Source organism: Cottoperca gobio, chromosome 14 (genome assembly GCF_900634415.1).
Source record: "Cottoperca gobio chromosome 14, fCotGob3.1, whole genome shotgun sequence".
Lineage (NCBI taxonomy): Eukaryota > Metazoa > Chordata > Actinopteri > Perciformes > Bovichtidae > Cottoperca > Cottoperca gobio.
The window spans coordinates 11,435,775-11,689,857 of NC_041368.1; the positions used below are offsets into that span (position 1 = coordinate 11,435,775).

The 254,083-nt window shown below is 39.3% G+C and overlaps 3 protein-coding genes across 3 annotated transcripts; all 3 read left to right on the forward strand.

The window, feature by feature from the left end:
* The first annotated feature begins 513 nt into the window (after nucleotides 1-513).
* On the forward strand, nucleotides 514-1,623 carry LOC115019156 (gap junction delta-2 protein-like). Its single transcript, XM_029448550.1, has one exon. The coding sequence runs from the start codon at nucleotides 514-516 to the stop codon at nucleotides 1,621-1,623; it is 1,110 nt and encodes a 369-aa protein (XP_029304410.1).
* Nucleotides 1,624-3,318: 1,695 nt separating this feature from the next.
* LOC115018633 (unconventional myosin-XVIIIa-like) lies at nucleotides 3,319-77,338 on the forward strand. Its single transcript, XM_029447737.1, is given in 45 exon segments — nucleotides 3,319-3,364; nucleotides 4,418-5,478; nucleotides 21,677-21,764; nucleotides 22,140-22,246; nucleotides 22,333-22,509; nucleotides 22,650-22,860; nucleotides 23,274-23,416; nucleotides 25,836-25,936; nucleotides 26,070-26,133; nucleotides 27,045-27,189; nucleotides 29,586-29,756; nucleotides 30,593-30,683; nucleotides 31,075-31,267; nucleotides 34,871-34,957; nucleotides 36,896-37,034; nucleotides 38,156-38,315; nucleotides 38,414-38,600; nucleotides 41,345-41,570; nucleotides 42,976-43,085; nucleotides 44,211-44,276; nucleotides 46,108-46,236; nucleotides 52,808-52,951; nucleotides 53,135-53,224; nucleotides 53,427-53,492; nucleotides 53,494-53,547; nucleotides 54,068-54,182; nucleotides 56,638-56,765; nucleotides 56,982-57,136; nucleotides 58,373-58,496; nucleotides 58,620-58,820; nucleotides 59,313-59,423; nucleotides 60,007-60,111; nucleotides 60,293-60,439; nucleotides 60,606-60,719; nucleotides 61,569-61,685; nucleotides 62,178-62,261; nucleotides 64,727-64,864; nucleotides 65,630-65,815; nucleotides 65,901-66,040; nucleotides 66,705-66,749; nucleotides 72,106-72,228; nucleotides 73,580-73,751; nucleotides 73,753-73,854; nucleotides 73,856-74,998; nucleotides 77,203-77,338. Coding segments are annotated over 43 exon segments (7,347 nt in total). The 5' UTR covers nucleotides 3,319-3,364; nucleotides 4,418-4,515; the 3' UTR covers nucleotides 74,984-74,998; nucleotides 77,203-77,338.
* A 31,130-nt stretch (nucleotides 77,339-108,468) lies between these two features.
* On the forward strand, nucleotides 108,469-211,097 carry LOC115019241 (seizure protein 6-like). The gene is given in 19 exon segments (XM_029448702.1): nucleotides 108,469-108,807; nucleotides 159,989-160,443; nucleotides 160,445-160,727; nucleotides 161,840-161,910; nucleotides 161,912-161,962; nucleotides 179,257-179,449; nucleotides 190,332-190,517; nucleotides 191,941-192,109; nucleotides 192,636-192,802; nucleotides 192,887-193,081; nucleotides 194,695-194,833; nucleotides 206,483-206,679; nucleotides 207,442-207,636; nucleotides 208,505-208,696; nucleotides 209,590-209,720; nucleotides 209,722-209,785; nucleotides 210,271-210,309; nucleotides 210,411-210,519; nucleotides 210,609-211,097. Coding segments are annotated over 19 exon segments (3,084 nt in total). The 5' UTR covers nucleotides 108,469-108,719; the 3' UTR covers nucleotides 210,769-211,097.
* The last annotated feature ends 42,986 nt before the right edge of the window (nucleotides 211,098-254,083 follow it).

Sequence of the window (254,083 nt, forward strand, 5' to 3'; positions counted from 1 at the left end):
GAATATCATTTGAAGAATGCGGTTTTGTTTTTACATCACATTAGTACTCATTTCAATGCCATTAACAAACTGGACTTCAGTTAAATTCAAATATTGTCTTAATCTGATTACTCTGTATTTGTGTGCATGCATGTTAACATAGTCATTGTATAGCTGGAAATATTTGTTATTATTTCTCTATGATTTTACTTGAACTGTTCATTTTGCACTAAAGTTCTTAATTAAATGAGAAAATACTCAGTATCTTTTATTTGTCAAGAATTTATTTCATACACGAATATAATAAAAAATAGGCTTTACCATGTGGTTGTATCATATTGACTATTTAGTTACTGAATTATCAGAAAACATGCTATATACACTATATTGTTATCGAAATATGAATTGACCTATGTTGTGATAGAAGATTTTGGCCATATCGCCCAGCCCTAGATTCAGTTAACAATCAAAATATTCCTCCTGACTACTGTTATTAGTAGTAATAATGTTTCAAATATTGTGTTTTCCACAGAAATGGGAGACTGGTCCATTCTTGGCCGCTTCCTAACGGAGGTTCAAAACCATTCCACAGTCATTGGCAAGATATGGTTGACGATGCTGCTCATCTTCCGCATCTTGCTTGTTGCGCTGGTGGGGGATGCTGTCTACAGTGATGAGCAGTCCAAGTTTACCTGCAACACCCTGCAGCCTGGATGCAACAACGTCTGCTATGACACTTTTGCTCCTGTCTCACACTTGCGCTTCTGGGTCTTTCAGATTGTTCTCGTCTCCACACCTTCTATCTTCTATATTGTCTATGTCTTGCAAAAACTCACCAAGAATGAAAAGCCAGAGGATAAGAAGGTCGAAGTGGTACCCAGGTCATCGCCTTTACTCGAAAGGGACAAACACACAGGAGGAGATAAAGAGACGACACTGGAAGCCGGCAGTCCTTATAACACAACATATAACAATGAGGACTGGGGCTCAAGGGAAGGTGAGTGTGAGAAGAAGAGCCACTTGGAGGAAGGTATAAAAGAGGTAGAAAAGGACCCAACACAGCTCTCCAGCCAAGTGTTACTTATCTACATCATACATGTTTTGCTGCGCTCCATCATGGAGATTATCTTCCTCATTGGACAGTATTACCTATTTGGATTTGAAGTTCCACAACTTTTCCGTTGTGAGACCTACCCCTGTCCAAACAGGACTGACTGCTTTGTGTCTCGAGCGACAGAGAAGACCATCTTTCTCAACTTCATGTTCAGCGTCAGTCTAGGTTGCTTCATCTTGAACATTGTGGAGCTGCATTACCTAGGCTGGATTTATATTTTCAGAGTATTGTTCTCTGCATGCTGCACATGCTGTGATACAGATAGGCAGCAGGTGGATTTATACTCCGACAACAACCCACTGTTGCTTGAGCTCAAACACTCTCTGCGTGGCAGGGTCGTCCTGCAGACCACTTCTTCCGTGTCCCGGGACAAGAGCAGCGGTGTCCCAAACCAAGGCCCGGCCATCTCCTTTGAGACAGACTCTACACTGGAGTGCACTTCCAAGAGAAATCCAGATGAGAAGGAACGCAGCAAGACTAGACTGCACAATATGGCCAAAATAGGAAGAGGGAAGAAGTCATGGCTGTAAATGATTTTAATAAGAAGAAGTCTGAGGAAGAGCCTGGTGCTCGAAACGTTACACAGCATTATATTTCTTCCAACGGGAGCTACTTGCTGTGCGGATCTATTTGTTTTAACTCTGTAAATTATTTAGAAGCATATTTTTATTTTGTGTTATATACAGTGGTGGACAGTAACATTTAGTTAATACTGTACTTAATACTTAATACTATACTTAAGTGCAATTTTAATTTACTTACTTTACTTTACTTATTTGGGTATAATATATCTATTTCCTGCTACTTTATATGCTACTTCTACTCCAATAAGTAAATACTTCAGGTAAATACTGCACTTTTTACTCCACTACAATTATTTGATATCTTTTAAGATTCCGATTCTGATTAATAATACAAAATAGAATCAACAAGTCCTTTATTTTGTTTTATTATAAGTTAAGATTGATTTTATTTATCCCTTGAAATTAACAAACTGCCCAGCAGTTTATATAGTCAAAAGTAAGCTCCTCTATTACCAACATTAAAGCGATGAACACATTAAAGTATCAATAATTATAATACAATACAATAATATAATATACATTATTCTGGAATTGGCCGTAATGAGTACTTTGCTTTGGCACTTTAATTATATTTTATTTCCCATATTTTTGTACTTTTACTTGAGTAACATTTTGAATTCAGGGTTTTTACTTGTAAAACAGTATTTTTACTCGGTGGTATTACTATTTTACAAACGATATGAGCCCTTTGTCCACCTCTGGTTACATATATATTTTTTCCATTTATGACTGCACTTGTATATCTCTAAATGGATTGAAATTGAAATATTTTCAGGATGGATCAGTTTAAGTTATGAAGTTAGTGATTATTAAAGTGTTTCAGGGAATTTTAAGGAGAAACTGTGACAAATTCAGTGTATTTATTTATAGCCAAAGAAAAATCTTCTTGCTGTCTTCAATGACAAATATATCCCATAATATATAAGTCTTCAAAAGCTTGGGCTGAAATGTAATCATATATGCAAAAGTCTGAAATGCATAAACGTGGGAGGCACAAACTAGCATTACACAAACACAAATATTTAAAACTACATTTTATTCAGGTTCAAATTTAAAGTCAACATCCCTCACTAAATTAAGTGTATGTGCATTGAGTGCAAAAGTGAGTCCTGACAAGCAAAATTGGGTAGTTACCTCTTTATATATCCATAGTTCTGTACCTGCACATTTAGTGTTTCAGTAAATAAAAAGACCAGGAGGGGTCACTGCTGTCCGGTTAACACTGGTGCTGCCTTCAAATACTATTGGAATTACTAGAGTTTTCATAATGACGACCCACATACGATTATAGAAGGCTAAATTTGGCACAATTTGTCCATATGTAGGCTAACATTATAAAGATGGATTGTATGAAAGCAGTATAAGTTAAAGGTGATGAAAATATTTATGTTTGTTGTGTTCTTCTATTCAAACAATTTAATGTCCGTTTAAAAATAATTATGTTTCGTTTTTAAATATATGACTATTCTATACATGATTACTAACTGCCCGTTTAAAAAAATAAAACAAAACATAATCATGAGATTGTATGCCCCCAGGTCGCTTTTTAACTGACCATAGAGCCCATTGTGATAAAACAGAGTTTACGGAAAGCATTTGAAGGCATCACAAGTACCTACATTTCTCGCACCTACTGTCAATTCCAAGGAGAAAAATGCTGAAAACTTCAAGTAAGACCACAACACAGGTAAGTCAGTGTCATTTCTGCTAATAGACTTTACTCTGTGTTATTTTATATTACTGACATTGTTTCACTGCTGAAAGTGTTCCCTAAGGCCACCGGTGCTAGAGAATGAGGGCAAAGCAGCTTAAAGGGAGAACATTAAGCTCTGGACTACATGCAGCGACAACCTAGCTTTAGCATGTGTAACGTTAGCCTAGTAAATTCAGTAAAGCTAAAAAATAAGGTTTTTTCTTATTTAATGTAAAACGTCATCATGATAATATTCACATAATTATAAAGTGCTGTAAAGTGACTGTATTGCTATTTCATAGCCTGTTTGACCCCAGGAAATTTAATTAAGTGTGGATTAAGTGCGAATTTACTGTTTATGGGTTCACACAGGCTACTGCAAGGCATTCAGCTTCGATGTAGAGTCTCGTGCACAAATGTTCAGATGAACAGCATCACTTTAGTGGTGATGCTGAACAATTGACAGCAAGACATATGAGGCCAAAGATCTTCGAAACTGTGTCTGTATGTAGGGCAACGTCAAGTGTACAGTGGCATAGACATGTGTCAGAGTATAGGACTGAGAGAATACATCCCAAATCTAGAGTATAATCATGTTTGCAGGTCATTTCCTTTGTTGAGACTTGTAATGCATCAATAAGTGCTGCCAGTTCCCTTTCACCCAGCTCACATAGTATACATTTCTTCGGATTTGAGTTATATGAGTTGATACTGTGGATGGAAAACCCATGTCTGATTAAAATGATACAAAAACTTCAAAAATAAGATGTAGGAAGAATGTTAAAATGGTGGACTGTGAACTCTGGCAACTGATGTGCCTTCTTTATCTTGTGTGGATAGTTACATTGTTGTCTCAAGAACACAAATAATAATGGATGTTTTAGGACTGATATCATATTTCATAAATAACATGAATATAACAAACACAGCGGTGGACGAAGTATTCAGATCATGTAATACCTCAGCTAATAATTGGCATGCCAGTACCTTAGTCAGGCTAAACTAAATATCCTCTTCATGTTCTCCTCTTTTTCCTCTTACTTACAGATGACATTATAGATGCTCTATCTCTCATCGTATATAAAACTGTCCTTTTGTCGCTGTAAACAATTCAAACTGGTACAAGACTACAGAAAAGTTTGAGCATGTTTCACCTAATTAAGAAAGACAAAGAGAAGGAGAAGGACTTGATCAAGAAGGAGAAGAAAGAGAAGAAAGAGCGTATGTCCCAGGCAGAGTTAAAGAGCCTGGAAGAGATGAGCATACGGAGAGGCTTCTTCCACCTCAATCGAGGGAGCTCTAAGAGGGACTCCAGGGGCAAATTGGAGATCTCTAGTCCTATCCCAATTAAGGTGGCTACCAACATGGAGCTCAGCCTGACAGACCTGGAGGCTGAGCGCCTTCACAACACCCTGGGGACAGATATGGGGCAAATGAGTGCAAGTACCTCTGCTGAGGACGTGAAGGGAAATGAACTCGATCATCATCGCAGCTCCGTAAAGGAGAGAGCAGCAAAGTTTGGGGAATTGACCAGGTTGAATTCTGTGTTAGGCCAGAGGCACGTTTCTTTTTCCCAGAGGAGCAAAGAGGACGATGCTGTGGAGGCTTTTAATCTCTATGGACAGAACTGGACTTCATTTTCTTTCAAGTCCCACTCCAACCCAAACATCCATGTGGTTCACATTCCTGAGATGGTGGAGAAAACCTTCCCAGGAGCAGACCTACAGCTGCCTATGCTTGTTGCTCCACCAATACCAGATCCAAGAGAGCTGGAGATACAGCGGCGCAACACTGGGGATTTCGGCTTCTCTTTGCGAAGGACCACCATGCTAGATAGGCAGCCTGACGGAGGAGCGTGTCGGCGCGTGGTTCACTTTGCTGAACCGGGTGCTGGGACCAATGACCGGGCTCTGGGCCTGGTGCCAGGAGACAGGCTGGTGGAAATCAATGGGATCAATGTGGAGAACAAGAGCAGGGATGAGATCGTGGAGATGATCCGTCAGTCTGGAGAGTCGGTCCGGCTCAAGGTGCAGCCGATTTTGGAGCTGAGTGAGTTGAACCGCAGCTGGCTGAGGACCACTGAAGGCCTGCACAGAGACGTTTCCGATGTAAGTAATACTAATGACGAATCATTTTCAGTGCACTGAGTGAATAGAGTCTAACTTGCAAACACAAATTCTACATTTACTGATTTCTGTTTCTTCATCGCATCATTTCATACCTATACCTAAGTGCTAACTTGGGGTGTCGTGATATACCGGTATTGACGATAACTGTGATATTAAAAAAATAAAATATTGATATAATGTTTACAATACACATATGATAATACCGTATAATTAATTCAGCGCCTTATTTATTGATTTATTTTTTGAAATTTCTATGGATAATAATAATAATAATACATTTTAGTTCTATAGCGCTTTTCTATACACTCAAAGACGCTTATATAGATATATAGATATTGTAATAATATTGTGAATTCTTTTGGCCAAGATAATCGTGTAGTGAATATCTGATAATGTGACAGCCCTAGTGCTTACATTACAAAATGCTGCTTTTTTGTCTCGCGACAATTTCAGACTTTAGGAAATTATTTTTGAGAGTTTGTGTTCTGGTGCTGTGTTATTTGTGTTTTTAAAAATATACCTGTGGAAAAATATACAAAAAATATCTAAAACAATTTCTTAATTAAGTTTTTCTTTCTTCTAAGTATGTGGTATTGTACCTTGCGCCCACATGTAGTGGATTAAAGATGTCTAGATCACGGGTGGAACTGTAATGACACTGGTAATGTGCTTTTGTGCTTGTATGTATGGGGGAGTGTGTGTTTTGAAAGAGAGAATGTGTTCTGTGTATATATAATCCCCCCTACCTCCCCCCACTCCTTTGACACCAAACAATAGGACGCTGAAAGAAAACAACGGCCCAAGCGCCACCACAGACCATGGCCATATGGTCTTGTAAGACTTGGCTGGCAGCCCATTCAGTACTTTTCGCTTGGATAATCATGTGCAACAAGTAGAGGAGCATCACGTTAAACTCTTTATTAGCTGGAACAACAGACACATGCATTTGATCATTCTTAAGTATGTTAAGACAGTGGGTACGATAAGCTTTGGTCTGAGCAGTGTACTGTTATTTAAGGTATATCATTAATGTTTTCACAGAGCTTTTGAATTTTTATGAAAAATGCCTGTGACGTGTAGATGTAGATTTTATTCTGTAATCATAACATTTGAGCAAAATACAATAAACAGGCTTGATTAAAATCCCAGCGTATTAATTACACTATAGGAATATAAACATTTCTGTTTGAAATGGTAAAAGCATAATACTGTTTGATATCATGGAACTTTGGAAATGACCTTTCTTAGGTACATTATTGTATGTATATTAATTCTACAATACAATAATACGTAGATTATTGAGACCAAGGGTCGTAAGTGAAGCAAATGCCTTAAACCTGCATTCTTTCTAACAGCCAGCAGGGGGCGACTGCACTGGTTGCAAAAAGAAGTTTGTGTAGAAAATGACCCTACTTCTCACTAGATTTATGAGTTTATGAGTTATCTCAATCGCTAGTTTCTAGTCTTCCTAAATATAGCATGATGTTCATTTTGTAAATAATAGTCTCTATAAAGCAGGGTCGCTGCCACGGCGCTGTCCGGTCTGTGTGTCCGTGTTTTTCTCTTAGAACTTTAACCCTTTCCCAGACAAAATGGGAAATCAAGGCTTCAAAATCGTAATCTACAAACCAATGGGTGATATTACATCTACTTCTTATAGGACTAGAGTCTATAAGGATGGTGAAGTCAAAATGCACTAACAAACTTACTAATATACTGTATAAAGATTTTGTGTAATGAATGAGATTGTCTCCATTCTTTCAGAGCACGTCAGGGTTGAAGCCTGGGTCAGATTAGCGCAGTGTGGACTCATACTTATACTATATACTTACTTAACAAGATGTAAAAGGTGCACTGTACAAGGCTGGTGTGTAGAAATCTAAGACCTTTAGAGCAGTGACAACAGAGACCGGCCCGCCATTAGTGATCAAATATTAAGTGTGTATCTCCATTGGTGTGCTCTTTAAAACAGCAGGTGAGAACTTGATACGTGCTGCTTATCTATTTGTGTGTATCACATTGTCTCTCCTATCCAATGCTTTTACCCATATTACCATCATTTTGAATTACATGGGACTGTACTTATGTGGGAATTAATGTTAACACAACCAGAGACACAATTCCTTTACTTCGCTTTGTCCTACATTCAATTGATCTTGATGATCATCATTTTAAAAAGCAGAAAATGTGCATGTGAACGTGACCTAGAAGCAACAGCGCTATTTATAGGTGGTTATAATAAGACCTAGATTCTGGATCTAGAGCTCGGCAACACAGTTAGAACCATGATGCATGAGCACATTTTGCGGCTGAATTTTTTAAATGTTAGTAAAATAGTCTGACATTTTGGTTAATATGCTTATTTCTTGCCAAGTGTATGGCGAGAAGCTTCAAACCATGCTCATATATGTATGCTAATAAATAAGCTACAACCAGGAGGCTGTTAGCTTAGCTTAGCATAAACACTGGAAGCAGGAGGAAACAGCTAACCTTGCTCTAACCTAAAACTCAATAATTATATCACTATCTGTGTTATGGGATGTACATCTAGTTGGGGTTTCACAGGGGTCATCGGTGTAACTGTTTATTGAACGAAACTAAGTGTTCAGGTTTGGTACCTCCCGCTCTCGCATTGTCCACTTCCTCTTTCTGTTTTACCATTATATGGGCTCTGATTGAAGTAACTTCAGATGGTTTGCATTGTATAATACACCCCTCACCTTTACACACAAACAAAGGAATCTCCTCACCAATATAATTGTGTCTGGCTCTGATATCAAACATTTCCTTATTTGCTATTCAAAAGGTCAGTAGTAGATCACTTCTCAAGAGGTAGAAACTTTAAATGTGCCCGGCTGTATTCTGTGCTTAAATTAAATCATTTCATGGCGAGCACAAGTACGCACAGCTGAGCACATGAACCTTTTGTCCATTGGGTGGCAGCCATTGTCCACACTACACAAGGCCAACAACTCCTCTTCTGTTTTGTCCCTTCTGATTTGTTTCCAAAGCTCCTGATTCACTGTAAGCGCTTCATGAGAGACACAGTTTCAGACCTCTCAGGCCAGTGGACATCTCATCACTGAGACTCAAAACACTGTTGTGTGAAGTCACATTCACAGTTGATGAAAACTGGGGAAATTAAAGAGGATCGACTAATCTTGTGTTTCGAAACAAGGTGGATAATGAATCCTCACACTAGGGCTGTCCTCGTCTAACTAATCCTTTAGTTCATTTAACTGATTAACTGAGTTTCCCCGCACAGATTTATCCAAAAGCACCACTTTGAATCTGGTGTTTACCAGAGATGTGCTCAAAAGTTTCTTAGAAATAAGTTATTTAGCATGAAATAAGCATTAATAACTAATCATATAAATAAATCTTTGTCGACTAACTGACTAAGTTCAGTTTGTATGAGGGAATCCCGCTGCACTGCAAAGGAGAAGGTGTACAGTTTGTAAGTGGGGCTGTGATATCCTGTTTCTTCTATTTGTTGTCTCACAGACATTCTGAAGGGAGGGGCACTGTGAGACAATTCTCCAGCTGGTCGAGGAAAATCAATTGGTCAGAGGCATTATGACAGTTAGTGTCTTCATGGACACCACATGCCGCTTTGTTGTACACCTGAGTCTATTGCAGAGCTGACTTGACATTTATTTGATACCTTTTACTTCCATATTTAATAATTATTTCTACGGTGACTTTGTATCTTGATCTCCAGCTTTCGAAGCTCGCAGTATCACCTTTTAATTTCAGAAACACAGTTTAACTCGCATGGCACTCGGAGAGCACAGACCTCCGCCAAGGCTAATGTTGCATTCACTTGCTCCTTGGATGGACCCATTTCCAGAGTTGAGAAGACGTTCTTCTGACTTTGGTGTATTCATGTGCTTTAAGTCGTAATGTGGAAACAACATGGATGCAACATGTTTCTTCATTGGACAAGATGAAAAAACCGAGACTAAAACATAACCTACATACATATGGTTGAATAACAACATACGGGAAAAAGCAGATACATGTAATATTTAACATGCCATATCACACCTTTCAGGAGCTAATGTTACCTGTTTACATTTAATGCTGCTAATAGCCTGAATGTCAGGGTGACCCATGGCTGACCTGATGTTCCCATGTTGTCATCTAATATCCCTGCATCACTTATCTGTCATCCCATACATTTTCTGTCTTTCAGTCCAGACACAGTTTCTTCATCAGGAAATCAGCAAATCTCCTCCCCAAACAACCCATCTGAATCACACCACCCCCCCCCCCCCTTTAGAAGTGGGTAGATGCTACAGCAGCAGATTATCAACACAGGCGTGGATTAGAAACAGGCAGGGCTTCCAAGAATAAAGCTGTTTGGTACATGATAGAGGCTATTACTTAAGATGCCATTTTCCTTCCCGCTATTCTTTAAATGTAATTCATATTTCGTAATTTAATCCTTTTTTGCCCTGGTTTCAGACCTTGAGCTCTCATGGACTTCTACAAACTGAAATGAGTCACTGCGACATGTTGAGGTAGACATACTTGACATTCTTGGGTGGGTGACTGAAACCATTCAATGGACACTTGTCAGACACACTCTCATCTGTCAGACATTTGGGCTACACATAATGATTATTCTTTTGATTAGTCGATTAATATAACAATACATTTAAGACAGACGGGAACCATAGGTGATCACAGAGTAATCACACCTGAGTTTTAATTTGCTGCTCCCTTAATCAAGCCCACGCAGCCTACTTTCATAAAGAAGTTCTGATTTGGAGGCCTATTTACTATTATTGAGTAAAATATGGGTCACTTCCTGGAATTTTCAGAGGACTGCAGATGGATGTCCCATGGTTCATTTGTATGCCAAAGCATGAACACTGGTCAAATGCTTCAGCCATTTCAGCCTGCTTTTTTTTGGATTACACTGTATGGAGATTTTAATCTGAAATGTTCAGTTTCCATTAATAAATGTAATACTTTTATTTCAGGGACATCCTGTCTATATCCTGTTCTATATTTTTTGTCTGTCTGGTATACTCTGGCTTTTATAACTGGGACTACAACTCAAATTAATACGGGTTTGGAAAATAAGGAAATTGCAGATATTTTTGTCGACAAACCGATAATCTATGTTGAATTTACAGATTTCATATTATTGATTTGGTTTAAGTGGGTCAGAATCAGCAGTGGTTATGGTGTATAGAATCCTTAATCTGAGCTCTGCACTAGCCATGTGTAGACAAACAGCCGACATGATGCTGCGTCCCAGTAACTGACTCTGGGGATTAGCAAACTGCTAGATAGATCAGCGAGGCTGTGTGTTTGGCTGGGTGCAAGCATTTGAGCTTCTGATTCTACCATGAGGAAGAAACACTTTATAGCAGATTAGGCTTTACTTTTGCACTTTACAATTATAAGAAAAAACATTCTTCTCATGATTTTAAGTGAATTACTTCAAACACCCAATAGCTAATTTGTACTTTCACTAGTTATTTGATAAATTAAAGTCTTAATGAGTTTATGAAAAGGAAAACAGTATGCCAAGATTGGATTAGCTCGTCCCTGCCCAGCAAAGCCTGTTGCTACATTTCTGTTTCGACATTCTCACCAAGGAGAGGAATGCCTAACCCCCCAGACAACTCATCGTTGCACCGCTTTTTAACCAACTGGTTTTACAGCAACAAAGTATTGACAAAGTTTTCACTTTAAGTCATGGCTTTATGTCAAAGATTTTGTTTTGAATGGGAGAGTAGTGTAGTTATAAAATATTATATATGACTGTCTCATTATAACATGTTTAAATCTTGATTTAGTACAGGAGTGTTATTTGTTATAGTGTTAATCTTAGATTGGGTCCTGCAACGACTGCTTTGTGCGTCATTGTTTTTCACCCAACAATACCACCTCTCGAATTTAGGTCAGTAGTGTGTTTAAGCAGAACCCTTTGTGAAATAGAGAAAATAATACATTAGTTTGTAGCGCCCTCTTGTGGTACAGCATGGTGAGGAACATGCCTTACACAAATATTAAACCTACGCCGTGGCCTTAGATGATCGGTTCTTTGTATGTGTTTGCATGATTGTCTGTCTTTATGTGTGCATTACTTTAGCGAGAGACAGGTTTCTCACATTAGAGTGAATAAAGAGGATTCTTGTTTGATGTGCAGATAATAGTGTGTATGCTTCACACTGTGACAAACATCTTACTCAACGTGTTATTGTGGAGAGGAATAGCATATTAAATAAGCTTTTATTCAATTTGGAGTTTGGAGAAGGACATTGTTGCACTTAATAGTGAGGCATAGATCTTTATATCATCTCTTTTATTGTAGCTCTCGTGTCAAATGGAAAGGGCAAATAAAAGTTTGTATATCACCTATAACTGATGAGGGAGACCACCTCACCAATTCCCTGTCACCAGGAGAAGAGTGTGGCAGTGTAAAGTGGCAGTGTTAATTGATGTGCTTCTGCAAATTCTATTAATAGCCCACTCTGTATTTCAGCAGCTGTCCCTCTTCTAACTCCCTGCCCAGCTCCTCTCACATTACCCCCCCCCCACTCCCGACCACGGCTTTATTACTGTGCTGTGCTGACTATGACCCCGCCCTCCACGTTGCACTCCTACTCACTCAGGACTAGCAAATTTGAGCTCTTTGCAGACCCAGGTCTTACCCTGCCTTGGCCCTGACTGCACTGCTCCAGTGACGAGCGAAGATTGGAAGGTTAACCAGGCTTTAAGAGAAGGTAATGGGCGCCAGCCTCTGGTGGACTGTGTGTGTGGTGAGCGGTGTGATCTGCTCAGGGTGTACATGCTCTGCTTAACAGTTCCATTTGAGCTCTGATGGTGTCTGAGAATGGCCTCCTTTTGCTGCTGAAACTATTTATAGGTGTGGACTCTGATGAAAGCAGGGCCAGAGACGGTGAAACATGTTGTTGCCCAACTCATTTTAGTTGTCTCCTCAATGAGTAAAAGGCCAATTTTGAGTCTAATCTGTTAATGAAAGGTTGTGATAGGTATACAATAACGTCTGTAGCAAGTGGCATGTTTGCCTGATTATTAAGTAAAGATTTAAGTGTGAGAATTGCAAGTATGTTTGTTTGATTCCTTTGTTAATCGGCCATTAATATTGCTGGTTTTAATGTGTTTTGCTATCTTCAACACTTAGTTCTGTTGTGTGTAATAGCCAAATGTTTTCTGATTTATTTTGAGACATCCATTTCGAATGTTATCAGAATAAAATGGCCGTTAGATGGGCCAAACTGCACCTACTATGTTGTTAAAGTGAGAGGGAAACTTAAAAACAACACGTAACAAGTTCAATGTTTTGAACACAAACAAAACAACTTCATTAGGTTTAGGCAATAAAACTACTAGGTTTAGGTTAAAATGTAAAATAACAAATAATTATAAAATAACTATATTTGAAAGTAAAAGTGAAACATCACGTTGCGAACACAGTGACAACAACACTTTGTTAGTTTCAGACGGGACGCAAACACCGGTCTACTGGGTGAAAGTCTTGTGTTTTGGAGTTTCTCGCTCTTAATACTACGTCACCTGACTTCTGCCTTTGCTTCTGTCATGATTTCTACAGTTGTTAGAAGTGTCGTCTTCTTGTATTCCTTCTTTCGGTGATCAACCGTGTGAATAGATGATCAAATCTACTGGCTGGTGTAGCAAACCCCTTCTGACACACACATTCCCATTTAATCGTCTGATAGCATTCGAAACCGGGATGACAAATGACCAACATATGTAATCATTTTAGTGTGCTGACGTGAACGGCACTTATTCATACATAGTTACAGTAATTGATTACGAGCGAGGCCCGCATATATTAAATACCACTACTGCAGAGTACATACTTGTAGTCCTGTTTGCAGTGTGTGGATCTTGTTAGATGTCTCCACTTGTTTTTTGCAGTGTGAAGAAAGCAAACTATCCATTTCATTATGTTGTTCATGTGTTCTGTCCTCAGGGCTGCATGGTCCCACTGTCCTATTGTGTGCCGAAAACAAGTTCACAGTATCCGACCGTTCACCCCTAAATTCCCACCCTTCATCGCTACTCGCAGTACATCCTGCTCTCCTCGGCTGTCTCTTTTTTTCTCATCGTTCCATACATTACATCCCAGCTTTGCTCCATGACTTCTGGCCTGTCTCCATGGCGTACAAATCACGCTTTTCATTCTGGGAGCGAAAGGGAAGTCTCGCTTGTCTGTTTTTTTGTCGCCTTTGAGATCATATATGCATGCTGTTGCTAGTTGATATTGTGAAATGTTCCTTCATGTTGATGGAGCAAAGCTTTGGTCTGAATGTGAGGTTTGATCTTTTTCATATTGCTTCCTCTTTTGTAGGTTGAGAACAAGCCAGATGTAAGTGATTTTTCAACTGCATGCTTCTGAGCACTAATCCACATGATGAAAACAGTTTGAAGAATTTGCTAACTTATCACGATCACAACCTTCTGCTAGCTCAAGTCAGTTCTTAATCAATAACTAACTGTATGCTGATAGGGCTTAAAGTGATGTCCATTTCTCTCAGGGCAACTTCTGTTTCGAGAACATTACTAAAGCTGTCTGAAACACAGGGTCTGCAGTGTCCACATACAAAGGTTATGTTTACATTCAGTGTTTGTCATCTAAATGCATGGTGTGCATTCTTGAAGTCAGACAAATGTTTTGAGCAGTTTTCCAACAGTTTGACAATAATTTCCAAAGAAAATGATGAATCAAATGGCCTGATTTGCCAACACTATGTTGAGTGAGAGTTTGGAAATAAACTAGCAGATATAAATCCATTTCTGAATAGGTAGTTTTTGAGCTCAGAACCTGCTGTATTTTTATGTCATGCACACAAAGAGCCCAACCCTCATGGGTTTACATTGCATTACAAAATTACAGGTTATTTTACAGGTTATATTCTCTCAAAAGCTTGGCAAATTAATGTGCTACAAAAAAATGTCCCTTCCTGAAGCACAACTCAAGCTTTTCATATTAATTGAGCCAAAATCAATCAATACATTGAGGTAGTTTTACTACAAAGTATGTCCTTGTAGATAAGACAGTAAAGCAAGAAGTAAACCTCATTCTGAATTTAACCAAGCTCACACAACAAACAAAGTCTGTCCTCCTCTGGAGTGGCATTACACCTTCGCTCTCTAGGGCTAATGCGAATGTTCCTGTACGTAACTGTGCACATAGGATAGCACATCTTTGTCTTTTGTTTAAATTATACTTCTCATAAAGTTCTACACTGTACTTATTGTTTATTTCCAACATATATCAACCGACCATTGTTCTGGAAATGAATGACAAATAGTTCAAATAAAATATATCTCTCAACTCCTTAGCCCAGAGATCCAATTAAATATCTTTAAGTGAGTCTTTGATCTTCACAAGTCTATTCCAAAGCCGAAGCATTTGACATTTATGTCTAATGCTTCGAGGTTCCTATCCCATATCTCCACTAATGGCCAAACCTGAAGTCAATTTAAGGACTCCCAATAGCTCTGTGATGCACAGTGTAACAACTTGTATGTTTATGGACACCCTAAACACCAGAAGCATAGTCAGACTCGGAACACACACATGAATTTACAATAACACTGTGGAAATCTTTGACCGTTCATCTGCACCAGCCATGGGAATAATCTGCAGTGTTGTCTGCCTTGCTCTGTTTGTATCCAGTCTGATGTAGATAGTAGTCAGCCTGAGGCAGTCACTAAACCCGTGCTAGACACAGGAAGTGGTTCACAGTCAACGGCACCATCAGCTGAAGAGTCAAATACTAACGCTGTCATGGTTGGCTCTGACACTCCGGGGGAGGAGCAGGGCGGTAAAAAAGTGCTGAGGGTTGTGAGAAGAATAGTTAGACGTGTGGTTCCTGCTGGGACGACAGAGCAGACCCAGCCCGCTGTTTCGGAATCTGCAAGGGCTTCCTCTGCGGCAGACTCGGTGCTCAAAACCACCAAAGCTGCAAGGCAGGATGATATTTCAATGGGCCTGACCAGCCTAATGGGCAGAGGCAGAACCAAGGAACACCGGCCTCGCACCCGCACCCAAGACCGCAAAGAGGACATGAAAGAAGAGGCGAAGCAGGAGGACGAGGAGAAAGAAGAGGTGGAGGAAGAGGAGGAAAAACGTACTGTGGAAAAAACAGAGGAGGCCACACCTCTGCCCACCCCTACATCACCACACCCCGCACCTCCAAAGTTTAACCCCCTAATCCCTCCAGCTGGATTCATCCCCGCTCCCAAACCCAATCCGTTTGCCCCGCCTGCTGGTTTCATCCCGCTCCCCAAACAGAATCTGTTGACTCCTCCGCCTGGTTTCATCCCTGCCAGAAAATCCAGTCCAGTGCCCCCAAAACAGAACCCCCTGGAAAGACCTCCAGGATTCGTCCCTGTCATAAAGACAGACCCTCTGGCTCCTCCTGCAGGGTTCATCCCAAAGCCTCGCCTACTTGCTGTAAAGAAACCGGAGGTACTGAGTGAAAAAAGTGCATGTTTGCTACTTAACCTCAGGGTGGAGCATGCTGTTTGATAACAACACCGACATTACTGTTCATATTCGTGCAACCTCCTCTTAATGTTTACCCTGAAAAATATCTTCAATTTAAGCAGATTTGGTTATGGATTATCATTTCTTACAACGAGCATTATAAGGCTCCGATCAGCGTGTTTTGCAGTTTGCTGCGTAAAAAAATTAATATATATTGACAACAACCAATTGAGTGCTAATTTTAGCTTAACACAAACCATGAACTGTATGCTACTAGTAAATACTAGTTAATTGTACAGTTTAAATAAAATAAATCAATTTACCTGAGATCTCAAATCCCCACTAATTAACCTCCAGTTCAGTGTTTCTGTTCATCATGGTAACTGCTGTCGGTAAAGTCCATATAGTTCGGGTTTCCAACAACAGTCACCACACAAGGCCCGCCACTCAAGTCATCCGATTTGACGTTGGAAAAAACGACAATGACGTTGGTCGTTTTTCTCGAAATTGAAGTTGTTTCAACTTGAGGCATTCAGTGTGCTCCTGCAAAAATGCAAGGCGCATAGAGCTTAAAAATGCAAGGCGCTCAGCAACGCAAAAGCAAAACGCTTCACTCTCATTGAAAACGATTACATTAAAGACGCCAGATGTCAGATCGGGGCCCTAATACATCATGTCATCTTCATGATTAACAAAATTGCTCTTCCTAATTTCTTTCAAAAGTCAAAGCTGCTCTTGATTTCTGACAAATACAAGCCTTGATATAATGGAGCCACCCTGAATAAGCGAAGGGAAGCAGGGTGCATGTACCAGCTCATGATCAGACTTCATCAGTGAGCTTAAGTGGTGTACTCATGGCCTGCACTGGTCTGGTCAGTTGGAGTCTTCTGTGAGCACTGAGCCAGGACTCATTACTGTCACTGTCTGCAGGCAGAGCATGGACGTTGTGCCGACCTCTGAGGCAGGGGCTTTAAGGATCTTTTGGGATACTTTTTACCGAAAGAGGAATCACAATAAGAATTCAAATTAAATCCTTATCGAGTAATCTAATCCGTAGTTCTTGCCAATTAAACACCCCAAAACTGTTGACCAGAAAACCAAGATCCCAGTTGGTCATGCATCACCATGTGCAGCTTGGACTGGTACTTGGATCAGTCAATCCAGCTTCAGCTAAACTTTTAATATGTCTGGCTCTGTCATTTATTTTGTAGCTGTCCTTTATATCATTTTAAAGTGGGTTTTGTCCTATTATTTAGTGTCTTTGGCATTTTGTTTGCCAGCAGGCCGCCTGTAAATTTGATCAACAGATGTCCACGAATTCTGGCGATCACTTGGGTATTTGGCCGTGAAGCGAGGGATTACATTTTTGAGAGATGCACCTGGTGTTTTTGTTGAGGGATATTAGGTTTTTGACTGCTCTAGGGAGAAATGTAGGTTTCCAATATGAAGGGAAGAAAGATGTGAACTTATAAATGTACATTTGTTTGTAAATAAGCATTATTGGAGGTTTGTGCTGTCAAATGATTTTACTTTTCTGCATTCACTGGAGCCACATATCAACTTGTTGTTGTTATAAGCCATAACCATTAGAGACAATTAAGCTATGCCTGTAAAACAATCAGTATGTGCTTCCACCTTTAAGGCTTTGTATGGAAGTTGGTTGAATTCTATCTTCAAGCAGAGAAAAAAGTTGAAAACTAGCATTGTAATCGCCCTACTTAGTCTTATTGTCACCCAAAGATAGAAATGAATCAGAAGTAGTGATTTTATCATGATTCAAAAAGTTTTTAATCAGCACAACCTCAATTTGATATATAATTTAAATGCAAACTGCAGCAGATATGGGGAAAAACAACTAGACTGGAAATATTGATCCACAGCTGCATACAATTACATAAAGGCATAAAAGTTGATGATTTAATTTCAGGTGCTGTTTGCAGATTCCTTAAACGTTGGTACAGTTGTATGATAATTCAGCTGAGACAATGCTAAATTATGTAATTACTTAAAAGAAATTTGCAACAGCTTGTTGCTTAAGTAACCATTGACAAACAAAAGCCATGAACCATTATTCTTTTGCTGCAGCGCTTAATGATCCCATTTTCTTTAATAGTCATTTCCCCTTACTCATTTCCTGATTGAATTAACTGGAAAATTAAATTAGCAGGAACAAACATCCCTTGAAGTTCATTGTCGTTCTGGATGTGTTGAATTGAATACAAAGTTAAAAGGACAAATACAGCGAGCTAAAATGTCATCCTCATCCTCATCTTCCCATGTTGTTTCCATCTGCGTGTGTGCGTGTGTGTGCACGTTTGTCCGTCAAACTGTGTGTTTGTGGATATTTGCATATATTGTGTAAAGGTAAAGGAGACATCTTGTCCCCCCGTGGCCCCCGATGGTAAGCCGTCCCCTGTTGCACTGCCCCAGCCTCAGTCTGCACCAAAAGAACAGGTGTGTGCTCGTCTCTCACATTCAAAAGCACAAGATTTATTTTATTTGTTATTTTTACATGCAATGCCCCTCTGTACCCACTCAGTTTTCACTCTAACATGGAACAATCGTAGCAATTTCCTCTACATCATGGATTGTACTTTATGGCTACCCAATTGCAATTGCTGGTCCTGCTATCCAACTGTAGGTCTCACAGCTGATTCCTTCTGAGGAGGATTACAAGCGCGTGAGGAGGATCTTCTCCGCCGATGGCAGTGATGTAACTTCTCTCTTTGTAACTTTGTTTGCTTTGCACCTGCCATGCTTTACCAAGGCTTACCCTGTTACCAGCCTGACTCAACTGCTTGCTTCCCCAGATAGAGGGAAATGTGTCCAAAAATGACCCAGATCCACAGCTGTCCCAAGCTGTCTGCCAATAGGGTTCTTATTACAGGAGCCCCCCTGCAGTGTTGACCCCTTTGTGTGACATCTGAAACTTTGAGACCAAAGGGACATTTTCTCTCTCTCGCAAACTATAGAGGTTACTTCAGCGTTGGGTCAGGAGAAATCAAAGGCTTTCTTGGCAATATGAGCTAAACTTGTGTTCCCTGAATGTTTACATTATATTGAAGAAAACATATTCTGATGGTACTTTAATGATTATAATCTATAATCTCCTTCCAATTTTGGATTCATAAATGCTATTTTAAATGGTATGCCGTGTGATATGTTACAGTTTTAGCTGTGTTTCTCTTGCTCAATGCCTTACTCTCTTTCCTTCTGTAGTACTACCTGCTTTGTTATCAGGGCCAGAGGAGCACTTTATGACTCCGTACATTGCCCATTGTGATTGTTTTGCCAGTACTTGTTTATACGGCAGTGTCTGGTTATTTCTTCTCTCAAAGTCTAGAGCACTTAAAGACACTTCTTGTTATTCCTTCTCATGTTGTCTCATGTTGTTTCTCTCTGTTTTTGCCTCTCTGTGGGTCATCGGATCCTGACTTGCTGCTGTACTCTTTGCTATATTTGCATGACTAGCGTGCCAGAAGCCACAAATCCTCTCAGGTACGGCCTGCTCGAGGGTGGGCTCGCCCGTGAAGTGTTGGGAGTCTGAGCTTGTTATCCTTTACTGACCCCTCTCTGCCGTGCTTTGTCTGTGCCCGCCTGCACGACTTTGTCCCCACGCTTCTCTCTTCGGTTCATTCAGGGTTCATGTGAGGGTCAGGAATGTAGTGATGTGACACAAACCAGTGGTTACCAAAGTTGGGTCCGGGATTCTTGAATGAACACAACGTGCACATCTGTTTATCAGCCTTGCTGCTTTTGCTCTTAACACCCACATATAGATACCAAGGTTATACTGTGTACTGTGTACAGTGTAGGAAATTAAAGGAATATTTTTGGGGGAGTAAGAACAGAATTATAATAATGAAGTCAGTCAGTCGTTAACCTGATAAAAAGATTGCCTGTAACTTTAACATGTTATATAACTAAAGCATGTTAGTTAACATGTTAGCAGCACTATAGTCTGTTAAATTAACTACTAAATGAAAAATAACTTAGCTTTTAAAATAATATCCTAATATAATAACAATTAACATATACTGTAGGTGCTCCTGTACCTTTAACTTACACACACACACTCACTTATGTAGCATAGATAAGCAAATATACACAGCATGATCACCGTTAACTCTAATACCTTGGTATTCCGCAATATTGGTTCACGTTACAACCCTAGTTGCTTGAAAAATATGTTCAATCACATTTATTTACGGGCATTAGTTAGTTTCTGACTGTAGTTGCAGTTTCTCAAATACCTTCCACTAAAAAAGTTCTTATCAAATTTGTGTCTGTATTTATATATTACATTAGATCATATTGTTTATGCATTACCATACTATGTCTGCACTAAGTTCATTAGCATAGACTATATAATATTTTTACAACTGGCTAGATGATGCCCCTGCATTTATACCTTTGTGCACAAGTCCCCACAGGCCCACACACTGTACTTCAATGCACCTTGTAATCCCTCCTCATTAATGCATTAATATTGCGAATTGTAATGGTGAATGAATTAACTGACTCACTCACTTATTGTGCTAACGTTGCTGACTTAGTATTGCGCTGTTGAACTGCTGCGGGTCTTGCTGCAGTGTTTTGTATTATGTTTTTTACTCATAACTTGTGACCTACTTTACATTTGTGTTCAATTTTTGCATTGTTTTGATCGTGCACTAGGAAAATGCGATTGAATGTTTAGCTGTTAAATTCAATCTTCTTCTTCCCCTCTCCAGTCCAATCTTGTTGTGGACCCTGTGGCCATCCTTCAGGCAGCACACTCAGCTGCAGCTCAGGTCTGACCATGGCTACAACTGATTGTAGTTCTGGTTGCATCCCCCCGTTTTTCAGAGTGATGTGTGTTTTGTTGTTTTCCTTGCGTGATGAACTAGTAAAGGGGTGTGGGAGAATGGCTCAGTAGTTAGAGAGGCAATCCCAGCTTTCATCTTCCCTCGCTGTTGAAGTATCACTGAGCACTCTGCAGTTCCCCACCTGATGTCCCTACATCGTAACGAGAGGGAGAAAATACAAACGATAATATTGGTGCAGCTACCCAATGTTTATTATTCGAGCTTGATTGCATGTCTGAGTCTTTTTCCATGCATGACTCATTCCAAACACTTGAGTTGAATTGGTTTTGTTATTTAGATGTTTTTTCTCTGTGTAATCCCCCTTAACCTCATGTATTGTTGTCTATGTGATGTAATTGGTTGTGATAAAACACCCCGTCCTCACCCTCTGTCTGTGATGTCTTTTCAGTGAACACAAAAAATGCACTCTCAATGGGTTCAATGTGCCCTATGTGTGCTCTGAAGGCTGCTGTAAAGAGATAATACGTAACATTTCAGCATTAAAATGCCTAAAAACGACTTTATACGTTATACATTTCTGTTGAGTTGTGTACTTACACCGTCCCAAATGTTTCCAACTATTTTTAAACCTAGATAACTTTTCACACAGAAAGAAGCTGTCTTGTGTAAATGTGAACATGTTAGCATGTTAGAGCATGTTAGTCTGTGCTTGTGGAAGTCTTGTAGGATCAGTGTGCAGGTCCATTATGCAGTTATCTGATTTAATTACTTATCAACTGTTATTTTTAATTTACTCCTTCATTTTGTAATGTTCAACCACTGATTATACAAGTTTTCTCATACCGATTTTTTTACCTGTTTCTAACAGGGAAAGACAGAGGAGCAGATAACGGCTGAGAAAGCCTGGTACAACACAGACAAAGTATGGCTTGTCCACAAGGATGGATTTTCCATTGGTAAGTAAAAACTTCAGCATTGATGTTTTAATGTTAAAACAGGGTACCACATTAATAGGTATGCATATCTATATGGTTATTATTTTAGTATTATACTGGATATCTGTACGTATACATACACAATGTTTCTTTTTTTTACTATAAAATATTGAAAACTCAATAAAAATATTGATGGAAAAAAAGAGGGCATCAGACTACACTAGACCTCAGGCTGTATGTAATTAGACTAAGCATGTTGCGTGTTCAATTTTAATGAAGCTTATACATTATTAAAAGAAACACAACAGCCACACATTATCAGACATGTAAGATAAGGCGAAGCTTTTGCAGGTTGAGATCATATGTCATGATGAATTAACTCCACACTCGATGCAGCAACTCTCCTGAAGACGAAGGCAGGCAGTCTGCCAGAGGGGAAGGTGAAAATCCGCCTGGATAGTGATGGATCCTTATTGGATGTGGATGAAGACGTTGTAGAGAAGGTATTTAATCATCAAATCAACTCTGAACCACATCAATTACTAATGGCACCAGGTGGGTACGTGACCGCTTTGACTTTGAACTCCAGGCAAACCCTCCGATGTTTGACCGAGTGGAGGACCTGGCCTCTCTGCAGTATTTGAATGAGTCGAGCGTGATGCACTCGTTGAGGCAGCGGTACGGCGGTAACCTGGTGCACACCCACGCTGGTCCCAACATGGTGGTCGTTAACCCCATTAGTGCCCCCTCGATGTACTCTGAGAAGGTAGGCTGCAGCCTGTGCATATAATGACGCATCGCTTATAGAGTAGCATATTATAAGAGTGTAATCGGGATGAATTTCTGATTTATAATCTCTGTGAATTTGTCCTCCTCTCTTTCACTGTCTCTTTATTTGCTGTCCAGGTGATGCAAATGTTCAAGGGCTGCAGAAGGGAGGACACTGCTCCTCACATTTACAGCATGGCCCAGGCTGCATATAGGAACCTCCTGACCACTCGCCAGGATCAGTCCATTGTCCTGTTGGGCAAGAGTGGCAGTGGCAAGACCACCAACTCTCAACACATCATCCAATACCTGGTCACCATTGCTGGCAGCACCAACAAAACCTTCTCCAGTATGTTGGAAAGGAACTTAGTGCAATGTTGTTATGCTCGTCACGATAAATACTTTTGTTGGATAATATATTGTCCCAGAAATAATTGCGATAAACGATGTTATTGTCATTTAAAGACAATTTTATGCCACTGATATAATGATAATATAATAGCATCAAAATGCAAGTACACCCTTTCAAAGAGCAATGAAAAAAAATAAAATACCATAAATAAATAAAACATAAACAAAATGAAACAAGAAATTAAAAGGATTATTATTAACTAAAATGTGCAATGTCTGCATAATGCCCAAATCTTATAATGGTAGGGATAACCCTGCTGTTTATTCTGGCATCATGTCGGCTAAAAAAACAGACCTACATGTTGTTGCTGATGTATTAAATGACTGTATTTCTTTCTTTGTTGTCTGTAGCAGAGAAATGGCAGGCGGTCTACACAGTTTTGGAGGCATTTGGGAATGCCTCTACCTGTATGAATGGGAACGCTAGTCGCTTCTCCCATATTGTTTCCATGGACTTTGACCAGGCAGGCCTGGTGACATCTGCCTCTATCCAGGTACAAATAAGCACATTCATATATGTATTTAAGTCACTGGTGCTCAACCTCTGAATTTCCTACTCATGCATATCTGCTATGATCTCAGCAGAAGTGGAAGAAGTATTCAGATCCTTTACTGAAGTAAAAATATTAATACCACATTGTGTAAATACTTCACCATGGATAAAAGTCTTACAAATATGTAAGTAATGTCAGCTAAATGTACTTGAAGTACTTAAAGGTTCAATGTGTAAGATATTCAAACATTAAAACAATGAACTAACATTATCAACAGAGTGTGACGAGGTAACAGTGTTGACGTTATGTCAAAGACGTCTCTGTGTTGTGTTGCAGAGATACTGTATCTACTGAAATCAGCATCTAACTGACAGTTCCGGCCCGTCCAGTCTAGGGGGCGATAGTGAGTCACTGTAGCTCCAGTCTGCCCTCAGTACAGAGGGAGAAGAAGCACAGCTGCCTGACTCGGGCAGATTTAATAAAACATCCATGATCCCTGCACGCTTCGATAGTTTGAAAATTCAATTTGTTTTGATTAAATCCAAAGTGGCAGAAATGAGAAAAAGACTCACACCCTCGCCTCTTCCTCACTGACGTAGGCTGCTCTGCCGGAAGTACGACAGCTGAGAGACGGACAGATCTTCCATTAGCAGTGAGCAGATAGCACTGATTTAGCAGCTTCCATGCCAGATCGTTAAACTTTCTGTTGCTGCTGTTACACAGGTTAGACCCAGCGCTCCATCCGACTACCGGTGGTAGGATTTTCTACGCCCGTATTCGGAGAGGTAGTCCTTTGTACGCACGGAACATGAAACAAAAACACAAGTCGTTCACTTTTCTCTGCCGTCCGGACCCGAGCCAACTTACAAACTATCAAAACGTAACGTTACACGGACCCTACAGCCCCCAGCGCCACAGTACACACCGATAACTGAGCCCCACGTAAAGATTATGACATAGTAGTGTTCTTTAGACCGGCTGTCAGAGTTTCAGCAGTCTGGTCTATCTGATGGACGGACTGACTGATGGACTGATGGACTGACTGACTGATGGACTGATGGACTGACTGACTGATGGACTGATGGACTGACTGACTGATAGACGGACTGACTGATGGGCTGACTGACTGATGGACGGACTGACTGACTGACTGACTGACTGACTGACTGATGGACGGACTGACTGACTGACTGACTGACTGACTGACGGACGGACGGACGGACGGACGGACTGACGGACGGACGGACTGACTGATGGACTGACTGACTGACTGATGGACTGACTGATGGGCTGACTGACTGATGGACGGACGGACTGACTGACTAATGGACTGACTGATGGACTGATGGACTGACTGACTGATGGACTGACTGACTGATGGACTGACTGACTGATGGACTGACTGACTGATGGACTGACTGATGGACTGACTGACTGATGGACTGACTGACGACTGACTGACTGATGGACGGACTGACTGATGGACTGACTGACTGATGGACTGACTGACTGATGGACTGACTGACGACTGACTGACTGATGGACGGACTGACTGATGGACTGACTGATGGGCTGACTGACTGATGGACGGACTGACGGACTGACTGACTGACGGACTGACTGACTGACTGACTGACTGACGGACGGACGGACTGACATACTGACTGACTGACTGACGGACGGACGGACTGACGGACTGACTGACTGATGGACTGACTGACTGATGGACGGACTGACGGACTGACTGACTGATGGACTGACTGACTGATGGACGGACTGACGGACTGACGGACTGACTGACTGACGGACTGACTGACTGATGGACTGACTGACTGATGGACGGACTGACGGACTGACTGACACAGGAGTGAAGAAATACACAGTAAATATGTCAACACTAGAAGAGATGTAAAGCCGTAGAATACAATACACAATATAAAGAATACATTAGAATATTAAAACTTAGAATACAATAAATATGACAAACTACTACAACTAAAATATAAACAGGTTAACATACTTTGTTAACTTGTTGTCTTTTTTATTAACTGATGATTTTTATGCTTTACTGCCCCCTATTTATTTGGAGCAGGTGGCTCGAAATGACACATTGAACCTTTAAGTATTCATTGTGCAGTAATATCTTCCCTGTGTAATACTATAACTATTACTATTATACATGATGTTTTTGCATTATTATTACTGCTGCATTAATGTGTATGTTGCATTTTACTGCTGTAGATGTTTAAGGTTGTGCTAATTTGAACTACTTTGTATACCGTTGGGTAGTTTAATGTACAGCGATGCATCATATTCTTTAAGAAACTCCAGCAAGCTTTGTCATTATGTTAACTTGCACTGCATATACTAAATGTTATTTTCTATCATGCTTATGTCCTGTTCTGTGGTGGCCTTGCAGACCATGCTTCTGGAGAAGATGAGGGTGACAAGAAGACCAGAAGGAGAGTCCAGTTTTAACGTCTTTTACTACCTGATGGCTGGAGTAGACAGCTCTCTTAGGTCAGGTTTAATACTATTATGTCAATTCAATGCACAGTGCAATGATATATTACTGCTTCCTTTACTCTTAATATGTAGGAATTAGTGGACATGAGAGATGTTGATGTCTTCTGTGTTCTCATTTCTTCATCAGAACTGAATTGCACCTTAACCACTTTGCTGAAAACAATGCGTTCGGAATCATGCCTCTGTCTAAGGTAAACACTACTTGTTACTGGGATGTTTTGAAAACCACAAATGGAAAAAGTATTACTTGTAGCAGCTGATTGTTTAAGTACTTGTATATGAATGCATCTATATCTGGCTGTGCCACCAATTTATAACTAAGTGGTCGATCCTTTTACTGTGCATAATGCTACTCACCTGTTATCATGACGGATTACAGTAATGAACCAAATACCAAGATGTGCTGATTACTTTAGAGTCTATGTTGTCATCACTTAAAGGAGCATTATGTAACCTTTTGGCATTGTATCTACATCTGTCAGTGGCCATGAGACTAAAGCAACATCAACAGTCCTTTGCACAGTCTGTGGTGCATATAAAATACACATAATACTAAAACTAGGATGGCACTCGGAGAGTGCACCCCTCCGGTGTGTACACGAGCTTTAAGTCTCAACGTGAAATAACATGGACGCTACAGAGAATATGCGTTGTATTTTATTGCCCAGTGCGTTTAGACAACACGTTAATATCTGTTTTTTACTTGTTCCGACTTGAGGGTCCGTTCACGTGAAGTCTGGGACTAATTTTTCAGATTATTCCGACACCACATGAATGCAGCATTATAATCTGTGTATCTGCACCGTGATTCAGCTCGGTTCTTTCTTTGGCCCCTGTTTCACCCTTACACCTGCTGTCAGTAAACATTACCTCCTTGCCAGAAGTAATTCTATTTTCTAAATTGAAAATAGAATATGTCTGAAAGTGTGTTTTGAACTCAACAGCTGGAAGACTAATCCCTGATATCTATCAACAACTATACTGAACCTTTGCAGTTATACCTGATCTTATTATTTCTTTAAGACATGTTGTAGAGGACTTTTTTCTATTGCTTATAGTACTAAAAGGGATTTTATTTGAATATGTTTTTGGTTTTTTTCAGACTGAAGATAAGCAGAAGGCCTCCCAACAGTTCTCCAAGCTGCAAGCAGCCATGAAGGTTCTGGGGATCGGTGGTGAAGAGCAGAGGGCCTTCTGGCTCGTCCTCGGAGCCATCTACCACCTTGGGTCAGCAGGAGCTACTAAGGGTAAGATTGCTCACCAAATGGTTTTCCATTTTATAGCTGCGTCACTTATTTGTATGGATAATGTTGATCAGGATCATCCTTGTATTTGTACACACTACAGTACATGATGAAAAAGCAAAAAATGGCCCAAAATGACCCTTGTTAGCCAACATTTTTTAATAACACTTTATGTCAAGCCTGTATTATCCCGCTCCACTTTAGGAAACACCTTTCGATGTGATGCAAGACAGCTGTAATCCACATGACTGAATTATGCACTTCAAAAGAAGTTGTACAGTGAACAGGTGTTACACTCTACAGCACTGATCCACGGCTCTAAAAGTTTTTATATTTTCCTGGTTATTACAGAAGAGTTTCTAGAAGCACTTCGATATGAAAAAGTGACTCAAAATCATCTGAAACCACAGATTGTGGTGTGGGCTGCTGTTAATGCTCACACACAGGAGATTAAGCGATGCATTGTAGTTTTTCCTTCTCAACCCGTCAGGTTGACCTCATTAATCATTACTGAATGATCATATTAAATCATCAAAGCTTTGTTTGTGCTCCAGCAGCTGAGACCACTAATTGTCAGGAAACACTGAAACACTCAAGGACAAAAAAACACCAATCTGATTTGTGATCTGATTTAAGTCTTGACGATCATTTTATCTTGTCATAAGAACACACCCGAGGACTAATGGGAACAGCAGTCCTCTTAAACATGAGGATTTGCTCCTGTCTGAAGCCTTTTTGAATGATGAAACTTAATGTAAGAAAGTCTTTTTTTTGCTCTAAAGTAATAGATCTGCCTCCCACAGCATTCAACTTTTATTTTAAAATGAAGTAGCTGCCATTTGAAAATGCTGTGATGATGCTGTCAAAAAGATTTGTATTACTCGTGAGCTTAGCTTTTTTTCCCTCAAGTATAAAAGGCCCTTGCTTAAGAACAGCAGGCAAGGATGGAATTACACTGTACTAAGCAATGCAAATGTGTTTGCAATGCTACTTGACTTGATGACTTTCTGTGTTAGCAGGTCACAAACACAATATATTAGGATATTATACATATCATAGGGAATTTATGGAGGCAGTAACTCTTTGTATTTTGTGCTTTTGACATGTTTAATCGCTCTTCACTCTCTGCCAGTCAGTTATACAGCTTGCCAAATTATTGTCAGTTCCCGGCTGCCAATCTTTTTGATGGAAGTCTTACGCCATCCAGGAACATTCAGCAATTATTATCGTCCCATGGTACAGACACTAAACAACTACGCTCTGTCCTGCAAATTACTGGGGGATTTAGGAACTTAGAAACTGCTGTTTCCCCGTTAAACACACGGTCGGTTCTCATGAAGAAGCAATGCATGATGGGATAAAAGTTATGCCAAAGAGTTGACACATTGATGGCAATTAGATTTTGTCTTTCTGAAGAAGTATTGAATGTGTTAATTAAATACATACTCTAATCATATTCTGGACCATTAAAAAAGGAATTAGTTTGTGCTGGACTATGACACACAATCCAAAATGTGCATTGGCAGTGCAGCTTCATGGCGTAACACAAGAGGGCAGCACTGGTCTCTAATCCACCAAAACTAATTACAGGGACCACCTGAAATGAACCGGCTTTGTCCTGTATACCGTACTGTCAACGCTTCACAAGTGTAGATAGAAAAAAAGGCTTATCACACTGTGAGTCTGGATTATTTTAAGGGCAAATATTATACATATGTATTTAAAAAATAAACTCATTTTTTAAGTTTGATTCAGTAATATTCAGATATATTGGCAAACCCAATTTCCTCTTTTTGATGTTTTACTACTGGAATTTAAATAATTGTACTGGCTATCAAAGCAAATATTTAAACGTCTGTACTTGTCTTTACAACCATCCTGCTTATCATGGAGAAAAGTATGCAGGGCTTCTGCAGCGCTGATGACAAAGATAGAGCCCACTGCTCTTTGTGTCAAATCGCCCAGTTCCTCTCAAGTCTTAGAAGATACTTCCAACACTTAATGCTTAATCGGCATGTTTCCATCACTCAGCCACTAGATTAAATAGAAACTTGTGCTTCCCAACAGAGGTCTTTATGTAAATAGATTAATTGTGGCCTCTAATAATACTTTTTGCTTTTATTCTCAACACAATAAAAGGTGGGATTTTAACTCTTTTGAACATGAAAGAGTAGTTATTGAAGCTAGTGAATATGTCTTTTTTAAATTGTAGCTACATATATTCAAGCCACTCACATTTTGAGCATGCTTTTAATGCATGTTCTCACCAGCTGTGTCAGTGTCAGCTTGACCAGAGACATAATCCTACCCTGTCAGAGAAAGACTTGTCACAAAGCTAGCCATGTGCCTCGGGTGGTTGGCAGAATGGCTAATGGAGGTTTTTTATGCACGTGTCTCAGCTGGCAGGAAACAATTTGCACGTCATGAGTGGGCCCAGAAGGCAGCCTACCTGCTGGGCTGCACCCTGGAGGAGCTCTCCTCCTCCATCTTCAAGCACCAGGCCAAGGGCACCCTGCCCAGAGCCAGCTCCATCCGCCAGGCTTGTGACGAAAATGGCACCGCAGATTCAGGTACTCCATAGACATTTTACCAACAGACACTTTCCTCTTCATTCCTCACAGCCGCCCCCGTTCTCTCTTTGTCACTCTCGCTCTGTACACACACACACACACACACACACACGCCTCTGCTCATCACTGCAGGGAAATTGCATGCTCTGGAGAAAGTAAAGCTTATCTTAGTAATGAATACCGCAGCTTTACAATGGCTATTGACAGATAAGTACACACACTGTGTCGGGACAAGCAATTTTGGATCTGCTCTTCATTCGTTGTCCTTGAAATCATAATTGCCTCACATTGATTTTTCACATGTGCAGGTCCTCTGTCTGCCATCAAGACTGCAACACACTTTGAAGGGCATGGGGTTGCAGTTAAAAATCACAGAAGGAATAGGCAGAATTGACCTCTGTTTCACTTCTCCTGTGTTTCCCTCCCTTACACATGAACATACAGTCGTTGATGTGTGTATGCGCACATGGAAATATCCCTCAGGCACCATAAACTCACTATTTTGTGTGATAGTGGTATGAATTATTATAGTTTAACAGGTGGCCATTGCCGCTAGGCACAGACATGAGACACGGTTTGATCTGACCAATTCAGAAACACCTGAGTCCCAAATGACACTGCTTTGCAGAGACTATTTCAGACGCAATTTGAAATAGCCTGCTTTTGGGCATCATATGCACAAATATGCAGCTTGTAAAAATCCTTTTAGAAACACACGTTGTGACCGTAGTTTAAGGCAAGCTTTTAATTCAACTGGCTCGCATGTTACTTGTTGATGGAGATTTGTGAACCGGCTATTTCTGATCTGCTTTGTGTCTGGCTGCCTCTCATTGCAGGATCCAAGGCTACGGCCATGGACTGTTTAGAGGCCATGGCAGCTGGGCTTTACTCGGAGCTCTTCACCATCCTCATTTCTTTAATTAACCGGTTAGTATTTTTGATCCAGCACTTTTCTGAAGCTTTGTCAAATTGCAGATGGCATGTTTCTGGCATGGAAACGTGCGGATGCCTTGTGTACAGTTTAAAGGGGAAATATTATGATTTTGTTTCAATGCTTGTGCATATACATTTGGGTATCTTGAGAGCCTACCAACCCACATTGAAAACTATGATAAGACAACCCGGTCAGTCACTTTAGGGCTTGGGTTTAGGCTTTAGAATAGGACACGGATTATGTTTAGTGAGGGTCAAAATTAGGGATGTGGTGGAGAGAGCTAAGGTTAAAGCTAGGGGTTATATGCAGTGAGTGCAATCAATAACATGTGGTATCAAATATCTCAGTGTGTATGTGCGTGTGTGTTTGCCCTGTGTGCTTCAGGGCCTTGAAATCCAGCCAGCACTCCTTGTGCTCTCTGCTCATTGTGGACACACCAGGCTTTCAAAACCCCAGACTGGCTAAGCGTGAATGCGGTGCGACCTTTGAGGACCTATGCCACAACTACACTCAAGAACGCCTGCATTCCCTCTTCTATCAGCGCACCTTCGTTCAGGAGTTGGAGAGATACAAAGAAGTAAGGACACGTGAAGTGCTATGCACCGCACATAAACACACACTCATTCTCATTCTCACTGTCTCTCTTTTGTACTCCTACCTCTTTCTCTCTCTCTCCCTTTGTCTGCTGCTTTCTCCCAGATATATCAACTCCAATAGCGCATGTGCTCACACATCAGATACACTATCCCTCCCACCTGTCACAAGCCGTGACAAGGCAAAGTAGCTCATGTGTTAGACCTTCTCATTAGCGATGCCAGTCTTCACCTCTTCTGCAGAGATCAAAGTGAAGTCACTCACGACTGCCTTCGGGAGACACGCCCAGCTGCACAGCAGTGGTGCTGCTCCCTGATGAAGGAACTATTCTTTTTCTGTCCTCCTTTGAGTTTTGCTAGCAGTGCCGGGACACTACAACTGGGCGACTGTGCCTAAGAAATTAAGATATACGATAATAGAAATTAGAGATTTATTTCATCACTAACATAAATATATCCATCCATTACTGCTGTCCCAACTTTAATATATAACAAATATCCTCCTTATTCAAAACTCGGCTAATAGTAGTCTAAAGTTATGCAGACATCCTAATTAATACTGAGAACAAGGATCCTGGAATTTCCCACCCACATTTACACCCACATCCTCTGCCTGGGAGAAAGGGAATTGGAGCGAAATTAAGCATAAATGCATAAATCTGAGGAGTGTAATTCTCTCTTGTCAGTGCATCTTAAAAATAAAAGAAGCTGTGAAACTATCATTGGAAACTGGGTCACCCTCATTTAACACAGCACACAGTATTAACAATGGCAGGTTAAACAGTGATACACACAACAGGCACATGCTTTATATTTCCAAATGAAATGCTGTTGAGTGCTGCAACTGTGTGGATAGTTTTTGTATATACTCTGCTCATTGACTCTCCACAGCAGAGAACAAAACTCATTTGGGCTACTTCACACACACACTGTCAACTGGAACACTGGCATCTGTCACAGCCACACTATTAGCACCGCCAACATTTTCCCACATTCCCAGTGCAGCTTGCACTTTGTCACTGTGAGCTGCTTTATGCCTGTTCTGCTCGTGTGAAGGTCATTTACTGTATTTATTTCCACTTATCTCAGAAAAGTTATTATCTGCAACAGACATTTTCCATTTAACTATAGGAAAAACAGTCTCAAACGTTTTTGTTATTATTATAGATTTGTTGTGGCTTTCAGTTTTCTTACATTAAATATGCCATTGTTTTTTTTTTTTCATTTCAATATCTAAAAGATACTTGGGAATTATGGCTGCCTGCACTTTACTTGGATCACTGGCACCTGTGTGCATAGTTGTGGGATCAGCGCTGATCTCTATTGTCTCATCTGGAGAAGGCCCAGCACTTGGGGCGAGGCTTCAACGAACGATTCTTTTTTTATTATGAATTAATCAGAGTTTTTATTTTATTTTTTAATTGTATATATTGTATATAATTAGATATTAGGTTAGATGTTATAATATCCTACTGTCCCAGGTGAAGCGTTCAAATGTCTTTTGTGAGACCAGTGTTTCAAAACCCAAAGATGTTCAGTTTACTACTATTATACTAACATTAACCGTTTAAATAATTACTGACCCCAATCTTCCCTTCTCCGGGCCACATCCTCCAGCTCCGATTGGGGGATCCTGAGGCGTTCCCAGGCCAGTGAGGAGATATAATCTCTCCACCGAGTCCTGGGTCTTCCCCGGGGTCTCCTCCCAGCTGGACGTGCCTGGAACACCTCCCTAGGGAGGCGCCCAGGTGGCATCCTTACTAGATGCCCGAACCACCTCAACTGGCTCCTTTCAACGTAAAGGAGCAGCGGCTCTACTCCGAGTCTCTCACGGATGGCTGAGCTTCTCACCCTATCTCTTAGGGAGACGCCAGCCACCCGTCTGAGAAAACCCATTTCGGCCGCTTGTACCCGTGATCTCGTTCTTTCAGTCATGACCCAGCCTTCATGACCATAGGTGAGGGTAGGAACGAAGATCGACCGGTATATTGAGAGCTTTGCCTTCTGGCTCAGCTCTCTTTTCGTCACAACGGTGTGGTAAAGTGACTGTAATACCGCCCCCGCTGCTCCGATTCTCCGGCCAATCTCTCGCTCCATTGTCCCCTCACTCGCGAACAAGACCCCGAGGTACTTGAACTCCTTCACTTGGGGTAATGGCTCATTCCCTACCCGGAGTAGGCAATCCACCGGTTTCCTGCTGAGAGCCATGGCCTCAGATTTGGAGGTGCTGATCCTCATCCCAACCGCTGCACACTCGGCTGCGAACCGATCCAGTGACTGTTGAAGGTCACAGACCGATGATGCCATAAGGACCACATCATCTGCAAAGAGCAGCGATGAGATCCTCAGGTCGCCGAACTGCAACCCCTCTCCTCCACGACTACGCCTCGATATCCTATCCATGAAAATCACGAACAGGATTGGTGATAAAGCGCAGCCCTGGCGGAGGCCAACATTCACGGGAAACGAGTCCGACTTACTGCCGAGTATCCGGACACAACTCTCGCTTTGGGCGTACAGGGATTGGATGGCCCTCAAAAGTGACCCCCTCACCCCATACTCCCGCAGCACCTCCCACAGTATCACCCGGGGGACCCGGTCATACGCCTTCTCCAGATCCACAAAACACATGTAGACCGGATGGGCGTACTCCCAGGCCCCCTCCAGGATCCTTGCAAGAGTAAAGAGTTGGTCTGTTGTTCCACGACCAGGACGGAATCCGCATTGTTCCTCTTCAATCAGAGGTTCGACTACCGGCCGAACCCTCCTTTCCAGTACCTTGGAGTAGACTTTACCAGGGAGACTGAGAAGTGTGATACCCCTGTAGTTGGCACACACTCTCTGGTCCCCCTTTTTAAATAGGGGAACCACCACCCCGGTCTGCCACCCCCTAGGCACTGTCCCAAACTTCCACGCAATTGCAAAAAATATTTATTCTGTTTAAAGACTGTATGTGTGCACAGTTGCAGATAAAGATTAGGTTACACTAGTATTATTAGTGTTGGCTGCGTAGGATTCTTTGGGACTCGCGGGATCCAAACATTTCCAATAATTCAAGAAAGTCCAAAAGTTAACATTTATTTGAAAAAGATAGATATAATCATTTCCCAAACTCACTACATGTTTTTATCTAACAAAATATTCTGCTTAAATCCATATTTGTTGGCGTTTAGCCTTTCAAAAATAACATTTTTACAGAGGTCAAAAAACCTTTTTCTCTCTGAAGCTCTCCCCCAATGCGTGCACTATTGAGTTGTATTCATAAAGAATGTTGATTTAGTAAAAAAAAAAGACTGACTAATTTAATCAGATGAATAACATTATTCAAATTGAGGATTTAGTTTGAGGATTTTATTTCTTTATTTTTTTGACATCTTAAATTTAATGGGACCCTCGATACAGCCCTAATTCCTGGGTAATCTGAAACTACTACCTCAACAGGGACAGGAAATACGACCAAAACAGGAAATTGTTCATTTTATATACATGCTCCAAAAAAGAAAGAAAAAAAGTAAATCTCCAGTTTCTTTTATTTAGCATCATCATAAGCCATTAAATAGTCTATCAATCTGCCTGTCTTCCTCCAGGAGAACATCGAGCTTGCTCTAGATGACACAGAGCCCAGCACCTCCCTGTCTGTAGCAGTGGTAGACCAGGCCTCAAGTCAAGCACTGGTAAGTTCAATGTTTTCATGTGTCTGTTGTCTTCATAGAGACTTGCAACTCTTTCATGATATATTTTCAGCCCTACAAATATCATCATTTAGCTTAAGAAGTTTTCTTTGTGTGAGTTTTTAAATATTGAAAGGTGTTTGGCAGAAGCTCAAAAGAGAGGGCAGGAGCAGGAAAATAAAGGTTATAGAATTGACTTCAAGGAAGAAAATCGATGTTTGGCCTCTGCAGCCCGTGATCTGCACCATGGAAACAGAAATGGCAGAGTTTGGAGAGTCATAGATCACTTTGTTATAATTCCAATGTGTTTGGTTTGAGTGCTTTACTTTTTAAGGTATCCACAAAAGCATTGAACTGTAGTACATCACACTAAAAACCAAAGGGGGGAAAAAAAACACTAATCCTTCAAAGTCATTTCTAAAGTCAACTCAAAAGATCTGCTGCTTAGAATGAAAAGACAGTTTTCTTCTTTTCCCTCACAGAATTCTTTATTCTCCCGTTGTAGCTCAGATGTCCATTATCCCAAACAGCTTTAATGCTCAATTCATTGCAAGCCTCATAGTTGTCATATGTCTCTTCCAAACTGATTCTCTATGTTGTATTTGAAGTCAGCATAGTGTGCACTGCTGATAAAGATGTCTCCAGTCTAACTTCCTGACAGCTGCTGAAAACTGTTTTTGGTTTTGTGAGTCTGATACCAAAGTTCCCAGGCTGGATTCAGGCATCAGCCAATGTCGACGGAGCTGGCTACTTCAGCGTGGAGATCGTTCTCCCTGGAGCTCATCGTCACCCACAAAACAAGAGCGGCTTAATCTATGTCTTTGAACAAATACACTAACCAAAAATATAAACGCAACACTTTTGTTTTTGCTCCCATTTTTCACGAGCTGATATCCAATATTCTTACAATACTTTTTTCTATGTACACAAAAGGCCTATTTCTCTCAAATATTGTTCACAAATGTGTTTAAATCTGTGTTAGTGAGCACGTCTGCTTTGCCGAGATAATCCATCCACCTCACAGGTGTGGCATATCAAGATGCTGATTAGACAGCATGATTATTGCACAGGTGTGCTTTAGGACTGCTCTCAATAAAAGGTCTCTCTAACATGTGCTACGTTTATATTTTTGGTCAGTGTAGTTTATCATTTAAACATAGTACTCTGGAGAAAGTTAAAGAGCAAAAAAAGACATACATAAAGTTACATTTACTTGTTTGTGTAAAACATGGACACAACAAAAACCTTCCCAGGCACTTATTCCATGATCATTAATGCTGGAGTGGGTTTTATTTTCTTCTCTGTGTTCACACTAATTGTAAACTAATTGTATTACTTTTTAATCCCTTTCTCCCCCCCCCCCGCCACTCTCGTATTCATGAGCTCTTTTTTGTTTCCATTTCAATTATAAGGAAAAGCTAAGTTGATGATGCCATTATCACAGCGATTGCTGGAGGGTGTGGAGACCACAAATGCTTTTGAAACTTTAATTTCTGATGCTATAATTACTATCAGGCCTGTCAGCTCATACTGGGTATAAACATACAGAGCAGCGCTCTTCTTCACTGGCAGTTAGTAGAACAGAATATTTAAGCAAACACTGACTTAAAACATACTTTTATCGGAGAGCCTTTCCTTAATCTACTTCAGTTTTAATTACATTGAACTGTCTTTTATTTCTTATAAATGGTTTTCTTTCCATATTCTTAGATTTATTTCTACACCAAATACTTGTATCTGTTTTCTTTTAGGTAAAATGGAAAGTTAGTTAAAGGTACAGTGATCGCCGCAGTCTACAGCAAATGTTTTATAGCTAGTCTTTTATTCTCATGTACTGTCATTCACAAATGATTCAAGGTAAAACAGATAATTTTGTGTCTACAGTATAGTACTAAGGACCTATGCGTGTGTGCGTCTGAGTGCAACGTGTTTATTTGACAGGTACGGACAGTGCGAACAGATGAAGCACGGGGTCTGCTGTGGCTGATGGAGGAGGAGGCGCTGCAGCCCGGGGGGTCAGAGGAAACCCTGTTGGGACGTCTCTTTAGCTACTATGGACCTGCTGAGGGCGAGAGTAAAGGCAAGGAGAGGACACACACACACACACACACACACACACACACACACACACACACACACACACACACACACACACACACACACACGTGTGCATAAACTAAAACTTGAAGCTAAAACAAAGCATGGCAAGCGTTCCAGGTTACTGTCTTTAGAGAAATGGACGGAACATTTAAGATCCAGTCTATCTTTTAAAGGTATAATACATACGATACACTTTTTAGATCTTAGGTCGTTTTTAAATACATATTTTAACCGCATGAAGGATTTTAGTCATTGGACATCCGGATCTTCAGTTATCAGAAAAACAAGCTGAGCAATAATTAGTGGAAGCTTCAGAGAAACACTGATTTTTAACGTAAAACTACTTTATTCAGTGTTTTTACTGGTTTTAATCACCCGGTCCGTTTGTTTTGGAGAGGAGAGAACTCTACGGATAATTTGGATCCTGGTAAAAACCTCCTGAACGTCTGGATCTTACTTGATCTTACTTTAGTCCCTCCGGGACGTCTGTTTTCCGCCGAGCTGCATCAAAGAAACACTGAAGAATCATTATTTCCTCTCTCTTTCACACTATTTGCCAACTCTTGCTACAAGTTTAATTTTAGATAGAGACATTTCGTAATATCTTTTTATAAATGTTTTGAGTCTAAGGTCTATGACGACTTCCCTTTTGTAAACTGTATTGTATCGTGGAGGGTTGGCTCTTGATGTCGATATAATAAACTTTACTAAAAACCTTGACAACTGTTACTTGTCAAGGTGACAGCTTATGGAAACAAAACTAATAGAACTCTGTAGAATTCTGGAAAAGCAGCTGAAAGCTTCTCATCTACTCTCTATATAGGCCAGATCTGAGCCTTTCTCTCTAGTTTATCACCCATATGTCTTTGATGTGCACCACATGAACAACTAGGTTGGACAGATTGTCTTTAATTATCCCTGTATCAGTAAAGTTTGTCGGTTCGTGACAGCCTGTGCATACCACAGTAATCACGACAAGATGAATCTTTGAAAAACCCTTCACACTTTCCTAAAGTCCTGAAGTCCTGCTTGTTTATGTCATCTCGCTGCATATTTACAATGAGCCGGGGAATCTCACACTACATCCTACATTTGCATCAGGTCACACTTTCCTCTTGAAGAGTGAAAAGGATCATCATTTCCTGCTGGGCCACAGTCACGGGACTGACTGGGTGGAGTACGACACCTGCGGGTGGCTGAACTACGCCAAGCAGAATCCTGCATCTACCAATGCTGCAAGCCTCCTTCAGGACTCCCAGAAGTAAGCTAACACATGCAGGAGGAGGGGGGTATCACAAGAGGTATGTCTTTAGTTGATTGTTTACAAAACTTAAGGCTGAAGTAGAGTATATCTTGCAGGAAGATCATCAGCTCGTTGTTCATGAGCCGAGTGGCTGGAGCCACTGTTCTGTCCGGTTCCGTCGCGGGCCTTGAAGGTGTTTCCCAGCTGTCCTTGAGACGGGCTACCAGCATGAGGAAGAGTTTCACCACAGGGGTGGCTGCTATCAAGAAGAAGTCCCTGTGTATCCAGATAAAGCTTCAAGTGGTGAGAGGAGAGGAGGGAGCTAATCAGTCAGACTTTGTTTTTATGTGTTTGTCCAAAACATCATGTGCCCGTATTGCCAAGGACACAGAGGGGCGAATTGACAAAGAATGGATTGTGGCAGCTGATAGCACCATGAATTAAGCATTACTTGCACCCGCTTTCCGCCCTGTCCAATTCAAGGTCTGATTCAATAAAGATATTGCACTAATGATATTACAGCGCAAACACCCCCATAAAGTTTTGCAGATGAGTGCCATTTGCCCTTTTTTTCATCTGATTGTGGTTATCCATGTGGCAAAGTTGAAATATGCTTGAGGCTAATACGTTGGATGTGAGAGATGAGACTCAGCCTGAGCCAGAGGTCTTGTCAGGAGAGGCTTCTCAGAGTACCAATTCCATCCAAATATCCCGAAGGCAACTAAGAGAGGAAAGGGGAAATGTAATCCCAGGATTTGGGAAATGAGGGAAAGAGACGACATTGTTTGTTTATATAATAACCCAGCAGCAACCGCCGGTGCTGAACCCAACAGTGCCAAAAACTGCAAGTCCTCATTTGGCCACTTGAGGCTGGCTCCAAAAGTGAGGCAATACTCATACCCCCCCATGTTAATATGGCCAACTTTACAGCAGAAATAAACATGTTTACAGCCTGGAACAAAAAAACTATTTTGGTCTTTATAGCTTATTTCTCCGTCCATGATAACTGTACCGGGGGCCTCACCTCCACCGATGATCCACCTCTTTGCCCATTTTTGGATTAGCCCGGAGTTAGACGTTGTTGCCACCCACATTAAGTTTAACATTGACTTTTGAGAAACCCATGGGTGACGTCACAGGAGACTACGTCCATGTTTTATACAGTTTACTGTAATAACTTTATCATAATAGACTTTTTCTCATATTTTTGGGGAACTTTATTCATTTTTTTTTCATGACTCAACTGTCACTGCATCCCATAATAAATGAGTTTGAACGAACACCCCTTATAAATGCATTTTAGTTACCGCCAACTCTCTGATGACTAATTAGAATAATTTCTCTTTAACTGCATTAGCACTGATTCTTTTTTGCAATGAGGCTCATTTGCATAGAAAGGGGCCAATTTTCCACCAAATGTATGCATATTATTCCATTTAAATAAGTGCAAATAGCGCAAGGAGGGCCGAGACTCTATTTGCTTGGCAGCGCAGTTAGGGTTACATTTCATCCCTTGCGGCTACTTTGAGAATTACAGGGTTTCTTTTGTTCTTATTTGCACAAGGTATAGCGGCCGCAAAAGCAGCATAATTCTTTCGTTGAGTCGCCGCTTAGAATCAACATCCCAGTCTGCACTTTGTTTCATGAGTCGGCTCCTGTTTGGTAACAGGAGGGGACTTGACAGGGTGATGTGATGTCAAGGCTCATAGTTGTGAATTTGTATTGTAGTGTACTTTGGACCCTATAGCAGTCCCAAATTGCTCAACATAGCTTTAAAGAAAATGGATGGGATGAAGGCCTGTATTTGGGCTGCAGCCAGAGATAGATTTGAAAATGATATTAGGTCTGGTGTTAGAGTGCTATAAGAGCAGTTCTGCAGCTATTTTGCTTCCAACCTTACTGCCTGACAAGAATGATTCAGCAAAACCCTGGATCATTTTCTAAACCTCGTTTTTTTTCCTGCAATATCTGCACATGGCATTGTTATGGCATATAAGTGATGCTTAAGATATGTTTAAGGATGTTAACTGTGATGTATGGACTCATACAATATAATAATTCCCACAAATACTGGTCTGTTTGCTGCTAAAACCTGGTATTTAGGATTAAAGTAGGAACAATCAGATGAGATTGTTTTTTTTATTAAACATTACCAAAATAACCCATTGTATATTATTCATAGGGGCATTATAAAGATGTACATGTACATATGGATCATTACTTTTAGATTATATTTCAGAAAAAACAGATGCGTAAGGACATAAATCAACATGAAAATGTTTCTCAACACAAATGTGTAAAAACGTAACGATAAAGTAACACACACATACACTTGAAGTTCCCAGACCTTTTCTGCAGGACACCCCTTTTTGTAGATGCAAATATTTTCAAGCCCCCCCACCTTCATGCACCCACATAAACACACATGCAAACACTTCCTTTGCTTGTATTCCTATATCATTTATTTATAACTGTAATATGTAATTAAAACATAACTGCAGTTTTAGTGTGTGACATCTTACTGAAATAATTAAATAAGGAACTAGTCACTTTTAGAGTGGAAGCATTAAAAGTGACACTGAAAGTGACATTTTCTAAAGTGTTGCTGTGTCACAGTATTCATTGCTTTCAACACATCTCCTTAGAAGCCTCACTGCTCAAAAATGGCAAGTTTACCACCTCCCTGGGAATAAACAAAACCTGAACATTTTCTCTGCTGGAATTACACTTCTAGCCCCGCCCCAGTTTGGGCCCCACTGCTTCACAAATTAAAATGATAAAATTAAATGTTTTATTATCTGTCTTCGGGCACTGTCATAGAGTTACTGAGTTCAAAAGTACTTGACAACAGCATCGTGCAGAATTAGGAGGCTAGATATAACCTGCATGTGGGTATTAAAACAAACTTACTGAATGTAATATTGTAACGTGTGCATGTCAGAACCAGTATGCATAACAATTGGTTGCTTTAAGTAAAGTGTTGACACGTCTTAGGAAGATATTTCATCAGCCTACCAGAGTCCCTAACCCTGCTCTGTATTTTCCAGGATGCTCTCCTTGACATGGTACGCAGGTCCAGGATTCACTTTGTTCACTGCATATTGCCCAAGGCAGATAGCCTCAAGGCTCTGAGTGGATCCCTGTTCAAAGCAGGGGAATGTGAGGCTCAAGGGGAGACTGGAGATCCCGGCTTAATGCAGCTAGATGTAGCCCTCCTCCGTGCTCAGCTTCGTGGCTCCAAGCTGCTGGATGCTCTCCGGATCTACAGGCAAGGTAAGACAGCGGCCTAACTCACATACTAAGCATAGAAATACAGACATAACAAACATTTCCAGAGTCTAACGTATTTTATCTGACCTTCAATCTGGTTTCACGAAAAAACACAGCACTACAACGGCCGCCTTAAAAGTAGTAAATGATTTATACATTTCTTAGACAATAGAGAACATTGTGCAGCACTTTTTATTGACTTATCCAAGGCTTTTGATACAGTAGATCATGCCTTATTGTCACAAAGACTCACAGTGTGTGCGGGCAGAAGGTATAACTTCTAGTTCTCTTAATGTATCCAAGGGTGTGCCACAGGGATCGGTTGTAGGACCATTGTTATTTATCATTTATATAAATAATCTTAATCACAATGTTTTAAATGCAAATTTCCATTTTTATGCTGATGACACAGTAATTTACTGCTCTGCATCCTCCCCAAATCAGGCTCTTTGTCAGCTCCACACTGCTTTTAACATTGTACAATGTAATTTGTGTGATTGTTTTAAATGCTGGAAAGACGAAGCTCATGATGATCTCGAAAGCAAAAACCAAACACTTGAACCTTCCTGCTATCGCCACTTCAGAGGATTCTGAGATTGAATCTGTGTCTCAGTTCAAGTATCTTGTTATTATCATTGACGATTCTCTTTCTTTTAAACCTCACATTTTAGAACTTTTGAAAAAATTAAGAATAAAATTAGGTTTTTACTTTAGAAACAAGTCCTGTTTTTCTTTCGAGGCCAGAAAGAGATTAGTTTCTGCAACGTTTCTGTCTGTGCTGGACTATGGAGATGTTGTTTATATGAATGCATCGTCTCAGTGCCTCAGCTCTCTGGATACCGTCTACCACGGGGCACTGAGATTCATAACAAACCTCAAAACCCTGATGCACCACTGCACCTTATATGCTCGTGTTGGATGGTCTTCCCTGACCACCCGTAGACTGAAACACTGGCACATCTTTATTTATAAAGCTATTCTTGGTGCTCTTCCACAATACCTAAGGATCTACATTAGTAGGAAATGTAGAGGACCATGTCGGCTTTGCTCCGAGGACTTGTTTCTTCTAACTGTCCCAAAAGTCCGTACAGAACTTGGGAAAAGGGCTTTTAGTTACGCTGCTCCGGCTGCCTGGAACCAGCTGCAGAATGAGCTGAAACTCAGAGAGCTGGTCTCTCTGAACAGACGTAAAGCAACTCTTAAAGACATTGAAGCAGACCGCTGTGTCTGTAAATGTTTTAATTAATGTTGTGATTGTGTTGTGATTGTTTTGTCTGTAACTGTGCTGCTGCCTATCTTGGCCAGGACGCTCTTGAAAAAGAGATTTTTAATCTCAATGAGACCTATCCTGGTAAAATAAAGGTTATAAATAAAATAAAATAACGTTATTCTATGCCGACCTTCACAGGTTACCCCGATCACATGGTGTTCTCTGAGTTCCGCCGCCGCTTCGATGTGCTGGCACCGCACCTCACCAAGAAGCACGGGAGGAATTACATCGTTAAGGACGAGAAGAGAGTGAGTCAATCAACGGGAAAGGAAAGTGTACAGCTCCGCCAGTGGCCAAGAGCAGTGAAGATTAATGTTGTGAAGAGGCAGCTTCATTACATCTTCCCCTGATTTGTCAGCAGCCAACTGACAGAGAAATAAAACCTCATTCATCAGAGCCATTGTAGTGATCTAATCAACTTAACCTTATCGGTATCATGCCTGTTAAAGAGGCAGATCGGTAGTGCGGCTTAGAATGTGCTTACTGCGTTCAAAGCAACAAAATCAAGTAGATGTACTTATCCTTTTTTATAATCCGGGCACTGGAACCCAGCTGCCATGGGTTTCCCCTGTTGTTTCAACAGTACTGGTGCTTTACCTCTCTAGTCTTTCTGAATAATGATTGTGAAAAAAAAACCTTAAGAAGAAGCTTAGTGTGAGTTTTTATTCGTAGAAGTTAACTACCAATGAGGGCGTGCTGTGCATTGGTGCATTGGTCCTCTGCAAGACAAGCAGTGCTGTAGAGAGAAAAGAAAAATACAAAAGTTTGTTTCCTGAGAGAAATGAGAGAGAGAGTGAAAGAATGGGGTTAAGGGAGTGAAAAGCTCTTTTTCCCCCTGTGCCCGTGTTTTGTGGCTGAGTTTCTGTGGAAACGCTGGCAAACAAAAGCCCCTCAGTGCTAGTGGCAAACCTCTCCTGGTGTAATCTAGATCGGCTGGAGGCTCAAGTAGAGAGAGGAGGCTGAGACAACAATACACCTACAGTATACAGGCCAGTAGATGGACAGGGAGAGGCTGCAGGCAGGCTGATGGTGTACTTCTGCATCGGCTATATGCGTTCAAAGTTCCATGAACACCAGAGGGGTCATGAGGAATATGCCAGGAGCAGGTGGATTATGGGGGGAGATGTTGTAATTGGTTTGTGGTTGGGTGGTTTTGGGGAGCCAAACTTTTCCCATGCTTACTAACTTACTTTCAAAACAAAATCCAGCCGGGAATGGATGTGAAACTGCACTGTACCATTAGTTCAGCATGGCAACTTAGGGGAACTGTGGACTACTGAAGTGTTGCGGCGTCAGTAGAAGTTCCCACTGGATGCAGCAGTTGAAAGACTCAGTGTGTGTGTATGTTTGTGTACATGTGTGCCTTTACCCAGGCTGTGGAGGAGCTACTGGAGTCCTTGGATTTGGAGAAGAGCAGCTACCACATGGGTCTCAGTAGGGTAAGTAATGCCGCCACGTCTCGAACAAATAAGCAGCTTTAAAATGATTGAGTAAACCTTTTGCTGTGAATCACTGCCAGTTTCACTCCTCTTAAAGCTCTGAGCACAGAGCTGAAGTACAAGGCTCTTTTTATCCTTGTATTTGATTTTTTTAAACTTAAAAATACACTTGCTGTCTGGGGGGAGTGTGTCTTGCATTACCCCTGTCCCTCTTTGAGGTTATTTGTCATCCTTTTTTGGAGAGTTGCCAAGCCTTGCCCCTTCTTCCCGTCTTCCGAAAGGCATTACTCTACCCTGACCGACTACTGTGATTCTTTTTCTTCTCAGATCATTAGAGCAAATTCTCACAACTGATGGCCCTCTTTGTTTTTCCCCATGCTCGTCGCAAAGTAATCACAGTTAACACTGCCTGACACACTGAGATATAATCCTATCAGCCGAAAAGTGGCCATCAGCCCAGGAAGGAAATCAAAGGAAACAATAATGTGGAAAAGAGTGGAACTTGTGCCCCCAGATATGTGCAGCTGTACAGGCACCTTTAAAAAAAAAAAACCCACACACATGCCACAATAATGATTTGGAGCCAGCGTCACATGGTGCCACACTTTGGAGTGTGAAATGGGCTCAGAAGTAGACAAGCACAGTTGGCCATTTATAAAGCATTCCAGTGGCACCCTAGCAACCTGTCTCACTTGCATGCCAATTATACCAGCTCTTTATAACCTGACAGCAGTGGAATCACGGCTTTTGTCAGGATCTGCCATTAGAGATAGCCACGTGTCCTAAAAACAGCATATACAATCTTAGAAAGTACTACACGTGTCTGATAATGACCAATAGCTTCAGCTCAAACCCCACTAAGCAGTTTAAAAAGTCATATTCACTGATGTCATTGAATGCATCGCTCCTCCCTGCTGGTTTGGAGATACCACTACTAAAGCTGCTCAATTGTTGCAACACATTGCACTAATACTTTCTATAATGCATTACAAACATACTTATAATGCTTTAGAATCTGCTTATAGCTATGTATAATCAAAGTTAGAAGTACTCATACATATCCATAATGCTTTAGAGCTACAATCATAACGCATTATAAAGCCCAGTATCATAATACTTTATAATTGCTGGTCACTCACTGACATTTGTTTTGCAAGTATCATAGTGTATTATAGTTTCCATAGTTATATTCTTTTTATAACGCCTTATGGGTGTCATGGAAGGTGCTACGAGAAGGATTGACTGATGTCATTGAATGCATCACTCCTCCCTGCTGGTTTGCAGATTCCCCTACTAAAGCTGCTCAATCATTTCCAGCTTCTGCTTTGTTAACAACTCACACATGGTAATTTATAAAGCATTGGGACTTGTGTATCGAGACCTTGGATGGAGCCAGTCCTCCATCCATCCATTTTAATAGCTTGCTGCCATCATGTCTGGAATGCAGTCACAGTGCCTAATCCCTCTGCGGTACAGACAGGCCGTGACGTGATATGCTTTATATCGGCTGTTTACCTGTGTTTTACCTTTGGCCTAGATTAGAAACAGACAAGGCCGATTGTCCCAGATAATAACTTAATCACAGCTCTCTCACTTAGATAACACTCACTTGTCCATGGATTACGCTGCGTATTATTGATTTACTGCTTCAGTGCACTTATTTACTTTTTTTTTTTTTACTCTGTTCTGTTTATATTTTGCTCTTGTGCTTCACACTAAAGCAGGGTCTCTAAATCCAATTTCCCCATGGCTAAAATAAGCATTACATGATCTCTCAATAATTGTATACTTTGCTAATGAGTGGACTTGATTGTATTGTTTTTTGTTCTAGTTGTTCTTCAGAGCCGGCACCTTGGCTAAACTGGAGGAACAGAGGGACGAGCAGACCAAGCGTAATTTCACACTGTTCCAAGCTGCCTGTAGGGGCTACCTGGCACGACAAGCCTTCAAGAAGAGGAAGGTAGGCAAGATGTCACGATGATAAGAACCACTTAGTCTTGAATTAAAGCGAGTGTAAACCGACACCAAGATTATATTATAATTGGAGTCTGCAATTCCGTCGGTGCTCATTCATAACGTTAGCAGGTGCTGGATTTAACTTACTGTCCCTCTTGCTCCCACTGCCTTTCTCTTTATACGTCAATGGCCTTTCCCCTGCTCGAATAGTGTTGTGTGGCTCGTAGGGCGTCACCGAATAGTTTGAAGCTTCAAAGATTCAATCAAGACATTGACATTCAAATTATTATAAATGAACTTGTAAAAACTTTGCCAGCATTTGTCCACCTTCCACCTTCCCCTCTCAACAACACACACACACACAGCGAGCATCGCGGCGGTCCTCTACTCTGTACCGGTAATTGTTTCAGTCCTCAGTCCAAAAGTCAACATCCATTGAAAAAAAAAAATTATTTTTTCAACTAAATATTCTGCTTTGTTGGCCTTTAGCCTTTCAAAAACAACATTTTCACTGTGGTTAAAAAACTCTTTGCCCTGCTTGCCGCACACAAAGGGAGGTACGCACCTGTGTTAACAGACATTCGAAGCTTCATTCCAAAACCTCAATAGAAGCTTCGAATGTAAAAAAGAAATAAACAGCCACTTTGTTAGTTTCCCATTTACAGAGCCAGGGCTGTCTATAAACACCAGATTTGTTTTCAGCGCACACCAGCTAGTATACTGCGAGGAAATGTTTGCTGAATTTGATAAAACGTGTATTTAATTAGAATCACTGCCTCAAACTTAAACATTTTATGAAATAAGGATACAATTATTTATTTATCCCAAATTCTATTCAAATCACCATCTGAATAAATTAAAGAAAAATCTAATTAATTCACTTAAATATGTGGCAAGACTCAAGTTACCAATGCTAAAATAAATGTGATTCTTGCCAAAGTGAGTAAGTATCAAGGTCCATTTTGCTGCTTAGCTCATTTCCCCCCTTCTTTTTGAATAAAGTAGATGAGGAATGTGAGCCCCAGAGACCTTGTTGCCTAAGAGTCCGCAGGAGTTTAGAGTTTCTTGTCCAGAGCTAATTTCAGTGCCTGTTTGCTCTGCTCTCTGGGTAGATCTAACCAGCTCTGCTGTAAATCTTCAACTAATTATGAATGTGTTCTCTAAATCTATTGCCCTTACCCCTTCGTCCTGTTCTGTAATCCATCCAATCAGCTCTCCCAGGGGGATATTTGATAGTGACACGTCCATTTCTGTTACATTTTATCAAACTGCTCCCTTTAAATGCAGCCTTATAAAACATACTGCTGACTCATACAGCCATCTGCTCCACCCATCTTCCATTTTTCTCCCAGCGTGTGATGGGTCCATCTCTCTGGACCTCATACATGTCCTCTTGTGATGTATGGAGCCCTGCAGTCCTTCTCCTTTTCTGTGATTACTATTTAAGTGAATGTGCCGCTTCAGCTGGCTAGTGATGAACCAGCACAAGCAGAATCAACATTGCTGCTCTCCATCCAGTATGACACGCTGTTAGTGAGGAGATATCGTGTGTATGATGCCAGTAAAACTATTAAATTGTCATCTTTGCGATGACGTAAATCAATATGACCTTTTATATTACTTGACTTCCAGCTCTCTTCTGTTATTACTGTTTTTACCATAAGATTGAAAATTGGGAACCAAGTGAGGCCAATGTATTTTCTTGATTAACTTCATAAGTCATCGTTCACACAGTGGAGCGGGCTAAGAGCCTGGTGCTTCATAATCTGCCAGAACTTGAAGTAAATCAACAGCGAGGAACGTTCAGAATTGCTAGGCAACTGTGGAATTACAAAAGTCATTAGCAAAGAGGCAATGTTTTCCCTCTGCCCCCATCTAACCCCTATCTCCCGCAAATGCATCTATAATAGAAAGATGAGACTTCATTTTCATTTTATTTCTCTCGACCTCAACGTAGAGCGAGGTAAGACGTAACATACAATTGTGAATGTGATTGGATGTGACCGCATATTCTATCACGTCATGGCGATAGGATGATCCAGTGGAAAGTCTTATTTAAACTGCGAGCATCATTATGCTTATTACTTTTATTGTCATTCCCAGTTTTAATAAAAAAACTACACTAAATTCAATTCAATTCAATCAAAAAACCTTTACTTGACCACAACAGGGCACTCACACACAAACAACATTTCAAAATTTATGGAAATATACATAATATTTTGCCCAGAGTCAGACGAAGATTGATGCCACTGTAATGTCTTTATGGTAAATATGAAGCTACTGCCAGCAGTTATCTCAAGTTAGTACAAAATATATGTCATATGTCCATTTTACACTTTACACACTGTGCTTGTATGGCTTATGCTGTGTTCACCCCAAACGCAAAGTGAATATTTGCCTTGCGTTACTCACTTGAGCATCATTTGTGCGTATTTGTGTTACAGTCCTTTGCGTGGCTTTCTGGTTTACTACGTGTCGTATGCTTCTAAACATACAGTGCACGGCCCATTCTGATTCAGTGTCGGCATACAGTAGCCAGGTACAGGTATGCACTGCACTTAAATGCAGTCATGCATTATAAAACTCAAGTCTTTCCAATATTTGGAATGATTTGACATATCATATATAGTTGCTTTTAACATTAGTAGGTCTGCAGTTAAGTGTCAGATTGAGATGGGAAATGTGCGCTGTCGAGGAATCCGAAGTGAGGAGCAGTGCCAAATCTAATTTGCTTTCACTTGCTTTCCCCTTTTTTTCTCCAACTGCTGCTCAAGCCACCACAGTATGCTAGATGTATTACTATTCAACTATTACCTGTGTGGTGTAAAGTATCTTCTTGCAATGATTACCTGAAAGGCTATTTTTTCTGTCTGAATTTCATTATCTTTTTATTATTCCTGATTCAATTAGTCGACACCAGAGTAATGGAACAGAAGCAGGGCTGTGGAGTGATTTTCATCAGCCCTTCTCTCCTTGATTTACAGTGTGTTGCTATTTAATCGTAGACTAATCATCGTATAATAATATCCACTTGCGCTTTTGCTGTTGCCCTGTTACCCCTTTGTGAATATTGTTAGGGCTGCGTTCCATCTTGCTCTGTTGAAAGTATCCAGTCATAGCCGGTACAGCAGATGATACTTTGCCTCTGTAACAGTGATGAGTTCTGGTGAAGTCTCTCAGACACTTGCTGGTTGATGTATATGGATGTGTCAGAAAAGTTCCCTCGATTGATATTGCCTGGCATGTTAACCTTGTGAAACTGTGCCTAGCTCATGTGACATTAAAGGACAAAACCATATAATTCTTTTCTCCTTTATTCAACTGTCTCCTCAAAGGGACAACCTGACATTTGAAAAGTCAGTTTTCTTTTGCCCCAGCAGGCATCCACTGCGTTAAGAGTTTTGTCCTTCGGGTACCCTAGAAATGTCTCTTCTTTAGTTATTGTGTAAAGCAGCAAGTATAAGCTAGCTTTAGCCTCGTAATACTACGCCTATTCATCTTTCCTTCATTGCAACACAGCTCACGGAATTATAAGATATAACTTTTTCATATCTTGGGATTCTACAGGATTTCTCATTCATTTGAAAAATGCAAACCCACATCGAAGAAACATAAATATCTCCCTATTGTAAAGGCGTGGATGGGCTCTGCATTGGTATGAGGAACATAATATATGTAAAGTGTCTATCCTTTACATATTTTAGTAAGTAACAGTTAGGAAGACTATTTAAACAGAGATAAAAGCTCAATAATTTAGGCAACAAATGTATCATTTACATTTTAAATAGAAGAAAAATGAAATTACTTCCTGTTAGTTATACTGTTGGATTTTGAATTTGTTTTCCAGTCCAGAAAATTGTCAATATTTATTTATATCATTGCAATTTGCAATACAAAAACTAAACAGTTTGTTATGGGTACGTCCAGAGGAGACCCAGGCGCAGAACACTAGACTCTGGAAACGGAGTAAATTTAAATAGTTTATTTATTCAATACTCTCCAGTAGGCAGATGGTGAGAGAAAAATGGTAAAGCAGGCAGGCAGACGGGCAGGCAGGAGTTGAGCGACAAGTTATGCAGTGATCCTGGAAAGAGCAAGACAACAGGTTATACATAAAATGCAAAGTAAACTCAGATAGCGTATATACTGAGCGGCCGAGATCTAAGCTACCGGGGTAGCAATCTGACGATGAGTGGCTGGAAGACCAAGGTAGATAAACTGTGCTGGGATGAGTTGATTGTAGACAGGTGAGCAGATTGGAGTTGATGGGTTGAATGAGATCAGCGGCTGAAGTCTTTGGCCTCGCCCATGCCACATACACACACACACACATACACACACACAAAGAGACAGAAAACACTAGGGATACAGATGGGACCATGACACAGTTATAAACTCCAGGCTATGAACTTCTTTTTAAAATGTGAAATTATGAGAAGCAGACAATTGTTGGTTATCGGTATCGACTGAAAACAGTTAATATCCTGCATCCCTACAGTTTTTCTTTGGGCCCTCTGCAGTCTACCCAGTGGTTAGATTGAGGTTTTAACTGTGATTAGTCCGTCCATAGTAGGTTCAGCTGAGATTCCCTGATCCAATTCCAATAGTGGTAACCCGAGACTAACTTCCTTTTGTTTGTGAAGTTTAAAGAATAGCTTTGCTAAAGCTATTTGTGATGCTGAGCTTCAGATTTATTTTACCACTGACGTCTTCTATGTGTTTTTGAGCTGTTGCTCAGAGGAAAGATACTATTTCTGCCCTTTCAATGTCAGTCTGGTTGAACCATTATACAGCGTTATGTACAAAACAAACCCTTCATATAGAATAACTATAGCTACCTATTTCTAAAGAGGACCTTTTACAACCTAAAAGCATGAACGTCCTCTTAGCCATCTGACTGTAATGAATCAAACTTTTGTTGCAGGAGATTCCAAACTTTTCAAAGGCAACACTTTGAAATGCACGTAACATATAATCAGAGCCGCTGTCCTTAAGCAAGGCATTATATCACGTTGAACAAATCCCCAGAAACTGAGCATATAAGCGTTCGCTTCAGAAGTGGGATCAAAGTGACATCAGGCGGTGCTCCATCTTATATCACAGGACTCAGATGTCCTACATACATACAGACATGCCTGCAGACACACACACACACACACACACGCACACACACACACACACACACACACACACACACACGCATTATTTTTTAAATGTAGGATGAGAATGAAAACATGCTTTTGGCTTAATCTTGGCTCACAAACCTAATTTACATCACACTGTCTTACAGCTGTCACTGCCTCTTAATGTGATATGAATACCAACATGTTTATCCATGGTGTTCATGTGGTAAAATCTTTTGTTTGTTTTCTATTCATTTTAGACTAAATATGACAAGTGAGACTGTTTAAATCTTCTGTCTGCATTTTTGCTCCACGTTTAGGCTTTCACTGTGTGACAAATTCTAATTGGTCATAGAAAGTACCTTCAGGGCAAAATGTACCTGATGCTGAGAATTGCGTTGCTCTAATTGGGTTTTCCTGTAATCTGCTGCTGCTGGAGAGCCTCGTGCATAAGCAGCATGGAAATCGTGTAATACTTGGAATTAGCTGCCAACATGTTTGATTTAATTAATCAAAAATGAGCTTCCAGCCTCGGAATGCATTCTGCAGAAACTCTCCAGAGGAGGCTGGCAAGTCCTTGGTTAGCTGCGAGAGCCCATACACAGGCAATATAACATGAGAATTAAAAGAGCAAACATTGTTTATCGGTGGTGCTGGTGTTATGGCAACGGTAGATGAGTTCTGAAAAGCATTTATTCCAGTCAGTAGGGGAGACCAGGGTCAACGTCTTTACATTTTCCTTCGTAACTCACAGACTAATTGAAATACACTTCACATCATCTTTTGATATAAGACACTTGTTACATTGTATTAAACAATCAAATCACTTTATATCTACTATACAGATAAACTGACAATGACATATATAATATTCACTGCAGTAAAGCTATTGTTATTATTATCTCGGTTGTCTTTATTATGAAGCACTGATTTGTGTTGGAAGATCAATTAACAGTTACAAGTTATTACATGACAATCCCCTCAACCTCCTCTGTGTGTGTCATGGTTCCCATGGTTCCTTGAAATCCTTGAAAGTTTACGAATTTGAGGGGGGGAAAATCAAGGCATTGAAAGTTTTTGAATAGGCATGGAAAGTGCTTGAATTTCTATATTTTATGCAAGAATAGAAATTGATATTTTCTTAGAGAAGAGAAGGCAAGAGAGCGCATAGTCTGGCGTTACTGTAACACAGCATCACATTCAAACCTCTCCTTGTAATTGTTGTCTGTGAGCTTCAGTAAAGCCTGCTAGTTCTCATTATAAAAATTCCCAGTGTAATTATCCTTGATCCGAGTCTCAAACTGAGCCGTGTTGGCTCCTTGCATTTGAGGGAATTGGCCCTGGAAAATCCTTGAAGAGTCCTTGAATTTGATGTTTAAGAAGGCGTGGGAACCCTGGAAAAAAAACTCATATTCCTGTATGTGTTCCTGTCTTCTCCGTATGTTTTAGATTCAGGATCTAGCCATCCGCTGCGTCCAGAAAAACATCATGAAGAACCGTGGCGTGAAGGACTGGCCATGGTGGAAGCTCTTCACCACGGTGCAGCCCCTCATTAAAGTCCAGCTCTCTGAGGAGCAGATGCGTGGCAAAGACGTGAGGAGGCCTTTCTCTGTGATACACCCCAGCTCGTAGATTCCTCTCATTTCAACTTAAAAGATGCACCATCTGCCACTGCAGCATGGAACCTTCTGTTATTAATGTTCCTGGTAATGCTTAATATTTCATAGTTTTACCTGTAACATTACACGTAACATAACAAACATTCTGTCCTCGCAGGAGGAGATACAGCAGCAGAAATCGAAGCTGGAGAGGGTGGAGAAGGAACGGAATGAGCTGAGACTGAACACGGATCGATTGGAGAGCAGGGTGGGTCCCTTCGCCTGTGGCAATGCATGATGGGAGGATGTTGTTTAAGATTAGTGGTGGAGTTAAACTCTTTGCTTTCAGTTAAAGATCTGACCACTTACTTATACAAGAACGGTGGCGAGAAGTTTATAGTTTTTTATTATACTGTGTGTGTGTGTGTGTGTGTGTGTGTGTGTGTGTGTGTGTGTGCGTGTGTGTCCAGATCTCAGACTTGTTGGCAGAACTGGCTGATGAGAGAAGCACTAGTGAGTCAGCATCCCAGCTGCTAGGAGACTGAGACTTCAGAGAGGCTTCGCCTGGAGAAGGATATGAAGGATATACAGGCACGTAAACACATACTGTAGCATCATAATATTAAAGAAATTCCAATGTCAATGTGACTGACGAGCTCCATGGCATCCACTGTAGTGAACAGTTATCTGGAGGTTGTAGTACCATGTCCCAAACATCAGGTGGCAAATCCCAAAAGCAGTAATAATGAATTCCATTTCATTATTATCTTCGTGTCTCTGTGCTTTAAAAAATATTGCATCGTAAATTCCTAATGGCTGAGGGAAGAGGAGAGGCACCAAGTATATACAAATAAGATGTTAAAATACTTTTATCCTAATTTTCTTAATACTTTTCTTGTCCATTTTTACTGTGACTAATAATACATCTGTCCACTGCATTGGATGCTATGCACCAAGAGGTATACTGTAGGTGTGCATCAACGGCATAAAGGGAGATTCAGTTGCACTCAGAATATAGAATTTTTTACTTACTAGTCATTTTCATATCACTTTGCGATTCAATAATTCCTGCATCAAAGAGTTAATTGGTGTGTAAATCTGTGCATTCCAGGCAAAGTTTGACGGGATGAAGAAACAATTAGAATCTCAGGAGATGGAGGTGATGGAAGCTCGGCTCATGAAAACATCAGAGTTCAACGGGGAGATGGACGATGACGATGATGCTGGTTAGTTGAGCTATAAACTGCTAGCTGTCGTTTGCAGGGGACACCATATACGCAAGAGACTGTCATCCATCCATTTGTTTCATAATGTGCCCAAAATTTGAGGAAAAAAAACGTTGGTAACACTAATATAGTTATTATTATAGTTATAAGCACACATACATATCTTAATGCTTTACAACAATCAAAACACATAATGAAGCATTTTATAATGACTTAGGTCAAAATAATAATAATTGCTGGTCACTTTCTTTGCAAGAATCATATTGTATTATAATTCCCCTTGGTTGTATACATTTTGATCTTTTTATAATGCATTATAATCACTTTTATAATGCATTAGAATAAGTTATTTTAAAAGGTCATTATTTGCTTGTAGTGAAGTAATAAAATGCATAGGTACTATGTAGGAACATATAATACATTACAAGCTGGTTATAAGTCACTACATGTGAGCATTGTTGGCTTTAAAATCATTACGTCTATAAAAGCAAACACAAAACAAAAATAATTTATTTGTTTAACGGGTTATAGCAGAAATTGAAGCTGAATGATGGACATTTACTGTCACGGTGGGGAAAAGGTGAGGACCCAAATGCAAGACGGCAGACGAGGAGATTATCAAAATAAGTAAAAAAGTACAAAATAAGGCAAAAAGTAAAACTTTAAACACAAACCAGGACGACACCGGAAGCACGAGGCGCACAAGGTAACATCTACTACCAGGGTGACACTTAGATGACGAACTCACAAAGAACACTGGGACAGACAGGGATATATACACACAGACACTAGACGAGAGGAACGAGACACAGCTGGGGGGAGAAGCTAAAACAGAAGGGCAAGGTGAACAGACACAGGAGGAACAAATCAACAATCACAGGGGTAAAACACACAGACAGGAAGTACAACTAGACATGCCACAAGGGGGAGTGAACACGATCATGACATTTACAATAAACTCATGTAACGTTTCCCAACAAAAACTCACTCTAAAGACTCAATTGACTATAACTAATACCTGAAATAATTATATTTTAGCTGTTTAATTTCCAGTGCTATAAGCAAATAATAACATGTTGCGTTATCATGTTTAAAATGCATTATAGACACGGGCTGGCACAACAAATCTCAGTTAGTAGCCAGCAATTATGAAGTATTATGATACTGGACCTTATAAGTCATTATACATTTTTTTATTATGTGTTATTATTGTTATAAAGCATTATGGATATTTACGAGTGTTAACTATAATTATGCAATGATATAGGCAGGTTATAATGCTTGGCAAGTATGTGTATAATGAATTATAGACATAGAAAGTGTTACCAAACTTTTTCTCTCTCTTAGGAATCACAATCTTGGTCATCAGTGTTTTTAAACATTTGTATTCAATTCCTTAATTAATTGGCCCTTGTGACATTCACAGCAGCTTGCCAAGACCTGCCTAATGGGCATGTCAGCTCAGGTCAGAAGCATAATTTACTGAACCGCTCACACCAGCATTATGTGCACAGTTTGAAAAATCTCCCTGATACTAATTTAGGCTGCGGGAATTAGCGGCTTTATTTGACTGTTTCAGCAGGAGACATGGCAGTGAGACTTGGTCACATCTCGCATAATGCTATTAAGTATATTTTCCAAGTTTGGGATTTACCGCTTGGGGATTAAAATGTTCGCTCCCAGGCATACAACTAATGCCTTTTACCGTTTGGTCTCCATATGCCGAGAATGAGAACTCCCATTGAGAGCATATTGTCCATGAGACCATTTTTATTTCGCTCTGTGTTCCCACCCCCCCTTCAACCCACCTCAGCAGACAAGCCATTACAGAGCATATCAGAATTCTTAGATGAATAGGAAAATAATCGTTGGGATCAGAGCCGGTGGCCCTGCACGTTGTCATTATGCTATATATATGCTAATGAGCAGCACTGATGGAGGAGCCGGTGTTGGTACGTGAAGGAGAAATGGTCAGCCTCTAAAATTATAAGGCTTGGAAATGAACCTGAACCTGAATATCTGCCTGGCCGCTGTTATAGTTCTGATAGCCTCTGACAGCTGCAGAATTAGGGTCGGCTAAGAACTGTGGAAAGTGCCACTTAGACATGTCCTTCTCTAACTACTATTGTGCTGTGCTCTGAATTCCTTCCTCAGGTTTATCCTAAGATTAGAGTTGAAACGGAAAGGCTGCTTTGTAGTTTCCTGTCGAACGTTTTTGACCTTATAAGGTCGGGATTTCACGAAAGACATTTTATTTCTTGAAAGATTATATTATTTCGCTCCTCGAATGTGATAACCGTCACAGCCAGTACAGTACAGTGCACTCCATAATCCACAGCATACATAATTTCTGATCTTTTGAGCCTTTTTTCGCCCGTATACTCGGCTCGCATTAAAGGCAGGAGACACCCAAATGTCACACAGACATTTTCTCAATTATATATCTGTCCTCCAGGAGGTGAGTGGCGGATAAAATACAACCGAGCCATTCGTGAAATGGACTTCACCAAAAAGAAACTCCAGCAGGAGTTTGATGAGAAACTGGAGACAGAGCAGCAGAGCAAAAGGCATCTTGAAAGAAGGGCAAGAAACTTTTTTTATAATCATAAATTCTTAAACAAATTTAATTTTTATCTTTGCTTAAAGCACACTTGTGGCCAGTTAGTTATATAACTGCAATTATAATGATATGCATTGAACTGTCTAGAGAATAATACAAATGTTGTGTGTGTGTGTGTGTGTGTGTGTGTGTGTGTGTGTGTGTGTGTGTGTGTGTGTGCGCGTGCGCGTGTGCTGCAGCTGGCTGATTTGCAGACAGATAATGAGGATGTGCAGCGCTCTGTGCAGCAGCTGAAGAAGAAGTGCCAGAAACTGACGGCAGAGCTGCAGGACACCAAGCTTCACCTAGAGGGCCTGCACAGTCGCAACCATGATTTGGAGAAGAAACAGAGGAAGTCAGTTTCTTTGTCTGACTATCTATCTGTCTGTCTTCCTTTCATATACACAAATAACAGAGAACATATTGCTCTCTTCTCTTTGAAAAGGCCAGGCGTAGGCACTCTGACCCGCCCGGCAGAAGAACACTAACATTTTCTTTAATTTGACTGAGATGTTCTGTAATCTGTGGAATTGCATTAGCTGAGAAAATGAGTCAGGCTTTAAGCACTTGAGAAGCTATCGCTGTGGCAGAATGTGATCTCTCCCCTGTGGCTAATTGAAGATGCTCTGTGGGTGAAATTGTTTTCAACTGCGCTTCAGAGAGAAAAACAGGGAATTACAACGAGCTGACAGCATGAAACACTTAGCTGTTAAGTTCACTAACCATAAGTGTTTCTGCCCCAGACAATTGAAGAAAACATTTTACACGTTATTAGAACCCAATTGTAAATTTATGTCTACTGGAAGAGGAGGATAAAATAGAGGTAGTGCTGAAATGATGTTGAGTTCTTTGTCCAGAATAGCCTCTAAGGCTCCAAATATGCTAACAGACGCTGAATTTAGACATTTCGTAAGCAGGCTGAATATTTTAAAATAACTGCTTCTATGACTTCATAAAACTATGAGAATTTATCTGGACAAATGACTTGATGTATCAGTTTCATCGAGTGGTGGAAGAAGTACTCAGATATTTCACTTAAGTAAAAGTAGTAACACCCCGTGAAGAAATACCGAATTCCTGAATTGTAAGAATTTAAGTATTGAATTATAACTAGTGATGCATTAATATGTTCATCATTTTAATGTTGCAGCTGCTTTCTTTGCTATATTTACTGCCGGTTAGCTTGTGAATTTCACCAGAGGACCAATTAAGGTTTATCTGAAGCTATAACAATATATGATACATTATGTGTCGATTATACTTTCTAATATCAATCTGAATTGGAAGTAACTAAAGCTGTCAGATAAATGTGGTGGAGAAAAAGTACAATATTCCCCTCCGAGATGTAGTGGAGTAGAAGTATAGTAGCAGGAAATGGAAATACTAAAGTAAAGTACACTTGAGTACTTACAGTAGTTACTGTCCACCACTTTTATCTAATACATCTCCTGTAGCTTTCAGCCTTCTGCAAATTGGCACACTTTGTGTAATTACAGATACACGGTTTACTGTGATGCTTGGCTGTTCAGCCCTTTAGAACTCTAGTCAACAGTTGTGCTCAGCTGTGTGTTTTTGTATGCGTGTGTTTAAGATTTGACCTGGAGCAGAACCAGGCTCAGGCTGAGGTACAAAGAGAAAGGAGCCAGAGGGAGAAGCTGGCTCGAGAGAAAGACTTAATGACTGGTGAGATGTTTAACCTCCGCCAGCAGCTGCAGGTAAGCCACTTCACACTTCAAATGTGCTCTGATGTCCTCTCTCAGGGACTACATGTCTGCTCTCTATTTGACATAACTGGGCTGGTCCAGATGTGCGATTTACCATATCTCTTCCGTCTGCAGGACAAGGACGTTGAATTGTGTGCCGCGAATATGAAGGTGCAGCAGCTGGAGGCAGAGCTACAGGATCTTTCCTCCCAGGAGTCGAAGGACGAAGCCTCCCTGTCCAAGGTCAAGAAGCAGCTCCGCGACCTTGAGGCCAAAGTGAAAGATCAGGAAGAGGAGCTGGACGAACAGGCTGGAACCATCCAGATGCTGGAGCAGGTACAGGGCGCTACAGATGTGGTATTTTCATATCAGTGTGGTGAAATATTTACCACTAAAAGCTGCTTATATCAAGTTATTGTGTTTCAAACTCTAAATTGTTATTCTCTAAGTCCTATCACTTAAACAAAAAACTGCCTTCTATTGTAATATTCTTCAAAAGTGCCATCATGCTATAGACATTTTGTCTGTCTCTCATTTTGGAAGAAAACCAAAGATTTTTTTTCTTTTTGGGGACAACCTTGAGGGAATTTCTTGAAATCTGGCAAAAACATCTATTTGGAATATTTGGTGGTCAAAGGTCAAGCTCACTGTGACCTCACTAAACATATCTTTGGCCATAAGGCAAGATTTCATATGCTAATCATGACAACTGCACACAAACGTCTAACAGCATAACATTTTGACATTTTAAAGGGACATAGATGCAAACTGCAACTTGACATTTATTTTACGTGCCGTTATATGTGCGTGTCCTCGTCCTGCACTCAGGCCAAGCTGCGGCTTGAGATGGAGATGGAGAGGCAGCGGCAGACGCACTCCAAAGATATTGAGAGCAAGGAAGAAGAGGTAGACGAGATCAGGCATTCCTGCAGTAAGAAGGTAGGTGATGTTCATTCTCACTCTTGTACATGTGCACATCTTTCCTATACATAGCCTCTCTATCTAGAACTAACAATAGATCAGGCCTGGACAAGCCAGCACTGATAAACACACGCTTGTGTTTACTAAGGTGTGTTGAAGGTCCTTGTTCTTAAAGATCCATGCAACTTATATAAATCAATTATTTTAAGTTTGTTATCAGAATGTGCCCCACGGGGTATACAAATATGCTGTATTCATATTATCATGTATTAGCAACAAGAAGCTCAACATTAGCTTAACATGGTACATCCACCCAACACAGTACATGCATATTAATAACAAAATAAATACAATTTAGAATAAACAAATAAGGGTATCGTATTTGTATCTATATTAAAAATGAAAAATACAATATTTTACTTCCAAAGCTATGTTGATGGATCTACACAGGCTAACAGATCTGCTCAGGGGGCATCCATTTGTCTTTGACGTGCAAGAGCAGCCATGTCTAACAGGACGGTCGATGGTGTGTTATGTCTGACTTTGTTTATCACTGATCATCTGTTCGTGCCTGCTGACACTCTGTTCATGTGTCCTGCAGCTGAAACAGATGGAGGTGCAGCTGGAGGAAGAGTATGAAGACAAGCAGAAAGTGTTGCGTGACAGGAGAGAGCTGGAGTCCAAACTGCTGAACGCCCAGGACCAGGTACTTACGTCCACTCTGCCTCTGGTCTCTGTCAATGCTCTTAAGTGTGTGCGATTTGGTGCGTGCCACTTCTTTTAGATTAAAAAGAAGCTGCTTATGAGGTGGTTTGGATTTTTAAAGGATGGGAAATAAGAGTGTGTGTAACTACAGACATGATAGAACATTGTGTTTTGTGGTTCAGGTGAGCCAGAGGGATGTGGAGACAGAGAAGAGGCTGAAGAAGGACCTGAAGAGAACCAAAGTCCTTCTGGCTGATGCACAGATTATGCTGGACCACCTGAAGAGTAACGCCCCGAGCAAGAGGGAGATCGCCCAGCTCAAAAATCAAGTATGCCACCCTATCACACTTTTTGAACTTGGTCTGGTCTCAGAGTGTAACTATGCACAGGTTGATAAATCTTCTGCATACCCAGGATAGATCCTTGATCTTGGCCTACTAATGTTTGCCCCTCACCTCCTCCTGGTACCTTTTTACTTCCTCCTGCTTCTCACAGCTGGAGGAGTCAGAGTTTACTTCCGCAGCAGCAGTGAAGGCTCGAAAGAGCATGGAGATTGAAATAGAGGACTTGCACATCCAAATGGAGGACGTCGTCAAAACGAAGATGTCGGTGAGTTTTGACGAAATATGTTTGTTAACAAACTTTTTTTCATGACTAAGATGAGACGATGACAAAACAGTTATTTTATACCCTTTCTTTCATCTCACAATGCAGACACATATTTCTTTGATAACATTTTTTATTGTTTGTGTAAATGTTTCTATACATTTATTTTGATGAGCAAATGAAACGGCAAAACATATTTTATAATTAATGCTGCACTTTGCCCATCAAACCTTCACTCTTAGAAATGCAGCGGGGCTCTGACATTGATATGTGTGCATCGTAAAGCCATGGTGGGATATTAAAATAATAAATACCCTTTGGTACATATCTGATTTCAACATTTTGCTCAAATGGATAAATAAGCTTTGTCGAATGTTTTTTTCCGCCCTCCATCTGCTCATTAATGGCTGTCTCCTGAGAGAGAACTGCCTGCATGTCAGACTCGTAGACTGAGGGTGTTTGTGTCTCTGGGGATGAAACACAGAGTGCTGTGTGCCTGTGCTCTGCTTGTTAATTACTGCATATATGGCAAAGGAAGGTCTTGTACATTTCTCAGATTAGAGAATGCATATGAACACAGAGGATGAACTCTAAATAGGACATCACCAGTATGCTGCACTGGCTGCACTTTTCTCTGCCCAAATGAGCCAATTGATTATCTCCAATGGGTCTCATTCCTCCAGCCAGAACCCCCAGTCCAGATTGTGTTTCATTGCCATCAGATGAGATTCCAGAGCTGCCACAGCGTTGCCAGCTAATGACCATTTATCATATTCAACAGCTCATGAATAAATCCTGTCATTCTACAGTATACTAAAAATGTGTGTGTTTCCTCTTCGTTTTGTCCTTCAGTTGGAGGAGCAGGTCAGCCGTCTGCAGAGAGAGAAGAATGACCTGCAGTCTCGTAATGAGGAGGATCAGGAAGACATGAATGAGTTGATGAAGAAACACAAAGCTGCAGTTTCCCAGGTAACCCAACACCTCGGTGAGCAGTTCGAAAGCCTTTATAAAAAGTCATAATAAATGAATAAACACAGTTGTATTAGTCCTGCGTTATCAATGCTCAGACCAAGATCAGACTCAGACAGAAATAGTTAAATTCCTTTGATTATTTCTATTTTTAATTGTTTTTAGTTTGAGAAGTTGTGAGATACCGTCTTTAACGTGAACATTCTGTTTGCTGCATGTTAAGTAGAGTGGCTTTGAGATTTGGAGGACATATTCCCCTCTAAACACAGTGTGTGCTCTGCAATCAGGGAGATGCAATCTGTTCTGCAGCAGATCACATGACAAATGATTTGGCACAGAAATATTATGTTCAGTAACCATTTATGTCAAAATAGTTTTTTTTTTTAGTTTTTTCTTTACAGACAATTGAAGCATACATTGGCATGCACTTCCTCTCTCACACACATGTTCACACACCTCTGACTGTTGACTTTGTGTGTGTGTGTGCTCTAGTCTGCCAGGGACTTGAGCCAGATCAGTGACCTGCAGGCCCAGCTGGAAGAAGCCACAAAGGAGAAGCAGGAGATCCAAGACAAGGTACAAAGAAGTATTCAAAAGCACTGCAGCTGCCTGCCAGGAACCCGCCTGCTGCCTCAACACTTCTCTCTGATTAGACCTCGGCTTTTCTCTGGGTTTCTCTGATTATTGTGACCGAAAAATGCTCTGTTTCTGTGGCGGCTTTCTTCTCAAAATTGCAATGCAATTTGCATTTAAATGGCAGGATTCAGCAAAGATTCTGAGTCAAGGAGAGGAATTGTTCCTTTCCCTCTAAGTATTCTTATTTAAAGGAAGGGTCATGTATATAAACTCAGAAGTTTATTGTTGCCATGGTTTAACCAATTAGATAAACTGAAAGCGCTCATTCAGGTCCTTTCAAAGAATTATCTCTCAACTCGGTACAGCAGCTTGTCTCAGGGATTTCTCTCATTCCTGGTCTTGTTTGTCATTCATAGGCCTTTGCATCATATTATATTGAAATATTAGAAAATTCTCAGGGAAATGAAAAGGTGGAAATTGGAAACATCATAAGATGACTTAACTATTGATATGAGTGATAAAAGTTATTTTGTTATAAAATAGAATTGAAAAACCCATGTATGTATGTTCATCTGTGTGCAGTTTGTGCTTTATTCCAAGTAGAATGACCGACCTGCATGAACATGACTGTAGCTGTGGGTTTAAAACATGTATATTAACAGTCACTAACAAAGGGAGGACTGATTGCTGAGTGTTTCTGCACACAAAGAACTGACGTAAGCATGTGGGAGTAGGCATAGGACCATATGAACATTTCCTGTCACGATTATCCTGGCCAAAATAATTGTGAATCACCATATTATCTCAATAATCATAAATGTCATAAAAATCACAAACATAAATGGCACTAAAACATACTGGAATCACTTTACCACAATCTGATATTTAGTGAAACATCTTTAGTGAAAACAAATGATCAAACATTTTAAATAAGGTGATCATAAATCATAAGGTTCCCCTGCATAAAAAATGGATAAATACATTAAATAAATAGCAACATTGCGTGAGGATGTTCTTTCTTACATGATCATTTTTAATCAGGTTCTATGTTGTACTTCTCTACCATGATAGTGAGCCAGACAGCTTTTTCAAGTTACTCATCTGATAATATTCACAATTATCCTGATAATTATCCAAAGATTCATCACGATCAACTTATTGTAAGTCTTCTTTATCGCGATCGACAATAAAATCCGATATCATTTAATCTTAAACAATGTTTGGATTACCATGACATGCACATCATGTTCCCCTCATGATGAACTGTAACAAGAGATTCCTTAACTTTTCATTTTGCACCATCAGAAGGTCAAAATTCTAAATAGGTTTTTCCAGATTTCTTTTAGATTTATGTCCAAATAGTACATTTGTTCATTGTGAGAATGTCAGAATGTTTTACAGCGCTAACAGCTTTGTATTTGAGCTACAGCATCCTTATTATCATATTGTTGTGCTGATTAGTTTAGCTGCTGTATACTGTGTTCGAGTCGTCAATTAAATGATTGAGGCTCTGCGTAAATGTGGATTCATGTGGTATAAAGGTTAATGCACCTGATTCATGTTGATAGTAGTGCTTTTATAATTATAGAGCTTTATTTTTCCGATGGAACACTATTTTGTTAGAGGATAACCTCTAGCATGTCACTGTGTGTCATGTATTAATGCATGCCCATTTTCTATGTTGATGCATTTGTTTGCTAAATGAAATGCCACTCGGCAAATCTAGTGCTTCGTTTGCATGTAAATTACACGCGCTGAGGCTCAGAGTGACTGGACTTTCCTTTAACAGAATGTGTTAAAATATAATTTCTCTAAAGGACAGAATTGAGCTCTTGCCACCCCCTAGCAGCAGACCCTGTTTCTATTAGATTAAGCTATAAGCGTGCCAAAGCTTTGGTTCACTCTAACCCATCAGAATATGTTTGGCTACACTAGAGACACGCAGCAGGCTATAAGACATTGTTAAAAACCATCTATAGCCATCTAAAGCATCTGACCTTGAAGTGGTTATCTTCCTATCCCCAGTAGGATGAAAATCTAGCTTCTTTACTAATATCAAAGGAGAGCTCCAAATCCTCCATGTCTCAGATCCAAAGTCCCCCATTAGGTGCCACGTTGCCTTTTGGGCTGCTTTTGTTGTGATGTATCTTCCTTCCTTTTATCAGTCTTGAGAAAACGATTCAGATGGAACAAACGTGCTTTGCATGAAGCTGTCCTCTTTTCCCAAAGCCTGTGAAATGACTGTGACTCGGTGCTACTCAGCCTGAACCACAAGCTCTTCTTTGACCATACGTGGTAGATTGGGGCTTATCTAGAGCTCATTATTCAGGCTGGATGCACAATATTTACTTGTAGCAAGATGGAATAAAAGGTCGAGAAGGAAGTTTGCAGTCAGCGCTGATCTTCAGGGAGTGATTGTGTGTGTTTACTGTATGTATGTATGTATGTGTTTGTCCATCTTCCAGCTTCATTCGCTGCAGAGCCAGCTAGCGTTCCAAGAACAGTCCATGGTGGAAAAGTCTCTCGTGTGCCGCCAGGAGGCCAAGATCCGTGAGCTGGAGACCAAGCTGGAGTACGAGAGGACACAGGTCAAACGCTTGGAGGTGAGATAATCCTCTGTATCTCGCACATGTAAAAGACATGCTCTATGAACGCAAATGTATTATTTTGTTATCTATTTATCAAGAGGTAGAGATAATATTAACCCAGGTATGGTGACCCTTAGGGTGCTGGCTAAGAAAAGCAAAGGCCAGGGGCAAACATTTAAAAGTATAAGTAACATTTACACTTTAAAATGGTCTAAAAACGACTATGTTGTTGAGTTGTGTGCTTATATTATCCCAAATATTTCCAACAATTTTGAAACCTAGAAAAATCCATAATTAGGTAATAGTCCCCGTCACTGTAATGGCGATGTATCCTCTTTGAGCACGTTTCAGTGTTCTGGTTGTCATAAATGTACTTTTTATCCAGTTCTAAAACACATTTTTAAGAGACACTTTTTAGATCTTGGTCCCTTTTAACTCTATATTTTAGACTAGATGAAAGATTTTAGTCGTCAAAGTCTCAATCTTAAGTGAGTGTTCAGAGAAACAAGCTGAGCTAATGTTAGCGGAGCAGCCCCTCCATCCTTCGGCCGCAGAACCGCGTTGGAGAAACACTGATTTTTATTTAGTGTTTTTACTGGTTTTACTCTCCTGAAAGAAGGAATCCTAACTGGAAAAAAAGCTGCCATGATGGCAAAGGACACCGCAAAAACTCTGTCTCTTGTTTGTTTTGCTCGAGAGATCTCCAGTTCGGTAAATACAGAACAAAGAAGATCATTGTATCTAAAGAGTTGTCCACTGTTCACCTCCATTCCTCCCCAGATCCTGGTGGGTCGTCTGAAGGAGAACTTGGAAAAGTTGACAGAGGAGAAAAACCAACACAATGCAGCAGAAAACAGGGAGAAGGACCAGAATAAGCGAATGCAGAGGCAGATAAGGGACATGAAAGAAGAAATGGGAGAGCTGTCCAAGAAGGAGTCCGAGGCGAGCCGGAAAAAGCACGAACTGGTAAGTCTTCGGGTGCTGGGAGACTTGATATGATTCACCGGAGTTCAAACTACAGGAGGTAACCGGTCTGTGATCCATTCACCAGGAAATGGACATCGAGAGCTTAGAGGCGGCAAATCAGAGCTTACAAGTGGACCTCAAGCTGGCCTTCAAGAGGATAGGTGACCTGCAGGCTGCCATAGAGGACGAGATGGAGAGTGATGACAATGATGACATAATCAACAGGTACTGCGCAGCTTTTACCTTCTGTAAAGGAAGATAGTATTGCATTTGCTACTGTAGATCTATAATGTGTGCTTGGTACATCAGGGGATACTGTCAAGGCTGAGTACCAGCGCAAGTTATCTTGCTGCAAGAAACATATAAAATGAGAACTGGTAGTTTTTTTAGTATCCTGTCAATCACAACTTGTATCTTTTTACTCTCATGCTCCCACATCTTCCTATATCAGTTAATGTCTTGCCTCTTTAGTACTCTCTGAGTCATACTACACTTTGTCTGTCCTCCAAATACTTCTCACACGGTTTACACTCAGCTCCGTGCTTCTGAGCTTTTGTCTCGGCGCCGGTTTTCCCTGTTTGGTTACTGCTGCCCTCCTTGCAGAGGGGTTGAGCGGTATACTAGCTCTGAGCCCTCTAAGGTAAACACTGGCTGCAGTAATACAGACCTCTAAAAAGAGGAAGACATTACACACACACTCTGTTTGAGTAGGAGGCCCCGGCAGCAGCACAAGTTGCTTTACAATGGAGTTATTTTATGTGCACATGGAAGTGTAAAAATTATGTATTTGCTGTTATCTCACTGCGTCCTCTTTTTGCAGTGTTCTTTGTGTGTCTCACCTTCTCTTTTTTCCTTCTTCCCCCTTTGGTGTTTTCCACACTTCTGGCAGTTTGCAAGACATGGTGACAAAATATCAGAAAAGAAAGAACAAAACGTGAGAATGGAAAATGCATCCTTTGTTTGTTTGCACGTTTTTCTTCTTCTTCTCACCCGTGTCAACCATAAGAGAGAATAATGCAGTATTCCTTATCCTCTCAGTTTGTGTTGTTCACAATAACACGGCGAGGAGAAGTCATTTGAAATAGAATGTAAAGCTGCGTCTGTGGTATATATCTCTGATAAAAGCTACAGTAAAGGATGGCCCCTGGTGTTTCATTTAGTTTCATTTCATGTTGCGCCAATTGTCCAGAGGTGTCTGTACAGTTGACCTCGTTGGAGAATTCAGGCCTTGTTTTTCTACCTTCAGAGCAACCACAAGTTATTTGAAAAATGATGGCACACAGAATGTTAGAAGAAATGTGAACTACAATGGTGAAATAGACTTAATGACACCAGCATTCCCCTGGAAGCCAGTCTCCCTGCTGTAGAAAATAGGACCCAAATGAAAAACTGCAAAGTGTTACAGACTTGTGGTAATACTGCATCATTGTCTCAATGAATAATTTAGTATCAGACATTTGCTCTCATCATACAGCTTCAGCATGCATTTGTTTAGATGTTGGGTTAAAGCTGTTTTGCACAGATATTTACACGTCTTCTGTTCCTCTGTGGGTTTTCTTCAGCACATGCAACAAGTCCACATCTCACTAAGTTTGTACATAGAGTTGTTCCGAAACCGACACCAGTATCAATAATGCGCCCGATACAGCCTAAAATGCTGGATCGGCGAGTATGCGAGTCTATGCACCTATCCGATATTACGCTATCATATAATTTATCAGCTCATTTACACACGACACAGGAACAACAACAACACGTGTCACTTAAAACCTGATCGGGCAGGACGTACTGATCGGGTATGTGCAACTGCGCATGTTCAACGCTCAACAAAGATGAAAAAGAAGCGAGATGGCTCACTCATGAACTACTTTCGTCATCTGCTCATCAAAATACGATCGGATCTGTACTCGGTATCGGCCGATACGCACGTTCGGATATAGGAATCGTGTCTGAAAGGAAAGAATGGTATCGGAACATCTCTATTTGTACGGGGAAAACAATGAAGATTATTTCAATTTTATGATGCAATCAATGTGATATCAAAATATCACATTTCAGCAAATTTACAACACAGGATTCTGTATGTTACCTCCATATTGTAGTCGTTTCTTCAACAATTATTTTCTTATGTTCTTTGTTTTGGTTTACAAATAATAAGAAATTATAACAAATATGGACGGAGGTTTTTTTTTCAGCCTGAAAACAAACAATTATGCATTTGGACACATTTGCACATACTGTACTGATTCTATACATTTTCAAAGTATGGCATGAATAAAAAGATTATCTGCATTGTGCCCTTTACTAAAACTTAGCATGGTGGAAGTAACTCACATGTGCTCTGGAAGACCTTAAGCGTACGTATGTGATGCTTGTGACTGTGAAAAGATTGCAGCACACTGTCTCTCCGTGGCTGCACAGTCAGCAAGAGGTACAAGACAAGTGCGCTACTGAAATGTTTTCACCCAAAAGCTCAGCAGTTGATTCGTGCATGCAAATACTCCACTTATTCAATCATTTAACTTTATACTACAAATGTTCACCTTGTCTTGCCTGTAAAATGTAGGGTCATTGATTGTGAATGTTAATTATGTTCCTTTGACTGACTGAATTCCATTTCTTTCAGTTTTGCATTCAATGAAAGGAATCTGTGTGGCATGTTAAATCATTTAAACCTTCATCAGAGCGCAGTAAAGAAATGTTCAGTTTGTAGCGGATATACCCATCCATAATTTCCCTCTTTAACCTGTGATTGCTTCTTCAGAGAGAAATGGCATCGTGCTATTTATATGCTTTTTTTTTTTTTTTTGTTCATTCGACATCTCGTGTGAATCAGCGCTCGGGCTTTTCTTTTTGTGCAACTCGAGGAAAAGAGCATTTTTTTCCCCGTGTTTACTTAATTGCATTTTTCTCTCCTTCGACATCATTGCATTAGCAGCATGGGTGAACAATAATGGATAAGGTGATTTTTTATTAATTATGAAGTGGATTTTCCAGATGATTTACATTACTATACACTATTTATTGTACTCAAGAAGCTTCAAGAACAGAGGCTACAATAGCTGGATTATTATTATTATTATTATTATTATTATTATTATTATTATTGTAGGGGGAGATAATATAAGTTGAATTAGTGTTTCAGGCTGGGCTTCCCAGTAGCAGACTTTACAGGCTATAATGAAGTACAGGGGTCACATATAATCTAGGATTGTGCAGTGCAAACTATGTAAATGCTTTCATCAGTGTGGACTGGAACGGTTGCATTTTCTTTGTACCTTTCTCGCTGAGTGTACACTCTTTTATTAACATAAATTGATGCCCTATGCTATTTTTTCTTTGCAATGATGTAATTAGCCCATGTTGAACAAATACCTTCAAAATACTTGATGGTGTTTGTACCACAAGTGCTAAACTGATAGAACCAAGCCATACGAGATTTGATGCTGAGTCTGAGTATTTGTGACAAAGATTTACAACCAGTGCAGGCCAATTGTCAGAAGCTATTAATGTTCACTTCTAAATTCTCGAGGCTTGTTTGTATCTATGAGCCTCAGGACTGGTTAGCTAGTAGTGTGGGGCCAAGGACAAATCGTTTGTGACACCATTTGCACAGCACTCAATTGCAAGCCACCTTTTATTGTGTGTGGGTGTGTGGGTGTGTGGGTGCGTGCGTGCGTGCGTCAGAGAGAGTCGGAAAGAGGGAGATTTTGCTGTGGGCTGGTTTCAGTTTGTTGTGTGATATATCATATTAAAAAGTCACAGTATCACAAAGATGACAAATGGGCAGCATGTGTAATCAATTTTCTGGTATTAATGAACCTGTGATCTTGTTGTTTTGGTGGGCGCTTATCACTGTTTGGATGGCAGTAGAGAGGAGAGGCAGGGGAAAATAAAGGGAAGATATAATAACTGAACTTGAACTCACAATTTGAGCTTGCTGCCTCTTAAAGCAGAATTAACAGGTTTTCCTGTAGAAAATAATATAGTCAGGCCATTTAGTCTCCCTGTGATCATCATTACCTTCTCCCAAAGAGAGCCTGCCCCGTAAGGTCAATGATGAGAAAGTTAAATGTGTTAATGCACTTAGAAATCTTGAAAGCCTGAACACCATTCAGTCCAAGAATCTGAAGCTTCTTTCTGTCTGTGCTCACTCCCTCGCAATGGTCACACACCACCGCTACCACCAAAAAAAAAGAGAAAAGAAACCACTAGAAAAAAAAGAGAAAAGAGCAGAGAGGACACTTTGTTCTCTGAGGAAACACGACTGCATGTGTGACACAAAGCTTGGTGACGAAATGAAATGGTGCGATGTTCACTAGGAGGCATACATAGATGGATATGTGGACAAATGATAGAGCTCAGCAGTCTGCCTGTCATCTCACACCTCTTTGAATATTGTGTTTGCTCCTCCTAATAAGCATGTTTTAAACACCAAGGTTCAGATAGATCACCTTGTTTGGGAATGAAGATCTGGAATTTAAAATTGCAGCTCCTCAACAACAACCCTGTCACCACTGTTCACCCTGCTATAGTGTATTTTATATACTTTACACTACAGGACATTACTAAAGAGTGTATAACTGAAAATGTCATTTTGGTAACCCTTTCTATGGCGCCCCTGTCTATAATGCATTATAGACATACTTATAAGGCGTTGTATGATTTTAGATCTCAGCTTTGTTGAATACTTGAGTCTGATTGGTCTGTTTCAACAGTCTACGGCCTGTTATTTCTTAATAGCACACTGCTGCTATGACTAACAGACCATTGCTATGGACACAGTTCGATCTCCGAACACAGCGAGCTGACGATTTGTTAAGCAATGAAATCATTTCAAATGTATATTTTGTGTCACACTATTGATTTCCTCAGTAAGTTGCCGTGTAATAAGCAGGGTAATGTACAGCGAGCCGGTGATTACTGTGAAATGAACCCCCGACAGGGTGAGCAGGAAATAGAAACCCCAATTGGAAATCGAAAAGAAAATGTCAACAGACTTTGCAGCACTGATTGAGGTTTTTTGTCCTGTAACTGTAACTAAAGTTCTGACGATTAAAAACGATTGCAAGTTACATACATAGCAATTAAGGCTGGGATATGAATTGCTAATCTTAAGAAGGCTACGTTGCTACAGATTTTGGTATTTTTGCGGAATCAATAAAACCTTTTAAAATCAATATAAAATAATTTCAAAACAATATTTTGTGTCAAATTTTCGATTGCCGTAGTAAGTAGCCGTGTAATATGGGGGACAATGTAAAAACAAGCGGCTCGTTATTGCAAAATGCTTTGCGAGGGATCACCTGCATCACCCTGCCGGGGTGCCTTTCGACTTATCAGTGTGTTTATAATGTATTATAGACATGTGTGTAATAAAAATATGCTACCATATTTTTCTCTGACAGAGCTTACAATAGCAACTCAGGTCAAACGTACTGTGAAATTTTAAGTCTGTCTCTATGAATGTGAAAATAAATGTTCACACATCATGAAGCCAAGGAAGACAGTGTATCTAGCACTGAAGTTGGAAGCAGTCTGTCTTCAAACAAATGGAGATTGTTTTTATGTAATTAATGCAGTAACCTTCTAGGACAATGAGATGCATGATTCAGAAAATTTGACGTGGATTTGCAATGACTGAGGATTGACCTTATCCAGGTGGGATCTACCTAGTTTTTCATCGGGATCCACGGGTCTCTGTATATTGATTGTTATGTCAAGCGTAGGGCCGCAGTGCTGTCTCACGGCTCCACTCCAATAACAATCACCAGGAGCAGGTGACATGCCACACAGATGCTAGCAGCCCAGAACCAGCCAAACAAGTAAATTATGACTCCCAACAGCTTCATCTACAGTCTGCCTAGATCAATCATCTACGCCTACTGAACATCTTGTCGAAAAAGCATGTTGATTATGTTATTATTGTATCACACAATCATGCTTAACCAAATCATGCTACCTGTCTGGATTGTCTTGCATCTCACTGACCTTTAAATATTATAAGAGGAGTAATACAACTGTAACATTACTAACAAAAAGCTTGTGATGTGTGAAAACTAACCATTATTTTGCCTGTGTCATTCCTGTGATGGTACGCTGCATAGAATATTCACATAACAAGTAATTTTATTAGTCTAATTTATTGTCTATAAGTCTGCCTAAATTGATCCCTTAACTGTTGCACAAGGCAGTGGGGAATGGTATCAGTAGTGAGGATTTAGGAAAATAACTAAAAGAAGTTGACTTGTATTAAAAATTGGCATTGAAAATGGAAAATGTCTTTGCAGTGGGGATGAGACAGAAACAGATTCCGAGGTGGAGGACCGTGTGGACGGAGTTAAGTCTTGGCTGTCGAAGAACAAAGGCTCCACCAAGACCCTGTCAGAGGAGGGAAGTCTAAAGAGCACCAGGTTAGTGGCCTCATGACAGATAACTACGTATATCAGACTGATAAAAGCACCCACATTCCCAGCCTTAAAAGGCCCAGGATTACCAGGGGCAGTTTGCAACAGAAGGATGGGTATTTCATGTGATTAGGTGTCATCTCTCTCTTACAGTAATCTGTCTAATGACAGGTGGCGGAACGGGGAAGCGGCTGCTGTCAAATTTATTGGATTGGCCTGTGGCCAGTTGGCACGCCTGCTTAATGACGCCTCTGCCACTGTTAGATAGATCTCCTTACTAGTTGATAGCCTTCTTTCTACAGTGTATGCTGTACATAACAGCAATAGACTTGATTGGTCTCAAGGACACAATGAAAATGACAAATGTAATATTCTGTCAAGGTACCAAAAGTCTCTGTTATGTTACCACATAAAGCATGTTGCATATTGAAGATGGCAACACTTTAGAATATCTTCTTTAAGTATTTGGAGAGGGGCCAGTTGCACAAAACATCTTAAGTTTTCTCCTTAAGTATGACACTTGAAGCTTTCTTTCTCCTGAGCTGAGGGACTTACTTAAGTATCCCTTAAAAGGTTTCCTTAGTTAAGGAAAAATGTTACGGCATTAACTGCTTTGAAAGAGTTGCAGTGATACAATTCTTCAGTTTCCATGGAGAACTTATTTTTTACTTGCGCTTGTAATAACTATTATGGTCTAACACAATTGATAACAAAAGAAGACAAGCAAATATCATACTTCTGTAGATATGCATTTAATGAAGGCAGATAAGCCCTACTAAAAATGTAATTTGACACAAAAATAACAGAAACAACACAAATAATGTGTTAATTCAAAAGTCCCAAACAAATACGACAACGTGTCTGTTCTGGCCAGAAAAGACTATTTATAGGAAGGAATGCAGCCAAACTAGTGACTGCTAGCTAAAAACGGTTATATGGCTGACAGTGAAATAAATCTCTGTATAGATGTATACTTAAGTGTAAAATCAGTTGCTCATCGTTAAGTGCATCATTGGGTTCTTCTTTTCTCTCGATGGATTCATTTTCTCCATTTCTTGCCACAAACTCGGCTAATTTGGGTTTAAGACAGAGTCGGAGCTACCTTAAGTTGTTTAGCTTACATTGGTTACTAATGTTATGCAATGGTTTTACTACAGTTATTGTACAATATTCCTTAAGTATAACACAAAAGGTAACTTTAGAGTAAATACTTAAGTGAACATTTTAAGGAAACCATAACTCGGACTTTGAGGAAATTCTTATATCAAGATGTTCTGTGCAACCGACCCCTGATTTCCTCTTCATTTCCTCTTCTCTTGGTTGTCTCTGGTATCACTTGTATCACATAACCCTTTAGATATGCCGCAAATGCTGATACCAATGAGGTTAAAGAAGGTAAGGAGAAGATAAACGACGGAAGTAAAGACGGGAAAGAAGTCGAGCCTAACAGATCAGTGTCTGTCATGAGTTCCTTAAGCTACAGGAAGCGTTCCAACCTGAAAGACTCCATAGGGGGGACAGGCGATGAGAAGCTCCTTGTTTAGCACTCTCAAAGAACAGAATGACACACCAGACCAGGCCTCCATTCGCAAAGCCAAGTCGAAGTCTGGAGTGCTCCAGGAGGATTGGAAGAAGAAGCCAGGCACAGGAAGACTTAGACGACAAAGGCTCCGTTATCTCCATGGCCTATTCTGAAGCCACTAGCAGAGCCAGGAAGGGCCTGGATTCCCGCTGGACCTCCCGCAGCAGCCCAGAATTTGATAAGGAATCCATGGTGTCCTCTGTGGCTCCTAGCAGGATGTCCACCAGGAGAAGTGTGGTGGACAAGGATGATGACAACAAGTCGACTGTCAGCAGTGTGAGCCGCTCCAGCCCCCGGTCGCTGCAGCGCAGCAGTTCTTGGAAAGACGACAGGCGCAGTAGCTCACGCCTGTCCGTTGCCCGCAGCTGTGGCCTCAGTGAATTTGGCGTGCATGATGATGATGATGATGATGATGGCCATAGTGTGGCTTTTACTGATGGAGGACCTTCATCTTTCAGTCCCCGTTCCCTCACTCGCAGCTTTTCTACTCCAGCCCAACCACGTTTGTCAGACGGCAATCTGCCAGATTCATCTGACATTAAGTCAGTCGCCCACCGCAACTACTTGGACCCCGACTTGGAGGCTGCCATCAATGAGGTGCTAAGCTTCAAACCCATTAAATTCAAGCGCAGCAAACTTGACGAGTCGAGCGGCGAGGAAGAGGATGAGAAGAAGGGGCCAGGAAGCGAGGACGGCAGGAAGAGGGTAGACGTGGAGGGGCTAGGCAGCAGCACATCCAGCCTGCTTCGCTCTGCATCGGGCTCCACTCTGGACTACAGCAATCGGCCATCCAGCACCATGAGCAGCAGCAGCTCCCGCAGTCGGAAAGATAAAAAAAGCAAAGTCTCTCTGTCCGACGACTCCTCCTCAGACGATCGTCACAGCAGAAAGAGCTCGAGGGGGAAGAAGGGCAAGAAGTCCAAGAAGAGATCTAAGAAGAAGCAAAGCGAGTCTGAGGATTCCTCTTCCTCCTCAAAGTCGTCTGATTCCTCTTCCTCCGACTCGACCATATCCTACCGCAGCTCCAGCAGTGTTAAAAGGACCCCGAAACAACTATCTGACGATGAGGAGCAGGAGCCCGCAGGTCGTGGGACATCTAGCAAGAAGGAATCCAAGAAGAAGCAGAAGAAGTTGGATGGCTTGATGATGAAGTACCGCTACAAGCCTGGCAGTGACTGATCCCGACAGTGGAAGGTGATGCTCGGTGTGATAATAACCCAGGAGCATGGCATAACTGAAACTGATTTGATCTTTCTCAGATTGTACCAATTTCATTTGCTGTGTGTGAATGTTTTGTCTTTATTCTGACTCTGATACACTAATGCTGACTTGTATTGTACTAAATGAGCCTTTGCTACGTTTTTCAAAAGTCACATTGGCCAATTAGTGCATGCCACTGATTTTGTTTTTCCTTTGCTCCTGCCAACATTTGTCCACAGCTAAACAAATTGCCAATTAACTGCAGTATACTGTAGTTATCCCTCTAGTTTGCACCACTGACACACTCCAGTCACTTCAGTTTTATTATCTCCGCCAAGGAGGTTATGTTTTCAGCACCGTTTGTGTGTCGGCAGCAATGCTGAAAAACTACTGGCTGGATTTCTATGAAACTTGCCAAGAAAGTACAAGGCCAAGAAAAAACACATTACATTTTTGGGCAGATCTGAATCATAGGGCAGATACACAAATAATTTTTAACTTTTGTTAACATTGCGAGATAGGGCACATTTGTGCTGCATTCATGTGGCGTCATAATAACGGGTTCCTGGAAACTCTCGTGAATGTCCCCTTCAAACATTCCAGAAACAGCTATCAACGTGTTGTTTAAATGCTCCAAGCAATAAAATACAACACATCTTCTTTGTAGCGTCCATGTTCTTTCCACATTACAAGTTAAAGCTCATGAAATTCACCGTGGTCGGAAGAACGATTTCCTAACTCGAGAAATAGGACAATCTGAAGAGCATGTGAATGCACCGCTGCGGCTATGTTTTATCAAGAGGTACAGTATATTGTAATCCGTCATTGAAGATTACCTCTATCTTTGTTGCTTTAACGTTTATTTGTGCATCAGAAGCAGTGCACTGAAAGTCATCAGACATACGAATGCTGTAAATCGTTAATTTGCTGTTTCCATTTTGCAAAGATGGAGTGCCGTGTTTCTCCTGACGTTGTTTGATGCTGTTATAATTTAACTGTCAGGATATATAACAGTTATAAGCACATGTTGAGAGAGGGTAGTCTCACTGTGTCTTCAAGTACAGACAGATGTTTGCAATTAAGCAAAAACTAAATGACACCAACTTTTGCTTTAACATTGTTAACTGAGAGGAGTTACTTGATGTGAATACTTTGCATCATAATTAAGATGCTATGTTTAGCTCTAAGCTTCAAAAGCCTCATTTTACTGTCACTTTGAGCATCTATGCCTCCTCTGTGGCTTAAAAGCAAGACACTAAAACACAGTTTCAAAGCAAATCAGCTAAACCCAAGAAAATGATTAAAAAGATCTCCTTTAGTGTCACTTTAGATAAACACGGCTGTAAGTAATTTCATAGCACTCGTTCTAATGTTTCAATATGGGATACGTCATGCTTGTCTTGACTAATGTACACATCTTGCAACCACTTAAGCCTTTTTCAAATATCCAATACTTCAATATACATGGGTTTTTGTAAGTGAGTGGCTATGTGGGTGTTTTTGTGCTGAAATGCATGTTGTTTTTCTGCTTATTGTCCTCTGGGTGTATTAAATGGCAGGGTTCATGGCATTGTGGATGTATGAAATCTCTACATTTCCCTACATATAATACATTGAGGGCTTGTCATCTGTGTGTTGTCATGGCAACATAATCTAAGGACGTAAAGCCCCGGTTTTAGATGACCTTTAATGAGTGTGGTGGGAAGAAGCAACGTGAACACAGGATCTTTATATAGCGGAGTTTTGAATTATTAAGCTCATCAATGCTGATTCCTGACATTTACTGTTTTAACTGCACATACTCTTTACTAACATGTCAACATTGTGCCGTAATGATCATGCATGGCATTGCCTGTAGGTTGTTAAAATAAATGTCTTGTTATGATCTCTGTGTGTTAATCCCTGTCACACTGTTTCATTTAGGGCCGTGGACCAAGAGTAATTGTGATGCATTTTTCCTATATGTTAATAACAAACTACCATCATAACACTGTGCACATATGCTATGAACACCTCAGGGGATGTGTTGTTTACAGCCCGGGGAAGAGTGCAATCCTGCAGCCTAAAGTGCTTGTGGTTTCTGATGCCATAGTTTTCTAAAAATCTTATTTGACCTTCTCTACTTTCTGTTTTGTTTCTGCTATAAGTAGCCAAGTAATGCTATAATGCTGTGTCTGTGTGTTTGTTGACCCCTATAGCCCTTCTGTGTGCCGCAGACACCTGAGTCTTGGCAGATCTGATGAAGAGGATGAGATGGACAGAAACTCCAGCAGGCAGTCGCTGAGGCAGAGCGATGGCGTAGTCACATTGGCAGAGAGCGTATCGTAACCTGGACTCGGGTCACCTCGTGCTTTCAGTGACATCAGACATACAGGAGGGACACGATTCTTTCCCCCACAACTTAACCACCACTTCTCAGCCAGTAAGAGAGAGGCCAGACGCTTCCAGAGGCATGGACAGAAAAGAGGCTGATGTTTGCTGGTGATGTTGCTTCTGTGTTTAATATATGCTTTTTCTGTTTTATTTGAACACAACATATTGAATAAGTTAGTTATTACAGAACAGGGAAGTTGAGCGGTATCAGATCCTGCCGCTGCTTGATTTACAAGAGCTGCTTTTCAGGCACATTTGAGCTCTCCTCTGACTCTTCACATAGCTCTGCCAAGAGGATTTAGATAAGCCCGCTCCAGCTGCACTTCTCCAAGAAGCTCTGACCAGCCATTAAGACGAACTTCTTATCTCTTCCCCATTAAAGTGGACTAGCGCGCTGGGAGGAATTAACCCATTTTCATTTAATTATCTTGCTGTAAGTTAACATGTGGCTCTTGTACCAAGTTGAGATATGCATCATTTGAACAAAGTGATGCTCGGTCATGATTGCTGACATCAAAGTGGAATCATTCTGTAAAATAAATGAGTATTTGAACTAAGCTGTTAGATGTAACACAAATGTTTGAAATGCTGAGCTGAGGTATGGATTTAAAGCAACGTCTGATCTAAAAACAAATATGTATATTGTATACATAGATATATAATAGTATATGTGGAATCAAAGCCTTTATGTGAACGTTATGTTCAAATTAATTAAGTAAGTATTTTAATAAGATACGGTTTATAAGATAAGATAAGGCCGTAATGCTTTAGTCATGCTTTTGTCCACTTGTGTCATATTTCTTAAGATTTAAAGGGAATGTGTTTGTTTGCTATTATAAAGTAGCTTTCTGTAGGGCATTCAATACCTATTTTTTAAGATGCACAAACACTGGATTTCTACAATACATCATAAATTAAATTAAATTAAAGCTCCTTGAATCCTGGTTGAATCCTCCAGAATAATATTATAATGCAGTCTATATCCATGTTTCAATTGAATATGTATGCAGTGCAGACTGTCTTGAACTGAGAGGAATGTTTGGCCATATTGGTTTATTAAGCAGTAATATAATGACATTCTTTTCAGCACAACATAGTCCTCCCATTTTAAGGTGCCAAAGACTATGTTCATTAAACTGAGGATATTTTGCATGTGAGAAAATGTAGGATTGATCCATGACCACTAATCAGCAGCACACATGATGATATTGAATTATTCCCAGGCTGTGTTTGTGGAAGGTTCTTCCATGTCAGACTCTTGTTTATTTGTAGTCGTCCATTAGCCGCCTGTCGACTCTATTATTACCGTAGAATTCTGCCAAAAAAACCTTAAATTAAAGCCAGTCTGCTCTTATATTTCAATATCTTTATTTGATTTTTTTTCGCTGTGTGGACACTCATGAAGCTCGCTGGTTATTTCTATATTTGGCCTTACAGAATTGTAATGATATCCTTAGATGATTGTGATCTTGTGAATTTTAAACTATTTAAATTACGTTTAGATTTGAATAAAGAAGCATATACAGTATATGTGCATGTGAACGGTCTGCTCGTGTGCAAAGAAAAGCTTCAAGTGTCTGGCTTGCTATTTGCATATCTTCTCAGAAGAGGCTAATCTGCATTTCATGTCTTATTTTCTCCATTTCCTTTCTCTTTTCTTCACACTGAATGAATATTAACTGTGGAACACGAGAAACCTTGATGTCAGTAGTTCAGAATAGACTTGTTAAATGATTTTTTTTTTTTTTTTAAGTTTCATTGCCTCTAAGTTGGAGTTGCTGACATTTTACATAATGTTTCAGAAGTTCAAATCTTTTGAAAAGACTTGTCTGCTTTCATTATTGAACAGATCTTTTGTGATTTTGGAGGTTTTTTAGTAAATAAATTCAGCTGATTGTTCACAGAATCAATGCTGGCTTGCTGTAATTGCATAGAGGTATAATTTGGATGCAATTTTGTTTCACCAATGCACCACCGCCAGAAAACAGTTGGAGAAAAGGAGGTTAGGAAAGGAGGCAGGGCGGTGCTTTTTTTTTTATAGAAAAACAAGCCATTGATGTGTTTGATTAATTTTAGCTCATCCACCCCAGAGTATCTTCTCATCATACCCATCCACTTCTCCCAGGAGACTACAGAGGAAACAAACAATTCATTGAAATGATTAATTCTGAGCTGTTGGAGAACTGGATTTCTTACATTACCACATAACACATGGGTTGTTAAAAATTGAGAGCTGCACAGCTACACAGTTCAAAACCAAGCTTGGGGCGAATTCAGGAAGATCAAAAAACCGAGAGCAATCCCATTCTTCCTCCCTACATCAATCTCTATTCTACATAGGTGAAGTTTACCCAGATTCAAAGGGATTGATGGTTTTAGATTACCACCTTGGTTGACATTCACACTCGGTGTGTTTTGCTTCAAAGAATCCCCTATTTATCCAACCAATCTGTAGTCCTCATTCCTATACACAACCTGTGCTGGCGCTTCACTCTGTGCCAGGGAGCCTTTGCTGTAATTTCACTCCACTTGTGTGCACCCTCTTGGTGGCTGCATGTTTCTGCTTAAAAGCTTTCCATTGAGTGACAGATTAAATTCTGCTCCCGATTTTTACTTATTTTGGCTGTAACACTGTTTCACAAGCCTACTGGAGCAGGAAGTCATTAGCTCGACAAAGCCAAGCAAGTCTGTGTTTATCGTGCCACCCTCCCTGTTATTTAGACAGAATGCTTTGGCCACAGACGTTTGCTGCACTGGAAGTCTAGAAATCCATGGACAGGGCTGCTCTATCCAATAATAAAGATTGCCAGTGGTCTTAAAGGACCCGTGTGTAGTATTGAGGGGGATCTATTAACAGAAATGGAATATAACTATGTTTTTATTTGTGTATAATCACCTGAAACTAAGAATCATTGTGTTTTCGTTGCTTATAATGAGCCCTTCATATCTACATAGGTCCACCATGTTGCACCACCATTTTTATACTGTAGCCCAGAACGGACAAACCAAACTCTGTTTCTAGAGAGGGGCTTTCGTGTTATTATGTTACCTGAAGGCCACCATAGTTCTCCGACATGCTTGTAATACTGGAGTAACGCCAGCCGCCTGCAACCGCAATGCTAGATGACGCCATATCCTACACACTGTCCCTTTAAACGACACGTATTGTTTCTACTAGAACATGTTTACATGCTTTAATGTTCAAAAAACACATCATTTATCTCATACTCTCTGTCTGAATATACCTGTATTCACTCTCTGTCTGAAACATCTGTTTTAGCGCCTGTCTCTTTAAGACCCCTCAAGAAAAGCCCAGACTGCTCTGATTGGTCAGCATTTCTGAGTTTTCCACATCTGCGCTGTCGCCATTTACCTAGCGTCACTGCAGCCGGGGACTAACTGTGCGTGTCAACTACACACTTCTACCCGTGACTGTAAGGTTGTGACATCACAACCTTATGGAAGTTGTGGAGGCTCATTTAAAGGCACAGTTTCTGAATACTGTGCACCTTTTGTTACTTTCACAGTATTAATGTATATAGCACCTAGACCTGCTTTATAATAGAAAAAGACATGGACATATCACTTTCTACGCCATGGGACCTTAAACATTACTGCACACACTGCTTTTTCAGTGGAACATCTGAGTATGTTATTTCCTCATATCTTTCACATCTCATCTGGAATTTGTCTGAAATTGTGTTATTTTCTTGATATATTCATGGAAACCACTTGTCTCCTCTAACAAGATTATTCTGCCAGTATAGACAAAGATGAACCTTTTAAAATTACAAAGCACATGGAGATCAGCCAAACAGAGTCAGAACTGACAATCCCCCCCCCCCCCCCACATAAGCTGATCTGTTTGCCAAGCATCTCCACATTTTGACCTTGGTTGGAGGCCACCCTGCCAGGCAGTAAAATATGTGTGTGTGGGGGGGGGGGGGGGGGGGGGGGGGGGTGTAAGGCATCATCTTCTACTATTAGCGCCGACAGTTTTCTGCTGGATGCCTGCTGTCAATAAAGCAGTGATTGGAGGCCCCGGGACACTGCCTGCAGGGACCGGGTGAGTAGGCGGCGTTCATTTGCAATTCTGAGATGTAAAGACGCAGCAGTGTGCTGCCTGGGAGGCTCTCTTTGTTTGCACATATCATTTCCACTCTAATGAACACTGCACAGTAGTTGGCCGTTATAACAAGGCTCAAAGGTAGGCTCAAACGTTGTTTACATTTTGCATAGGTCTTTCCCGGGCCTGGGGAACAACTTAAAGCATTGTTTTTCTCTTCATGTACCATAAAAGTGAATCAGTTTTAGCACCTGCAGCAATAGGAAATCTTTGATTTATTTTGTTTTATGCCACTCCTCATACCTAAATGCCGTTTAAAGCTTAAAAACAAATTGCTGAAATCTTTGTCGTAGTATCTATCACCAATTTCAGTGTTGGATTTGCCACATTCTGCAGGTGGCCGAAGTGTCCCGCTGCGCTCAGAGCTGTTTGGTGCTTAGTGTCCCTGCCAAAGGAGAGTTGCTGCCCCTGTCGCTGGTCTGTGTGTGCGTTTGTGTGTTCTGGGAGAAATTACGACTTAGGTTGCACTCTACAGCACTCAACTACATCCGAGGGATTTGAAAGGGGCGTAAATGGTCCTTCCTGCCAGCCTCTCTTAGTGGGAAAGTGTCGTAAAGATCATTTACCTGCTTCACAAGTGCCTCGAGCACTTGCTTCCGCACTGTGCCCCGCATTTCGGTTGTCTTTCACCTTTCGTTGCTATTATGTTTTCAGCCCTGCAAACACAGAAAGCTGTTAAGATGTAGACAGGAGATGCAGGGGCATCATGGAAACTCAGTGTTTTAAATCTGCACGTGCTTTCATCCTCTCAGGGGCCATCGTTTCCGTCTCTCTATACTGGCAGTCTCTGCTGCCGTAAATGTGAATTGGTAAAATAACATATTGTATTATTACATATATATGTATATATTACAATCTGCTTATAGTATTTTTATAAGCACTCACACATTTTCAAATATTCACAATGCTTTATAACAATATATAATAATAATACTCACAACACATTATAAAGCATTCTATAATGACTTGTAAAGTATAACTAATGGTCACTCACTTGCAAGGATCATAGTGTATTATAATTCCCATAGTTGTAATACATAATAATGTTTTAATAATGCATTATCCATTAACTATCCTGAGGTATAAGCAGATACATTACAAGCTGGTTATGAGTCACTATAAGCGGTCACTGGTGCTTTTTGGAAATAAGTATGTTTATGTAGGTTTTATATTCTAGACAGGAGTTACCATAAAAAATTATCTCATAAACCTCCATGTATATACAGAACAATGTCTGACCTCCGAAAAAAAGATTAAAAAGTGAAAGTATTGACAAAAAAACAAACTTTAGTTCCCTATATTCACTGGGGACTTAAACAATGTATGTGCTCTGTGCTTATGAGTGATGATTGTTAGTGATTTCTTCACTGTGCTGAGATTTATGGCTTTGAATCAAATGACTGACCTTCTACGTTTGTTTTCAGCTGCTGAGAACGGTGCTGACGGTGGTTCACATTTCTGTTGCAAAACCTAAAAAGCTTCACTTTCGAGCCCAAATGGCCCACGACAAAGTAGTTTTATTGCATCAGTATTTTACATCTCTTGGATCTCTTTTCTCAGCTCCATAGTGAAAGTACAACTTTATTGTCCACATTAATTTGTGGCCAAACAGATGGGAGGATTGACATGGGTGGGGGTGGAGGCAGAGACTTGTGTAGGAGGCTGCTGCTGTATTTGCTTTTCCCTCTTGCGCTGAACAATGGAGTGATAGATTGCTAAATAGTCCTTTAACACTCTAAGTAGTCAATGGGAAGTATTATACGAAGAAACAAATGAATGATTTTACTGTTCCCTTCTTCCTCTGCAGCTACATTCATGTATTACGATCTATTTCTAACGATCCTTGAACCTCCAGATCCCACTTCCAACCAGGAGGTCATGTTGTGTCCTGAGCTGCTGCCAAGCTGTCCAGTTCCACTTCTTGCACATCACAGTCTGCACAGGAGCTTGTCCTCGTCCCAAAGGTACCTCAAGTGGCGTTGCTATTTACTTTAGACATTTTCTTGGCAATCTCGTTCACTGCAAGAATATTTTTCATTTCATCCTTAAGAATGTGGAAGCCTTTAATCACAAAATGAGTGAAGTTTGAAAATAAGAGTGGAAACATACAGCATGGTGACTTTACCAGACGACACTTAATAAATTCTTCAGCTCTGTCACTGCACGAGCCATTGCGCTGTGCCAGCACTTGACAGCTTGGTGGTCTTTGCCACCAAACTCAGGAGCTATAAATGGATAGATAGCAGGAATTAACTATGCATCTAATTACAGAATTTACAAGCATAACTCACTGAGCAGATGGAAGTCATTGGTGTGTTAGAGCCACGTTATTTAAACCTCAGGATATGGCACGACTGAAACAAAGTCCAGAAGAAGAAAATGGGATTTATTCAAACTAACACAAAAGCCGAGACATTTGGCTCTCGACTGATAATGCGTCAAGTCTTGGCATGTGCAGAGTGAAAATGACACAGCTCTGCTGGAATCTATAACAGATCTAGATGACTGTAACGGACCATACGCACACCAGTGTTATCAGGTGGAGAAGACATCTTCACCCACGGCGAACTTTCATCTTGCATAATGGAAATTGAACATATAGATCAACCTTCGGTGGTTGGAATGTTTGGATTTGGGAGAAAACAACGTCACATGTTTGCGATCATTATCACGTTCTGCACGGCAAAATGTGTCAGATATTTTTTAATTCAGTGAACAGTGACTTCCCCGGATCATCAAATAAAGGCGCTAATATCAATGACATGATTCATACTGATACATATTCACAGAAAGGAAACGAGAGTCACTGAAATTCAAATGTTAAAGAGTGAAAAAACAACTTGGTCCATTTTTTGGATCAACTGTATTGTGTTTTTGTTAGGGTTAGGGTTAGGGTTAGGGTTTAGGGTTAGGGTTAGGGTTAGTCAAATATATCTTCTATGTCCAGTGTTGGGGAGTAGTAAACTACATGTAGCTAAACTAGTAGTTTAATTACTTTGTTGCCATTTTTTGTGTAGTACAAAAGGAAAGGAACGCAATCTTATTTTTATTTTACCATTGCTGTAATTGAACCTCTTTGATTCTGCTCTGACAAGTAAAAAGAAAGGCCCATTGTTCAGACCAGAGTTCAAACGGTTCATATAGGCTAAAAAGGTGCACGATGAAGAATGTTTTAGTTGTTTACGAGACAGATGTTACAAAACTGAAGAGGAAGACAATAGGCCCATTTTCTTAGACCAGACTCAAATAGGTTCAATTTAAATATTTGTTTAGTTTGGGGTATTTTATTTGTGCTGGTATATTTATGACCTGTGAACAAGGGGAGACTTTTTAAAAGGCATTTGACTTTTTGTGTATTATATTTTGTCACAACTTCATATCACATGCATATTGTCAATTTGATCGTTTTCTACAAAGTAGTTTGAAATATCTTTTCTGAGTAGCTTTTGTTAACCAAACCAGATCCCTCAGGTAGCTTTGCTCTAGTTCAAATTCTTCCAGTGTGACAAGTAATGACAGCGTTCAAAGTAGCTTCTCCAACGCTGTCTATATCTCGGGATTTCGGATATATGTAATGAGGTTTTTTTCCATGGTTTAATTTTTTCGTTTTTATAGCGATTGGAAGAAAAAATATGGTCCCTAAATCTAAGACTTCATTTTCATTTCTACCTAACCCTACTGAATTCGGGGAAAGCAATCAACATCCAGCAGTGAAGCATTGAATAGGGGATAATCAGGCACTGAATAGACATTTGGAAATGCATACAGTGGTAACATAGTGCCTCAAACATATCCAGAGATTGACAGTCGGACACTGAGTGCATCATGCCAGGATGCTAATGTCCGTCCTTCCATTTGGTGTTCCCTTTTAGCAGGCTCCATCTCACTGCCCATGTGGGACTGAGTGTGAGTGACAAGACACTGACATTTACATTCCCTCAGCTTCAAAGTATGGGCAAGCATGCCTGTATCAAAATGCAATGTGCAGTGGATGGTTTCAGTCATCGTTAGTGATTTGTATATATTATGGACATACATCATTATATTAATACTTCTTCATTATTCTCTGCTCATAGTGTGTGCACTCTATTTAGCCTGTTGTCACATCTGCTTTCAGTAAAGCAGAATATTTCTCCATCTAGCAAAAGGTCATCATTTCTGTCACATTGGAAGTTATTTTGAGTGTTTGACCCTGCAAGCATACCTTAAAGGGACAGTTCACCCACAAATAATTCATGCTTGTTTTTCCTCTTACCTTCAGTGCTATTTAACAATCTAGATTGTTTGGTGTGAGCAGAAGAGTGTTGAAGATATTGGGCGTAGAGATGTCTGCCTTCTCTCCATTATAATGGAACTAGCACTCGAGACAATATATATATATATATATATATATATATATATATATATATATATATATATATATATATATATAAAAGTAATAGTAAATAGAAATAAAATAATTTGTACAAGAAACTTTTCACAACAAGGTCTGTGGATTATCTTGAGCAACCAGGTCATGATGTCTGCAAAGAGACATTGCTGTTGCGTTTGTTTGTTTGTTGGCGCTTTGAGAACCACCAGACGAAAGAAGGCAGACATCTCGCAGACAGAATATCTCCAACGCTGAGCAACTCACACCAAAACAATCTAGACTGATAAATAGCACTACGGGTAAGAGGAAAAATATGTATTTTTGATTTTGGGGGGAACTGTCCCTTTAAGGAGCTGGGATAAAGTCTTAATGATGGAAACACTCTTCTAACGGTGGAAATATAAAAACCATGTCATCCAAGTTATTCATAGAATATCTGTCCATTGATCACCTGATGTCAGACATACATAATGTGCTTAAATGATAGGCTTCAGTTTGCGACCCTAGCAACGGTTAATGTGCTGTACTACCTGCAGTCAGAAGTGCTTCTGTGACAAAACACCTACCTGACATCTTGCAATGTTGCTAGGAGACTTTATGTCCAGGCAAATGGAAGACTAATAGGCACTGAATTATTCAGTGTCAGTACTTGAGGTGATGCTGTTAAGAAAGGTTATATCAGCATGGAAGGCCCTTTTCTTCCCGAGACCTTTGCAAGCGTAAAACCGGGCCGCATCACGGGAAGTTCAGGTGGATCCATTTATGCATCGTATTTCCTCACATTAATCCTTTGCTGTGCTCGGTGAAGGGCATGCAGTCAGAAGGGCTTCTGTGTGTTTTCTCTGCTTTCTTTCTCTTTTCCAGACCGCTGCTCAAGCTGCTCAAGCTGCTCAAGCTGCTCAAGCTACGTACTGTATGTGCGTGGAGCCTTGCAATGCAGTGGCACAAATTACCTGCAGCAGACCTCATACAGTACGAGGGCACATGCATTTATTTCACTCCTTTCTACGGAGCCAAATATACAGAGACATACAATTTAGATCTGTCGTCTCTTGCTATCTGCTGTTTTCTCATGGATAAACAATACAGAATTTCAGTGAGAGGTAAGCTCTCGCCTGCACAGAAGAAAAGGCTGGTTTCCCATGGACATGAGAAATGTGTACATCTCCAGCATTAGAAATAGATAATTGCAAACCTCCTATTGATGTCTGCAGCAGGCATGGCGCTTTAGTCTGTAATTCTTAGAACTAACTGTAACAGTATTGGTTGGGAGACGGCACTTTCTGCTGTTTCTATTACTAAGAGGAAACTGCTTGTAGCATTTTTCAGAGAAATAACAGAATGACTTGTTGAGAAATACCGCTGAAGGGCTTCTTTGAGGTTCAGTCTGTAAGCCAGTATGTTCACTCAGCTACATTGTGCACATACAAATAAGTGGTGAAGGTGAAAGTACAGTGTATTCGTTGAAGCCATATGGTAGCCCGCCATTACTATAATGCAAATAATATAGCTAAAACAATTGAGTGTCTCAACACTTTTCTTTTGTCCTCCCACAGCACTTCTATTGCATCAGTGACAAACATGTATTTCAACAAGTCAAACTCAACAGCTTAATTTATTTACTCCAAAAGACACATCATGTCACAAAAAAAGATAAATAAATGATACATGTTTATCTATACTCAGTTAAAAAATGAGACCTTATGAAAACATAGAAGTAAAAATGAATTAGAAATGTATAAAGGATACTGGGGGACATGTTCGGAAGTTATTTTTTTTCCCCACCTGACACTGAAAACTTGGTACCAGCGGTAGAAATATGGAATATACCATGTAGCCTTAACCCCTGACTATTTTTATTTTAGGAATTGCTAAATACTATTTCTTAATACAAGGAAATCCTATTTGCGATGGTGGCAGTTGACATGAGATTTCTACCTGCTGCCAACATTCACCGTGTATTTGGCAGGGGGCAGGTGCTAATTTCATTCCTTGCTGGGGGACCACAATAGACCTTTTATTTGTTTTAGTATTTTAGATTTAGGGCCACCACTCAGCACGTGCCCTGGATATTATGTCTTCCCTTTCCAATAATAAGTGATTAACATCAGTGTTGGGTAACCATGACAATAGATTTTAAAGGGTTTGCAAATGCCAGCTAACGCATACAAATGATTTACTTCTGTGCTTGTTGGTGCACTGTAGCCGATATTAGATCTGTTCCTGGGGAAGATTGAGTGCTGAGAAACTGAATTTTACATTGTGTTTTGAGTTGTTCAAAATGGCTACTTCTAGTCGGCTGTATGTTGAATAATCAGACACAATTACACAAAACAAATGACGTCATCGCTGAGACAGTTGGCACATTTTGACATTTTGTGGCACCTATTGGATTTTGCAGGAAATCCGCAGCCAAAAGACAAAAAACAAAAGACAATAAAATGGCTGCTGTTGAACCAGCACGAACATAAACCATTCAGAGTCTCCGGCTTTGGCAAAATCCTCTTTGTGGCGGAAAAAGAAACCGGTGCACTGACAATATGATACGCAACAAAACATAAGCTAGAAATCGCTGCTAAAGTATCAATTAAACAATGAATAACTGTTATGTTTAAAATGCAATTTCAATGTTGGCAGAATTTCCTCTGGCTTTTAGTGTAATGCTTTTCGGAGAACCTTCAAAACCGCTTTTATTCATAGATTCATTTCCATTCTTCCAAAAATACCCCAGTTATTGTCTAACTAGACTACACCTCTGCAACCAAAGCCAGATCCTTCCTGACTGCACCATAAACAGATGATTTGCTATGCTGATCTCAGTCTGCATACAGCACAAGTGGATCATTGCTATTTAGACATAGTTTTCCCTCACACAAAATACCAACATCTTCCCATCTGCTAGAAGGCAACAAAGACAAACTAAATGTGGCAGTGTAAGTCGGGAGAAGTTTCAAAAACAAAAAGAACAACAAGAACCAAAATCATCTCAATGAATGTGTGTGATGATAGTTTACCTCTTGACCTTTGCGACCTGCGTATATAGTGTACAGCTTGAGAAAGGTACAGAGTGTGTCGCAGCCTCTGTCACCAATTCTTCCCTCGAGGGCCGGTGGCTGCGGCAAATCTTAAAGTGTCTGCCTCAAATCGAGCGGTCCGGGTGACGGATTGCCTCCGGCATGATGTATGGCTGCTGCTTTATTCCCACGGACTCGCATGGGTTGTGTTTGGTCAAGTGACCTCCGCTTCCTGTGCATCCCATCGAGTCCTTGCAGCCCCTATCTGCTGTCTGGGTGTAAATATGATCTATGGTAGTACATGGCATGCACTGAGTGATGGCCCTCATTGTCTGTGGGACGGAAATCAGATTCTACTAGGTTTGTCCCAGCAGCCTTTGCACTGTAAACTCCTCCGTAGAGGTAGGATTCACTTGCTTTACATTTGTTTAGTGGGATTCAGTGTTTGCATCTTTAAGTTAGCACAAAAATAATGCCTTATTTGCATATTGAAACACAATATTTCAGAGATTTTGTAACACGAAAATTAATTTTCTTAATGTAAGTTATCAACTGGGGAAGTGTCATGTTGATATCTATTAAATATGTTAAAATGTTTACCCTATTGTTATTGTGGTGTTTTGTAAAAATGTCTGTAATGTTGCATTCAATATCTTTAAAGGTTGTTTCCTCACACTCCACTTCAGTAGCACTTACATACACCAAACTTTCCAGTGTCGTTGCTGTCTATATTCTAAAGGTTTTTGTCTGTTAGAAAACAGATAGAGACATTTGCTTTGACCTTTTATTGTGACCAAACCTATAATCATCCAGCCTGAGTAATACTGGAGTCAAATGTGTGTTTTCTCAGAATACCGCACCTTTAAATAATGGGTCACTAAACTTCCATAGAGAGAGGTGCCAGGCGCTGACACAATACATTTTCCCCTGTAATAGCTACTCTGGTAAATACACACACTGAGAAATTAGATTTGGCAGGTCACTCAACTCTCCCCCTGGGGATCTGCAAGTTTGCAAGTGCAATGTTTTCATTTTTATTTATTTTTTTGCTGAAAAATAAACAGTTCACCTCAAATGCTCCAAGTGTTTTGCAGATTCGACCATTTTCCTTTTACCTCACTAGATCTTTTTAAAGTTGTGACAAGAACTGAAAAAAGATATATCTCATCCACTAATCAAAGAGCATGTAAGGGTGGAATTACATTTTCGTCCTTGACTTTTGACCATTTTGAATCTCTACACTCATACTGCACGTAAACAGAGATGAATGAATTAACTTGCCAAAAGCAAAAATAAAATAAAATAAATAAAACTCCTGGAGGATGAATTTTAAATTATAATAATATTTTTTTATCTGACTTTTATCACATCTCTCTGGCTCAGGAATGAATAAAAAAGAAGGAAGGAAATGGAAAGTTTTGAAGCTGAGGTTTCCTTCCCCTAATTTAATGATGGAGAAGCTGCTGCTTCTTTGCTCCACTGCTCAAGTACATTTCAGTGGCATTAGCTCTAACTTTGCCCTGAGCTGTTGGCACCGCTGGAGGATAAAGTCCTGCTCACAGATCATCTAGGGTGTTCATGTATGTCCACTGCAGCTCCCTTGGCAGCAGTGAAGGAAAGGACCCAGTCAGTCAACACTTGCTGCTCTGATTGCTGAGGTGGAGCTCTCTGAACAACATGTCCAATGAGAGAGTGATACAGCATTCCCTTGGAAGATGGTACTGTTAGTCATACTGTGAACATTAGACTGCTGTTGTCAAGACTAAGCTCAAAGGGAAGCTTTGCCATCTGACAAATGCTGTTTACACAATTCCACCTCCATGGTTTCTTTATCCTGTGTAGCAACCGGCAGCAACACTGCTGACATGACAGCAGCGACTGGATTGTCTGTCTGATTAAATATGTTTTTTTCCATTTTGTTATAACTGTAATTAATCGATTCAATCCCTCTGTTATTAAGCCGACTTTTCTTATTTCTAGTTGACATAAGCTGGATGCAAGGGTTGACATTTTTATTGCCTTTTTCAAACCTAGAGCAACTAAAACCTAATAGAGAAAATCCACCGAACCTGAAAATGTAAGCACGGATATACACATTGACATCATTACCTACAAGTCATTACCACAGTTGTCATGATAATCAGCCGCAACAGCGACGCTGGGATTGTTTTCACCTCGTGAGTCTGTGTGTGTCATCACTGCAAACTGTGCTTCTACTGTAGCGGAAACTACCAGACTGTCTGTCTGTCTGTCTGTCTGTCTGTCTGTCTGTCTGTCTGTCTGTCTGTTACAAAGCTTTACAGGTGTGTAGATGAGATCAAAATGAAGTAAGGAAGACAGACACAGTTTGTTAGTTGGTCAATCCACTACTTTAAGTAGTAAACACAATAATGACTTTGTTGATGCTGTGTCTTTTCCCTTAGAGTGGAATACCGGGTGATGTGGATGATTTGTGTGTGAATGACTGACGTACTTGCAATTACTGTCCGCCAACAGTAAAACCAAATAAACATTTTGCCATCTCGCTTCATCAGATTCTGTCTGTCTCCAAAATGAACTTGGCTGAGAGACGACCTCCTGCTTCTTTTCTGGGTACAATAAGAGAAGAGAAGTAAATTATGCAAACTAGTTGGTAATCATTGTGTTTGTGTTTAAGTTCAGTGTCAGTGTTAGGCACATGGTAACAGTCAAAAATATGAAGTTGAGAATGGATGGAAGTTATAAACTTCACAGCCTTTCCTCTAATATCAAAAATAGTGCAGATACTCATGTTGTGACGACGCTCCGGGGCCATTTTCTACATATTTGATCTTTCCAATGATCAAATGTGGACCAAACTTCAAATAAATGAATGGCATCATCTAGATGAAACTAAAGTAACATGATATTCTATCAAACTATTATTGGATGATGCATTGTTCTTTATATGTAAAAACTGCTTTGTTTCAGGCTGAACAGGCATATGTAGGATGTTTCCTTTGTTCATGGGAGAAAAGGAAATGAAAGGAGACACACACACACACACACACACACACACACACACACACACACACACACACACACACACACACACACACACAGCCAATGTGATTTGTGTATAAAGTGGAAGGCATCCTGCTGCTCTGCCAAAATGACATTCTGGCAGGTGTAAAAGTTTGCTCTGCGAGAGCACTCAACGCGGGTTAATTGTACACCTGCTTGGCTATTTTACAGGTGCTATTCATGCTAGCAGAGACTGCAGTGTCCTCCGAGGATCTGTCCTGAGTCTGAAACCACCAAGTTCTGCTCCTGCCAGCATGATTCAAAAGCTCACTGAATAAGCCGTAGAACTGTGCTTCCTACAGAAAGGTGATCTTCATTAACTTCTTCCTCACTTCTGTTGCACTGGCAGGATTCTCAGTATCATTTTGCTCTCCCTAAAATGCAGTGAATAATTAAACTGGCTTGGTGTAATATTGAGTTTGGACTTTCCAGAGACGTATAAATATTTCTGTAACATCTATGGGAACACAAATAGCTGCTGCAGCACTATCAGCTCGAACTTATCTGCTGATTTATCATCTCACTAGTGTTGCTTCATGTGCAAGTGAGACAGAGCTGACCACATACAGGACTGTCTCAGAAAATTAGAATATTGTGATAAAGTTCTTTATTTTCTGTAATGCAATTAAAAAAACAAAAATGTCATGCATTCTGGATTCATTACAAATCAACTGAAATATTGCAAGCCTTTTATTATTTTAATATTGCTGATTATGGCTTACAGCTTAAGAAAACTCAAAAAATTAGAATAGTTCCTCAGACCAAGTAAAAAAAAAGATTTATAACAGCAAAACAAAATCAAACATTTGAAAATGTCCATTAATGCACTCAGTACTTGGTTGGGAATCCTTTTGCACGGATTACTGCATCAATGCGGCGTGGCATGGAGGCAATCAGCCTGTGGCATTGCTGAGGTGTTATGGATGCCCAGGATGCTTCAATAGCGGCCTTTAGCTCATTAGCATTGTTGGGTCTGGTGTCTTTCAGCTTCTTCTTCACAATACCCCACATATTCTCTATGGGGTTCAGGTCAGGGGAATTGGCAGGCCAATCGAGGACAGTAATGCCATGGTCAGTACACCAGTTACTGGTGGTTTTGGCACTGTGGGCAGGTGCCAGATCATGCTGGAAAATGAATTCCTCATCTCCATAGAGCTTTTCAGCAGACGGAAGCATGTAGTGCTCTAAAATCTCTTGGTACACAGCTGCATTTACTCTGGGCTTGATGAAACACAGTGGACCAACACCAGCAGCTGACATGGCTCCCCAAACCATCGCTGACTGTGGGAACTTCACACTGGATTTCAAGCAACTTGGATTTTGCTCCTCTCCAGCCTTTCTCCAGACTCTGGCGCCTTGACTTCCAAATGAAATACAAAACTTGCTTTCGTCTGAAAAGAGGACTTTGGACCACTCTGCAACTGTCCAGTGCTTCTTTTCCATAGCCCAAGTCAGACGCTTCTTCCGTTGTCTTGAGTTCAGAAGTGGCTTGACCATGGGAATACGGCTATTGTAGCCCATTTCCCGGACACGTCTGTGAACAGTGGCTTTTGATACCTGGACTCCAGCTTCAGTCCACTGTCTTTGAAGCTCCCCCAAATTCTGGAAGCGACTCTTCTTCACAATGCTGTTAAGGCTGCGGTCATCTCTCTTGGTTGTGCAGCGTTTCCTGCCACATTTCCCCCTTCCAACAGACTTTTTGTGGATGTGCTTTGAAACTGCACTCTGTGCACAGCTTGCTCTTTGAGAAATTTCTTTTTGTGTCTTACCCTCCTGATGGAGGGTGTCAATGATGGTCCTCTGGACAGCAGTCAGATCAGCAGTCTTCCCCATACTTGTGATTTAGTTTACTGAACCAAGCTGAGTGTTTTTCAAGGCTCAGGAAACCCTTGCAGGTGTTTCGAGTTAATGAGACGATTCAAGTGATTCGTTGAACACCCTACTAGTATACTTTTTCATGATATTCTAATATTTAGAGATAGGATATTTGAGTTTTCTTAAGCTGTAAGCCATAATCAGCAATATTAAAATAATAAAAGGCTTGCAATATTTCAGTTGATTTGTAATGAATCCAGAATGCATGACATTTTTGTTTTTTTAATTGCATTACAGAAAATAAAGAACTTTATCACAATATTCTAATTTTCTGAGACAGTCCTGTACATGTGCTACATGCTAAAAGAGGGCTTTAGTCCAGAAGTTTAGATGGAAGATAATTCATTAGAAGTTGTGCACTGACTGAGCACACTCTCAACATCTTTAATCTCTCAACAAACACCATTCAGGTGCTATCAAACAGCACTGAACAGCCTACTGCATCAGCTCCAACAGAAGATGATGGTTTTCCAATTTAGGCTGCAAAGTGTGGATGGTTTTTCAATTATTATAAAAACATATTTACTTATGTATGTATAATACATACATATTTTGATTCCCTTTAATAATTGGTTTATTTTTGCCAACTTTCTTTTTAATCAATTTATCATTTTGACAATTTATAAAAAGTATAAAGCTGCCTATAATTCAAAAAACAATATAAATGCCTGTGAAAATGTACAACTCCTTAGTCATGATAACACAAATATAATATTATACGTCAGTTCTAGGTTTAAAACATATTGTTTCACTATTTTTATAGGAGAAACATGTAAAACAAAAAAGTCTATTTACATGTTAATGTGAAGTTTAAAACATTTATTTAAAAAAATGTTTTTATGATTTACAGACATGAATGAGACTTTCAACTCATTTTCTCAGCTTGTCTCTACACAATATACCCAGTATAATCACAGATGAATATACGGACTCCAGACTGTAAATTATTGAACATTTATTGAACATTTTCTGGTTCCAGATATACATTCTCCACACCAACTACAACATACAACCAATATTTATATTTATGTTTTTATATATGATTACAATGTAAAGTAATATGTGACAAGTTCCAATTCAGTGCAAGAGTATTATCCGCTGAATGGCTTACCGTAGTGTTCATATGTGTGGCTGCAGGACGTCTTAATTACCGCATGTACAAGTTACAACGTTTATTTTTGGCCCTGTTCAAACGGCTATCTGCTGAATATTGATGGTGCTCTCTGGGTTGCGTACAGGTTAATACGTGTCCTTTCTGATGAATAACTAAGGGATTATGTATAATGCATAAGACTTGCTGTTTCCTGCTTGGGGCTTTGTTCATGTTGGAAGGTGTTGGAAGTCCCCATCAGAAGGAATTATTTTTCTGAATGTCTAATATACTGTTGCTGGAATAAAATACTGGTATATAATAACAGTGGAAACTGCTTATAGTGATCAATTACCTTCATGGATAAAGAAAACCTGAGATAAAATCTACAAATGCTGTTCAAATAATTTGCTTACTAGTTTTCTTACAGTGTTAATTATGGATCTTCCTATTTGCACTACAATAAATGATGTACAACGGGTACTGTGCTGTAATATAGTGTATTTGAAGTGTACACAATGCAGTAATTTAATTCGCACAGTAATTTGAAAAGCAAGACACACAGACTTTGTGGTCATTTTGTGTCTCTCACTGTTTGGTTTGTGTGTCTTTGAATGAAATGTTGCAGGTGAAGGCCCGGTAGGCCTGTTCCGCATCCACGACTGTATATTGAAACAGTCAATAAAATTCAATAAATAGCAAAGCTATTCATTTCATTGCTTTATATGTATGTAATACATGCCAATTAGATGGTAATCTGCATGAGAAATAAAGAAAGAATATATAAACCGCTGATAAACCTGACCCGAACAGACGTGATGACTATAAGAGGGTTCCTCTGCATATTGAATAATTCATAATAATCATGTTTTCATGGTAATTCTATAGCATTTACATTTTTATTTTTATTTGCTGCTTTGAGTTTAAGCAATGGAACTTCTTCTGAGGTTATAGTCATGACACGGATTCCAGCTTTCCATAAACTCCATCCACATCTTTGTGCTGTATGGTATTTACGCTGAAGGCATTTGATGTGAAGCCTACATACAGTATATACAATGATACTCCCACTATCCTGGACAAATTCAAAGTGCATTTCTCAACTGTTTTTAAGGGTACTTTAAGTCAGCACATGCCTCCCTGTCATAGTACTCTACGACAGTCTCATCTCCAGACACTGTTGTGTAAAAAATAAAAACGGTGGCTTGAGAGGCAGACACTGGTGAAATAATGGAGGGAAAATATGAGAATGGCCAGAGGCACTGGATTGTTAGCTGGCTGAGTGAATTTGCTTTGCTGTACTATTTTGCAGACCCCATGGGCACCCTGTCCATGTAAACAGAATATTTATTTAATCGTCTTCTTGGCATGTGGGACTGTTCCAGCTCAAGTAAAATGCTGCACATGGATTTATTTTTTCTCGCAGAACTAGTCCTCGGATAGTGTGTAAAGCTCTCCCTGCTTATTGATTGGTTGGTATATCGATTCAAGGGAGCATGTCAGTGGAAGATGCTGTTGTTAGTTTGTTGATGAAAACATTTTGCTATTCAAGTATTCAACATGAATGAGCAATTTAAAATGTGTTCTTTGTGAATGCTGGGAAAAAAGTGCATTGTGTGTGTGTGTAGGTGTGTGTAGGTGTGTGTGTGTGTGTGTAGGTGTGTGTGTGTGTGTGTGTGTGTGTGTGTGTGTGTGTGTGTGTAGGTGTGTGTGTGTGTGTGTGTGTCTAGGTGTGTGTGTGTGTGTGTGTGTGTGTGTGTGTGTGTGTGTGTGTGTGTGCTTTGTCCTATCTTGTGATGGCACATGTCCTGCCCCATGTTGTGAGTGCTCCCACTGAGCTGTAATAACACACCTCACTGCTGTTTGAAATATTCATGGCCAGGTAAGCCCACTGCTCTGAGTCAGTCACATGGATTCGTTATTATCACCCCCCTCCCCCCTTCTACTCTAGCCCCCCAGGTCACTTTATTCCAGCTGCATCCCACTCACCTCCTAGCTTCTCTCTGCACCTTGCACAGCCACCCAGTGTTGAGCATTAAGCTAACAATGTCACTGCCCCACCCTTCAATGATTTCCTCGCGATGCTTTTCACACCGGGTTTAGCAGGATGTTTGTATTCAATCAGCGTTTCATTTCTTATCAGAGTTTCAACTTTAAGTGGAAATCTGTGAGAACCTATTTGTATTTGATGCATCTTTGTTGCTTAGTTGATCAGTTTTTGAAAAGATTACATTTGATTAATTTGCATTATTATTATTATTATTATTATTATTATTATTATTATTATTATTATTATTATTATTATTATTATTATTATTGTGTCATGCATAACTAATATAGCCAGCCCAAACAGGCTTACAAGACACCATTATTACCATGATAATACTAAACAACCAGACTAAACAAACAAACTAAACAAAGTTATGCAATTTATAAGCATTAATTAAAATAATCATTTCATTGTATCATCGTCAGTGCACTAAAACATTTCTGAATTTCAAACAGACTTTTCATTCAATTTAGATATTCTTAGCATATATAAGTCACGTCATAACTTTCTCTCTCGCCGAAGCCACGGTGCCTGCGTGTTTCGAAAGGGGATGTACTCACACCGGCAACAGGCTCATCGTTCTTTCGCTTCTCTGCTGATAATATATCATATCATATATCCAGCAATGAGCCACAGACCTCTGAGGAAATCAACAAGGCAGGACTAAAAGTCAATCAATCACGGGAAAGGTCATGCCTCCTGGTCACAAGGGTGGGCTCATGTGCTGTCAGTTATAGTTCAGGCTAGCCTGTTTATACAGCCAGTACTGCAGTTTATTCAGGAGGATAGCAGACACCAAAACAGAAAATCAAGTTTATTATTCTGTCTTTTATGGTGAAGGGAAAGGATAAAAGCACGTAAGAGGTACATCAAATAAAAAGTTTGATATTTTCATGCCTGTGTGTTGCAACCTTCTCTTCAGTTTTGACATGTGACTCGAGAAGGAGAGGCTTTTTAGAGAAAAATCTTCCTCTCAGCAAAAAAGTTTTAACTCAGGTTTTAAATCTGGTTGCTGCAATTGGAAGAAAGGCTTTTTCTTTTAATGATGTTTACTTGAATCTTACCATTGTGCCACTGTCAAGAGAACAGTACAAGGAAGGAGCCCAATGGAAGCCAACTCAGTGGCTCTTTATGTCTTGAAAAAGAGGAGAACTACAGAGAAAAGCGGTCCAGATTGTGCTCCTGTTGACTGTTACACAGAGCTGAACATAAGGAGACCATTAAGAATCCAAGTCCTCGCACATTGAAGGAACATTAAAGGAAATAGTGAAGCATAAAATAAATAAATGCAGCTGGCAAAACCAAGTGCACAACCCCACCACACAGAATGAGATATGTTCTACCAAGATGTGACGGAGGGAACTTATCAGAGAGTTCATATTGTGAAGTATACAGCGTTACCAGTGATAAAACTGAAAAATACATACTGATGTTACAGCTGAAAATATAGAGAATACACTGCAATGGTCACCAGCCTTGAGCTATTGCTGTGAAGCTCTTGAGAGGTTTTGTAGTCTTTGATCCAGCAGATAGTTCACATGCAGCAGGATTGACAAAGGTGAGAGTTACGCATCTACAAAGAGAGAGGATCTGGAATACTGAACAACCCTGTGAGAAAAGGCTACAACAGAGCAGGACTGGGAAGTCTTTGTGCAAAAATATGAAATATTGAAGTAGAAGTAGTGGTGAGGATTTGTGGTTGAGTGATTTAATATGTAAAATATGTTTAAAATACAGCTGTCACTCAAACAGCAGCACTTTATAAAATGCTTTGTTAAACTAGCAGCTCCAGTTAAAGATGAAAAATGTAACAGAATGACCATTCATCCTCCTTCTTGACATTTGGTATTTCAGAAACACTTTAGGGAGGTCCTCTATTACCTCCCTGCAGCCTTCATCACACCCTTCAGCAGTGTGCCCTACTGTGCCTCTACAACAAGACATGTGGAGGACTCCTGTGAAACTCCTCGTCTCTCAAGCAATTCCCTTTCACAGCACTTACTGCAGATAGCTATTATTAAAGCATTTCAAGATTGTTCTTCAGAGCAACGTGTCTGCTCTTTCTTGCCGAAATTTCATTTGTATTTTTACTTTATTACAATGACAATTAATCAATTCTCAGATTCTTTTTGTACAAGTTCTTAAAACAAAGTGCTCTGCTGAATCTTACATTTTATTTCAGTCTGTGACTTTCTCTCAAAAAATAAATATTCCATTGTAGTAGCAAGGTCGCAGTGTGACAGATGTAAAGAGTGTGATGATGTTGATAAAAGCAAAAGAGGTGACAAAGTCATTTACAGTACAACAATGTTGATAAGCTGAATATCTTATATACTTAAAACCATTTGCATATTGGCAGGGTTAGGTCACACTGTCAGTTAAATTGTGTGTGTGTGTGTGTGTGTGTGTGTGTGTGTGTGTGTGTGTGTGTGTGTGTGTGTGTGTGTGTGTGTGTGTGTGTGTGTGTGTGTATGAGTCAGAGAGAGTCCTAGAGAAAGAACGGCAGAGCAAGAAGCACATTTTAGCTACAAGGAACAAAAGAAATCAAACTCAGTGGCAATAAAGTAAAATTGCTTTTTGAGCCTTTTCATAAAAATTAAAAAGAGACTCTGTGAACAATGTATTTTTGGGTTCTAATTAAACATGAAAAATTACGTCTAAATGTAATTTAATGGAACTATAAAGGAGTAGCTAGAAAAAGAAAACCCAACAAAAACATTGTCAAAGTCGCCCACTGCCTCCCATTAGAGCAATTGCTAATGCCTTTTGAAGAGAATAACATAACTTCCCTGTCAGTCTGACAGCTGCACAGTGATTGCCTGCTCCTGCTCTCCCAAGGCAGACAGGCACCTTTATGGCTGGAAGTGGAAAACCGCCATTGAATTGAGTGAAGTGAGCTGAGCAGTGGGCAAAGATGAAAGCTGAAGTTAAAAGTGGAACAACTTGCATCTCTCAGCGACTCAGGACCTGCATGGTTAACAGGATGTTGCTGGACTCCAAACACACAGTGCAGGGGAGGTCAGGTGTGCTGTGTGAGGAAGGGAAAGTGTGTGTTCATGTACGGGCGGGGGAGGATTTGTTGTCTTGTGCAGTCACCCGCCTTCATCCACACTTAACTTCTCATTAGGGGCTCGTGTGACATAAGGCAACAACCTGTGACCAAGTAGGCTTGGTATATGGCGGGAGGAGGGGAAGATCGGGGATGGAGGTGGAGCTGTTTGTGTGACTTGTTGTCACTTGTCAGGTACCACGGCCACTAGCCTTGAGATACTAGGCTGTTGTCTGAGAGTGCTTTATCATCTTGATAAATGCAGCCTTGGAGCAGTGCACTATCAGCATGCTCAGGGGCATGAGACACACTCTGACTAATGAAAAGAGAAGGTCAAGGAGAGGGAGGGGTGCACACAGCTTGCGGAAGAGGAGAAATCGTGAACAGAGATGTGGATGTGAAAGTATGGGACGGCATGTCACACACTGCATGAAAGGTTTGTGCGAGGAAATGCTAATTTTCTGTGTGTTCCTGTCATAACATCTTGCATGGCGGCAGTGTGTGCGTGTGTTGCTGTGTAAATGAATGCTCGAGAGTTTGGTAGTATACAAACCCTTCTAGCTGAGCACTCTATTATAGTTATGGACAGAAAACTCCATCTTAACATACGCCTGTGCAAAGGCACACTGTTATCAGGGCGAAATAGAGTTTCTCACTGCTGCAATAATTCCATTCTTTCAAAACGTTCATTGTGCCATATCTGTGCCACTATAGTTTTAATTACATTTGACAAGAGGGGTTATATTCATTTCCCTGTACCTGTTTTACACAAGACTTCTATCTTGAATGTTATTACAGCAGGTGTCGAGAATTTCGAGAGCAGTGTTAATTTCGAGTCATCAAAGTGACAGCAGTGAGCTTGGGAATCCTATTCGGGAGACTATTACCATAGTCTGCTGAATGTACCGGCAGGGCCCCGCATGACTGGGCAGACACTGCTCCCGCCTAGCCGTCAGATAGAAGAAGCGATGATCAGGGGGTTAACAGCTGCTGCTCAGTCTTCGGGGTCACATCCACTCTATTCCCACTGTTGGGACTCAGGCTGAGCGGAGCGAACAAACATCCGCAACCGCTCACACACAGTTTGACGTTGGAGCAAGAAATTGGGCAGCTACAAGAAATGTTTTCCTCCTTCAGACTGTCTATTGTACTCAACACTTAGAAATCTGCCAAGCAGTTTGTGAAATTTATAATTGTAAGTCGAAGGTCAGGTAGAGCTTGTATTCCCCCCCCACCCACCCTTTTCAACTGCAGAAAATGGACGTGCATAGAGAGCTTTGAAAAACTGTCTACTGCGCTGTTGACTTGCTCAAAGGGAGCTCTTTTCTAATACATGGTAATGAGGAGTGTGCAATTAACTGAGTTCTACCAGGAGGATGGGCACAACAAAGGGGGAGGGGGAAGGGGAAGGAAGACAGTACTGTACAATGCTACAACCTGCACGGATATGTTTATGCTACACAGGCATAGGCAAGTTGAGAAGAAACGTGATATTTATAGGGAAACTGGGTCATTGTTCCAGAACACAGAGTGGATAACACAGAAAGAAAAAGCATCAATTAAAGATAACACAAATTCAATATATCTATGGCTCTCCACAGTGGCTTTTAGATTCACATCAGTAAACATGAAATTGTTTATTATTTCCTGTAACAGATCTATTACAGATATTCTCCTGTAATGACAAAATATTCTCAATTGAGGAGCATTAACAGTGTCGCAGACTCAGTAAAAGGTTACAGGTAACACACATGAGTTATGGCAAGAGCATAACCTGATCACAGATATAAGTTGAATTGACGGATTTGGTCAATTATGAATCGCTCACATTACAACTTCTATATGGCATTGTTTTTCACATGCGATAACGCTGTGTTTCTGCTTCTTTATTTAGTTTTTGTGTTTTGAACTCTTTATATATTAAATAATTCATTAAATTTAGCAGTTAGCCATCAATTCTATTGGTCCTGTTGACTGTGTCAAAACTGGACGCAGGTGTAATTACCAGCAATACTCTGATATGTAAGAAACAATGTTAACACGTCACACGTCCATGTCTATAATGCATATTAAACATAGTTATAATGCGTTAAAGTGTTACTGAAACAATATCTTGATACATAATACGGGTACTTGCTTCATTGGGCATCATCAGCATTTTGTCAATGTTGCCAATTAAATATGTAAAAGCCGTGAAGAGACATGTTTTAACCTTGGATTTCCTGCTCCAGCGTAGGTGAGACGCATAAGAATGAACAGAATGAGTCAACTCTGTTTTGGTCTTGTATCAGCCTCCCTTTCCTCATCAGGCATATGGATTATACAATCCATCCTGTTTATCACATTCTCTTTGTTTACAAGTGAGGTTTTACAGATTGGGACAAAAGAGTGTCATTAAAATCAAATCAATTTTTTTTTTCAGATAACACTTGTCAACAACTAAATCAGTCAAACCACTAAAATCAGTATAGCGATGGTTAACATACAGGATATGTGTATTTGTAAGGAAGGAGAGGTGTTCAGCTTTCTCATCTATTATTCTTTCCATGCATTGTTCTGTGAAAGAAGCCTTGGGCTCGTGGTTTAATGAAAAGACACACATCTAGGAACGACACTTACGTCAACTTCCAAAGATTTGTTTATAGCAGTGGTGGGCTGTCAGGGCCAGAAAGGCCTTCTCTGCTGGCCTAAACATCATCAGAATATACATTTAATTTTGATATATGTTTTCCACAAATATGTATTAAATTATTCCCCATAGTCTATTCTCTTCATTTCATAGCTTTCCTTCTGGTTGCGCTGCTTCCAGCCTCAGATCGAGATTTGGAGGGCTGACCTTTATGTTAGAGCTTTTATCCGATCATATTTCAGCCATGATGTGTTGCCAGGGTCCAAGAAATCTGCCCTTAGGCCTTCAGAATCAACAGTGCGGGCGCCTGTCGCTTAAAGTGAACGGAAACAAAACTGTGGCGTTAACCAATCAGATTTCGAGTTGGCGACACCGGGGGGAGCTACCGGGGCGTACGATAACGTCAGCACGTCCACGTCTTTTGATTGGATACACACTATTGAGAGGCAGAGCTATGCAGAGCTAGCAAACTTGAACGAGCTAATTTGTGTAGATTTCTACAAGCTGTTTTTTTTAAACCCACAATGGCTGAAGGAGGAGAAGAGATCGATTTTCAAGAAAAGACATCGTGAGAAGAGAAGGGCCAAACCCGACCCTAGCAAGCCTATCACAGCCGGGAAAAGGGTTTGTCCGCCACTTTCAAATCATTAACTACGAGCGGTACCCCCGGCTCACAGCCTCCGAGAGGCACTGCACATTGTACTGCTGGGAATGCCTGCTATTTACAACTAAATGTTTGTAAATATTAATATAACTCTGTTGTTAAGGTGATGCAACGCCCGGTTATACTGCGTTTCTGTCTAAATGTATAGTTTCTAGAGCCATGGCGTCATAATGATGGTATTAAGAGGGGGAATAATTCAGGTAGGACTGTGTAGGACATCACTGAAGGCCTAGGTGTGACATGCACGGCCCGCCACTGTGTTTGAATAATATCATTATGGGCTTGTGTGTATGTGAAAATATATGAAAACAATCATTTTACCATTGTGTAGAAAGTCTTATTTGTGTCTTTGAACTGTGTTCTGGTGAAGAAAATTGCTTCCGCAATCAAAAAGAAACTCTTCAGCCAACGATCACACAGAGCACGCTTTGTAGGTGGAAAACGTGAAGTGCAACGCACTGCATTTTTTGTTTGTTGTTAAAGACGACCAGATCAGACAGAGCGTTTTTGGCAGTTTGTCGTTTCTCCTTCTTCTAAAAAAATAAGTTGCTAGGCAACCGTCAACTGTGTGCTTATGTTAGCTTAACATGAAGTGTAACATATGGTTGATAGTTTAAAGTTTAAATGAATGAACTATCAAATCTACAGTACCTCACTAACCTCCAGGCTGCTGTTTTCTGCTCAGATGGTAACTATGGTTCGTAAAGTCATATATATGTATATATATGTAAATTCATATAGCTCTGGGTTCCCAGCAACAGTCCCTACAGTAGGCCAGCCTCTCAATGCGTCTGATTCGACAGTTGGAAATAACAGCAATGACGTGTTGCTCTTCTTATTCCTGCAAAAACGCGAGGTGCATTGAGCGGAAAATAACGCGAGGCGATCAGCAACACAAAGGCAGCTAGCAAAATGCTTCACTCGCATTAAAAACAATTACAAAAAGCCGCCCCGAGCTGCTAAGGCCATAATGAGTTGCATCAGAAAAGGACATGAGCTACTGTACTAATTCAGGTTTATGTAATTTTCAACAACACACTGTGATGTTATTCCTCAGTTGTTGTTCCCCTCTTGCAGCTGAGGTCTAATCAGCATAACCTAATGCAATACAAATAGCAGTAAATAACAGTGAACAGACTTTGGGCCACTACTCTAATCGCGATTGTTTGCTGAAAGGGTTCACAGTTCTGCCCTGTGAATGTAATGCACGATGATTAGCTCCGCATGCATTTGTGAGTCCTGTGACTGTGATATTGTTGCCGTCACTGACTGTAATGTGGGCTGTAATTTGTAGGTTGTAATGCTACGTGGGCAGAGACTCATTGATAGCATTTGGCACAGAGCCTTGCTTTGATGAAGCACTTAGCCAAGCCAGTCAATCTGAATATCACAGACAGGGCTCTGAGTCAGTGGGAGCGTGTTTGTTAGCGGAACAGGCCGTGTAATAATCAGTCGGTCCTTACCCATCTAATGAACAGTCATCATAAGATGTTTTTTACATAATCCTGCCATCTAAGATTACCTTAATGCATGTAAAGGCTTGCCGCCGATATGTGCCTCATTACCTTGGTACATTGGTCATTTCATTTCAAGGGTCTGATTTTCATTAACTGCTCTGACCCCTACCCATTAGCAGAATGAGAGCAGAATGAGAGCTCGGCTGAAACCATCTGGCTGCCAACGAGACCTCAGGGCTGCTTTATGGCTCCACCGAGCTTCACTAAAGGGAAAGTTGCACTATTAAAGCCTTTTCTGAGTCAGGCCAGAGGGAGTACGGGAGTGATGCAAGGAGTGTCCCACGCTTGAGGATGTGTGTGTGTGTGTGTGTGTGTGTGTGTGTGTGTGTGTGTGTGTGGGGAGGTGTAGGGAGGGACAGAGAGATAAATTTAGAATGAAAAGAGAGACGTTGGCGCAGTGATAGAGGAGGACAAAGTGAGACAAAGTCAAATAGAACCTGAGAGCAAAGTCAACACGAAAAACAGGAAAGAAGGAGGATTAAGGAGAGAACAAAATGACTCTGAGTACAATGACAATGACATGATATTTCATGAAATACAATTTCTAAAAGGGCAGTGGAGTCTGAAGTGATAGAGGTGTGAAGATAGGTGGTAGATTCATCCATCGATTGACATTAACACATCACACTTATGGCTTATGGTGGGATACTTCATGTACAGACCTCAGAGAGCAGGTGTACAATACAGCCACTTTATTTTTAGAATGAGTGGTCTTGTTTCGAAATAGCATCTGCTTACACATACTTTTTTTCGGTGTCGTCTGACTGTGGTTCTCTTGTAGTGCTTTTTATTCCCCATTCCCAGCCCCATCTCTATTCTCGCCTTCTAATTGCTTTCATTTTGATAATGTTTTGCTCTTTTCTCGCACAACAGACTGCCTGTGAATGCACGTCAAACTGATGTTTCTGCTTATGTTCTGGTGACAGGGGTGTTATACACAGAAAACCATCCTGAGAAATAATATGCTTTGTTGCTTGTTTCTTCCTTTAGACTGTGAACCATTTCTGAATACCACCCATTAGTGTTCATGCATCACTTATGTAGAAGTTAACAGAATGCGGGCACATAGCAATTATTTTACTGCCTCTTCTCATATAACAGGCTACTATGCACTAGTTAACAAAATGGGACGTTATGATAAACATAGTAGATACTATCTACTAATTTGTTTTGATTATTTCGGTGTCATAAGGGCAGTGCATATTTCAAGAAAACTTCTCAGACTATTTCTAAATAATCCCTTTTGTCAAACTCAGACTGGATAATAGTTTAGAGTATTACGGCCAGGCATAAGGGAAACAATGAGAAGGAAAATATACTTCAGGATTTACGTTTATTCTCAACATTTCGACTTTTTTTTCAAAAAGGCATTTCAACTTTATTCTCAACATGCGGACTTTATTCTAGAAAAACAAAAAACTAAATGAATCTTCCTCCTCTGATTTTCTTTCATGCCTGGCTCTCATACACCAACATTATCTTTCACATTTCGACTTTTTTTTAGAAATGCAAAAAAATAAAGGTAATCTCCATTAATTTACTTTATGACTGGCCCTAATACTCTTATGTAGGATAATGAGATTATTAGTGAATAATATTAAAAATCATATAAAAGCATAGTTTGGTTCAACTACTTTGACGGCTAAGAGAATCTGGCTCTAATCTAATGGCTTACCTTACTCTGATTAACGACAAAAACAATGATGCAATACTGTATTGATCTATTCACTTGCTCGGACACCACAGGGAGGTCAGAGGTCAACCACACAACAGCAACCTCTGCAGCTTGTAGGAGCTTGATATCTTGCTCAAGCTTCAGTTTAGTTACTCTCTGCCTACACATGAGACTAAACGCAGGTCTTCCTGAAGGATTTGTTTCAATGTACGTTACATCCTTGTCACAGCTTTGGCTCTTGCTGCTACACTGTATTTATTGGTTATGCTTTACCAGCGGTAGCCAATTTAGGCACCCCACTTTATTCATTAAAGTACAATTCTCCTGAAAACACTGGGCAGACATACATCACTGGAAAATAGATACACCCCTGAGACCTCGAAAAATGATTTTACAAAAAGTGACCTAAGACACTTTGAGCATGGCATGATTATTTCCAGCACCTGAGGATCGTCTCTGCTCAGGGTTCGTCATGCACAGCAGGGTCTGAGCTTTACTGGGAATAAGTCTAAAAATTCCATTCACCTGACTTATGTAGACTAACAACTAGTTAGAATGGTATATGCTAAATGTAGGATCCGAAATGTAAGGCAATGCAATTTAATGGCGGCATGGACAATTGGCATATAAATAAAATCTGAATATTAAGTTATCTGGTTCGATAACAGATTCACTTAAAAACAAATCATGTTTTCATCTGCTAGTCGGAATCTACCATTCTGTCATTCATGGTGATATTGCATATACATGCCTCTCCCCTACACATTTAGACCTTTTGTCCTATTCTGTGTCACGGTGTACTGCACTTTATCACACATGATAAATTATTCACTTTACATTGTGTTTTATATGAAAAGGTGGGCGGAAATCTTAACAGAGAGGAGTTTCCACGCAAAGAATGTCAAATGATCTCAGATCACATCATTATAATGTCACAGTATATTTAAACTGTATGTATATGACATGTTTGAACAGAGCTTGTAGAAAAAAGGGTTTTAATACTATTATATATTATATATACACAAGAACCACTGTCTTGTGTATGTAAACTGTGTTTGTGGTGAATATCTGTGTTTTCATCCATGATTATATTAGATTATGTTCTCTAGTGCACATGTCTTGAAAAGGAGATTATGGATGGATCAGTCTTAATGAGAGGAGACAAACACATTAGAAGTTGAATCCAACATAGTTTTATAATAGGCAGACGGATTCTTCTCAGAGGATGGAAGACTGAGGGGGTGCCTTCAATCCAAGAATCGATTGCTGAGTTGGCAAGAGTGGCAGCATTTGAAAAGATGTTGTTTTATAATCTGTATATATTAGCATTGTTGGAGGGTTCCTCACATTGGCCAAACTCTGAGGAGAGTCTCGAGTGTCGTGTTAGTCTTAATCAATGCATGGACAAAAATATGTAATTGTTTTTGTACTTATTTGTTTTGCGGTGTTAAAAATTATAATAGTATAAATATTTAAATATTTAAATATATGTGTCTACTGCATAATGAATGTATTTAAGTTGGCCAATTGTGTATGTGGTGATGATGAGTGATTTAGCACTTTAATACAAATTTAAATACATGTTTACCAGAAATGGAGATTCTGATCTCAATGCGAATATGTATTTATTACAATTAAGATTAAATATAATAAATAAGAAGATATGAACACACACATGTTTGTTGGTGCTTAAGTGAGCCCCAACAGTACCACTAGATTGGTAAACCTGGAAAAGAGATGTGATTATGACGGATATATTGATGGAAATGGTTAATAAATATGCTTGGTAAGAATTTTTTTTAATATTTTTAAATATTTTAAACAGGACTGCTCTTAAAAACAACTTAAATAATGTGAAGGGAATTGAAAGGAAACGCAGACAGCACAGTATTTGAACTTACCTCGGAGGAGGCTGTTCCCTGCGCTGACGCTAGGAGCTGTCCGCGGTGCTGAAGCCTCGGCTGCCTCTCCTCTCCATGTGCCGACAGCTCACACAGACAGGAATCCGCTCACTGAGCGTCCAAATGAAAAAGGACCTCCGCATTTCACTTGACAATTATCGACTGTCTCCACTCTTATAATAACAGAGGAAGTGCAACAGCAAAACGCGCGGCTCTGTTTGTGTTTTGCACACGTTTACAATTCTCGCTTGTCTTTTTTTAAGCGCTGGAAGTAATTCTTTTTCAACACAAGGACGTGTTCTGTAGCTACGCGAACAACGACCTCGACTTTAGTAGACATGTGTGTGAGACAAGACTGTCAATTGAAGACCCTCTTCGCGGTTTTGGTTCTCGCCGCTGCTGCCGTGGCCAAAATACATGGACAAGGTAAGAACTTGTGTCTGACGCGTACTTTGTGCGGATTGTTCCGTGGACTTCCTTCTGTCAAACTATACGGGGCGAAGGTAGAGCTGCGTGCTGGGCAATAGCACCCGGTTCACCACTGTCAGATCTACAAGTGTGCATATATGTACAGAATACTCTTTTTGATATTTAAGTTGGCAATTTGTTAGTTAAAACATTTTCAATAAAGCTAAAGACAATGACAATATTGCTGGTTTAAAAGTTGCTGATACTCCCATTATTTATCTGCACATAAACTGCTACTTTATTCTTTTAAGTGGCAATCCTAATGATGTTAGACCTGTGCAGTACAGTTTAGCAGTCTGGAGTCTTGTTGTTGATACATGAGCTTCAAGTTTTCAGAATTGTGTGGCTCGTTCCACATTTGTGTGTGAATACAATGGAGAAAAACTGTAATACATTGTTTCTTTCTCAGGGGAATGTCGCCACAGACACCCAATTTTTTCATACTGCAAATATATACGTATTGCAATAATTTCATCAGTGGGCCATATGCTCAATCAGATAGATAGTGACTTAACAGACATCTATTCAAATGGACATTTTAGAGATTGCCACAGAAATAACTTAAATCTTGAAAATCAGCTTCCAAGTGGCTCCATACTGCACACTCATTGGGCGTTATAGATCCTAACATTTAAAATGTGTTTACCAGTCAGTTACATAACGCTTAACTGTCAATCACTACTCACAGAACCCTCTTTAGATTGCTCTAACTGCACGTACACACAAACACACATTTGGCCACAGAGCTTGCTTTAAAAACAAACCCATGGGGAAAATAAAACTTCATGAGACAAATGAAACTTCTGAACTATATTCAACTGAATTTATATGAATCGTGAAAGCTGGAGTAAACAGTCAGGAAGACTTGACTTGTTTCAGGGGCACGGAGGTCTGTGTGACAGACGGTGCTCGGTAATAAGACTCTAATCCTCAGGAATTGCTGAAGATTATTGACCAAGCTGTTTGACACAGTTGAGTGCTTGTGGGAAGCGGGCAACGGATTCACGCTGAGCGGCCTTGTCCTAATTATTTCTCTATTGTGTGTCCGCCCTCTCTTTATCATTCTAACTATGCATTGTGTTGGTCTACCTGTGTTTCCGGTTGGCTGCACAGTTTTACTATCCCCTCCCTTCCTTTCTGTAAGGATCTATATCTCTCTTTGTCAAGCAGTTGGACACAGACATGAGCTTCTTCCAAGCATGCCGATACAGTTTGTCCAGTATGCAGGATATCAGTAATGACATGAATACGCAATTATATGGATTTTTCTTCAGCCGATACCGATAATGACCTGCTTCTCCTGGCCGATACCGATTAGAGAACAGATGATGTGACATTTTTGTATTTTAAAAATAAGTTAATAACCTGTAGTACATGCACATCTCAGGGTAAGAAAGGCTAAGATGTAGTGAGCAAAGATGGGTGATTTGATATTCAATAGCTCTGATCTCACCAAATCTAATTGACATCACTGTTGTTGACAACAAATGCAAAGAACAGCTCTGACTCTTCAAATGTTCTTTCAAGTACATAAAGAAAATCTTCACAAACATACTTTGGTTTTTATAAAGAATTTTGCCTAATGATTAAAAAAATATGCTTTGAAATAATCTGTCAAATCAGACATGTCAATGTATTAAATACTTAACACAAAAATAAAGGCTTTTATTGAACTGAAAGCCTATAGCAGCTTAATCTGCAAAAACATCACAATGGCAAAAATATCTAATAGACTGTTATGCTTAATAAAGAAATGAAAAAAGGTTTTGGGGGGCAGCGATGCTGCTTTAAGTGAATGTGTTGAGGTAGCTTTTCTGTACCTTTCAATGAACACAAAGCTTATCAAACATTTTGCATTAGAATATTTTCTCTTATGAAATGCACTGTATTAACACAAGCAATTTGACATTGTAATACCTGTAATAATTACCTGTAATAATTTCATTATCAGAATAATACATACAAATATAAATGTACCATTATGGATAAGTTATCGGCCCCAATATATATCCTGCATCTCTAAACACAATGATGCAGTGTGCAGCAGCCACTGTACATTCTCAGACAAATACCTACATAAATACTGTATGTTCATATGTTCCTCTGCACTTATATATAATATATAAATATTTTCCTCTGCACTTAGTAAGATTACATATTGTTGAATATAGTAATAATATCTCCTCATCATCAGTTAACCCACAACATCACATGATATAATAACACAGTCCTTTAGCATCAGAATAAATAACTGTAAACTGAATGCTTTCCTACATCGTCTTTTTGATGAAGCCTTTTTATGAAAGATGTCTGTTTCATAGTGAAAATGAACCCATTTATGGAGGGACAAGTGATTACTAAACAATGCAATAATTGTGAGAATGAATTTGAATTGCCTTGGCTGTTTCAGTCATCACATCTGAGCCCATCCAAAACCAATTCTGGACGAGTGCCTGAAACAATATTTTATACTATCAACAAAACATCTGCTGATGCATATATAGTGGAAGAGATGTGCTGCATCGCTTCAATACAGAATTTCAAAACCTAACATGAGCAAATTGAAAATCTAGTTTTTTGTAGTATAGCCCCCGAGAAGACATTTTATATTGTTAAAATGTTTGATTAAGTTCTTAAGTAAACACACACTGTAGAGGAATGCTTATGAGTAGGAGATGTATGCTTTTCTTTGTGTGTGTTTTTTTTAGAGTCCCAATTGCGCGTATCCCCAGAACACACCTGCACTGCTCGCTCACTACTCAACACCCTTGGGAGATGAAAAAAGCACAGTGCACTATTTTTAGAGCAAAAATACAATTTAACAGCTTCCATTAGTGAATTCTCTGCTGTTGCTTAGCCAGCGAATGTTCTCGTCTTAGCAAATTCTCCAAGGCTGGCCATTAAAATGTTTGATTCTCGTGGTTTTGATGTTTTACCATTGTCAGAAGTTTTAAATGTGTCGACTAGACATGCTCGGGGACCCGTGAGGTTTTGTTTAGAAGAGGTCTTAATCTCTCATTTGTGTCACAGCCTGTTGTTGTGGACTTGTTTTTCAGTCTGTTATCGAGCAGGGAATACAAACAGCCATCCGTTTCACTGTCAGGAGCACAGGAACTGTGAGACATTTTTCAAAACTTTGGGAACTGAGACATTATTTCCCCATCTGTAGTGTCTTGAATCACATTATTGTGTAAAGACAATGTCATTTTCAATAATAAATGTAGCTTTTTAATTGTTGTTAGTGTCATCAAAATTACAAGCAACTGATGGTGATGTGTTTTGTTTTAAATTCCATCCAAGTTGCATTGCTCCTTACATTTGCAGTGCATGTTCAATACATAAATGCATAAGTAGTGACTCACACTAATTTATTTTAGCTGAATATCTACAGTATGTGCAGTGTAATTTTAATGAACAATATTCTGTACTTTGCAAGTCACATGAGTACGGTAGTGTTGTACGCTACATCTACATTCATTTAGACATCCATTGCTCAAACTGTGCTTGTTGTTTTTAGAACAATTAAGAGATTTAATTGGCCTCTATCTTTTCATACCTATCCAAAATAATGTGCACAAAGATGATTTAAATACCTTTTACATATTACAGAGAGCATACCTTGCAAAGCCGGTCATGGCCTATCATCGGTTATTTCTTTCATATGGTAAGCATCAAACAGACAGCAACACATTCAAATGACAAAAGGAAATTTAAGCATGCAAGAAATAATTACACACTGATTAAGTTAAAAAATGGAATCGCGGGACTGTAGGCACAAAGTCCATGACAGATGATGTTGATTTTCAAATGCCCCAAGCCTTCTATCCCTTTATTTGTTTTTCCCATTAATAAGAGGTCATTTGGGGAGAGAGAAAAAACGTTTGAAGGAGGATCATTACAATTCTGATCAGAACCTCTCTGTTCTTTATGTAGCCTACACCTTCAACTGCACAAACAACAAGAAAATTAAAATGGACAGCCCCTAAATCTGTCCCATGCTTTCCACAAGGTATTTGTATTCTGTCTGTCATCCAGCCTTCACTCATGTCCTGTGGAAATGGAATAGTGACTCACAGTAGTTCTGTGTGCAGTTTGCATGCTTTCCTAACATTTACATTGAGGTTTTGTTTTTTCTTTGGCATATAAGTTAAGTGGTTTGTAATTCTGAAATTCAATTATGTGTTCTATCTGCATCCTGTGATATAATCTGTCTCACATTATGAATACAATTACAAAAAAGAAATATGCATTCATTAATATTAAATCTAATTAAATTAAAAAACAGCGCTCACTCCGTGAGAATTAAAATGATATAATGGTGTTTTTTTGCGAATTGCTGTACAGTGTGATAAATGGAGCTGCCCATGCACAGCAAACAGCAAGTGTTTTGAGGATATCATTATCAAATTGACAGAAGTCTTTATGAACATTTACTCCGATAGACGACCTGAAGGCAACAGCTAGAACTTGTCAGAAAAGGTATCAATCAAATTGACACTTTAATATAAAGCATGTGATCACACTGTAACTGCTATTACTTTTACAGCACTGGGTCAAGTCAGAAATGACATCAAAAATGTCAAAGAAACATACATCTTCCCAGCTCCTATAAGTAGTCCACGTGTAGAAACGTTCCTAACCACTGTGAAAAGGTCAACGCACTATAATGTACATTGACTTTTCTTTACACTTGTTTTCAATTCATTTATTAAGCAGCTCAATAATAATTTCATTTCGTATTCAATTAATGCGTATGATACAATCCTGACGGATAATTAAAAGCTAATCCCGCATCCATTCAGTGTGGAGAGTCTTTGTTGGCCTCGGTGTGGCACTTGGAAGTTTTGCACAATTTAATGACATTCAGCTGAGCGTATTATCTTTACGCTTACACATTATCTCCGCCTGTTAGCAATGATCTGTAGCGATAGGGGAGTTGGAGAAAGGGATGCTTTATGTATCCTAAAGCTCATTAAAATGAGTTATGATCTCCTCCTGGTTGACAGGGCGCTCCTTGACACACCACTATTGGTTTCAAGAAGTTGTATTGTGAATTCTGTAAGACTTTGATTTACAACAGCCGACACGTTATTTATCATTATGACATATTGCAATTTAGATTGTAAAAAAACAACAATATCGCATCCAGTTCATATCAAGATATTTGTTTTCTTCCTCTTTATACTAAAACTCTATCATGCTGTATTGGTCTTGACTTGCGGTGCATATTAAAAGTGCACCACTGATAGTAATTGAGATATTGAACTGACAGAGAGGTTGTTCTGCGTCCACAGTGGAAAAAGTATTTTGTGTATACTCATTCAACTCCATGATGCCCATGTCTACAATGCATTATAAACATATTTATAGTGCATTATAATCTAGCACTGTATAATTACAGTTATAAGCGTTTATAAATATTCAGAATATTTATAAAGCATTGAATAATTACAAGTATCATAATGCTGGTCATTTACTGACATTTTAAGTTAATAATATTTTAAATGAATGATATTTTACGTGAAACAATGACCACATATAGTGACTTATAACATTCTTAAGATGTATTATATCTGCCTATACGTCAGGAAATATTGTATTGAAACATTATTTTACTTAAAGCAACCAATGGCCACTTGAGTAACTTATAATCACGTTATAATACATTCTAAAAAGATTATAATGTATTACAACTATAGGAATTATAACACACTATGATCATTGCAGAAAAAGAAAATGTTAGTGAGTCACCTGCAATTATGAAGTAGTATGATACTTGGCTTTATAAGTCATTATAAAATGCTTTGTTATGTCGTATGAACATTGCTTTAAAGCATTATGAGTATTTATGAGTGCTAATGCTTATGATTATACAGAGCTATAAGCACTATAGAATATAGAACGCATTATAAGGATGATTATAATGCATTGTAGACAAAGGCTACCAATCTCCATGTTTCTCTCGCTAACATTACAACACTAGCTTTCTGTTTTCCAGCATTGGAGGTGTTGCTCATATTCACAAAGGGTCATGAAATGTGCCAGGATCATGAGAATAACATAATATAATTTAGGGTAAATTGTTGCTTTGAGTGATGCGCTTGAAAAATCTGAACATCCTATAGTTTCAGGGGTGGTAACAAAAATCATTGAACACCTGTTTGTTGGATTGCCAGTGATTAACTTCATCAAGGGCTATTGAGCATCTGTGTGCTGTCATAATTAGTTTAACTTTCCCAAGGCCTGTCAATGGTAAATGAGAGTCATTATGCCAAAATGCCCCTCTTCAAGGCTTGGCGCCTGCCTGCCTCAGCCCCTCTCTGTGCCTGTCTCGGTCTCTTTCACTGCCTCCTAGGTGGAGCTCACAGCTTGGCTGAATGCGACTCATTTTCAACTCTTCATGTGCAAATGCCTCTCTCGCTCTGTGAGAATGTTCTATGCATCCTAATTTGAGTCATTGCCTCATATATTTTCTCTCTCAAAAGTGTGGAAATTTATTTGTCAAAGGAAAGGAGTTATTTTTGCAAGGATCCTTTTGGATTTTGTCACTGTTTTTCTTGGAATGTTTCTCCAACAGCTGTATTTACCCTATAGAATATAAAGCCTGGTGCTCTTTCTAAATCAGGCTGTACTTCAGCTTAATCTACAGCTCAGTATGTATTCAAATGTAGAGAACACAAAGTGGTTGGACACATAGTTGTTTTTTTCCCCTCATATCCTTACTGTGTGGTCAACATGCAGCATCAGCTTTAAAAATGAGGGCAACCAGCTTTGTTGTATGAATACTGAAATAGGTATTTTTATTCTCGCAAAAATTCACTGAAATCAGGTGAAGAAGAACCTTATTCTAAATCTTATTTTGATGCAAAGATTTGTTAATTAGCAGGAACGTAAGCACAATGTGAAAGTGAAATCAGTGTTCTGTTTATTTAAATGTGACAAAAGTGCCATAAAAACAAAAATCAAAGAATAATCGAGATCGCAATATTGATAAAAAATAAACGGGATTATATTTTTGGGCCATAATTGTGCAGCCCTACCATATCGTTAAGTGTTACCAAAAATAAGCATTTAAAAAATACAACAATGCAGCGAGAAACATTTCCCATTGTGTTTATTTAATCACTTTGAAATTGGTTGTTGTGTTTAGATAATTGTGTGAGAGCCTGTGGTTTGTCTCCACACAATCATCTCTTCAGAGATTTAAAGTAAAACTTTAACAATGAAATTTTGGACATTTTGATCCTCTGCAAAGGAAATAAATGTCCTCAGGATCGTAGGCGGGCACCCAGAGACACTCCACTTATGAACTCTCTGGAGCAGTACTTCCAGCAGGGAGGACAATGAACTCATACATCTGTGTGGGGGGCATACCCATTTAATTTATTACAAGTGAAGAATACCTCTCTAGCAAAACCCTAAATGAAGCGATGTATACCACTTTGTCAAGGCAGTACATTGCTGGCTTCCTTCTACCTGCTTCGCCTTTGGCCTTGCGCCTGATCGATCCCGCCAGTCGTCCACTGGAAAAAAGAGTCGGCATGGTTTGCCTCCCCCAGACCAAGCCTCCTTTAGGCACCTTTCACGCTCTGCCGGGCCGTGTGCACACCTCTCTAATCAGGACTGGCGTGTTTTGCGGCTGCAGTTGGGATGGCTCTCTGAAACGATTAGGCCTAGGGACAGCTCTAGCTCTCTTCCCCTCTTCTCCACGCCACATCCCATCTTGAAAGCATTTCATCTGTGGCTAGGGGAAGGCTTATGTAGGGTCGGAGAGTGCCGGGTGAAAAGCAGCAGGTAATAGGCTGTGTAATGTGTTTGTGGGAGTAGTTTTAGTATTCACAGTTAGTGCTGACCTCTGGCAGGCTGAGCCACCCCCGCAGTAATTTCCTCTGAAAAGATGTAATTGAATTCATCAGGATGAGTAAACATATTATAAGTAGTGGTGAAAGATAACACTGTTGTGGATAGATCAAGGAAGGGGATAGTAGCTCCACGAGTAATTGGAAATAGACAAAGACAAACATAAGCAAAGAAAGTGTGAAGCACGAGGGGGAAACACGTTGCATATATAGGTGCAGCTTTTATGCTTTTCACTTCACATCTTTCCTGATTTTAATTGCAGTGATTTTAAGTAAAAGTGCTTCCTATGGCAAGCTGATCAAAAGATCATCAAAAACATTGAATTCTTGCATTGGACATACATATCATCCTACAGAACTGAGTTTGACACGAGCTAAAATGAAGCAAAGTATAACGGGAACACATCCATTTCCAGTCCAGACAATACAGACACAGAGCAGAGGGACACCATGTAACCCTCAGCATCATGCTCTGTAGCGAGATGTATTGAAAGGATGTCCCAGAGGACCTTGAGAGGTTCTAACATCGACCGCCATCTTCAAAATATTGAACATTGTCAGTCCAAGCAACTGCCAGGTGGTCGGGCAATTGTCTGTCAGTTATAAAGCAGTCCTCTGCCTCAGATTCTCTCCGGGTGATGGAGAGCCGGCTCATTGTGGCCGCTCTCATCTGTCAAAGCAGCGAGCAGCCTTTAAAAAGAATACTCGCCCTTAAGAATGGATTACTTAGCAGGCAACAGCTGGAGCTCTGTTAGACCACGTCATTGATTGCTGGACTATAGTGGTAAGAGCTGGTCCATCCATTTCTGACTTTCGTGGATGGTTGAGTGAAATAGATGGGGATATGATGTTTTGTAGCTTCCTATTGATGGAGAAAAACGTCTACCTTTGACAGGGACATAATGTAACTCATTGCTGTGTTCCTTCACTTTACATTCCAGCTGATGAAATAAAGACAGGTTGACATCTGAAATATCTCAGAAGCTATTACATAGATTGCCACGTTAATACCAAGCAAAAACCTTGGGTGTAAAAAGAGAAGCCTTTAACTTGCATACTTTCTAATTGACAGCAGAAAGCGACTCCACTGGCTGCATAAAGAAAGGAGAATGTATAAAAAGACCCTATAAAAACTCTATTTCTCACTTGATTTATATTACCCCAGTGAACATTTTCCTGATGAGTTTATGGTTTCAATCCCTAGTTTCAAGTCTTCTTCAATACAACATGATGTTCATTTAGAAAATAATGGTCCCATTTAGAGTAAAATAGACAATAAAGCAACGGATGCTTTAGGGCATGGCTTGTGATTGACAGGGTGCTTCCACACTGGTATTCGGTCTGGGAACTCGCCCTGTTTTTATCTTACGACTGCAACCCTTACCCTTTCACAGATGTTAGCATGTTATCACGCTAAACTAAGATGGTGAACATGGTAAAAATGATACCAACTAATTGTCAGCGTGTTATCATTGTGATGTTTCTTACTATCCTTATAGCATTTGTATTATGGGAGATAAGGCCAATATGATTGCATGGAAATGGATGGATGTGATAGATAGATAAATAATAGATAGATAGAATATATTGTCTATTGTTGAGCCGCACATCCTGGTTGCCTTCTTTTTTTTTGTTTGGCTGATTTCCTATTGGTCCACACTAAGGGCATAATCTATATGTAAATTATATAAATGGTAAATGGACTGTATTTATATAGCGCGTTCCCAATCTTTGCAACAACTCAAAGTGCTTCTCCAGCACATGTCAGCATTCACCCATTCACACAGAGGCAGAGGCTACCACACAAGGTGCCATCAGGAGTGATAAACATTCACATCCAACCACCGACCCTCCGATTGTTGGACCGACCACTCCACCGTCTGAGCCACAGCCACCTAAACGTAACTCGCCAGCTTGGCGAAGGAGCATGTATTCAATCCATGGCTGGGTGTGCTTCCAAGGATTAAGTCCGAATTATGGAGGCAAATGGAGAAAGGGAATTCTCACAGTGGGGGATGATCCTTTCCAAAGACCAGACCTTTTACGTCCTTTCATAGTATGTGCGTGGTAAACTGTAAGTATTCAGGAAGACGGTTGGGAATATGCCTGATGATTTATTCTAATGATTTATAATACTCATATAAAGCCAAAACATTATCTCTTGAGGATACAACGTTGACGTGTTGTCAGCCATCTAAATAACATCAAGTCCATAAACTCTGTTCTTATGTTGAATATGCTCATAATGAAAAACGAAGTTAACATTGTTGCAGTGAGATATGTTGAGTGTTTGAGCCATGTAAACATCTTAGCACCCCATTATTGCCATAATCAGATTATTTGTCCATTTACTTTCCCTGTCTATATGTTTCTCAGCTCCTCAGGGGTGTAATCCTTGCATCATAGAAAGCTCGCCAACCTTTTGGCTGCTGTTATAGAGTTTAGTGATTTATTTGAATAATAGAGAGACATTAATCTGGAGTGTATTAAAAGTCAGATGTTCACCATGTAGCTGATCTCGATGCACTTGTGTACGCACTGAACCAATTTTATATTGTGTTATTACATTCCCCTTCATACAGGATTCAGTACAAATGATGTAAGTATATGTAGGATCAGACCTGGAGGGTGAATTCACTCGGCAGCTTTGTGGAATCACAAGTGCATCTTGCATCATTCAACATTTATTTAAAAATAAATAACATCTCCGCAAAAGTTTGAAACCCAATCTTGCAGACACTAAGCAGGAAACTTTACTGTACTTGTAAAAAGAAAGAAAGAAGGGAATACTCATGCAATTCAAAGGTAACAACAGCAAACAAACGTAAGGCAATCTCACAAAGGCAGGTTGTAAAGAGGTGCAGCTAGTGAGGCAGGCAGCAGGTCACAAGGGCTGATGAGGAGATGAGCCACAGGTGTGCCGGACAGGAGAACAACACCTGGTGGACAGGTGAGGCTATATGCCTTTTGTTCACAGAGACCTTTTGACATGTCACAGTAGGAAAAGCACATGTAAATAATAACATTAAAGATTGGTTAGATCAAATGTTTTCTGCTACACTTTCAGGGTCCTGGTATTGTCCATTGTCACTGTCATGGTTTACTTGGACACTTGAATAGAACAGAGCCATCATTACTGTTATCAGTAACACATGTAGTTGAATTGTCTGCTGTGAAACAAGCCTATTTCCCCCAAAATCACTTTCTTGCCAATGGTTAAATAAGAAGATTGATAACAAATCTTAATGCGCAACAGGTGATCTGAATAACCTCCAATTAACTCAGGGGAATTGTGACATTCAGCTAAAATTAATTTGGAAACGGTAAATGACAACAAGTATGAGGGAACGAATGAGGGACTGCCACAGGGTTAACAGCAAGCCTGGAGGTAATTGAATACAGGCAAATATATTGAAGTTGCCTTAGTTGAGAGTTTTGCATTAATAAAAGGCGTTTCCAGTGTTGTGTGACGTCAGACAACAGCTTCTTCATGAAGTCATGGCAGATGAATTTTCCCCTAGTTTACAAGTAGTAACTCCGACTTTGTGTGCCGTTCCAATGTACCTTTTCTTTTGATTTTATCTGGAACGCAGCATAAAATGTAAATGAGTCCCCATATTGTAACGGTGTGAACTGATTCCCAATAACTTGATTAAAACAAGTACACACACACACACACACACACACACACACACACACACACACACACACACACACACACACACACACACACGGAGAAGCAGAGGAAAAAGGGTACAGGCAGAGGCGTCACCAAAACATCGGTTTAACCTCTGGTGTTAATGTCTGCGTACTGAACCGTCAATTATTCTATTTGTTGCTAATACATTTAAACATGCATCAACAAACTTAATGATGATATGTGTCACATTTAATCGATAATGATTAATCACAGCACAGATTTATATAAGTGAGGTGAACTGATGATAGTAAATGCTCCATCTGAAACCATCATTTCTCCTACAACAATAAAGTGACCTAGGGTTCAGCTGGAGTGGACATCATTTATGGGTCAAACATGCGTCAGTGTCTTTACTGTAGCAAGGCAAGAACATCATGGGTTAAACTGACCAATTCTACAACAATAAAAGCATAATCTCAATCTTTCCCAGCATGTGTACTCTCGGGCAGAATGTACAAAAGGAAACTAATTTAGATCCAACTAACTGAGAGGCACTGTGCCATGCCGTGCTGCCTCGAAATGCACCAGTTTCAAAGAACTGATGATTTTCTTTCTGTTCTTATATTTAGAACAAGAGACACCAGGCATTTGCTCTTAATAGAGTGTATATTGTAATCATTACTGGTTTTAAGAGGCAGTCTGAAAAGAACCTTAAGAAAGCTGCTCCGATTTATCCTTTTTAGCAGATGAGCTCTGAGCTGGCCTCCCGTGTTTCTTATCCCACCCCTCCCCCCCCACAACATGATGCTATAAACACATCTCTGGTTGCTTTTAATGGATCCTGTCCTGCAGGAACAAAAAAAGAAAACAGATGTTTATCAACAAGCAGCCTACGGAAGAGATGAGAAAATATTCTGTTCAAGATCATGTGGGAGCATTTTCTTTTTTTGGAAGTGTCCATGCTGCTACAAACCACTCTCGCGCTTCTTGAGTTTTTCTCCATTTCTAGTGCTGTACTGTGAATGAAATGTTCTGCTACATCCTGTGTTTTTCACGAGGACAAAATGAGTGAATATGCAATGCGTGAGGACAGCTGTTGAAACAATGAGTGGGTTACACTCTCCAGTATACAGTGTCTGTCTGTCTTTTATTATCTCTGCACGCCGGGTGTTTTCAAAAATGCGTTTTTCATTTAGAACAAGACTGAGGGAGCATGTATAGCATTAAAGTTGCAGATTTCTCATCGAGAGGAGTTGAACATCTTCAATGAGATCACAGCTGTGAGGGTATATCCTGTGTTTTCATGGCAAGAATTGTGCATCGGCTCGACTATGGTAGCAGGTTATAAACAATTTGACAAGGAGGGTGTGCAAGTGAGAGCAGAGTCACAGAGACGGAGAGACAAATGAAAGCAAAATAGTGGGGAATCTTCTCTCCTTCTATTTATATTAGGGAAAATATTAGATACACCACTTGGTCGATGCTTTTAAAACCACGAGAGCATACAGGATCCAGCAGGGCTCAAAAGCCTACTTCTGAAAATGTTAATATTCATCAGTGTTTTCTTTCGGAGCATCTTAAGAGATCCTGAACGGACAAGTGTCATGTTGTTTCATGCCTAGGTGTACACAATAAGGATGTCTATGTCAGTGACCTTCCTGCTCGAAGGTGACGCGTTTGTGTTTAGTTGAACTTACTATACGAACCTGTCAAAGTAGTCTCATCTGGTGAGCAAACAAATCTAGAAAAGGTTCTAGCAAAGCTGGGAAAAAGAAAATCTCATCACAGAAGTGTACCACTTGGCTCCAGTGCAATTACCTTCTGTAAATGAAGCTCAGTCAGTCCTGTGAGCCGCTCACACTGTGCAGGCGCTTTGCACATACACTGTGTCAACAAAGCAGCATGGGCCTCTGTTTGGAAGGCGCAAGGCTGTTTACCTTTGTTGCTGTGTGGATTGATGAGGTGGTGGAGGCAGAGGCAGAGGCATGATGTGAATAGTTGGGCTATTACTGTGGAAAGAGGTGTTTCCTCCTTGGAGGCAGCTAACTGAGTTTGACAAAGCTTTTTCTGCTGAGAGGCTGTAGGGATGCTCCCTGGCCCCGCTCCAGGAGGCCCCGGCTTTGCATGTGGATGCACATTTGAGGTAGTGATAAAAGGTAATGCGAGACAGGAAGGAGGAGGCAGCTCCCAGTAACATAGTTTAAGTAGTTTAAGTCAGCCTATGGTGTGTATAATGTATCAGTAGCATGGAGCGAATACAAAAAACAAGATAAAGCACGATTTGACTTCCAGGGAGCTTCATCGGATCCATGTCCGAGGTATTTTATATATCTATATATTTTATAGGTTTAGACAAGATTTTGACATTGTTGTATTTCGTAAGTACTGCACAAACAAAAAACTAACATTTGAAGGAGATTGCTTCATTCCTCACAAGGTGCGTTTCTATCCACCTGTGTTTATGCACATTTTCATTTTGCTCATAAGAAACCCTGAGTGGCTGAGGTGGAGAAGTTTGAGTATCAATAAAAGCAAAATGCAATAAAGTACAATGGAAACAGATTCAGCAAATGAATGATGACATACACATGAAGCATGTGACTTCAACGTCCACTGAAGCTTCTGCTCCACTGAAGGGACAAAGAAACCTGGCAGATTAAAACATTTTCCTCATCGCTTAAAAAGATCTGTTGTAACCTTCCTCACGTTAACACATGAAACAAACAGAAATGTCATATTTCCTTCCAGTTTCCTAGATTGTTTTTCACCGTTTGAGGTTCGACTGCCACTCTTTTAATTACATCATCTTATTTTGCCCTATTCTTCTGCAACGGTTTCTGTTTTCAGACTTGACAAATAGAATAACTCGCACAAAGGCAGTGGATGGAAACAAGTATTCATTTGAATTTTCTTTTGCTGATTTTCTCAAAATGTTGTTAAAATTTGCAATAGGTCTATATTTGGATGTCAATCTTGCTCTAGTCGACCCTGCTTTACTCTGGCATGTTGATTTCTACTTCTGTCCTCTGGCTGTAATAGATTCTGTTTGAATCTGTCTTTCTCTTGTTAGATTGTTGATCAATTCTGCTTTTGGTGTTTTCGGATTGCCCATTTGGATGGCATATAGCCATCCCTATGGCTTTTATAGGGGACAAACCACTATGTGATTTCTACACAGCTCCAACTGCCAAGCAAATTGGATTAAATGTCTGCTGTGATTTTGGAGTCACTTTATTCCACAGCCTTTCCTTTCATTGTCTGTATGTGCACTCTCTATCTCGGCGTGCCTTTGCCATTAGCGAGGGTGCTCTCTGCTCTCTCCTCCATCTTTAACTCAAACTTAACTGTAGACTTCTTCATATTTACTGTACTCAATTGTAAATGAAAGTAGAGATAAGAGAAAGGTTTCACGCCAACTGGATTTGCCCTATAAACCAATGGGATTTGCGAGCTCACATTTCATTTCACAGCACAAGGCAGTCTGTCCAAAGTGATTATGAAAGCAAATATGAGGACAAATTTGAAGGCACGAGTTCAAACACATTCTAAAAATTTTTGAGTGGGAAAAAAAGCCCTACATGCCAACGCTTACAAAAGGGCTGAATCTACAGAGATTAGATGGTCACAGTCAAAATAATTGTTTTGAATGTATTTGTGGCTATAGACAATTCGAACAATGACCATGGCAACTAGCAAAATGAAACATACTGTATTATCTGGGTAATAAACATTATCATATTACTTTTGCATTTTAATTTGAAACTGAAGTGTCATCAAAACTATGAGTTGTCACAACTTTATTACAAGAATATATTTCCATCTCTCTCTCTCTCTCTCTCTCTCTCTCTCTATATATATATATATATATATATATATATATAGTCTTATTAAAAGAGAATATTGATTAGCTTTTTTAAGAAGCTCCAAATGCATAATAATCTATCTTTTTATTTATAAATGACTAAAACTATAGTTAACATAGAAGATGTAACGCGACGGCAGCTACCAAAAGCTTCAGATACTCTCACAATTTATAAACTCCTTATATTATTGTGACCGAAAACAGATCCAAGACAATTATTGATCAAGACACACACTGACAGAAGGAGCACAGAGGTGTCATATTCACCCTTTTCATTGACTCATGAATGGATCCTCAGAATAGAAGTGTTTTAATAGATCCTCGGGGAGCAACATTTTTGTTGTTTCCATGGTAATATGGGTGAGCGTTGTGCGCTTGCAGTGAGTAATCCTACGAAGAAACTTTACTTGAAATAAGGTGAATACAGACAATCGCAATATCAGTAGGGATGCCTCAGCCCTTCAATTTAGTCATTTCATCAAGGCTGAAATATAGAGTGGAATAATAATGGTAATAATCCACCCTCAAAAGAAGTCTGTAATGATTGTTGGGAATGGAGTGGCACAATGGGGTACATGAGAAAAGGGTCAATGCAGGAACACACATGCACACACTAACAGACAGCTCTGCCATTACGCAAATGGATCTTGAAAGGCACTTCAGTGTGTTTGCTCTTTGTCTGGGGCCGTATGAGGATTTGGTGAGCTTGAAGACAAACCGCCCCTTGATCTGAAAGCCTAGAATCACGTAGAAGATAGATCAAAGCCTGTGCCTTCACCCCGAGATGCTTCCGTTGGAGTCGGAGGGAGATTGAGCGAAGGAAGGGAAGATAAAGGAGGACAAAGTTTGTACGTGTGTGCCTGTGTACTCAGTGTGTGTAATTAGGGTGGTTTTCTGGTAAATGTGTAGGAGGGGAGATGGATTGGTTGAGAAGAGCCGCAGAAGAAAATGTCTGTCCGTCTGGGTCTCACATCAGCCTCGGACACAAAAAGCACCACGGCCCCATCTCATACAGTGAGACAAAATAGGGCCAGCGAAAGGATGTGTGGATTGGAAGCAAGGACAGGAAAACATAATGCTATTAAAAGTAATAGTGGAGAGTGGGCAGTTCTGTTCCTCACTCATGTTATTGTGGATTAAAAACAGACATTACATTTAATTTTAAGAGCTTGAATTCGGAGGTATTTAGCTGTATCAGCGGAAGCACTAAAAAGGTTGCAGTGCATTTTTGAATGAGAACTTTTCACTTTTCAGCGCTGTAAAAAAAAACCAGTTGGCACAGATTGAGACTACATTCAATAAAGCATCCAGACCCTCGCAGGTTCTTGGCTGTGTTCTGTTTTCAGTTAATGATTAAGCAGAAAGCTGTCCTTCTGGCCTTTATTTGAAACACTTCCTGTGAGAGAAGATTCTTAAATGAATTATGTTTGCCTAATGAATAATTAAGTCAGGGGAAAGATAATTTGGTGTTACGCAGCGAGCCAGACCATTGTGCATGTAGAGGAACCGGTGCTCTGTGTGCCTGGATGATTTCACATTGGAAGTGTGAAATGAGAATTAGCAAACAATTTGCCTTCTGTTCCATTCTTCACCATGACTAAAACATCACTGCTGATTATGTCTTGACAAGTGTCAATACTGCACGCCTGTTTGTTAACTGTACCAGAGACAGGTTGCTTATGAGGTTACATTGTTGTGGTTTTTAAATTATGGCGTGTTATTGATTCACGCTTTGAATGAAAGCAGATAACCAATGCTATTCAGGGAGCATTGTCGCAGAAGTTAAAAAGGAATTGAAGTACAGCCTTAATGACAGGAGACATAAACGCATGTTAATAGCTTGCTTTCTGTGGAGGAAGACACAGAGGATAGAGATTAAGCCATGGGAGAAGACATATAATTATCTAAGTCACGCTAGTAGTTTTCTCTCAAAACGAAGCTGTTATTCCTATTAAACAATCCTATTTATTTATTTTTATAAATATATAAAACCTTTCATGGAGACAATTACACTTTCTCCTTAATCCACTTAAGCTTACTCCTTCACAATCACTGATAGCTGAGAGGTCTTCACTCAGTCTCTCATTGGCAAAATAAAACCCAAAATTGACATAGGTAATATTTACTAAAGGTTATAAATGTTTTTTTATGCATTAGATTTCTAAGTTAGGTAACTATGATGCCCATGTCTATAATGCATTATACAAATACTGATTCTCATAGCATATACATTTATCATAATTCCCACAGTTGTAATACATTATAATTGTTTTCACAATGCATTGTGTAATCAAATTCACCTTAAGTGGTGTTTATTTATTATAATTAAAATTAAAATTAAATTCAATTCAATCTGAACTCTCAGTGAGTGACCACAAATTATGAAATATTTTGATACTTGAATTTATAATATATTATAAAATGCTTTATAATGCGATATGATTATTGTTATAAAGCATTATGAAAATGTATGAGTGCTCGTAACTCCAACGCTACAAGCAGATTACAATGTAAGTAAGTATGTTTGTAATGCTTTGTAGACATGGCCGGTGTTACATTGCCTTTTTCAAGATTATGCGGCAAATGGAAAACAAAACAGGTATTTTTTGGGGAGGATTAGTCTTTTTTATTGAATTCAACTGTGTTTGTGTGTCTTCTCACTAATAAACACACCTCACTTAGATACACTGAAACAGGACAAACACCACAGACAGTTTCAGTTTAGCTGCCCCCAGTGATTTATAGGCTCTATGAGTCACTCACAGAGAAAGAGACACACACACACACACACACACACACACACACACACACACACACACGCACACACACACACACACACACACACACACACACACACACACACACACACAACCCCCCTTTCTATCTCCTTGTCTCTTCCTCTCCCCCTCTTTGTCCCTCCCTGGTTATAAAGACTTGCCAAGAAATCATTGGCTCAACAGGGAAAGGGCAAATCCTCTTCAGCCAATTTAAATTCTCCTGAGCACATGGTGTTGACTATTCCAAACTAATTAATAGACATGTCATGAATAAAAAACACTTTGATTATGAAAAGAGGTTGCCCTATGCCTCCTTTTAGGCTTGTCATTAGTATGAGGACACATGTGGTGAATAGCTGGAGTGTTGGTACCAGCAGCCCGAGACAGCCGCAGATGCCCCCTCTAGATTATATTTGTTTCGCTCCATGTTTTATTCAGGGATGGCTGCATAGACCCAATGCCACAGTCTCTGATTAGCTATACCTGTGTAATAACAGGAGAGCCAGGGCCAGCAGGAGCAGGAGGGCAAGGCCCATTCAAAGGGCAGGAACACAAAGACATGTGACCCTTGAGCCCTCACTCACACTCCAAGTACACTCCATCACACACTACCCTGCTGCTCTCTTTCTCAAAGTGACATACAGCACAGATCTTCGTACAGCACCACTATAACATGCACTTGCTCAGTTTTATTTATGTGGCTGCCCTGCACTGTGAGCATGTGGCAGCACATTCAGTAGTACTCCTGAGGTTGTACATAGTACATCAGTACTTCTTAGGAAGTAGGAAGAAGTAGTTTGTCCATCGTGACCAAATTATTTATTGTTTTGATGTTGTTTATATTTTGTTCACGCCGCACACTAACTGCTTTTTTCATACACATTAATTTAATGTTCAAATCATTCCTAATAAATTATCAATAATTTACAAATATAAATGATTTGTATATTGTTCTGAAAACGGAGGTGTTATTTCCAGTGTTACTTAATTCCTTTGCTGGAAACACTTAATATGATGCCCACCTCTATGCATTATAAACACACTTATAATCTGGTTATAGCACTGTATAATTAGCGTTAATATTCATAATGCTTTATAACAATAATCATAACACATTGTAAAGCATTTTATGATGACAAATAAGGTAAATTATCATAATACTTCATAACTGCTGGTCACTCACTGACATTTTAGATTTTATGTTTTTTTTATCACTTTAATTAAAGCAAACAATGACCACTTAAAGTGACTTATAACCAGCTTGTAATGTATCATATCAGCCTAAAACTAAATCAGTTAATGCATTATGAAAAATGTATAATGTATTACAACTATGACAGTTATAATACACTATGATGAAAATAAATGTCAGTAAGTAACCAGCAATTTCTAGTAAGTATTATGATACTTGACCTCATAAGTATTTATAAAATACTTTATAATGTGATGACATGATGATTGTTATAAAGCACTATGTATATTTACAAGTGCTTATAACTATAATTATACAGTGCTATAAGCATATATAGTATGGTTGTAACTAGACATAGGCGTCATAGAAAGTGTTACCCATTTGTTATTCTTATTCAATTCAGTCAAATATTATATCATATCTTTTTTAATTGACTTATTGCTAAAACGCATTCAAAATAGTTTTACTAAAACTTATTTTACACTTATAATAAAAGTAATTATGGCACAGTAGAGAAAGTTTGGTTGGGATAATAGTTTCTCACATCACACATGGCTAAGCACAGTTAAGAATGGATGACACACATGTTGGAGCTGTTAGTGTTACACTCGGCTGCTTTATTGATCCTGTGGTACTAGTGCAGCATCTTGGAGATAAACATGGTCTCCAAGCAGTTATAGATGGCTCTGTGGTGCCGTATGTTACACTGCAAAGAGGTTCTGGCTGTCAACATGTGGTCTTCTCAACCCAGCTGATTCTTCCCAAAGGGGAGCCGGACCCCCTGCAGGAGCCATCTGTATCCCCGACATGGCTATCCATCATCCTCACTGCAGCGCTCAATTTAGGGTTCTTGCACAGACAGCTTCAGGCAGCAGTGAACAGCTTTACATCTACGCTTTGGTAATGAGAGCCCTAGCAACCTGGCTAGTGGCTCTCAAAGCCAGCCTAAGGACGGAACATAATCAATGAGTCAATCCCTGACGCTAAACCCACGCCCATTTTCCAGGGTTGTTCCAAATGTTGGTTTCTCCTCTGAATGTCTCATTGTGGACACATCAACACTAAATTAAGTGGAGTGATTGGTGTGTCTGGTAACATACTGCTATGCCTTCTAGGTCACTGATTTTCAAACAGGGAGTGCGTATTTGCGAGTGCGAAAGAGTATTTCTCACCATGCGCAAACGGCTAAAACGGGGTTCGCTTTGACAGATTTCTTTTTTTTAATGATTGTTTTATTTATATTTAGGCCAAAGCATATAAGACATATTGTTTCTATATTGTGAAATAAGTGTGTAGGACAAAGTACTGATAGTACAGTGTTTCCCTGCGCTGTGCCCCCCCCCCTCCCCAACGAACCCCGCCCCCCCCTTATATTCAAGTTTCTTTTATATTTTTATATTCAAAACTCACTTCTGCTCTGCTTCGCGAAGGGCGGAGCTCCGCTTCCGAACCCACACACACATACACACACACACACACACGTGTGCACGCACTTACAGTCAGAGACAGAGCGGAGGAAAGGTAAGGAGAGAACTTAAAAAATCTGCGCCACACACGGACCTCATCCAGCCCAGGCAGCATCCCCCAGAGTAGTACATTTAGGATGAAACACTGAAGTAAATTTCAAACCTTGTCTATAGTTAAATGCAATAGGCCTAACTAATCCCACGGCACACCGGGATTTATCTCACGACACACCAGTGTACCGCTGCACACCGTTTGGGAACCACTGCCTTATAGGGTTCAATGGAAGATTAATTTCACTGTTCCTCCATTCAGTAGATTTCTTTTATTTCCATGCACATAATCTAACAAAAGAAATATCTGGTGCAGAGACCCCACAGTCTTTTTCCTGTATCAAATATAAATGTTATCCTCATAGCATATGCAGCAGTATCACCAGAAGTGGAAACAACAGGAAATTCCTGCTTTAAGCAACCCTGAAACTATATGTATTTTTCACCCTGTGGCCTTTAGTGCAACACATTGAACAACAACACTGGTCTAAACATCCATTAGTGCTCCTGAATATTTTTGATCATAGTGTACTTCTCCTCCAGGCACCCTAGCATCATATCTACTGCGCTAATGTTTGATGTTGCAGTAGATTCCATAGGAAGATTACATTTTATTTTACCAGGTGTGTTGACTTAAAGCTCACACTCATTTACATCCTTGGGGCAAAAGTTGTAGGAAAAGAGGGTTATATGCAATTCACGAAATTGCGTTCACTCATGCTCGAGGGCTTGCCTGCTGCAACCACAGGAAAGTGCTTTTAATTAATTTTCACAGCTTAGACTTTCCAAGCAACCTCCAGTCACAAGCCTGCTTCCTTAACCCTACAGGCTACCCCTGCCCCATTGCTAGGAAGCACATGCATTTACGTCAAACAACCATCCCTGCCTTTAAGGCAGTGCAGAAACAAGAAATCTTTTGCAGAGTCTCAGAGAACTCATGCCACGGTTGAGGGTTGTTATCTTTTACAATCGTCCAAGTTGTATTTGGTGTCGCACTGAGAATATGTTTATCCTAATGGCTCTCCGAGCCACTGCATCCCTAAATTCTTGTGAAAGCTTGTATCAGACACACTCTCGCATTGCCTGGATTCAAAGTCGTCAGTGATGCATTCATGATCTCTCCAGCAGGTTGAGTAAGTAGAATCCATTTTGTGTCAGTTAATTCAATCAGGCTGAGCTGACTGCTGCATGCTGACGGTGCTCTCAGAGGCCGTGGGGGCTTGGAGAGAAAAGATAGAAGAAGGATCTTCTTGGCAGTGGGGGTGAAATGTCATAGCCCGCTGCCCTGGCCAGATGAGGCCGCGTTACACAGCAACTTGGCGGCTCAAGACACGATAGTTGCGGCTTATCATATGTAAGCTCGGGGAAGGAGGCCAGTGGGCATTCCCACATTTTATGTTGTCGCATTAAGTCCACATCTCTACATTACAAATCTCATTTTTCATGCTGGTGTGCTGAGCTCTCACGCAGTTTCTCAATAATCGCATAGTCTGGATGGCAACACATCTAAAGCCCTCTCCTGCAGGTTCCAAATTCCACATGGGACTGGCTGTGATGTTTTCTCAACCAAATACAAAAAGTGTAAGCAGTAATCAACCTTGAGACTGCATGAAGGCATCGCCAGAGGGGCATAATAGCTAATCATCTTTCCGTGCTTAAAATCAGTTTGTCCATGTTGCACATTATTACAACCACCGGTGAGCTTCCACCAAGGAAACTTAGATGATACAATTTAATATTTGGAGAATGAGTCAAACCTGGTACCTTGAAACCTTAAATCACACAGGTGAATAGTATCAGCTTACTTACACAAATTCTTTCCTATTTGATAACTTTGGGATCCTGGGGGAGTGTGCGGTGAAGTAAACATAAACCTCTTGTGCCTGCAGTCATTGCATAAACATGGACAAGCCTGTATCACAATTTATTGGAAGAGTAATCTGACCTCTGAGTGTGAAAATAAATCAAATAAAGTTTTGGTTCCATATCTAGTCACTACTGCTGTAACTCAAGCAGTGTATCAGTTCGTTATTCTGCCTTTAAGTAAACTACAGACACTATATCACTCCACTGCATTTTGAGGTACTTATGCCGCGTTTCAGACTCCTTGGAACTCCAACATTTCTGACCTCCTTCTAAAAAAGTACATTGTAACGCCACTCAAAGTCAGAGTTCCTACTTGTAAACTCAATAAATCCACCTAACCCGACTTCATGAAGAAGTTGTTGTCTCACATCACACAGCAATGAAAGCACATATTGTAAATGGGAATCCACCAACTAAGGCAACGTATAATATATTTCCCTGTATTGAGTTAAAATAATACATACTATCCCATAGTAAAACCTGTTCAGCATGTGAATTGATGCCAAAATAAGGTGCCAGCATTATTAGGTAGCTGGTTACATTACACCTTCTCTGAAAGTTATCTTCGTTGTGAAATAATTATTCTGGAAAATTAAAAATGCCCCAAAACTGCAGTTCAATTGTGTGTACACTTGTCGAAGAAACATCATTTTGTCATGGCTTTTGGTTGCATTTGCACCTGGAACGCTTCGATGTCGGAAGGTGGGAATTAACCCTAACCCTAACTGGGAAAGTTATGAACTCCCGAGTTGTCAGGAACGCAGAATGCAAAATAGATTTTGTGAAAATGACCCAGGGCTTTGTGTGTGCAAAACTTGACTTTGCCCTAATCTGTTGTATTAAATGTTCTACTGGAAACTTTCAGGTTTGCTGCCAGTCCCTCAGTGGTAGATACAGTAGGATGGTTTGCTGTGGAGTGCTGTGAAACCAGTTCTAATGGATTTATATCACCGTGTTTACAAGATTTGTCTGATGATGTTTTTGTTTCTATTCTTAGACAGACAAGCCTCCAAAGGGGCCTTTGCTTTATTTTGATCACACGAGAATGTATCCTGAGTTTTCCAGTAATGATCCCCATCCTCTCTATCTGCGAGATTGGCAGCAAGACTCCCTGTAGACAAATGGATACAGTCTCTGAATTTATAGGGAACGTCTCAACAATGCAGATGTATGGAAAGCTTTACTTAGAACATTAATCATACCTCGAGAGTTCTGCTTTAACACATCAGCTCTCCTTTAAAGGAAAACACTAGAAGTTATGTGCTCAGCTTGATCAATTCTACAGTATGTTTTACCATAACATGTAATTGATCATCGCTCACAGGAGCATTGTGAAACTAAATGTCGTTCCAAAGTTATCAACGCCCTCTTTTTTAAATAACTATCTTCTCTCGGACCGCTTTAATATTAGCCACCAATTTCTTACACCAGCTGAATGCAGGCATTCTGAATTTATGCAAGATGTTTGCTCTCACACTTATGTATGTGTGTTCATTCTGTTTATGTCTTAGAATTTGTGTCTTGTTCACGGCATGCAGTTGAGCATGTGGCCGAAGGACTGTCACTAATGACAGAAATGAAATGTCTGTAGATTAACATATAGAGATTGCAGGGTGTGAAATTGACTTGAGGCTGTGAAATTAAAGGCAATGCCCACTGAGGTGATATCTCCGCTTGCATTCTGCACTGTACGTGTGTGTACTGCAATTCAATTAGTGCCCTTGATCATCTTCTTTAGCAAGTCTGATGTGGTGTGACTTTGCGATCCAGGCAGTGAGACACCGGCTCAATCTCGGAGAGATGTTTGATTTATTTGTTCATTAGGAACTCTCTCTGCAGACTCAGACCTCTCATCAATCCCTGTTCACCCTCAACAAGCACAATCAACTGACGTTCCATTTCATAGCCAAAGGGAAATAAGATAAACATTGCCATGCATCATAACCATTGATAAGGCCGTCCCCCTGCCAAAGATTTCAACTAACCCATAGCGTGGTAATCCCATCTAAAGTGGATTAAATATTAAATAGTTTGTCGTGTGTGAGGAAGGAGAGCAGGCTAGTGGAATGCCAGGAGGATTAAATTGCAGCGGATATAGTGCGGCAGTAGTAGCATGCTACCCTAGAGTTGCCGTTTCTCAATAATAGAAATGTCAGGAAGGGAAAAGAAGAATGGAAAAGGGTGAGGGGGATGTCCTAACTGCAGGAGTTAGAAATCACAGCTAGTGAAGAATTCATCATTACTACTTCCCACTCATGGCTTTAAAATGGCATTAACCTTTGCTGCTGAGGAAAGTCACACTGAAAGTCAACTTTGTTTAGAACAAAAGTACATGATTATTAGAGGTCAGTGTAATGCAGTTTCTCCAAATGTAATCACATTTTTCATTAAGCCTTTACAACCACGCACACACAAACACACACTTTTTCTTACCGAATGTAAAAATCCATAGCGAATTGTTAATAAGCAATTGAGTTCAGTGAAACAAACATTAAAACAACCTTGCCTTGAGGAGGAAGTGTTATTCATATCCATTTGCATGCTTTTTATTTTGTAATGTTTTATCCCTCCCTGAGCGATCACTTTGTCAGCATCAGTAATGCCTATAAATCCTACTGTGGAGGAGATTAGTCTGTGAGATGTGCTGCTGCCTGCAGTAATTAGAATTCTGCTGGATGGCCAGGGTTTCTCCTGCCATCATCTCCTCCAAACATCGCTCACTGTCTGTCTTACTAACTCCCTTTGTCCTTTTGTCCCTCTCAATAGTTTTAATCAATTACAATACATTTCAGGCCTGATAACAAGACTCCTTCGCGCTTAAGTGGATGATAAGCGGGAAGAACAAAGAGCCTTTTTGAGTCATCTACTTCTGCAGCTGTAAATCTTATCTCAGAGATCATGAATATGCCAGAGTATGGTATTATCTGTAAAAGAAAACATACCAGACTTCTATTCTTTTAAGCTGTGACAGAGAATGCTGGTGTGTGATAAAGGTTGTGCAAGATATATTTAAATTCTTAACAAAACAAGTTCCGACAAAGAAAGTCCACTGACTCTTTATTTGACATCATAATTCAGTTTTTATACCAATTCTAACGCAGTTTACAAGTTCTGATGGTTGCAAAATGTGGTTTTATCTGTTTATTTAGCGAATAATTTCTTAATCTAATCCAGACTTGTTGGTAATTGCTGTCTTTTGATTGAGTCATACGGCCATCTGCTGTTGCTGTCTACAGTAGAACTGATCCGGCAATCTACGCCTGTCTGAGACTGGCTGTCTTGCTCAATAAACATATATTTTATGACACTCTAGTTCATTGCCTGACAATTGTACTCAATCACAAACGAAATGAAATGCATTGTGCATCTCTTTTGCAGCATCAGCAGTATGCAAAGTCAATGCAAATTTCCGTTCTCAATGTCTGACAAACAGCTTTATAATTTATCATTTTCACAACTAAACTTGTGACTCCTTCCATTTGGACTTCACTGCACGGGAGCAAAAGAGAGACTTGCATGATCTATGGATGGTCTCCATCAATCTATCATCATTATGGTCATCTCAGGGGAAAGTGTGTCTTCATGTGATAAAGACACTTAACTCGACGTTCAACACTCATACACCACATGTAACAAAGACCTTGACTTTTATGGCCACTGTAATTACTATTCTTACAGACACATCCTAAAGTACAACATGGTATTATCTTTAAAACAATTATATTCATGGGGGCGTTAAATAAAAGTATTTCATCTGCTGAGTTTGCTAAATTAAATCCACATGCTGTCCTACACACCTGCCTGAATGGGGAACACAATATTTCTGGACAGACATTTTTGTTTAAATTCCAATTAGTTACACATTGATATCCAAAGTGAAGTTTCTAATATGATGTGACCCACACTGGCTATCCCTATGTCTTCAGAATGACAACATTCAAAGTAATAACAGACATAAAAATACTGTAAAGCAATCAGTTTCTTATCTGAAGCTGTCAGACGGCAATGCTGTCAACTCAGTGAAGCTCAGTAGTCTGCACTTTGAAAGATCTTTGATGACGCTAATCTACCCTGTTCGCAAGATGTGCAACCGACCGTATTTCAGATGGTATGAAATGGCGCTTTCGCTCCTGTCTGTTTTATTTCTTCATGCTCTGTTTTTGCCACTTGTTGCCTCAAATGTCAGCTGTTTATCTGCTTTATCAGTTCATTGAACCACCCTCTGTGTCTGAGTTATACTGATTGGTCGATGAGCCCATGTCTCATTTTTAAATTCTCCACGGAAGTTATGAGTGAAACGCTGGAGACAACCTTGCCCGCTCAGTGGACACCTGATGTTGCTTATGGCTTCAGTGACCTTTTCTGGGCCATAAAACTCCTGTGACGTCGTTGGGTCATCACTTCATCAGTTATCTCTTTACTACAACAGCAACATGACCTAAACTCTCTGTCCTCCGCCATCAGGCAGATAGAGATAGATGGTTTTATCTGTAAATGTAGCTATTGCAGTGCACATGCTGACATATATTCCCAGCTGATAAGAGGAGCACTTTACAGGCCAGGTGGCAGGTCATGGCTGCTGCTGTATCCCAATGCAGCATGTATTAGAGTCTGGCTTCCCAGTTTTATAAATAACATAGTGTTGTATATTTGTTTATGGCGCAGAGCCGAATGACTAAAATAATGTCAATCTTAAATTTCAAATGATAAGCAAAAGAAGGCATTTGTAGTACTTATTGTATGTTAAATATCCTAACCACAACTTCTGCTTCCTGGGTGAACCTTCTCACAAGTAGTTGATTGCCAGTCTGGCACTTTGCGACACGTCCCTCCTTCACAGACCTCGATCCAGGGAGTCGGCCATCAGCACTATTGACGCTAAGCTTGATAGATACCGAATGGCAGAGAGCATCGACTGAAGAAACTACTTTGCAGTGCAATGAGTGGCTGGTTGTCTGGCTTAGAAAAGTGCCTGGGAAAATCTTAAAATCATCAAGCAGATACTCCAAAACCAGCTCCACAGGAGGTTTACTTAATCCCAATGGGAAAAACAACAACTTTTATCAAGAAATATTTTCACTTGAGAAAATATCTCAGGTGTGTATGTGCAGATAAATAAATCTTTATTTAATTATTCATGTCAACACAAGATTGATTAATACATATGGGAACACAGTAGACTTTAAGTTCATTCACTTTACTGTAGATTCATTATCCTTCTCGTCAATGTGGCACACTTGCATACACATGTTTTTAAATACATCGACCTCAAAAACTTGCCTTGGGGCAGAGGTGCTCAAATCTGTGATTTAATTAATTTATTTTTCCTCTGGAGAAGCGATGAAACTATGATGATATGTTGCTACAAAATGAAAAAAACAACTCTTTCAGACTCAGTTAAGATCAAAATGATCATAACCTCTTTGTGAACAGCCGCATCATAAAGGTTGTCGTCCTTTTAACCTTGTGGTTGGCACGACTAACTGACACTGATGTGTCGGACCGCTTGCTTATTCACCTCCCTCAGGGACAGAGGTAGCTGGAGCTGTGTGGAGGTGCTGGCTGACGATGTAGTGACGACAAGTGATGCTTAAACAAGCTCTAAACAGTGACTCTCTCTAATTTAAGTATTTAAGTCACCAACTGCTAGTGCCATAAGACCTCAGGCCCTTTTGAAGGCTTGGCTTTATACGTGACTGCAAAGTCACTTGTCAAAAAATAAATTAACATTAACATTAACATGAATTGTAATATTCCATAATGTACACTTAAATTCATTATCTCCAGAACGATTAAATAATAAAAGTAATCAGATGATTAAAGGGAACATAATATGCTCATTTACAGGTTCATACTCGTATTTTGGGTTTCTATTAGAACATTCTGACATGCTTTAATGTTCAAAAAACGTTTTTTTATACTGTCTGTCTGAAGATGCCTGTTTTAGCGCCTATGTATTTAAGCCCTCCTCCCAAAAATGCCAAATCTGCTCTGATAGGCTTGTGAGAAAAATTGCAAAGATAGTTATCAAGACGTGGGTGGAGATACTCAGATAGGGGCGGTATTCTAATGAGCCTTGTTAAATGCCATGTTTTTCTAATCTAGGCAGCTCACAACAAACTGACTCGGTTGTCTTATTTCCAAGTTTGTGGGTTGACAGGCAAACGTATGTGCACAAGCACTGAAAAAGTAAGTTTTTCATGACATGTGCCCTTTAAATAACCATCTGTCCATTTCATTTATTCCTGCCAAAGACGGGACCCAATGAGAAAGCTCCTTTCACAGGAGGCTGAGCTAATCAAACATTTAACAATGGGACAATGTGAATCACATAGTATCTGTTTCCAGTATTTCTGGCTGGAATGTTTTTCCCCCTGTGCTGGTAGATCTGCTAGGATTTAAGGGATTAGACCGGGGTTGTATTTTCCATGCTGCTACAGATCACTTAACCTTGCACCACTGTGACGACCGTTTTCCACTAAGATTAGGCAGCAAATGTAGACATTCACCAGATTTACTTTGGGACAGTAAGCGTTTACCGCCTCACTCCATGGTAAATGCACATGCAGTACTGATACTGGAAGATACATCAGATTTTGTGTCAGATTTTGGTACCGTGGATGTCAAGGCCCATAAGTGACCGTATCAAATACAGGGATACAGTTCCTGAGGTATGGAAGAGAAATGCTTTGAGTAAGCCTGTCACAATGACAATATATTGTCCCAGAAATAATTGCGATAAACAATATCATTGTAATTTTAAGACCCTTTTATGCAACTGGTATAATGATAATATAATTACAATAAGTACACCCTTTCAAATGGCAATAAACTTTAAATTCTTAAGAAAAGACATTGCAATGTGAATTTTTATTTATTTAATATCCTTAAAAATATAACATACATTTAAACTACACAACCAAAACCACAAATAAAATGGACTCTCAGGCTCTGCTAACAAAAATGTTGAATGTCAAAGTATTATAATGGGAGGGAAAACCCTGCAGTTTATTCTGGCTTCATGTTGACTAAAATGTTGGCGACATTCTTATTCAAACAAACTCACATGTAAACACGGCGGGCAATTTCGAGATCAGCAAAAATTATCGAGGTACGATAAGTGGATAATGTAAAGACTATCGAGGTCGTGTCCATATATGGTACGATAAGTTGATAACATTATTATCATAACAGGCTCAGCTTGGAGTGTAAGAAAGACCTTAAATACATATGATCAAGTTAAAAGCTGCATGAATAATTAAGTGCAGGAGAACATTTCAGACTAAATGTCTCACACTCCAAAGAGGATTATACAAAGCACTGAGTGGTATCATATAGCTAATTATCCAAAAATGTTTTGGATCCATCATAAAAGTGCTGCCACACTTAATTGCTACCTCATGTGGTAATGTGTTTTATATCACGCCAGAGATCATTTAGATTTTTAATAACATGTACTGTAGTGTTGCCCACTGGGCTCTAGTGTACTCTCTAAAAAAAGCAGTGGATGTTTGACATAGACTATCTGATTACAAAAATATGCAACTTAATCTGTTTAAGGATTAACAAAACATCTAAATCCAATTTGGAAAATAGTGATTTTCTTTAACCTTTTAAATCCTTATGCCAGGGAGTAACATATGGCTGGACAAGTACAGTTAATAAATATGCATGCAGTTAAAGAGAAGTTAAGCTGCGAAAGAAGAAAACAATCAGTGTAGTGATGATTGAAAAACTTCTTATGTGCATTTGTACTCTTCTTGAGGCGCAGCACATGTTCTCATATGGGTTCTTGAAAGAAGTCACACACTGGGTTAAGATTTCAATGAAAGATGTTCCAGCTTTACAGGTTTATAAACATTGAAATAAAAAAAAACATGACTTCATATAAAATATACTTCAACACTTTCTTTCACACCATGTGGTAGCCTAATCCCAAACAAATCACCACAGAACACTTGAACGACACTTGTATAATTGGGTTTTGAATATGAGGTTTTCTACTACATGGGTTGCACAGAAATATTCTTGCTATACTAAGAAAAAACAGCTCATATTATAATAGTACTCCTGTAGATGGTATAATGTAATTCACAGGTTTTCAGCCGTTAGATTGCTTTTGGACTGCACTTTATTTACAGCAACATAGTATGAAATACTCACTCCATCTCCAGCACTTTCCATTTCACAGATGCCTTTATCCTAACCTTTCCTATACAATTTCATAATGGGGGTTATGTGGTAAAACTCAGCAATGATGAAGGATGACATTTTTGATAAATGCACTGACCATAAACTGTCAAATCAGAGCAGAGCCTGCCTCCTGGCCGCTCCCTTAGTTACGCTCTGTACCCTTTCCCTCCTGTCTTGTCCGTGTGACTCCCCTTCAGCCCCCTTCAGCATTGCTGCCGTGTTGGACACACTTGGTCAGAGTTCACTTTGACGGGAGCTAAAGTGAGTCACATAGTGGCCAAAGGCATTAGCAGCCAATGTTAGTCACCATAAAATATCTCTTCACCTCTCTCCCAGAGACCCCTTTTGAACTTGGCTTCAGCTTCCATGTGCTCTGACATACAGCAGCTGAAATAATGTACAGGAAGAAATCTGTTTGTTCCTTTTTAAAATGCAGAACAATAAAAAGAGAAAAAGTAAATGGATAAACACGTATAAAAGGACGCTTCAGAGAGGATGGCACTGGGTTACCTACGTCTGTCATTCATTTTGCCCAGTTTATCTCCTGCTGACAAGTTGTCACTCTCCCCTACTCTTTTTGTCCTTTAAAAAAATACATTGAATTATTCACCCTGCTTCATGCGTGATACTGCTACTGTCAGTCCACATCACTTTGAAAACAGATAAGAGAGAAGTTTTTGGGTCATGTTTGAGAAGTCTGCCAGAGGATACTGATCAGCGCTGATAAGGTTTTTCATTGTTAGATATGGTTATGAAGTCATATTAAGATTTTCTATTTCTTGCTACTGTCTAAACTTTTCTCTTCAACTTCAAATGTGAACAGAAAGGCATTACATATTCTTGTCATATGTCTATGAGGATGCTGCAGTCAAATCTATCAGAGCCGGGTGGAGTTCTTCACAATTTCAAAGAATTACTGTTGATGGACCCTGAATACAATTCACCATGGTGACACTGCAGTGCAGCATTAAACAGCAGAAGCAACTATGCAACAACAAAAAAATGTCATCAAAGAACATCACATTGCTCAAGGAAGCATCGTAGGTCCTATTCTTTTTTCTTTATACTTGCTCCCTCTGGGCTACATAATTACTCACCATAATGTCAAATGTCACTGTATGCTGATGATACACAAATATATCTTTCTGTTTCACCAGAAAACCCCAGTTCTTTGAATGCTCTTTTCTCATTTAAATTAACATTTTGATAAGTAAAACTTTTTAAAAAAGAGAAATAAGGAAAATAAAATTCTACTCCTAACGTTCAAAAGCATAATAGGGTGGTGACAGCCTAGTGGTCTGGTGGTACGCCTTCCAAACTGAACACCAGAAATAATAATAATAATAATAATAATAATAATAATAATAATAATAATAATAATAATAATAATAATAATAATAATAATAATAATAATACATTTTATTTGAAAAGCGCCTTTCATAGCTAAAAGCAATCTCAAGGGGCTAAAGGTTGTGAGTACCGGGGCTACACCATAGTGCCCCTGAGCAAGGTACTTAACCCCAAGTTGCTCCAGGGAGACTGTCCCTTAGTGTAGTGTAGAACTGTTAGTTCACTGTAAGTCACTCTGGATAAGAGTGTCTGCTAAATGACCTGCAATGTACAGTCAGTGTTTGCTAGTCTTTTTAAGCAAATTAAAGCACATGTTACCAATCTAGGAGAGATTTAAAATGTTGATCTTAATTTTTACTTTTTTTACTGGTATCATTGTAAATATTTTTTAGTATTCTGATCAAACATTTATTTTTTCTTCACTATTTCTATTTCTATTGCTATTGATTGTTGTTGTTTATTTTCAAGTTTTGTTACGCACTATACAAATAATGTTATTTTTTAAATTATTATTATTATTATTATCATTATTATTATTATTATTATTATTATTATTATTATTATTATTATTATTATTATTATTATTATTATTATTATTATTATTATTATCTTGAGCAGCAAAACTTGAGAAATAGTAAGGATGTCACAGAAAGATGTTATCCATCTGTTTTACTGCTCCTGGTGGACAGATTCACCATTTCCGTAACCACAACAAGCCTGAACTCTGTATGCTGCAGCGTATGAAATCCATAAAAGGCTACCAAGCTGACAAAAAGAGATTACATGGCAATGAACGATGTTTTTTTTTTTTTGGCAAATCATACCCTCTTGTTACACACTACAGTTCAGTTTTGTGGCTGACAAGATTGATTTTGCAGCAGAACAAACTCACAGCACAGAGGATCACAGTGCTAGAGTTGAAAGTAGGACTTGTGTATGTATATAGCTGAAGAGTACTAATGTTTCCAGCACGCTTAAAATCAAGGTCTGTTCAACTTCTATATTGCTGCTACGGAATAAACAAACACCTGCAGATGTGAATATCAGCTTTGATGTATGTCTGTGAAGATTTAGTGCTGGCGTGGGTGTAGTGACCACCTGCTGTCTTTAAAGACCTTGAGGAGCCACGCTAGATTCTAGAAAACGAGAGAAGCATTCCCCCATACTCAGCTCAGTATGTGTCACTGCTCACTTATCAATTAATGCTCATCCTAGTGCTCTTTCAGTTTAGTGCAGATGGTTTGATTGATAGTAGTGTCTCACATGGAAATAAGATACAGAAGATTTACATCAAAAGACATACAACCTTCAGTATGGACATAGTTATGCCTGTTTTGTAAAAAGGAGGGATAAGCACCGAGACTGAGTTACTTTATTATTCTGCATAAATCTATATGACCCGTTGGTAGTCCTTGGTAGACTGCATAAGCAATTTAGACAGATTGCTAAAATCTTTTCAGTGTAATAGGCTTTATTAATTTCTTATTTTTCAGTGGATGTAAAATTAAATGTTCTGGATGTTGGGTATTTGTTTGGAAATTGGGTATAGAGTGTATAGTCCTCCAGAGCTAGCTTCAGTTAGGAGACGCCAGTGGGATAAATATGCCAAATAGGCAAATGTCATATTTGGTTTGGAAAGCACTTATTTTCAGTGAAACTCGCTGAAGAGATGATTATGTCAGGAATTAATGTTGCTCATGATTTGCAGTTATTTTCTGGCAATAGCTATTCAGTTGAAATTAAATGGATATGCGGAAGACAAAAGCTGGTGTATGCTTTTAAACAATGTTACGCGATGGATCCTCTAAACCTATGTGTCGAAATGTGTTTCGACATTGTGTTTCTGACAAAGTAGCACCACAAGATGTGTTCGCTGCTCCCAGTTGACCACTGAGAGCAGCAAACACATCTTGTGGTGCTTCTTTGTCCTCAAGATTTAATACAAGTTTTTTTCCTACAGAACTCTGGGACCTAAAACGCACTTGCCATTGTGACAAGTAACCACATATGTCACTAAATAGACAAGGCCTAAAAACGTATTTTTTCAATCAGCTTCTTACTAAGAGCAATGTGGTCTTACACTGAACACACTATTTTCTGCCAAAGTTAAAAAAGTTTGTTTATTTCACATAACAGATTACTGGTGTTGGTGTTCTTCTTGATCTTTGAAGTGGGTGGGGCTCAGTTGCAAACGGGTGATGATTAAGCAACAATCGAACTCAAAACTGATGCTCATTAAGTAATCAATACCAAATCAAATCAACTGTATATATTTAGCCCAATATCACAAATTACACATTTGTCTCAGTGGGTTTTACAGACTGTACAGGATACGACACCCTCTGTCCTTAGACCCGCACAAGGAAAAACTCCCTAAAACAACCCCACAATTAAAGGGGGGAATATATTATATACTATTTAAAGTTTCAGAGTAATACTTTGAATTTCAAACCAGATGTTTCTGGGCATGATTAATATATAATTACAGATTCGACAGATAATGGATAGATGGATGTTTGACAAAACTGAATCATCGCTTCACTGTTGTTTCTTAACAGTATAATATATAGTTTTAAATTGGTAAGTCATTGCTTGCAGGGATCTATAATTAATAGAAGTGGAAGAATGTTGCAGCAATTTAATGCTACCCACACAACAGTTTAGCTGCATGAAACCGAGTGAGAGTGGAACACCTACTGATGAATGCCTCAAGATTCTCGCTGACTTGAAACAGACAAACCATTAAAAATTTATATTAACAGCGATGTGAGAAGGATGAATGACTGGGCACTAAAATTTCTTTTCCAGGCCCTTAAATCCATTCAGGCTTAACCACTTTAATTTTTACCCTTTTTTTTTTTTTTTCACTCGGTGCACTTCCACACAGATTTGCTCTTGCACCACATGTGTTTGTAGATCCTCTTAGGGTAGCCAGGCTTGAAATCCAATTTTGGTGAAGCTATAAAGCACAGAATAAAATAAATAAATAAAAAGTTTATAAACTGTGATGATTCTTTTCATTACACAGGCGCCAATGAAAAACAACGTTGCAACTTTTGTGTAGAGATAAGGGTTTTGGGGATTTTAGGACTCAGCAATTCTAATGTAAAGTTTATTTCTAAAGAATAGCAGCTGCTTGTCAAGACACTTGTTCATCACCTGGGCTTTGCTTTTACCATCTGCCAGTGCTTCAACTTTATTGGTTCTACTGATATTCTCCAATTACCTGGTGTTGTAATTTACTGCACCTCATAATAACTTACTCCTACACTATGAGGCAGAGAGCCCTCCTTTTCTGTGAGAAGATCAGAGCAGAATATTTGCAGTTTCTCAATCATGTGCGAGTGCACTGCTCTCAGTCACAGATTATTAAAGCAATAAGCTGCAAGAGAATGTGATTTGCACTTATCTACAAGAAGAAATATTCTGAGGTAAAAAAAAAAAGAAGAAATCCTCCCACTGTAAATTGGATGATTGCTTTAATAAAACAGGAAATAACTGACATATAAGTATTATAAATCAATGTGACCAATACGTCTTTGAGACCAATCAACTGATGCAAATACGAAGCCAATTACATTCCAAGTGCAGTTTTATACTGTATATGTGTTCATATTTTAAGTGTCCTTAATGTGGTAATTATGTGTGCATTTACAGAATGCTACATGGGACACATAATTACAAAGCTACAGTACAGTGACAGTAGCCTCCATGGTTAGCAAGGACATATGAACTTCACGTCTAACAAATGATGTAAAGAATAGTACATTACTTCAGAAATGTGTGTAAATCTGTGGTTATCTGCGTCATATATACGGGTTAGAAGTGGGCTGTTACACATACGACTTGGTTCAGAATGCCGTTATCATTCATTCACATGATTGCTTACAGATACTAATACAAGAAGGTGGTGAACTTTAGCGAGAGTAGTAATTATGACGGGAGCAGAGGAGGAAGTTTGGTAACGTAGAATAAAGACCAATGATGTTGCTTAGGACAAATGTGTCAAACTGACATGCTGTCATGGCTGTCACGTGTCCTTTGGGAAGTTAACATGGAATTATTTTAAATGTTATACCTACGTAAGCAACGTTAAGTAACGCAGAGGTTTTTTAACAAACATAGGCATACTTATAAAAATCCAAACCATCATCCTTTTCAGGAACATAACCACAAAGTTTTGGCGCCTAAACCTAAATGTAACTCAAAGTGAAGCCTAACAACACTGCAAGCCTTTCATAACGATGAACATGCACCTAATCGCCTAAGACATCTTTAGGCGACCAAAATTAATTATGAATTTAAAACACATGGTTGTTATTTTTGCAACCAGTGAAGCCCCAGCTGGCTACATGAAATAATGCTACACTTCCGCATTGGTTTTACTTTACAGACCCGGAGCTTGTACTTTAGTCTTTTGGTAAATTTAGTGAATAACACTGTTTCTAGCTAAATAGATTACATCTTATATGCTGTAAATATAATTATTTTTGGGAAAAATTGACTATTTTGACTGAGCTCCACTGACAAATGACTAAAAGAAAAAATAGCAGAAGCTTGTTTGCTGTTTCAAGCTTTTGGTTTTAATTAAAATGTAATCATCAAGAGGACATAGGTGTCGGAAAACAACGGCTAATATATAATGTACCAGATGTGCAAGCTGCTTATTACTTTGAGGATGTCAAAGACCTAAACAGTGGTGGTTCATGTTAATATGTTTGTAATAAACATATTAACTGTTCAGTGACTAACATTTAGAGTCTAGCTGGCAAATAAATTGAAAACAACCACATCTATTTTCATGCAAATTAGTATCGTACAATTTTTCCTTACAAATGCAGGTTTTACCTGTGTATGCAAAACTCACATGGACTGCATCTTTTAGTAGAACATGGTGCTTCTCGGCTCAGAAAGAACCCTGTATCTATCAGACCTCCACAGGAAAGAGTTTCATCCATCACTGTCAGTGTTAATATTGTTTCCCTTCACCTCCCAATAGATAGTTTGTGTTTTGGTTTACAGCATTTATGTTTTCTGACTTGTGTACTCACAGGCCCTCACCTGGCTTTGCTCTCTGGCATCTCTCTGCCAAAACGCATAAAACTAATTTCAACATTACATGCAGCCAGCATATTAAAATGCCTATGCTCCAAGACACATCTTTCTCTCTCTTCATACTGTAGCTCTCTCTCCCTCTCGTCAATCCCTCCAGAACTTAGCTTATTATTGTATGTGTTTTAAATTCTGTTTCTTGTTTCAAGATTGCTCTGAAAAATGTCCTTGTGAAATTGTTGAGAATTAGAAGATGACAAGGGTTGAGCTGTAATCGCTTACATTGTCAAATGCTTAAACTTCTACAACCCCAAATTCTACTGGGTGATATAATAGTCCCTCACATTTTTCATGCACTGCTCAATTTTGAGATTTTGGGCTATTTTACTTCCATAACATGTTCTTCTTCTTTCAAACTAGTGGAAATAAAACATCTGAAATAAACATTTAAGTGATTATTTTAATACACTTGTTCCATTTGTAACAGAAGCCTCCCCACGAGATGGAGTATTGACAGGTGTAATGGCGCACATAGGCATGTCAGTATATGACAAGTACACAGATACATTTAATACACTTGGTCTATTTGTGTCTGTATATTTCTCCGCAATTCACCAAAAGTTAGCATTCGACGATGCCTCATCTGCAAAATTTTTGAAAACTTACAAAAGATAATTGTCTAAATTAAAGTAATCAACTGGGGTAGTTTCATGGTGATATCTGTTAGCTAAAATGGATTACCCTAATCACCTGTAGTGTCTTGTAAAATGTATGTATTTTACAATACATTATCTTTTGGCTGTTTTCTAAAAAAACAATTGCAGCCCTTACATACACCAAACGTTCCAGTTCCATTCCTTTCTATATTCTGAACGTTTTTACAGAGAGGTTTCTTCATATACAGTATCATTCACAGCCTGATTTATATATAACATTTTATCCCTAAAAACATGGTGACTTTAGGATTTTTTTAAATGGCTTTTCACGGTATTTTCTTATTAATGGAGTGATACAAAGAGATATCCAAAATGTCCTCTGTAAAAATCTTTGACTCTAATATGTCAATAAAATGAAACAGTCATTTTGAACCTGGCATTACAATAGACAATAGACTCCAGTCTCTTTTCTTTGTTTTCGGTGAATATCGTCACTTCACTTAAATGCAATTTTCCAGCATGTCTATCATGTTTAGAGCGAAGAAAATAACATCTTCCCCAAGGAATAATAACCTAATGGTGGGTCTCTCTATCTAGCTTTGATTAAACCATTACACGTCACAAACATACAACAATTTCAAACACAGTGTCTCTCGGCTCCTCCTAGCAATTCTCTTCTTTCCTAATCCACTTTATTGTGCTAGCTTGTTCCAGCATATAGCAGCTAGCGCACAGAAAATACTTTTAAATTCTAGGAGATGTAAGTGCTGAAGTGATTTTTGTATGAGTGTCTGCTTGTCCATGTCCTCGAACCAATCCTGTAAATACATAAAGGTCAAGGCTCACACTTGAATATGATCGCTTCTGCTCTGCTTTACAGCGCTATTACAGTAATCACCTTTTTCTTCTCATCCATGGACATTCACATCCACGTTTTAGAACATGAAAAGGAGAAGGAAAACCGTTTGTAGAAGGAATTCAAAAGGTAATTCCCTGCAAACCATTGAATTGTTGCTTGTGTCTAATAGCCTCGTAGCCATATCAGAATGCATTGATGAAATACAATATTCATCTTATGATTATCTACAAGCTCCTCATGGCAGCAAAATGAGGAGCACTGTCCTGAAGCAAGAGCACAATTTGAGATATCACAGCAAATGCTTAGCTGGATTTTTTGAGAAAAGTAGCACAATTAATATCATCCTGAAACATGACACAGCATGACTATTTAATGGCTTACTTTGTCTACTTTTGGGTTTTTACTGACAAAAGAATACGCTGTTGAGCAAGATTCAATATATTGTAAAACATGAGTTTGGCTGTAGGCTTGACATACAAGGGAACTACCGAGTTGTGTTAATACAGGATTTGATGCATGTGCCTGTGTATCTGTGTGCTATCCAGCTGTGTGTGAAAGTGCACCAGGCTGCACAAAACACAGGAGTGATACTGTACTGTATGTCATACTATAAAAGGGGAGGCAAATGGAACAGCGGGTCAGGTGAGAAGGCACGAGGTAAACTGTACTGAGTTTGGACTTAAATAGACACATAGACTGTTTCACTGTGAATGCCAGGAGGCCCGTTTCAAAGGAAGATGACTCTGCAGGAGAAGACTCCCACAGTCTCGCACTGAGGCAACAGATTTCTAGTTTGCGTGTGTGTGTGTTCGGGTGAGGGAAACTATTTGGATGATTGTTCCAGAGGGAAGTGATCTGCAGGCCTGATGCCGGATTCATTCTACAACAAAATATTATAGATCCCACCTTGAAGGAATTATTTAAAAACAATTAGAAACTAGAGTTACACTTGGAGAGCATGGACCTCGGCCATTGCCAATGGTGCATTCACATGCATTTCTCGTGTTGGACAGACGTTCTTCCGACTTCTGTGTTTTATGTGCTTTATATCATAATGTAGAAACACCATGGACACTACAAAGAAGATGTATTGTGTTTTATTGCTCAGGGCATTTAAACAACACATTCATACCTTGAGGGGTCTTTCACATGAATTTTCCCAGTCGAGAAATAATTTTTCAGATTATTCCAAAAACACATGAATGAAGCACAAATGATCTCTCGCAACGTTAACTGAAATTAAATTTACTTTGAGCATTAACCCTGTCCAACATTTTGTAACCTTCTTGGCTGAGGTAATAATAAATGTCTCTCTGCATTCTTATTCAATGAGCTTTTGTTCTTTCTCTCTTTTTGTTCTATTCTGCTGCAACAGAAAATAAGTAAAACAGCAGTGAAAATAGCTGGGTGCACAACAAAGCCCACCTAACCCACTTTTAACCTCATCTCTCTGGCCAAATACTGCCATGCTTGCACAAAACATTGACAGTACTCATTTCCTTTCAAGTCAGCTTTATTAACATGAACACAAGAGCACTGCACTTGTTGCTAAAAGCAAAACATGGAAAAAACAAAGACAACGGTCCTCAATGTATCTCACTGGCACTTCAATTTTCCTAGCTTCGGTTTCTCTTAGTTTTTCTGTCTGAGAAAGAAAATAAAGGCGTTCTTGAGGCGGAAATGAGTCGTTTTTGATTTTGGCTATGTTCCTTGACTGCTTCAGTGTTATCACAGAAGCCTCCCCACGAGATGGAGTATTGACAAGTGTAATGGCGCACATAGGCATGTCAGTCTATGACAAGTACACAGATAAGGTTGAAAATCGCCTGTGTGGTCCTTTAGTAGTATTTTCCTTGAGCTGATGGAATTGTTATGGGGCTGGGGAATGATTTGAAGAGGGATGGAGAGCATGACATCAATCAAGTAGCTTTTAAATTCACCACTTATGTCTGTGTTGTCAGGCAGAGAGCAACATGTACAACCTGCACCCTCAGAGAATACTCTTTAAAGTATAGTATGAATGCACTGACTTATGTGTGCATTACATATGTTTTCCTCTGATGTATAGGTTAAGGTTATTTCCTTCTCTCCCAAGGGAGAAAATAGTCTTGAAGAAAGGGAAACTGCTGCATTAAGACCAGACATCACAATAAAACACATTCGATACCAACACATGCACAAACATCAGCCTGCAATAAAAAACAACAACGAGCCAATTAATCATCTTTCACTTTGTAGAGAGCTACAGAAATTCAAGGTTTAAACATTTTATTACCCCCGTTTTCCATAATAACAAGTTCATTTTATTTGTTTTCTCAAGATCACAACTTATTTATGTCATTATTTCCAAAAAACAAATGTTATTTTCCCGAGATAACGAGTAATAGGTCTAAGTTTCGGTAATTTTTCTTTAGAAAATTATCCCTGGCAAACAACTTTTGTCATTTCGAGATAAGGACATAAATAAGATGGGATGTACTTCTGTACGTGGCGCAACACATTGCCCTGGGGATAAAGTGTTTGGAAGGGATTTGAATTGTAATTGAGAAATTGAGAAAACTAAGTAAATTAACGTGGGAAAGAAATAAAATGTTTGAACCATTGCCGTTTGGTGCTTACGTAGTACAACAATTACAAGCAAACAAACGTTTTACAAGCAAACCCAAGATTAGTAAAATTAAAAAATAAAAAAGCCTCCCTGCCCTTCTTTCAATCCTCTAGGATTTGCCCATTGATCAGTTTAAATGACGGGAATTCCTAAATTTCCCTAATTTCAGACGGGTGAAATTAATGTTTATAACGAGTGTGCTGCTTACACAATTACCTCCTTTCAGAATTCAAAAGCAAATACTTGAAGTTCAACACATGAGGAGGGTCAGACAAAACCCTGTTGGCATGCTGAATAGAGACCGCTCAAAAATGTCTTGGGGGGGGGTGAAGGTTGTGCACGTTTAAAAATCTTCCCTGCCGTCTTAATCAGACTGATTATTTTGAACCTAAACATAAACTGTTTCCAGACCAGCTGGTAACACCATAACGTAAAATGGACTCCATGGTAGCTACATTGAAAAGGAGCTTGATATTCCCGCAGACAACAACATTCTCCTAAAATCTCTAAGGAAATGGAGGTGCTGATGGATTCTCGTACATACACTTTCAAAATGCGTTTTCCAGCTGAGCTCACTATCAATGACCCCTAAATATTAGTAAGAAGTGACCCGTCTGATGTTCTGGCCATGTATGGAAATGCAATCAATTTCATTCTTCAGTTCTTCAGTTTTGCGTACATTGATGTGCAAATGATGGTCATCACACCAGTCAGCATACCACCACCTCCACTCTAGCTTTTTACTATCTGATAAATGATGTGTTGCAACACTAAAAGTAAACACCTGGGATCTGAAAATAATAAGTAATCCGAGATGCTGCCGAAAGAGAGATAAATTGTAATTAACAAATGCATGTTTTCTTAATCCAGAACTTGTACTTTCAGTGGCAACTACTGTTAAACAACATTTTACTCACAATATAGTAATCCACTACAGATTTGATAGTTGAATATCTTATTTCACCCAGAGCTCTTCTTTCTTAATTCTTAATTGACTCCACTATGAAGTAAATGAGAAGAAAATGAAAAGATAAATGACTTCTAATGGGAGGAAATGAAGTGTGAAAAGAGACATTCCTCACAGTATTTTCTAGAATGCAGCACATTGGTAAATGGAAATACAACAAGGATCCGGCTTCTATAAAAGACAGATTTCGCCATGATTGCAGAAAATGATATGAATTTAATACCAGGCATTTGTACAACAAGATATGCTCTCTTTCATTCCTTAGTTCTCTCTTAGAAAAAAAAGTAACATAAGTAGTGAAAAGCAAAGAATGCACAGACGAAGGCAAAGTAGTGAGAACTGTGGCACAGGAAATGGAAATTGATTCAGCTAACAAATGATAGATTATAAAAGAAATGATTGCCAATTAACCGCATTCAACCCTTCACCATAGAGTTCAGATTTGTTTAAGGTTGGCCCATTTACCCCCTGCAGCTTTAGTGCTTTGCAATAGATCTCATGCAAATGGCGGGGTCGGGTAGCTCTGTTTTTGTTCTGCTCCAGCTTAAAGGTCAGGTCTTACGAGCTTCCTTGCACCATTAAGACACAGTTTGTTTAAAGCCTGTCTGAAGGACAATGCTCAATGAACCGGAACACAGACAGGCCATAATAAATGAAAGGGAAAAGTTATGGTTCCGCTCAATGAAATCAAAGGGCAGATGGAGGATAAGAGTGTGTCTCATTTCAATATGCTGTTATTCTCACGACTCAAACACCAGACAGACAGTAAAATGAAAATGTGACGCTCAGAAATTGGAAACTCTGCACAGTCATGGATGCACTATTCTGGTTTTTGACTGGAAATCACTGTGTGATTCGTGACCTTTCGTTTTCTTGAAAGGCTTTTTCTCTCAGCCAGTGCTCACTTAATTAGATTTTCTTCATTTTCCTTTTTTTTATTATTATTTATTTCCCCATCCATGCACTTGTCACACCCACGAACCAAATTAAATGATCAATTCATTAAGCTAACTAATGGAATCATTTATCAGTTTCACCTCATTATTTCCTATAGTCTTTCCTTATGGCTTAATGCAAACAAGTGTAGAATCTGCACATGCTGCAGAAATGGAAGCAAATGCCACTAGTAGCAGAAGTTTCCCCTTAAGTTAGAAATCATTCATGAGGAGGGATAGGGTCGGAGTTACATGTGTCTGTAATAGGGGTGACGCGACACATATGGTATTGACAATAACCGTGATATTTAAAATAATAAATATTGACATCATGTTAATAATACACATGATAGTGTTTTGTTATTATTCTTTTTATATATTTTTGCACATTGTTATGGTTACAGACTCACTGTCCCCCTCCCTACAGTCGTATTTTGAGTGTAATTCATCGGCCAAAAAAAGCACAATAAACACATTTAAAGATACATTAGATAGATATCGTGAAAATGTCTTAATCGTGATTTTTTTTTTGCCTCAATAATCATGTAGTGAACATCTGATATTTTGACAACCCTAGTCTTTAATAAGTGCAAATTCTCAATACCTGCGACCACGTACGCGCATGCATCCACATGTTCATACTTTACACACACAACCTCACAAACACCACCGAAGGATGTGGACAATTTTGTGGACCGACCGACTGGCTGAGCCAAAGAGGCTAAAAAAAGGAACAAATTCATGAGCTCAAATCTCCACTGAGGGACCGTGAAAAAAGTCCTGTAGAGTGATCTGAATGCTTCGTATCTGAGCCCAGCGGAAGCTGCTTATTGATTTGCTTGTCTAGTGGCTCTCTGTAATAATAAGGAAATAAAGCCTCTGGGTATAAGGAGATTGATGTCAATCAGCATCCTGCCTCAAGTGTGGCTTGTCCCATCTTATTAGAGCTCTCTCCATGCAGTGAGTGTTCACTGATGACTCCATTGATATACAATGGAAGAAAGGAGGCTATGTTTTGCCGTCTTGAGGAGGATTCCCCTATGATTGCTCACTCTGTCATCTTAGTCGACTGAGAGGTTGCTATGGATCCATGGATTATCAGGGCAAAAGAGCATGAGCTTGTACCTCCACTCACACATACTCAGGACCCTCTATCACAGTCTAGTCAGGAGAGATGAGACATAGCAAACATGCTTTATAATTTCTCAAGTCTTCTGCGAACCACATTTGCCTTCTCTGATGCTTTTATTGAGTAGAGAAAAACAAATCAGCAGCCCAGTTGAGATGCACTGTTCAGCTCATCTTTATTGTTTGACAAAATATTATATATTTTTGTTTTCGCACGACAGCATAACAAACCAAGAACATGAAATAACTTTATCCAGCAAGATATCTTGTAAATATTTTGAGTATAGGAACTTAAGTGAAGCCAATGCGGAAGTTCCTTAAACCTGCATTCTTTCTACGCAGGTGGCAAATCCACTGGTTGCAAAAAGAAGTCTGATTGAATAGAAGACTATGAATTTTTTTTACCTTACTTCTCACTTGATTTATTACCTCAGCAGACATTGCAAACATGAGTTTATGGTATCAATCACTAGTTTTAAGTCTTCTTCCAATTTAGATTATAATAGATTATGAAGCATTGTACGTTTTGGGGCGTAGCTACCTTGTGATTGACAGGTCGCTACCACGCCATTGTCCGATTTGGGTGCTGTCTGTGTTTTCATCTTAGAAATGTAACCCTTTCACAGTGTGTTTTCATTCATGAAAATTATTTGGAGCAATTTAGTTGCCTAAAAATATTTAAAAAATATATAACATTTGGCTCCACCCTCTTGTGTCACTTCTGGTTTCAAAAAACAAGATGGCGACCGCCAAAAACCAAGATGGCAACCTCCAAAATGCCAAATTCGAGGGTTTAAAACCATAGTCCACATTGACATTACATAGCTGGATGTGATGGGGCATAAGGACATCAGCAGTTTTGTTAGATACAGTGAACATTTTTAGAACCTCCAGCTTCCTCTGAGACCCTTACATGTCCTACTAAATGTGCACACAGAAGAAACATTTCACTAAGTGAATTTCCCTAAAGGCAATTAAAGGTATTTTATTGTATTTGTGTCACTGCTCAGAATAAGATAACAGTAATCTCATTCTGTCATGCTAGTTACTACCTTTAATTTATGAATTAGCTCTACAGTAATTAACCAGCTTCTGTATGGAGTGATGTAATGCACTTACACGCATAACCTCTCGGCATGGCATCTACTTTTAGCTGTTTGATCTACTGCAGTTAATTAAGTTTAACAGGGGTAAAAGCTATATTACAATTCACATCAGCTACTATGGCTGCTGTCCCTTGCACTCATTCCGTAGCAACACATTTTTGGCAGTTGCATGTCATTTAATGCAACCTGCTGGCGTGTGAAGGGTTAAATATGACAGTATGACACCCATTCTGTGGACCTGACAGAGCACATCAAGATCACTTTCTTCTGACGGTAGCCTGGTTATGCCAGCATATTACAATATGTCTATACCTGATTGGAGTCCTTCAAGCACAATAAATTTAAATTGGCTGGCAGTAGGTTGCGATTTTCTAACTATGGATGGAAAGAGGTGAGACCTGCCTGTGTTTCTAGATAGAGAATCAGGGTCTGGCAATATCTGTAATTTCTGGTCAATTAGACAGTAATGGAAGGTTGAATAACACATCGAATCAACATAGCTTGCTAAACAAATGTTTGATAATAGCATGAAAATAGCTGTTTTACAAAAGTATTTTTTCTCTTGCTGCTGTAGTGGTCTGCCAGTTTCTTGCAAATGTATGTTAATTATTGGCTGTCTAACACAGGCTCGATTTGATCTTTCAATTTAGCATGTTAGAATTAGCATAAAGTAATACAAAATCAATGTACTACAGGCAACATTTGAGAGAAGAAAACACATTTTAAATGACCAAAGATTGAATGTGTGGCTGAGTTTATATGTGCCAAAGACTTGCTTCAACCAACAAACCAAACCTGACCTTACTGGTAGTGTTTTGAGCCAGTATTGCTAAAGTACACAGAGCATTCTTGGTGGATATATTGGCATCATCCATCAATAAACAATTATTTAAAAAAAGACAAAAGGTCCAAGACACTCTTCTGACAAATAGTAAAATAAACTTTATTCAAACGGCTATTTCATAATGAAATTTGAAAAACTTAGACACTGTTCATGCCAGTTAAAGCCACGCATAGCATCACAAACAATTGGTTTGTCAATTGTTTAGGCAATGACTAATTGCCTGCCCCAAATGTTATACCCTTTTATCTTCATTTTTGTTAAATGTTTTGTATTATTAAAATGTTTCATCATTTTAATTTCTGGTGTGCATTAGTCTGAATTTATTTCACTGTTATTATCAGCTTGTCATTCTTCTGTAAAGCACAGCAATGTTCATAATCCATTAGGGGAGGCATCAGGGTTGGCCAATCAGATTCTGCAGCCCCTGGCAAGATGCTGTGTTGAAAATCTTTTTTTATTTTGTATTTGCTATAGGCGCTGACATGCTCTGCAAATTTACATTTTGAAATAATGTAATTTGTCTAATGAGTGCTACTCATTTCCCCAGCCTTGTTGCATTTTTAAGATGCTATGCTTATGTTGCAAATATGGAATTTCACAATTAGAATCTTTTTATCATCTTTCATCGTCTTTTCCTCAGCTCAGCTGTAGGGGCATTTCACATAATTTACAGAAATGATTAGTCCCACATGTGTGTAAATACAACAAATTTCCTTTATATTTGTAACTAATGAATTCATGGAAAAAGGCGGTGTAACTGGTTATTTCCGTTTTGTATTAACTGTTATACATACTCAACAAACCACATTTAAAATTCAGTTGCTGTGAAACTTCAACTGCACACACCCAATTAAGGTTCAGAAAAGAGACGAGTTTTAGTTGCAGTACTTGCGCCTCTTTAATCACTACAGTGAGGTCTCTAACCTGTACACATTGATCCAGTATTGATCTGTGTATGAGAAACTCTGGTTTAACCCAGTTCTCCATTCTCACTCGATATTCTGACTGAAGGGCAGCAACTGGATGGTCAACAGCTGACCAACACAGATAGAGAGAGAGAGAGAGAGAGAGAGAGAGAGAGAGAGAGAGAGAGAGAGAGAGAGAGAGAGAGAGAGAGAGAGAGAGAGAGATAAGAAAATAAGAGGCAGGCCTAAGTTACCAATGGTGCAGCAATACCAATGATCTTGTCAAAAGCATATTCCCCAGTTTTACCGTACAGTATGTTTGAGATTCCCCTATACTTTGCAATAATGAGAGGGGGGGCAGCCTTATAAACTTCAATCATTCATGAAGACCTCCCTTTACACTCTTTATTCTCGCTTGTTGTGAGACATGTCAAATATGCTTAGTTTGCCTTTATAGTGCAGCTTTCGCTGCTCTTGTTGTGACAGAATAAGGCTACAAGGAAATGTTTCTCCTCCATCTTAGAACATCAAAAAGTCTTTGAATTGCTTCTGTTGCCAAGAAGGATAAATGTGGTGTTGTCGCGTCTGCCTGTATAATGTAAAACCATGTGTCAATTCTGTCAGCCTGGGAGAGGCTTTGTAACAAAATTGTTTACTCTTCCTCTTGAATAGTCCGATCAAACTTTTATTAGTGTGCTGGATGCTGTTAAAATGACTCTGCATCAGCAAAATCTCAGTGGCTTACAACTACTTTTGACATTTTACGAGCGAAGCAGAGCTCCTCCTGTGGCTCAGTTAATTTTTCACATTAATTCAGACACCATTTCACATTTAAATCCTAAATGTCCTAAATCCTTATACAATCAATAACAACAAAGCCAGTTTCCCAGGGTGAGCGTTTGCCTCCTGTCAAGCATTTCAGCATCTGTTTCAAATGCAGGAAAAGCAACTTCCGCTTGTAATCAATACACCCACAATGAGCCGGTCCGTTGTAGAATACGTTTATAATTTCATCAGATGATACTGATCACATGAGGATTAAACAAGTTTAAACTGGCTGTGAAACTCCCCATTAAAATAATATGTTATTATATTGTTTCACCCATGACATGCTACTGTATTTAACTTGACATTTAACACATGCACAAACATCACATCACCACTCAACTGACCTCTAAAGACCATTACAAAAATGAATCTTACATCTATTTTGACTTCCAGCATTCAACCTCTTGGAGCGCTGTAGCTAATAGAAACATTCACCATGAAGATATGTCATTCTTTTGCTGCCTGTGTCAACAACATCCTTTCATCTATAAGCATGAAAAGTGTGCTGGCAGCTTTTCTGCCTCATTAAGACAAACGAATGCAAACTAATTACAGTAAGGTCTCAAAGCAGACGGCGTTGTTTCATGTGCGCATAACAGGATTATATGAACTCCCTCAGTGTTTGTGATACTTATCTTAGCTACTTATTTATGCCACACAAAAAAAACACATATTGTTCTTTGTTTAGATGAAATTATCTGGAAAAAGAGAAAGATGGAGGTAGCATTGATGCCAAAATGAAAGAAAGAATTCACAGTCAGCTGAAATATATTTTACTCAGCTCATGTCATCGTCATAAAAAGATGGTGATTGCCAAAGATGTTTTTTTTATATCCTACCTCTATCATAACAAGATATAAAAAAAAATCCTACCAACACACACCTTAAAACAACCAGTCAGCACTAGAATTTGAAAAACCTGAAGAAAACTTTTTCAACATAAAGATTCATAAATGAGAAAAACAGTGTTTGTTGTCATCGGAGCATGTATAACTAGCAGCCAGCCTGGAGATCATTTGATCATTTCACGATAGCTGTCCCGTAAAAGCCACTAAGGACATACAAAGACATTCATCTTTGCTAATGTTTACACTGTCTGGAGGATTTGCAGTTGTGGGAATTAAACATCCATTCATTTTGTTCCACAAACAACTGATGTGAGGAAAATGCAGCAGATAATGGGGTAAATATGGCACTTCTGGACTCGCTGTGTAATCATTTTGGCTACAAAAAAACACTTACACTGCATGAAGTGATTGACCGGTCTGTTCTTTTTAAGCTGTTAAAATATATGCTGATGTTTAAACTGACATAGAGGTGAGTTACTTCCTAAAGGGAAAGAGCATAAATTTCCAACTTATCAAACCCTATTTGACGTAAGTAGCCAGACTGTGGCATTACAAATTCCTTGTCCATCACGTGACACCATTGAGCCCAAAATCACAGAGATTTCTGTAAATCAGCAGATACATTTTTTGGGGGGTAAATCAACCTCCCAGTACAAACACTTTTAATCATTAGGTCTTAAAGGGTATAAAGGTCAATAATAGCTGAAAATCTAGAGTTATGAGGAAGATTCTTTACCCGGCAGTTTGGCTTCATGTGCCACTGAGCAATTTTCATAGGAATGAATGAGGCCCCGCCTCCAACGCTGTTTCTCTTTGTACATCTATGGTATTACCAGAAGCTTATTCTTCTGTGTCTCTTTTGCTATAAATGATTGTATGCACTGATTAAGGCTGATAATAGGCCTTTCAGACATAACGCAACAACGGCACCACTGCACTCTGAAATCCATTATTTCCAACGGCTTGTCGCACCACGACAGCTTTTCACTGTCGAACGCAGCTCAAACCTGAAAGGTTCATAAGACAAGTGTGACAAAGACAGGTGTAGGCAACATGTGCAGTTTTAATTGTTCCAGTCTTTAACTTGACAATCCATATTGTGTTGCTTACCTCCCAACAGTGGTTATACTTTTTTAGCTTTAAAATCTATTGTTAAATCAATTATTAAATGCATGCTGTGGTCTGTGGTTGGCAATTATTTTCCAGTGTTTGTATGGCTGTTTTGCTAAAACTGTCATTGTCAAAATTGTCAAGTCCCAACAGAAAACATATTTTACATAGCATTTTACAGTGTAAAAGCCAAAAGAAAAGGTCCATGTTTAAACTTGTGTCATTATGTCTTCTGTGACTAGCAATAATGTATTTTTACTGACTATTCCCTGGCTGACTGCTTTGAACTTTTTACAATGCCTGTGAGGTCAAAAAAAAACCCCAGAGAGAATAAGAATACTAGCCTACAGATGATTGCTTAGAAAAAATATGTGCTTTTAAACCTTTTTTATCTCATAACTAACTAGTCTATTTCTGCTTAGTGTTTCTCCAGTCTGAGATTTCACTGCCTGCGTTGTATGATTGTGGAATTGGCTTTCGGCAAGCTGCTACTCCCCACTGTCAGCATTAATCAACCACATTAAAATCTTAAAATAATGTTATTTATGGTAATTACATGAAATGTATATTGTGGCATATCAAGCACTGAAAGAGAATATCTGATTTTAACACTGAAGATGAAAATAAACTGTATGTGTTCTTACATTGGATACTATCATACTGCACGTTACTTGTAGTGACCTACATATGTCAACCCATTAGACTATTTTTCTATTATTTAAGCTTCTATAATGAAAAGTATAAGGGATTATACTTACTATGCCAGCGCCTCCCTTCCCCCCAAAGCCACACACACACACACACACACTGCATAATAATCAGATTTAAATGCCAACACAATATGCGTGGAAGAATTGTAAAAGAGAACAGCCTCTCACCTCATTAGACATAATTTAGGTAGATTATAGGCTGGTAGTCTTGATGATTCTATAATGAAACTGTCAAGAAGACAATACTGCTCTTGTGTACCGTTTGTTGCTTTTGTAGCTTACTGGCCTGTAACACAACCATATTATCTGTTCTTTTTTACTCTCTAGTTCCAAAGGAAATCAACACCATCAGTAAGAGGACACTGGACCCAGAGAGGGACATTTCAACGCAGGACACAGAGAGTGACGTTCACTCTGTCACCACCGTCTCCCCAATGAACATCCCCAACCACCGGCCGGTTCTCAAGGGCCTGCTGCTTCACGAGCAGCTACTTACAAGAGATTTCCAGGGGGACCAGCACTTTTTTAGGAAGGATGGCTCTGTGGCTGCATATTCCACCATGCCAGGTTCTGTGTCTGCCTCAGATGCAGGAGACCCTGTCACTCAGGTGGTTCCCCATGAGGATGCCCCAGCCTTCTCAGACATTGCCACTACTGCCACTGTGGCTGCCACCTCCCCACTGACCACATTTTCTCTCACAACACCAAGGCTGCCCATGTCTCTGCCTCAAAAGAAGCCTAAGACAAGCGGGGCGGACAAGATAGAGCCAACAACAGACTCTCCTCACCACTCACGTGACACCAAATAAAAGAGGCTCAGTCAGTGAAAACCCAGTGGCTTCCTTATCCTCAAAGAGAAGTCAGCCTCAAAGTTGGAGTTCTTCTCCCGTTGAGGCCACCTTTGCACCCTCCTTGATGAGGATGGAGAAAGGGGAGGCTAGGGAGACTGCACTGAAAAACAAAACCGGCCCTGATACTCCAGTCCCCAACCTAACTTCCCGAAAAGAAGGAATCACCACCACGTCCACCACCGTCATCACAACCATCACCACCATGCAAACTGCAGGTAGGCATGCTCATGTTTTTTTTTACTTTCAAAAATGTAGCAAAACACTCGTCTAGTGCATAATGAGGGCATTCATAATGAATTATAATGAAATATAATGCTTTCATAATGATTCATGTCTGCAGTCATAAACACACATAATGCTTTCGGATGAATTATATCATTCATAAAACATTATAGAAGTGACTTAATATAATAAGTGTTCTTGACTAGTTAACTAGAGGTCGACTGATGGGGTTTATAATACATTATGTTATACATATACTCACATATATGCACTTCAACAAGTAACTATAATAAGGACGCAGTATGTAATAATAGTCCATGCAGTATCATAAGTTATCATTGTATATGTTAAGTAAAATGTAATGCATTGTCATGCATAATAATTGCTTATGATGCAGCATAGATTATTTAATATATATTTATATATATATAATATATATATGTGATATATATATATATCTTAGCACTTACGATGATAACTTATGATGTACTGCATGGGCTATTACAGCATACTGCATCTTTAATACAGTTGATTGTTGAGGTGTGTATATGTATCGGCTTAACTCGCTTGGAACTTTGTCTGAGCTGGTACCAAAAAACGTACCAGGTCATTTTCCTAATGGAAAACCAAAAAAGAACGAATTGGGTGGGGTTGAGTCAAGTCAATCCGTACCATGCAGTGGAAACGTGGCACTAAATGTGATTTTATAGAAAGTGTTATCGGACACATGAATGACTTTGAGAAGTAATTAGCAGCAATCCAAATAACTTTTGCTCCAAAGTAAATTCAAAATTGAGAGTACATTTATCACATCCATTCCAGAGGACAAGACAATTAAGCATCAGGTCATCAACTTCGCTGCTGCTCATTTTACATGCTGCATACCGCTTTTTATTTCTCCACCAAAGATAACAGAGTCGCTCATGTGTCAGAAACAATCAGATTTTCCCTGATGTGTCCTGCCTGTCCTTTCCAATGGTGACAGAGGGCTGACATCTGCAGAGATAGTTAGAGGGTTACGGGGCCATGGTGACACAGGTGGGCTGTCAGAGGGATCAGTGGTCCGGGAAAAAGGGAATCACTTGTCTTATACTGTCTCCCACAGAGCCATGCAGCCTGAATTTCACTGACCCTGAGGGCAACATCGAAATCCTGCAGCAACTTGACTCTGGAGTAGGAGTGTAACTACCTGGTTACGGTCTACCTGGGATATGGCATCGAGGTTCAGGTCAGTGCTTAAGTCTCACTATGATATTGTCTCTTATGAGCAATTTTCTAACTAAAATACGCAACTTCTAATAAAGTGGTTACATTCAAAATTGCATGTTTAAACCCATATTGAAAGTTAACAAGTAACGTTTTTACACATCCGGCATACAAACAACAACCATAGCATACATTTAGTGTTGTGTATTCTGCTTTCAGCTCTGATTTTAGTCTCCACAAACCTATAAGTAGTGATTGATGTGGAAAGAAATAAGTGCGAGTACTCTCCCACATTCACATGTTGGCATGTGATTCAGCAAATCATTATTTTATTTCTACAGTGAATCAAAAATACTAGGACATATTGGGTTTGGGTGTCCTCCCCAAGAACATTTTTAGGTTTGAAAAATAATTGTTTAATTAATTGCCCAGAGAACCTGATATGGAGAGGGCAGAAAACAGTGCTGATGCACAATAAAGAGTCACGGTGCATCAAAGAGTATAACGTAGAAATGCTAGTACTTTATACGAGTGAGTACCCGTCCTACTGTGAGCACTAAGTTAAACTGGCTCTTGCTCCAATATGTTCACTAGCTAGTCGCTAATTTTGTTTGCTGTTTGATGCTGGGCCCGTAGCATACAGTGGGTTTATCAGAGCGTTTTCACTTGCTTTTTCAAAATACCGCCTGCATCGGGAAATGATGAGAGCCTTGAGACTAAACCAAAATAGTAAAGGTAATAAAACAAAATGATCTGAAAGAGGCTATAAAGCTCAGTGGAGCTGACAGGAACTGCATAGTTGGGGGACAATTGTCTGAAAGTAAAATATTGTTGAAAAAAAAAATGGTTCCATCAACCAGTGTAGAGCATTGATATATTTTGGTTTAGTCTTAGCTGTTACAGTATTCACTGGTCTTGTGTGGGTTGATGGAGATAGACAGGCAACACATTGCTGTGAGTGGGTGAATGAGGGCACAATAAATGGGGTCTGTCTCAAGTTGAAATATTTGCTTGCTAAGTCTTCTAACAAAAGGTTATAACAATTAACTGTCAGTGTGTGTGTGTGTGTGTGTGTGTGTGTGTGTGTGTGTGTGTGTGTGTGTGTGTGTGTGTGTGTGTGTGTGTGTGTTTGTGTGTGTGTGTGTTTGCCAGCTTTTGCAATTTCTCAAGCGCCTCATTTACCACAGGAGACTTTAAAATGTGTGAGCTTTGTCTTGCTGCCTCTGGAGGGCTAAGATAAGTCTTGACAGAGTATATGTTTGAGAGTGTGTTTTTCTTCCGAAAGCTTCCTCTGGGTAACATTCGTGAACCACATAAGCGCAGGCACACTTACCTGCAAATGTGCATGCACACGCATACATGCGTTTCACCACATTTGATGGATCTGATCTCTTCCCCCGTGCATTTCGCTGTTCGCAATAAAACAGCAAGGCTAGGAAGGGAACTTATAGACATTTTATCCTCACATGTCTACCAGGCCTGATAAAGAAAGAGGAGGAAGCCATGTGTTTCAGCACCACCATGTGAACAGATGGGGCCAGTCTCCCTCCCTCCTACTGCTAGACTGATTGTGATCTGATGGCAAACTATACAGACAACTGCTTGGCACGGCTGTAGAGAACGAGTAGCCATGGTCTCTGTTCCTGGCGACTGAAGATGGAAAGATAGAAATTTAAGTCAAGTATGTGTCATACCCTTTCATCACTGGTGTGTGAAGCTCCTCTGCCTGGAGGCTATCCAGGTCCCTGGGTTTTAAAGGAATGAAGGAGATTAGAAAGTAGAGAGCAGTGTGCACAGAAGCAGTGCAGTGCAGTGTTTATTTCTCATTTTAAACAACTTACAACCTCCAGTAATGGATGGACTTACTGTACATGTAGCTGTTGTCTCATGGGATACACCTATCTGGCACATGTAAGCACACACACACACACACACACACACACACACACACACACACACACACACACACACACACACACACACACACAGTTCAGTTTGTGTAGAAACACGTGACTCCAGCATAGTTTTTTTAAAGATAATGTGACTAACAATGGATTCCTTAATAAGCAACATGCAGTGTAACCATTTATTTGAATTGCACACATAAACAGCAGAAATCCTTTAAAGGTGAAAAACGTTATAATAATAACTATTATTTCACTTTTGATCAATTGATCAAGTGTAAAGTAAAAGTAAAAGATTACCTCAGATAATAGATATGGCTGTCTTGATAATGAATATTGATTTTGTTGTGATATATAATTGTCAAAAATAAAATATTTATTATAGTATTATAGTATTTGTAATTGTGTTCTGAAAATCCTCTGGCTGCAGAAAACATGGCAAATAGTTCAATTACACATCTTAGATCATTTCATTGTGAGAGTCCTGCTTTTAATCATGTTTTACGCATGTAACCTAATTGAAGATACTAATCCTTTATATTATAGGATCCAATAAAAAAAGGGAGATGAAATGAGCGTTGTAGTGACAAAACTGATTGTTTCCTCTTTTCTGATGAGGTTATTTGTCATTGTGACACAGCGATCTCTGGAGGGGTCATAGACCCTCCGCTGACAATTGTCTGGTCGGATCATGCACAGTTTGTTGATTTGTTGCCATAGATTCTTTTCTAGTAATTTTTAGAAACACAAAAAAAGATGTCTTTCACTTTGATCAGCATTTACTGTGCCGACATTAACATGGGGAAAATGCTTATGCTCCACACTCCAGAGGAACCGTACGGCTGAAGTGCATGTTCTTGTTTTGGCAGCCGACCTCTCATATGGAAGGTAGTCATCATTATTGCAGACAGACCAGCAGTTTGCAAAGGCAAAGAAAGGAAATGAGGTGATCGAAAAACTCTGAAGGACAGACGCGGTGACTGTATAATAAATATTCATGTTGATGTGGTGTACCTGTTTCAGTTAAACATTATATATTTATACAGACACAGAGCACTCACAAACCTTTTCTGATTTCCCACCAGCATTCAAAAACATCGCATAGATTTGTGTGGCATAAATAAGCAAGATCAGACCTTTTCTGTGCTTAGTCAATACTTGTTTCAGCAGTCTGGCAGCTCGCTGGAGAGGGAGAATGAAAAATGTATCAGGAGAATTTACTGCCCTCAGTCTGACTGTCCAACCCCTCTGCCACAGCTAACAGCATATAATGCATCGCCCCATCTGGTGATTCGGGCCTGCATTACAATTTATTTGCAGAATAATTGCACAAATATTAGGAGGCTAATGTGACGGCAATGTTCAGCCCAGAGATAAACTAATAGTGTAATAAAATACATATTTTAAAAATGTGTTTAAATATGGTTCGACTCCTGAAAGTGAAATCCTGAATAAGAAAACCTAAATGAGAAACAAATGGTTCCAACTTGTACCCTTTGAAAAAAGGTAAAATATTATAACTTATCTTTTAGTTTTGTTCTTAGGTTATTAAAAAATGTGTGGGTCTGTCTGATCTGTTCAGAGATTAAGAAATAAATCTCAGCTTTTGATTTCCACGGGAATTTCGCCTCAGACACCCAGTTGTAATACTGCAAAGACAAGGGCTTTCATCAGTTGGCCATAGGCTCAATCTCCATAGTGTTACCTCATTCAGCGAGTGACTTAACTGACATTTTTATAAACATCTTTGAGATTAAAAATAATGTAAAATATAGCTTTTTATCTGATATACCTAGCTATTATATTAAGAAGGTCGGCTCAGTTTAGTGAGTTTTATTCTTGAAATATGCTTTAGGCAAGTTTAAATATGAATTATAAAAAATCAATCTCACCATCACGTATGTCGGTTGGGGTGTGATGAATTGTTATTAATACAGATGGACATATTCACTATATATATTTAGCTGTTTTGACATGGTCATGAATTAAAAATGTCGTGTCACACATCTTTTTTTTTTTTGCCGTAATCTTAAGCACATCTTATTTCTGTCCTCTATATCGGTCTCCTCCTCTGCGCAGTCACTTTTGCAATAAGGTTTTAGTAGAGGACAGATGGAGGTTTTCCAGAACTGGGCTGTGGCATTAAAGTGCTTAAAATCTTTTTTTATTTGATCAAATAAATCCGGTGGGTTAGCTAGCTATCAGCTCTCTCCAGGCCATCTGTCCCACTCTGATTTCTCCTTTTCCTCTGCTTACTGATCTACCTGCCTGGGTCTCAAGGAGTTACCATCTGAGGCTCAGCACAGGTTGTTCCAGGTCTGTTTCATGGTGGCCACATCCCTGTGCTCATGCTAAAAGAGAATGTATTGTGTCGGGAGGACTGAGAGTGGTTGATACATTTCAGGGGTTATGAGCGACCAATTTCTCCCACTGCCACAAAGCCTGATTGGGGGAGGGTTTACATTTTCTGACAGGTTTAAAGCAACATCATTCATATAGATGGTGAGGCAGAATTTTGAGGTCAATACTGTACATCTCGGTTTTTTTCGCTGTTCCCCATCCTTCTCCGTACTCTTGACTTCGTTTTTTCTATTTCCATCCTGCTCTTATTTATCTGTTTTTCTACTTCTCTAGTGCCTCTGTCACAGTCAGTTTAGGTTCTTGTGGTGAACTTGTGAATAAATGAACAAACAGGAATTTCTGCTCGTTACAATGATAGTTTCTTTTTAAATCAAAATTCCGTTGCCACAGGAAATGTACAGTTTCTGCTCGTAAAATGCACAAAATATTTTCAAAATAAACTTCCAACGTAGTGTTTAGGTTTACTTCAGCAACAAAACAACTTGGTTAGGTTTGGGGAACAAAAGTTATTGGTTAAGCTTCGGAAAAGATTGTGGTTTTGGTTTAAAAAAACATTACGTTAAATAAGTAATAATAGGTTTGTTACGTAACTGCCGCTGGTTAAGTATGTAAATTATATGATGTCAAATAAGTCCATGTTGACTTCTGGTTTCACACGGGACAAAGAACAGCAGTCTCCTGGGTGAAAGTCCTGTTTGTTCGACCCATCCATCCTCCCCTACCTCCTGCCTTAATTGGACTTTCTACCTTTTTATACATGTCCATTGATCTGACCTTCTAATAATGACGCAAATAATTGTCTTTGTTTTTTTCTTTAATTAAAGCTTATAAACATCAAACAGATTCCTTGAATCTCAGTGGGGGAAATTATAGCTTCCAAGTTTTTCATCCTCAAATGAGTGAATATTGTTTCAGACAAAGAAAACTAAATAAATACGTAAGAACCTCACATCTAATGAGCCTAAGGCTGCATGTGCTAATGAGTTACATGTAAGCCGGGGTTAAAGCACGGTTGAGGTGGATGGTCAGTGAAATGCCCCTTTAAGGATTGAGATGTTACAGAGCATGCCAAGTGTTTATGGCTAACCCCGACTTGAAGGTTAACGATCGGTATTTGATGCTGCCTCTGCGACCACGCTTCTCTGACTTCAATCAATAGTCATGTTAATAAGCAGCAGAAATACTTGACACTCAGGCTCCTCTCTGTGCTGGGTGAATTGCTGTATTGATCCTTGTCCTCTCATTTGAATTCCAGTATTTCTTACAAAAGAAGCAAAATGCACATGGCATTGACCCTGGCCAAGCGTAACTGATGGGGGAGGAATTACATTTTTGTTGTTGGTGTTCAGTGACAGCTAGAGCTCTCATGAAATGAAGGGGCCATTATGAAAGTTCTGACGAGTCTGGACACTTTTGTAAAACCAACGTTTCCCCTTTAAAATACAATACAATACAATAATGCCTGTCATTCTCGCTCCTCATCCTCTGATATACTAAAATTGTTGTTTTAACAAGGTTTTGGTCATTCCCAGCAGCTCAAACGACGCAACACATGACACATATGTCGCAGAGAAACTGAGCGTGACTGAGTAATGGAGGCCAAGACGGGCTTGCTGCCTTTAATCAACTTGAGATGAGGCAGAGGGAAGCCTTTATCATGTTGTGCCTTGGGGGAGTAAGGCAGGACATAAAGAAGGCCAGTTTGATCTTGATGAGCTTTTTAGGGTGTCAGGGCTTTTCGGAGATGAGTTTTCATGGGGCCTAGTCATCCTGAGAGGAATGCTTTCAGGTGACACTAATTGCTCCTCCACCCAGCTAGCTGTCACGAAGAGAGAAATCTCTGTCTGCCAGAAAACTATGTTCTCTCCAACTCATATCATGTCATGATGAGGCTGGGACAGTAAAGATGCATGCCAGGAAGTATAAAGAGTAATTAGCAATGCATGCATTTTAAATCAATGCAAAAATGCACACTGCAGCAAAATAAAAGGACATGTCAAGGCCTAACAGGAACCTCAAAGAGTCAGGCTGATTCATCAAAGAGCAAGAGTCTCATCTCATGAACGTGTTTCAAATGCTGAGGCCCTTAATGTCTACTTTACTGGAGGATATACAATGGGATATTTGAGAAGATGGTCACTATATGGTGGAAGCTTGAGGACATAAATATCACATACAAATGTGACATAAGTGACATGTGCTTCATGCAGGAAGCGATATAAGAATACATTTCCTCTTATTTTTGTTTATATCCGCAATTTGTTCTTTTTTTTTTAGTACCCATTTCTGAGATTCACCAATGCAAGAAAACACAAGATTTAATTTTGAGGAATATAAAAATAAATAAATAATATTATATAATGAAATTTTGATTATAATAGGTCATAGAGTAATTATAATGATTGGGTTATAAAATTAGTATATAATTTTTTCTATTAAGACTATAAAAACCCTCATGTGATAGTACGTGAGTTTAGCTTCTGGACAGTTTACATTCTGCTCTTCGATGCTTTTGATTTTCCTGTAACAGCAGTACTGACGCTCTGGAAAATCGCACGTTTACTTCGTTTAAGTTCATTTAAGTTAATTTAACAGTTAACAGTTTTTCCTACAGCCTTTTTTTTGGTGGTATCTCTTTAATTCTTGTGCATGTGCCAGAGTATTTGCACACGGCACAACAGCTGCCCTTATATTGTGTTTAGGGGGCATTACCTATTCTAATTATAAAAGATCGACCACACACCTCCAATGTATGATCAAGTGGGATTATTCATTCAGGACACTAAAGAGCAGATTTGGATGGTCAAGAATGTTTGGTGCATCTGGAGTTGAATTTTCTTATTTTTTCAATGTAAGAGCAATTTAAGAGCACGTTGCAGCACAAGGCCCAATGAGTTAGAGTTAGTATTGTATTCAGCCATCGGCTCCGGCACATTCTCATTAACATTCAGCTTTCGCTGATTGTTAAGGGTCTATTGTTTTAGACAGCAGGGCAAACAGGAAATGGCCTTGGCTGTGTTATATAGAGGTGAATGTTCAATTAAGATAACGTTTTCCATATAAAGAGCACTGGAGGGATTCTCTTTTTGTATGAACTTATCAGAAGATACACAAAAACACCAACTGTATGTGCTGTACCAAGATTATTCAAATGTGAGCCTTAGAGACGGGGCGAGGAGGTACACTACCAGTGTGCTCCACTGCATCAGCCATAGTTATGATGACACTGCAGCTGGTGAGTCCAATGGCTGTTGATTTATTGCCCCCAGCAGCAGGGTCATTTAATTTCCATGTATAGTGGGATCATTTTGATTACATACTGCTCATTTCTGCATCAGCAATGGCTCCTGTGAGTCAGTATAAATGTCTATTGGAGAGCACCAACAGATGTTTTCAACAATAAATTATCAGTGAGAGCCAGCCTCTGCGGACAGTTAACTCATACTGTGTGCTTAAGGAAAAAAATAATAAGTGAGTGAATAAAGATTACATGCCATGTGTAAAAAGGCTAATTAGTTTGAAAGATTGTTTATTAGGACCAGGAGAAATGTTTTTCTTGCCGTCTTTCTTCTCCTTTTTTTTTTAAGTAGACAGTAGCATTCTAATTGCATGATACAGATTTTTTGGCTCAACCTAATTAAGGCGAGGCCAGCCTTGTAAATGCAAAATCTGTTATTAAGTGACTGATGATGAAAAAGTAACGCTGAACTACTAAAATAGGACAATAACACTTTAAATGAGTAACCCACAACAATGAATTGTTGAAAAATAGCATCATTGTATTGTTAAATGTATAAAATAAAATTAGTCATATGATATTTACTATATGATATAGTTCTTCAGCACACTTTAAAGGGCCTACGAAATGATATTTCGTCAGTGTTATTGGCCTTGGTATATGATAGAGGTTGCATATCTATTGTGAAATGTGCCATATATAGATTTTTAATATTGATGTATTCGTATTAAATCATGATCATAACAGCTTAAAAATGACTTCCGCTAACAACAATCGATCGCTGCGCCGAGAGCATCCACTTCGGCAATGTTTGGGCGATGACGTCACAAGTAGAATACAGCCGCCGCCAGTGTTCGTCTGCGTTACAGCCGCCACCAGTGTTCGTCTGCGTTGAAGCATCCAGCAAAGACTGCTGTCAATTATTACGAGAAAGAACGGACAACAATCGATCGTCAAGGATAATTGTGAAGCGATGTGTTGTATGGGGATGTGGGGCTGTCTCCAAATCTAGCTTTCTGTGGCCAAAAGATGATAAAATGTCGCGTTTATGGACAGGACAAGAGCGTTGATGAAACCGAAGATTTATGGGCAACACTTTGAGAGATCGTGTTTCGAACAAACTATGCTCGCCAAGGAAATGAGATTCAAAAAGAATTTAAAACTGAACGCAGATACTGTGCCTACAATACTGCCGAGACCCCAGCCAGCACAAGCCAGCACGCCGATTCAAACACGTCCACCGGTGCAGAGTCCTCCACCAGAGAGACAACGAAATGCATTCGCCAAAAGGGAGAGAGCAAAGGTAAGCCGTGCTACTTGTTGACTGTATTTATTGTTTCAAGCATAAAACCATAATCCGTCTAGGCCTACAGTATGTAACGAGTTTACATACAAATGTAAACTGTAAGTAAATGTTTCCTAAATTTCCCTCGGGATGAATAAAGTATCTATCTATCTACACCAGGCCCTAGCCAATATCTGTGTGTTATTGTTTGTAGTATTAATAACTTTAGCTAATTACACTTCATTAGCTTAATTAAGTATAGATTCAATGTTTATAACAGGCTTCCCCATTTTATTCTGTAGTTTGAGTAAAAGCGTGATTCTATTTAACTTTTAACTATCACCCTAAACATTGTTGAATGAAGCCACTGACAGAACTGAGGATACCTGTATGATCAGCGACCATCTATTGGACATCCACACTGAGGAGGAAGCTGTGATGTACACTAGTAAGTATACAGACTGTACGTCATCTGTACATTACAGTTGTAGTACCTAGTAGACCTGCACATGACGTGTTAAAAATGCAATCACCGCATGCATGTACATAATTCATATATTTGTTTAATTTGATATCATTGCTCTCTCAATCAATTCAACCACATCTTTTATTAGATATTTTCTTTATGCAGACATGTATAAACATGCAATACCATTTCAAGCTGGTTTGAAAAATGTATTAGTAAAGTTGTGTTTTGTACATTTCAGACAAAGACAGAAAGAAATTGCTGTGCAGACGGATCCCCCTCCACGGACACACATACATACATATCATATATAATGCTTGATTATGATTTTTGCAGAGTATGTTACTGAACTCTTGACCGAGACTCAATGCTTTGTGCAAAGTTGATGAGGAACCTTTCGAAGTCCCAGATCCACTCGGATTGCATTCGGTGGAAGAACCAAACAAGAGGGATGCTGTTGTGCTGTATAGAAGCAGATTCAATCACTGAACTGACATTGTGTTTTGTTATTGACTAATAAAGTGCTGATACTTGAACGACGTGTAGTTGTCTGATGGAAACGTAGCACAGATCTTTTTCCCCAGCAGAATCTCACCAGCAGTGTGCCACATAGCAATACATTCTGTAACATACAAGATAATACATGTCAATGGTAATCACTTCAACCTTATTTGCTTATTGATCTATTTATTCTGTGACTGTGCCAGAGTGACCATTCGACTTCCCAAAAATACATCAAAGTTTCTGAGCTCTACACATTTGTGCACACAAGTAACTTCCTCATTACGTGGCTGATCACCTGCTTGTTGTCTGTCCCTCTATGAATACCTTTGGTAGGCTCTCTGCAACACCCAAACATCCAGACACTTTGATTTGAATCCTGGGTGATCTGTTATGCAGGTTATGTTTGCACCATGTCCCTCATATTCATTGAATTCCTCCATGACATCCTTTTCTTGGCAGCAGCTCTTCAATGGCTTCCATAATTGTACAGTTTTCACATGTGCACCTAATTTTACTAAGGAAGAGTGGTAAGGACATGTACACAATATGCAATATCCAAAAAGGCCAATATTAACGTCATCTTAATTTCATACTATTTATATGCCTGTGTTTGCTCGTAAGCAGCTCATAAACCTCTTATGGTCGTACGGAGGTCGGATCTACCTTGTAGCAACTTGTTACCCGTTTCACGTAAGTCTCGCAAAGTTACGACATCGTAACTTCCATGAACATCTGAGGGTTATTGTTCTTCCATGTCAATTTACACAAATGCAGTCTTTAGGGACGGTTGGATTAAGATGTTTGCTTACTATTTGTAGCTTTTTGACATTTTTTAAATGATCAAATTAAGGAAGATGGAGAATATTAATATTTTTGCCTATTTTCTGGTAAGTGTTCCGGCTACTATAGGCTATAGTGACCGTCTATATTTGTATATATATATATAGACCGTCTCACTATAGGTGAGATGGTCAGTATACAGACTATACTTTTGTTGAGGAAAAAGTTGAAGAACTCGGAGCGTGAATGTCGAATCAAAACAGCAATCTTCTAGTTAAATCTAAATATATTTATTAACGTGATAAGTCAAACATGGAAAATACTCTCAGCTGAGGACACAAATCACATCGCCACGTCCACAGGCTGAATCTCTAAAAAACCCAGGTTGCTGTCTGGCGGTTCAGCGAGTAGTGTGTACAAAGGGTCGTAAACATATTACTAAATACATGGAGAAGGCGTTAATCTTCTCACTGTGGTTTTATGTCACATTAGCAAGACTAAATATGTTACACACATACATTACATACATTAACTGGACTATGGAAAGTCAGGACACATAATAAAAGTGTCTGTAAACATTATATTGGCGACATACAGAGAGATAGCAACAGGCACGCGCCAAATGCATGCGCTCAACCTACTTTGTGAGGGATTGCGCAATCCGAGGGGAGGCTCAGCTTGTCGCTGTATCCGCTCGCATCTCTCCTGTATCTGAACAGAGAATACGCAAATACAGCGATTTTGACTAAAAAAATGATCAAAATTATTGGAATCATACATAAAATGCAGTTATAGCTCAGCCCAGTGGACAAATATACATTTATATTTATTTTATTGTTATTTGTTTTTTTACTTTTCATGCCTCCCCTGACCGCACGTCCCTGCTTTCACCTACAAGACTGCTGTTTGTGTCCTGTGTGAAACAAGAAGGGATTTATTTGTAGCGCCACTTCTGTACTTAAGTAACGCCATTTCCATTTTTTTAAGCCAAATTCCGATCTGTTCCTAAACCAAATGTAAACCAGTAGTTTTGTTCCCTAAAAATAACCAAGTTGTTTCTTGTGAATGCATGTGACGTGCGTAAATTGAAACGTGTTGCTGGACATTCGTAGGACAACGCAATAAAAAAATGAGGAACAACGAACCATTGCATAAGGATATGTTGCATAAACACACCGTTGACTATACATGTAACAATTTGACCATTATTTAGCACATTGACCAAACACGGTCAAACCATAGACTTCCACCTAGTCTTGTTAATGTATCTCTCATGTGGACTGTCAGATACCAGCAGGGACTCTATAGTAACAGATTAAAAGCCATGCCAGCCTGCTTTCTGTTTGGATGCGATAAGATGAATCTTCACCTCTGCTCACTATTTATGCTCATACACTGCAGTACCCTGGAAGCTCCCTGTTCTACAAAGATCATAGTGAAAACAGCAAGAGCAAGGTTCACTCCTGCAAATATTGATATCCCTTGAAACCTTTATCTTTGAAATTTTCCCCCTACCTTTTGTATTCCAAGTGCAGTTGTGGCCTGTCAATTGTATTGTGGCCTTGCAGCTTGGTTTGTTCAATATAGTGGTTTGATTAAAAAGACAGGGACTAGAGGAGAGAGATGACCCTCTCTCCTCTAGTCCCCTCATTTTGATTGGGCTCAGGAAATATTTTATTGGAACAGTTGGATGGAAAAAATAAATGCTGAAAGGTTAACAATGGTACTTGAAAGAGCACCTAAAAGGACATTCTTACATTTCATGCATTGCTTAGCGCTGGATAAAAGCAAAAAGTCTTATCAAAAAAAAATGGAACAACACAATGTTTGGATGGCATCCTCTGATAATGTTGTGGTTGGTGCAGAAGTGTGCTTAGTCAGCCAAATCCCCGGTCTCACAAATGTGTCTGCTGAGGCGGAGATTCCAGCTAGGAGTTACATTAAGCCTGCTCTCATTACAGTTCAGAGGAATGTGTGTGTACATATGTGCACACACGCATGTACATGTACATGTACGTGTGTGTGTGTGTGTGTGTGTGTGTGTGTGTGTGTGTGTGTGTGTGTGTTTGTCAGAGAGAGAGAGAGAGAGAGAGAGAGAGAGAGAGAGAGAGAGAGAAAGAAATACCTCTGGGGATTTGGCTCCAGCACTGGTGAAGATAAGGTAGTGTGATTTCTCCTGACATGGCCAATGATTCATAATTGAGGCAGGACAGCTGTTGCTGGCTACACTGACAGGTCCCACGGTGGATGACAAATGATAGGGCCCTCTGGGGCCAAACTATCCATCAGTCCAAGTGCTCACTGTCCACAATCTGCTCACCTGTCCTTCACGAGCCTCCCTGGTGAACGTAAACCAAGAGGTCAAAGACCAACTATCTGTTTGACCTCACTGGTTATGATTATATGTTGTTGCAATACCAGAGTGCATTAAATTAGATGGACATTATACCATAAACACCTGCACAATGTGATGTTTATTAAATAAACAAGAAATACCAAAACTTCTTTTCTACAATTTGAATATATGATAACAAAGGAAAAAATGGAAACGTTTTTACTGACAGGAATAGTTAAATGTCAACATCTCCTCATATCAATCAATACAATTAATTATAAATTATAAACTTTATTTTTATATCACTTTTCTTAAGTCATAACGTGTACTTCCTGAAAAAGAACAAAGAAAAGACCAAAACTTTAAAGAGAACATTTTAAATATAATTGAATTAATAAAATGTATATAAATAGGTACGGATAAGGACAAAATAAAAGCAATCCTATGGTCATATCAATAATTAAGAAGGCTCAAACACAACCAGATGAAACACAATCACAGTCTTCGTTATGTAAAAACACTTATTTTCAGCTTGTCTGTCATCTGTGAAGCACTTTGAATTGCACTGATCTGTATGAAAGGTGCTATACAAAAAATAAAGTTTGATTGATTGATAATGATAGAATGTCTTAAAAAGAGATAAGGTTTGACATGTCTGATCTCCATGGGTGCTTGCAAAGGCCTGGTCACCCTTGGTTACTAGCTGACAATCCCATCCATCGATCTACAGTAAGGTTACACCAAGGCATGAGTCAGCGAATCAGTGACATTATTTATATATATAAATATATATATATATATATATATATATATATATATATATATATATATATATATGTGTGTGTGTGCAAATTGGTTTGATACTTCAACAGTGCAATTTGTAATGTTCTGCACCAATTTGAGTCAGTGGAGGAAGCTCTCACAGATACCAGCATAAAGTGCATTACAGCAGTCCAGGCTGTTAAAAAAATAAAAGCATGTCAACAGGAGGAACACGGATTTTGTTGAGTTGAAAAAAAGAAAACATGAATGGATAAAATGGCTGGTAGAAATTGCTACTCCAATTAGTAGGAGCTCAGATTTATTGTCATTACATTTTATGAAATGTTGGGATATTCAGTATCTGATATCATTTAGACAGGCTAAAATGTGACATGGATTGGAAATAGGGGAGGGTGAATTGAGCAAGAACAAAAGACTTTCCTCCAGTTACACGCAGGGTTTCAGCAAGAAGGACATTTTGATTTCTAGCCTGTTTTTGTTTTTTGGAGAGATGCTTGACTGAAACATTTATGAACCATGGTGGAATATCAGCCATCTCTCATTGACTCACCAGCTTTACATAATGGTGGAGGCAACAGAAACACATCACAAAATAATAATTTGAGAATGAATTTCAGAGAGGAAGGAAATTGGTCTTATCTGAATCCCCAATAAATACATTCTGACTTGAAACTAAATAAATATGGAACCTTGCTTGAATGTAGGCTTGGAATAACTTAAGTACATTTTGTGATAATGTTTCAACATTTAAGCTATATTATACAAGACTGCAATGCAAACAATCAATCACAATACGTTTGAGTCTCGATGGTTGTCTAAATTTGTCAGACCCGTGGTTAGTAAAATTGTCATCACTATCATCTAATTCCTTGACTATATGATAATTGATGTTAAATTGAAGGAGAATTACTGTGCTGTACTTTGGAGGTGAATTATGAAGTTATAAGATGAGCAAGTAGCTGAAGTAACCTGATTTGCAAAACATCCAAGCCCTCCATATTAACACACACAGAAAGGGAGTAGTGGAACAAAAAAGAAAATAACTCTGCCTAAGGCTTTGTCATTGGCTTTGCCCTTGAGAAAGAGAGAAACAGGGATTCTAAAATCATGTGGCACTCCTTTATCAAGCACTGTGACACTGTTGTTTAAGGCTTCTGCCACAACTTAACTATTTAAAGTAATATGCACAGTTTTTGTATTAAAAAGATGCACAGGTGATTGTGTAAGACACACACACGCACACAACACATAAGAATACCCGCTGTTTGACTGTTTGCTCTCTGTGTTTTCAGTTGGTTTAAAACCTCCTGGTGTTAAATTCTGGTTGTGATAGAAATCAAATCAATCAAAGTGGCCTACCTCATGGATGATTCAGGAAGAAGTCACCTCTAAGCTCAGTCTCAGAGTGTCCATTAGCCTCTCTGCACTCATTGCCAGCTCTGAGTGACAGCCAACCCGGCCAAATTCATTTTGCTGCCACCGTCGTGCATCCTGCCCACTGTCTCAGCTTTTCCAGGCTGTTGCACTAACGCTCCTGCACACATATTACCTCAGGGACATCGGCCTATGGAGGGCCAGCAACCCTTTTTCTGCCTCATGGCATACCTGAGAACTGAGCCCACTACCTATGACAGCATTAGCTTTTAGAACACGTTATGAATTTCACTGAGAGCTTGAACTAGATGTGGTTGAATTAGCTTTGATGGTGCACTTGTCTTTCAAGACAGAAGCTGGGTCCATTTTGGATCTGGTTGCATAATAGTTTAAAATCCTCAGATTGAGCACCTGTCTCTTTAGTAGCAAAGGCCAATTAAACAAAACATTTAGCTATATATAAATTGTAGTTATTTGATTTGCCATTTGTTTTGAGGGTGAGTTATCTTTAACCATAGACTGCAAATAGGAAGTAGACGAAGTGAAGCCTTGTAGTATTGTTTTTTTGCAACAAAGACAACACCCAGAACGGAAAACAGTTGTCATGCCTTAAAGCATACCTTGCTCTATCGTCTAATTTACTCTAAATGGGACCACCATTTACTAAATGAACATTATGCTGTACTGAAGAAGACTTGAAACTAGCGATTGAGACCATAAACTCATTAGGAAAATGTTTACTGGGGTAATATATCAGGTGAGAAGTAGGGTCATTTTCTCATAGACTTCTTTACAATTGGACTACATTTTCCAACCAGTGGTGTTGCCCTCTGCTGGCCATGATCAATATTGCAGGTAAAAGGCACTTCTGCATCAGTTTCACTTTTCTGAACCGGTTTTCTGCCATTTTTCTTCAATGTTCATCCAAGTTCAATGTGTGATTCCGAGCCACATGCTTGAAAAAATAATTGGGGGAGGGTGGGGGGGAGTATTTCACCCCTACTACTGGGTCCATACAATCTAAATTCATCAATCATCAAAATCATCAGTTATTAAAAACCCAACTAGTTAACAAAGTATGTTAACCTGTTTAAATTATAGTTGTAGTAGTTTGTGATATTTATTGTATTCTAAATTTTAGAGTATTATAGTTTATTCTTTATATTGTGTATTGTATTCTACAGCTTATTGAGCTGAACCTCTTCACATTCTGTTGAAAATGTTAGTTCATTGTTTTAAAGTTTTAAGTTTAAATTCTGGCATGTCTTTCACATTGAATTTCAATTGATTGAACTCAATAAACATATTAAAACCTGTATTAACTCCAATAAAAAGTCTGTCAAACAACATTGTTATTTAAGAATGCCATGCAAACACAAGGGAATACTTTTTGCCTTCTCCATTCACCTTGGAAGAAGTTGAAGTCAGAAATCCCTATTCTGCAAACACAAGTGAAGGTGAAAGCTTTTTATTTTCATCATGCAGAATAATGACCATGACCTGCTGCTAGATTAACATGCCTCTTTTATAGTTCATTCAGGAAATTAATCAGATGTTGCTCCAAAATGTGTCAGCGCTCCATTATCCAGACAGTTTAACTACATGCAATACTCCCGAGGTTCCTTCACCAGATTTAGCTGCAGATGCTGTTCAAACCTGTTGAAGACATAAAACACTGCTGTCAGACTGGCTTACAGGCACAAGGCGAACACAGAGAGAGGATGAATCAATCATGAGTGGAATGACCCAGACAGATTCTACAATTACTCAAGAACGTGTCTACAATCCGGGAGCAGGTTAACAAAGAAATGACTAAACCAAACATATCCCTGTGCTACTGCGTTGGTAGACAACTGAGAAAAGTAACACAGCAGGTGACCTATTTTTCAGAGAAACATCATTAGACTAAACTTGGCATTAAATGGAAACACAACAGTGGGGGGTGCTGAGTTAAGATCCCATCTGGTGTGAACTGAGACCTCATAAGTCAACAGTTATTCACCATGTTTGTGTGCATTGGGAGTTTTTTTGTGTGTTTAGTGTTGGAGTTAAAAGTCTTTGACATTTGCCTTTAGTTTTTTTCAAAGAGTGGATATAAATAAATGTGCTCATTCTAACAGAGCTAAAATACAATGCACTGCCTGTTACATTTGTGCAATGTGTTACTCTACAAAGACCTTTTGCAATAAGTCAGTCAGTGAACCGTTTGCTTGCATGACATCATACGTGATACACAGAGGTGCAGCAATAAAGGCCGGTGAGTTATCTTATGTCTCTTTTTTTCAGGTGCTGAATGTGAGTGTGTTGGAGAGAGAGCAGGTGACAGTGGAGGACACGGGTGGCCGAGAACCCTTCATCCTTGCCAATGAGTCAGTCTTGATGAGAGGTCTAATATTACGCAGCTGGAGCAACCAGATCTCCATCCGATTTCGCAGTGAGCAACAGCGCAACTCCGGATTCGTTCTGCTGCATTACCAAGGTGAGCCAGCACCATCTTGCATAGCCCGACTAATCTCTTGCTGCACATAATATCATTCTGTTATAGGGGGAAAACACTCTAGTTTGTTTGTATTTCTTTAAACCGATCAGAATTCTCTTGTCGTCGCTAAACTTGAGATGCAGCGATGGTGCCCTTGCCAAACTGGACAACAGTGGGAGCACACATTAGCCACACCCTAAAGCATACCCTGCTCTATCATCTATTTTATTCTAAATGGGAACATAATTTACAAAATGAACATCATGCTGTATTGGAGAAGATTTGAAAATAGCGATTGAGACCATCAACTCGTCAGGAAAATGCTAACTGAAGTAATAAATCAAGTGAGAAGTGGGATAATATTCACATAGACTTCTATACAATCAAACTTTTTTTGCAACCAGTGGAGTCACTGGTCACTAGAGAGGATGCTGGTTTGAGGCACTTCTGTATTGGCTTCACTTTTCAGAACCGGAAGTTGCCTCTTGGTGCGAAGTCTACGGCACGAGGGACCATAGCTTGTCATTGGAAATAATACATTCAATAGTTTTGTGAGCGCTGAATTGGCCTTTTCCATTTGACCAATTCCATTGACTTTTGCAGAAATTAAAACTATACAGAATTAATTATTGAATGAGATCAAATAGTGCCTACAGGAGAAAAGTGTATGTCAGCAGCTAAATCTGTCAGCATAGATGCTTACTGTATGTTGTCGTTAAATATGATGGCCAATAAATACCTCTTTCTCTCTCTCTCTTGTTTCGCGTGTGACATTGATCTCCCATGTCCGCAACAATGTCTGTTTATCTTAGCAATCACACAAAGTGGCCAGCAATTACATGCTCCATCAATTTGAGTTGATGGTGGATGCTGGTGGACAAAACATTCATTCCACCACATTACTGTGGCACTTTCATCGGCTCGAAAATGAAATCGAACATCAAAACAGTGCCGTGAGATAAATCAGCCTGTCGCTGTTGGACATGTGAATATTGCTGTGTGGTCAGGCCGAAATGATGACAGCGAGGGGTCAGTGCAGATCATACAGGGTGGTGCATAGATTGGGACAGATGGTTCCAAATAGTTGAAATATATTACGCTGTCAGTGGGTATGCTTTTCTCCTTCATTTCTCTTTGCATTTCAGTTAATTTATTCATCAGAATTTTTGCGTGCAATATTTTCAAGGTTTATCGATGAATATACAGTATACGGAAACCCTGTGCTATTTTCTTGACTTTTCAGTATTGTTAAGGCAAAACACCCCAGGCAAAAATATTGTTTTTAATGCACTGGCCAATTTTGAGATTTTGGCTTTTTTTTGCTTCCATAACATGTCTTCTTTCTAGTGAAAAGAAAACATCCAATTTAGGTGTTTGTTGTACTATGCTTTGTCTTTTTGCATCTGTGTAAATTCACCAAAAGTTAAAATGAGACAATGCCTCATTTGTTAAATAAACCGAATGGTCACAGCGTAGTATGCTCCTGATATCGAGGGGTCTACAGGCGGACTGGTGACACTGTACTGGGTGCTGATGCCGTTCATATTATTAATGGAAACTTCCAGCTGCTGCTTATTTTGCGACTCATGATGCTGCACACCACTTCATAAGGAAAATGAGGTGGTTCCATATGTTCCATGCAAACATTATAACCTGAATAAGATCAAAACCGAGATAAGACTCACAACCAGGATATTGTGTATAAATGCGTGCAGGTTCACGCTCCCCATTAGTCAGGTACTTGTCGATAAATAAAATATATAATGAAAAAAGCTGTAAAGATATACACCCTTGAATAATAGTGAAACTAAGGTTGTCCTGAGCTAAGACTAATTCAGGTATGTATGATGAATATGGCCAAAGGATGAATATAAGGCTATATTTTTGCTATTGAAATGTCAATTATAAAATATGCCCACTTAATTAAAACAAAGCTTTCTCAACAGGTGAAAAGCAGACCCACAAAATAAAACAATGCACAAACATATCCAAAATGCTGTACTAAATGTAATGCTTGCCTATTGTTTAGGACTTTAAATAAAAATTTTTTTTAAACATGTAAATACACATACAGTATATAAACTGGTTTCTTATGTTCTCTATCATATCCCAAATATCATTAGAACCAAGATAAGATTCGTAGCAAGGATAATAGTGTGCATGTAAACCTACCAATTGACAATTGACCATGTGTTGGTGACAGCACAGATCAGAAGGTGAGCAAAGCTGGAAAAAGAAAAAGAAAACTCAAATATTATTCAATTATTTGACTATGAAAGGATCAATCCTATCAGGGGAGTCTGGCTTAGGGCCATATGATGTATATAAGAAGTGGACGTAGTCACCGTGATTGGTTTGTGGACTACAGTTTTGATGAAGATTGTTGTATTGGTCGTCCCCATCTTGGAATTTGACCATTGCCATCTTGGTCTTTGCAACCATAAGTGACAGAAGAGGATGGAGCAACCGAACGCTGAACAAGACATGTTTAGGTGACCAACATGTTACAATTAACTTTGAACTGAAAACACACTGTGAAAGAGTTAAAGTTCTAAGTCGAAAACATGGACAACACCCAGACCTGACAACGCAACCTGTCAATCACAAGGTAGCCCCACCCTAAAGCATATGCTGCTTTATCATCTATATTACTTAAAATTGGATCATAATTTCATAAATTAACATCATGCTGTATTGAGGAAAACTTAAAACTAGCGATTGAGACAATAAACTCATTAGGAAAATGTTTGCTGGGGTAATTAATCAAGGGAGAAGTCGGGTCATTTTCTCATAGACTTCTGTACATTTGCACTTCTTTTTGCAACCAGACAAGTTGCAAAAAGATCCTGTTGGATATTAAAGAGAATGCAGGTTTAAGACATTGAAGGCATTGGCTTCACATTTCGGACAGGAGGTAGCTTAGGGCACCAAAATACTCTTGTCATACTTTGAATTACTTTGTTTCAAAATAGCTTATTTGATACATGGCTTCATCTAATGTGAACTCAACTGAACACAGCATCTTTAAATCATTTTACAGATAGACCCTGTTTTGTCTGATGCTACTGTAGATATTTCTCAGCACTTTATGATATCAATATTCTTATGACCTTATAAAACCCTTTAAAAAACACTTTCTGAAAGACATTTTTCTGTATTGTAATTGTGGCCTGCAGTTAGATGTGTGGTGTTAGTTGTCCACCAATCAATGGCTTTGGAAGTTGATTGTGCACATTTTGTTAAACTAATGAGAAAAAATGCAAAGAGACGATTTCTAGAAGAAGAGTAGACATATTGGAGGCACAGAAGATATTTCAATTTGTGCTCCTTTCACCCTTGGTAAGCAGAGTATCACCTTGTCCTTTATAATGGGCTATGAGAAATGTGATTGGACAAGCGTAGAGGAGACAGAACTGTGGAGAGATGGATCTCAGCTCAGGGTAATTAATATCTGCTACAGCGTTGGCTCGACCTGCGATGGCAGACTGATGGATGCCTCTATAACATCAGCATTAAGTCTAACACTTGGAACATGATTATGGGGGTGTTTTACTGTTTATATGTATGGAGTCAGAATTAGGAGTTTGGGATAGGAGAGGAGCATACCACTTTCTTTGTACATCCTTATCCATGACCTTATCTTTTCCTCAATACACACACATATGCACACATTCTCATCTATATAGAACATCCATTGTATTCAACCACAAGAGACAGTTACTGCTGCTACAACATCTGGAAAAAAAAACATTGCATGCCACTAACAACAAATCATACATAAAACACACATTTTTATTTTTTTATTCAAAACACGCATATAAAACATTAAATACAAATTGCATTAAAGAAATATAAAGTATATAGCCATAAAGTATCGTAATGGCTTATGTTAAAAATTACACACAAAAGCTCAAATATAAACATACAGAAATCATCAGCCAGTTTGAAATATTAGTGATTAAAAATGTCACATAAAATAAGTGTATTAGTATAGTTCAAACTAAAATAAATGCAAGATTAATTGCAGTACCAACAGTATGAATAACAGAATAACAATGTGACGATTTTTAGCCTGTCTAGCTGGGTAAATATGGAATTGTGAATTGTTTAAATAATATCTAAAAAAGGTAAATCTGTATTAGTATATCTTGCTTTAAAAACAAATGTATAGGTTTGGAGAATGTTGATATCAAAAATCTCTCTATATATAGACAATAGAAAAACTTAAGAGGCAGTTTTATTATTGACGTCAACAATTATGAATGAGCTGTCTGACTCCAAGCGATTTCCTAGAAGTGCTATCAATATTAATATTTTGGGGCAGATTCAGGCTTGGCTGTTCAATCTACATTATAATGACAACATTTCCATTTCTGACACAAATATTCCTGGTTTTATGCAGGAATGTATAAAAAATGACATACTTAATACTGTTCTAATAAGAATTGACTGCAATTCTTTACGCAAGCATGTTCAGAGGATACTTCATCTTAAAGTGTTGGTACCCAGATGAGCAAAGTCGATACAGAACAGGAACATTAATTCACTACCATTCTTCTGAAAGCATACGATACGATATACTTTATTGTCCCCTTAGGGAAATTTGTTCTGGACTCCTGTAGTTCCATAGAAGATTAAAATAAATCCTACATATTGCATAGTAAAATATACAGTTTGCACATACACATATACACATACACACCTACTGACAATGGCGACCTATTGAACAATCCTCTTGGCCAACATCTACATCCATATTACAGTGCATGTGTTGAGAAGCTTTAAGGAAATAGGCTGGAATAAGTTGTTGTAGGGATTATTATTATTATATTATATTAGTGCTGGCAATGAAAATAATTATTTAGCCAAAAGTAAAATTCTACCTGTAAAACCTTTATCCTGAATTTCTTAACAGAAGGGTCAAGTAATTTACTTAAAAAGAAAACTCATTCATATACATGAGCATTGTGGGTACTAATTAATTAATGTAACACTGCACATGCAAATGTGAACAACCCAAGGCCAGTTTTACTCTGAAAGGAAGTTTCTTCATTTTGAATTGAATTAAATGTATGATGGAATTCATCCTCTTTGTTATGTAATTGCCATCATATCAGACCTCTTAACATTTATAGGTGACCTGGTATTTTCATTTCAGGTTTTTGTGAAGTAGATCATAATCAATGACAGTGCCAATGGCAGCGATGCTTTACACAAATTATTGATTGGCTGGAACTAATAAGCTGGGTTGGCCAGAGCACCTCTGGCAGCGATCCACCAATTTGCCACAACTTCTCAGTAGCATTGATGAGATGCAGCCTCTAGTCCAACGTTATTTCTCTTTAATAGCCTTTATTGAGTAAATGACCATAAAAATCGAGTTTTTAACTCAACCACATAAATATCAATAGGCCATATCATGGCAGAACTATGGTCTGGCTTTCTACAACTGAATCACTTTCACTATTGATCTTTCTGTAAAAAGGTAATGCTTTGGTGCACAGACATAAGGCTGTGATACAGTGAGAACAAGTCACCTGCTAAATACAGCTGACTAGAGATGACTACACATAAGCACAGGATTTTCTCTCCTTGGAAAACACATTTTACTCCCGAAATGTTGGTGTAACACATGACGGATAATATTGTCCAAATACATAAATACATTAAATATAATAACAATTGACATACATTATTCATGTTCTGTTTTTTGTCACCCTATTTTATTATCTCCTGCCCTCACCTTGCCAAGTTTGATCTCATTCCAGCTCTCCACCTGAAGGGATTCAGGAAACACGTGGAATACAACAGTGCAGCAGTCTATTAGGCCTAAATTGACATGCATTTTATTTGTTTGTCCAAATACGGTGACTATTTTAGTTTTACTGGCTTCCTCACCTCATCTATTGTGCCCTAGTCAACAATGGTTGGTTCTCAATTTGGCAAATGAAAACTGTGCATGAAGCAGAATAAGACTCATTAATGGGAGGAGTGTGGGATTGAATACAGGAGTCGCACCAAGTGTTTACTTTCTTTAAGTAATTTCCGAAAGTTGGGCAACTTTTGACTGTGGGTTGGAGAAACAATAACTAATAATTGTATCCAAAATACAGATTCAGTGTTCCATATTTGTTGACAACAAAAAAACAAAACTTGAATTAAAGATGAGTGAGAAAGGGCAGGAAGCAATATAAACAGAAATACTTTATATTAAAAGAAAGCTAGGACAGATCCATCGCCGTTGCACGGATAAGAGAGTGGCAAAAAGAAAGACAGCACAACGGGGTCTAGAACTTTTGTGAACAAGCATTGGGAACTGACAAAAACAAAGTGAAAAAAACATTTATCTCATGTTCAGATGCCTGATGATTATATATTGGTTATGACAAGCTACACATAAAAACAATTTTCTAACTTCAAACAGTGCCATTTAAATCCCAAAAGCTTTTATCTATTTGTTCTTCCTTCTTCTTTTTTGGGTACCTATTTTAAAACAATGTTAAACATAGTACCAATACTGTACATGCCACTTATTAAGGATGTTTGTGAGACATAATAGCATGTATGTCAGTAATGCATAATTTCCACAACTACATTTTTCCACCTTATTATCTATAATATTCCTGGCAATTAAAGTGGAAATAGATACAGTATTTGCTCTAACTTATCATTATGAAGTAAATGTTGATTGCACAATGTAATGGCTGTAAAATAATGACACCGTCTGTGTTTAGATTGGTTTCCTATAAGCTTCACTTTCACTAAGCAATTCTGTCCGCCTCCGGGTCGTGACCTCCCTTTCACAATAAAAGCCCAACACACTGCATTACTGCCTAACAGAGAGCTTTTCGCTAAAGGCAACTCAACAAAATAGCTACAGTAGCTATCCCCAGGTAGCAGAACATTCTTTCTACTAAGCTATAGCAAACAACAAAACAACACCTGCCTATTTATTCATTGTAATGGGTGTTTTACTCTGTCTTTTTCATAGCACCTAGATGAGGTTTCTAGCTATTTGGGATTCTTACGGTTGCTTCTGGCTTTGGACAGTAACGTTAGCATGTTGCTAATAATATACGTGCAAGTAGATTAATCTTCTTGTTCATCAACTCAACAGAAAATGTGTTATCACCTTCACTGCGCAGTTTTCTTTTAAACAATATGTTGTTGGTAGCTGTGAGGAAAACAGAAAAGGCCATCCAGTTGTTGGTGACAGCATCATCAATAACACCATTTGGAAACATACTATTGTTTCACTGGTGTACATCACAACTTCCTGTAGGTAATGGAACCTTTTTTATCAACTTCTGTTTCTCTGCAAAAGCTGAGATTTGATTTGTGCTAGTCCATACCATAAACTGTATATAAATATGTTTATGGTCGATACTAGCCGTGCTCTGAAACGGAAGGTTCACCTGCATATTACCAAAGTGACAATTTCCTCTTCGCTACAAGGAAATAATAACCAAAGACACATATGTTTCCTGTGGCCCTACAGTACCATCAGCTAATCTTCCTGGCTGTCTGCACTGTGGACCTATTATTTGTAATGGCAAAACAATCAGACTTTATGGCCCAGCACCACATCTACTGGAATGGGGACCGCACGCAATTTAATACTTCAGGAATTGGCTCCTCAATTTTTGCCTCTGGCTCTCCCGCTGCATGCTCAATAGGGATGTAAATGCTGCTATGATAATGGCAATAACTAGGTTCATTGGAGCTAGTGATAAACTATGAATGGAATGGATGACCCAGGGGCACTGTACCTCGTCCCTGTGGCTCACTGATTTAGTGCAAAAAGAAAGGCTTGTTTCATTATGGTGGTTACCAGTGGCTTGTGTAAAAGAAAAAAGTCAGGAGTTGAAAACATAGTAGATGGCGGGAGCTTTACAAGCTTTTATGGCCATTATGCATTTAGGGCTTTTTTCCCTCAAGGTCAAGTTCAAAGATTGATACAATAATATTTTTTAATTTCCAATTTAGCTTCAAGGTAATGCTAGAGTCTAATCTTTTTTTGTGCTGTTTCACCTCCACTCGCTCTGCATCAGTGAACCCAAAGAGCTCCGAACCAGAATATATTACAGTATTCGTGTGTTTCTGTCAAGTGTCAGATTTATTTTTCGACATGGGGCAGCTGCTGAAGCCCTGAATCTATGATGTTTAGCTGTTTTATCATGGAACCCTAAACGTTGGTGTTTACTTTATCAGGACATTATAGATTGGGTCAGCCATGTTCTAAAAACCACCATGCCAAAAAACTAAATAAAAATGTTAGACTTCCCATCTTCAACTAGCCTCATCAATAAGGCCCGGGACCTCCACAGACATGGACTTTTATGTCCTCCTATAAACACTAACACATTACATCAACGTCTTCACATCTGTCCATATGCGTTACATTAACGCACATCTTTGGGACTAAATCTCTATACATTGCATATTCTTTGTATACTTCATACTGTGAACCTTTGCATATTCCTCCTAAAATTGCAGTTATTTTCTTTTAATTTAGATATTGTATTGTATTGTATGTATTTCTATACTTTCTTTTCATATTTACCTTTGCCAGGGAGGTTATGTTTTTGGCTCGGTTTGTCTGTCAGCAGGATTAAGGAAAAACTACTGTACCATTTTCACAAAACGTAGTGGTAGATTGTAGCATGGGTCAAGAAGCCATAAAATGTTGGAGCGAATCCAAAACCCGGGGACGGGATAGGGCATTTGTGCTGCATTCATATGTTGACGGAATAATCACGTGATCGCAGCATTGACCTTGCTGGAGGTCTCCGCTCTCCGAGTGCAATTCTAGTTGTATTGTAATTTTCTTTTCAGATATATTGTACATCATTTTATTGTATTATTTTCTTTTATTCTATATTTAAGTTTCTTGATTGTTGTACTCTTTTGTTTTGTATCTTATTTTCTCTTACTATTTTTATGTTATGCTCCAAAGCAAATTCCTTTTATGTGAAAACCTACCTCGCATAAACCAGATTCTGATGTTGCTACTTCTACTTCTTTGATTCATGCCAATAGAGGTGCATGTCCAGAAGATACAGTTCTGTGATGTTCAATTTGATAAGAATCAAGCAAAAGAAGTTGGATGCAAGGAAATAGAAAATGGTAGCTCCAAGGTAAATTTATAGACGGCTCAAACCAAACACCTCTTCAACTATGCGCATGAAAATTGCTATAAGCCACGTCTTCACAACAAATATCTGTAATTATATTAACAGAAGTATATTAAGGTGTTTACACCACATAGCCCATGCCCGATTATCAACATAATTGCTATTGAGACTGCCAGTACCATTTCAGCACAGACAGGTTTTTCAGCATTCCCTATTTCATTGTTGTTTTCTCCTTCTATTAGCTCTTATTAAGGCTTTCCGTACACTCCATTAAGCTGAAACATGAACGTGCAACTTGCAAAGTTTGACTGAAGTTGCAGCTTTTAAAAGGTTTCTGTAATTTTCCCGGCGCACAATCAAACTGTGATTGTAACACAAGCCTTAGTGGGTCCAATTATGTTGCTTGTTTTGTTGTTCACACATTTTCCAAAAGTTTTAGTCTGGTCATTAAAGTGCCTACACTAATGAGGTAGAACAGTGTGGCTGTTAGACAGGAAGAGAAGGCTGTTTAATAGCTTCCATTACAGACTCGGTTAGCTTACTCCATTATCCATGTGAACTCCATCCCGTCCTACACCATTTATTCAAAAACAAGGACAGGACAACAATGCAGAGCAAGTCCAGGAACATTGATCTTACCCTGCTGGAATCACGACCCTTTGACTACTACAGAGGCAATTCCTCTTCCAACTATCACAATATACTGCAAGGCCTATGATATTCAACTGATCTGCAACATTTTTATTTGTCAAAAGTATTTGCAGTGGCTCTACACAATGATGTTAATTACTGTAGTGCAGCAAACATGTCTCTGCACATTTGCATACTGACAAACTGGTAAACTGCATTTAATTAGGAGCTGAGGGTGCTATAAACAAAGTTTGCGTGTGTGTGTGTGTGCGTGCGTGCGTGCGTGCGTGCGTGCGTGCGTGCGTGCGTGCGTGTGTGTGTGTGTGTGTGTGTGTGTGTGTGTGTGTGTGTGTGTGATAAGCAGGATGGCATATTAGAATGGAAAAACAATTTGTTTTTTTCTCCCATTTATATAAAGGTGTATGGGTGCTCAGTGGGGTTTTTGGAGAATAGACAACATGGTCAACAATGCAACACAACAGTGGGGGTTATACACAATGTAGGACACAGAGGATTATGTTGTGGAGCCAGTTAACATTGTTGGCTGTTTGTTTTGGCTAGAATTGGATTTTTGCTCCGAATAAAACATTTAGTCCGGCGAAATTATGCATCAAAAATCTTAATTTTTACATTGGAAGTCTCCCTCAGGCCTCCAGGCGCTGGCAGAAACATTTAAACTGTCATGAATGTTAGACCAAGCTGGTCTTTTGATGATGTCTTTCATCATCAAAACATCATGAAGAGCTGAAAATGAGCAAATTAATTAACGTTTGATATAATTGAATTGCATTTTAGCTATAATGTGCTATTGTTTTAAAACTCCCTACTCTGTGACATTGTAAGCATAATAGGTTACACATTGGACAGACCACAATCCCATATTTAATACATTTTACTGACATGCTTTTGCAGAAACAAATTAGACGTAAGTCTCTGCCTTTCATTCACATAGTGCTTATCATATAATTAGTCCATTTTAAAGGCTTTTTATGGCCATTACAGGCCACAAAGATGCCAAATATATCACATGGAAAACATATTTTTACTCACTGTATTTTATTAATCAATCAATTAACCTTTTCTCTCCTTCTGTACATTTATATCTCCTTCTTCTCCAGCCTTTGTGCTGAGCTGCGTGTTCCCCAAAGAGCCTGCAGGTGGAGAGGTTTCTGTGACCCACCTCCACGCTGGCGGAGAAGCCTACTTTCGCTGTTTCACTGGCTACAAGCTGCAAGGCCCCAAAATGCTCACCTGTCGCAATGCAACCACACCTTACTGGAGTGGGAAGGAGCCCCGCTGTGTGGGTAAGACAAACTGTTTATTTGCAGGACACACGTTTAGAGCAGCGAGGTTTAGCCCCTCACTGACCTGCATCAATTAAAACAGCTCAGATTGTAATTATAAAAAACTAAATAACTAGAACTGTTGGCCCTTATACCTTCAGGTTAATTGGGATGTTGGCCAACCTTTTGTTAGAGATTAAAACATTTTTTCTTTCTCAATTACCTTCTAGTAGTTAACCGTGACTGGAGGGCAGAGTTTTTTCTGAATGCTTAAACACTTAGCTCTGTAAAACCATTACAAGGCATTCACTAAGTGTTCCAAACTGAATGCACGGGTGTCTGCTTTACACTCAGTTTTCAAATCAATAACACATTTCTAGCAAAACTGTAAATATGGTTTCTACATTGCCGCACCATTTTGCCAATTGCCACAAAGAAGGCGAGATTTTCATATCTGTTATTTTTTCTGTTACTTTTATTTTACTGCGCTTATGTTGTCTGAGGAGTGTTAGAACTTTAAAAAAAAAAAAAGGTTTTCCCTTTATTTGTATTAATAGTGTATTATGTTTTAAACTGCTCTGCCCTGCACACAGAAACGCAAAACAAAAAGCCACAAGTGTTTTCATTCATACTATCAGTGTGTAGTTGGTGCATTGTGGGCTTATTTAAATGATGGTTTGTGTGTACTGTATTGTTGCAAGAGCTGTATATTGTTTTGTGGTTAGTGTGTATTGTTTTACATAAACAGCCTATGGTTTCAAAGATGGAGCCTAAGCAATCAGAAATAAATGTAAATATAATTCAATTTGTCCATATGTTTTACAAGAAATGTTCTCAAATCAATATCCTTTAGAAACAGACAGAAGCAGCTTTTACAATTAAAATATGCACATTTAACTCAACTTAAACATTGGAGGTTTATTGTAAGTCATCTTCAGTTTTCCACTAGAATCCAGATGATTTTGATTAACGAAGCCTTTCACTAGGTTGTCTCCTACTGCGTTGATTAGTTACACTCACAGGCCAAATTAATGTGTTTGCATGTGATTAGCAGCACAGGGAGCTAGTTTTTGGAGACGGGTGCAAAACAAGGCCATTGGACCTGGCTGCCTTAATTAGAACTGGGCTGCATGACTATCCTTCTCCTGCTGGTAAATACTCATGCCAGTTCGAGCCTCCAGTTCTCCCTGCCTGCCTGCAGCTGCTCTAAACTGATAGTGTTACTGCTGCTGTTTTGCTGTTCTCTTTACAAGTCCATCACACAATCACACACTCTGAGACCCAGGTGAGCCGCCTAGTGTAGTCCCGCCACAGTCCACTGGATATTGCAATCAATGCTCAGACGGGGACTTTTCTCCAAAATCCCCCTACCACAGTAGGTGTCATTACTTTTCTCATCTAGTCCCTGTAACTCTTTGTCTTCTCTCTCTTTCTTCTCATATAGCATCGTGTGGGGGAATGATAAAAAATGCCACCTATGGTCGAATCGTCTCTCCTGGTTTCCCTGGCAACTACAGCAACAATCTGACGTGCCACTGGGTCCTGGAGGCCCCCGAAGGCCAGCGGCTTCACATACACTTTGAGAAGGTGGCTCTGGCAGAGGATGATGACAGGTGGTGTATGCAGACTGCTAAAAAAATAATAATATTCACACGTTGAGAATGAGCGCGTACAGTGTTAATGTTTGTGTCTTAAGCTAATAGATGGGGGCAAGCTTTAAACTCATTTTCTGAATAACCGCATGCCTGTGAATAGACCAATGGCTATAAATAACCAAAATCTTTAGGGAGCGACAGATGAATTTGAAAGGACCTTTTATCATTATAATCCTTTAACAGTGTTCTATCAAGCGGATGAATTGAAGGGACTACAGAGGGTAGTGAGAGGTAGGAAACAGCAATCGCATTACATTTTTCGTCAGTAACTACTGATCCACATGGCTATCGTCACACATGACCATTCACCTCATTACCAAGTGGTGGAGAATGTTATCTCAAAGTTATTACAGCCACAACTGGAACAGTGAGCAGCTCTTGGATAGCTTGTAACTTCTTTTGCTTTGTGCTTCTCTTACCTTTCAAGGCTCACTTCTATTTCAAACTGTTTTTTTCCCCTTCTCTGCATGTTTGTGTTTTTTAGACTGCTGATTAAAAATGGCAACAACATAGACTCTCCCCCCGTGTACGACTCCTACGAGGTTGAGTATTTGCCCAATGAGGGTGTGCTCAGTACTGGACGTTACTTGTTTGTAGAGTTCACCACAGACGGGACATTGACCTCCACTGGTGCAGCCATCAGATACGAAGGCAGGTAGATCATGCAGTTTGCTAATAGTAACCGGTACCTTGTCATTTATATTTGATGCAATGTATTTTTCTGTTTGTCCACAGCTTTTGCGAAAGGCATGTGCTATGAGCCCTTTGTGAAGTACGGCAACTTCAGCGGCAGTGACTCCACCTACAGTGTGGGTGCAGTGGTTGAATTCTCATGTGACCCTGGCTACACGCTGGAGCAGGGCTCCGTAGTGATTGAGTGCGTGGACGCACAAAACCCGCAGTGGAATGAGACCGAGCCGGCTTGTCGGGGTGGGTCAACAGATTGCATCTACTTGAGTAATTGTGCGATATAAGAAATATTTTCAAAGATGTGCTTCCACTGGAGCAGATACGACTGACCTGAAGACCCACAGCATTCATTGTCTGCTTGATTAGTGCAGGAGCTAGTGAAGTATTTTTTATTCAAATATTAAAGACTGGGAGTTAACTATGTATTCATAAGCTGCTTTGCTCTGATCCATGATAAATTTCCTCTTAAAATTGTAACAATGATTTACTTTGATATGTGTGCTGGCAGGGCAGACTTGAGAAGTGCTTTAGATTAAAAAGACTAACAATAGATGGCCTAAGATGAACATCACCACACTACACATATGCATCATACTAAATAGCTACCCCTGAGCATTTTCCCTTCTCCTTTCTTTCTCTCTCTCTTGACTGCACACACACACACACACACAAACACACACACACACACTAACACACACACACACACACACAAACACACACACACACACACACACACTCACACGCACACACTCAGGTCGACATGCTGACCTCACTCTCGTTCTTTGTTGCCTGCATGGCTGTTCTGCCACACAGGGAAATTGAAAAGCTCTCCTGTAAAGCCAGATATGAGAAAATTAAATTTCTGCTCCTGTGGGTCATGGTCATCAAGCGGTTTGGTGGTAGTATGCAGTTTTACAAGGTTCACATCAAGGAGCCTGCACACTCGATTTCAGCTGTGTTTCATCAAGCTTGAAGACCATGGTTCCATCCTTTGAAGTCATATTCATGTATCAACATATTTAAAAAATGTATAACACTTTGATACCCATGTCTATAATGCAATATAAACCTACTTATAATGCGTTATGATCTGCTTATAGCACTGTATAATTATAGCTATACACTATAACCGTCATATATTCATAATGCTTTATGATAATAATCATAACACATTATGTATATTTTATAACGACTTATAAAGTCAAGCTCTCATAATACTTCATAAATGCTGGTTACTCACTGACATTTATTTTTGCAAGGATCAAAGTGTATTATGTTTGGAGTTGTAATGCATTACAATATGTTTTATAATGCATTATAATTGAAAGTTATAATGCATTATAAAGGGATTAAGGGTCATTTTTTGCTTTTAGTAATGAGTATCATTAAATCTATGCAAGAACACACAAAACATTGTAAAATATATTTTTAAAGAAAACCACTTACAGTAACTTACATTATAACACACAACAGTGATTAAAAGACTATTAATACATTGTGAAAAAGTATCATTGAGTAATTATGAAGTATTATTATACTTGACCATATCATTATAAAATGTTTTATATGTGTTGTGATTATAGTTATAAAGCAATATGAATGAGTGCTAATAACTACATTAATACAGTGCTATAAGCAGATTATAAGCATCATAAGTATGTTTATAATGCATTCAGGACATGGCCGTCAGAGAAAGTGCTAGTTTAAGTTTCTATACATTACAAATGGTACGATTTGACGTTTACTTTGCTTTCCAATTTATGTTAGATTTCATTATAATCAAAATGTTCTGTGTCTTGAAATCCGTGACCATTTGTTTCCCAGTGTCAACCTGAGCTGTTTGTGTGTTGCAGCTGTGTGCAGCGGAGAGATCACAGACTCTGCCGGTGTGGTCCTGTCTCCTAATTGGCCTGAGGCCTATGACAAGGGTCAGGACTGCATCTGGGGTATTCATGTGGAAGAGGACAAGAGGATCATGCTTGACATCCAAGTGTAAGAGACTGCACTCAGTTGTAAAGCTAAAATTCACACAGGGAGGTCAGAGAGGAGGTCAGATTGACCTCGAGATTTTAAACACATCTCAGGACACAAACTCACACACGCTTAATTTCTTTCTCATCTATTCTCTCACTTATACACACACACACTATACAACACACACACATGGAGAACTGTTTCTGTGGTTGCGCTCACTAATTAGATTTCTTTTTTTCATCCACTACATTAAGAATTCTGTGTAGCTTCCAGCTCGCTCTCTGACCAGATTAGCCAGTAAGCCTCCCTGCTCCCACTTCCCTGGTGTGTGTCTCAGAGTTGGCTTTGAAATGAATATGCTCTGGCAGTGAACTACTCTGAGCCACTTATACAGCCCTCCCAACTACAATTCAACACACATGCACACAGAAGTCAAAATAGACAAAGACACACTCGTTTCTCCTTCACCTACCACTCTTACGGTACATGAATGTCCCTTCGACCACACACAACCCTTCTTTCTAATCCAAGTTATTGCTCTGAAATGAAGTAGAAATGATCACATTCCATTCTTTTCTTCATGTTACACTAAATGTTTCTTTAAAAGCAAAACTATCCAAGTGTGTGCATGAGAATCTGTACCTTTGTCTGCTTATCTTATATGGATTCATCTGTTTGCCTTGTTGCGAGTGATTCTCAGAATATTTAAACGAACATGCATCCTGTAGGAAGCACAAAAACTACAACATAAGTGATTTGTGTTATTGCCTGAAGCACTTAAACACAAGAGCAGAGAGGTTAAAATTAAACCAGTGGGAATACTGCCTGAGGTCTGGGAAAAATAGAGTCACCGACAAATCAAAACAGAGGCTATTGTTAGCTATTGGCCATGGTGGTCATCTCTGCGTGCAGGCATTTGTACCCTTCAGTATTTAGGTTTGTTTTTCCAATTTCATAATTCATTCATTCGTGCTGTATACATATTTCTGAACAGTTTAATTATGACATGGGGTCTGGATGCTGTGCAGATAGATTGAAATCCACAATAGGAGACCACCTAGAGAAAGCAAAAAATATTATTATTGTTGTTATTATTTTTATTATAATATAATATTTTAATTATTATATTGCATTTCCTAGTTACTTTGAAAAGTAAAAAAAAAAAAAAGGTAAACTTTTTTTAAATAACATATTTGTTTGTGCACAAGAGCAATATGTGTAAAATATTTGTTTTTAAGATGAATAAATAAATAAAAACAAATAAGCTAATTGGCATACAACAAAAAGTCATATGCTGTGCCATCTTTGTAGAACTGGACCCAGTCTGTGCCTTGGTGCAACAATGTTCTTGTGGTAAATTGATAATCTTGGTGTTTTTTCTACAAACTACTGCTTACTTGTAAAAAAAAAAAACACACCAGAAAATAAAGTATTTCCTGTCACTTTAATCGGGAGGGCAGACGCTGCACTACCCTCAGTGATCAGAGAGAAGTGCTCACAGTCCACAACAATTACTGTACATTACTGACCGTGTTTTCTATGAAAACATAATACTAAAGTAGTATATACTACATTTCTAAAGAAATTCTAAAAAAACAAAAAACATTGGAATAACATTAGATTTATAATATTGACAACAGATCATTCCATTGCATGACAATATCCAGTCATTCTTCTCGATAAATTAAAAAGAAAACTAAAATATTCTGATTAAAAATAGCTCCAGGGACCCGCTTACAGCTGTGGCATAGAGTCAACAGAGGGTTTGGTGGAAGTGTGGATGGTTTCTGTATGGGCTCAGCTTATATTTTGCTGCACGATGTGCAATATGCCACAAACATTCAGGCTTACAGGCACTAAGATATGAGCCATCCCTCAAATAAGATTCGCAGATCAAAGGGAATAATAGCATCAGAGGATACCAATAATACACAACATCTAAATACCACACAGGGGCTTGTGTGTGACCCGGCCTGTTCTTTAGTTGGAGATTAAGACTCAATGATTAATGTCTGATGTTGAAAGTCAACCAGTGCACCGAGGGGAATAAAGATCAGAGAGGATTTATTTTCTCTCCTATACAGAAGTAAACAAGTTTGATTTGAGGTAAACTGATTTTCATTCAGAGATCTCTTTTTAAATTGTACCTGTTTTAATCCCAAACCACATGAGGCTGCTTGCTGCAAATTAATGGTGCTGTGGCCAGCTCTGGTTTATCTCCAAGGTTGGTCATGCATGGCCTTCATGGCAGTAGAAACCCACAGCTTGTGTGGTCCCTGCAGACCCTTCCATTACCCTCATGTCTGTTCCACTCATCTTGAGAATAGGATTCGCAAAGGCTAGGTCAACACGGAATTTGTGTGTTTCTGTACACGCGTGTTGAAGTGACAAAAGGTTCTTGTTGATATGAGCTGTCTCGTTATAAGGGTGGGCACACACTTTTCCATATTAACGAGAATGTTTTCTGTATTATCATTCATCACTGTGCCTGTGCTGGCAATTACAGTGGAGCAGTGTGCATAATGAGGACTGATTAATTAATTTAGGCCAAACAGGAGGGCTGGCTCTTTGCTAATTAGCATGGAGCATGGCTCCAGCATGAGCAGGAGACAAGAGGTTACAGCTGATATCCCCCACCTGTTGAACACATGGTAAAATATTCACATGCAGATTTTTAGCATTCAGAGTAGTGTTTCTAGAAATGTGTTACACATTTCAACACATTGAGTAAAGTCTGTTTACAGTGGTCATTCTTTGGTCAGTTTACTGAGCAGGATCAGAGATGTTTTACATCGGTCATACTGTATTTATGTCGCCCTCTTGTTGAGACTCCGAGCATTACAAGCCATTGCAAGTCTACTTGTCCAAGATTAGGTGCCTGGGAAATAAGAGAGAACCTTTTTTTAGACTAGCAAAACTAATCAAATGTCAAATACGTGTAGGAATGGATTTAGAAAGTTGCCTTTTGAAAGTAGTGACATTAAAAGCAATTTCCCTTCTGTTAGAGTTACTAGATATTATTTGGGTTCTTCAGACTTGACTTGAGTTGACTTGACTTGACAGGTCAGTAAAGGTGACAAAATGCCTAAAGGCTTGTACAAAACACAGCTGTCATCTCTCCATCTGCAGAATTGAGCTAGTGTCATTGGTATGCAGAGGAGCTATCAGGAATTCTATAAAAGTCGTTTTTCGAAACACACCTCTGGAACTCAAGTCACGTCGATGAAGGAGAAATTTTATCATATAGGACAACTCTTAAGTTCTGCCTTGAAATTGTTTTGAAGTAAGATCAGTGCATCCCTTCCTGGAAGCATTGACCATGTTAAAAACAAGTTTTACTCTCTCACACTTCACCACCAGTAGTTTGAGCTCACATTAGTCATTGTTTTTAAGGTTCTGTCCAATCACAGACAAGACTCAAAGTAATTCAGGTAGTGATTTATTTTTTAAAGTTGGATGAGTTGTGCCAATATTGTTTTTAATTGCCTTACTGGTTGCCTATGCTCTTATGTACCGCAACATACAGAAGAAGAGTGACTGTCACATAAGCTGCATTTCAATTTATTTGTCTTCCAGAATAAACATAAAGTAGACACAAAAAGTATTGCTGGGGTTAAAACTGCAGTACCCTGACTGTAGTTTGATAAATAATAACATTACTCTGAAATGGAAACACATTGGAGAAAGGTTGCAACTATTTCTTGAGAAGATTATCAGTTTGCAACACAGGACAGGAAGTGACCGTTTTCCTGTCTGGAGGGGAAACCATTAAAGAAGCCATGTGGGATGACATTTGGGTTGAGTGATTGCCAGGTTGTTACAGAGAAGGCAGCTGAGCGACCCAGAGTGACTCCCCACACCACAGAGTGCTGTGTAAATCTGGACTAAAGGCACTTTGGCATTCTTTTGTGTTGTCACCATTTTGAAAGCACTTCAGGCAGACAGTGGAGAGGATGGATTGGGTCAGTTGGAACATTTTAAACCAAGGTTGACTGCAGCATTGTTGATGAGTTAGAGTGACCGAGGAGACTATTTAGATACGCAGAAAGGAGGAAAGGTTACAAGGTTGTGAAGTTGGCAAGCGTACGGTTTGCCGATGCTGTCGACTATACAGCTGATGTTTTCGGACATGGCTGTGGTGTTGGCCTTGCACCTTGATGTCAGTTGTGAATTAACTGCTACAGATGTACGTTTTTTGCCAAGGGGCACAAGTGCCTTAAACTTGCATTCTCTATAATATCCAGCTGAGGGTGACTCCACTGGCTTCAAAACTATGTCAGATTGTATAGAAGTCTATGAGAAAATGTCCCTACTTATCACACTCGCGATTGTCCCATTCACACCTGACTTCTGAAAGTTAATATAGTGCAAACGCATGTTTGTGGTGTACAGTTGTAGGTTAGCAGCAATGCTATTAAGCTCTCATCACTATACCAAATTAGTGAAACATGCTAAAGAATACGGGTTGTGTCGTTGATAAGATACACCAATGTGTAGGAGAGCAGAATGACTTAAAGTAAGAGTAGTGAAGAAATTAATCCATGTGAAAACCCTCCTGGAGAATGACTCAATCTGTATGTAGAAACAATCACACTGCATAAGATTGTTAACTGAGTCTGCCACATTCCTCCTTCTGGGTTGTCTAAATGCAGGGAGACCTTTGGGAGGAGATAAGGTGAAATACAGTGCAGTGATAACAAGGATAGCCTTGTTGACATCAGCAGCGTATGGAGGATAGAGCTTGAATAGAAGTGAAGTGTGAGATGTGTAGATAGAAAAAAATGCAAACAATTTGGATGTGGCATTTCTCTGTGGACTTCCCACCATGTTTCAATGTAACATCTTGTGTGGCCCCACTACTCCTACTGCTAATTGAACAACATCAGTGTCTGTCATTCCATGCAGCGACTAAGTAGTGTGCAGGCTGCATCTTATCCATGGAGTTTAAAAAATATATGTTCATATTAATTTTATTATTATTCCAACATCACATGAATGCAGCACAAATGCACCATCTCACAATGTTAACCAAAGAGAAACATGGCGTGTGTATCTGACCCGTGAGTTGGATCTGCTCCAAAATGTAATGGCTTCTCCCTTGGCCAATGTTTCACACTTCCACCAAGTTTCATAAAAATCAGTCTGGTAGTTTTCCGTAATGAGCCTATAGTTTAAATAATCAGTTTATTCCGTTGATTTCCTTCTACTTTTATACTTTAACAAATATATTTTTAACATGCACCACTTACATGAATGCATGCAGCGTTTTCATGGCTGTTCAGAAATGGAAACTGGCATTGTTATTCCTGTCACTTTTACCACCGTCGCTGATTGTTGGAGAACCTGGAGGTGTAAATTGTCCCTATAGCTGTCCAACTAAACAGTGGGAGTATTGTCACTCATCACCTCATTTCACTGCCATTCATTCAGCTGGCATCTATTATTTGTGTATGTTAGGAGAAGCTGAAATTCAGTTTTGGCTTTGACTTTTTATTTCAGCTCCAGCACATTGCACAAGCAGACAGTGGAATCCAGTCAATCTGGTTATGTTTTTGTCTTAAATATTTGCTTTGCTAGCCTCATCTAGTGTTCAATGAATAAACACCTTGTGGCTCCAATTATATAAATTGTTGGTTAGTGATGATAATCAACATGTAATTGGTAGGATTTGTTTCTAGTCTGGTTGAATACAGATGAAGTGGGTGCACTTTATTTGCATGCTTGTTTCTACTCAGCAGTTATGTGTAGATTGTGTGGGGGAGGTTGTGAATAAGAGATCGGGGAGAGGTAAACAGACTTGGGTCATTTGTTTCCTTCCACAGTCATAAAACGTGTCAATCACAGACAAAATGGCCCCATCAAAGGCTTCCATTACTGTTTTTGTTCCAATGTTATGTTCAGAGGATAAGTCTCATGGGTTCTGAGAATGCCAGAAAAGAGCCTTAATCTTGTAAGCTTTTCAATTCGATTCTGTGCATCAGTATTTCAGCACACGGTGCGGTGAAGCGAGGAGGAAAGAAGAGCCAGCTTTAAATGACATATACATATAGTGTGTTAGACAGGCGATTCAAATCAGTGAGCTCGCAGGGCAATCAACATGAACATAGAGATAGAGTTCTTAGACACATTATTCATTAGGCAAGAAAGCTCACGTAGCTAAGTACTTTAGTAACTGACAAACACAAAAAAAGAAAAAGAAAGAATGAATGTATAGAAAGTATAATTCTTGTTACTTTGTGGGTTCAATACCAAGCAATACCATGTGCTCTCATTATCTCAGAGGACAATAGTAACAAACATTTGAGTCTTTTTGCAATTTAGCTTAAGAAACATTTTGCATGTGAATTTGTTTTTGACAGATTATACAGTGATTATACAGTGATGGGGACACATTATTGTATTTTGTTGCAGACTCAGCACTTTTATTAATATATATATATATATATATATATATATATATATATATATATATATATATATATATATATATATATATATATAAATATATATATATATGCACCCAAATGTTTGTGCTCTTTGCTATATTTATATTTTCCCATCTCTTTAAGGGCTTTTTAGAACAACTCTTTGTTCATTTAAAATGTCTGTGTTGCTGGGATGCATGTTTGTATTATCCTGCTGATTTATTTAAAATTATGCATTGCATGCATTATTTTATACTTGGTGATTTTCACCCCATAATTTTTTTTTATTTTGTTTGATTGAAGGCTTAAAACTCCATTTCTATCTGCTCAGATTAATCTGAGAATAGCAATATGTCTCAGAATGTGACCTAAACTATTTGCATACAAAACTATCTGCATACAAGTTCATACAAACATTTGTCTTAAAAATAATTACAACTGAATATCACATGACATGAGAGCAAGGACATTGCTGTGTACACTTTTTGAGTTCTAGTAGATTAATTAAAAAGAGAGATAAATACAGAGAAAAAGACAATGACGCATGGTTTGAGAACAAGGTGTGATCACAACAGGAGCTGAGGAAGGAGCTTGAAATGTGACTTTCAGGCATTGCAACTTTCAATTTGCATTAATGCAAATTGTGCAAATAGAAAAGAGAAAAGCTGGGGGGGATTGTTATCTGTTACCATTTTGGGAAAACACTGCTTTCCTGAAAATAGTTTGATCGGTTGCTTGATCATGCACAGCAAATAGAGGTGGAGAGCTTATAAAGGGTGCAGGTGATTCATAGATGCAAACGCAGTGCTCCTACCTATGATGTGCATGGAGAATGGCATTGTACCATTATTACTGTTAAGTTCTGTTCAACACATCTTGTGAATAACAGAAAACAATCATACAGCCAATCTGCCCTCCCATTTTGACTCCAGCCTTAAAGATATAATATGTAAAGATGTTCACATTAAAATGTCTAAAAACAATTAGACCTATGTTATATATTTTGTTGAGGTGTGTACTTACATTATACACTACAATGTTTCCAATCATTTTCAAACCTAGAAAGATCCGTAATTTTAATCAAAGTAATGGTCCCTTTCATTTTCGTCGCCTGAAATGACGTAATTTCCCCTTTGTGCATGCGTCAGCATTGTGGATGTTTGTCAGAAAATGTCATAAATTGACTTTTTATCTAGTTTTAACTATATATTTAATTATATATTTGAACCAGATCAAAGATTTTAGTCACCGGACGTCTGGATCTTAAGAGATCAGAGAAACAAGCTGAGCAAATGTCAGCGGCAGCCGAACAGCGTGGAAAAAACATAGGATTTTAATGTAACACTGCTTTATTCAGTGGTTTTACCGGGTTTAATACATGGAATCGGAGTTTTGGACTTCCGGTGGAATCGCAATGCATGCTGGTGTGGCAAGCCTAGAAAAGTGAGCACCAACTCTACAAGAGCCGCCATATTGGATTTCTTCTCTACGTGTTTACATTGTATTTAGCTTATTCTTCAAGCGTGTTGTAAACAAACCTACTACTCTACAATGAGTTCTGAACTCCTTTCTTATGATGAGGTTCAGATGTGGAAAGTCGAAGCCTTGAAAGTATTTTAAAGCGGAATTTAAAGGTTTCAGGAACAAAACTCGAGCTTATTGCCAGGGTGTTTGCTGCATCACAGATGGGCATAGAGGAGCAACCAACAGCTAACGAAAGAATTTCACAGAAAAAGAAAAGACTAAGCTTTTGGTTATGCCGAGTGGCGTTTCAGTGCCTGATCTCTTGACATTGCAGGATGGCTGGGTCAATGAAAACAACAGCATGACTTCTTGGCCGCCGATATACCTCAGCGATATAACATTATTTTTAATGTCTGACCACCCAGGGAACGATGTCGAGTTTCATAAACGAACTTTGAACGAATACAAAGAAGGCAAAGCATTTAGACTGTTTGATTCTGGCTGGTTGAAACATATATCTTTCAATCCTCTCGCAGATTCTGAGTATTGCTTTTTGAAAGCAAAATGTACTCATTCAATGAAAGTTTCCCATACGCCACATTGGGCATGGATCTGCGCAGTCAAGAAAACTGCCGATATCATAAATGCTTATTGCGGTTGTGTTGCAGGGTAAGCTATTATAAATATATACCTAACTTGTGTTTGTTAATTATTATTATTATATATATATATAGTAGGCGCTTTCTTTTTTGATGATTTGGGGTTTGACACATACCCCAGGTCAAGTTTTCCTTGCATGAAATGCTCAGTGCAAATCCGCGAAGATTTCTTGGGCTCCCAAGACTTCCCATTGTAATCCTGTCTCTTTACGGCTTTGGTCCATGCTAGCCTTCTATCATTGTTCTTTAGTGCTGTTGGAAATGGAAATAGTTCGAACGGGGGCTTGCAGTTGCAATTTTTCATCAAACGAGTGCAATCGTGAAGCTCACAATGAGATTCTGCCCATATATTTAGCTTTTTCGCTACTATTTGAACATCCTTTCACCACACAGTTTCGGTGTCCAAATCCCATAACTAGAAGAGCGATGATTACACACTAAAAACTAGTCAAATACAATGTAAACACGCTTGAAGAATAAGCTAAATACAATGTAAACACGTAGAGAAGAAATCCAATATGGCGGCCGTTGTAGAGTTGGTGCTCACTTTTCTACGCCCGCCACACCAGCATGCATTGCGATTCCACCAGAAGTCCGAAACTCCGATTCCATGTATAACAGGGTACCTTTGTTTGGAGAGGAGGACACCCCTAGAGACCCCCTAGTGGCAGAAAAAGGTATACATATTGTGCATTTTACGCACATAACAAGCAACTAGTTTGCCCTGCTCATATATCAGCAGGGAACGACAACTTTTGTGGCTTATCGTATTTATTTTCTCTATTCTCCTTCCCCAGTGTGTGAATAAATGTCAGGGTTTTCTAATGCTCAATAAACGAGGCAAGGACATATGAATCTCCATATGGAAAAGGTTAATGCATTCTTAAGTTAATGACAGCAGAGGTTTTGTCTAACTGAGGCTTAGCTGCCTCATATTCAATTTAATATAAGCCTTATAGCTAACATTAAGATATTTAGATTGTTTACTGGATATGTATTTACTTATCCAAGGCCTTAAGTCCTCATTATTTTTTTTAAATCCTGGTCATGCATTGTAGCTTTTTTTGTATAGCTTTAGTGACCTAAAGGATAATATTATATTAAGTTCATATATTTGCAGATACACACTTTTGTACATATTCATGAGACCAATGTGAGGGAGTGAAGAGCGATACATCATGAATTTTTTAGTGTTTACTTCACATCAGATCCATCCAATATAAACAGAATTAATATTTCCCAAGTACTGCTGACAACGCTGTATGTCAGCTTTTGCTTTCAACAGCCGAGATAGATGCCAGTCACTTAACTGTTGAAGCTCTGAGCAAAATAAACATAACAAATAATGTACTAAAATGAAAACCTTCATTCATATCATTCCCTACGTTCACATAACGTAGACAATAACGTTTTACACATAACAGTGTGAACACCTCAAATCACATGGAATCTGATATTTTCAATTCTGATTTGGGTCAACACGACCTCAGTCTGTCGTTTCTCTCATCCGTCACTCTAGATCAGGTTTGCCCACACTTTGTTGGCTTGTGAGCTACTGAGCTACTTTCAAAATGACCAGGTCCAAATGATCTACCTGTATTAAAAAAAAATGCTGCGACGGGAGGGGGGGGGGGGTGTTGCTGTCTGCGGTTCGTGTGACGGGGGGGGACAGGGGGGGTGACGGGGGTCAGCTGGTGCGTAGTTCTCTCCTTTCCTCCGCTCTGTCTCTGACTGGAGGTGTGTGCACACGTGTGTGTGTGTAGGAGCGAAACAGAGGGGAGGTGGGAATGTGAATGCCAAGGCAAGAAAAAAACTAAAAACTTGAATTTCGCGGGGGCATATATATATATTTTTTAACGGTGCGCGATCTACCCGCACTAACCTCGCCATCGACCTTTTGGGCACCCCTGCTCTAGATCAACATTTGTCACGATTCTGCGCTGGCAGGAGTCACTCGGTGACAAGCATCTTCTTCTCCTCATCCTCGTTATCATCTGCTCATGAATTAGTTGGCTTCCACTTCACATCAACTTATAAAGGAAACCTTAAACACTGAACTCAGTGGCCTCTGTGTTTACATCCGTAAATACAGTGGCGTGCCGTGCATTTCACACCTAGGCCTTCAGTGATGTCCTACACAGTCCTACCTGAATTATTCCACCTCTTAATACCATCATTATGACGCCATGGCTCTAGAAACTATACATTTAGACAGAAACGCAGTACAACGTTGCATCACCTTAACATAGTCAAGTACAACAGAGTTATATTAATATTTACAAACATTTAGTTGTAAATAGCAGGCATTCCCAGCAGTACAATGTGCAGTGCCTCTCGGAGGCTGTGAGCCGGGGGTACCGCTCGTAGTTAGTGATTTGAAAGTGGCGGACAAACCCAGCCAAGGCCGTTCTCTTCTCACGATGTCTATCTTTTCTTGAAAAGTTTGTCTGGAAAATGGCATTGTAATTATATCTGCGACCAAATCGATCTCTTCTCCTCCTTCAGCCATTGTGGGTTGAAAAAAAACAACTTGTAGAAATCTACACAAATTAGCTCGTTCAAAGTTTGCTAGCTCTGCCTCTCAATAGTGCGTATCCAATCAAAAGACGTGGACGTGCTGACGTTATCATACGCCTTCTAGGTGGCCCCGGTGTCCCCAACTCGAAATCTGATTGGTTAACGCCACCGTTTTGTCTCTGTTCACTTTAAGCGACAGGCGCCCAAACTATTGATTCTGAAGGCCTAAGGGCAGATTTCTTGGACCCTGGCAACACATCATGGCTGAAATATGATTGGATAAAAGCTCTAACATAAAGGCCAGCCCTCCAAATCTCGATCTGAGGCTGGAAGCAGCGCAACCAAGAGGAAAGCTATGAAATGAAGAGAATAGACTATGGGGAATAATTTAATACATATTTGTGGAAAAAATATATAAAAATTAAATGTAGGCCAGCAGAGAAGGTCTTGCTGGCCCTGACGGCCCATCACTGTGTAAATATGAACAGACAAAGAAAACAAAAAAATTGGATCTGAGCAATAAATCCGAATTGAGCACTCAGGATTGCAATGTGAAGGTAGCCATTAGGAATGTAACCATTTATTTTTTATGTCTGTTCTAGTCTCCATGTTGGTAAGAATGACCTGCTGACCTTCTATGATGGAGATGACCTGACAGCCAACATCCTGGGCCAATACAGCGGCACACGGCCACACTTCAAGCTCTACACCTCCATGGCTGATGTCACTATTCAATTTCAGTCCGATCCTGCCACCAACATCTATGGATACAACAATGGCTTTGTGGTCCACTTTTTTGGTGAGACTGTGGTTTTGCAAATTGGGATAAAAAAAAAAAAAAAAAAAACTTGATTTTCTTCTCCAGTTAGCTGCAATCGATGGCTTTTTTTTTAATGCAATGTATGATACACTTTTAGTGTAACATTTCCATTAAAAGACAGACAAGAAACCAAATAAATGGTACCAAGCGTTGCATGTAAAATGTTAGACATACTTATAACCCAGCAGGTTACCAATTACAAAAACAACTCTATTCGTTCCTCTGTCTCTTTGCCTCTTTCTCTTGATGTGCCTCTGTCTGTCTTCTGGCTTATCCCAGGTGCAGAGGATGAGATAACAACAAACACAGAAACAAAATAATAGGGTACACTTCAACATCAGCTAGTTTTGCCCAATGCTTTGTGTTTTTGGCCCCGCATGCTGCAGTTAGGAAGGCACAGATTGACTGCTGCCAAACCACATGCTGTGTTCCTCCAAGCACACATCACAAGCCTATATTTACATTGTTCTCCCAATATGCTGCTGTATAGTGCACACAGAATATCTTACAGTTATATGTATTCCCTGCAGAGGACGTTGTTATTTATCAATGCCAGGATTTCCTTGAGGAACCTCATCATGTGTCCCTTTACTACAAGAAAATGTAACATTATTTTAGTATTTCTCTATTCCCCGTACCATTCTCTTTCCTCATTGTGTCAGCATAAATAAGAAGGATATCTGTAATTGTCCATTTCCCATTCTGTCTTTCCTACTAACACAACTGCTCCATTGTCAACAGAGGTGGCGAGGAACGACACCTGTTCTGAGCTGCCGGAGATCACCAACGGCTGGAAGAGCACGTCCCACCCTGACCTCATCCACGGCACCGTCATCACCTACCAGTGCTACCCTGGCTTTGAGCTGGTAGGCTCCGAGATAGTCATGTGCCAGTGGGATCTCACTTGGAGCGGCGATGTGCCGAGATGTCAGGAAGGTACTTTCTCCATTTGTTCGCACTGGGAGAGTGAGCGAAAGTAAGAAGTCACAAGAATCCTTTTGGATTCAGTATAAACCGTTTTCTTATATGAGCTCAAGTTTATGTCCACACACATTGTCCGGACTTTCCCTTTCACACGTGTGGCACACGAAAGGAGATTGTCCGTGTCAGATGCGTTCTCTCTTACTGGAAACACTTTGTTTGGTGTTAAGGGAGCGTTGACGCCTGCGCAGAAAGCAGGATTACACGTGATTTGGTCATAAACAACAGAAGTTCCCAAATCTCGTCGACTCTCCAGTAACATTTTCCTTGGCGTCTTTGTGTAAATGACCCCTTTTCTTAACCCTAGGAAGTCTGTTTTCTTGGGGTATCACGCCAGCCACAATAGGAACGCCATCAACACCCATCACACGCTCGCTGTGAATGCCTCGTACAATGAGCGGCTTTATTCACACATGGAAATTACACAGACTTTGTACTAGGGAGCTGGCAGGCTAAAGTCTGTTTGATGTCCGATCTGAATGACTCAGACATTTGCATTCTCACGTACAGCTTCACCGGGTGATCTCTGGATAATTTCAGGGTTGCAGTGCATGTGGTAAAGGGGCCATATGAGCAGACTAGATGATGTAATATCTCTGCTTAATTTTGCATTAATTTGAATCCTTTCTTTTTAAACTTTCAATCTTATTCATTTATCCATCTTGTATATCATTAAGACGTGTCCGTTAGGAATTGTTCATAATCTCAAAAAGTTATTTATCCCTGAAACAAAACGTTAAAAAATGTTTGTATTACTTAACTACCTCTGTTTCTACCACCAATGATAACAAATAATCTTCATGTCTTTTTTGTGATATATCAGTTATGACATGTCAGGACCCGGGAAACGTGGAGCACAGTCGTAAGGTGATCGCAGGCAACCGTTTCACTGTTGGATCGACGGTGCAGTTTATCTGTAATAAAGGCTACATCCTGTCCGGCAGCAGCCTTCTCACATGCTACAACCGAGATTCAGCCACACCCAAGTGGAATGAGAGGCTGCCAAAGTGTGCCCGTAAGTCACATGAGTCAGAAACATACATATGGACACAAACTTACTCAACACACTGTTTGCACACTTTGAATATATGATTTAAACATGTTACTTTCATTTTGTGCTACTTTTTTTTCTTTGTCGACCAGACCAGAACTAATACATATACGTATAGTGAATTATGTATGCTTTGTCTATGACCTTCAAAAGTTAAACAAGGGTTCTTAAATCATTTTTGCGCATCTGCAATAGACACATTTGGAGAACTGCTCAGATTTATAAAGACAATAATAGGCACTGATGATTAGTGGTAGACCGATGCCATTTTGAGATAATCGGCATTGGCTAAGTCAACACCAGAGAAGTTCACTGCACTAACATTGTTTGTTGATGCTGCCATTGGCTGATAAATGCGTTGTTTAGTGCACTTAAACTTATTTTTCATACATAAGTTATTTTCTTTTTTTCAAAGTTGCAAAACATTTTTGCATTACCTGTGAACATTTATTTGGTTGATACGTTGTTTTATTTAAAATGAGTGCACTGCAGACAGACAAGCAGAACTACTACTACAAAGACAATGCAAGACAATATGAGGTTAAAATGATTAATTATGTTTCAATTAAATTCAGCAATTTTGTGTCTCATTTGTTACAATTATTAAATAGTATTCTATCAGATGCAAAAGGACAAAAAACTATAAACAGCAACAATATACCGGCATTATATGTGGGCCATCAGCGGCTCTGCTATTTAAATATCGACATTACAGTACATTGTACAAAAAAAAGGTCTATCTTGCCTTTCAGGTCTCTTTTAATGTTCCTGTTGCCTTTTATACTGTATGTGTTCACACACTTGAAAAAGATGCATAGCAATGTTTTCGTGACGTGAGTTATTGTCCTGCCTCCCAGCTGAAAAGTATGAGCCGTGCAGGAACCCTGGCGCTGCCTCCACCAGTGTGCAGAGCTCTGAAAAGGCCTTTTACCAGGCAGGAGAGATGCTGACCTTCTCCTGCCACTCAGGCTACGAGCTGCACGGTGACTGCCACCATCTACTGCATCCCTGGACACCCGTCGCAGTGGAATAGCACTCCCCCTGCCTGCAGAGGTAAACCATGATAACTGTGATATTTCTAAAATGTAATATTGACATCATGTTAATAATACACATATGATAATATCGTGTAAATAATCCAGCACCTCTTAATTAACTTCCATATATTTCATTCATTTGTTAAAAAAGAGACACAACGCACAACGCACAAAGTTAAAGATGAGTTTGACTGATAACATTACTTATGTATTTATTTTTCTTCTATAGATATCGCAATAATATTGTTACCTGTGAATAATTTTTGGCCACGATAATCATGTAGTGAATATCTGACCTGGTAACAGCCCTACCTCACACTGTAACAAATTTTAACAACAACATGTTTTACAATTGACATTTGGAAACACAGTGCAATCTCGACCATATTCCATGCTATTGATTTTGTTGCGTTTTGAGAATGCAAGAACTTATTTGGTATGTAAGTATAATATATAGACTCTGGTGCAAATACTGATTAAACTGCAATTATGTCTTTGTAGCAGCCTCAACCCAACATGTGAACGAACGCAGGCTAGATGGTGAGTTATGTTTCTAAAAATTGTCGCATCATTATATTGATTTTTTTTGTTCATATTTCACAGACAAAATCCCTGTTTTTGTCATTATTTTCCCGTCCTAGTTGTTGATATGGATTATAGCATGGAGGGAACCAATATTGCCCTTGCAGTTTTTATTCCGACTGCAATCGTCCTGGTGGTTGTTCTCAGTATTTATGTCTACTTTGCAAAGTAAGTAGTAACTTAAAACTGCCTTTATTTCATTTGCCATCAAAATGAGCTTTTACAGAATGTTCCCTGTTTCTCTACTCTTTACTCAGACTCCAAGGGAAGACTATCAGAATGCCGACATCCCTGCCACCGTATGACAACATGACAGAAGAGTCAGCTTTCGACAACCCTATATATGAGAGCGGAGTAAGTACAGATGTCATGAACATGCAAGACGTGGATTCACAGAACACCAGTGTGCTGTCTTGATCCTTTCTCATCTGGCTGTCATACTGTTGTCATCTCACGGTTCACCAGCAGAGGGCGCCCTCCACCTCATCTTTCATCACCATGTCATTCATCATCAGTAAGAGCTAGTACTTCTAGCTGATACAAAATCGAAAGAAGAGACACTTTTCCTCCCCTCACTCTGTTGTCATCTTGGATTTTCATACTCCATCCACATGGAGGAGTAAAGTGTGAGACTTGCAGTGCATTATTCACATTGTGGTATGTCATCTGTTACCCCTGCCATATAAATGTATCATTGTGTGTGCTGCAAAGGTGTGTGAAGCCACGTGTGCAAGTCTGCACAGATGTTATTTTTTCAAACAACAACAATGTTATAATGTGTGCAACAATGAACTGTTAAACAAAACATGATTATTTATCATTTCATTGTTTGTTAATAGTGAAATAACTTAATTAAAGTTTAAATGTAAATTTACATTTTGATGGTTGTTATAAAGTGTTACCCTATGAGAATAGTGAATATATGCATAAGTTATCTTTCATTGCTTTTCTTTTTTAACTGCTGGTCTCAATTGCGGCCTCTCGTCTTTTCCCTGCTTCTTCAGCACTGGCAGGCTCATTCTAGATACTAAAACCTGTCAGTAAGTCCACTTTGGCCGTATTGCTGAAGAACGATGAGGTGAGATCTCCTTCTGATGCTAAGAGCTCATCTCACTCACTGTCACTTCACCCTTCCACCATACAGTTGGCATTTTGTAGAGATAGTTTTCTACAAATGACACGATCATTCTGCTGTTTACAGCGCGCGCTCAGTATACAGAACCGTTGGTTGGTAAAGGCCCTGTCACACATATCCGTATGGCAGAAACATGCCGGCGTATATGAAAAGTAGCTTAAAATTAGTCAGAGTCCAAATACGTCCAACTTTTCTACAGCGGTGTTGTAGCTGACGTATACATAACGAATACATAACAAATTATTATACGTATGTCAAACCTGTTGATAGTGTATCACTTACTTCGTTGGGTATTTGTCTGATACATTTTGTATAAGTAAGTGATACTCTAACAATAGACATGCGTATCTGTATACGTTCACTTTTCTGATCCGATCCGATGAAACATTGGACGTATTTGGACTCTGACAAATGTTCCTATACGCCAGAATACGTTTCTTTTTTGGTTTTCAGTGTTAAAAAAACCAGCTTTGGCCTAACTTAGCTTTTAACTTGTTTTCCACTTGACCCCACCCCCACCTTCCCCTTTGCATCTCTCATTTATTCTCATTCTAACATTTCAGTGAAGATAAAGTTGTGTCGTCATCAAACATTAACAATTGTATATGTGTGATTGTGTCATCTACGTCACATGCATATTAGTCACATTTTCATATCCGTGTATTTTAAAGTAAGGATGCACCAATCTGACCTTGTTCAGTCCTGATACCGATACCTGGGCTTTGGGTACCGGCCGAATAACGAGTAGCGATCCTGTACCAGTGCTTAATAATCTGCATGCCTCGCTGTGTGCAAGTGACTACGTTCTTTTATGTGTAAGGCAACATCAGGTTTAACTTAACGGAATGTAACAAATAAATGTATAGATATACATTTACTGTTGTTTGTATTTGGCTCCCTCAGCTGAGCAGCACTTTACTGTTTTGATATTTGCATATTTCTTAAGAAAGGATTGATGAAATAAAGTAAAAGAATAATTGTAAAAAAGAATAGTCAGATTAGGATCGGATACATCCCAATGTGCACCCTAAAGTAACATATCCCAGAATATATCTTATCTTATTTCTGTTTTTGTCATGTTCATACCATATTGTTTGTCTATTTTTTGTATTTTTTTTTGGTTATTAAAATGTGTACGATAATACTGATACAGTATTTCTTATATAGTGAATTGCCAGCACTATAGAGTAGATGCATGTCACACAGGTCACGTGGCATGAATTGAAGATAGAGAACATGCATGTGTTTTAATATGTAAATGTCAAAATCACACTTTGTACTGTCCTCTATCGTTCTGATTCCTTGTTAACTGATTCATGTGTCTGGTCTTTACAGGGCAAATGAAAAAGATTAGGAGGTGTCCATTTAGAGACCTTAAAGCAAGAATTGCTCAAGCTTTGCCTTTTGGGACCCTCTCTGCACTGCTCATCTTTTTCCTCCAACCTTTTTTGTTCCCAAATGATTTCTTTCCATTTTCCCCTTTTGTGTGTATTACTGAAAATATGTCTTTCTGTCCACAGTCAAACCTGTGAATCTGTGGATCACCATGGTGATATTTTTATAAAAGTAAAATGGTGATGACCGTTGGTGATTGTATGTTTTTTGATTACTTTTTTTGATGCCCTTAATCCACTAACAATTAGAGACTAAACTAAATTGTGCTTTGATTGCTGAGCTCTGTTGGATACCGATTCCCCATCACTCCACATTCTTTTGAATTCTCCATCATTACTTTCTTTTCTTTGTGTGTATGGGTCTGCTATTTGTAAATAAACTGCCTGTCCAATACGAGTGCCTCACTACTGAATATAACCTGAGAAATCACGTGTGAAAACGTTTGTAGAACTGAAACTTTTCGTTTGGCCTGACATTCTTAGCATTCCACGCTGTATTCAAGTATTTTCCATCATACAGTGTCTCTTCTAGAAACGAACAGAAAGTATGCCGGATATTTTCCGAGGAGCTGATGCGTGGTTCCAACTGCGTCCAGCCTCAGAGGACTTCTCACATGGGACCCATCAGCTATGCATTACGTTATTCTTCTTACGTCACACTGTAAAGTCTGCCTCAAAGGATAAGAAGCAATTTGTCCATTTGTGTATGTTCCAAAATGTGGTTGCACGTCGGCATCATCGAGATATAAGCGAGTGAAACCCTGTGATAACATAAAGTGAGCATATGATTTCCCCAACTCACTGATGAAGCCAACATCAGATTGATTCCTGCGCAACTCAACAATTGAAATTGTACAGTGTGCAAAAAAGATCCTCATGTGACAGGGTTTTTATTCACTTTGTTGTGGTGCATCTGCTTGTGTTACATTTGTAGATAGACTTAATATCCTTTGTGCATATCCTTTATACTCTAACAAATTTTTCTTTCAGCCTCAAAGCTGGTGCAACCACACCCAGGAAACCAAATTACCTTCAAATATATATAATCCCCTGATTGATAATAAAATAAATTGTTGTTTAAAGTATTGTCATTGACTCATTGAGTAAATTATGAGTGTTGTTCATTATTAAAAATACACATGGCACTAAATGCAGCATCATAAGCACCATTATAAATTGAAGCCATAAATTGTTCAAACCAGTTATCTGCAGTATGTGTAATTGAAGAATGCATGTTAATATGGAAGGAGGCACCATATTAAAATGGCCATACAGCTCTTTACCTCCAGATGGCAGCATGGTAACAAGTAGGACACGAGGAGAAGTTAATATTCTAAAGCTTTTTGTTATACTCATACCGTAGTTCTCATTCAATTTATAGTGTGTACATTTCATTTCTCCTAATTTTCTGTTTATATTTAAATATTTTTGGAGTCCTGACATCTTTATATTTATTTTCACTCCTGACATATTTTTGACCGTTATATCTAACACACAAAAAAATATTTATTGAAAGTTAAATAAGACATGACAAAAGAGGACGTATGCAGAAATGTTGGGACTGCTGGAAGTATCTTGGACTGTATTGTAGACTGCTGAAATGAACTATTTTCTTTTAAATATGGGAGATTTACAAACAATTTGTATTTTTTTGAGTAGGATTATTGAATGTTAAATACACCAAGTTGTCAGAGTTTAGAGTTTACTTAGATCCACATTAGCATGCAACAAGAAACAACCTTAAACATGTAAAGATAAACCAGATCCTCAAAGTTCAAATCCCTGAGAGTGATTTTCTACACAGGGCAGGGCACACAGACTTCTTTACACTGTTTTGACAGCATACAAATTATAATCCACGTTCTGCCTTATTTCTGTCAGTATACTTCCTGAGGGATCTGTGCTGCCAGATTATTCTTTACCAGCGACTCTGGTCCTCTGGTTGAATTTGCATTCTGCTAGTTTATATCTGATAAAATGACTGATTATAGGTGCAGCCAAAAGGTTTTTTTTACGACCAAGTAAAGCTTTTTTGTTTTTGTGCCTGTGTTTATGTGGGAGCTGGTTTGTCTCAGCGAGTCGTTTGGGGAGCAGTCACCCGCGGTTTCAGCTGAGCTTTCACTCTGATGCAGGGGGCACGAGCAGTCTGAGCCATTAAAATGTAAATTTCCTGTGCAGTCGGTCAAGGTTGAGGAAAAGGACCACAAGTGAGGATTTGCTTATGTGTCAGCTCGTTCTCTTTGTTCACATGTTAATCAGCGACAGACTGACTCAATGTCTGCTATCACACAAATGAAGAATGCCACTGAGGGGGGGGGGGGGGGGGGGGGGGGGGGGGGTGTATAATACAAATATATAATAAAGCACAAATAGAAAAATAAAACATTGATTGCTTCAAGGTTGGCTTGCAGCTGCTGTGGTTTATACCCTTTTTATGTGTGTTGTTTGAAATTCAAAATGTAAACCTTTTTAATGAACTGTAAGGCCGCATGTGATTCAGTTCCATTAAATGAAAACAATTAGAACTTTCTACTTAAATTCAAGCAACAGTCAATCAAAATACAGATATCTCATCACTCTTATGACCAGCTCATAACTATGGAAATTGTCTCATAGCACAAATAACTAAATTGAACAACAAATCGCTTCTGATGTAAACCTAATAAAAAAGAACACCATCTGTCAAGGTTTTTGGATTATATATTAATACTTGCTGTATCCTGATTTGATATTTCTTAATGTTAGTATATAGGCATATATAGCAGGGCCAGGAACCCTATTGAAAATGTAAAATTGTGTTTGCAAAAATAAACAACTTGCACATGAATAAACTAACTTTAACTGTGTTGTTATGTAGCACAATCTTTGTTAAAATAAAATCCATTGCTCCATTGTTATCGGAAGAGAGTTGTATTATAATGCCAGTAGGTGGCAGTCTATTACCAACATCTTTGTCCAAGGGGGTCAGCTGCCTCAAGTGCATCATGAAGACCATCTCCAACACTTAATACTCCCACCATGCACTAGTGGTGGGCCTGGCTGCTTGGTGTGGGGGGGGTAGGTTACAGGACAGGATGGTTCACAATTAAACTAAAACGTCCTGCTCTCAATCCAATGGAGACCAGGACATGGCAATTAAGCCACTAATACTGCAGACCATTAGACCTCCCTCTCTGTGTCGGCAGCCCCAGGGCGTACAGTACGCTCACCATGGAGCTGTGGGATGCATATTATGAGAGATAGTTTAATGTAATGACCCATTCAAAGAGCTCTAGTGTAGTATTCACCGAGTTTTAGGAGTTAGGGAAATTCCGCAGCATTGTATGCCCAGTAAAACACATGGGTGAACATATTTATAGAAGGGGGAGACAGTATTTTGTCATTAAATATTAGCAATGAGTTCTCAAATGATTGCTTCCACCGGTCACAACAGAGCAGTTATAGTGGCATTCTTTTATTTTATTTTAAAAGAAAAATGCAAATGTTTCCTTTCTGTCTGTTTAAGTCTCACATTTGAGGTTTAATCAGATTTATCAGGGCTTTGATGGTTCACCCTGAGGCTTCTTTCATTTTTTTTTTTTTTTTTTACTCTTCTGTGTTTTTAGCCAAGATTGACAGGAAAGCTCTCCCTCCCTAAAGCATGATTCCATTAATCTGATTAATGTGCCATTAAAACAGTATAGCAGCAGAAATATCAACTTAGTAATGGAGCCTGGACAGGTTAAAGCTGCCTCTCATTTAAGGTACAGTAGGTGCAGGAGAAATGAAGGTTGTAAGGTTTCTTCACTGAGGTTGTGACCTTCACAAGCCTGAACTTTGTTCACATAGACCTGCAGTATATGGGCCTCCATATTTCATTTTTTATAGCTGGCTTGTGTGTGCTTTAACCATTAGTAGAAACAAAGTACTTGTGCTTTACATTTCACACTGCTACTGTCTTGTTATTACACCTACAAACCTTGAGTGGCTTTTTCATGACAGTTTAATGAACAATATTCCTGCAATTAGCTTTTCTTTCTGCTGCACTACATATTTGTAATAAATATAATCAGAAATATACACAGAGATTTGAAATTTCAATTAATGACTGAGGGTAAATGTGTATGTATACAAATACAACATATCATTTTAATAATAATGTAAGCGTTTGCTGGAACTCAGTGGGTCATTTCACTGTTTCAACATTTAAATGAAGTGTAAAAATGGTGTCCAAGGATGAAAGACCACTGAAAAGGAATTTTCTCTTCGATCTTTCAATCTAACAATTATGTATTTCTTCGTCTTTATCCCTTCATTGCTCATGTAAGAAAATCCTCCAGTATGCTACTCTGCTGTATTTGTTACGGAACCCGGGAAGGGGATGGCTGATGAGGCAGGCAGCCGTGTCATATCGCACAGACAGGGCTCACTGTCTTTGTTATTACAAACTGCAGCCTCAGGAAGCCATTTTGCACAAAACAAAGGGTAAGCCCTCAGCACGCCCCTGGTGTTGCTTGATGTGGCAAGATGCCAAATCTCACTCTCCAGCATATGTAGGGGGTCAGGGCTTCCCTAATGCCCTGAGATCACTGAGACTCATGTAAACAAAGAAGTGCTGGAATTATCTCCATCTCCAACCTCTGGATCCACTCCTGGCACAGCTGATATCAGACAGAGAGGGAAATACATTTTCATTTCCACCAGACATTCTAAAGTAAAGTACTGTGAAAAGGGACAATGTGCCTGTTTCAGAGGATATCTTGATTCACATCATTTGTTTAAATGGAAAAAATACATGAGTATATGTCTATTCTTTTATTTTTGGGGGGGATTTGGGGAAAATGTGCAGAATTGCAACAGCGGGTCTTAGAGCTTACAAATATCACCACTTCCACATGAACAAGTCCATAGATTATTAGGCAATGATGATTCAACTATATCAAAAATATGTATAATTTTATTGATATTAAACTGTTTTTATCAGCAAAATAAAAAGTGAAGTCTCATAAGATCAGCAGTTTTTATCATGTCGTGTTCAAAGTCACTTAAATCCACTTTCTTCATTCTGATGCTTGGTTCGAACTTCGTGCAGACCATGCCTACATGCCTAAATGCATTGAGTTGCTGCCACGTGATTGCCTAATTAGATATTTGCATTAATAAGCAGTTGAACAGGTGATCCTAATTTCTTATTGTCTGTTAACCCTAACCCGTTACAGAATATGTTTAGTGGGGGACAGCCATGTTGTTGAAACTTGCAAATTGTACAGTATCACTATTTTCCACCAAAAATGTGGCTATGATACAGTTTAAAGTCTGGGGGTGTTGATATATATAGTGTTTGTTTTATTTTTTTTACATTCCGTCAGAAATATGTACTACTACACAGTTTCAAATAGATGTTGCAATTTCACGACTGTGGGCCTCAGAGGTTTTAACAACCGTTGTGTGTAAACTGTGTTAAGAGATTTCTTACAAAATGCCATTCACTGCCTCTCGTGAGGAAAGGTTGTTGATGAGGCTTGAATGTTTCTGCACAGGTTATTGAGCATGTGAAACATATACACACCTCTTGTTTTTACATTGATATCACATCTATTACAATTCAGAATAGATTTGGCTTTACATGGCTCATCGTGGTTCATGTTTACCTCCTCCTGCACAACATGTCCAGTCAGACGCAGCCGGAGGTGTTTTGACTAGTGGGATGTAGCAGGGGGAACACACTTCTTGTACTTTTAGATGTAAAGTGGAAGTGATTACTGGCAAAGACATATGCTACGTGATGATTAAAGGTTAAATGGTGTAAAGGTAGCATTTAAGTGTTGATGATGAATGGATGTAGAGGGAGGATAAATTATTGTGACGGTGAATAAAGCTGGATGTTGTTGGACTAGGCTGGTCATGTGGAAACCTCAGAAGGAAAATGACTCAATGGTGAGAATGTCTTTTAGCCTGTGTGTAGCCCCAGAACAGAAGCATGGAGGAGAGGTGGTAAAGGTATGCACAACATTGAGTGTTTAATAGGAAATGAGTGCACTGGGTTCGAATGTTGTCAGGCGATTAACATTCGAAATGGGTGCGAGCAACCGCTCTGGATAAAAAAGATAAATAACTGTTTTGCTGATGTGGTTGCATAAAACGAATAGCCCATGATTGCTAAATTTAGTCCAAATGAAATCACCATATCATCCACATTTTTTATATTTTTTGATAGGCAGGGACACAGAAATGGGGCAAACCAGAGCCGTAAAAAAATAATAATAATAAGGAAATAAACGAGACGCAAAGCGCTGCCCTATGCCCCCGTCACGTGACACCATAGCATCCAAACTTTTTATCGTTGCTTTTGAGCACTCAGGGTGAGTTTCTAATTTGTGGGAATTATTAATTACGAATGGTATAACAAATACACATCTAAAGATTAAACATATGTGTTCATAACTGTATCAATAGAACACATGTGAGAAGCTCATGGAGCACCGGTACTTCTTCCTTTATTAGTTGGTTTAAGTCCTTGCATTTGACTTGTTAAGCAGTTTTATTATTGTTCCCATTGTAGTTCTGTGATTATTTCCATTTATTTTTATTTTATATGCCCGGCATGAATGAAGTTCTGTTTTAATTGAAATTGACTGAATTAGATTATAAAGTTGACCCAGCTTCTCTGTGTCATATGTCAAGTAAGGCAAGCACAATTTTACATAATTTATTTGTTCTTTGAAGAATTGATTCACGTTTAAAAACTTGACGGAGACACAGAAAAAGCAAACAAACAAAAAAAGCTTAATGTAGATGTAGATAGATGGCGTAATGGCAGAAATAAAGGTGCATTTGCAAATTAACTCGGTTTACTTTGGCTGATGATCATAAAGGTGAAAGGTAGGTGGGTTGAGAAGCTGCTGTTAACCAGGTAGAAGAGGGCTTGACAGGGGCGGCTGGAGGTAGAGCAGGTTGTCCTTTAAAAGCAGGTGGTTCCATACCCGGCTCCTCCTGTCCACATGTCTCCGTGTACCAAGACTTTGAGCCGATCATTGCTGGCATTAGTGTGTGTGCTTGTGGATGGGTGAATGAGAGGCAAATTGTTGGGTGCTTTGGATAAGCTTTACAGATTCTCTCTCTACCAGACTCCACGCTGTTTTGCTCCTTCAACAATTTAATTTAGAGTTTATTTGCTGCTGTAACACTAGAATTTCAGTCTATCTATCTATCTATCTATCTATCTATCTATCTATCTATCTATCTATCTATCTATCTATCTATCTATCTATCTATCTATCTATGTCTGTCTGTCTGTCTGTCTGTCTGTCTGTCTGTCTGTCTGTCTGTCTATCTATCTATCTATCTATCTATCTATCTATCTATGTCTGTCTGTCTGTCTGTCTGTCTGTCTGTCTGTCTGTCTGTCTATCTATCTATCTATCTATCTATGTCTGTCTGTCTGTCTGTCTGTCTGTCTGTCTGTCTGTCTGTCTGTCTATCTATCTATCTATCTATCTATCTATCTATCTATCTATGTCTGTCTGTCTGTCTGTCTGTCTGTCTGTCTGTCTGTTTGTCTGTCTGTCTATCTATCTATCTATCTATCTATCTATCTATCTATCTATCTATCTATCTATCTATCTATCTATCTATCTATCTGTATGTCTGTCTGTCTGTCTGTCTGTCTGTCTGTCTATCTATCTATCTATCTATCTATCTATCTATCTATCTATGTCTGTCTGTCTGTCTGTCTGTCTGTCTGTCTGTCTGTCTGTCTATATATCTATATATCTATATATCTATATATCTAGTTGCTATATGAATGTTGTCAATAGGCCAGATATGTTATTTATTGTTACCGTAAAGTTGTTAGAAAACTAATTAATAATTGGTTGTTTCAAAAATGAATGTTGTACGTTTGAATAGGTTGGATATGTGTAGCTGCCCAAGAAACCGGGTTTTTGTATGTAGAAAAAAAGTGTCTACAGTCTACTCTGTATGCATGTGCGCCTGCAAGTGTCTGTGTGTGCGTATGCGTGTGCGTGTGCGTGCCTGCGTGTGTGTGCGTGTGTGTGTGTGCGTGTGTGTGTGTGTGTGTGTGTATGTGTGTATGTGTGTAAGGTATAGAGATCACACTGGTGTATTATCTGAGCTGGAGCAAGATAGGAGATGTTTTCCTTCCAGGATGCTGGGCAGGTTTGAGATTGAAGGGTCTGAACAGAGGGGGGACAAAAGCGAGCGAGCCAGAGGGCGGAGGGGAGTGGATGAGCCGGTGAGATGATAATGCAGCATGACACCTCTGAAATGAATCCCTGGTTACCATGGCGAAGAAGCGGGATGGGACAGTCTCAGGAGCCTCAAATAAAGCCAGCTGTAAATGATGTTTGATTAGTATTTAGATCATGTTCCCACTCAGCAGAGACATTTTGTCAGCTGCTTGTGCACCAGTGCATCTGCTATTGTTAAGCCTACAGCAGCCGACATGAAACTTACAACTCTAATTTTTACAGTATATTAATTTTTATTACGAAGCGTAAAAAGATGTATTGTTCCTTTAGCCTTAAAGTGTAGCTAGATATATTATGCAGTCATTAATATAAAAACTACATAAGATGCAACTTGCAACACTAGTTTGATACTGCATGGAATATTGTTAGGCACTTATTAATTAAAGGGGGTAGCAGTTACAGTATTCAACATTTTATTGCTGTTTCGGAAACAACAGAAAAGTAATGAAAAGAAACATTTATAATTCTTTCTATTATTTGAGATTGAATTCACCTATGGACTAACGTTTCCAACACAGGTGCATTTGGGTATCGTAGCTGATCCATCTTATATGTAAATTTGCAGCAGAAAATCCTGTTTGCTAGAAGCTTACGCGCAGGGAGGTTTCTGTCTGTGCACCACATAGCAAATATAGAAAGGGAGCCGTCTTATTTACTCATGCACCTCAGCATGTTAAGTAGATTTTATTTCCATTGTTTGCCAATTAACCAGGGCATTTTTATATGTAAATTCATACTTGTGAAAACTAAAATGGGTTTATCTAAATATAGAAAATGTGATTATTTGCATATTCAAGAGGGTATTATAGGAATTTGAACTACCAAAGTCAATATAAAGCATATAGCTGGCGTATGTGCCTGGTGCAAGGGTTGATGTTGGGTCAAAATGAGCTCCTACTGCTACGTGAAGTATTACTTGGTGCCTTGAAGCCTTTGTGTGCCTTTTAGGTGACCTACTATGGGAACAGGGCTTATTTTGTCAAAACTACGACACAAATTCCACACAACCACAAGTAGCAGAACACCTTGGATTTTTTGCAAAAAGGAAAACCTTCATTCAAAATTAAAGAATGATGTATACAAACCCAATTTTGTCACCATATTGCACACACGTGTTTTATACGACTGGATTCTCTTTGAACCGGTTACACACTGCTGTGCTCAATCCAAAGCACTTTGAACATTTCTACTTTTCTAATGAAATACTGTAGTCTGGGTTGGATTTTTTTCCGGAGATATTGTTAGAAAGTACATGAATATATTGAGCAAACACAATGCAAGTGACGCACGCTGATGGAAATATTTATTCCTCTCCACATTGTAATAGTCAACACAGCTTGCATTTTGCACTGAAAATAATAACAGAACATATTCTTAATAAGATATAATACATAAACACAGCAAACACATTTGTAGAGACAACAAAGAAAGCATGCATTAAGGTATTTCTTCCATTGCTTATGCATGTTTTTGAAATAATGCCTCTCGCTGCTACGTTGGCTTCCATTGTTGTTGTAAACAGGAAGTCACCGGTGTTCTTTTTATAGGGCTCATATCCTGATTGATCCACAATTAAGCAATTAAGTGTTTGGCCAGTTGGTCCATGGGTGTGGCATTTTGAATGGCAAACAAGTGACTTTCTAGCATTTCAATAACCAGACCATACTATGTAGTATGCCTTCAACAGATTTAGTATGTCCCAATACATAGTATGTCAAAGGCAGTATGTCAAAAATACCAGGATGTCCTACTGCCTCCGGTCGCATTTTGCAGAATGCAAGTCAGTCTGCCTTTCAATATATTCTCAACCACAATCCTTTGCACAGGGGATATAAGCGGGAGGGTCGAAGTAGTATGTCCCAATTGTATGCATAATGCATGTAACAGTGTACACTTTGTAATGGCAGCTGCATTATGTACTAAAAGTGAAAAAGAATAATGCGATTTAGAATGTATCCATGTCAGATTCCTGTGTCTTAGGTTGAGAACCTTGTACAAAAAGTGTCACGTTGAATTGCAAAGTGCAAATGTGTTTAGAGTTTGGAAGACTAGAACCAAGGTTTCATTCAAAAAGTGCTTTATCTGTCATTTTAGTGTGTTAGCAATTAAAAAAACTGGACCAGAAGAAGACATTAGGAACTTTGAGAAGATGGACTATGCCGATATCTAGACTGCTTGCCCTGTGTCTTAACAGCTACCACTGCTGCCTTTGCACTTGTCTGTTCTCTTCTGTGAGCCAGGTCACCGATGGACTGCTTGCCTAGCCGGAACTAATCACATCTGACTGCTATCTGTCTCCATCAATTACACACTATGTGCCTCTTGGCCTCCTGTTACCACACAGTGAAAAATATCCTATCACACACCCACAACAGACACCTTCTGAATGTGTGCAGAGCAGTTATTTTGGTAAAGCTTGGCTTTAAGATACAACACAACTTCCATTCATTCATCTATTCAGTCATTGACTTTAGCTGCTTATTCCGATTGAGTGCCATTGGTAAGGAGGAGTTGGGAGTGGAGGGGAGGGGAAGTGGGTCTACCTCAGTCAGGTCGATCACAGGGCTTACACAGACAGACAATCACTCACTCACACTTACAGTCAGTCCTACTGTTATCGGCTGACCTGACCTGCTTTGGACTTTAGCAGGAAACACAACCTGAAAGAAGATGCAAAAGCAGGTCAAGGTAATCACTGAGCATCCTTTTCAATACATATTAAATAGCTCTCATAAAAGAAAATCATTCCAGTGAAACACAACTATTGATAATGTGTGTTTATAAATGATAACACCACACTTAGTTTAATGCTAATTCCCATTGATGACCAATTCAGTGTGCTTGTGTCATGAATGAAGTTGTCATTTGCATCAGATTTTATCGATGCAGAACTCAATACCGATTAAACTTCAATGAAATCATTACCAGCTCAAGAAATGTCAAGCTTGAATTGTCTTGCGATCCTTCCGTCATGTTTTCTACTGCCCAGAGTATTATATTTACATTGCAGACGGATTCAGTGAAACTAAATACAATACAAATAAATGTTTCAATACAACCATTACTACCTTCTTTTTAAAGATGAATAAAAAATGTTATGTTATTTGAACATAGTGGAACCAGAAGAACAGATTGTAATGTTTTTCATCTCCATCTTGTATGCAGTGGTGGAATATACATTCATTTACTCAAGTACTGAACACAAGTACATTTCTGAGGTACTGTACATTTATCTGTCAGCTTTTGTTTTTTTTTACAGTTTAAGATTTTTTACATACAAAGCACTTTAAGAGTTTATAAAATATGTTTTTCTTATAAATGAAAGTACAGCTGAAACCATTAATCAATTATATCAATTAGTCCATGGATAGAAAATTAATTAGCAAATTCTTTGACGATTTAAGTCATTTTTCACGTAAACATTTTTCATGGATTTAGCATCACAAATTTAAAGGTTTTCTGATGTTCTTTTTTAATCATTTTGATGTATTAGTAATAATGTTAAGTTTTGGACTGTGTTAGGACAAAACAAACATAGTGAAGGTGTGACTTTGGGTTCTCTTTGTTTGTGACGGTAAACCAAACAATCAGAGATTAACAAAGAAAAACATTATCTGCAGAATACTTGCACTTTTATACACAATAGTTCAAATGAGCTACAAGAGTAAAATCCTGCTTTTTAAATATATTGATATAGTATAACAGTCACTACTCTTAATACTTTAAGCACATTATCCTGATTATACTTTCATACTTTAACTTAAGTAATATTTGCAGGACTTGTTCTTGTCACAGAATATTTTTTAATTGTGTTTTAAGTACTTTTACAGACAGATGTAATGTATCTGAATATTTCTCTCTCCACTGCTAGTATATTTGATCTTCTCCTGTACACTACCTTGGCCATTTCTCTTCTTCATCCCCTCCTCTTCCTCTTGTTCACTGTCTGGTCCATGTTGCATGTATGGGGGATGTCTGACAGAGACAGATTGCTCAGCCACAGCTTAAAGGTGACTGCCTCGCTCCTTGTTCCCTAAAGCGCTGGATCATTGGAATCCATCACGAGCAGTAGCACTGGTCTCCATATAGACAGATAACATAGAATAGACAACAAGAGACGGGCAGCACAGCCGAGAAGAAGTGCGGACTATATCTAAAATGTTTGGATAACAAGAGAGTGTGGAACCACGAGACTGGATGAAGGTGTGTGGGGGTGCAAGTGCCGAAGAGAACCAACGCAGAGGAGGGATGGAGAGAGGGCGAATGCTGAAGAGCTTCACCTCTGGTCTCAGAGCAATGTACTGGGGGGGGGGGGGGGGGGCACGTGAATGGGGGGCATTCATCATTATTGGCTCGTACCTCCATCCCTTGCTCAACCTGACATCCCTCCTACCGTTGACATAAATCATGATTTCTCCATAATAGATCCCCTTTCCGCCACGTAGGGGAAGAATGCGCTGTTTATATCGATCTCAGTGTCACCTCGCTCCTCTTTCCCACATTCCGGCTCAGCACAGTGATGCATAATCATTATCAAACATTACTGATTTGGAATTTGCGGGATGCCAGGTAAAGTTTGTTTTTACACAGCTTAATTTAGATGCATGAGATACAAAGAGGGGTAAACAATACTGAGTTTGCAGAGCTTGTGCATTGGTATTTTCCTTGGAATTTCTGTTGGAGCCACCAAGACTCGTAACTATCAAAAAGATAGATAAAGAAAAAAGCAATTATCTTGAGCAAGCACTTTTATGTTGTCTGTTAGCGTCCTAAACAAATACAAAAATGTGCTTAACCCGATGCTTGAGGCGCAAACACCCAGCACCATAATAAAGTGGCTATTTAAAAATAATAATAGGAAATATACATACATAATATTTTCTCATCCAAATACACATAAAAATTTTGACCAAAACCATCTCATAAACCTTAACGTTGATAAGCAGTGCCTTACAGCATGTAATGATGAACAAAAATGAACAAAGAGGACACATCAGTTTAACTCTGACCCAGCTGAGCAGGTATTTAAACATTAATAACTCCATTGTTAGTTTGAAGTTCAAGTTCATTTATCAAGTGCTCTACTTTTATGCCATTAGCATACAATACCCCCTGCTGTGCACCTGGACTGTGGCCAATTTGAAGCAAGTATCATCTAATGGCAACAAAGAAAAAATACATTTGTAGGGTAGTGGAAAGGATAATTATTATTGAAGAACCTTCTAAGTACCAGAAGAAGGAATTATAGTTTTGCAGCTGTAATTGTCAACTAAAATCTTTGCTATGGAAGCAGCATACACACCACAAAAAATGATCAAAATCACTACCTGAATCATTAAAAGTCATCAATATTTAATTTGAGATCTTTTTATAATGAAACATTAAAATTTAATATGTTCTTTAATATGTTAACCAGGGGGCACCACGGTACTATATTTTACAAGTGTCTTGATTAATCACTTAGGAGCAAATGCATTTTCAAATTATACTATAATTAGTCATTTTATGTTTCAATTGTGGCTGAAGGAATGAGGAAAAGCCAAAGGAAATTTCCATTGAAAGTATGTGATTCTTTATTTAAATTTTTTTAAATTAGAAATACATTAATGTCCCACAAATCTGCAGTGTTTGCAGATGAATAATTTTAAATAAGGATGTCTAAACCCTCTTGTCTCTATGTTGTTGAAAAAATACTGTAATACTGTATATGTTGCACATTTCATGCTTTACAGTGTTTTACTAGACATTATGTTAATCACACATTCATAATGCTTGAATACCTAACCCCCAGAAAACTTTTCTGTTTGCTGCTGCCTTTTATTAAATCAAATAATTATTAATTAATTTTCTATTAACGTCCTATTATACTTTCGCTTGTTTTTATTTTTAATTCTCTGACTGGTTTTAATTGTATTTAAATGTCCTTATTTAATGAACTTCTTTTGCAATTTGTCGATGCTCTTAATGTTTTATGCAAAGCACGTTTTGCATTGTTGCCGAAATGTGCTATATGAATGAACTTCCCTTTCCTATTAGACAAAATTATAGCAGCGTCCATTTGGAAAGCAAAGTCTAAATACTTGGCTCTGCTTATTGATTCCCCTCTACTTCCTTAATGACTATACTATTCTTATGTTAGCTGGGAACATTATTTCCTTTCCATGCTTTATTTTCTGCCTTGCTGCAATTTTCACTTCCTTTTACACACACACACACACACACACACACACACACACACACACACACACACACACACACACACACACACACACACACACACACACACACACTCACACACACACATACTAAAATATGTAAAATAAATCTCTATTATTTAGATTTAGATATACTGTAATACTATACTTCCTGTTCTTGTGCTTCAGGTTGACTCTCATAGTGTGTCTGCATCAGCATTATAGAACCATTTAATTGTATGGGAACAACAATGTGAAATAAGCTCTTAAAAAGGGAGAGTCGGGACATCTTGTTTTTCCATAAAATCTCCTTTTTTTTAACCTGAACTTAATCTTCTATTTCTATAATTACTGGTCGAATGTCTCGTGCCTAATGAGCTAGGCTAAACTCCAGCCCCCCACCACACTACGCTGGATAAACCGCTATAGACAACAGATGAATGGTTTCATGGAGACTTGGATAGATTGTTGGTTCATAATCACGTTGGTATAACTCTTTGAATCAAAGATTATTAATTTTACTTATGGTGATATAAGGACTGTAAAGAAGTGGAGGCCAAGAAGATGAGGTAGATTAGACTCCTGACAAGCCTGGTTAATGATGCCCAGGCTCTTAACTACATATATGGGGGTTAAGTACTGTATGAGGCCCATACAGATAGAGCCTAAATAAATGATTGCAGGGTTAATTGCTGTGTTCTAGGCTTTTAATAATGGACTCTATTTTTCCTAATGATAAAACATGAGCACCAAAGATCCTTCACTCAAAGTGGCTTTTCGGCCTTTGCTTTCACAGCCCAGATCTCCACACTCCTCTAGCTGTCGCAGCTCTTTCCAAGATAACCTAATTAGGCTCTCTTTTGCTTGATAATCAGCAGCGTTAATAGATACCTTGCTATAAATGTCATAATGGGAGAGCGGAATATTTGGCAACCAGATCCTTGTTGTAGGAGTAAAGTGGTGTAGCAGGGAGTCCTTTCCGAAACCAGCATGATATGTTTTCTTAAACAAGCACGCAATCCTATTCCGCACAAACCTGAGGATATTTGCTTCTCCAATAATGGTGGCTTATTGTTTTTTACACACCAAGGTCACTGAAAGTGTGCGTACTGATTTAAAACTTAAATTGGCATTTTGGGTTTCTACTAGAATATGTTATATTGATAATTTTTTAAAAACACATTATTTTTCTCATACTGTCTGTCTGAATATACCTGTATTCACCCTCTTTCTGAAACGCTCCATTTCAGCACCTGTCTCTTTAAGACCCCCTCCCGAAAAAAAAAACCCAATTTGCTCTGATTGGCTTGTAAGAAAAATTGCTAATTTATGTCCCCTTTAAGACACGATATAGCATCATGGAGGCTTAGAGAGACTCTTGCAGCAACTTGCATGATGCTTTTCGTATAATGTGTGGGGTACTGTATATAGTGCACGACTGAAAGTGTAACCTTACCTCTCTTACAATCAGACTGAGCTAATATTAAGCATGAGTCCTTTAAACCCATGTTTCAATGCCAGCTGTCGCACTCTCTCACTAAGCTGCTAAACTGCTCAGGAGCACGCTGCTTAAGTGCATGAGCACAGTCAGCTGCCTTTTGTCTCATATTTAAATGATAATGAATAGAAGTCACTGCATGGAGTAGTGTGAAGGGTCATAGGGAAATGGTATCAGTTCTTTAATCTCACTGACTGAAATGTTCTATGCAGGTTGAAAGGTAGTATATAACATATTTATTTAATAGTTAAGGTGACGGTTAATTCTATGATTACCTTTAAGGGAGGTCTTGCAAGATGAGTCATATAGAAAAACAGACTGTTTTGTAAAATGTGATGTGTCCAGCATAAAGACAAAAAGATCGTGGGCATATGCATAGGCATATATCACGCTGCAACCGTGTTTCCTAAAAATCACATTCCCATTAAATGAAACTACATTCTCAATTACGTTTCAAGGAAAAGTAATTTTCTGCCAGATTATCTTGCAGTTTTAAACATGTTGTTAACATTATGAATTTAAATACAACTACTTGATTAGGTTAAGTAAAAGATCATGGTTTGTATTAAATAAGTATGTTTGTTACGTAACTTAAGATACGTAAGTTGCAAGGATTTTGATTACAAACGTATTTGTGATCCGTCAATAATAAATAAACAGAATTTGGAGGATAATACACTTCCAAACACAAACATGTATATATATATATATATATATATATATATATATATATATATATATATATATACACACAATATTATTTATTTCTTATTACAACTCATTTAATTGCCATGTTTTCTGAATAAATGTTTTTGTGTGGGGAAAACCCATACGCACTGTCTCTGTCACAACATACTGGGTAAAGAGAGGTTACCAGGCTTGTGCTGCTGTCTGTGTCTGAAACACTTGAAGCGGAAGAGTTGAAGTCACTGCTGGAGATGAATAATGTTGGGATACTGAAACTGGAAAACTACATCTTCGCTTCTTCTGCCACACAGGCATATATGGTGACTACAGAATGCATTACAATCTGGGTAAAGCAAAATCAGTAATGTGTCACATTATACATGTTAGAAATAAATGCTGAAAACATGTGAGAAGACTGTGAATTATACTTATAGTAGGGCATTTTGGAGTTAGAAGGTCAATCTGTACTTTTGTATTTTATTAAATCATAAAACTTTGGCTGGGTGGTTAATAAGACCTTTTTCTATTTATTTTTGCTTTACCTGAACTTCAAATGCTTTAAATGCACACATTAGATGCCACATACAACATACAGTATCGTTTTATCATAAACGTACAATATTACGAATACTGACATTTGGTTTTATTTGGCAAATGATTATCTAATTGATACTCCTTATAGTATCCTCAGTTCCCCAGTGAAAGCAGAAGGGGCAATGCTTTGAAAATGTTCCTCAATATTTGTTTTGTGTGATGATTAAGAAGAGGGGTTTCTGTGTCAGACATAAGTGGATCATTATCACATCAGAGAACATCCACAGAGTAATGAATACCAGTGCACCAGAAGTCCGGCGAGAGTTCATAACCTCAGCAAGCTATGCACTCCACTCTAATTAGGGCTATATGTGTGAAGTGGAGATGGTAATCAGCCAGGGTCACATGACACACTTTTCTCAGGACAGAGTGCCACTTTACTTGTGTAATTGTCCTAATTGTAGCATATCTGAGAGGAGTGACCATGGCTATGGAAGACTCTTTAAATGAAGAGCCCTTACTGTTAATTAAGCAGAAATTCAACAGCATGAGATCCGCCCTGAACATGTTCACTTAGTGGGTTGTTTAAAGGAAATATTTGACATTTTGGGAAATACTTATTTATTTCTTGCCTAGAGTTAGATGAGAGGATTGATACCAATCTCATGTCTGTATGTTAAATATGATGCTTAAGCTAACAACCAGTTAACTTAGCTTAGCACAAAGAATGAATAGCTAGCAGTAGCACTAACTGCAAAGTCCAAAGACGTTTTATTGGATTTCATCCATTGGTTTGTAAGTTTCGCCATCTTGGTTTTTTTTGTAATCAGAAGTGACACGAGAGGGTGGAGCTAAGTACAACCACAAGCTCAACAAGACATTTACAGGCGACCAAAATGTCATGTTTCTTAAACAGAAAACGTGAAAGGATTAAGGTTGTTTCAAAAAGCATGGAGAGCACCCAAACCAGACAATGCTGTGGTAGCGACCGGTCAATCTCAAGCGAGCCACACCTTACAGCATACCCTACATTATCATCTATTATACTCTAAATAAGATTGTAATTTATCAAATGAACATTATGCTGTATTGAAGAAGACTTGAAACTAGATATTGAGACCATAAACCCAATATGAAAATGTTTACTCAAGCAATAAATCAAGTGTGAAGTACGATCATTTTCTCATAGACTTCTATACAATTGGACTTCTTTTCGCAACCTGTGGAGTCGCTCCTCGCTGGCTATTAGCAAGTTTTACAAGTTTAGGGCATTTCCACACAAACCATTGAGACACAACATGTAAAACTGTTGTTCTAACATTTGGACAGAAACAGGCTCTTGTTTCCAGTCTATGTGCTAAGCTAAGTGTAGCTTTAAATAATGTTATGGACATTAGCGTTGTATCAACCCTCTCATCTACTCTCAGGAAAAAAAGTAAACAACCGTATTTTCCAGCATGTCTGTTAAACTTCTAAAACTATTTCAGTCCTTTTTATCGAAGTAAAAGTGGCAATTTTAGTGTACCATACTAACAAAAAATATGAAATTCAGTGCAAAGTAAACACCTTGGCAACTTTAATGTTAAATACTCACAAGTCACCTTATGAGGCACAACAATGTGTAACTGCAAAATATGACTTGGTTATTTCAGAATAGAAATAGACAGGTGATTAAAAAATCATTTATAATGCACAACAAAGCTTAAACACAAACAATGTGCTTGAAATAGATAAGAAGATAAGTGTACAATCTAAGTGCTGAAACTGTCTTTCAATCACACAGAAGGATGGGAGATGGGAGGTGTTAGTAAATGGGGGGGTTATTATGGCAGATTGTGGTGGCTAAAGCCTGTTGCCTCTCCACCTGCTCTCTGTGCTCTTTTACTGCGCTCAGAAACCCTCCTAACCTCTAATGGCAGTTTACTGAACGTTTACCCACAAGTGTCGTAATTTGCTCTAACGACTACAATTATGCCATTTATTTTCTTTGTTAACAAAAAGTATATTAAATGCGAATGACAACATCTCTCATTATAACTTGTATCAGTTGTTGAAGAAAGGATGCGGCTGAATTGTCGCTCGACGACAAGCATTACATTTTACCCTCAAAGCATAACGTGTCTGCAATTGTGTGGGTGTAAACAGAAAGTAGGGCGAGTGTTTCACTACTGACAAAAGCAGAGAGCAAGAGAAACAGGTGAACAAAAGCCAGCAAGAGAAAAAAAAATGGATTGTTGCAAGAGTGATGTCAACAGTCTTGAAGAAGATCATTTTCAAAGCGACTTCCGGGTTAAAGACGTAACTTGTTTCGAAAGGGTCAGTTTGTTATTTCCATGTATTTTAACAAGAGGAAATATTCCTGAGTTCTTAATTTGTCATGAAATAAAGTTAAGCAAAGCAGCTGCTGTTGTATTTAAATAGAAGAATTCAATTCCTCTACAAATCCCTAACAATTTGTCACTCCAGGCTGGCTGAAAGTACACTTATACACAACAAGCTCTGTGCAAAGCACACACTTTACTTCTTATTATTGGGGCATTTCCATCCACACCAGTTGATAAAACAAGCGTTCTAAAATTAATTTGTCTGCCCTTGTGTGGCTCATAACACTCTCAAGTCAGCCCTGTTTCTTATTCACAGGATGGAGGCTCTCTGCCTCTAATAATGGATAAACAAACAAGCGTGACGAGCCTGATGTGTATCACTTCATAATTTAATTACATTTTGATGGGGAGCTCTGCGGGCGTAAGAATAACCGAGAGGGTGCGTTGCTGTCAATGTCATGCACTGCTTGGTATATTAGGATACTGCAGATATTGAACTGGATTCGATTTCATAAATAATCTGGTGTTGATTTGTTTTTCCAAATCTGTTTGGTTTCCCTTCTAATACTCCCCATATGAACTGTAAATGATCTCCCAACACTAGTGGCATTACTATATTTGGTTTTGTCAAATGTGAAGAAGATATGAGAAGGGAGTTCCTTAATTGTTCTTTAAAACAAAATAAATATGCAGGGTTTGAAGTATGCCGATATACAGAATTAGAAAATTAGACTTTTTTTTAGCATTACAACAACAATAGGTAGCAACAGCCTGAGTTGCTTTTTATGTATGCAGCAGCTCCGTTTGCATCAGTATTGATGTTGACCTTTGGGCTGTGACTATGACTCCAACACGCTCTCTGTGCACTGGTGTGAATGGACAATACTGAGCTGCTCTGGCAGGCATGTTTCTGATAAACTAGTGATCTCCCAAAGGCACTTAAAAATGAGCCTGACTTCATTTACATGATAGTGTTGCCACAGTGTCTCGGTGAGCATGCTGGGGTCAGAGAAGTGCACTGTGGCATTAGATGGAAGCACGTTGGTGTTTGGGAGACTGGGGGTGAGGGGTGAGGGGGACGGTGCACACTCTGATGAATACAAATAGCGCACAGCGTTCCTGTTACCCAGCTTTCCTTATCGGAGATGACAACACGTCATGCAGTGCTGTACAAAGATCTCTAGTCTTTGGACAAGGCTGTATCACATTGACACACAGGGGTCAAGGAGCTACAGTATATAAATATGTTTCATTACTGATGCATAGTTGTGAATATATATTCTTGCAAATTTCTTGGCACACGGGAGTATTCGATTAATTTAAAATGTCCTGACACATTTCTGTAGATGCTACTGCACATCCTGCTATTGTACTACTGTTCACACATGATAACCTAACATCAAGATAATCATACAACGTTCACATGGATAATGTTGATACTGATGTGCACACCTGTCATTTACCTGAAAGTCCAAATTAGAGTGAGTTAGTATGAACTAGAGGAAAAACAAAGATTAGAACACATGCGAAACAAAGATGTCTAACAGTCAAAGAGATTCATATGTGGAATAGTTTTAAAAATGAATGTGTAATACACTTAATAGAGTTAAAACAATATTTAAAAAATAAGATGATTAACAAATGTAAAACTAAGGTATGAACACTAATTTTACTTTTGGACTGTTTCAGTATGTAAAATTAAATATGGAAATTAAACTCTGATATTTTGCCCTCTTATAGAAAATATATTTCTGCTTATTTTAAAGGCTCTGAAAACATATTGTCATCATCATCAGCTTCTTGCTATGAGCGATGGGGTCCTACATAAATGTAACATTTTCTGCCAAAGAAAGAACCGTTTTTCTTTTACATTGCCTGTAGATCATGTTGCCTGTAGAACAACAATTCTCTGAAGTCAACATTGTTCTGATTTGCAAGGGAAATGGTTCTATGAAAGAAAAATCTAAACAACCGGTGTAAATCTTTTATTTTAAATGCAAACCTGCTACCTTTTGCTATCGCAATTTTTGGAATGCATTGCACAGATGAAAACTGCAAGTGGATCAGTGTCGCTGGATCTTGGTAAGGTGAGCAATGCAGGCTTGTGTTAAATCAATTAAAATCACAGACACAGTCACAGATGACGTAGCAGAATCTTCCACTGACTGCAACGCTATGAATTTACAGAAGGCACATTGTGTATTCCCCCACTAACACATGCAAAAACTCACCTTTTGAAAAGGATCTATTCTCTTCTTTACTATGCATGCATTGGGTCATTCATTTGAAGACAGTTGGCATTCTTAGTGAAACATGTATTCCCTCTTTCACCCACTAATATACATTATCACAAAAGCAACACAGTAGCTGTGTTTCTATTCAACTGTTTAGCGAATTTTATGCAAAATATGTTGGTAGCGAATAAAGACTAGGCTACTGTTTACTTCAGTCAAAAGTTGTCGCTATGGGCTACGCTATACGCATGGCTGTAATCAGCCAACAGACAGAGTAGAAGAATTAGATGTTGCAAATCGGAAACAAAATAAGTTGCCAAAGCCTTGGACATCTAACCATCTATGAGAGAACAATGGAGAGAGGTCTTCAGGAATTTGTTTCTATTAGGCACGTTTTAATGGTTCTTTCGTGTCAGCCAGTATTGGTCATGTTTCATGCTGTCTGGAGACGAAGACAGGCATTCACACGTTACGAGAATATCAGAATAAGACGCTGACAGCTGAAACAGCTGATTAGTCATGATAGTAAAATGTTCGCTTTGACAGAATTTATTTGGTAAAGGCGTTAACATATTTGAATAAAAGCACCAACATTTTTGCGACAAAGGCAAAAACCACCTAAAGCGAGCGTAAATACTTTTTTGCGAAAATTAGGACGTTTTTTGCCATTTCCATACGGCTTTCGCTGAAGCGATGGGTCAAAATGTGCAAATAATATCTGAATGGAAACTGCCGCTACAGTCATCGAGCAGTGAGTCAAAGAGTGCACGTCCTGCTCAGGGTTAATTGAGTGGAGCAGGACAATCTGACAAGAATCATTCCTTCCATCTTTGTTTTGCTCCACGATTAATGCTCTGTGTAAGTGAAATAAAGTTTACTCTCATGCTGATGGACTGATGGAGGCTCTGGGCCGGGCAGAGAGCACAAAAGTATTCAGTGATTCCGTCAAAACACTCCAAGCATCCACAACACATTCATATGAGCTGTGCTGATGGTTTGGCATGTAGCTATTCTTCTCTGAACGGCAACAAAACAATACCAACAATGTCATAAAACATATATAATATGACTTGTAGTCAGGACATTTAAATGTAGTGGACTGCCTCACTGTGTTTCCATGGTGTCGATCCCTTCTGAGAGGCCAAAGAACAGGTCAGAGACATGAGCAGCAGAGCAGGAGGCTTTTTCTTTTAGACTGTAGGCACACACAAACACGTACACAAGCCCCTTTCACACATGCACACAGTCTGTGTAATTTCCAATTGACCCCATGTGTGAATGGAGCAGCTCATTGTCCGAGGCATTCACGGCGAGCGAGTAGGCGCGTTGATGACTTTTCTATAGCGGCTGGCCTAAAACCGGAACAAAACAAACATCCGAGGGTGAAGAAGAAGGTTAATTTACACGAATACGGCAATGAAAATGTTTAATTGGAGAGACGACGAGATTCGGGAACTACTACAGGTCGAAATTGTCAGACAAATTCAAGGAACGGCATGAGATTCGGCCGTTTATGGCTGAATTACGAGCTAGCGACATGACCACGGTGTAACACTTGGTATGTCGTACCTTCTGCTCGCTTCACCCAGACGCCACCCCTTGCATAAACCAAACAGTGTATTTCCAGTAAGTGAGAATTTTTTAGACTAAAAAATAATATTCATTTGAAGGGAGTACTGTATGTGGAACAGAAATCTGTTGATTCTACATATAAAAAGGAGCTGATCCTGCATACACAAGTTGAAGTGGGAGCAGCCGGCTCTGTCTAGACAAGTCCTCAGATCGAAGGTTTGAAGGTTGAGATGAAAGAAATTTGTGTTTTCTGAATAAGATTCTGCTAATGTTCTAATAGCCCTTGCTGTTTTTCCTCAATAGACCTGCATGCAATTTGCAGGTTTGTATGTGTGAACACAAATGTGATATACCTCATGTGCACATGCTGGGAGCCAGTGCCTGTGCTCTGCACTTCATACTTAACGCCATAGAGAAGGATCAGAGCTCAGCCAGACTGGGAAACACCCATAAAAAGCAGGGGGCCTTTATGCACTTTCTTGATCCCTCACTCTCTTCCCATTTGCTTTCCCCTCCCCCTGCCATGACAGCATGATTAACCATCAGACACACAATAGGGGCACATGTCCCCATAGCCCCGACCAGCTCCCTCGGACCTGTACATCCTAATAAGGATTAGGCAAGAAGTTAACAATGAATGAAGAAGTCCTCCAGGAGCCGCTAATTCTATTCTGCTCTGTGTCACTTTTCATCCTAGACTATTCACAACACTGTGTTTGAACATAAGGTATAATCCTCTTAAATATCAAAGGTGGACAAATCATATTAATTTAGACATTGCTTCCCCTGGCCCAAGGGCACATTATGCACTCGACACAGAGCCCCAACCTCACCATCTGCTCTGCTCTCTAACCTGCCTCTGACTGACACCCCAATGCACTCAACTCTTTATTCTAACAGTCTATATCTTATTATTTACCCTCTATATCTGATGTTTTTATTTATTTTTCTCATAGAAAATTGAATAGACATTACATTAGACATTACAAAAGATAAGGTTTCAGCAAACCATAAATAGAAACTTAACATGATTATATCTCCATTTTGCTACATACTAGTACTAGCAGTGGGGAGGTTTATGATTTCTTAGGTGTTTCTGCTTGTTTCTGTTTGAATACTGGAGGAATCTGAGAGTAAAAATATAAATAAAACATAAAACATTTACACTAAGGATGCAAGTCAGAGTTGATATATTACTCACAAGCATATATTGATCTCAAGCTTATATTTGTTTAGGGCTCTTAGGAAACTGAAAGCATACAACGCTGCTATTCAACTTCAGTTGAATTAGCTGAGCAAAAACAAATCTCAGCGAATCAACTTTGTCTACCTTCACTTTGTAAATGTTTTATATCTCAGATTACAGACAAAAAACACATAAACAGACAGTTATCGTGACCGTATGATAACTCCTCTAACATCATTCATTAAATAAGTAGTACAACGACTTAGAACTGAACATGTCAGACGTACAAAGAGCAGTTAAACTTTTCAACCAGATATTTAAAGAAAATGTATTCCATTCATTGTTAAAACTTGGCACCTATATTACCCACAATGCAACTCAACTACCAATAGTTTAGTCAGCAATTCAGGTGTGTTATGCTAGTAACAGTTTACCCTCGAGCCTCAAGCAGAGATGAGGAGCGGGCTACAGAGGTCTGGTAAGCTCACCTCTTTCTAACTCCACACTCCCAATTTCAAACTTGTAGTCTTCAGACCCTACCGATGTGGACTCATGTGATGTCACCTGAGGCAACAAAGGTTTGAGACAACTGTTTTCACATATGCAGTAGTACTCCCCATGACCTGTAAACAGACCTTGATGTGTAGAATTGGTTAAGTTCCCCTTACAGCATTAAACTAAAAGGCTTTTTTATTATTTTAGTACCTGGTTAGACAAAGGTACAAAGATCAAGTTTGATTAGAAACGTTTTATGCAATCCACATTTAAAATATTTCCCCTTCCCCCTAACTTTTTGTAAACATATTATTATTTTTCTGAATAGAACTGAATATAGGGTGCTTGTAGTAAAAGTTAGATATAAACTTACTTTTTCATTTTAAAATGAAAGTGGAATGTTTAAGAGGACTCTTCCCAACATATAGGAAGGTAGAGAGGTTTTCCAAGAGCAGAGGAATATAAGTGAAATAAAGAACATTGGTCTCATCATTGTCCTGCTCCCGTCACCGGTGTTTTATCTATCCACTTGTGCAGCCAACTTCATTTCCACTTGAATTTTATCAACCTTCTGCTGGCCTCTCAAGGAGCTAGCATACACACTCTGACATGAATTAGCCCCCAGATTGACTGATACTGCTTCACCCCGGGGAATTCACGAGTCCCTGGCTTTTCTTATCCTTCACTCTTTTCTTCTCTCCTCATTTCTTTCGCACCACCGCTCCTGGTTGGTTTTCTCCCTTATGCCCGTCCTTGTCACTCACCTGTCCGTGAGACATCAGGCTTTCCCCTTTGTCTGACGGACAGGTGCTGGCAATGTCTGATGGAGTAATTTGCCACAAATGTGCAAAACATGACTGATCAGAGAAATGTCATCCAAGGTGGCGGAGAATACTAGAACGCCGAGGATGGAGAGGAGAGGTCCATTTTCCATTCATCACAAGTACTGACAGATGGTCCCAGTTCTCATTTTCCATTTTCTATACTAAATCCCCCAGCTCATTAAGGCTCTACATCCTCTAAAGGTTGATGTATTCTCCACTTGAAGTTGGTGCTTAACACTTGAAAAAACAACCTGCGTATTTCAAAGTGTTGGACCAACCTTAAGTTAAGCAATTAGAGAAGCAACACTATGATGTAAACAGTGTGTGTAGAAAGCCCTTGTTCACTGCACTAAATGTTTAGACCCCCTGTAAACAATACTTACATTTAAAGCTAGGAATGGTACTCGGAGAGCACAGACCTCCGCAAAGGCCAATGGTGCAATCGTTGATAGCTGCTTCCGAGTTGTTGTTCTGACTTGAGGGGTCATTTGCGTTGTCCAAGTAAGGAACTAATTTAGTATTCTCACACAACACGAATGCAGCACAAAAGCTCACAATGTTAACAAAAGTGAAAAACAATTTGTGTATATCCGCCCAGTGATTCGGAACCACTCCAAAATGTAATTGGTTCTTCATGGCCCATGCTAAACCTTTCCTCCAATTATTTAACAAAATCAGGCCTAGTATTTTTATTTTCCTGTCAACTCACAAACGGACAAACAGACAGACAGACAAACTGAGCCAAAAACATTACTTCCTAGGGGGAGGTAATAAACATGTAAGTGCTGAGTTTCATTATGACTGAGTGGGTATTCTGTCTTTCAGTCGTTTCAGTTGGTAGCTGATTTTAACACGAGGATACTGACTAAATAAAATGCACTGTAATGGATGATAATGACCAAAGTGTGCTGCATTGTCATCCTTATGAAAAGAATATATTTTTCTTCAAAAATATCTGTTAGCACTTAACTTTTACAGCTTACATTAAAATGTGTTTTTGGTGATTCGAAAACACATTGAGGAGGAATTGTGATCCATTTGGCCAAACCACCTCCGGAGGTAGTTAGGGACGCATTGTGCAATTCAATTTTCAATCCACGTACAACAACTGCATAGGCGGAAATACGGCCGAGCGCAGGTGCGTGTCGCTTCTGGACAAAACCGGTCGCAGTCTTCCGCAGATAGGATCAAAGGTTGACTGCAGTCTTCATCCTTCATATGTCTTCTCCCAGCAGTCTTGACTGCGTTCACGTATCCAGATGATCCTCTGCACAGTGGTGCCACTGACCACTGCTGAAATAAAAGCAGCTGCATAAAACAGTATTCTCCTCTGCTTTCTAGGAAAACGAGAGGAGGATGTGATGTTCGGTTGTTTGAGCCGGACAGAGTGATTGGATCTCAGTGTGGACACTGAAGACACATACTACCAGGTGTAAATGAAATCAGGTTCAATCATATCTACAATCTAAAAACGAGATACATTTCAATGCAAGATGCAAAGAGGGTCAATAGCCTATGTCTTCCCTTTAAATGACTTTTCAACTGTGGCACACACATTAGTCGTATCTGATCCTGGCACAATAATAGTCACAAGTGTGAGAGTAGCCAACAAAGGTCATGAGACAGTAAACCTGTCTGATGCAAAGCCCCGCCGTGTGATGTGATGCCGGTTAATGTATTTGCATCTCCTAGGAAAATGTGACCATGGGCAACATCACTAGAATTAAACCAATTGTATTAGTGAATGCACTGCAACAAAGATGCAATTTACATGAAGAATAAGACTAATCTATACAAAGACAATGACTTTGAGGCTTTGCTCACATGATGTAACACATCGGAGGATCATACCATGCCAATCATGGATTATCTGGGGTTCAAAAAGAAAGAAATTGAATGACGGGAAGAGTTTTTGGTTGCAGGCAAGCAGAGGTATATCAAATCACAGGAGGTACACAACAGATGCAGTGGAATGAAGCAGCCTAATCCCCTGGGTGGGAATAGATTTAGAAATAATTTTAGGGGATTAATAGAAATCAAAATGATAATCTTATATCATACAAACTCTACCCAGGTGAATATATATATATTTTCTGTGTTGCTGAGGAGAGGTTTGTACTTTGTGATAATCATGGCATTCGTTGTTTATTTTAATATTAACCTTTTACCATGCATCATTAGTGTATTAGTTCTTCATGAAACATCAACTGTCAGTGTGGACTGATTCTGTCCTGATGTTGTTTTTATTATCATTACTTTTTATCTGGAACTTAAGCATGCTTTTTCACATTGTGCACTCTTGATATACTCTTAGAGATACGCTGGTGTACTCTTAAAGGAATAGGAGAACACTGTAGGATAACATTACGTATTATAAAATACCCATTAATGTACTACTACACTATTAAAACACAAACTTGCAGCTCAAAGTGATATATTCCTGTCCATATCCCATCTAATATAGTACATAGTGTGTTCTTTTGATAGGATACATATTTATTAATATATTCTAATTGTTTATTATTTGTCACGGCTTGGCTCTGTGTCGAGCTCCCCTCAAACCTTTTGTTGAGACTGGACTGAGTTTGGTTTGCAGTATTTTTCCTCTTGTGTTCCTGTGCTGCCTTTCCCTCCTTTACCCATTTACACACCTGCTGTAAATCAGCCTCGTTAGACCATCCCAGCCGATCAGCTCCCTTCCTGTTCCAAATGTTTTCCCCCTGCCAATCGGCTCCCTGCCTATTCTCCTGCCTAATGACTTCATTCCCCTCACCTGAGCTTCATCCTCTCGTCAGAAGAGGAACATTCAAACAAACCTAAATCAAACCCCCATTCACCTCCACAGCCCCCCGTCCCCCTAAACCCCCCACTTGTGCATATTTGGTCAGATTAAAATGACAGACAGACTCCATAGTTTATAATTAATCTGAACAACATAAATATTTATTGTTATGTAGTTGGAAAAAGAGAAAACTTTCACTGGCAGATTAAGAATTTGGTTTTTGATCAATTCTGTGATTTGTTCTATTGAGAGAAGTTCTTCCAAAAAAAATTGAGCAAATGTGACGTTGTTATTTTGTGTCTTTATTTCAAGTTGAGCAATATTGCCTTTTCTGCAATGGTCAAGGTGTGGCATGATGGTATTTGTGTTGGTGACTAATGGCTGTAAGGTCTCCTAAATAGGCAGCGGGAAGGGGAAAGTGGAATGCAGTGACCCAGGATTTGTGAGATGATAGTTATTATGTTGTTCCAGACATTTTGTATTGGTGTGCAAAGCCATACTGAGTGAAAGTAGAATTGAATATGGTGTTGAGAGTGCATTGGGGTCAGCAAGAGCATTAATGCTTTCAGATTTATGACCTCTTCAAAATGGGAATGCATCAGAAAATATGTTTTGATATATATTTGTTCATATGTTTTGAACATTATCATGCTCTAGTTATGAGCAAAAGGGAAAATAAAGCAGGCTTGGGTCTCCTCACAGTACCTATACAGACAGAAAATTGAGCAGCCATGAAGGGGTGATTTGCCTCCTCCCTGTGTGAAGGAGGCCAGGTTCTTGCAGACACAGAGGATGAAAGAAATCAATACACAACACACAACACTCAGGATCCAACACAAACACCTCAACCAGAGGCCATCTCCCAAAGTCTGCAGTGACCCTGAAATGACCATATTCTGTTATTGTTCCCTCATCTCCATTGAGAGGATAAGACCCACACGGAATTGATTGTGTCTCCACAAACTGGAGATAACCATTGATTTTCTCTCTTCTTTAAAAAAAAAAAACAGGAACGCTTTGTTCAGCTGACAGATACGTCTTCCTTCTCTCCCAAGGTGGAGATACCCAAAAGCATTCTAGGTAAGCAGCAATGCAGTGATTGCCAACCTCATGCTTGAGCATTAGCAGAAAAGGGCATAGTCCAAAGACATACTGTTGTTGGGGAAAAGAGTGAATCAACCCCGCTATCGGCCCCGCAATATTCAGAGACCAGTTTCTCGACAGATGCCCTTTCTTCTCCCCGGGGGTTTGATGCTGATCTCTGACAACTCCTGATGGGAGAGTACAGTGTCATGGCTTCTTTTATCTCTACCTATCTCCAGAGAGAGGAGCCAATAGGTGTGCTATAGCAAGGCCATGCACTGACAAGAGCTCACACAGGTCCTATGATATTATCTGGGGTCAGATGTGACGAATCAGTCAATCACTCCTTCCACTGGTCTCTCTCTCCCTCTTTAATTCTCACTCGCTCCTCGTGGGAACCGGGACATTGCAACTAATCAATTGCTTGCAAATAGCTTTATTGACATGACAAATGAAACATCTGCATCGATCAGGCTGTTTGGATTGGAAATCAGTATGATATGAGATCATGTATTTATTATATTGTTGTTAGCCAAAGAAAACCTTGCATCTCTACATTTCGAGGTTTAGAATTTAGCAGATAAATTGAAGGATTAAATGTTCATTTATGAGTTGAGAAACTTCTCAAGCTGAGTAAACAGTTTTAAAACTAATTGATGTTTATACTAGCTGATGAAAAGTTGATGTTTCGGAGATTTGGACAGTAATGCTATTAATGTTGGATCAATGTACATGGTTGTCAGTTGTTTTGTGATCAACCAGAAAAGGTCTGTCCTTATATGTTTGTCATCATCAAATGATTCATAAATAACCTTAAGTTAAAGGAACAGTTCGGCATTTTGGGAAATAGGCTTAATTATTAGCTTTTTTGCAAAGAGTGCGATGCGAAGATTAATACCACTCGCATATCTGTGAATATTGCTGGAGACAGCAGCTGGTTAGCTTGGCTTACCATAAAGACTGGAAAATAGGAGAAAAGCTATCAAATGTTGCCTTCCTGCATGCGTTTCACCAACTAACACGTGATGCACACAGAAACCTAAGTCAAAATGTTCTTTACATTTATTCTGAAAATTAAAGGAGTCTCTCAGTTAAGTAAACAAATTATCTCCCAATTGAACATGTCATAGTGAAGGAAATTGTTGAATAAAATGTTTTAAATTTCTATATTTTCTCCTTTATTTGTTAATATTACATTTTGCGGGAGATATAAAATGCGTACGCTGTTCTGGATAAAACAGACAGTCCCAGTCGTGCCCTCCACCATCTCCTATAGGTGTTGCCTTGGCAGTGCGAGTTGTCTGGTGGGTGTGGGAGTGAGCCAGAAGACTGTGGGAGGTTTGACTATAGAGCAGTGATGTGCCACAGCTACGTTTGAGATGTGTTTTGTTATGAACATATGTCTTAGTCAAGAGGCATTGGGCTTGGCAGACACTATACTGTGTAAAACCATTAGCATTTTTCTCTGTGCGCACCCTCCACCACCCACCGCACACAGAGGGTGACCAAATGAGATATGAATAATCTATTTTGATCCATATCAGTTCATATTTACAACGTGTATCTGGCTGAAATAAAAAAATAACAGTTGAATGTTTTGATCTCAATTGATTTCTTGATTTATATTAGCTTTGTATATCTGTTGTCCTCAAATAACAACAGTTGACTTTGACATATGAGATAATGTTTCACAGCAGATCAGTTACAAGGTGTAAAGTATAAGTGCAGAATATAAAAGTGCACCATGTCTTTAATGTTATAGTGAATGGAGTTCGGAAAATTCTATTGTACCATCCCTGCACCTCCCTATCGTGTGACCAATTAACTAATTTGAGGAAAATACTATTTTGTGGCCATAATAAAGCCCTAGGGTGTGATGGAAGAAAACAGATTAGCACATTAGCATTGAAGGGTCTGAATGAAGACTTCTGGCTCTGCCTCAGGCCCTGCTGGCTATCAAAGCCACTGCTGCTCACATCAGCAGACAATTATAGAGCTCTGTTTTTGCCTTAAAGAAAAAAAGATTTTAATATCAAACTCTCACACTCTGACATTTGTGCATGTTAATGTGGCAATAGACAACTTTTCAATGTTTTCAAGTGGTGTTATTGTTGACGCCACTGTTGCAAAGACAACCGGATCGCTTTCCCTTTTCTGGGAGCCTACTACTACTGACAAAATCAGCAACTTATTCACACCATCAGAGAAAAAGCAAGAAATGTATTCAAATATATTATATCTCTCTCAGTCTCTCCATCGCTACAGCCGAATGAATGTGCCATGACGTCAGCAATCTGGTGACTTTTTTACCGTCTTTTTGAGCGAGTGCTAGCTACTTTTATTGGAAAACAGCTGGCAACACGGCACAGGACACATTGCATTTTGTTTTCCACAGTTACTTCTGTTGTTCCACCATCACCTATTGGGGATAGTAACTGCAACTACAATTTAGAGGAAACCGATATAAAACGCCGATGGTTTCACTGTTACAGTGTGAAAATCGACATTGACTTCATAATAACAAGTTACAGCTAAAACCTTTTCTATTGTCACTTTAATATTACACTATAAATTGAATGCACACAATCTACAAACGTCTGGCTTTCTGGACCTTATTTGCAGAAAGCACTGAAAATGTAAGCGCGAGGTACCCATTAACCTTAGCTGACAAATTTCTAATGAAACTTCCCTTTTAGGCCTATAGAAGCTACGTACTTTCACATTGATGTCTACTGTCTCATTCCAGAGTTGTAAGAATTAACAGAGAGCTCTGTTTGTCGTCCACCTCTCCACCCTCTGGGCCTTTATGCAGCCACAAATGAGAACCCACAAATACGCTATTTCTTCAAAGTACTCCTCTCTCTCTAGGGATATTGACCCTGCCAGTTCAGTTCTGGTTGGCTGCGCTCTGCAGAGATGTTGGGACTGTCACAGGAAATATACGGTCCTTGTCTGGAACCCAGGTGTGCTGAGGCAAAGTGTTAAATTTGGTCATTACTCTTGTAATAGCGCTTTTATGTTTCCTTCGCAAGGGTCATGTGTGCAACCGCCATGGCGGGTCTTTGTGGAAAGGTCTGCAGACAGAGACGTAGGCATCAGATGTCAGGAGGATCATATTAAAACAGCCTCCTATATGTCCATGAAGAAGACTAAGCGTGACCCTGTTGCAGAGCTGAAATATGTTAAGGTACACTGATGAAAAGAGAAGGGTAAAAACGAATCCTGGATGTGAGAATATGGCAATAAAATACATCAGGGATTTTGATGCATGTCAGACAAATAATTAGTATTTTGTGCATGTGTGTACATGTGTGGGCTCGCTTGCAGCAACATATGCATGCATGTGTTGATTTGTATGTGCCGACCGGGCTGGAGGCAGGGCCAGGGGGAGGAGACGGCAATTCTAACGGCTTTTTGATGTAGATAAATGGCTTACAGATGGCTCACTCAATATATTCAAATGAGATATAAAAATAGGGGAGGGGCTATCAATAAAGGGAGGGTTCCAGGTGTAGCATCATGTGACGAGAATGAATTGATCACTCTGCCAACCAGACACATTTTATTTTAAGTGAACATAATTTAATGTCTATACGTGATTTGGAAAACAGATTTATTCTGAAACTGATTTCTGAGATGGAAAATTGAATGACACTGAATTTGGGCCGGGACTGAAGCTCAAGTGGACACTGTCATTTCATGCTAATTGTAGCTTCTTAGAAAATTAGAATGGTACATAAAAATAAATTCAACGTGATTCAAAAAATCATGCTGTAATTAGGCATTTGTCGACAGTTGCACTGTAAAAGATCAATACAAATGAATATGAAACCATCAAATAACAAAGGATAATGCCAGGATATCCACCATTGAAAACAGCCTCCGGTGATGATATTACAACTCTCTAAGATCCAGCAGTCTGGCGAGTTTATGTTTGAAGAGATAATCCTCTTCATTCAGCCATCTCAGTCTGCAGACAATATCCTGGAGGTACGGGCTCCTAACACATTCCAAACTATAACGTACAACCTGTATAAATTGTATTTACCCACGTTTCACCTTTAACATTGGGCTGGAAAAGGAGCCCAAATGCGATTATGCACATGAAGAATTAATCCGGAGATGAGCACAGGGTAATGTATGGTAATTATCCAACAGGATATTCTTACATAGCGATTAGCATATCTGGGAGGCCAGACAGGAATGGGAGGGCAGTCTGAGAGGAAGGAAAGCACACAGCTGCTGATAAGAAGAAGCCTAGTTTGTTGGGTTGTGTTTTTTATGTTGATTAAAAATGTGGATAGTCTGGCTACAGGCATGTACTCGCTCCTTTCTCTCTGTCCCTCTCTATCTCATGCGCACATACACAATTAACATGTGGATGTACTTGCACACATGCACACACACGCACACACGCACACACACACACACACACACACACACACACACACACACACACACACACACACATACACACCGACACTCCTATTGGTGAGAAGGGATCAAATCAAGAAGGGAAACACCGGATTTAAAGAAATAAACACTGCTTACAGCCGACCAAGGGAAGAGGCACGTGTGTGTATGGTTGTGCCTATATGTATTTATTAAGAAAATAACTTTATGTAATTATAGACCAACAGGTGTATGGAAATAAATTGTTGTGTAATTAGCGAGAAGTCAAATCACAATGCAAGGATTCTTGTACAATCAACCAGAGTAATGGTAACTGTGCAAACACTCCCCGACAAAAGAGCCCCGTTGACGGACGAGGCAAAGAAGACGAAGAGGGATAGATCAGTATGTAACAAAACCTGCCTGCTTATTAATACTACTGTGTTTTACTCTGCCTTTATCATAGCACTGAGATCGGGGTTTCTAGTTTTTGGGGATTCTTACGATTGTTTCTTGCTTTGGACAATAGCCAGGCTGCTAGTTGTAGCCATGTTGCTAACGATATATGAACAAGTAGATCGATCTTCCTGCTGATATAAAAATAATCTACGGATAACTCACATGTGTCTATGAGACGCTTTGATTTAGTGATTGATGATTTTTGAGTCTTTCTGAGTTTAAAGAAACAACTCTTTTCAAAAGGTCATTTTCAGGAAAGGTTCAACCCTAAATGTAGTAAAAAATAAAATAAACCCGCGAGTTGCTCTTTAAGTTATTCCAAAAAGAAATTACTCCGTTAACATACAATTATCTTTAAGCAAATGAAGATCCATAATTGATTCTATTGTTTATTACTCTGCATGCTGTATTCTTCTTTGCAAAACGTGATATGTTGTATGTCTCCCAGCAGCACCTCTCATCTCTCTGAGGTAGCAGCAGCGGTATTAATGAATATTTGCCAACAATACAGACAGGTTTCAGCCTACATTATCTTTTGTTTTTTTTCTGTCTGCCCTGTAACCCCATTGCACAACGTGACCGCGAGCCACTGTATCAATTCTGGCTTTGGTATTTAGGTGTAATCAGCCATGTAGGACACCAGCTTGCCAAGAAGCACGGCCCTTTGTGAGACGCCCATCTGTTTAGTGCATTGGGACAAGCCCGGTCCCAAAGAGCTGCTGGAATGAAAGGCTGAGTATGAGAAGGCCCAGCTGAAAAGACAAGGGTGGGCGGCAGCATCAGGACACAGTCTGTCTGCGGCACTCCTGCAGTCTTATTCTAATGCAGCAGCTATGACTCCCCTGCTTGCATACAACTCAGAGATCAGAGACTAACAGATGCACCAGGGGAAGCAGACTGGGATGTCTGACACATCCATCCTTTCATGCATGCAGTGTCTGTGTCCCCCTCTCTCCCGCTCTGTTAAGCCGTTTGGCTAATATTTTCCTATTGACTCGGCAATGTACATATTACCCAGCCTTGGTGACCTCTTAGCGGGACATATCTGTGTGAGCGTGGATCGATTCATACAGTGGGCTCCCCCTCCTTGTTGTCAGTGTTCAGCGAATGGACTGGACAGAGTGGGAGCAAGTGATAAGCTGCTATCGGCCAGTCAAACCATTCCAGCAAGAGTCGTGACCCTACTGCAGCAGGGCTGATTATACCTCACCTGGGGCTGCTGAGGCTGGGAATCAAGCGGCTACACTCCAGCCTGAAATACATCACCCCTGACTGAGATCACAGCGGCAATAGGAAATGATAATAACCAGATAGTAAACAGTGGGAGCTAAAATATTGTACTTTTTTTTTTTGTCTTCCATGTGGAAAATATGTATTCACAATCTAATTTTGTTTTGTTTTCTCTTGCTACGTTGTTGTTGTTGTTGTTATTATCAGTATTATTATAAACTAGGGATGCACAATATTTTCCAATTATGCCGATATGTATATATAATTTATTTCGGTCGATGGTCACATATTCTTTTTCCACCTATTTGCAGAGAACATCGAGTCTCTCCTGTTGTGAAATGAACATAATATTATGCCTACTGTTATGATGTGTGATGACCCACTGTCAGATACAGACACGCAATACAATGCTTTTCAAGATGTACACATTTACTGGGTAAAATAAAAAGAACTTCTTCAACTTAGGTTACAGGTAAAACATGCCATATTTATTTGTATGTAAATTCATTCTACTTCAAGAGGCTTGGATGATGCTGTCCCTGAGACAATCCTGGAGATAAGCACAGCAGAGCCATTTGACCTTTTTGAGAAGTTGCAAAACAATGTCATCTCTATGAGACAGACATTCTGCAGACATATTTGTTTTTGTAGCCGCTTCGTCAACGGTTCACGTCACGTCATCTTATCCGCCTGCCATATTCTGAGGAAATGTTCATGTTTGGCTGATGCCGACATTACATTTTAAAGCCTTTATCTGACAATACCGAAGACTCATCGTGCTCCCCTTTCTTAAACCGAATATTAAACTCATGTTAACTGTCGTGTACATTCAAAATCTTCATTCTGAATCATATAAAGAAGGGATTTCAATATTTATTAAGTATTAATTATTATTTCAATCCTTTCATTTCTTTTTGTCATTTTTATTTCTAAATGAGCATTTTTAATGTCAGAAATGCACGGTCGTTGTTGACTGTCCTGTTTATTTAGAACTTTTATTTTCAATTGTGGATAATTTTTTTTAAATCTGAGCAATCGTTTCAGATGTTTCTCCTGAGCAGCCTCGAGATGTGAGGCAGGTGACCTGCTTGTGAGAGACTTGGCATGTGTTTCCCCCTTTTCCTCGAGTAGTATAGGACCATATGCCCCCCCAAAGCTTCAACAACCCTCCCGCCCCCTGCCCCTCCACTTCCCCCAAACTTACACACAAGCACGCTCTTTTCTATCAACGCAGCCCCCACCCCCGGCCCGCTGTGCCTCCTCCTGCAAACACTCCTGATAACTGACAGCAGCTGCGGTGATGAGCACAATGCGTGGGCCAAAGCAGCTCAGCTGGCCTCACTCCCCACTTGACACTGGATTGACCTCTGGCATGCGACTCGTCCTCCCCGAAGGCTGCTCTGCCTTATAGCCTGACACAGCCTGTCTCTCTATCTCCTCTCCCCACACAGCCAGCAACGGGTGCATCCTCAGGTCAGCCAGGTCAATTAAATTCAAATTGAGGATAAATGATTTGTAAATCATGTAGAGATAAGGAGCTAATGCACAAAAGAGGGAGGAAGCCACTTTCACTCTTGCTAGTTGAGAACTTTAAAAAAAATCAAGTTCCCCATGGATGCTTCATCAATATTTGCTTGTTGACTTTTCATCTACTGACTCACAGATAGCCTTACAGTCTCTCTCTTGAGCATGGATCCATATTTGCCCTCCCTCTACACATTCACTCCCATATGTGCACAAGCGGCATCAGCGGTGCAGTATGAATGAGCATGAAAGGCTTGTAATAGCTCTCCTCCCTGAGGGACTGATGACACCGAGGAAACCAAACAGAAGCTGATGGTGTGACAGAGCAGAGAAGGTGGTGGTAGGGGGGGAGGGGGGGGGGGACTCATAACTCCCCCTTTGCCATTCTGCTCCTTTACAACTTTACAAAATAGCCTTTTAATTTGCTGTAGCGTCTGGGGTGTCTGAATTGTGCCTGCATCAATCACCATCATCACCGGGGGCCGTGGGCTCTCTGTCCCTTGGGCCCTTTCACTGAACGGCCCCCTCAGGCAGATCACTCTCTGTCCCCTCGTACGAGGTAGGTTCCCCCTCTTGCTCGTCTTCTCTTCCTCACTCTAACTCGTGCAAACAATGTGTTACTGCTTGAAGCCCACCACTCACTGCTTAATGCTCTAATGTTGTGTTAACTGCTAATAATCAAGGGGTGTATTTATTTTTTGCTTGGCGGGAAAACAGAACAAACGGTCAGAATTTACTCAAGCACAACCAAGAAGTGTGTCAGTCTCTCCATGGTGACTGTCATACCACCCTACCAGCTTCTTATGATTAAGAGTTTAGATTTAGATAGATTTGGACTTAGATTCAATTTGTGGATGGGGGATACTATGTTTATTACGAGTTTGAAGACAGATCAATACATTCCTGTGCTTAAAATAATTCTAGGACTATTATTCATACCAATTTTTCTTCATACTTTTCCCAGTATGACTGCAAAATACATTTTTACATTTTATTCAATGCGTATGATATTTAACTTGTTGAAACCTGCAGAAACCCTGTATATACACTGCCTTGTTTGCACTTTAAAAATAACAATGCATACATGTATTGTCCCAGTCAAACACATTAATACAACTATTTTATTATTAAAGGTGTTTTGTATTCCAACAGACAATAACTATGATCAGCAGGATTGATTTCCTGGTTGATTCCCACAATAGCTGTTTGATTATACACAAGGGACTTTCTTTACTTATTATGGACTACACTCTCTGGGAGGCTATTGGATTTACTAAGCGTAAAGAAATCCCCACTACCTCTGTGCAACTATTGGTACTGTGATAATGATGCCAGTGTAAAGCATCATTTCTAGGTGTTAGACTGATGAAGATGTGTGTTTGTAAATGGGACAAATGCCTGATATGGTTTGGCAGGCCAATGTAGAGGTGGTCAATATGGATTACCCTTCACTCCGTGTGCCTGTCAGCCCTGCATTGATGGCTTTTCCTGCTTTAGTAATGTGTGTTTTTGTGTGTAGAGCTACCTTTCTGGAGTCTACATTTGTGACCTCTAAACTCGACCATTCACCATTTGTTGCTATTGTCAAATTGGTTATAAGCTGTAATTAGAGGGGACTCATTTTCAGGTTCATACTTGTATTTTGGGTTTCTAGTAAAACATATTTACATGCTTTAATGTTCAAAAATCACATTCTTTTTTTCATACCGTCTGTCTAAATATACCTGTACTCAGTGTCTGTCTGAAACGCTCCTTGTTTTCTTGCCTCTTTAAAAAAAAAGCCCCGTCTGCTCTGATTGGCTTGCGAGAAAAATATGGCGCACCTTTGCAAAGGCAGTTTCCAAGCTGTGGGTGGAGATACTCAGATGGGTGGCAGTTTATTCTAATAAGCCTGCATTGGACATAGAAAGGGGAGCCAAATCTGAATGTCCTGTTGAATCCCATATTTAATGATCTAGGCCACCCACAAAGAAAACTGGCTGTAGGCACTCCAGGTTCCCAAATGTATTTGCACAAGCACTATAAAAGTGAGTTTTTCATAATATGTCCCTTTTAAAGTCTTTTTTTCTTTAACCTATACTATTATACTATATGACGGTTCCTTTGCATTTCTTTATGCTACCTGTGTTATGCCAATTCAGTGAAGCGCAGGCTTTTCAAAGCTCTGTGTTGTATGCCGAGCACTGCAAATGTCACGCCAAGCTGTTCCACTTCTCAGCTCTTAAAAACCATGAAGGCAGGAGGTCAGTTGACTCAGAGCAGAAACGGTGCAGATGATATGTTCCTTGGACAGAAATGGATATTAAACTGTGCTTAACGTCAGTTACTGACACCAGTGCTGTACCACACATGCTCTGTCGCCAGTTTATTAGTTAAAAGCTAATGTGATACAACATTATGTGATGTTTCCGACATGAAGGTTATAAATTGTTTTAACTGTTTCAGAGAGTCGTTTGTGACACTTTTGAATCATATTGTGTTAGTGTGTTTAATATATTAATGAGGGTAAACCTATTAATAACACTTCTCAGTACAATACAAGTAGGTGAGTAATTATTGGATTAACCCCAAAAACAAAACACGAACTTTGGATCCTAACAAAAAAAAAGGTTTAACATGTGACCACACATTTTTCCATTGTGAGCCTCAACCATTAAAGTGTTCTAAACATTCTTTTAACAATAATAAAAGCATTTTACATATTTAATAAACAAAAGATGATTAAATCTTCTTAAAAACTCATATAATATGCCATGCAATCTTAGTATAACTAGATTAGAATAACTTGCATAAATCTGTTGAGTGAGTCCTCTGAAATTTAATATGGTGAAAAGTCTAAACAGGCCACACGTCGAGAGAAATGTTTCTGCCAGTAACTTCCTTAAAAAAAAGCCACTTGAAAAGGAAACCATAGTGCGCCCCTGATTTTTTTATCCTCACATACTTCAAGCAACACTAGATGCTCAATCAGGTTTAGCTAAATACAACTATTTTTTCTAAATATCGCAAATCAAACTATCCTATGCCAAACGATAGAGAAGACCATTAAAGGAAGTAAAAGTGGGAGCCAATTGCATCTTTAATTTAGAAACTAATATAGAAGAAGCGAGTAAATGAGGCTGACAATGAGTCTGAGTCTTCTTGATTGAACTTTTGCCAAGTGTAATCCTCATCCTGTTAGGCAGTTATGCTATCACTTTCCTGAGGTGAGATTAAGCTGCATTCAGCACACAGGGGCTGAATGGGAAAAGGCCATCCTGTTTCACAGTAGGGAGCTCTGCTGCCAGATGTATTTGTCATGTCATATTGTGTGTTGCCAGGTATTTTTCTCCTGTCTATAACTTCCTCATTCCACCACTACCTAATCAGCTTTAATTGACTTTAATTAGCATCTAGTAATTAATTTTGTTTTCTACAAATTATTTGTATGAATGGTCCCAGTGGGTGGCCTGTTCATCTCGTTAGGGCCAATTAGCTGCAATTAACAAACACTAATGACATGCTTTTTTCATTCCAAAACAAACAGCGTGCACCCTGCCAGATTCCAGTGCTGCACGGAGACCTCTTGTGTGTTGGAGTGGTGCAGGGGGCCAGCTCGCAGGGCTCGGCTTCTAATCAACACCTCTGATGGAGAAACACAAACCCAGGAGGAGACACTTATCCACACGAGTCGCACTTAGGATACCGCGGAGATAATTACTTTCCCCTCTAGTCTTTTCATTGTCACCCACTGTTACATTTAGGCAACTGAGATCAGGTTTCAGTCTCAAGCATTTATTCTAATTAGTATTAGTAGTCTAATGCTGGACCTCTATACAGTGTGATGTCCATTTATTAGAAAGTTTACCAATTAAAGGCATGTCAAGATTTCTTAAGATTGAAAATATCAAGACATACATCGTAACATGAGACATTCTTCCCAGCAAGCATTTTTAC

Excerpts from the sequence above, each read along its gene's own strand:
- LOC115019156 (XM_029448550.1), top strand. The coding sequence starts at position 514 with ATGGGAGACTGGTCCATTCTTGGCCGCTTCCTAACGGAGGTTCAAAAC.